At 34.3% G+C, this 288,358-nt stretch overlaps 1 pseudogene; it reads left to right on the top strand.

Moving 5' to 3' along the window:
• The first annotated feature begins 79,724 nt into the window (after positions 1–79,724).
• LOC100620031 (histamine N-methyltransferase-like) lies at positions 79,725–194,780 on the top strand (annotated as a pseudogene).
• The last annotated feature ends 93,578 nt before the right edge of the window (positions 194,781–288,358 follow it).

The raw sequence follows: 288,358 nt of genomic DNA, 5'->3' as shown, positions 1-288,358 counted from the left end.
CATCTTCATTATCCTCCCCTAATCTTGAATAAATTTATTCTAAAGATATGCAACTTGTTCTGTGCCCAAAGAATAATTCCTCGTCATAGTCTTGGTAAGATTTTGTTTGCACTGGTTCCAGGTACTAAATCTTCTCACTTGTGTCCCACACATCCCCTTCTTCATCTACCTCTTCATGAATCTTATAAAACTGGTAAGGCAATTGTTCTAAATCATCTTGATCCACTATTATCATGCCTTCTGGTATTCCTTCTGATTCAGTCTCTGAATCTGAATCACTGCATCCAATTACTATGTTCTTTGGATTTTGCTCAATGCCATGTAAACAGCATAGGTGATGCAAGTAAAAAGATAGTACTTCTTTAGCATTCAGGAAGCAAGAAGGATCTGGACCCTGCCTGGAGTGAGCTGAAACTTGGGTTCCAGACTAACCCCAACAGATTGGACTGAATTAGAGTGCCCAGTGCCTCCAATAACACAAGCAGAAGTGTGGACATTACAAAATAAGCCATTTTCTCATTGTTCACATTTGATAATTTCCCATTTCCTACTTGCCTATGCCACGAAAATGAAGACATTTGGATTAACATGGAAGCTGACACTAGTGACTTTCTAAATCAGATGTCAAAGAGCAGGTCACAATACTCTCTGAGTGTAACCTAAACCAGGTAGAAAGGTAATTGGAAATTATTTAACAGAATAAATATAGAATAAAATACAGTTTTTTAAAATTTTATAATATTTTATTTGATCATTTCCAAGTATTATTCATTAAAGACAAAGATCATTTTCATTTCCTCGCCCCCACCCTCCATAGCCGACACATGATTCCACTGGGTAATACATGTGTTCTTGATTCGAACCCATTGGTATGTTGTTAATATTTGCATTAGGGTTTCCTTTAGAGTCTCTCCTCTGTCATGTCCCCTCAACTGCTGTAGTCAGGCATTTGCTTTTCCTCGGTGTTTCTACTCCCACAGTTTATCCTCTGCTTATTAATGGTATTTTTTCTGCTGGATCCCTGCAGATTGTTCAGGGACATTACACCCCCACTAATGGAGAAGTCCATTATGTTCGATTATACCACAGGGTATTAGTTTCTGTGTACAATGTTCTCCTGGTTCTGCTCCTCTCGCTCTGCATCACTTCCTGGAGGTCGTTCCAGTCTCCATGGAATTCCTCCACTTTATTATTCCTTTTTGCACAATAGTATTCCATCACCAACATATACCACAATTTGCTCAGCCATTCCCCAATTGATGGGCATCCCCTCGTTTTCCAATTTTTGGCCACCACAAAGAGCACAGCTATGAATATTTTTGTGCAAGTCTTTTTGTCCATTATCTCTTTGGGGTACAGACCCAGCAGTGCTATAGCTTTATCACCCTTTGGGCATAGTTCCAAATTGCCCTCCAGAATGGTTGGATCAGTTCACAACACCACAAGCAATGAATTAATGTCCCTACTTTGCCACATCCCCTCCAGCATTCATTACTTTCCTTTGCTATTATGTTAGCCAATCTGCTTGGTATGAGGTGATACCTCAGAGTTGTTTTGATTTGCATCTCTCTGATTATCAGAGATTTAGAACACTTCTTCATGTGCTTATTAATAGTTTTGATTTCTTTATCTGAGAACTGCCTATCTATGTCCCTTACCCATTTATCAATTGGAGAATGGCTTGATTTTTTGTACAATTGATTTAGCTCTTTATAAATTTGAGTAATTAAACCTTTGTCAGAGGTTTCTATGAAGATTTTTTTCCCAATTTGTTGTTTCCCTTCTGATTTTAGTTACATTTGTTTTGTTTTTACTAAAGCTTTTTAATTTGATGTAGTCAAAATTATTTATTTTACATTTTGTGATTCTTTCTATGTATTGCTTGGTTTTAAAGTCCTTGCCCTCCCAAAGGTCTGACATGTATACTATTCTTTGTTTACCCATTTTACTTATGGTTTCCTTTTTATGTTTAAGTCATTCACCCATTTTGAATTTATCTTGGTGTAGGGTGTGAGGTGTTGATCAATTCCTAATCTCTACCACACTGTCTTCCAGTTTTCCCAGCAGTTTTTATCGAATAGTGGATTTTTGTCCCAAAAGTTTGGATCCTTGGGTTTATCATATACTGTCTTGCTGAGGTCACTTTCCCCCAGTCTATTCCACTGATCTTCCCTTCTGTTTCTTAGCCAGTACCAAATTGTTTTAATGACTGCTGCTTTCTTATATAGTTTAAGGTCTGGGACTGCAAGGCCCCCATCATGTGTGTGTTTTTTTTTTCATTATTTCCCTGGATATCCTTGATCTTTTGTTATTCCAAATGAATTTTGTTATGTTTTTTTTTTCTAAATCACTAAAGAAATAGTTTGGGAGTTCAATGGGTATGGCACTAAATAGATAAATATGTTTGGGTAGGATGGTCATTTTTATTATATTGGCTCATCTTATCCATGAGCAGTTAATATTTTTCCAATTGTTCAAGTCTGGTTTTAGTTGTGTGGACAGTGTTTTGTAGTTGTGTTCATATAGTTCCTGTGTTTGTCTCAGGAGATAGATACCTAGGTATTTTATTTTGTCTAAGGTGATTTTGAATGGAAATTTCCTTTCTAGTTTTAGCTGCTGAGCTGTGTTGGAGATATATAGAAAAGCTGATGACTTATGTGGGTTTATTTTGTATCCTGCAACTTTGCTAAAGTTGTTGATTATTTCAATTAGCTTTTTGGTTGAATCTCTAGGATTCTTTAAGTAGACCATCATGTCATCTGCAAGGAGTGATAGCTTGGTCTCCTCCTTGCCTATTGTGACGCCTTCAATTTCTTTTTCTTCTCTAATTGCTACTGCTAGTATTTCTAATACAATGTCAAATAGTAGAGGTGATAGTGGGCATCCTTGTTTCACTCCTGATCTTAATGGGAATGGATTTAGTTTATCCCCATTGCAGATGATATTAGCTGATGGTTTTAGATATATACTGTTTATTATTTTTAGGAATGACCCTTCTATTCCTATGCTTTCTAGTGTTTTTAATATGAAAGGGTGTTGTATTTTATCAAAGGCTTTTTCTGCATCTATTGAGATAATCATGTGTTTCTTGTTGGTTTGCTTGTTGATGTGGTCAACCCTGGTATAAATCCTACTTGATCATGGTGGATGACCCTTCTGATCACTTGCTGGAGTCTTTTTGCTAGTATCCTATTTAAGATTTTTGCATCTATATTCATTAGGGAGATTGGTCTATAGTTTTCTTTCTCTGTTTTTGACCTGCCTGGTTTTGGAATCAGTACCATGTTTGTGTCATAAAAGGAGTTTGGTAGAACCCCCTCTTTGCTTATGTCAAATAGTTTGTATAGTATTGGGATTAACTATTCTCTGAATGTTTGATAGAATTCACTGGTGAATCCATCGGTCCCTGGGGATTTTTTCTTAGGAAGTTCTTTGATGGCCTGTTGGATTTCATTTTCTGATATGGGATTATTTAAGAATTCTATTTCTTCTTCTGTTAGTCTAGGCAGTTGGTATTTTTGTATATATTCATCCATATCACCTAAATTGGTGTATTTATTGCCATATAATTTGGCAAAGTAATTTTTAATGATTGCCTTAATTTCCTCTTCATTGGAGGTGATTTCCCCCTTTTCATCTTTGATGCTGTTAATTTGCTTTTCTTCCTTCCTTTTTTAATTAGATTGACCAGTACTTTGTCTATTTTATTTGTTTTTTCAAAGTACCAGCTTCTTGTCTTATTTATTAAATCAATAGTTCTATCACTTTTAATTTTATTAATTTCTCCCTTAATTTTTATGATTTCTAGTTTGGTTTTCTTCTGGGGGTTTTTAATTTGATTGTTTTTGAGTTTTTTTATTTGCATTTCCAATTGATTGATCTCTGCTCTCCCTAGTTTGTTGATATATGCACTCAGGGATCTGAATTTAATTCTGATTACTACTTTGGCTGCATCCAAAAAGATTTGAAAGGATATCTCACCATTGTCATTTTCCTCGATGAAGTTGTTAATTGTTTCTATGATTTCTTCTCTAACTAAACTATTTTGGAGTATAATATTTTTTAATTTCTAATTAGTTTTTGATTTGGTTTTCCATGTACCATTACTGATCATTATTTTTATTGCCTTGTGATCTGAAAAGGCTGCATTTATTATTTCTGCTTTTCTGCATTTATTTGCCATATTTCTGTGACCTAATGTATGGTCAATCTTTGTGAATGTGCCATGTGGTGCTGAGAAGGTGTATTCCTTTTTATCCCTATTTATTTTTCTCCATATGCCTATTAATTCTAATTTTTCTAAGATTTCATTCACTTCTTTTACCTCTTTCTTATTTATTTTTTGATTTGATTTATCTAAATTTGATAATGGTTGGTTTAAGTCTTCCACTAATATGATTTTACTGTCTATTTTTTCCTTCAGTTCTACTATTTTCTCCATTAGAAATTTGGGTGCTATATTATTTGGTGCATACATGTTGATTAGTGATATTTCCTCATTATCTAAAGTCCCTTTTAACAAAATATAATTACCTTCCTTTTCCCTTTTGATCAGTTCTATTTTTGCTTTGGTTTTATCTGATATCATGATTACCACTCCTGCCTTCTTTCTGTCAGTTGAGGCCCAGAAGGTCTTACTCCATCCTTTAATTCTGACCTTGTGGGTATCAACCTGCCTCATGTGTGTTTCTTGAAGCAACATATGTATGGTACGGTTTTGGAATCTCTAATCCATTCTGCTATTCGTCTATGTTTTATGGGTGAGTTCATCCCATTCATGTTCAAAGTTGTGACTGTCATTTATGGATTCCCTGGCATTATGATATCCTTCCCTAATTCCTACCTTTTCTTCTTCAGCTATAACTTTTAGTCCAGTGATTTACTTTAAATCAGTTCCAGTTGTCCCCTCCCTTTATATGTTTCCTTTTTTAGTCCCTCCCATTTTGTTTCCTCCCCCACCCCCCTCTCTTTACCTCCCCTTTTGTTTTCCCTCTCTCCCTACCCCTCTTGGTTTTCCCTTCTGCCTACCCTTGTTGGGTAAGATAGAATTCGAGATCCCAATGGATATGGGTGTTTTTACCTCTCAGAGTTGATTTCCCTAAGATTAAGGTTTAAGTAAAAATTATCTTCCTCTCCTTCTTATAGGAGTTTCCTTCCCCTCCCCTTCCCATGTGAATCTTTGTGTGAGAAAGATTATTCTATTTGGTCTTTCTTTTCCCCCTATTTACACATTACATTTTCCCCACATGTTAGTATACATAGATTGATATAAATGTAGTCCTTATAGAAGAGAGTTTGAGTAAAAGAAGAAGATAACATTTTTCTCCTTTTCCCTTTTCTTCATATTTACCTTTTCAGGTATTCCATGCTCTTTGTTTTTAGGTGTTGAACTTTCCAGAGAGCTCTGGTCTTTTTTTTGCAAAAACTTGGAAATCTTCTCTTTTGTTGAATGCCCATACTTTCCCTTGGAAGTATATAGTTGGTTTTGCTGTATAGCTGATTCTTGGTTGAAGACCCAGCTCTCTTGCCTTTCTGAAGATCATGTTCCATGCCTTACGATCATTCAGAATAGGAATTGCAAGGTCTTGTGTGACCCTGATTGGCATTCCTTTATATCTAAATTGTCTTTTCTGGCTTCCTGTAGGATTTTTTCTTTTGTTTGAGAGCTTTGGAATTTGGCAATTACATTCCTGGGAATTATCTTTTGGGGATTTAGTGTAGAGGGTGTTCTGTGAGCTCTGTCAGTGGCTGCATTGCCCCCTTGTTCTAGAATCTCTGGGCAATTTTCTTTGATTATATCTTGAATCACGATGTTGAGTTTGCTGTTTATTTCTGGCTTTTCTGGAAGTCCAATTATTCTTAAATTATCTCTTCTCCCTCTATTTTCCAAATATGTCACCTTATCAGTGAGATATTTTATGTTCTCTTCTAATTTCTTGGTCTTTTGGCTTTGCTTTATTAGTTCTTGCTTTAAAACCTGGTTTTCCTTTTCAGTTTGGTCAAACTGGTTTTGTAGATGAATGAATTTCTTTTGCATTATTTCCCATTTTTCCTCCCTGAAGGCGTCCATCTTTTTGATCATTTCTGATTCATCTTCTTCATGGGTTTGTGGAGAGTTTCCATTTCCTTTGGAAGGTTTCAGAGCATTTGCTTGTGTTTCCTATTCTATCTCCTCTGTGTTTTGTATTTTTGCTCCATAAAATGTGTCCAAAGTCGCCACCTTTTTGTTTTTTTTTTTGGAATTTTGGTTTTTTGGTGCTTCTATGGAGTTTGCCATCTCTATCTGTGTGGGGAGGATTAGCTCTTCTTATCTCTGTCTGGTGTTCAGAGGTTTTAGCCCTGGGCAGATTGTCCATTCTATGGCTTGGCCCTTGTTTCTGTGCCTCAGCACTCTGAGGGGGAGGGGCCATGGCCTCTCGGAGCTCTGAGGGCTGGTGATAGGATTTACCTCAGACTGAGTATGCCCTCAGGGAAGGACCTTCAGTGAGACTCAGATGGAAGTATCTGGTCAGGGGGCTACAGTCTCCTCCTGTCTCTCTCTGTTTCCCTGCTGTGTGGGTGCCCCCTCGACTGGGTCAGGTGGTTTTCAGGATTCAGCCTTCAGCTCAGAGGCCCTTTTGCCAGCCCTGAGGGTTACTCTTGTTTCAGAGGACCCTGCACTCTTAGGGGGGAGGTGCCGTGGCTTCCTGGAGCTCTGAGGGCTGGTGATAGGATTAACCTCATACTGAGTATTCCCTCAGGCAGTGACCTTCAGTGAGACCCAGATGGAAGGTTCCGGTCAGTGGGCTAAAGGCTCCCCCCAACCCCCCCCCATCTCTCTCTGCCTCCCTGCTGTCTGGGTGCCCCTGAGACTGGCTCAGGTCGTTTTCAGGGGGTGGCCCTCAGAACAGCCAGCTCCTGAGGCCCCCCTGCCTGCCCTGAGGTTCCTGCTGCTGCCTTGGACTCAGCACTCTGGGTTGGGGGGGATGGGTCTTGGGAACTTCCCTTTGCCTTCCCCTTAGATCCGAGTGATCTCGGGCTCTGACTCTTGGGGGCCGTACCTTTTTATCCAGATCCAGGAGGAGTGTTTACGGGGTCTATTCTGCTGTTTGTTTTGAATATCGATGCCCTAGGAGCATTCCATTTGAGATCGGTAAGGAAGCATTTCTGGAGCTCCAAACTTTAGCTTTCTCTAAGCTGCCATCTTGCCCGGAAGTCCAAAATATAGTTATTTTTAAATGAGCAATATGTGCCTTTGAGGTATTGTAATGTATAAAGGACTGACTCCATTTCTATTTCAGTTTGCCATCACTGCCCTAGTTCATTTGGATACCAGTGCAAAAAGAGTAGAATTCTGTAAGCTAAGAGAAATGAGGCTGAATCAACAAATTCTGGTATTCTACTTGACTGCCCACCAGGATTGACCTGAAGTTCCCAAATAAGCATTTGGTAAAGTGTTTTGAGGTCTGCCCTTAATTTGGTGATGGAAAAAATTTCCTTCTGAGCTATTTTGGGGGGTGAATTAAGAGGAAAAAGGTCATGGGACCCTACTTGGTTAAAGAGAAGTACTGACAGAAGCTGTGTTTAATTTTGCCTCTAATTAGTAAAGAAATTGTTTAACTGAATCCTTAGGCTCTGGATAGTCCATAGGTTCAGATAAGTAATCTTTTACAGGCCTCCATCAGTATTGAAAGTTTAGTCTACCTTTTTCACACAAGCTGAAAGTTCAGGGGCTAATTACAGGCTATCCTAATAACTGGAAGAGAACTGCAACGAGCACATTTTTTTCTGTCCTCAGCAGAATTCATTCTTCTTTAAACGGCTTCTATATCCTCCTCCATGGGAGCTCAATTTATTTGTAGCCAACTTAGTTCACCTGGTGATGGACTTAAGACTCTGCAGCTCAGAACTCCAAGCTCAAGATATCTACCAGACTTTTCCTCAGGTAGAACCCCATTGTTTTCCAATGCAACCTGCTGAACTTATGAATAGCTAAAATGTTTAGGCAGTTTTTCTTTAAGTAAAGCTTAGATTTGTGCCTTGGTGAATTTATTCTCTGATTCCTTGCTCTTCTTTCTTTGGTCCAAACATGATAAGTCTGATCCTTCTCTAAAATGGTAATCCTCCTGATTCTAGACACCAACAGCTCTTTCAGAAATTTCATTTCTTCAGCTTTTTCATTTCTTATTTCTTGTCTCTATTCCCGCAATTTCACCACAACCTCATCCCCATTATCTCTGGATTCTAAGTTTTCAGAAAACAAAGTGAATTGGAAATAAAGTCCAAATGATATTTGATACAGGCTCCCTTTTACAAGGTCCACAATTGATTATCTAAAATTTAGTTCTATGTAGTTTAACAGTTTTGTCAGTGATATAGATGAAGGAATAAATGGCATACTGATTAAATGTGTAGATGAGATTAATCTAGAAAAGATATATAACATGTGGTATGACAGAGTAAGGATCCAAAAAGATCCTGAGGGCTTAAACTAAAGGACTAAATGTAATAAAAGATATTTATTGAAATAAAAGATGTAAATAAGTAAAATAGTGTAATAAAATAATTCAATAGGCATAAAAGTAAAATTATACTTTTGAGTTAATTTGATAATATGCATTTTTAAATTTTATTTCTATTTTCCCCCAATTATATGTAAAAATAGATTCCAACATTTTAAAAAGACTGTTGAGTTCCATATTCTCTTCTTCTTCCCTTCCCATGTGATGGAAAGCAATCTCTTATTGATTTTACATATGCAATCACATAAAACATTTTTCCATATTATTTTTTTGTGGAAGAAAATTTAATCAAAAATTAAAAGAAAGAGGAAAAAAGTTTGCTTTTGTTTCTTGATTCAGATTTCATCAGTTCTTTCTCTGGAAGTAGATTTTTTAATCATGAGTCCCTTAAAATTGTTTTGGATCATTTTATTACTTAGAATAGCTAAATTATTCAAAATTATTCATTGTACACAATGTACAATTTAATAATATACAATCTTACAATATGCTGTGTTCTCCTGGTTCTGGTAATTTCACTCTGTTTCAGTTACTCTAAGTCTTGTCATGATGTTCTGAGCACCTTTTGCTCATCATTTCTTATAGTACAATAGCATTTCATTATAATATTTTATTAAAACATACTCAACCATTCCCCAAATAATGGGTATCCCTTCTCTTTCCACTTATTTATCACCATAAAAAGACCTGCTTTATATATTTTTGTTCATATAGGTAGTTCCCCTTTTTGTTTTTTATCTCTTTGGGATACCAACCAAGTAATTATATTGCTGGATCAACGGGTCAAAAATACTGTTTCTTAGCCCTTTGGGTATAGATACAAATTGCTCTCCAGAATGGTTGAATCAATTAATGTAAGGTCCATGTTCTCCCTCTGACCTTCTCCATCTTCCTCTTCTCTGTAAAAACTCTTTCATGTTTCCTTTATATGAATTAATTTTCCCCATTCAAGTCTTCCCTTCTCCTTCCTCCCAGTGTATTCCTGTTTCTCTCCCCTTTATTTTTATTTTTTATAATATCCCATCACATTCAACTTATCCTTGCCATTTTTCAACATATATTCCTCATAAGTGCCCTAATAATGATAAAGTTCCTAGGCATTACAAGTATCATCTCCCCATGTACGGATATATACAGTCTAACCTTATTGAATGTCCTTTGATTTCTTTTTTTTCTAATATTCATTTTTATGTTTCTTTTAAGTCTTGTATTTGAGAGTCAACTTTCCATTCAGTGCTGGTGTTGTCAAGAATTCTTTTGAGTCCTCTATTTCATTAAATAACATTTTCCCTTGGAAGGATTATGCTAAGTTTTCCTGGGTAACTGTGGTTAAATCTCTAGTTCCTTTGCCCTCTGGAATATCATATTCCTGGCACTATAATCCTTTAATGAAGAAACTGCTAAGTCTTGTGTTATCTTTACTGTGTGTCCATAATATTTGAATTATTTCTTTTTGACTGCTTATAATATTTTCTCCTTGACTTAAGATTCTAGAATTTCACTATAATATTTGTGGGAGTTATCCTTTTGGTATCTCAAGATGTGTTGATGGATTATTTTCCATTTTTGTTTTATTGTTTAAAACTTATGTCTAACATTCAAAGAATACACCATTTCCATGGATTTATTTTATAATTGTTTTTTCTATTTAGAGAGTTCATGTTTTTTTTTAATTCTTTTGACTTTATTTACAGGTTTTACTTTTTTGATATTCCATATTAAACCATATCTGTAGTATTTTGTCCAATGTAGGCAAGAAACTGATAAGTTGAAAGCTATCCAGAGAAGAAAGCAAAACTGGAAATATGGAAAACTTTGTACAGATTGCAATGTTCAAATTTAAAATATTTTGCACTATTTAAATAAGACATATTTGAATATAATTAATTCTGTAACCCTAAAATTGGTGATTCCTAGAATCCACTGACTTCCAGCCATTATGTGCTGACATAGACAGGAGAATAAATAAGGTGGTTTTCTGTGGCTACCTATCTTTCCTTTCTGGGTTAGGGCATTGTTGGAGAAAGGCGTTGAACAGGTAGATTAGCCATGGGCACATGGTTTTATTTTGTTGCCTTTTCAATTTTGTTACTTCTAGTGACCATCAATAAATGCTATAAAAGATAATATTTTAAATTATTGTAGATTGATTTTAATTTTTACATAGTCCAATGTAAATAAGCAAAGGAACAATTAAAGATGTTTCTAGTGAATTTTTATTAATGTAATATGACATTAAAGGTTAAGAAAATATATTTATAATTAAAATTCACTACAGAGTAATAGTTACAGAAAGGAAAAATTAAAAACATATCATGAAATATAGTATCTAAATATATATGCCACAGTGGTGCTATAACAAAAATATCACTTTTATCAGTGAAAAATTATCTTATCTTTAAATCATCATATATAAGCAGAGAGGTAGGAGACATGCATCAAGTTTTAGGCATATTTGCAAGTTCACATTCTTATATGGTAAACTAAGCCTAGCTTAGGTAAATTAGAATCGGTAATATTTTTAATGATATATTATTGTCCTTGCAATATTTTCTTTCTGGGATAATATCACTTGAATCACAGTCATCAAACCTAATCATTCTTACTTTCTTTTGAACCACTGACATAATGATAAGCATTCAATGGTTGCATCCACACTGAGAAATACAATTTTGTAAAGGATGAACAAACATTGAGTGCATTATAAAATATGCTTCTGAATTATTTCTCAATAAAAGTGTTAGAGAATTCTTAAACTCTTTAAATCTAGGAAGACTTTTTTTCCCTCCTTAGAAATGAAAATTCTGGAAGGCATCCTTTACTTGAATTACCCTTTCATCCACATCAAAAATTAACTAATCATTCTATTTACTTTCTTTGATAATTTTCTTCAAAATGTTCAGATGTTTAGCTTCTATGTGCTCATATGCAATGGCTGTCTCTCTGATAATTTCAAGTTTATGCAATTTAACTTGATTTTAAAGAGATAGAACCAATCAACATTTAAAGTAAAACTTTCTTCACTATAGACTTCATTTCCATTTTCTTTCATTGCCTAAAATAACTTTAAAACTTTTGTATGAATGGCTTCTCTGCTAAGAAAAATGATTTTTTATTATAATCTTCAATCTATGCAGCTAAAACATGCTCCATTTTTATCATAGTAACAGTTTTTTTATTTTTCCTTTTTATGGTTTGCAAACCACAAATGGCTTCTACAACTTTTCATTTTTCTTTGGCTTCACCTGCATTTTTATTATAATATCCTATAGAATCAATTCAAACATTCTGTCTGACATCTTGTCCTCTTTTAGGGTTGAATTACAAGAAGTTTCTATTCTAATATAATAACAGCCTTCTTATTTTTGCACTAGTACTGTTTGTATCTCAAGAGTTTCTCCTTTTTTCCCATTTGGATGAAAAGTTTTAAAAAGAAATAACAGAGCTATTGGTAATATGTTATGCATCAGCAGTAAATATCCACATATAACAAAAGGCAAGTACAGACAGTAAACATGTAACTGCCTTTTATTACTTCTTGGTTAATACGTTAATACAAATTGCACTAATTTCATTTCAGTTCACATTAAATGTAATATGGTATCTAGGTAGTGGGATGACACAGTGGATAGAGAACTTGGCCTGGAATGAGGAAGACTTGGGTTCCAATGGGTCTTCAAATATATATTAACTGTGTGACCTGAGGCAAGTCACTTAACCTCTCTTCTTGTCTTGAACTGGAGATGGAAATGGCAAACTTCTCTCATATCTTTGCCACAAAAACCTCTTGCTCAGTATTAGTCTTATAATTTATGGGTTTAGCAAGAATCGGACACAATTGAATAGCAACAAACTGTGGATTACAGTTTGAAAATCTAGGCAACATATACCCAGTTGAAATGGAATAGAGTTTAGGAGTTAGGAAATTGAAGTCACAGTTTTTGAAGTAGTAAAAACGCTCGGAGCCTAGAGACAGAAAACCCCGAGTTCAGATATGGCCTCATATACTTAGTAGGCATATTATTGTACATAAATCCTTTTAACCTGTTTGCCTCAGTTTCTTCCTCTGTAAAATGACCTAGAGGAGGAAATAGTAAAATATTCTATCATGTTTGCCAAGAATATTCCAAATGAGATAACACAAAGCCAGCTACAATTTAATAAATATCATTTTACTCTTTGTACTAAGTACAATTTCTTATCATTTGAGCTGACATTACATGCAGACTAGCTGTATTCTGTATGAGGACTATTTGAAATAAATGGATGTTTAATCTGGAGAAGACAAGGATCAGTGAGATATAACATTTGATATAACATTGAAAGTTCTGAAAAGTCCTTCATGTGGAAGATAGATTAATCTTGTTCTATTTGATCTTAGTAAGCAGAAATAATGGGTCAGTATTACACAAAATCAGTCAGTAATCATTTATAAAATATATAATATGTGCCAGGAACTAGGCCAGATTTGTTTTGATATCAAGAAAACTTTTGTAACAATTAAAGATATCCAAAAGCACAAACTGCCTTGATAGTAAGTGACCTCCCATTCTTTGGAAGTGCTTAAGTAGAGGCTGGATTTTAGTGAGAATGATTTATTGTTGAACTAGCTCAGGTCCTTTGTACCTTTAAGACATTCTGTGACTCTATTATTCATCTTGTTGCACAGATTGACAGAGTCATTATCCAAGAACTAGACTGGTTAGACCTTAATCTAATATAATGGCACTTAATAGAGGGAAATGTTGGACATTTGGGTTCAAAATTTAATTTCACAATTATTAAATGCAAAAGATATGACTGGACAGCAAGTGACTTAAGTGAGAAGGATCTTAGAATTTTAGTTGATTGCAAATTTAATATTATGAGTCAATGGTGGATTATGTCAATCAAAATATACAACTTATCATCATCATCATCATCATCCGTATTTATTTGACATGGTTGTATTATAGAGAGAATGAAACCTGAAGTCAGGACAAATTTGGATACAACTGTCAATTGCAACTACTATTGTGTATAGCATGAGTTAGTCACACTGTAGGAAAACCTATTCAGTCTTGCGTATTTTTTGTCTGAAGTAAAAGAAAAAACAAAACAAATTAACATGTTATATAGAAAGAAATGATCCTTCTGCAGAGAATGATAGGGAGAGCTAATCAACTTGACTGTGCTTGAGGAGATATCTTTATTTGGCACTCTGATCCCTTTGCCTAATGAAAGATGAGAATATACCCAATGGCAGTTTATTAAGAAAATCAAAAGGACCACTCCTGGACTTCATTACATTTTAATCTGCCCACACTACCTTAAAAAAAGAGGTATTAAGTTAAAGCACTCAGGGATAATTGTATTGTCTCAAGTCATTTTCTTTTGGAGTGATCTCCCTCTGGCCCACTCCCACAGAGCCTGAAAAATGGAGCAGAATCTTTACTTAGAGAAATTGAATGAAAGTTTGAATCAAATATAAACTTAGTAAAGAGATGCAATCACAGAATATATACATCAAGGAAGATTGTTCCCAGAGGAGCCTTTACATTAAGATAAAATAACCAAATGTTTTATTTTTATTTCTGAGAGGATATCAAGATTAAATGCATACTTAATAAACCCAATATTTAAGATCCTAATAAACAGGTCTCATGTTAATAGAATTTGATGAATATAATACTAAATTTAGAGTCATGAAAACATGGGTTCAAATCTTGCCTTGGATATTTACTAGCTATGCGAACCAATGCAAGTCACAACTTACCTGAGCCTCAGTTTACACATTTATAAGTTAGAAATCATCAGAAAATCTACCTCTCATGGATTTTTGGTGAACATTAAATGAATTAAAATAGGTAACAAAAATAAATGATTATATAAATATCAGCTATTATTTATCCACTTTGCTAGCCAAAAGACCCTCTACTGCCCAGAAAATCTGTATTAGGATCAGATGGCTAGGTCTCAACCACTCCTGTCTGTGAACCTGGCTTCTTCATATAACTCCCAGCATAATATCTCTTCTAAGATTAACTTTCTTCTCTTTTCTAATCCCATGATTTGAACCAGAGCCCAATTGATTACCACATCACTAGCAAAACTGAAATGACAGACATATATTTAATGTCAGAAATAAAGGATATTTGTCTTTGATTCATGTGTTAAGCCATTTCCTTTCTATTTCTTTTTAAAGAAGATGTTATTAAAATTGACTTCTATAAATTAGCATTATCCAGTAAATATTATAAAAATGGATCATTCTACTAATCAAGCTAGGAAGGGTCATGACACCAATGTTTACAAAAGAAAGAATTAACCTTAGATCTAATTTCATTGGAGTCAATTTCAAATTCTATCTTCATTTAACTTTATTTGATATTCCATTTAATCAAACAAAGAAATTGCTACTTGAAATCTGAGCTCGTTACCTTTTGCCAATCCCTGGAGTCAATGGCTCTGCTATTATCTTATTCTGTCATCATTTACTTTGACAGGACACTGTCATTACCTTTAAATGACCTTAGAATCTGCACATTCAATCTGGAAGCCATTGATTTCTGGATTAAAAAATCATCTGAATCTCAGACATGAAGAACCGTATCTGGATTTGAAGCCCTTGTTGTAAAATACTAACTGAATATTTCTTCTACCAGTGATGTGAGTTGTAAGCTATATTCTAGAAAAAAGATACTTTTGATTTAATATCCACATTCATTTGTCAATTCTATGTTAACTAAAAATGTCAGATTCCAAGGAGTTTAATCGCCTTGTCATTCAATTTGGAGTATTTGGTGTTTTGATTTTGGGGGTAAAATTGCTTTGGTGAAGTCTGAATGAATCTTGCCAAGTATTGAAGTTATTAGCACCAACAATAATAATTGTGTGATGCTATTAGGAGAATATTTGAATGACGAGAGAATCAAATCCCTTTTTATTCCCAAAAGAATTCTCTCTGATTTCATAAAGCTATCACAGCTGAGAAACTATGGTAAATTTTCTCAGAATAATATTAGAAACTACAAGAAGATAGCATATACAATATCATAATCTGTAGCTTTCTAAATGCAGGGGGAAACTAACATATTTTTCTAGTATTTTCCACAAAATCTTAATTTACTTATTTTAAAAGATTGACTCATTGCAAATTTCTCTCTGACTTGATACAGAAAAACATGAAGTGATACTTTAAAAAACAATGAATTAACTCTCAATTTCACTTCATTTTGAAAGGCTTAGCTAAATTTCCTCAGACTGTTGATCTTACTCTTTTCCACAAAACAGTACTTATTTGATAAAATACAATTGCATTTGGAAACTAGCAATTAAACACCAGATGATCAGTCAAGAATTATATTTTCCTGTTGCAAATGATTAAAGCAAGGAACCCTGCTCAGACATTTTTGAAAGACATACTATTAAGAAGACTTCAAAGATCAGAGATGAGTTTCTTTCACTTCTTATTGGCTTATCTAAACCCCAGCACTTTTTCTCCCCCATCCAGATGAGGAAAAAAAAGATTTTCAGGGAATTCTTAGGGCTGAAAGTGTTTTAGCAAATTATATCACATGAAAACCAATGATTTACCTTTGTTTCCTCTAATGGACTGAAAAATTAGCCACATGATATTATTGATTATAAAGTAATTTTATACAAAGAAAATAGAAAAATACTTTTAAAAGATAGGATATAATTAAGATGATGTACAATGTACTCATTTAACATACAAAATTAATCCATATGGGTTAAACACTTATCCCAACATATGAATATCATTATCCACTTAAGTATAATTGTTGGATATTTATTTTCATGAAAATATATTTTTTAAAACCCTTACCTTCCCATCTTGGAGTCAATACTGTGTATTGGCTCCAAAGCAAAAGAGTGATAAGGGCTAGGCAATGGGGGTTAAGTGACTTGCCCAGGGTCACATAGCTGGGAAGTGTTTGAGGCCAGATTTGAACCTAGGACCTCCTGTCTCTAGGCCTGGTTCTCAATCCACTGAGCCACTGAGCCACCCAGCTGCCCCTGCAAATAAAAATTTTAAAATGGAAACTACAATGTAACTGACAATTTCTAACATTAAATGATATTAATGGCTTCAAAATTAATTTTTACCAAAGAGAATCATTCCAACTCTGAAGAAGCATGATACAAAATATTGTGTGGTTTTCTTTTAGAATATTCTGACATGTCCTTATGAAAGCCTGGAAATTTTATATAATTTACAAACTTTAAATAAGTCATCAAAATGTTTTAAATGTTTACTTAGTAGAACACTACAATGGTTTAGAATGTGGTGGCATTATGGAAAATATAACAGACCCCTGTAATTAGAAAAGTAACCAGAAAACTCAATGCTATTTTTAAATCTCATTCGTTCATTTAAGTGCATGTCAAAAATATATTAAACATCTACTATGGGGTATGATCTTGTGATATTAAAATGTGAATAATTGGATTCTACATTTTAAGGGTTTCATATTTCATGCATATAATTAGGTTGAATGCAGTGTTCTGCACAATAATCCTCAAATATTGATAGCAGTTTAAGATCTACATGGTGCTTTGCACATATTATCTCATTTAAGCCTCATAGCAACTCTCTGAGATATTTATTATTATCCATATTTTACAGAGAGAGAAACTGGAGAGAGGACAGGTTAAGTGAATTATCCAAGGTCATAGAATTAGAGTTTGATACCAAAATATTCGTGACTCTAAAAGCCCAGTATTTTACTTACATATTTCAAAAAAAAAACACATAGTTTCTGCTCTCAAGGAGTTTGCAATCTAGATTTTGGGGTAATACAGAAATCCTCTTAAGTGTAGGACTCCAACTATTTATAACATTGCACTAGAAGTTGCAGAAAATAAGTCCTTAAACTTCATCTGTTTTTTTTTCTTTGTTTTTAGTTTGATTTAAAGTTTCAGTTATTTAGTCAGAAATGTAAGTCCATTGCAAATTCTTTTTTAAAATGGTCACATTAATAATATTGCTTTTAAAGTTTAACCAGGCTTTACCATGGATAAAGGCATTACTGTGGAAACATAGCACACACTTAGTGGATGACTGCTCCTAAAGCAACTTTCTAGAGTCCCTCAACCTCTTAGGGAATGAGGATGGAATATGAATTGGGGTGGCTTGGAAGGGATGTAGTTGCCTTTCACCTTCGACACTCATGAAAATGAGACAGCTATGAACATTTGGGGTCATGAAAATTTATATTTTAATGAGAAAAAAAACTATGAGCAGAAACAGATGAATAGTAAATTAATTTGGACTGTAATAAAGAATAGTTAGGGACCTTTCTTGTTGTTAGGCGAGGTCTGCAAGGAAATAAGTAGTCCATACTCTTTATCCCTTTTTCTGGGAGAAGTGAGTTTCCATCATCCCTCTCATGGCCTTCACTGTGTGTATGTGTTTTTTCCCTTTGTCCCTTCTATCCTGTTTCATAAAGATTTGTAAGTTTGTTTTTTTTACTCTGTTAAATTTTATTATTATGCTTTTTAAACACATTATACTTTTTTAAATTTGATGAATTCAAACATGAACATATTGCATTGGTTTTTAAAGGTGTAGATATGAAGAAAGGGAAAGAGAGAGCCCCTTGACCTTAAAGACATGACATTTTTCAATTTAGTGAAAGTTGAGAGTGGTCAAAAAAGGAAATGGTATTGGTATTTTCATAACCTGGTGGATGGATCTCATTTTTATCCAATACCCATAAATTCAAATGAAATAGAAGCCCAAGTCTAGTAATGGGTTAGAGATACTGTTATTGCTGCTGAAGATACCTGAAATAACAGTTCTTGCTGCTATAACCTGGGGCACCTGGCCTAAAGTAATTAGGGAATTTTTCTACAGGGATTATTAGTCTTGGCAGAACCCTGATGGTTCCTGGAATATATACTCTCAAAGAACACTTCATTCTTTGTAACAATTGATACCTCTTTGGACTATGACAGATGTCCTTTCAAAATTGTTGGACTTTCAGACCTCAAATTTTAGACCTTAAGTCACTGAATCAAAATTCAAATGAAACACATTAGTGGCATTTGTTAAGAGTGTCATCTTGATGAGGATGGGGTGGAGGTAGGAGGATAAGAAGGCAACAACAATAAAAAGAACTGAAATCTCATCCACATGTGAAAATTATGGTTGAGATCTAGCTGTCTGTGCATGCCTCAAACTTTACAGGAACCAATATATTATAAAACAATCCTTTAGGGCCAGAAATGGCAAATCCTCTAGCTCAGCATAACCCCAGTGAAGATTCTGAACTGTTAGATGTGTGCAATTCTTTTGTTCTTTCTTCTCAGCAGTTATCCTAACTGATATAGTCAATGTTTCATCTCAGCATGAAATAACATCAGATAACATTGCACTCTGAGAAAGCAGATAAAATGAGGACTCCAAAAATGAGAATGAATTAGAAATGTCCCCAACAAAGCAGCTAGGAGTTAAAAACATGAAACTGACAAATGTAACAATTGAGAGGCCATAAAGAATTTCCTAGGCCAACTGCCTGTGAATATTAGTACTGAAGTGTCAGACAGCAAATAATAAAGTTAGTCATGACAGATTTATTATTTGAAGCAAAACCAAGTGTCTAAGTGATATTTATTTATATGAGAGCTTTTAAGGGTTACCAAAAAGAACCAAACAAATTATTTCTTTACATTTACTTGTCTAAAAATGATATTTTGATTGAGAACACACATACCTCTATGTATTATTAAATGATATTGAGTCTTTAAAAAGGAAAACAATGTTTCTCATTTATTAAAAATGATACCATAATATTTTTATTACAGTCCCACTTTTTCCTCCTTTATTTGCCATTTAAATGTTCTCTGGCTGACTTAACATTTATTCCAAGTGTCCTTTGAAAACTTTTTTCTCAAATTCTGAAACTCCAACTCAGCTCTCTCTGCCTATTAGGAAGTAAGAATAGAAAAACATCATTCAAAAACCAAAAAAATATGTCTTTCCTTTTTTTCTAGAAAACTCCTTTAGCTTTTTTTTTCTTTTTGACAGCAGAGCTGCTATTCTGTTTATTGGCTGTTTTGACACTTCCAAAAGCTGCAGTTATTCTTCAGTTAGCATCAGGCATATTAGTATAAAGAATTTTATTCATAAACAAAATATTTAAGATATTGTTGTGATTTTTGTTTAGTAGATAGTTGATGTTATTTTTCTGTGCAGAGAGGTAATATTTAGGAAATTTTGGATCACTATTTAAAAAACTTCAATGGCATCAAGGTGTAGTGAATAGAAGGTGTCTTAAAATCAGAAAGACCTGTTCTGCCTTTTCCAAAAACAATTGACAGAGATTGGCATTGTTTGATTATGCTGCAATGGAGAAAAATAATTTTAATTGCTTTGACCAAAATTCAGATTAGAAATTCTAAGTTTGGTACTCTCATTATATTTGTAAAATAGTCTTGGTGTCCTTGACTCTGTAAACAAATAATAATAGAATAAAAATCCTGAAAGAGAGCTCAGAAACTATCTTTGTCTAATTTCTTCCTTAATGAGTCCTATCTGCATTCAAATTGGCAAATACTCATCTAGCCTTTACTAGTTGAACTTTATTTAAGAGGCATACAGAGAAGTGAGGAGAAAATATATGGGTTCAAATCTAACCCAGAGACTTATCATTTAAAAACTTTCTGACCTTGAATTTCTAATGTTTATATAGAACATGATTTGACTATGCTATACAAATGGATAAGCTACAGAATAACAAATCAATTAGTAATATTCTATCCATATGGGAATGTATTTATTGACAAATATACAATGTTAGGGTAATATATTAAGTTCATCTCTGAATGTGATTTTCAAAATGAAGGGAAAGTTCAAGAGCTATACAAAAATGGCTAGTCTCATATTAAAACCTTTTTTGTTGGCATTAGTCAGAGTATAACATGTATCTTAGCCTATGAACTGCTTAAATTATGATGTGTGACAGTATTAAAGTTGAAGAAGAATAGTAAATTATTAATCTAAAGCCAAACTAACGTGTCCTCTTTGTTTATGTCATTATGATCATGAAAATTTCTATGTAAACATCTTAAGTGCTTTAAAGTCTTAGTGAAGGTAAAATGGTTACCATTTGTATATATATATAGCTATTTACCTTGGGGGATAGATAGATCTAGTGATTTCAATGGGAATGAGTGTTGCATTTTGTCAAAGACACTTTCTGCATCTGTTAAGATAATCATGTGATTTCTGTTGGTTTGGTTGTTTATATGATCAATTAAGTGGATAGTTTTTCTAATATTATAGATAGATATCTTCTTTTCTAATATTAAACCACCCTTGCACTCCTGGTATAAATCCCATGTGATCATTTTTAATAATCCTTGTGATAAATTGCTTGAGCTTTTTTTTTTTTTTGCTAAAATTCTAGTTAAGCTTTTTGCATCTATGCTCATTAAGGGGATTCATCTGTAGTTTTCTTTCTCTGTTTGTGCTCTGCCTTGCTATGGAATCAGTATCATATTGCTTTCATAGAAGAAATTTGGTTGAACTTTTTACTCATTTTGTCAAATAGTTTGTATAATATTGAGATTAGTTGTTTTTTGAATGTTTGATAGAATTCACTTGCACATCTATATGGTCCTGAGGATTTTTTCTTAGGAAGTTCCTTGATGGCTTGTTCAATTTCTTTTTCTGAGATGGGGTTATTTAAATATTTTATTTCCACTTCTGTTAATCTAGGCAATTTATATTTTTGTAAATATTCATCCATTTTACCTAGATTGTCTATAACTGGGCAAAATAGTTCTTAATAAGTATCTTAATTTCTTCTTCATTAGAAGTGAGATCACTTATTTCATCTTTGATATTGTTAAACTGGTTTTCTTCTTTCTTTTTTTATTTTAATAACTAGAACTTTATCAATTGTATTTATTTTTCCAAAGTACCAGCTCCTAGTCTGATTTATTAGTTCAACAGTTCCTTTACTTTCACTTTTATTAATTTCTCCTTTGATTTTTATGATTTCAAATATAGTTTTGGGGGGATTTTTAATTTGTTCTTTTTCTAATATTTTAATTTGCATGCCTAATTCATTGACCACTTCCCTCTCTGATTTATTGATATATGCAATCAGGGATATAAAATTTCCCCTGAGTATGGCTTTGGCCACATCCTATAGATTTTCATAAGTTGTTTCCTCATTGTCATTTTCTTAAATGAAATCATTAATTGTTTCTTTGATTTGATCTTTGAACAACCAGTTATTAAGAATTAGATTATTTAGTCTCTAATTAGTTTTAATCTGCCATTCCACAAGCTGTTATTGACTATGATTTTTATTGAATTATGGGCTGAAAAAATTTTCATTTATTATTTCTACTTTCCTAGATTTGCTTGCAATGTTTTTATGACCTAGTACATGGTCAATCTTTTTATATGTTCCATGTGCTGCTTAAAAGAAGGTATATTCCTTTTTATCCGTATTTGTTTTTTCTCTAGATGTCTTTAGATCTAATTTTTCTAACATTTCATTCACTTTCCTTATTTCTGATTTATGTTTTTGGTTCAGTTTACATAGTTCTGATAGTGGAAGGCTTAAATCCCCCACTATTATGGTTTTAGTATCTATTTCGTCCTTAAGGTCCTTTAGTTTCTCCTTTAGAAATCTTAATGCTGTATCATTTGGTGCATATATGTTGATTATTGATATTTCTTCATTATTTATGTTGAATTTCATCAAGATGTAAATACCTGGTTTATCTCTTTCAATAAAATTTAGTTTTGCTTTAGCTTTGTCTGAGATCATAATTGCTACTCCTACCTTCTTTGTCTCAGTTGCAGTCCAGTAAATTCTGCTTCACCCTCTTACCTTTAACCTATGTATGTCAACACGGCTCAAGTGTTTTTCTTGTAGACAGCATATGATAGAATTCTTTTTTAATTCATTCTGCTCACTACTTCCTTTTTTATTGGTGAGTTTCTCCCAATCCCATTCACAGGTATGATTACTATCTGTTTATTTCTCTCTGCTTTAACTCCCTTCTTGGATTCTGCCTGTTCTCTTATCCCTCTTATGTTCCCCTCTAAGTTTTCACTTTTAATCAGTCTTCCCACTTACCCCTCTCTAATGTTACTTCTCTTCCAAGCACTTTCACTTTTATTGTTTCACTTCTTACTACAGTGCTTTTTAAATGATGCCCCACCCTCTCCCTCCCTTGTATTGCTCCCCTCCCCACCAACCTGTTTATTGCCCTTCTACTTCTCTATAGAGCATGATACAGTTCTCTGCTCCCAATAGAATTAATTGTTCTTCCCTCTCTGAGTCAATTTCAATGCAAAGGAAAATCTAAGTATTATCTGTCTTGAACTTCATTCACCCTTGGTTGGCACCCACAAGGTCAGAATTAAAGGATGGAGTAAGACCTTCTGGGCCTCAACTGACAGAAAGAAGGCGAGAGTGGTAATCATGATATCTGATAAAGCCAAAGCAAAAATAGACCTAATCAAAAGGGACAGGGAAGGTAATTATATTTTGTTAAAAGGGACTTTAGACAATGAGGAAATATCATTAATCAACATGTATGCACCAAATAATATAGCACCCAAATTTCTATTGGATAAACTAGGAGAATTGAAGGAAGAAATAGACAGTAAAACCATATTAGTGGGAGACTTAAACCCATCATTATCAAATTTAGATAAATCAAATCAAAAAATAAATAAGAAAGAGGTAAAACAAGTGAATGAAATCTTAGAAAAATGAGAATTAATACACATATGGAGAAAAATAAATAGGGATAAAAAGGAATACACCTTCTTCTCAGCACCACATGGCACATTCACAAAGATTGACCATGCATTAGGTCACAGAAACATGGCACACAAATGCAGAAAAGCAGAAATAATAAATGCAGCCTTCTCAGATCACAAGGCAATAAAAATAATGATTAGTAATGGTAAATGGAAAACCAAATCAAAAACTAATTGGAATCTAAACAATATGATACTCCAAAACCTTTTAGTTAAAGAAGAAATCATAGAAACAATTAATAATTTCATCGAGGAAAATGACAATGGCAAGACATCCTTTCAAACCTTTTGGGATACAGCCAAAGAGGTAATCAGAGGTAAATTCATATCCCTGAGTGCATATATTAACAAACTAGGGAGAGCGGAGATCAATCAATTGGAAATGCATGAAAAAACTCTAAAGGGATCAAATTAAAACCCCCCAGCAGAAAACCAAACTAGAAATCCTAAAAATTAAGGGAGAAATTAATAAAATCAAAAGTGATAGAACTATTGATTTAATAAATAAGACAAGAAGCTGGTACTTTGAAAAAACAAACAAAATAGACAAAGTACTAGTCAATCTAATTAAAAAAAGGAAGGAAGAAAAGCAAATTAACTGCATCAAAGATGGAAAGGGGGACAGCACCTCCGATGAAGAGGAAATTAAGGTAATCATTAGAAATTACTTTGCCCAATTATATGGCAATAAATACACTAATTTAGGTGATATGGATAAATATATACAAAAATACAAACTGCCTAGACTAACAGAAGAAGAAATAGAATTCTTAAATAATCTCATATCAGAAAATGAAATCCAACAAGCCATCAAAATACTTCCTAAGAAAAAATCCATAGGGCCTGATGGATTCACCAGTGAATTCTATCAAACATTCAGAGAACAGTTAATCCCAATATTATACAAACTATTTGACATAATAAGCAAAGAGGGAGTTCTAACAAACTCCTTTTATGACACAAACATGGTGCTGATTCCAAAACCAGGCAGGTCAAAAACAGAGAAAGAAAACAATAGACCAATCTCCCTAATGAATATAGATGCAAAAATCTTAAATAGGATACTAGCAAAAAGACTCCAGCAAGTGATCAGAAGGATCATTCACCATGATCAAGTAGGATTTATACCAGGGATGCAGGGCTGGTTCAATATTAGGAAAACCATTCACATAATTGACCACATCAACAAGCAAACCAACAAGAACCACATGATTATCTCAATAGATGCAGAAAAAGCATTTGATAAAATACAACACCCATTCCTATTAAAAACACTAGAAAGCATAGGAATAGAAGGGTCGTTCCTAAAAAAAATAAACAGAATATATCTAAAACCATCAGCTAATATCATCCTCAATGGGGATAAACTAGATGCATTCTCAATAAGATCTGGAGTGAAACAAGGATGCCCATTATCACCTCTACTATTTGACATTGTATTAGAAATACTAGCAGTAGCAATTAGAGAAGAAAAAGAAATTGAAGGCATCAAAATAGGCAAGGAGGAGACCAAGTTATCACTGTTTGCAGATGACATGATGGTCTACTTAAAGAATCCTAGAGATTCAACCAAAAATCTAATTGAAATAATCAACAACTTTAGCAAAGTTGTAGGATACAAAATAAACCTACATAAATCATCAGCTTTTCTATATATCTCCAACACAGCTCAGCAGCAAAAACTAGAAAGAGAAATCCCATTCAAAATCACCTTAGACTAAATACAATACCTAGGAATCTACCTCCTGAGAGAAACACAGGAACTATATGAACACAACTACAAAACACTCTCCACACAACTAAAACTAGACTTGAACAATTAAAAAAAACATTAATTGCTCATGGATAGGAAGAGCCAATATAATAAAAATGACCATCCTACCCAAACTTATATATCTATTTAGTGCCATACCCATTGAACTACCAAAATACTTCTTCACTGATTTAGAAAAAAACATAACAAAATTCATTTGGAATAACAAAAGATCAAGGATATCCAGGGAAATAATGAAAAAAAAATACTCTGAGGGCCTTGCAGTCCCTGACCTTAAACTATATTACAAAGTAGCAGTCATCAAAATAATATAGTACTGGCTAAGAAACAGAAAGGAAGATCAGTGGAATAGATGGGGGGAAAGCGACCTCAGCAAGACAGTATACAATAAACCCAAAGATCCCAGGTTTTGGGACAAAAATCCAGTATTCAATAAAAACTGCTGGAAAATTGGAAGACAGTGTGGGATAGACTAGGAATAGATCAACACCTCATACCCTACACCAAGATAAATTCAAAATGGGTGAGTGACTTAAACATAAAGAAGGAGACCATAAGTAAATTGGGTAATCACAGAATAGTATACATGTCAGACCTTTGGGAAGGGAAAGACTTTAAAACCAAGCAAGACATAGAAAGAATCATAAAATGTAAAACAAATAATTTTGACTACATCAAATTAAAAAGCTTTTGCACAATCAAAACCAATGTAACTAAAATCAGAAGGGAAACAACAAACTGGGAAAAAATCTTCATAGAAACCTCTGACAAAGGTTTAATTACTCAAATTTATAAAGAGCTAAATCAACTGTACGAAAAATCAAGCCATTATCCAATTGATAAATGGGCAAGGGACATGGATAGGCAGTTCCCAGATAAAGAAATCAAAACTATTAATAAGCACATGAAGAAGAGTTCTAAATCTCTTATAATCAGAGAGATGCAAATCAAAACAACTCTGAGGTATCACCTCACACCTAGCAGATTGGCTAACATGATAGCAAAGGAAAGTAATGAATGCTGGAGGGGATGTGGCAGAGTAGGGATATTAATTCATTGCTGGTGGAGTTGTGAACTGATCCAACCATTCTGGAGGGCAATTTGGAACTATGCCCAAAGGGCGACAAAAGAATATCTACCCTTTGAGGCAGCCATAGCACTGCTGTGTCTGTACCCCAAAGAGATAATGGACAAAAAGACTTGTACAAAAATATTCATAGCTGCAATCTTTGTGGTGGCCAAAAAATGTAAAACGAGGGGATGCTCATCATTTGGGGAATGGCTGAGCAAATTGTGGTATATGTTGGTGATGTTATACTATTGTACTAAAAGGAATAATAAAGTGCAATATTTCTTTTTTTTTTATTTTTTTTTAAATATATTTTATTTGATCATTTCCAAGCATTATTCGTTAAAGACATAGATCATTTTCTTTTCCTCCCCCCCACCCCCCATAGCCGACGCGTAAGTCCACTGGGCATTAGATGTTTTCTTGATTTGAACCCATTGCTTTGTTGATAGTATTTGCATTAGAGTGTTCATTTAAAGTCTATCCTCTGTCATGTCCCCTCAACCTCTGCATTCAGGCAGTTGCTTTTTCTCGGTGTTTCCACTCCCATAGTTTATCCTTTGCTTATGAATGGTGTTTTTTTTCTCCTGGATCCCTGAAAGTTGTTCAGGGACACCACACCGCCCCTAATGGAGAAGTCCATTACGTTCGATTATACCACAGTGTATTAGTCTCTGTGTACAATGTTCTCCTGGTTCTGCTCCTCTCGCTCTGCATCACTTCCTGGAGGTTGTTCCAGTCTCCATGGAACTTCTCCACTTTATTTAAAAGGAATAATAAAGTGGAGGAGTTCCATGGAGCCTGGAACAACCTCCAGGAAGTGATGCAGAGCGAGAGGAGCAGAACCAGGAGAACATTGTACACAGAGACTAATACACTGTGGTATAATCCAACTTAATGGATTTCTGCATTAGTGGCGGTGTAATGTCCCTGAACAATTTGCAGGGATCTAGGAGAAAAAAACACCATTCATAAGCAGAGGATAAACTGTGGGAGTAGAAACACCGAGGAAAAGCAACTGCCTGAATAGAACATTTGAGGGGACATGACAGAGGAGAGACTCTAAATGAACACTCTAATGCAAATATTATCAACATAGCAATGGGTTCAAATCAAGAATACATGTAATGCTCAGTGGATTTGTGAGTCGGCTATAGGGGTTGGGGGGGCGGAAAAGAAAATGATCTATGTCTTTAATGAATAATGCTTGGTAATGATAAAATAAAATATTAAAAAAAGAATTAAAAAGTAATAAAACTTTTCTTCATATTTAGATGACCATAGGTATAATTGTCTGTTTAATATCATATATTCATACTAGAATATTATCTTCTTGAAGTCAGTATTTCTTTGTATTCTCAGTACCCAGTACAAGGAGCAAAGCTTAATAAGTATGTTTTATTGGATTGCATATCAAACTTTTTCAGTTGTAACTTGAATGATCTCTATGCTAATTTAGTCTGAAAAATTATAACTCAGCTTTACTTGTCAAAAGTGAACACGTAAGCATATAATACCAAAGTTTGATTGATTTTTCAAAAAAAATTCTTAAGGAAATCAAAGTAAAGAAAGAAAATCATGGTTCAAAGTGATCCTTGATATCCTGAGATTTTCATATTTGCTTGATTACTTGATAAACACTGTTTTCTACTGTGCAGTTAAATTAGTATGGCAGAGATTACAGTAATTAAGCATAATTCTAATTTGACTGAAATGGTAAGTAATGCATTTGTACCATATTTATTTCATTTTAGAACATTAACATCTGACAGTTGTATACATTCATTTTGTTGCATAATATAATGTATTATATATTTATCCATAATATACACATACATATATATGTATGGTGGTGATGACAAACCCTTGGTTTACCAAATCCAAATGCGAAAAAATTTAATAATTCCCAAAAGGCATGGCTCTGAAATCAGAATGTCCTAGGGAGTTTTTAGGCATTGTAGGAAGTTATTTCATTATTTCCAAAGGTTCAATCCCTATATCTAAATTCTATATTTTCAATGGACTCAGAAAAGTCAATAAAACTGAAGTAACTGAAGAAAAAAGGGATTACTATTTTATAACATGTTTAAATTTCCAGAAACACTTAAATAGCACCTCTCTCAAGAAGTCTCCCATTTATAATAATTTTAAAATTAATTGATATGAAATTCAAAATGACTGAATGCATTATATAAGAACAATGGATGATTCAAAGGATTAAAAAGTCCCCAAGCACATCCTGATAGTTCTATAGGCCATATTAAAAGGAAAAACTGTAGCTGCATTAGTTTGACCTTTTAACCAATAAAATCTGATTCATCTGTTGATGGATTATTGTCACTAAGAAACACATAAAAGTAATCTCTCTGAGCATAGTTCTGTGCAAACAAATTTAGACATTGTTTTCCCTTTAAATTCACCATGAAAAATAAACAACAGTAACATAGATATGACTGGAAAAATCATACTTTTATAAAAATATTACATCAAACAATGAATATGTGCACATATAGATAAATAGATTTACTGTTCATTTGTTCATATCTTATGTGTGTTGACTTGAACTCCATCTCTGTGGGGTTATTCCAAAGTAAGATCATTGCTGATTAGTGTACTGTCTGAAACAAATAGTCTTAGATTCTTAAAGGACTGAGAGTTTAAGCAATTTCTCCATATTCATAGAGTTAAGTATAATTCAGAGAGTTTTGAAATCAGTTCTTCTTGACTCTAGGAATAGCCTTATATTCATTACACCACCCTACTTCTCTCATATATTTTCATGTATTTAGATCTAGTTTTGTGATTTCACTGGTGTAAATAATTCCTAATGAAGAAACAATTTTTAGCAATGTAGATGGTTTCTTGTTCTGCAACTTGTAGTCATAGAGGAAGTATTTGAATACAGAACTTCCTGGCATGTCCTAAGTCTTTTATTTCATATAATTAGAAATGTAGGCCCCTGACAATTTATATATCAAAGTTTCCTCACTCTCTTTCTTTGTATTAATGAATATACGTTTGTATTTATAGTATATATTTATAAAGTTTTTTCTTGTCCACAGAAGCCTAAATTTCCAAAGAATATTAAATCGTATTCATTTAATGGTTTTAAGATTGACACATAAATTAATGAACATTGTCTGATTTTATTTACACAACAATTCTATGAAATATTATTGTCATCTTTTTTTACAGATGATAAACTTTTATTTAAACACATTAAGCAATATGTCTATCATTATACAACTAATAAGTATAAATAACAGAATTAGAATGTAGCTCTGTGATAAGTAGTATTTTTTCTTAGGTAAAGTAATATGTGTCTTATTTTTAGCATGCTTAGAGGATAAATATCAATTAGATGGAGAAACTGAAATACCCATCACTTATAGACTAAAAGCCACAGTAATAATCCAATTGTCTTACTGTCTCACAGTACAATTCAGAGGGAGAGAATTGGTATTACTAGAATGGGACAAATTTACTTCTACTTTAATAATTCTTGTGATTGTGGTAGATCTGTTCTCAAGAATGATTTTTAACATTATATAAATAAGGGGACACTGATACATAGAATGAAAGTCAGTGTATTTTAGGTAGAATAACTACTGAAAATTCTTGTGGAATGAATGACAATTAAAAAATCTATATATCGTTTCACATTGTCTTTTTTCTGAATACTTTAAGACCTACAAATGGAGCAAATGTGAATCATTAATATATAAATTGCAATTTCTAATGCATATAACTTGTATCATAAACCTTGCAGTTTGATTCATGTTTTCAATATCTACTTTTTCATTGCACAAATCACTCCACGTGGTATTATAATAGCTTTTCTCTAATTCTATCTTTAAATTTAGTGTAAACTACTGCATAATTCTTTTGTCTTCAAAAACAAATTGTTTTATAAAAGCATTTAAATAAAGACACAATATTTCCTCCCCTAGATGATTATAAATACATATATATGTATGTATGTATATATATGTATAGTCAAATTTATTTAGAATATTTTGACTACTTTTAGATTTTGATTGTAGGATAGATGATTCTAGACAAATAAATATCACATTATATTTAATATCATATACACCACATGCTAATAAGAACAGTTTCAGATCATGTTACTTCAGGTGAGCTTATATCGCTATGAGCAATAATTAAGGCAGAGAAAGGAGGCAATTGACCCAGAGGCTAAAATATTGAGGGTACTACTTCATAGCCAAACAAGTGGTCACTGACAAATTAGCCACTAACATCAAATGGAGAAAAGCCAGACTACTAAAGATCTTCTCTTATTTTCCAATCTACTTGTCTAATATGGGTAGGACTCTTACTTCTTGGTTCCAGATAGCTCTGAACTGAATAACCTTCCCCCTCCTTGATCCTATCTTCTTCATATATGTGTGTGTGTGTGTGTGTGTGTGTGTGTGTGTGTGTGTATAAATATATTCAGGGAATGGAGTCATTTATGTATATTTAAATAAAATAATTAATAAAGAACCAGAAAAATTACATATCATTCCATCCAATCATTTCCCCTCTAAGGGAAGGAGAGAAAGACTATATAAAGGAAGATCTGTTCACTATAATACAGAGTAAAGGCTAGACTTCCTGAAGAATGCAATAACTTTTTCTGTACTCAATCATAAGTGACCCATTTCAATTGACTTTTACTCTGTCATAGCTGTGTCAAGCTCCCATCTCAAAGAGGCCTTATAATTTTTCTCAAGGCTCACCTATAAATTCCCAAGCTTAACCCAGTTACTAAAAGACATAATTGATTTGTTCCCTCTCAAAACCTAATTTAAAAGAAAATAATTTATGTTATAGGTATATATTTAGTATTATTTATTATAATACATGCCATTATTTCTTGCACTGTACACAGACATTAACTTTTGTTACTCTTAACCTATGATATTTGGCAAAAACATATAAGGCAACACCTTATTAAAAGAACTAAACTACAACTCCATTGACATTCTCAATATGAATAAAACTAGAATATATTAAGAAAAGTTGAACCTAAATGTTTGGGTGACTCATAAGTCATACTTTTGATGAAAATTATTTAAAGGGAACAAAATAAGAGTTACTAAAATTGATTTTATGGCATACCTTTAGGAAACAGGATACGTCATTTCACAGTAAACGTGGCTCTCCCTGTAGTATTCACAAGACATAAACACACAAAATATCATAAAGGTAAGGTAGGAATATAAGTTAGGGATGGTCTAGTTTTCTATGGTCAGTGAAAGTAGGAAATTTTGAGATAAGCTCTGGGAAAGGATTCTGTGTAGGAAGGAATTGTGAGAATCTAAAAACTGAAAATAACTAAACTTTACTTCCTTCATCAAAATGGACTATGGAGAGAATAGCAAAAGCAATGTCAGGCAACATTTTGTGAAACGGTTTTAAAGGTCAAAGTCATGAGCTACTTGGAAGCTTTGTGCCTGTATAACAAATTTTCTTCAAGAAATAAATCAGAAAACTTCATATATCACAAATATTGAATAATATGATTCAGAAAGAAATGAATTACAATTTCATGGACAAAAATTCATTTCATTTCAGAATCAGTTTTTTTGCAGTCAGATCAGCAAACAACCACAACAATGGTAACTATATCAATTAAAATAGTCTGATACAAAGAATCTGTGTTATTAAAACAGTTCCATCCTGAACTATATTAATAAATTAAGAACTGAAAAAAGAACTGAGTACAGAAACAAGTAAAGATTATTACCCAAATTTTGACCATTATTTAAATAGGAGAAACAAATAGAAATCATAGTTAAGCAAAAGTATATAAATAACAAAGAAACCAACTAAACAAACAAACAAAAAAAAACCCACAATGTTCTCACTAGGCAGAGAAAAAAGACACTATAACTGGAGACTAAAATGTTGCTTAAAAGATATCATAAGTTGTAAAGCATAAATAAAATGCAGATTAGCAAAATGTTTCTAAATAACAAAAGTTTAGAGGATTAAATATTAAAAAGTATTAAGAAATGATGGATATGAAGAATAAATGCAAATAAAATGTAAAGATTTATATAATTCAACTATATAACCATTGATACATAAATTATATATAATACGTACATTTATCATGAATATTATATTGAGATAAACATATCATAAGTAGGAAAATTATATATGTAATGATAAACTAATAAAAATAAACTATTCTGTTCCATTTTGAAATATGTTGAATATGTGGAGTAATAGCTAACTAATTCAGATTGTCTAATGTAATTATCCAATTCATAAATTTATAGCAGAGAGAAGTATATAAATAATGTATTTTAATGAAGAAATAAAAATTACTATAAAATGTAAAGTCAGCTAGGGGGTTCAGTGAATAGAGTGCCTGGACTGAAGTCACGAAGACATCTTCTTAAATTCAAATCTAACCTCATCCTGGAAAAGTCACTTAACACAGTTCACTTCAGTTTTCTCACTGTAAAATGAGTGAAAAGGAAATGACAAGCCACCCCAATATCTTTACTGAGAAAATCCACAATGAGGACATAGAATTATACAACTCAAATGACTAAACACCATGAACTGTAGAGGGAAGAAATATGTTCGACTAACATATTAACTAGTGTTAAGGAAGATATCCTGAACAATAATAAAATAAAAAGAAAAGGCCAAATTCATTATATTGTATAAGTTTAGTCATTTTTTTAATCATATAGAGCCTCCTCCTCAAGAAATAAATGAATGTAACCATTTATGCTTATAAAATGCAATGGATGCAAAATCAACAAGGCCAACATGTTTTATTAGAAACCTGACAAATAATAATATATAATATGCCATTTTCATATAGACATTGGCATGACAAACTCATGTCTTTGACTGCCAGAAAAAAAGCCTACTCTAATACCTCTTCACAGTGTGAATGTAACTCTGAATTTTCAAAGGTTACATTATATCAGTGTTATATGTGTGCTGGGAAGCCATAACATATTGAAAATATAGCCCATATATCATACTATCTACCCATTGCTGATCATACTATTTAATTTTTTAAAAGCTTAAAATCATTAGATTGGCTCCTAAATTTGAGTTCTTCGGCTATTTCAAGCAATTAAGAATTATAAGAATTACAAAAATTTTTAGAGATTCAATAAAAATGTTTTAACTATTAAAAATCTTAGTATGAAACTATGATCTTATAAATAATGTCATTTTGTCACTTGATAAACTGTATCATTTTAATTTTGATATTAACATTATAAAGGAAAAATGGAAACAAACATTCATTAAATGCCTGTGGTTTTCCTGGCAGCATGTTAAGAGCTTCACAAATATTATTTTATTTGACTGTCACAACAATTCTAAGAGGCAGATACTATTAAATTTACCACTTTAAATTGATTAATGTGAAGAAAAAAGAGGCTAAATGATATAGCCATTAAGTAACTAATATCAGATTATAGCTCAAATAATTTTAACTCTAGGTCTAACAGTTTTATTTTACTACCTAACAACTCAATAATAATTAAAAGTATATTTGAAAATTTTGCTAAATAGAATGATGGTTACTGGTGCTCTCTAGAAAAGATCAAATAAGAGATTCTGTTGAATTGGTTCCAACATGCTCCCAACAACACATAAAATAATTCCATGGGATATTTAATTATCTCACTTTATAACAATTACATAAAAATAATGTGGAAAATGCTCTCATGAGGACATTTGAAGCATATGTGCTAATATCTGTTGTGAAAGAACATGAATAATATGGTGAACTTTTCAATATTTTCAAAATAAAATCAATCTTATTTTGGAAAATTTGGTTTAGAAAGAAAAAATTTTAAAGGACAATTACCTTTAGATTAAAGTAAACTCCATTTCAACTTAATATCTTGAATATTCTGAAATATTCTGAAAGAATTGAATGAAGTGATTACTGAATAATACCACACCACTTTTACCTCATAAAAATGAAATATAACTTAACAGTGAAGACCTCAAAATATCTCATTTCTAATAAAGGAGTTATTTTCAAATTAACTATTTTCATTTAAACCAAAAAATTGTTTTCATCAAAATGAACAAGAAAATCTAAGAATACCTGCCATTTGGAACACACACACACACACACACACACACACACACACACACACACACTACCACCACCACCACCAGTATGTGATTAAAAACAAATGAACAGGATTCCAACACGTCATCACAAGGGTTATTCACTATGATCAGGTCGGATTTATACCAGGAATGCAAGGATGGTTCAACATTAGGAAAACCAAACACATAATTGACCATATCAACAAGCAAACCAACAAAAATCACATGATTTATCTCAATAGATGCAGAAAAAGCCTTTGACAAAATACAACAGCCATTCCTATAGAAAACACTAAAAAGTATAGGAATAGAAGGGTCTTTCCAAAAATAATAAAAAGTATTTATCTAAAATCATTTATCTAAAACTAATAAGATCAGGAATGAAACAAGGATGCCCAATAATATTGCTATTATTTAACATTGTATTAGAAACACTACAGTAGCAATTAGAGAATAAAAAGAAACTGAAGGTATTAAAATTGACAATGAAGAGACCAAGCTATCACTCTGTGCAGATGATATGATGATGTACTTAAAGAATCCTAGAGTATCAACTAAAAAGCTAATGGGAATAATCAACAACTTTAGCAAAGTTTCAGGATACAAAATAAACCCACACAAATCATCAGCATCTCTATATATCTGCATCAAGTCAGCAGCAAGAATTAGAAAAGGAAATTCCATTTAAAATCACCCTAGACAACATCCAATACTTAGGAATCTATTTGCCGAGACAAACACAGGAACTAGATGAACACAACGAAAAAACACTATGCACACAATTAAAACTAGATGTAAACAATTGGAAAAATATTAACTGCTCATGGTTAGGATGAGCTAACATAATAAAAATGACCATCCTACCCAAACTTATTTACGTATTTAGTGCCATAACCATCAAAGTATCAAAAAATGTTTTTAATGAATTAGAAAAAAAAACACATTACAAAGTTCATTTGGAAGAATAAAAGATCATGGATATCTAGGGAAATCATGAAAAAAAATGCAAAGCAAGGTGGCCTTGCAGTACCAGATCTCAAACTATACTATAAAGTAGTGATCATCAAAACAATATGGTACTGGCTAAGAGACAGAAAGGAGGATCAGTGGAATAGGCTTGGGGCAAATGACCTCAGCAAGAAGGTCTATGACAAGCTCAAAGATCCCAGCTTTGGGGGCAAAAATCCACTATTTGATAAAAACTACTGGGAAAACTGGAAGACAGTGTGGGAGAGATTAGGTTTGGATCAACACCTCATACTCTCCACCAAGATGAACTCAGAATGCATGAAAGACTTGATGATAAAGAAGGAAAGTATAAGTAAATTAGGTGAACATAGAATAGTATACATGTCAGACCTTTGGGACAGGAAATATTTTAAAACAAGATTTTAAAGCAAGACTTAGAAAATGTCACAAAATTTAAAATAAATAATGTTTTATTACATCAATTTAAAAAGTTTTTGTACAAACAAAACCAATGTAACAAAAATTAGGAGGGAAATAACAAATTGGGTAACAATCTTCATAACAAAAACCTCTGACAAAGGTCTAAGCATTCAAATTTACAAAGAGCTAAATCAATTGTACAAAAAATCAAGCCATTCTCCAATTGATAAATGGTCAAGGGACATGAATAGGCAATTCTCAGTCAAAGAAATCAATACCATTAATAAGCCCATGAAAAAGTGTTTTAATCTCTTATAATCAGAGAGATGCCTAGCATATTGGCTAACATGACAGCTATGGAGTGTGATGAATTCTGGAGGGGATGTGGCAAACTTGGGACATTCTTTGCTGGTGGAGTTGTGAATTGATTCAACCATTCTGGAGGGCAATTTGGAACTATGTCCAAAGGGTGCAAAAAGAATTCCTGCCCTTTGATCCAGCCATAGTACTGCTGGGTTTGTACCCCAAAGAGATAATAAGGAAAAAGGCTTGTACAAGAATATCCATAGCTGTGCTCTTTGTGGTAGCAAAAAATTGCAAAATGAGAGGATGCTCTTCAACTGGGGAATGCTTGAACAAATTGTGTTATATGTTGGTGATGGAATACTATTGTGCTCAAAGGAATAATAAAGTGGAGGAATTCCATGGGGACTGGAATAACCTCTAGGAAGTGATGCATAGCAAAAGGAGCATAACCAGGAGAACATTGTACACACAGACAGATACATTGTGGTACAATCGATTGTAATGGACTTCTCAATTAGTGGCAATGAAGTGATCCTGAACAACCCAGAGGGCAGTATGAGAAAGAACATTATCCACATTCAGAGGAAAAACTATGGGAGTAGAAACACAGAAGAAAAACACCTGCTTGTTTAAACTGGTCCAGGGGGATATAATTGGGGATATAGACACTGAAAAAAAAAATCTTAGTGCAAACATCAACATCATTAAAATAGGTTCTGAACAAGGACACATGTAATACCCAGTGGAATTGCATGTCATCAATGGAAAGTGCGGGGGGAGGGGAGGGAGGAATAGAATATGATTTTTGTAACCAAGGAATAATGTTTGAAATTGACCAAAGAAACTTAAAAAAATGAACAAACAAACCAAATAAACATGACATGTTCAAATACATCTTATGAAATGGAAACTGGTTAATGAAGTAGACAAAGAAATTGACCATGACTATCCTTATAATTTAAGCGTTGTGAAACAATCATCAGAAGGAAGGGAGGGAAGATAGGAACCACCACACATATCAATTTGTTCCTAAGTAGAGAGGATGGTAATTAAAGGCATGGTAAAAGGCAACATTGGATTTTAATATAAACTCATTGTTAAAGATTATAATATATTTAATATAAACTCATTGTTAAATATTATAATAAAGAATTGTCAGAAGTTCAGTCTCTTTTTTTTCAGTCATGGCCAATTCTTTGTGCCCTCATTTGTGGTTTTCATGGCAAAGTCATGTAATAGCTTGCCATTTCTTTAATCATTTTATAGATGAGGAAACTGATGCAAACCTAATGAAGTGATTTGCCTAAGATCCCACAGCTAGTATGATTTGAACTTAGGTCTTCCTAATTCCAGATGCAGTACTCTATAACCTAGCTGTCCTAAAATTATATATATACATATATATATATATATATATATATATATACATTTACATATATATATAATCAAAGTATATTTGGAAATATTTTAATCTTTACTTTATAGAAGGTATGCTAATGTTTCCTAAAAATCACTTGTATTTTTCAGAGGGACAGTACCTTTATTCAGGAAAATATTCAGTTACTGATTATGACTGCTCAGTAGCATCCTTAAATTGTACAAGCTGATTTTTCCATATACTAACATAAAGCATATCAACCTGTGTCATGTGATAAGAATGAGAACCCCTGACACTTTTGTATAAAAATCCAATTCAATCAGCATTTAGAAAAAGGAAGTGATTAATTTGGAGCAGTGATCACTGGAATTATAGTAGCTATATTTTTATGAAGTTAATAAGCAAACTGAATGTAATATAGTTATATTGTATTTTTTGGTAACTTTCTAGATGCCAGCATTTTGCAATACCTTATGAGCAGAATGCTTGACCATATATGGAACCCAGATGTATCTGGACTAAAAAGACAACTATACTAAAATGACATTTTATAGAGATATCTCTCAGCCAAAGTATGGTGTAATGTTAGGGTATATAATAGAAGAGAAACTCATGGAATTGTCTTAGGTGGAAGGTTTGAATGTAATGGACTTCTCTACTAGCAGCAATGCAATGATCCAGGACAATTCTGGGAGACCTAGGAGTAAGGACACCATCCACATACAGAGGAAGAATTGTGGAAATAGAAACAATAAAGAAAACCAACTCCATCACATGGGTTGATAGAGATATGATTGTGGATATAGACTCTAAATGATCATGCTAGTGCAAATTTCAAAAATATGGAAATGACTCTTGATCAATGATACATATAAACCCCAGTGGAATTGTGCTTTGGCTAATTAAGGGAGGTGTATAATTGAAAATCTGTTTTCCTAAAAAAGAACTACACAGAGGGTTCTTCTCTTTTTGGCCCTGTTGGCAAGCATGGCAATGGTGAGTGGGGATTTTGAAATGATGGATTAGTCATGGCCACGTGGTCTTTATTTTGTATCCTCTTTATTCCTTTATTTCTAATGATCATTAATAAATCCCTTAAATATTTATTTTATTATTGCACATTAATTTTACTTTTTATATTTATGGCAATCAGACGTTAGGAAAAAATTCTCAATCTTTAAGATAGCCTAGATAAAAAAAAATTAAGCCATGTTTTTCCTGCCAAGTCTTTTTATAGACCCCACCTACCCTCACAAACTCTGGACTCTCTTTGAAGCTGCACCTTTTTTATTCCCTACTTTTTGACTGCTAGCTCTCCCTGTTGGCCAGGCTGTTTTTAGCCAGGGGATTCATGGCAAAGAGTCACTTCCCTCTCCCATCTGCTTGAGACCATGTTCCTATAAAATACACATATAAAATAGAATTGACCAAATCATACCTAAGGTAAAAAATGACACTCATAAAAATGACTCCTTAAAAAGCAGACTTGCTCAAATGGAAAACGAAATAGAAAAGCTCATATGTTCTACGTATAGATGAAGTGTGACTAAAAAAGGGATCATACATCTTTTTTATTCTAGATACTGTTATTTTTTTAATTATGATGTGTATGGATGAAGCTACATGATGCAGTAGAATGGTTTGCTAGAGACAGTACGACATTTATTAAAATCTAGCTCTGTGTCTATGTGCAAGATAATTAACTTCTGGGGTTCAGTTTCCCTTATCTCTGAAATTTGGATAATATTGCCTACCAGAGGTGCTAATACCAGAAGAGAGAATACTTAGAATTATGTAGCCTTTAGAACTTTCCATAAAAACTAGTTGTTATTATTCTGCATATACATATATAGAGAGAGATATACACATAGTTAAACAAGTATAGGGCCTAAAATAAGGGAAGTCACTATTCCATTTTTCTGAGCATGACACATGTAACATAAAAAGTATATTAGCATCTTAAATGTATTATTGATGTGTTGATATTGTATCTTATGTGTTCATATACCACACTCATGGTCATGTTGCTTCTTGATTATTGTATTTCCAAATCTTCAGTCCAAAGGACAAAAGAATTCTTGAGCAGGACATTAGTTGCCACAGGGTCCTAGCTTCCACTCTGTTAGAACACATTCCATACCAAGTCACATGTATTACTAACCTCCTCCTCTATGACAAACTTTCATGGTTGTCAATTGAGCCAGTGTCAAATCATATGCCATTATCACATGTTCATTAGTTACCTCCCACTCCACATTCCTGAATTCTTCAATAAAAGTTTGGGAACACCTGAAGCTCAGAGAATACCATCAGAGGAGCTCCCTGGATCCCATATATTTTAACTCTGTCTCTGACTCTTTGTTCCTTTATTATGCTCTCTCTCTCTCTCTCTATAACCCCTTCATTCATTTTCCCTCAGTCTCCATTCTCCTTCTCAGCTTCCACTCATAAAGGTATTAAGTAGGAACAGCAGGCAGCTTCTATAGCACATCAAGTGTAAAATGTTGAGTTTTTGGTATCACACATATATTTATTTATATTTGGTCCTTTTTATATACAAAAATTTAAATAATGCATGTATTTGTCTATTTGTGTGAGGAGACATGGAGAGAGAAAGCGAAAGCAAGATAGAGAGAATAATAAAAACAGTATAGTCAAGAAATTCTTGTGAATTAAAAATATTTTGATAACTATATATATTTAATGTAATTATTTTTCTTCTTAACACCGCGTATTTTATTGAATTTAATTAGAAGTGTATATAGTTTTTATTAACCTGTCAAAGAATCTATGATAAAAAATAGTTAAGAATCTTTGGTTGTTAATATTCTACATTCACATAACCTTTTAAGGAAAGTTGTATACTAAGGAAATCTACATAACTAAATCTGTATAAGAAATGGTTTTCAAAATATAAAAGAACTTACTAAACAACAGAGAAAAGGCACTAAAGAGAGTATTAAATGAGGCAATGACTTTGCTATTTGAGTACTAATTCCACTGCTTCACCAAGTTTTCTGAAGTAAAAAAAATGCGCATTATCAATATGGAAAAATAGCAAAGAATTTTAATGAGGTCCGAGTTGCTGCAGCTTACACTAGAATAAGATGACTTTTTGAGGAATGCATAGGAATCAACTGCCAAGATGAATGAATATGTAACAGTTTTTTTTTTATTTACTTACAATCTCACTTTTTATGTTGAATAAACAAGCCATGTCAGCCTTGAGTTGTTGATACATTTGCATAATTTTATTGATCAAACCAATGGAGGAGCTAAAGGTCACAGTTCTGTGCTAATAACTGGTAACAGAGTTGTCTAAAATTGCACTTATGTTCCAAAATATTCAGAATATCATATAATTAACAATTACTATATCCTAGGCATTTAACTTATCTACTGAAAAACATTAGACTTCTGTATTAATGTTGCATCCTGGCTAAGAAATATTTCATAATTTTTAGTTCTATAGTGATGGAGTCTGAGTTAATGATCAATAATCTAGAAGCCTACTTCTATACTTGGAATCAACACTTAAATATCAATTATATTCCGAAGATAATTTAGCTCAAATGACAAATTACATTTACCATAACTTATAGTAATGAATACAATTAATCTTGCTCTCATAGTTACTATAATCAATAAATTTTTCCCCAGAATTCACATAGATACAAGAAATTTCACTCAGCATTTTTCACTTGATTTTCTTCTCTTCTTAAGTTATAAACCCTCCTGACATAAAGATTGATTATTGGAAATACTTTCTATAAAATTGGAAAATTCTTTTCTTTTTTTTTCATTAGCACATTTTTCCATGGTTACATAATTCATGAACCCCCCCTTTCCTCTCCACTCCCAATGTCAACAAGAAGTTACACTGAGTTATACATGTATCAGTGTTCAAAAGCAATTTTCATGTTATTCATATCTGCAGTAGAACAATATTTTAACATCAAAAACCTATCACACTATTTGATCAATCATGTATTTTTCTTCTGCATTTCTGTCCCCATGGTTTTTCTCTGGATGTGGATAGCATTCTTTCTCCTAAGTTTCTCTGGATTGTCCTGGGTCATTATACTGCTGATATTAGAGAAGTCCATTACATTCAATTGTGCCACAATGTGAAAGTCTTTGTGTACAATGTTCTGGTTCTGCTTATTTTGCCCTGCATAATTCCTGGAGGTCATTCCAGTTCACATGTAATTCCTCCAGTTCTTTATTCCTTATAGCACAATAATATTTTATCACCAACATATACCACAATTTGTTTAGCAATTCCCCAATCAATGGACACACCCTCATTTTCCAAATTTTTGCCACCACAAAGAGTGCAGCTAGTAAAGTCAAACATTAATGTTCTCAGTAATAAAATTTCATTGTTTTAGAAAATAAATAACCGCAATATGCTCTTTGTTCCAAGGCTGATGATTTTGTCCACTCAAATAGCTTCAAAAAGTCTTACAACCTTAAAGTTAAAATGTTTCTATATTTTTTTAGTCCACACAGAGTGTCATGACTCTATAACCAACCTAAATAATAAGATTTTACTCCAAACTATTGCAATTTATCTATTTAGGAGTTCTCAGTGGCCCTGGGCTTGCTGCTAATGTCCCATAAGAAATTCTGTTTTTACAGTGGGAAAATAACATTGTTAATACAATTCAATTGAATCCATTGCAAAATGATTAAGAAATTCATACACTTAACAGTAAGTAATACACTTTAATATCTAAATGTTCTAATCAAAACTCTCACTAAAAAAAAAAAATCGAAATCCAGACATTTCCCTTTCCATGAGGCAGAAAAGGGTTGATAAATCTGTAGGCAGTTTGATATTCTTTTTAAAAAAATGAAAAAGAAAAGAAAACTTTGACTAGCAATCTACCTAAATCAATCTGTCTATAATTAACGGTAGCTCCATCTTCCAATTGTATGATCATAAAATTGCTCCACTGGCAGGAAATGTTCTTAGCTGTTTTAAAATAGATTAATAATAACTCAAACATTTCGCATCTAAACATTCACATCTTTTTCCCTTTAAACACTCTGTTTACTCTGTTAATGTGAGCAGATTACAGCCTTCTTTAACTTTCTTCATTCTTCTCATTTCTATATATTTAAAACTGTCTTAAACTTAAACATATCCCATAGCCTCTTATTCCCTCCTTTGGATTTTGATTGAAATAACTTATTTCAACTGGAGGTCTTGTTTCTTTTATATTTAGATCCAACATTCCTCAGACCTTCTCCACTTTGCTTTCACTCATTATTCCAAATAATCTATGCTTCACTAAATATCATTTTAACTGCTAGTCAATAACCCAAATAACTCCAGATTTTCAAAAAATGCACCATTTAAGCTCTAGAAGCTACCATGGTTTCTGTTGAGCATTAATTTAGTTCATATAACTTCTCATAATTAAACAAAATCTCTGATACATGGAGTTTGTATCCATCATGTCGAGTCAAAGTACAAATTGCCCAGTTTGAGATTTTTATATCCAATTAATGAAATCTTTCTTATTTTAAAAGTTTGCATTTTAATAGCAATCTAAACTAATGGATAGATGTTAATCTTAAATTTACTTATTTAAAACTTTTTCATTCTTGGTGCTTATACTTAAATATTTAAAAGAACTTATTTTTTCTGTAAAAATCTTAGCATATAATTGCTTATTTCTTTTACAAAGTTGTTAATAATTTCCAACATCACAAATTATTAATTTAATGTACTTAATTAAGAAGTTAGAAATTAATATTTGTCACTCATCAACTTTATTTGCTTATAATTTGGTTTCAGAACTCAAAACAAGCTTTTCCCTCTCTTTACTAACAACAGGGCTTACATGGTATGTCTAGGAAGGGTGTGAACCTAGATTTAATGTATTAATCACATTTAATGTATTAATCAAATCTCTGCTTAGTAAGCTGGTTATTTTACTGAGCAGAGATTCTATTTAGAAAGCTGCTTTCAGAATTATAAAACATTGGTCGCCTCATTTTACTTTATCTGGATATAAACCATTCATGATATTTTTAACAGTTTAAAACCTTTTAAATATTGTAGTTAACAGCATAAATTTTATAAACTTTACATTCAATTAATTTTCTTTTATTTATCTACTTTTCACATATTGTTTAAACCTTCTAACAAAGATATGTGTGATTTTATTCAACAGATTTTCAAATTCAATCTCCACAAAAAACTGTATCATCATAACAATTCAATTCTTATTTAATTAAATTAACACATTTTCCTTATAATTTATTTATAAGAATAAATTATAGTTAAAATTTAAAAAATAGTTTCAAGAATCTGAAGGAACATAGTAATATCTTTAATCTTATAAAATCTGATGGAAAGAAAATATATATTAAGGTAACTTACTAAACCCGAGTTATGATTTCCATATCCAGACTGTGAAAAATTTCCAAGTTTTAAATTCTAAACATTAAGAATACAATTCAGAATTAAGATTTGCCACTTTCAGAAACAATATAAACCTACAGACTTAGAATTTTCAACCTTTAATATACACACATTATTTTGAAAAAGGATAAACACATCCAATGGAGAAATTATCATATTTTTAGTTTCTAACTAATTTAATATTTGCTTTTGTCTCAGAACCATCACTGTATGGCCAGTATCATAGATGAGAGAAGAAAAATTACCCATATAAATTGATATTATATATGTATATATAGATATAGATATATATACATATATACAATTTTTTTCACAATTTCCTCTCTGTTCTACTCCCTCTTCCCCTCCACTGCTGCTCAGTTGTGATCAGATCACAAGTAGAGGCTATGAGTCTAGCCTCACACATATGAACTGGCTTCTTTGTAATTGGGCTTCTTAGTTAGACTCTATGTGAAGATGAGACATCATCATGTTTACATTCTCTCTCCATACACTTGAAGAACTTGGCAACTTCCAGCATGAGTTGTATATTGATCATCTGTACCTGCTCCATCAGCCAAGCTTGGGGGGTCTAGAGTTGGGATAGGATCAAAGACAATAACAGAGCATCCCATGTAGGGCAAGGTGATTTTATCTCTCTTAGATTGCGGTTCTCTGTGTGCTCTGTGAGACACACATAAAACATCTACTAGTAAATATACAATATATTTAAAACAATTTTAAATCAGATTTTGTAAAAGTTAATTTAGCTTACAATTTTGAAGGCTATTTTTTCTTTGCACAAGATATAGCTTGGGTTACCAATTTTAAATTCTAAATTCCTACCTTTGATTTCTTCTCTAAGTAAGACTAACACTTTAAGGAAATTACTTGGTGGCTGAGTACAGAATTGTTAAATGTAGTTTCACAGATTATATTGTTTGATTATCCCCACTTCTTTACTCACTGACATAAAGGTAAAGCAAATTTAACAAGTAAAGCTCTAAATACACCACTATAGACTGGTCAAGAAGAGAGCTATAAATCAATCTTTGCCACCACAGATAGTCAGCGCATTAAAAGAAAAAGAAAAATAAATAAATAAATCTAGTAATTGCTATTGCTAGGTATAGAAAATCAAAATAAATGCTGCTATTTTCAAAGAATTTTTGATCCTGCACAGAACCCTAAATAAATCTCCAAACCCTTATTATGATTTTGTACAGAACTCAAAAATTCATGGTGAAATTAATCCTTTCTGTCTACAAAAATACTCACATGGGAATAATCCTGCACAACCAACAAATTCCTAGGAGTGTCATATAACATAACTAAAAGATTTTAGATAAAAAGAAAGTACCATAATGAGAATTCAATAATTAAATTGCCTCCTAAAAACACAGGCTGAGGACAGTCAAGTGACCTAGTGGATTGAGAGCCAGACCCAGAAATGGGAGATCCTGAATTCAAATCTGGCCTCAGACACTTCCTAGCTGTGCAACTCAGAGCAAGTCACTTAATTCCCATTGCCTAGTCCTTACCACTCTTCTGCCTTAGAATCAATATTGATTCTAAGATGGAATGTAAAGGTTTTAAAGAAACAGGTTATTTGCCTCACTCAAAGACAGGGATATTGTCTGGGTCATAAACCAGGCCCAACATTATTCCTTTGAGGAAGAGAATCCCTGTAGTCCCCAGTAGTGAGAGTGGACCCCAGTAAAATCAAAGCAATGTTTTAATCAGAATCAGTCACATGGCCCCATGACTTCACCTGAGGTTTCTAACTCCTCCCTGCTATACATTGTAAAAATTGTATGTCCTTCCAAGAAACTACTGATGCAGAGATTCTATGAGAATCTGTTGGATGGTGACACGCTGACATATTGATTTATCAGACTATACAAAACTCTGTCTAAGTTTTAATGAGGTAAACTAAGTCATTGTATTAATACTGTAAATCATTCCTAACTATTGTCCATTTAAAAGATTACATAAATCTTTAGCTTATGTAGCATTGCTCTATAAAATACTAGCAATGATGAAATAATCTTCACCATGATGTACCATCCATGCTTCATGTTGCCCTCCCAATCCCAAACCTATTCTTCTCTGTCATCCCATCTCAGACCCACAGTAACATTGTAAGAATGACCCTTACACATCCCCTGGAGGGCCTTTTGGAAGGACACAGCAACTAAGAGGCTCAGCCTCCACCTCAATCAGATCTGGGGTGACAGATTATTAAAACTATATAAATAAATACTGCTGAGAAATAATTATCTATGCTCAAACTGACATTTTATTGTAGAAAGTTGTGCATTACAAAATATCAGAGTCCAGGCCCATCCAATCATCCAAAGATTCAGAGACAAGGAAATCTCAAGTATATATAATCTATGCAAGAGTCAGATTATAAAAAAATCTACCCAAAAAAAGGGAGTCTGCAGAATATTTATTCTTGGGGAGAAGACAACAAAAGTTTTCATCTTCTAAAAGGCTTCCTTCTTAAGAAGATAAAATTTTCTCATCTTGAGACTAATTATGTCATCTCTATTCCATATATAGTAAAGCCAAGGCTCTTTTTTAACTAGAAAGTCAAATATCTACCACATTAGGAACTTGTAGACTCATTCTAAGACACTGAATTACACCCTCAATCAATTAATAATTGGAATAATTGGAATTGCTCCTTAAAACTTTTCATTAAAATACTTATTAATAAAATTATATGCAAATGCTATATACTTATGTAGATGTATAAAATAATGACTACAAATATAAGTTGCTTAATTATATTATATTTCACATACACAAACACACACACACACACACACATATATATATATATATTAGCTATTATTCATAGTACATGTCTCTATATCCATTTCATGTCCATTTTTTTTGGTTCTATTTCTATAGCACTCTATTCAAACAACCATAAAACTAGGTTAGATTATCATTATTTCTCACTAGGAATATTGTTATAATCTTCTAAATATTTTTCCCTCTATCCAGACTTCTTCCTGTTCAATTTTCATGGAGGTTCCATGTTGGTATTTCTAAAGCACAACTGGGACCATTACTCCTTTGATAAAAAATACTATAACAATTCTCTATCACTTCTAAGACAAAATATAATCTTCTGCATTTAACATTGTCTTTTATTATTTGATTCCAGAGAGCATTTTGAAGTTTATCCATTGTTACTCTTCTTCATATATTCAGATATACTGAATCCTAATAGATTCACTAATCCTAATAAATGATATTCCATCTCAAAACTCTGAGTCTATATAAATAATCTCCTCTTTGACCAAAATTAACTTCCTCCACACATCTAACTCTTAAAAAATTCCTAAGTTTCTTCAATATTTTTTCTACATGTTACTTCCTAAATGAAACCTTTCTTAAATTTCCCAAGTTTTCTGCTCCAAAACTTAATTTGTAGTTAAGTTGTTCATATTTTGTATTCATATGTATATACATTTTCTTGTTTTCTCCTGATAGATTTAAAATTTTGAGTTTCCTTCACTCTCAGTGATAGGGCAAGCGAGGATAAAAGCCATATTTTGGTACTTGTCTGGGTGCATTTCACAAAAAGTATGGTACAAGGAAGTCTTGCATTTAACAGATGTTAAACAGATGCAACCTTGAGTCTCACACAGGATCAAGTCCTTGTGTTTCCTTGAAAATAATATCATCAATCCATTTAGTATCGGTTTTGTCTCTTTGACCTTGTGCTCTATTGGTACTATGCAAGTAGCTTTGTGCTTGTTTGGCACTGTTCAATAACTCTTTGCGTATTCCCTTCTCTTGGAATCAGACACAATCATTAAGCAAAGTCCCATACTGTTTAAAGAGTCAATGGCATCATTTTTATAGTCTAAAGCTATTTTGGGTATGCAGCGATATTAGGGCAAATTTATTTTAAACTTATATTACTGAAAAATCAAAAAACTTAAAGAACAATCTTACCAATATTGTTGACATATATTTCAAATACAAAAAGGAGAGAAAAATAAAACAATAATAAAATAAAATTTTCTAAAATAAAAATATATAGCTTACAATCAGTGACACACTGTGTCAGCCTAGAAGAGATAGAATACAAAGGTTTCTCAATCAAAGAATGAGATCCATTTCCTTTTCAAACTTGGCCATGAACCACTGTGTGAGTGCAAATGATTTTTAGAATAAAATAACACACATTCAAAGAAAGTACCAAAAAGTACCCAAAATTCACAATAGCCCAGTTAATTACAATAGTATACAAACCTACTATCACATTTCACATGAGTTGCTATGTGACATTTTAAAAACCTATGAATTGATGGATATTTGTCACAATTTTTATAGATGTAGCAAATCTTTCAACCTTGGTAAATATATTTGTAAACAAAGTAAAACTTATTTGGGTCTAGAACATCATGAAGAAATATAGATTTTTCTAGTCATAGTAAGCTAAACTGAAGAGTTAAATTATTATACATGCACAGAAACTCTTTTTGACTTCCTGCTTTATATGAACTTTTTGTAGGAACATCTATTTGGTTCTCTATCTTTAATAAAACATTTTTATTGCATATATATATACATATATATCATCCATTCATAAATCACTAGTTATATAAAATTATTTGTGAATACTTCTTAGAATTAGCATTTAAATTCTTAGCTCATTAAATTCTTGAATAGTTGCATATAATTTAACAAGTTTTGTTGAAGTCCTTACATCATCATCTATGTGACAAGGGGCTCATACTATGATATTTTGTTCTTCAGCAAAGGTAAAGGTACAAATTAAAAATCAAATAAGCAGTACATAGTAGCTGAAAATGATTCAGTATGACAAAGATATTGATTAGATTAATACAGATAAACTTAAAAAATTTAAACTTTAAAGTAATCAGTAAATACAATAATATGACAAGGTACATGCAGGCAGTGCAGTCAAAATTCTTTTTACCAATTCAATAGACTTATTCTATATTATAGGAGGAGAATAAATTCAAAATAGTTAGTATGCAATAAACTTCCAGATCTCTTTTAAAGTTTTCTTCCCCTCCCCCATTATTTATGATCCATTCACATTTCTTTTGTCAGAGCTCTGGATTTTCTCATAGAAGCACAGGGAAGAATTGGCACTCTGGATGTTGAGAGCAGTTAAAACTTTTAGAACTTTGCCAAAATACTTCAGGTTGATTTGTAGTGTAACCAGCCTAACTTGTGACATATTCTTGATAAGAAGGAAATAAAGTGGGAGAACTCCAATGTAAATAAAATCTCCCAGGAAAAGAATTAACCAGATCCAAACTGCACTTTGTAGCTCTATTAACTCAAACTATTGTTTCATAGTTTCAAGCATGCTTTGCAAGAGCAATTTTCCTGAGAGACACTGAATGGAAAAACGGCTAACATAGACTCAAAACCCAAGTGGGAGGAGGGAGGGATCAAACAATTGGAAGGTCTCACAGAATGGCAGGCAGGTCTGGTTGTAGACTGTAGGGGGCCTGGAGACTGGGCAGGTATAGTTCAGAGTGAATCAGGAGCAATAGCAGTGGCAGCAGGTGGAGCACAGTGACTGTGATGGCACAAAGGCAAGTGGGATGGGTTGCTGTTTAAAAACTTACTAACTTAACTGAAAATCTCTTTTAAAATATTTGAGAATTCTATTCCTTCATGGTGTCCATGAATGTAAAAATGAAAATTAATATACAATAACTAAAGTATTATAATTTATAATGTTTTATTAATAATAACCAAAGCAAAAGAACTGCTTGAATTCAGCCTGGTCACAGGTCAAATACAGGAAGAAGGAGGGGTTACAGTCACTTATAAAACAATAACATGATCATACAAACATGGAGGCACAGGAGAGATTAAAGAGAATTTTGTGAAATACTTATGGACTTCTTGAGGATGAAGTCTAAAGGTTCAAAATCTCCATTTATAGAGAGTTGTTATAAGTTTGGCTTTAGTTTTGTATCTCCAATGCCTAGCATAACAACTGGCTTAGAGTTGGAATGGAATAAATGACCATTGATTGATTTGTTATATGAGAATAAATCAGGAAATGATCAGAATGAATTTTTTAAAAAGTATATACAACAAGCTACCTCGACAGATATAGGAATTTAATAAGATGATCTGTAAACAGAATGTAAAATTGAAGCATGTTAATCACATAAAAATAGAGTACTTTAACTATTTGATCATTTAATCAAGCTTGCACTTACTAAAAATGGAGATGATAGGAAATGAGTCTTGCAAAAATGATGATCTGTTCTCCAAGTAGTAGAAGAATTAGCAAGGACTACTATAAGTTTGGACATAATTCTGACTAATAAAAAGTACATGAATATTAGTGTCATGATGATAGTATTTGTAAATATGTGATGATTTTATCCTAATGGTCAAGCCATAGAAGGGAAAAAAAGTTAGACATTCTCTCATGTATGCTACACTTAGGTATAGGGAATTTCAAAGTGCTCAAATATGGACAGGTAATATTTGATGGATTAATATTTTTAATGACAAGAGGTATAGACATTCTTAGAAATACATTTAAACCAAATTTTATTTTAACTTCTCTTCATGTAAATATATATATATATATTATATATAAGCAAAAATGATAAGAAAATAAGAAAATTGAACAAAAGAAAAGCAAAGTCTAAATAACTACAATGATTCACTAAACATCTGTTACTTTTCAGTTGCTAAACCGCAAACAAAAGATGTTTATATCAATTTAGTAAAGTAATAACCAGTTTGGCCTGATTATTTGTTTTCTTCCTTGAAATTATTTTGTTTTTATAAAGATTTGTTGTTGTCATTATAGTCTTAATTACATAGTTGTAGTCATTATGCATATTGATATTTCAGTGTTTGCTTCACTTTCCATAATATCATGCAACTTTCTATAGATCTTTGAATTTTTCATATATTTTGATTTTTATTGCATTATACTTGACAATAATTAATCTTATGCTTTAGCAACTTTGCCAATTTGGTATATGATGAAATGTTAAATATAATTTTAATTTTAATTTCTCTGGTTATTAGAAATACAGTATATTTATACTCTTATGGATGTTATTCATTCATGCAATCATAACTATCTCTTCAATACCCCATAGATTATAGTATTCAAAGACTTCTGTCCTCTACTATATCCCAATGTCTGTCCAAATTCATGTTAATTACTTCCATAACACCAGCCATCTCATTCTCTTCTGTCCCTTTATTTTAATTTCAATTATTCCCAATATCAGAGTCTATTCTAATGAGTCCAAGCTTCTCATTATATGGACAATATATTTAACAAATTTTCAGTTTCAGTATGTTTCCTTTCAATGAATAATTTGAATTAATTTATTTTTAATTTAATGTTTATTTACCTGATGGTGTCATTTTTTTAAAAATCCTTATCTTTTGTCTTAAAATCAATACTGTCTATTCATTACAAGGCAGAAGAGTGGGAAGGGCTAGGCAATTAGGTTTAAGTGACTTGCCCAGGGTCACACAACTAGGAAGTAATTGAGGTGAGATTTAAACCCAGGACCTCTCATCTCTGCCCATAGCTCTCCATCCACTGAGACACTTTGCTGCCCCTTAGAATAATTTTTAATTATCTTTTCTAACACTGTGATCAATGTTCTCTACTTCCCTACTTCCCCATTTTCTTTTCCATGATGGCAGGTAAAATAATATAAGTTGTACATGACTTAATTTCTTTAAGTATTGACTACTTTATCTTTTTAATATTCAAGAGACTCTCAGTGATCTTCTACAGAGTAGTTGTAGTCTCTCGGTGTCCAAGAATGACAATTGTCTTTGTGTGTTTTCATCTACGGTGTACCCTCATATTGCTTTGAAGTCCAAAGACTGAGATGCAAAGTTTGTGACACATGGGGCATGGAACACCAGTTGTTACGGGAGGTGCAGTTGTGGCATGGTGTTGGTGTTATTGCGCAGTGGCAAGACGTCAACATCACTCATCTTCAAAGGTGGGGGCAGCATGGTTAATGTGGGTACACCAGCTGCTTCTGTCAGAGCCAGTGAGTTCTAGTTGCTTTGGTGTAATGCCAGCCCACTTCAAGTTTGACTTTCACTGATCCTTGTATCTTTTCTTTGGTCGGCCTTGTTTCCTGAGTCCAGCTGACAATTTACCATAGGATACCTGTCTTGGTATTCGCTGTGGGTCCATGCAGATGACGTGTCCAGACCATTGTAGCTGGGTTTTGAGGACCATTACTTTGATGCTGGTGGAGTTGGCTCTGTTGAGGACTTCCTGGTTGGTGATTCAGTCCTGCCATCAGATCCTCATGATTGACTGGAGAGAGCATTGGTGGGATTGCTCCAGCTGTTTCATGTGTTTTCGGTACAGTGTCCATGTCTCGCAACCATACAGGAGTGAGCTGAGGACCACTGTGTTTTACACTTTGAGCTTCATTGCAGTGCTTACACCTCTGTGTTGGAGGACTTTAGAGCTCAGCCACCTGAGTGCCTGGCTGGCCGTTTGGATCCTGGCATTTATCTCATGGTCTAGGGACCCGTCGTTGGTGATGGTGCTGCCCAGGTACTTGAAAGTGTTGACATTAGAAAGCTGTGTGCTGTCGATTGTAATGCACGGCTGGTTAGTTGGCCTCCCTGGTGCAGTTTGGAACAGCACCTCTATTTTGCTGAGGCTGATAGTCAGGCCAAACAGTTCTATTGCGGTAGAGAACCTGTCCACAGTGGTTTGAAGATGATTTTCTTGGTGGGCCATGAGAGCACAGTCATCTGCGAAGAGAGCTTCCAGGATGAGTCTCTCTGATGTCTTTGTTTTTGCAGTCAGGCGGTGAAGGTCGAATAGTGAGCCATCCATTCGGTATTTGATATAGACGCACATGTCTAGATCCATCACAGCATGTTGTAATACTTGGGTAAAAGATAGGTTGAATAGTACCAGAGCAAGGACACAGCCTTGTTTCACACCATTGGAGATGTTGAAACGATCAGAAATCTCTCCACCAGATAGGACTTCCCCTGTCATGTCGACATGAAAGAGCTGGATCAATTTGACGAATTTTGCTGGGCAACCGAGCTTGCTAAGGATCACCAACAATACATCCCTGTTCACTGTGTTGAATGCCTTTGTCAGGTCTATGAAGACAATGTAGAGACTCAGGTTCTGCTCAAGGCATTTTTCCTGCATTTGCCTAACCATGAAGGCTATGTCAATGGTGCTGCGATCTGGTCAATAGCCACATTGTGATTCAGGCAGGTTCTGCTCTGAAACAGATGACAGGAGTCTGTTGAATATAACACACCGAGGATCTTTCCAGCAGTGGAGAGTAGTGAGATGCCTCTGTAGTTGTCACAGGCTACTCGTGCACCTTTTTTCTTATATAGGGCTATGATGGAGGCATCTCTGAGTTCTGGGGGCATGTCTTCCTCTTCCCATATGCTGGTCAGCACTATTTGGAATGCCTGAAGAGCCTTTCCCTTTAAGGCCTTGTACACCTCAGTTGGGAGATGGTATCCCAACTGAGGTGTACAAGGTCTTCTACAGAACCATAATTCAAAAACATCCATTCTGTGATATTAAGTTTTCTTTATAGACCTACATTGTGTATACTATTTTTAATTTGTTTCTTCTTTAAAAAATCCCTATTTATATTCTTTTATTACTTATCACCTTTAGAATATTTTTACTTAAATTGGTTCTCATTATTTTCTTAGAAATTTTGGTAATTAAGTTTTTATTCTTATATTAAATGTGAAAAACTCTATTTTTAATGTTTCAAAATATTTGACATATTTTGTTTTTACAGTGAAGAAATTTACCTTTGTATCATTCTTCTCATCTCTCTTAGAAATATACCACAAAAAAAATAATTTCTAAAGAAAAAAAGGATTAGAAAGTCAAAAAATTTCATAAAAAAACTTGACTATAAGTCTAGAGATATAAGTATTAGTCCAAACCTGTAAAGTCCTTATCTTTACTGAGGAAGGCAGGAAATGGGAGGTGCCTTTTTAATTTTTTAATTTTTTTAATGTTTTTCCATGTTTCCAAGATACATTTTCTTTTCCTCCCCTCTTTATCTGCACTCCTAGAGCAAACAAGCAATTCCTCAGGGTTAAACAAATGTATATAACATACATTTATAACATAGTTATAATATAATACATTAATAATATACATTATATAAATATCATACAAACTTGGTAGCTATTTCCATGTTATTCATCTTCTCAATAGAGCAATATTTTGAAACTATAACTCCAAATCAGTTACCCATATAAACAATGAAAAGTCATATGTTTTTCTTCAGCATTTTGGGAGATCTCATGCCTTTTATTTGAGATCAATTTTTTTGGATTATTGCAACATTTTGTTTTGGAATTGTGGTAGTGTTTTCCACTTATATTGTGATCATTATTAGTTATACTGTTTTCTTGACTCTGTTAAGTTTACTTTGCATCAGATTATAAAATTATTTTAAAAGTTCTCCATATCATTTGTTTCTCATAGTACAGATTCCACAGAATTCATGTATCCTGATTTGTTTAGCTATTCTTCAATAAATGACCACTTTGTTTTTTGAATCTTTATTACAACAAAAAGTACTACTATAAATATTTTTTCATGTAAGGCCTCTCATTATGACATCTTTATTAGTAGAATTTTTTGGTCATAGGGGATAGATTACTTTTAGTCTATCCAGGAGTCATTGCTTTCTATTGTCAAAAAGCTCTGTGTGGGTGTGGGTATGTTGTGCACTTATATAAAGTAATTAATCTCATAGAATTTCCCTGAAGTCATAGATGAATGTGACAATTTTCCTTTCCAGAACTTGGATTAATATACTATTCAATTTTGTTATGTGTATATTTCAAATAATTGATCTATTACACATTTTTATAAATATTGAATCTTTCTATTGATATATCTTCTTACAAGTGTAAAGATTAAAATTTAGGGGAGAAAGGGAGACTGAGGCAGGTAGAAATTAGTTTCTCTCTGCAAGGATTATTATATTTTTTAGGGGTTTATTAAAGGTTAAAGATTAAAGAATATACAAGTAAGAAACATGTGCCTAGGCCAGAGGCCTAGACAAAATAACCTCACATCACGCAAGAGACCACCTGCTCCAAAACAGAAGTCCAAAAAGAGCCAAGAGAGCCCCTCAAAAGCCTTTGAATCAGCTTAAATCCCTTCTCGATCTCGGCTCAGGTGAGATTACAAGGCATTCTGGGGAAGTGGAGCAAAGGCTCGTGGGGATTGTAGTCCTGTATTCGAGTCTATTTTTTACACAAGTTAGTCATATTTATGACTTGTAATTTAGACCTTTGCCATGTATTCTCAATTACTTGAATCTAGATTCCCTTTTCACTCTTGGATCCTCCCTCTTTTATTGCTGTGCAGGGCTCATCCTCAACCCCAAGTAGAGATATTTGGCTATCTGATTGGCCAATAAGCCTCCCCATGGACCTTATGTGTTTTTGAAACAATCTTTTCCTTTGTGGGGTAGAGGATGTGAAAGCCCGTATAGCTTTCTCCTCTATACTTTTACAGTGCTGTATTTTTCGACAAATTTCTTTCTTTCTTTCAATGTCTAGAGCAAATCAGTATTTTCTTCTGGTTGAGGAGGATGTTATCTCAGATGAAATTTTCATTAGATGCTGAATCAAACATGAGAGGCTGTTTGAGATATTTATTACTAGCAGAAATTATTGGTTTGGTGAAGACTTTTTGAAGGTGAGTGCTAATTATTTTAGTTTCCCAATGTTATTTCAGTAACACTTCTCTAATTTTATCCTTCACATAGTTGCCAAAATTATTTTCGAACATATGTATATGATCATTCCCTGCTGCCTACCACTCAATCATCTCCGGAGTTTTCATATTACCTGTAAGATCATTTACTGTACCTAATTATCTCTATTTGGTCTTGAATGCTCTTCACAATCTGATCATCTTTCAAGGAGTCTTACAAATAACTCTAGGATACCCAATCCATGACCTATACATGTTGACTTACTTGCTGATTCTTACACAAAATGGTTAATTTCCTGTCTCCATTACTTCCCACTGGTATCTCTCAAGTCTATAATTTTCTACTCTCCTTAGTTCTTTATCTTGAAACTCTGTAATTGTTGAAATTCTAGGTAAGGTATGTGCTTTCACAAGGAGATCTTTTCTCATACCCCAAGTCCTGGTACATATTTATCTAAGGTTACATTTTACTAGATCTACTTTCCATGTTTCTTGAATATAATGATATGTGTGTGTGTGTGTGTGTGTGTGTGTGTGTGTGTATATATATATATATATATACATATATATATATATATATAAAGTATCCTCAATTGGAATGTAGGATATTTGGGAAGAAATAACCGTTTTCACTCCCCCCCCCCCATATATCCCTCTAAGTGTATGACAAATTGACAAAAAAGTTAAAGTAAATCCTTATTGACTCATTTAATCACCCAGTGTTTGGGAAAAAGTATTTCTTTATTTGTAGTGTTAAATACTGAGAGGTATTTAATATTATTTTGTTTTATTTTGATAGGTAGGAGTAATTGCTTTTCCATTTTGCCAACAAAATAGTGCTTCTCTCTGTATTTATATCTCTGTAAATGGTACTATATATTAAAAAATATTGACAACAATAAAGGAAAATACTTTATTTCAAAATCAAGTGAGTTTTATTAGGCATGGATATAGCTAGATTAAATATGATGAAAATATTCTGTTTAGAATATGATGAAATAAACTCTTAGATTGATTCATCTGGTCCAATGAGAAAGAGAGAAAGAGAGGATTAACAAATACTCAAAAGTCAATTGACATTTATAGAATTCTGTTTTACCAAACCCCCAAAAAGTGTTTTATTCCTCTTGTCACATTACTTATATTTCAAATAAGTTTGAATTAAGAACCAATATTATTAGATAATTAGGGGATGGTTTATACATTGAATTGGTTCATTGATAAGCTCTTAATTTTTCTAGGGCATCAAGGTGCCACAATATATAATGGACTATTCTAGAAGATAGGAAAACCTAAATCCAAATCTTGCCTCAGATATTTATTAGTTGTATGATCCTAAAAAGTCACTTAATCCCGTTTACCTCAGTTTTCTGTACTGTAAAATGAGATATAGAAGTAAGTTTAAAAGTTCTAAGCAAAGTGTAGGTACTTAATAAATTTTATTGACTTCCTCTTTTCCCTCCAACAATATTCTTTTTGGTTTATTTTATTGTCATTTAGTTGTTTCAATCAAGTCTAACTTTCCATGATTTAATTGGAGGGTTTTTTTATTAGTTTGTTTTTGCAAAGATGTTGATGTCATTTTTTTTCTCCAGCTCATTTTATAGATGGAGAAACTGAGGCAAACAGTTATATGACTTACTTAGGGTAACGGAGCTAATATTTGTCAGATTTGAACTCAAGTCTTCCTGACACCAAAACCAGTGCTTTATATGTACTGTGGCATCTATCTGCCCTGGACATATATGGACTAGAAGGGCTTGCTGTGTTCTTTTCAGGGCTGCTGATCCACCTTTGGTATTTATTTGGAACTCATATTATAACAGCATCTTCAGTGACTACACCCAAGTACACCATCTTATTAGATAAACTAAACAAAGATGAGAGTAAGTGATGGGTCAACAACTCCTGGGTGACTTAGGGGAATGTCATCCCCAAGCATATGAAGATTTTCCCCTGTGGAAGGAACATATAAGAGCAATTTGGTAAAGGCAAGTCATTAAGGTTGTGGATGCAGATACTGAGGCTTGCTTATATCTTGGGCATATGATGAAGAGTCTATGGCCATGTACTGCATCTCTGGCTGTCACCAGTCATACTGATTTTTGTCCTGCCACTGGACTTTGATAACTCTGGAAAAGAGAGTGAGATTAATGACTTTATGTAATTCTGCCTTACATAAACCAATTCATGAACAAGTAATAACATCAAACCAGGATATCATTAATCTTTTTGGAAAACACAGGATAAACAACAACTCTTCTTGGTGGTAGTTGTCCTAGTAGAAGTACTATGAGTAGTAATAATATTGGCAAATATGTTATAAATGTATTTAAATTTGTAAATGGACCCTCAAGTTATTTCTAAATTTTTACCTCTTCCATTCAGCTTTCTATAATACATATACTCATACACTAATCCAAAAGTTTTTATGTAAATCTGTTTTTCTCCAATATGTTCTTTTTTAAAAATAAAAACCCTTACCTTCCATCTTGGAGTCAATACCGTGTATTGGCTCCAAGGCAGAAGAGTGGTAAGGGCTAAGCAATGGGGGTCAAGTGACTTGCCCAGGATCACACAACTAGGAAGTGCCTGAGGCCAGATTTGAACCTAGGACCTCCCATCTCTAGGCCTGGTTCTCAATCCACTGAGCTACCCAGCTGTCCCCACCAATATGTTCTTGATAATAAAAATCATGAACATTCTACATTTTGTAAAACTATGATATTCAATTGTAATAGCTCACTAGCAGCATTATTGAATGTAACATAAAAGAAGGTATCCTCCTTGATGGAACCTGACCAGAGCTGATTAGTGTTTTTATATTATTTATTCATTTTTGTCTCATTTTAATATTAAAAAAAAAACCTTTTATGCTGGTACATGGTTATCTTTTAAATGAATTTCAAGTGATACTTCCTGGCTTAAATGTCACTCTTCCAAATGTACCCACTTTGCCATTTTTACAATTTTTATCTCATTTTAATTTTTGTTAATTTTATGAGATTTAAGGAGAAGAATATTCACTAAAGCATTGTTGCAAAGGGAGTAAATATTTAATGTAATGCCTCTGAGAAATCACCATTTTTATGAGTTATTGAACATGAATTCAAATGACATACATATTGTTTTGCTGTTGGTTATTGTTATTGCCATTGTTTTGAATTTTTTATTTAATATTGTCTTCTTTTTTTTTAAAGAATTTATGGGAAAACTCTAGCATATACTTTTATTCCAATACTTTATTTGGGGTCAAAAGTGCTCAATTTTTCTTAACCAGAAAGAGTGGTTCATTCTTTCCCACTCATAACATGGTTCTAAAATAATGTGGTCCTTAGAGTATTACCACCTATCTACTATTTTGTTCTTTCTAATCTGTAGTAGTGATGGATAGATATATGACTACATTTTTACATTGTGATATGATCAGTCATGCCAATGATATTCCACACAATATACTTAAACCCAGAAACATCATGGGTAGATCTGTTTCCATAGAGTTTATGGAAAGAAGAAATTAACCCATATGTTCCAACATACTAATAGCAGCTTTCTTTGGGGTAGCAAAGAATTGAAAACTGAGGGGATATCCATCAATTGGGAAATGATTGAACAAATGATTGCATATGATTATGATAGAATATGAAGAATAAACTGATATAAACATTAAAAAACAACTATATAAGAATGAAAAATGAAGTAAGTAGAATCGGGGGAATATTATACACAGCCAATAACTAATACTAGAATAATTAGATAATTATTCTACCTCTAGAAAATGAACAGAAAGATAAAACATGAAAGACTTAATTTATGAACATGTTGACTTTCATGGCAATATCCTATGTGATATGATGAATGTTGGGAAGCATTGGAACAATAGTGAATTGGATCTATTATATAGATATGAATACATTAAATTAAATATAGGAGTATGATTTCATTTCTGTAATATCTTCTTTTTCTTTACATACGGAAATACTTGTAGTGTTTGGGTATATAAACATCTGGAATAACAATTAAAAAATAAAATCATCAATAAAAGGTAAGCAAATGCCAAAAAGAAAGAAATTATGTACTGCTTTTGTACTTTACTTCTATGTAGAAAAGACTGATAACCTGGAGAATATCCAGAAGAAGACTAGCAGAATGGTCAGACTTTGTAGTCCATTCCTTATGAAAATTTTTGGATTAATTAAGATTGTTTGATATGGAAGACAGGATTGGGATAGGGCTGCATAATAGATGTATTTAGGTATCTGGAGAAATATTATAGAAAGAGGTGATGAAAATAGTTCCATTTTGTCTCAGAGGAAAAACTACAAATAAGTGGAAGTATCAGACTGGAAAATTTAGGATTAATGATAAATTAAACTTTCTCTCTAATAGAAGAAACCAAAAAATGTAAGGCCTCATGGGGTCTTTAGTTCTCAATTATTAGAGGTTTTAAAGCACAGGCTAGATGGAAACTTGTCGAGTATATTATAGTCAAATATTTTCTTTTGAGGGATGGATTGGTCTATTTGGCTCTCAAAGTTCTTTCCACCCTTAAAATTCCCTGATTCAAAGAGATACTTTCAAGAACTACAAAGACAGCTCAGTTAATTGGGATGCTCAGGATCAAAAAGAACCAAACAGCATATATGGCTAATGGTAAGGCAACTGTCTGTCAGTCAGTTAATTGGCATTTATTAAAAAAATACTATGTGTCACAGTGACACTGGTGTCCCAATATAATACTGGGTTTATCTAAAATATATACCTCTCACTTTAACTCCCTTGGGTCACTGAGTCTGTCACCACACTCTTCAAGCATAATTCTAGACTAGCTGTTGATTTTTTGCCTAAGTTCCAGGCATGGAAGCTCCTGTAATATATACACATTATTAATGTGGGAATAAAAGTCATGAGTAATGTGAAGTTGTTAGATATTTCAATCACAATGGTTTAGTCTATCTCTCCCTGGATACCCTTTCTGGAACAATTACAATGCTAGAGTAGGAGGAGGGCGAACATTATGTTGTTCAAGTCAAGTATCATTAGAACACTGGAGATCACAACCTACATCTTGAATCAATATGAATAAAATCTATATTTAACTATTTAAAATTTTACAACAAAGTACTACATACTCTACATTATATATAAGTATATATACATATATATGTATATATATATATATGTACATTTTAAGGTATTGTGTGGAATATCATTGGCATGACTGATCATATCACAATGTAAAAATGTAGTGATTTAACTATCTATCACTACTACTCATAAGAAAGAACCATTGGGGGAAATGGAAGTTGAGAACTCTAAAGTGCATGAAGCAGAAATGGCAGTTGGAAACTGAACAAGGACTTCTGGGAAATTCTCCTGAAGAGCAGGGTCTTGAGGGTGGAGACACAGAAGGAAGTGGAAAGAGGAGCTGTTTCTCTGGGCCATTTGCAAGACACCTGTGGAGATTTCTGACATTGACAGAAATCTTAACATCACGGGTTCCTTTTTAAAACAGCTCTGGTTCCTGTCAAGAAAACTTATTTTTTCTAAATATTTTCATTCCATGAACTATTGAGATAGTTACTTGACTCAAATCGGTGAGCAGTGCTCTCCCATTTTCTACCTCTTCCTTGCCTATGAGAAAACCTTTTATTTCAGTAATTAGATTATTTAGAAAAAAGATTTAGAGCGACTTACAGTTCCTCTAACCACTTCCCCTTTAACCCAATTAACAATTAAATCAAATAAGCAGTCAGATAGTGAATTCAGTCTCATTTCTTTACATTTAGAGAGTAAGCCTTTTGGCAGACTCCATCTTATTGCCAGTTTTCAAGAAGACATGAGGGGGAGACTTGTCAGTGCCCCAAAGCAGTGCACATCCAGATTGAGGTCCCACATACCTCTCCTTGTAGAGAAGACTTCCCTGCCACACTTGAGGGCTGTCACCGCCATCACAGGGCAAGTCTTCCCTTAAGGGAGATCTCCATTTTGTCTTCCTCAAGTAATTCAAGGACTCAGGGAGGGAATAGTGAGGGAAGCCATTTTCATCAACCCTTTCCTCACTGTCTTCAACCCTCATTTCTCCATCTAAGGAGTGTGAGTCGCTGAAAATTACAACATGATGTGTATATTATATACACACACACACACACGTACATGTATATACATGTATGTATATACATATATGTGTATTACATATGTATTTATGTATACAACATATATATATATATATATATATATATATATACAATATATACATTTTAGCATTCCATATAGCCATGGTTGCAAGTTTCTAGCTATTTTTACCTAGCCTAAACTTGAATATAAACAACTGTTTTAGAACCACCATTTTCATATTAAAATATAAGCCAAATGAATAAGACAATATTTATTCATCCATTCAACACAAAATATCTTTTAATACTAGAACTTCAGATGCTATGGTAAATGTCTTTCTGGTTAGATGGTAGAAGTTGCTGAGACTCCTCATATCATGGTTCCTGTTGATAGATACAACCTTCTTTGTTTACTACAAAACTGACTCTGATTCAAAGTGTTGTCATAAGTATACATAAAACATAAATCCATAATTTAAAATAACTTGCTTTGCCTTTGCCAAGTAACTACATACAAATAGCAAAAAACAAATCAAGGAATACCATCTCATGATGCTTTTTTTGATTCCTCAAGAAGTAATCAGCTCTCACTTGAAAAAAAAATTCTTCCATACATGTTTATTTTGTGTGTACTCATATATGCATGTTATCTCATGATAAAAAGGGAAGCTCTTTTAAAACAAGGATATTTTTGGTTTTTCTTTGAATTTCCAGTTCCTGACAGTGTCTGATACACATTAAGTGCTTAATAGCTTATTGATTGATTCCCTCTTCATATAGACAATATATATGTAAACATTGGGGATACATGTGCAGAAAAGTGATCTAGGTAAGCCAGTATGAACACAAGATCTAGAATATAGATACTACACTGGATTTTTTAAAATATTCATTTCATCTGGGAATATGCATACTTCTTTATAATTTCTTCTTCATCAGAATATTCAGATGTTATATCTCTAGATAGTAGGTATAAAAATGTCAAAGGATAAAAAGAACTAGAATACAGAAAATAGAGTTTAAGAAAAGAGGGCCTTTTTATTTGTTTCATTCAGTTGTGTTTTTGTAGCATATCCAAATAGCATAACAAGGAATAGAAAAATAACCTTTTGGGGAAGGGAATCTTGGCAGGATGAAGTAAATAGGGCAGAGGTAACTATTTCTTTACTGCTAAGTTTTTTGTTTTTTGTTTTTACTCTGAAGGAAGAATTTGTTTTTAATAGTGAATATTTGTTCTTTTTATTGGGCTTAATTCTCCCTTCTCCAAATATGAAAACAATGGAAATATCTTTTATTAATATGGTTATCCTAATTTGCTATTCTGCTTTCCGTCCTAGCTTATGTTTGGATAAAGGCAAGAATAACTCAGTTTTTGGATAATGTCTTCTCAGACTGTGACTACTAGGAGGTGTGGGAGAGGTATTTTTATATTGCATTTCTTAAGCATTTATCTCTTAATTTTTTCTTTGTTGTACATTTCATATAATCATTAAACATTATTCTAGAATTTAGTAAACATGTATTACACGCTTACTTTGTGAAATGATAATGGAAGTTATGTTTTGGGGTATTTAATATATAATTCAATGATGAGATTATTAAAGACAGACTATATTATAATTCTTTGGTATTGCTTTAGAGTGTTTTGTTTTGCTGAATATTGCTTAGGTGATGTATTTTAAATTAAACATCCAGCTTTTCTTCAGAAGAGTAAAGAGATAGAGAAGGAACTCATATTACTAAATGTATGACAAGGGGGATGCAACGTTATGTTAGAAAGGCATAATAATTTAGTGTTTTAGGGCTTGAATGAAATTATATCTTCTAATTTCTTCTTCCTCATTCACTATAACATGCAATCTTTATACAAAGAGGCCAAGAATATTATTCAGTACATCAGCAAATTATGGTAAATATCCCTAGGCAATTTTCCCCCCACAGGCATGCCCAAGGAATGCAGCTTCTCCACTTCCACCTAAGTAAGTCCTACAGAAATTCATTGTTTTAATAAAAGAGAACTTTTTTTTCTAATTTCAACTTCCAAATTGATTTTGATGTTATAAAGCAGACCAATAATTATTACAGACTAATGATTTTGACTACATTTTAAAAGTTACTTTTCCTTTTAGCATGTAAACATTAGCTTTATCCAGTGGGAATGATGCATATTATTCAGCTGAGACCTTGTTTCTAGTAGCTAAGACTCTATAATCTGATACTGTCAATGCACTAATCTGAAAGAGATTCAAACCAATGACCCTTTTGTAAGAGATTAAAAAAAAAGAATATTCACCCACTTCATGAAAAAAAAATTTACCTCACTTTACAAGCTATTATTAGCTCAGTTTTTGAGTATGAAAACTCTAAGGATCGGCTAATTACTATCTAATGAAAGATAATCTATTTTCCCATGGAATTCATTGTTATATTACAATAAAATTCTATTTGTGCCATAGCTCCCAAATCCATATTCTCCAAATGGGTACATTTCAACTATGGAAAAGTATTATACATTAATAAATATTAGTCATGGAAACATGCCAGTCTGAAATTCAATACAATTCAATAATCTTTTATTAAGCATGTTCTAAACATTATGGTAAGGATATTGTGGTGAACGTATGGCATGCATGACAGAGCAGGTGCTCAGAGTCCTGTCTATGCGTATGTGCACAATTGTCCCAACACACAGTTCACAAGGGTCCATTACTAGAAAGTCAAAGGAATATGGTGTGGGGTTGCTCTCCTCCCCCTCTCCATGTGTGCCTGAAGACATTTCTCAAACATCCACCCCTCTAAAAGGCTTATCATCACTGGGTTAGGGATTCACAAAGATCCAAAAGACACCCTGCCCTTAGGGAGCTTCTAGTCTAATATGGCAATCTTACTGCTTTTCACTTATGATATGATCTAAACTAACAAAAAATAGAAATAGAATTATTTTTATAGAATTTCAAAATAACAAAATAGATATGTATTTTGGAATGTGTTAATATTCCCCAGAATATAGGTTTTGGAATCAGCGACCTGGGTTAAAATCCTAGATGTTCCATCAATCACCCATGTGACTTTAGGCAAGTAACAAAATCTTTTTGTATTCAAATTTCCCTATAAATAAAATGAAGGAACTGGTTAGTAATATGTCTAGAAATGAGGCAGCTAGGTAGCACAGAAAATAAAGTGGAAAGTCTGGAGTCAGTAGGACCTGAGCTCATATTTGAACTGAAACATTTTCTGGCTGAAGAAGCCATTTATCCACAACCACTTGGCCCTTGCCATTCTTAGAATTGATACTAAGAGCGAAGGGAAAGGATTTTTTTTAAATGTTTAAAATTATTTCTAGCTCTTAATATATGTTCTACTGCAAGATTTAATGCTTAACTAAATCCTACATTTTTCAATTTTCTGATTATTTCACATAGGTTACTTAGCTTGGATCCCCAATGAGATTGCTAATTCCTACATATTTAAAGGAAGTTAGTGAACTTACTAGTTCAGAAAGACAGAGAGCTGGTACAAAGTCATAGAGATGGGAAACTATAGTCATCATCATATATAAGGAACAAAATGTAGATTATTTTGACTGGATAATTATAGTATATAAGAAATATGTACGCAGTCAGGGAAAGTAGACTGAAACAAGATTGTGGAAACTTTTAAATGACAGTGGCTATTGAAGGCCATAGGTGCTTTGTAGAAAGTGACATTCTGGTGCAGCTAGGTGGCTTGGTGGATAGAGTGACAGGCCTAGAGAAGTGAGGTACTACGTTCAAACCTGTTCATTTGTCTCAGACACTTCCCAGCTATGAGACAATTAACCCCAATTACCTTGTCATTAACTATTCTTCTGCCTTGGCATCAAAATTTAGTATGGACTCTAAGAAAAAGTAGGATTTAAAAAAAAGGAGAAGAAATAACTTGCCTAAAACTATGAAAATGGAAATCTAAAATTTGAACATATTAAAAAAATAAAATAAAAAATAAATGAATTATTTTAAATACAATAAAAATTTTACCCTCATATTGTTTAATTGTAAAATTATCTAGTGTATTGAGCAATTCTAGGGAAGTATGCTAGCTAGAGTGAGGTAAAAGGGCTTGAATATGCAGGCCCCTTGATTAATAGCAAAACATTTGAGATTCTAGAATATGATAATAAATAAAAACACATTGGGTGTTATTCCTCTTTGCTCTAGAAATAACTAAATATTTTGTTGCTTTCTCGGCTAAATTTGTTTTTTAAACATGGCATAAATTAGTATCCCCCCATACATAAATATATATAATATAAATTAGTATATCCCAGTAGTGAGAATGGACCCCAATAAAATCAAGGCCATGGTCTGACCAGAATCAATCCTCACATGAGACCTCCAAACCCCCTCCTTTCTACTATTTCCAGCTGTACTTTGTATAAACTGTACATTCTTCTAAGAAATTACTGATGCAGGAATTTTGTGAGAAGCTTGACTAGATGGTTACATATTTACCTGTGATTGATTAGTCTATAGAAAACTCTGTCTATATTTGATGAAGTTAAAACTAAGTCACTGTACTAAGATTGCAAAAAAAGATTGTAAATCATTACTAATCACTGTCCCTATAAAAAACTTACCTAATGCCTTAGTCTACATCACTTTATCTATAAAATACTAGCAGTGATCAATAAACTTCATCTCTGGTTGCTACTAGCTTCACTGGCCCGCTTGATGAGTGCCATCCTTCTCTCCATTTCTTATTCTCCTCACTCCTTTGGGACCCCTGAATGTTTCTGTTTGTCAGTATCATTTGACATATATGTATATATACATATATATGTATATATATATATTTTTTTATATAATTAGTATTAGAAATGGAGCCATCAGTTGGGAGAGGGCAGAGCTTGAATTTGATGTCTCTGATAAGGAATTGATATCTAAACTACATAAGTATAGGAAACATGACCCTAATGCTGTGGTCAAAGAATATAAACAAAGCATTCTCAGAGCAAGTGTTGCTAAATTAAAAAATATATATATATATCATATATATATATATAGCGAGAGAGAGAGAGATTAATAAATGGATAAAAGGAATGAAGGATTTTGGGATGAAGAAATAAAAACTATATAGAGAGAGGAAATGCTCTAAAACATTATTATCATTTAGAAAATACAAATCAATACAAAATTCTTTCAGATTGACCAAAAAGGATAAAAAAGTAAATGACTAATGTTGAAAGGGATGTGGAAAAATAGGGAAATTAATTCACCACATGTGGAACTGTGAAATGATCTGATCATTTTGAAGATCAAACTGAAGTATGCTAAAAGAGTTATAAAACTGACTATGCCTTTTGACCCAGTAATACCATTATTAGTTTTGTTTCTGAAGGTGATCAAACAAAATGGAAAATAAACTCTATGTTTTAAAATATTGATAGCAGCTCTTTTTGTAGTGGTAAATAATTGGAAACTGAAGGAATACCCATTATTGGGGGAATGCCTGAACAAGTTTTGGTTTATGCTTGTAATAGAATACTCTTGTACAATAATAAATGATAAACAAGAAGATCATAAAATAACCTAGAAAGGTTTATATGAATTAATGTAAAGTGAAGTGAGCAGAACCAGGAAAGCATTGTACATAGTAAACAATATTGTACAATGATCAACTGAGAATGACTTAACTACTATCAACAAGGAAAGGAGCCAGGACAACCCCAAAGGACTCTGAATAAAAAACGGTACTCCTTGCCTTAGAAGGTACAGATGGGAGTCCAAATACAGATTGAAAAATATCATTCTTCTCTTTATGGCCTCTGTGAATTGTTCTTGTGTAAATATCGTGTCTTCTTTCACAACATGATGAATAGGGAAATATGTATTATATGATAATGTATATACAACCTATATTCTATTATTGTTTTCTTGGGAAGGGGGTTGGACAGGAAGAAGGGGAAAAAAGAAAGACATAGATTTTTGGATATAACTAATGTGAGAACTTGTTCCTCTTAGATAATGTGACCTTTAGATTATTCCACCCTATTTAGTCTAACAAAATCAGGAATGTCTTGTGAACTTTAAATTACTTCAACCTACTTAGATCTTACTTTATGGTGAAGATAAAATTGTAATCTCCTGATTAAACAATGAAGGTACTTAGCTTTTACTTTATAGTGAAGCTAGAACTTTAAGCTACAATCTATTTTTAGATCTTACTACAAAAAGGTGTTAAGTAACTATGAAGGGTAAATTAATCACAAAAAAGTTAAGTAACTAACAAAAGGTGAACTTAACAAAGAAGTGTTAAGTAACTCAAAAATAACAACTAATCAAAGAAGATGAGAACTAAAGAATGGGCAGTCCTAGAAAAAAGTATCTGATGTGAAAATTTAGAGGAGGGGACACAAGAGGAAAAGGTCTATAAATTTCACATCACTTCCTCTCTCTGGTACCTCTGGTAGTGGAGATGCGACTGGTGGCAGCATGCTATGCATTTTGGCATCTTGGCATGGCTGCACATATTGTCTGGTTTGGTGGCAAGTTTCTGGCTGAGTTTTCCTCCTTTACTTTCCAAACTTCATCTTCATAGAAGCCTCTAATCTTCAGAGATCTATTGGCAGAAATCTTGAACTCCACCTGTCACAGGCCAGGTGAAAGAAGTCCTATACCCTCTTCCCTCTTTCTCCTTATTGTCATTCCCTCTATATTAATTAAAATTACCATAAATATCCAGACTGACTTGGGTATTTTATTGGGATTTTTCCTTGGTGACCAAATAATTTAGATTTAAGTCACAACCCTAAAATTATCTTAACAATAAGCATATTTATAATAAATTATATGTATTATGGTCACTGGAATAATAGTGATATAAAATGGTTGATACATAATAAGACTTTATTTTTCTCTTAAAATATTGAATTCTCTGTAATTGTAATGGACAACTTTGACCCTGGAGAAGAGTTGAAAAATGTTCCTACTTTCCTTGTTCCAGAGTTAAAAATGATTATTCTTGTATAATATCCCATCTCCTACCAGACACAGTTGAGGTATTGGTTGGTTTACTGAATTACTTTGTTTCGTGGTCTTTTGAATCTTTATAATCTTTGTAGGTAGGAGTCAAATATACAAGGTTCACTTGCCTTAACATAGTATAAGAATTTGTACTGTACTAGGAAATAGAATATCCTTTGAAAGTTTCAAGGGAAATACATTATTTAAACTTTGTATCTAAGAAAGTGCTGCAGAAGGAAGTTTTAAACTCAACCACAGGTGTGAGGAATGAGAGTTTCCCTACCATGCTGATGAAGCCATGCTCTTAATCAAGTGTGTTGTGGGAGTGGTTAAACTCTGAGCCAGTTGGAGCTGTATTTGAACAGGTGCAGCTGCAAATAGCCTAGAAATGAAGAGGATTCATTTTTAAGTTTTCTAGTTGAATCAAAGTTAGTTTGTGCCCAGAATGACTTCTACCATGTAAACTTTTTGCACAGCTGTAGTGTAAGGTAACTATAAACTCTAAAAATGGCATAGAGACCATAGCAATTTGTCTGAACGGTAGGCATTTAGATTGCTTTAAAATAAGCCCTGCTCTCATCTTGGCAAAATAAAAGAGATACTTTCATTTATTCCATAACCTTAGTGGCATTTTAAATATCCTCACAATCCTTTGGGGGTTAAATTCACTTTCAAAACTTTGCAGGAATCAAGTCAGGACTGGCCAAAAGAAAAAAAAAATATCATGACTTTCTTATCCTTGGAAAGAGTCAAGAACAGATTCAACCTGCAGGCAGCCTGAATAAGGGAGCAGAATCTTTGCCTTTGTGAAGAGGCATAAGGGGAAGCATCTCAATAATGTCAGTGATCCTTCTCTCTCCTGCTGTCTTAAAATAGGCTATTATGCTTCCTATTTCCTGTTCATGATTTTAACAAAGATCAGGTTTCATCTAAACTGATCAGATGCTGAAGTGGGAAGAGAGGAACTGCCAAAGAATTTTCCTCTCTCAGTGTGCTTCAATCACAGTGCACACTGAAACTGTTTCCTGAAGGGATTAAAAACAACTGAATATAGAAGGACTTAGCTGGTCTGATTGATTTAGGAGTTTCTGCTTAAGACTTTCACATTCTTTACAGCCAAAAGTGACACTTAGGGCCAGACATTGATTAAATAAGTCATTCTGACTTTTTCTTCACCCTGAGGCTGTGATGCTAAAAACACTCCCACATATTAGGTCACAAATAAAATAAAATAAATTTTAATTTGGTTTAAACAGAAAAGAAAAGTTTTTTTAATGGAATATAATTGGTGATAACATTTTCCCAAACAGTTCTCAAAATGGCTTCTCACTGATATATCAGTATTTTAATTATCAATTTCAAGTATTTTCATTAGATTAGGGGAAGGTATTTTAAGGCAGTTATCTGGTATAGTCTCAGAGAGACCCAAGTTCAATTATTCCCAGGATTTTTAGCTTCTTGGGTCTGGGCAAGACACAACACTGATAATTTAAATTTTCTCATCTCTAAAATGAGCTGGAGTAGGAAATGGCAAACTGCTCTAGTATCTTTTCAAAGAAAATACAAAGTGGAATCATGAAAAGTCAGACAGGAATAAAACAACTGAACACAAACAAGAACAACAACATATTTAGATGTCTCCTTAAATGAAACAAAGCAGGGAGAAATTTAGAGGATATCTGAATCAAAAGGCTACTTTTTCAAAAGTTTCTGGTATTTTAAGAGAATTGAGTTCTTCACATTTATGTGGACCTACATTATATTTGATATCACAAAAAGTTCTTTCTTAGTAAGATTACTCGTCTCAATAAAAAAGAAAAAAAAACTTGTTTCTGTGTTGCTATCTATGGTCAAAGTTTTTTTTTTTTTTTTAAGTACCCATTGGAAATTCTAAGTACCATGAATAAATTCTTTTAAAGCAAGGGGATGTAAAGTGTAATTAATAAATGAAACATGGACAAGGAACCTGGTGAATTTGTACTAAATCAAACATGTAATTTGCATTCTTTGAGAAGCACCCCAATGTCATTAAAAGAACTGGGTAGCATTAAATATGGAGTAAAGAGATATAAGGGTTCAAATCTTGTTGCTACTACTGCTATTTAAAGTCATGACAATATTAAAAATAACATTTTCAAAAAATATCTGACAATTCAATCTCTAAGCTACATAGGGAATGTAGAAGTCTTAAGAAGAGAATCCTAAATCAATCAAACCAACTAAATCCTTCTATATAAGTTTCATGCAACTTCATTGGTACTTTGAAAACATGGTTTATTATTTAATTAATCAAAGTTCTCAAGTTTTTAAAGTTATTTTATGTTGAATGCATTATTCTTAAAGTTTTCCTAGGTTTTTCCCCACTCTTCTCTCTTTGTCTTCATACATTTCTTTTTTACTTTGTTCAGAAAACCTCTCCTACATCATTTCTTTCAACACAATAATTTTCCATGATAGTTATGTACCATATATAATAAGTTCATCTATTTCTCAATGAGGTTTTTTTTTTAAATTTTTAGTTCTTTTTCACTCAAACATTTGCTAGGTAACATATATGTGCATATATGTGTATATTGTATGGGTTCCTTTCTTCTTTCTTTTTTACATTGTTTTATATATCTAGAAGTGACATCTCTGAGTCAAAGTTCTACAGTCCAAATTCAATGTGAACTGAACCAAGAATATGACAATCCCCTCTTAGTTCTAGTCACAATATAAGTTCTTCAATGGCCAGTATTTCTGAAACCCTTACCGTCCATCTTGGAGTCAATATTGTGTATTGGCTCCAAAGCAGAAGAGTGGTAAGGGCTAGGCAATGGGGGTTAATTGACTTGCCCAGGGTCACACAGCTGGGAAGTGTCTGAGGTCACATTTGAACATAGGGCCTACCATCTCTAGGCCTGGCTCTCAATCCACTGAGATACCCCAACTTCCCCCCCAAATATAAGCTCTTTAAATTTAAGAAAGCTTTCATTCTTATCTTTGATTTCCCATGGCCATTCATGGTAATTTCTATAATGTTGGTACTTAATAAGTGATGTCAAATTGAAGTAAAATTTATATTCATTTTTCTCATTGTTTAATCCCATACCAACACAGCCTGAATATATGTATATCTTAGACTGATATAGTGTTGTTCTATGCCTTGTTTCTAATCCACTTGCTATCTATAGGACTAATGCAAAGCTTTATTTATTGCAGATATATATATACATTACGATTATATATTATTATTCAAATAATATTCAAAATGAAAATACTCCAAGTTTAGTATTCATTATTTTGGTTAATTATAACTTTATCATTTATCATTTATTTTATGAATTACTCTCAGGGATATTTCATACCAATAAATCATATAGGAACCATAAGTCAAATGGAATAATTTTTAATTCATACACAATAACAAAGTGAATAATAGAAAATATAAAGCAATGAGATCATTCTGAAAATGTCCTACATTCATTACCACAGTGCCAGGGAAGAAACAAACCTCAGATAATGGATAATCTGAGATATGGAATAGCCACAATAATATAATGGTTTCATTTTCCTACATTGTCTTGTGCCTCCCTTCCATATACTCTACATCTGAAGCTACTCTTGGCTTTTTTTGTTGTTGGGAGAGGTCTTCTCCTGCCATGTGCTAATGCCATTTCGACTATGTCTATATCATCTTCTTTGTGGTGGCAGTGTAGGATGGGTTCGCAGAGCAGGGGATGGGTACTAAGGAGAGTTTCCAGAGTCAATAAGTCTGAAAGGCTAACCAACATATTTTCAAATCTTTTGTTTAAAAGGCCTAGATAAACTACAGTGTTGAACTAAAAAGCTGATGGCATAGTTTACTAGATGTTTTTTATAACTCCCATAAGCTCCTCGTACATTTCTCACATTCTCATTTATAGTTCAGTTAATCTCATTGAACTCCTTTCTACTCTCCTCATGTTTTTGGAAGCTAGCATATGGTCTAATAAAATTATTTTAAGATTTTGATGAACTCCTTGGAGACTCTTCTAACCCTGAAAAGATAAAAAAGCAGAACTGTATTATATTTTCTCTGTATTGCTAATCCTAAACTAAATGTTCTTACCCTACTAATACACATAAAATGTGGTATAAAAGTACAGATAAGAGAAAGAACAATATGATAAGGAGTGATTTGAACAATAAGGAAGAATTTATGCAGGAAGTATTATTTTGGATTGGGTAAAATTTGAATATGTTAAGGGTTAAGGTATTATATCTGGGAGGGGAAGAATAATTTGCAAAGAGTAAGAATATGTATGCACTACTCAGGAAATATTAAGAAAGAGTGTCTATATTAAAAGTTCATATATAGAAGTAATGTAAAATAAAGTTAGAGTCAAAAGTTGGAGCCTCATTGTAAGTAGAGTTGAAAGCAAGCCTGATGAATTGGAATTTAAGTAAATTTAAAGGATACATTTTTGTGTTTATTTTGTTTTTAAGTTTTAGGGTAATATTAATTAGAATTTATAAGTAAATCATAGAATAAGACTAATAAAACTGTAAGGAAGTTCATAAATAATATCAGTGCATCACTCTCACTTTGAAGATGAGGAAACTGAGTCAGAGAAGAAAAAAAGGTGAAATTAGAAATTATTTTCCACTTTGTACTTATGGGAAACTAAGTACTTTCCATGGCATGTTATTTAGCTTTTAAATAACTTTATGTTTAACATAGATAGAAGAAAATTGAAGGAGAATGAAAGTAATGCAGAAAAAAAATGAAAGAAAAGAGTTAGCTCAATAAAGGAAATAAAAAATGGAGAAAGATATAAAAAAAGTTGCCAAGGAAAATGACTCCTTAAAAAGGAGAATTAGCCAAATGGAAAAGAAGGTACAAACAAATCATTAAAGGAAACAAGTCTTTAAAAAGTAGAACTAGCCAAATGGAAAAGAAGGCACAGAACTCACAAAAGAAAATAATTCCTAAAAACTAGAATTAGACAAGAGGAAAATAGTAATTCCACATAGCTTTAATAAATACTCAATAAAAACAAAATAATGAAAAAATATATAAGAAAATATGAAATTTCTAATTGGAAAAATAGCTGACCTGGGGAATAGATCAAAGAGAAATGTTTTAATAAATGTTATACTCACTAAAAACCGAGAGCAAAAATTAATAATAATAAAAAGACCCTAAATATTATATTAAGGGAAATTATCAGGGAAAATTGTTCTGATATCTAGAATCAAATGGAAATATAGTAATTAAAGTGTCCACTCACCTCCTGAAAAAGATTCCAAGAGGAATAATCCCAGAAAATTATAGCCAAATCCCAGAGCTCACATAACAAGGAAAAAATGCTTCAAAAATCCAGAAAGAAATAATTCAAATATCATAGAGCCACAATCAGGAATGGATAATATTTAGCAGCTTCCATTTTACTGGACACCAAGGTTTTGAACACACTAATAAAAAATGAAAAGGAACTAGAATTAAAGCCTAGATCCACCTACCAAGGGAAATTCAGGATATTTCCAGGGGGAAATGAAAATTTAGTGTAAATGAGAACTCTCAGGAATTCCTGAGCTTCACAGAAAATCTAAATAGTCAGAGAAGACTCAAAAGAAGCATAAGAATATAAACAGGAAAAAGAAAATATGAGGATCCAATAAGGTTAAAGTGTTAAACTCTGTTTATTTTTATGAGTTCATACATACAGTTCCTATGAATTTTATCAATACTAGGACAATTCAGAGGCATACACACACACACACACACACAAACTGGGAAAAGGGGTAAGGGAGAGATAGAATTGTATGAATTATCTCACATAAAAGAGGACCAAAGAATTATTACATGGAGATAAAGATGGAAACATGAAGGGCAACACTTCAACCTTACTCTCAAAGGGTTTAACTAACAAGGGAATAATGAACACATTCAGTTAGATCTAGAAATGTATAAAATGTTTATGGGAAGTAAAAAAAAGATGGGAAAAAGAGAAAGAAGGGACTTATAGATGGAAAAACAGATTGGGAAATATAGTGCTCAAAAGTAAGGTACTTGTTAAGAACAACATGTTGAGGGGGCAGCTGGGTGGCTCAGTTGATTGAGAGTCAGGCCTAGAGATGGGAGGTCCAAGTTCAAATCTGGCCTCAGACACTTCCTAGCTATGTGGCCCTGGACAAGTCCCTTAGCCCCCATTGCCTAGTCCTTAACACTCTTCTGCTTTAGAACCAATTCATGATATTGGTTCTAAGATGGAAGGTAAGGGTTTTATAAAAAAAAGAGCAACAATTAACAATTTGAAAGGAAGAAGATATGAATAACAAACAGAGGAGAAGGTAGAATGCAGTTAAATACAGTTAATTATCATAACCATAAGTATGAATGTGATGAACTCATTTATGAAACAGAAGCAGATGAAAGAATGGATTAAAACCCAGAATTCTACAATATGCTATTCATAAGAAAAATATTTAAATCAGAGATGTAAAAAAGAGATATTAAATCAGTTACGAGAGGAAATAGCAAAAGGGAGACCTAACATTTCCCCTTAAATAAATTTAAACAAACAAAAAAAGAAAGATGTTAAAGAGGTGAATAGCATTTTGAAAAAAAAAATGACAGATTTGGAGACTGTTAAATGAGAATGGAAAATAATATGACTTTTTTTTTCTCAGTAGTGCAAGGTATCCACACAAAAATTGACCAAGCATCAGGAATTAGAAACCTCACAATCAAATGCAGAAAACCAAAATAAAAGTATATTATATTCAAAACCTTATGCAGTAAAAATTACTCAATAAAGGTCCATTGAAAGACATGTTAAGAACTAATTGGAAAATCAAAAACTGAATCCTAAGAAATAAATGGGTTAAAGAACAAAATAGAAACAATAGATAATTTTGAGCAGGAGGACAACATTGAGACAATATAGCAAAATTTATGTAGAACTACTAAATCAGTGCTAAAGGAAAAAAATTATATCACATATATCAATAAAATAGAGAAAGAGCATAATAATTACTTGGGCTTGCAACTAAAAAAGTAACTATGGACATAAAAATAGTTGCAATTATGAATTAAACACTGAATTGGAAATCCTGAAAATCAAAGGTGAGATTAATAAAATTGAAATTAAGAAAACAATTGAAATAATAAATAGGTCAAGATACCAGTTTTATTAAAAAAACACAACAAAATACATTTAAAATTGGCTAATTTGAATTCAAAAAGAAAAGACGTTAAGCCAATTAGCAGTATCAAAAATGAAAAAATTGAATGCCCCAACAAAGAAGAGGAAATTAGAGTGATTATTAGAAATTATTTTACTCAATTATCTGCCAACAAATCTGGCAGTCTAAATGAGAAGGATAAATATTTACAAAAATATAAATTGCTTAAATTAGCAACAAAGAAAATTGAATGCTTAAATTTCTCCAACTCAGGAAAATAAATAGAATAAACCAACAATGAAGTCTCTAAGGAAAAATCTCCAGAGCAAAAATGCCTCATATACAGAAAAAGGAGGTTGAATCTATTATGATGGAATCCAGTACAATGAAATGAAAAAAGAATTTATTGCCATTAAAAAATGTAAACTTTTAAAAAGTAACAAAAAGGATGAATTAAACTGCAGTTTAATTGACAAATATATGCTTTTCTGTGGGCGGGGCCAGCTGAAATTCAAAATAAGATCCTTTGTTTATCAAACCAGTGTTCTTCCAGGAGTACTCTAATAGCAGGACAGTGGTATCCTCAGGATAAATTTGTTTGAAGAAGGAACACCTTGTGAGATACCTCCTAGACATTCCAGAAATGATTTCCAACATAGAGTTTTCATTGTAAGGATAGAGACAGACAGAAATACACATAGACTCAGAAGAAAACAGAGACAGAGGGGCAGAAATAGACAAAAATAGAAACACAGGGAGACTAAATATGTTATAAGCTGTGTATGTGTGTGTGTGTGTGTGTGTGTGTGTGTGAGCATGCCCAGAATGATCAGGATTTGATTCACAGTATCCAAAAACTGTAAAGTTGTCTATAAAAATAGAAAGGCTGTTGAATTTGGCAGTCAATATATTTTTAGAATCTTTGGAGAAAGGTGAGAAAATAGAGTAAATTAAATAGTGTGTTTGACAGCTAGACCTTTTAAATACAAGAGTGAGAAATTAATGGGTGAAAAGGAAGTAAAGTCAGCAAGTGTCTTTTATTCTTTTTAGGAATTTGACCTTGGGAATGAGTAGGACAATTAAATTAAGATGATAAATTGAGGAGAAGGGATAGTTAAGTGAATTTTTTGTTTGGTTGTTGTTTTTAAGGAATAGATAGAGCTGATCATATGTGTATGCAGCAGGGAGGAAAGAGTAGATATTGACATAGTGAATATGAGACATATGTTGTAGACTAAGGCAGGATGGGATAGGATGGTGAGTATAGTAAAACATGTATAAAGATCAAAATGTCTTTTTGAGGTGTAGAGAATGGACAAAGAGGGAGTTAGTGATAATTGATTCCAGTTTCCAAATAACATAAGTGAATAAGCATTTGGAAATTTGAGAAAAGAAGAAAAAATGTGAATGGCTGCTGGGTATAATGAAATAGAGGTTCATTTGAAGAAAAATTGAAATTTGTATTATAGCATCAAGGCCAACTTCAAATTAATTCATATGACTTTGTATAGATAGATTAAATTAGCAGAGTCTTGTGACATTCTCTAATGAGTTCAGAAGATCAAAAATATTATTTTTACATCCCAACTTCTTGTCATAGAATCAATAGTAAATATTGGTTCCATTACAGAAGTAGAATGGTAAAGGTTAGATAATTGGGGTTAAGTGACTTACACAGAGTTACTTTGATAGGATGGGCCTGAGGCCATATTTGAACCCAGAACTTCTCATCTCCAGACCTGGCATTCCATCTCCTAAGCCACTTAGCTGCCCCACTCAGGAAGATTATTAAAGAAGGAGAATGGTGTGTGCTTTCAAAGACTGATGATTAGAAGGGTTTTAAAGGGTAATATATTAAGGAGAGAAGACACATTTGGAGGACAAGGTATTTCAAAACTGATTTTGGTTAAAGACTATAAAAGAAGGAAAATGAAATAATATCCTTATTTGGAAACTTATTTCTTATATAATCTTAGAATGTAAGCTCCTTAAAAGTTATGTCTGACTTATACATCTGTACCTTCTGGGATAGAATAGGTACTTAAAATCACTTATTAATTGGTGGATTTTGTTCATGTAACCATGGAAAAATATTCTAAATTATTGAATTAAATAAAAATTTTCAAGTCAAGTACAAAAAAATAAAAATAAAATACTCTAGATTATATAAAATACTTGGCAGGACAAACACAGGAATTATATAAATACAGTTACAAAACATTTCATGCAAATAATGACAGATCTAAACAATTAGAATAATATTGATTGCTCATGGGTAGGCTGAGCTAATATGATTAAAATAACACTCCTAACTACATTAATTTACTTATTAAGAGATATAAGAATCAAACCACCAAAATTATTGTCTAGAAATATAAAAAATAATAAAATTTATCTGGAATAACAAAAGATCAAGAATGTCAAGGGAATTAAAGGGAAAAATGTTATTGAAGGTAGTCTAGTAGTAACATATTTCAAGCTGTACTATAAAGCAGTAATCACCAACATAGTCTAGTCCTGGCTAAGAAATAGAATCATGGATAATGGAATAGAATAGTGGTAAAATACTTTAGAAATCTTGTGTTTTGTAGACCCAAAGACCCCTGCTTTTGGGATTAGACCTCATTATTTGAGAAATACTGCTGGGAAAATTATAAAACAGAATAGCAAAAACTAGGAATAGACCAAACTCTGTACCAAGATTGAGTCAAAATGGGTATATGATCTAGATAAAAAGGGTATTGCCATAAATAAATTGGGGAAACATGTAATAGTTTGTCTCTAAGATCTATGTAGAAGGGAAGAATGTATTACCAAACAGGAGACAGAGAACATTATAAGATGTAATATCAATAATTTTTATAATATTAAATTTAAGAGATAATATACAAACAAATGAAATGTAAACAAGATTAGAAAGGAAACAACAAATAGGGAAATACATTTCACAGCAAAATTCTCTAACAATGGTTTTATTTCTCAAACATATTGAGAACTGAGTCAAATTTTTTTAAAACCCTTACCTTCCATCTTGTAGTCAATACTGTGTATTGGCTCCAAGGCAGAAGAAGAGTGGTAAGAGCTAGACAATGGGAGTTAAGTGACTTGCCCAGGGTCACACAGCTGGAAAGTGTCTGAGGCCAGATTTGAACCTAGGACCTCCCATCTCTAGGCCTGGCTCTCAATCCACTGAACTATCCAGCTGCCCCCATGAGTCAAATTTATAAGAAGACATTCCCCAATTTAAAAAGAGTCAAAGGATATGAATAAGCAATTTTCATATGAAGACATCATTTATCAATAAACATATGAAAAAATGTTCCAAATCACTCTTCATTAGGAAAATGCAAGTTAAAACAACTCTGAAGTGCCACCCTATGTCAGGGGCAAGGTCCAGCCTCACTTGGGACTCCAGGGATTCCTGACAGGTGGAAATTGGTCGGTCAAGAAAATAACAAATGGAAGACAGCTGTTTATCAATTGACCGCGGGCATGCTTTGCACCTAATAGCTGCTTTGCCATCCCCAGGCTTGGTGTTTATTTTTATACCCATTTTTAGCACACAGATAAATTACCTAACACACATATCTAAACAGAAATAATTGGAAAAATAATACATTAACTTTTAACAAATCACTTGATTAACATTCTATATTCTTGTATTGTGATTACAGATTCTTGACAGAATAAATGTTTCACACAAGATAAATGATTTTGTCAGAGTTGATTTAATTTTCTCATTACCCTGAGAGGAGCTTGAGCTTATAAACAATCAAAGAAATTTACTTATTACATTTAGTAAAAAGAAATAATCAATCAGAAATTCTTAAAAACAATTCAACAATCATAATATTGAAGTTGAGAGGTACCGAGAACACAATTCAGATTTAATATTAGACTGATAATTTTTCAGGGTTTACTAGGGAATTTCTCAAGAGGAAGAATCAAGTCACTGAGGCATGATGAAGCTTGGTGTACCTGCACATTTTGCATATGCCTTTGTGATTACTTTTTATGCTGGCTTCATGAGAATAAGTTTCTGTGAGTGGGAAAGTTCTACGGTTTTACTGGTAATTGTGTACCTGAGTAAAAGTTAACCCATGGTAGTCTTTGGGATTGGGTTTGAGGGTCTGATCTTTTGGTGATGTTTTGGAGAAATAGAGTACAGGTATTTTGCTCTTGTATTATTCCTTCTGAGGTTAGGGGGGAATAGAAATCATGTCAATTCCATAGTTAAGGGATGTTAATGAGAGAGGTCATGCAAAGGGGACTGAGTGGGCAATCATATTTTGCCAACGGGTCACCCTGTGACCTCTTTAGCTTCCACGAGTGACCTTGTTAAGACATCATGGCCTGATGGCTCCCAGCAACCTTATACCTAACAGATTGGCCAAAATGACAATAAAGGAAAGAGATAAATGTTGGGGAAAATGTGGCAAAATTCAGTCACTAATACATTGTTGGTGAAGTTGTGAATTGATCTAACCATTCTGGAAGGTAATCTGGAACTATACCCAAAAGGCTATAAAACTGTGCATACTATTTAATATAGTAATACCACTACTAGGTCTATATGCCAAAGGGATTAAAAAGAGGAGGTGGGTGGGGAACCTACTTATATAAAATATTTAATAAATAGCCCTTTTATGGTGGCAAAGTTTTGGAAATTAAAGGAATATCAATCAATTGGCTAATGACTGAAAAAATTATGGTATATGATGATTATAGATATTATTTTGCTGTAAGAAATGATGAACAAAATGGTCTCAGAAGGAATTGGAAATCTATGTACCTGAATTGATGCAGAGTGAAATAAGCAGAACCATGAGAACATTGAACTAAACAGCAACATTGTGGGGTGGTTTGCTGTGAATGATATAGTTTCTTTGTCATGTCACTGAAATTCACTCCCTTTCTTAACCAAGATCTTGCTGTATTCCTTCCATTGCCTTTCACAATAGGTAGGAGAACATTTCTCAGCATTACAATGATCTAGGACAATCATGGAAGACATAATTAAAAATGCTATTCTCCTCTAAAGAAAGGACTGTTAGGGTTGGAATATAGATCAAAACATACTATTTTCACTTCAATTTATAGGGTTTTTAATTTTATATATGTATTTATATATGTATCATATAAATTATCCTTATAGAAGTATGTTTTACATGATAATATATATATAATTGAGATCAAATTGCTTACCACCTCTGAGAAGAGGAAAGGAAGGGACAGAGGGAGACAACTTGGACCAAATAGTTTCATAAAATTTGTGTGGAAAATTGATATTACATATATTAGGTAAAATAAAATATCATTACTCTATATTTGTATATACGTGTAGTTGTTCAGTTGTTTTCAGTTGTATATAACTCTTGGTGACCCAATTTGATGTTTTCTGGGCAAAGATACTGAAGTGTTTTGCCATTTCCTTGTCTAATTCATTAAAAAATTAGGAAATGGAGGCAAAATTAAGTATCTTCTCCAGTGTCACAGAGCAAGTAAGTGTATGAGGATAGAACTCTGTAACTCAGGAAAATGTTTTCCTTTCCTCGTCTATTATTCTAATCACTGCACAAACTAATCCCAAAAATATACATTTGGCTAATATGTCCTCTATAACATTCAGTTTGTATTGTATTGTATTGTATATGATTTACAGATGAAAGTATTCTTAGAAGTTTCTATCTTTGAGAAATCTTAAATATAAATTCATGTAACTCCCTCTGTAACTAGTAAGATCACTTTCTTCTGGCTTTGTCTCATGCAACTTTCTTATGCAAAGAATGCCATCTTTCTAATTTCTGCCTTTTGAAATCCTGGTCATGCTTTATGATGCTAATGAAATGACACTTTCTTGAGAGATTATGTCAGTTTCCCAAATTAGAAATTCTATTTTTCTTATTTAATCTTACCTGAATTTTTTTTATTTTTTCTCTATGCTGAAACTTACCTATTACACATTTTCAATTGTATATCAAATTGTGATCTTCCAAGGATAGCTACACTATTTAATTTAAACTTTATATCTCCCTCTGAATTTTAAACAGTGCTATGTCTAGAGCATTGGTTTATATGTTGAATTGAAATTGAATTGTTTTCTTTATAAAATAATAGTTATCTAGTAGTCATAAGTAAAAGGAGAGAGAGAAGAGAAAAATGTATGACATAACTAGATATTTTCCAGGTTTACAATTACTTCATTTTGTATGAATAATTAACATTATGTACTCAAGGCTACTCTGACTCATAATAAAAATAGTCTTCAAAAGAAAAATGAAAGGATAAGAAAATGCTAAGGAAAACTATAGATTCTGCTCTGAGAAATTATTATACTTCGTTATAAGATATTGTAATTTAAGATGATAATAATTTAAAATATAGTAACATAAGATATTATACACCAAAGCAGAAATAGATAATAAAGCTTTTTTAGAAAAAAAGCTAGAGATTGATGATATGGCTATTTTTTAAAAGGTTTGTTTTAACTTTTAGTGAATGCACTTAAAACATGTCATACTAAGTCACATCCTGGTTTGTTATCATCACTTAATTCCAAGAAATAAATTCTGTTCTGAGAAAATTTGGCATGCAATCAAGTCTCATCACACCAATCCTGATGTTAACTGTTTACCATCATTTTTATAATTAAAAGCTTTTCTAAATAAATTACATTTTCAACTAACAACGTTCAAACAGTAAACAATCTAGGACTGGAAATGTAGTTCTCACTCATCATACATTATGCATTTGTTATGACTCATATCATTCTCATGTCTAATTGCAAATGGTATCCAGGTTATTTCTGTCTAGGTAACGCTGCCACATGTTTTACAAGGCGATGTTTAGAGGCACACAAAAAAATCATGTTTGACAAGGAATGTCACGCAGACATACCATTAAATTAATTATTATATAATTCAACCTTGATGAAGGACTTCATGCAAAATTCTTAACACCCATTTTAGTCCATGCCTGATATGTACCTTTATCAGATAAGTACCACCTTGAGCAGTCTGTTTTTTGTAGCTATGATCTCTGACACAGTTCTCATCCTTTTTAATGAAGGTGACACAAAATGATTCCAAAATTCTTAAAAAATATTATATCCATTGTAACATTTTATAGCCAGTTCACTATAGAGCAGTGGCTAAGTAGAAAGATAGAAATATGTAGAAGATTAAAAATAGGAGTTTCAAGAAGGATCACATTTGCTTATTACTTTATTCAAATTTCAATCACAGCAGCACCACCTATTGGCAGATTTTCTTCCATCTTTTACCTAAAGGATCAACTTAAATGGAATATACATATTGCAATATAATTGCTTAGGGATAAAAGCATGCTTTTTGAAATCCTACATTTTGTGAGTTACTCACATAATACAATTACATAAATGAACCTTCTATTTTTATAATAATGTGAAGCATAAATATTTTACTCTAAATATGTCCTTCAGAAAGGAATTCCAGAATGAATCCCTTTGGAAGTCTTTGAAAGCTACCCTGAAGTGAAATGAAAGAGTTCTTTGAATTACACAGGAAAAAAAAAACCTGATAAAGAGTTTGACTTTTGCAAAGTTGTTTCCACACTGACCTCAAAGATATCCTTGAATAGAAACACAGTTGGGGAATCATTTTGACTTCTTTTATCCTTTATTTATACCTAACCTGAAAAGTGTACAATATTACATTTTGACATGGATTCCTGTTCAGAACAATTTCCCTTGCCAAAATAATGTCATTTCCCCATTGTCCAATGGTATAAGGTAATTGTGTTTTAGAAGGGGACTGGTTTTTCTAATATCTAATTATTTTATTTCTTCCCACAGCTCAAATTATTGACATCTCCCAGGAGCCCCAACGTCATGTAGAAAGAACTGAGAAATGTTCTCCTACCTATTGTGAAAGGCAATGGAAGGAATACAGCAAGATCTTGGTTAAGAAAGGGAGTGAATTTCAGTGACATGACAAAGAAATAATAAAGATGTTATTGGGAGGAGTTTCAGGATATAAATTAAGTTGTATTATATTATCAAAAAATCATTAAGTACCAAAAAGTATTGTAAAAATACCAGAAATAAGACAATTAAAACACCTCATATGTGTCTCTGGCAGAATTAGGCATGAGATAATGGAATGTGGAATTTTGATTAAGGATATAAAATTTGAGGAAAGAAAGGACATGACCTTTATTTTGGTAGGGTAAGAGATTTGGACGGATACAAATATGGTAAAAAGCATCACATAATTTCATCTTGGAATGTCATAAGTAATAGGTTTCTCTTTCTCAAAAGGCTCTCATGGGACTTCTGGGGGTGGAACCAAGATGAAGGAGTAACTAGGCCAGCAACATGCTGTTTCACCACAAAAATCCTCTGTGACCAAGAGTAAAATATCACAACAAAATGAATAAAGGTATGAAAGAACCAAAAGAGACAGAGGGTAATGATCTTCAAAAATAGGAAAACTCAAAAGGTAGCCAGAAATCACCTTGGGGAACTGAGGTATGAGGGGAAGAGAGCTAGCAAGAGGCACAGCAGCAAGTGCAGAGCAAGCAAAGAACAAACCACACATCCCACCACCCCACACATTTGCTTTCACATGCTCCCAAACTTAATCCAAAGCTAAATTAGACCCTGAGAGCCTGCTGGGTAATTCGCGGTACAAGCCAACTAATGTAAAGGGAAAATTTTTGGTTTCTTTACATCACTTCCTGTGTCTCACATGTACCAATGGTGCCTTAAACTTGACTTGGGAAGGCCCAGGTGTTCAGTCAGTTATCTCTGATTTGTCACTTACTAGCACACACAGGTCACAGACCATCCTCCCCCACATTTAATCCTTAAGTGGTGGTGATTTCAAAAATTCTAAAGACTAAGTAGGGTGGAGTAAATCTAAAATTCACAATAACATCCCTTGAAATTGCAAACCTGTGGAGAAGTCAAGAATCCCAGTCCAAGACAGTTTATACTGAAAGGGGTTGATTCCCATGGACCCAGAGTGAAGCCAGAAATCCCAGTCTATGCTTGGGGTGAGGACATAATGCATAGTGGGGGGTTAAAACACAGTTCTCAGGGGAAGGTTCCCCAGGATCTTTATACCCAAAACTATGGGTCAAGTTCCAGGACAGGACAACCAAGGGTGATCTGATTGAATCAAGAACCCCTTGAGAAAACATGAACCTAAGCCTGGGGCTAGAATCTGATCAGCACCTGACCTGATCAAGTTCAGACTGAGGTCAAAAGCTCATGGCCAAGCTTGATGCAAATCTTTAAGCCATCAGCATCTCACAGGTCAATTGAATCATCAGGGGGAGAGGGCTCCCAGAGCTCTCAACCACCAGACCATCACATTTTTCTCCAAGAACTGAAACTGTTAAAAACCCAGAAAATAAACTGAGAATAACATCAAGGAAGGGCTAAAGTTTGAGAGGGTACCCCCAACTTCTCAGAAAACAGATCCTACCTATAATTAGTTAGGAAAAATGAGCAAACAACAAAAAAGAACCTAACTCTAAAGAATTTTTATAGAGACAAAGATCAAGGTACAGACACAGAAAGTGGACTATGAAAGCAAAGGAAACACTATCAGTGCCCAAAAGAAAAATACAGATTTGACACAGATTCTAGAAGAGCTAAAAACAAAGAAAATAACTGCAAAAACCAATTAAGGGAGGCAGAGTTAAAGTGGGGAAGAGAAATTGTAGTAATACAAGAAGTAATGGACCAATTGTAAAAGAGGAGCCAAAGACCAACAGAGGAAAATTAGGTCTTAAAAATCAAAATTGACCATCTAGAAACTAATGATAAATCAAGAAACTCTAAAGCAGAATCAAAGGAATGAAAAAAAAAAGAGAGAGAACAAATATCTCATTGAAAAAACAACTAACCTAGAAAACAGGTCTAGGATGAACAATCTGAGAATTATTGGTCTACCTGAAAGCTATGATGAAGAAAAAACCTTGCATATCATGTTACAAGAAATTATCTAAGAAAACTGCCCAGAGATCCTTGAACGAGAAAATCAAATTGAAATTGAAAGAATTCACAGATCACCTCCTGAAAGAAATCATCACTTGACAAGCTCCAGGAATGTAATAGCCACCACACTAAAGAAAAAATACTTCAGGCAGCCAGAAGAAACCATTCCAATATTACCTAGCTACAATCAGGATCACTCAGGACCTAGTGACTTCTACATTAAAGAATCTGAAGGCATGGAATATTATATTCAGAAATGCAAAAGATTTTGGTTTACAACCTGGAGTTATCTATCCAGCAAAACTGAGTATACTCTTTCAGGGGGAAAATGGTCATTCAATGAGATAGAAGATTTCCAAACATTCCTGAGGAATAAGCCAGACCTAAACAAGAAATATGAAGGCCAAAAATGAGACACAAGAGAATCCCAGAAGGGTAAATAAAAAGAGAAAAGTCAAGGGACTTATTAAAATAAAAATGTTCATATGTCTATAATGAAAGAGCATTTCTAGAATTCTCAAAAATTGCCCTCAGTAGTAGAGAATATGAAAGGATTTTTCTCAGAAAGAGGGTGGAAAAGTAAGCTGATTATGATAATATGATCATATGATGTTTATTTAAATGTGATGATATGGAAATATACGTACATATGATATGATATCTATGCATATGAATAACATATAAAAAGTCAATTCAGGACTGAAAGAGAGGGTTACACTGAGAGAAAAGGGAAGAGAGACATAGAATGAGGCAAATTAGATAACATAGAGGTGAGAAAAATCAATACAGAGAGTAGGTTAAGGGTATTCATGGAAAATACTTCAAATTTACTCTCTTTGTAACTGGATCATGGAGGGAAAAGCAAGTATACTCAGTGGGTCATAGAATTCTATCTTACCCTACAGATTAGTAGAAGGAGAACAAGACAAGGTAAGAGGGGGTAATAGAAGGGAGGGGGAATTGTGAGTGTGATGAAAAGCAGAATACTGGTGAGAAGGAATACAGTGAAAAGTAATAGAGTAGGATCTAAAGGGGATAATAAGACAGAGGGCAATACACAGTTAGTAACCATAACACTTAATGTGAAAGGGATGAACTCAAACATTAAATGGAAGTGGATAGCAGAGTGAATTAAAAACCAGATCCTCCTACATGTTGTTTAGAAGAAACACATCTGAGGCAGGGTGACACACAGATTCAAAGTAAAAGGCTGAAGCAAAATATATTATGCATCATCTGAAGTAAAAAAAAAAAATCAGGAGTAGCAATTATGATACCAGAGAAAGACAAAATAGAAATTGATCTGATTAAAAAGTATGAGGAAGGAAATTACATTTTGTTAAAAGATACTATAAACAATGAAGTAATATCAATACTAAACATCTATGCACCAAATGTTATACCATCTAGATTTCTAGAGGAAAAATTCAAGGAGTTCAATGAGGAAATAAATAATAAGACCATACTAATGGGGGATTTTAAACTTCCCCTTTCAGAACTAGGTAAATTGAACCAAAATAAAAAATAAGAAAGAAATAAGGGAAGTAAAAGAAATGTTATAAAATTTAAAGTTAATAGATATTTGGAGTAAACTGAACAGTAATAAAAGGAACATACATTCTTGTCAGCAATACATGGTACATATACAATGAACCACCATGTACTAGGGCATAGAAATATTGCAAACAAATGCAAAAAAGGAGAAATAATAAATGCCATTTTCAGATCATAATGATGCAAAACTTATAATTAACATGGGTTCATGGAAAGGCAAATTTAAAGCTAATTGGAAATTAAATAATATAATTCTTCAAAACAGGTGGGTCAAAGAAGAAATCGTAGATACAATTACAAACTTCATTAAAATAATGACAATGAGGAGGTATCATATCAAAACCTATGGGAGACAGCAAAAGTAGTACTCAAGGGGAAATTTATATCCCTTACTGCCTAGAACAATAAAATAGAGAGGGTAGAGACCAATGAATTGGGCTTTCAACTTTAAAAATTAGGAAAGGAACAAATTAAAAATCCTTAGATTAAAATTAAATTAGAAATATTTCAAGTTAAAGGAGAAATTAGAAGAATACTTAGAAAATCCAAGATTGATGAGTCTAATTTGTGAAGTCTAAAATTTCTGTGGCTATATTTTGAGCACAGCTCCTCTTAGTCTAACTCAGAGAATACTTAGAAGTGCATTATCTTCTAACTGCCTGTTTTCTGACTTAGACATTACATTTCTACTTAAACTTCTTCAAGGATGGAGAGTTACCTTTAGGAGAAAGCAGTTACTTACTTCTTCAAATTCTTAGGATATTCTCTCTGTCTATCTGTCTGTCTGTCTGTCTGTCTGTCTGTCTGTCTCTCTTTCTCTCTCTCTCTCCACTCATATAAACATTTGGAAGTAGGAATTCCTTTTAAGTAGTTAGCCAAATTCAATTTTTCTATAAAATTTGCCTGTTCTACCCCATAGAATCACATTCATGTGGTTATTCTGATGAATGTAATCTTTTTTTCACACATAAATCAACTTCAAATATTTAAAGTTTGCCTTAGCTAACTGAAACTAAATAATCTTAGCACTTCAACTATTCCTATACATTTTAAATTATGCACATATTAACATGAAAGAATATTGTTTTTTCATGAAAAAGTCTGGTATATATGCATATGAAATATATGCATATATGTGACTATTTAAATGTGAGTAATTATTACTAAATTTGGTTATTCTTAAGGTGTTCTCATTGGTAAGACACAATACTCCACAATACTTCCTGTGCAAGTGTATGGAAGTAGAAGAAAGGTCATTTTTTTAAGGAACATCAATTATGCAAGTTTGACCAAGGTACAGTGTCTGAGAATGAGTAATATAAGATCAGTCTGTAAAGATAGGCTATTGACTGATTATTAAAGAATTTACATGTCAAAGAAAATTACGTGTTTCTCTAAAGGAGAGAATCATGACATTATTAAACCTATATTTAAGTAATATTTGATTTTTAGATTCTCATTAGGGCAGAATATATTCAATGACTATGTTTGTTCCAAGAAGCTTCCCATAAGGGACACATTAAAAAAAAACTAACAACTGATTAATGTCTCTTTCTTTGTCTTGGACAATAGTTATTCTTCCCATGCTTGCTTCCCACTGCAATTTTGGAAATCAGAAGAAATGATGGATGGACTTTGAAAAGTATGGAACTTTGTGAAATGTGAGTAATAATTACTAATTTTGGTTATTCTTAAGGTGTTTTCATTGCTAAGATATAATACTACAACCAAAAGAATATAATCTCTTTGAAAGCATGGAATGGCACATTTTCTATCCTTGTTTCAACAGCAACTAACACATGATAGGTTTTTAAAAGGGTTTGTTGAATTGATTTTTAAAATACTATGTATGTACATAGGAAGAGCTGGTAATTTGGTCAATGTAAGGAAGTTGTGTTATTCAAATTTTATTAAATACCTCAAAACATCTATGTCTTAGTTAATCACGTGTAGTTTTTTGCCCAATGTACAAAGAGAAAAGAGATCAAGTTAGGCTTCAGATGTTTATTAAGTGTGCAAATAATTTAATTAAATTTGCCTCAGTTTCCTCATCTGTAAAATGAGCTAAAGGAGGAAATGTCAAATCATTCCAAGTTCTTTGTCAAGAAAACTCAAAATGGGATCATGAAGAGCTGGAAAAAATGGAAATAACTGAACAATATTTAAAAAATTAGGACATTTTTTAATAAATTCAGATCACTTCCTCATTTGTTTGAGAAATGAGGTTTTTATCTTAGAAATTTACTGTAATATCCCCACTTTATATTTTTGTTTTCATTTTTGCTGCACTAGTTTTATGTGTGCAAAAGCTTTTTTTAAATTTTGTGTAATCAAAATTGCTTATTTTATATCCTGTTGTGCTCTCTATTTCTTGGGTCAAAAAAATCTATCTTCATCCCTAGATTTGAGAGATACATTTCCTACACTCCTCAAATTTACTTGTGATATGTCTTCTGTTGTCTAAATCATTTTGCCATTTTGACCTTATTTTGGTATACAGTGTAAAATGTTATTCCATCTCGAGTTTCTGCCAACCTGCTTTCAAGTTTTCTGAGAAAGGTTTCTTATAGAAGACTAACATTTAGCTAAGATTTAAAGGTAATCAGGGAAGGTAGAAGGCACAGTTGAGGAAGGATAGCATAGCAGGTATGGGAGATATTCAGTGAAAATGCACAAACATGAAATAAATTGTCTTTGTAAGGAGCTACACAAACATTAAATAATTATAATTAGTTTTATTATGAATGACAACTTACATATCTATTGAAAAATTAGTAAAATTTAGTGAGTAAATTATTGACTTTTATATGCACATATAAACTATGAATCTTGCCTAATCATGATATCCACCCCCCCCCCCTTTTCTTTTGTGGTTCTTCTCTGGGAAATGAATGAATTAGCTTCCAGTTCCCTTGATTTAAGAAAATAATCCCATCAAACATAAATATGTTTACTTCCTTCTTCTTACATAATTTTCCCTTTCCAAACTCAGAAATGTTTATTTTCAATTTTATTCAGCATTGAAAGGGTAATGCTGAATTTCTTAGAACATAAATTAAATTGGGTCAGGCACATAACTTTGAGTTAAGTTACTTTTTAGAAAAAGTCATACATATGCTTAAACTATTTTCTCCTCTAAAATCCTAATGCTAATCATTTCCTCTATGAATACATTTCACCATGTACCCTATATAATAAGCAGGAGCTGTCAATTCTCTATAATTTTGTGGTGAGTGCCTCATAGCTACACAGTCATTATATTCTTGCAGGCTAATTGGTAATTATACTTAAATTGGGGGGCTGGGAAATTTTACTTACTCTTATGGAAAACTACCTGCAATTTTCCTCAATAATTTTCTCTTTTAGGCAAAGAGTTTATTCTTTATGTATTTAGGCACTTTTCAAAGAAGAGTGTGGTGTTGATTTCTTCCAAACTACAACATATTACATATGAACTGTTATCCTATGAAGCCAGAAATAAACAGATGCTACTGAATATTGTAGGGAGAAGGTTGTCCATGTGTCTTACTTTTGGTTTTGGCCAGATTTCATCAGTCTAAAGCCAATAGTACAGTTATTGCCATTAATATCCAAGTCAATATGGCAACATAATTTCCTAGGGGTTCTCTGGAATCTTGAAGGTCCATAGAAAAAGTGCTAGATTTGAAGTTAGGAGAGACTTGAGTTAGGATCTTTCTTCTGATGTTCTTGGTTTTGAGGCTCTAGTGAAGGTTTTTCATCTTTCTCAGCCTCAGGTTTATAATCTGTAAAATTAGGACACTGTTGGTAGTACTTAATTTGATATTGCAAAGTTTAGTTTTTCAAAGTAGTTTGCAAAATTTATAAAGTTTTATACTTAGATATGTAGACATAGCGACACAAAACAGACAAAAACCTTAGACATTGAATACATTCTTTTCTTTTTACGGATGAGAGAGCTTTATTACCAACAGGCAAAATGAATTGCTCAAGATAACATCAATAATAACTGGCTGAGAGAATAATTAACCCAGAATTTTTGACTCCAGATTTAGAATCCCTACATCTGTAACATGATGATTCCCTAAGATCTAGCTATAATGAAAATGATTACTACTGCTACTCTTACTACAACAGAGAGACATTGATCTTAGGGAAAAGGCCAAGAAATGATACAACATTCTTACATATGAATCTATATTTTCCAGGAAAAGAATTTAAGGAGAAGTTATATTTTAATAAATTGTTATATATTTATAAAAAATGGAGAAAAGAGAATTGTATTCACAGTTAACCATCATTCCCAAACTTACTTCATTCTCTAATGGACTCAAGCCCCAGAATTCTTGACAAATAAACTCTATTATTTCTACCTTTTTCCCCAAGGCACTCCATATCTCTCCCATATTTCCTTGCCTTGATATTGACAAACTTTGTTCCCCAGTTTTCCCAAAATAAGATGATTGGAAATGTTGAAAAATATTTGATTAAAATTCATATTTATATAATACTAACACATTAAGTGAAATAATAATTATTCAATAAAACATTTATGTACCTTTTCCTCATAGTGAACCAGAGAATACAAAGATTATTGTCACTAATTTACAAATAATTAAAGTGCTCTTGGGTGTGCCCTTTTGCAAATGATTTGAAGAAACAGCTAGAGGCTAAGGAGTTTACAGGGTAATGAAGCAAAACATCCCCAAAGATTTCTCAAGAGTTGGCATGCCCTCTCTGTGAATATCTTCAATTGATTTTAGTCCTGCAAAGAGACACAGGCTCATTTTGGCTCCCAATGTCAAACACCTTTTAAGCTATTGCATTTTCCCATTTAGAGGATATGCTGTAGCATCACCTAATAAGCTGTGACACAAAGGGATCATTAGTTCTCCAATTTTTTTCATAAATAGTCATTTCTTAAAGAGTTCACAGCTGTGAATCCCACTGAGTTGCCTACATATTTAGGCATGAATTCTGAGCTTTACCTCACTGACTGTGAACTACGCGGAATCTGATTTTTCTGACAGTCTTTCCATTAGGAATGTTATCAAAGCTCATGTGGCACAGAAGGTAGCATAGGAAGCAAAAGCCCTGTAGAGCTTAATGGTTGCAAGAACATCCATGCATTTAAAATGAAAAGAATAGAAAAGCATGCTATGTCAATCAGAGAGTTGGAAGCAAGGACTTTAGGGAAGAAAATTGGTAAGGGTAAAGGTTCACTTGAAATATTAATTATTTAGCATAGAACAGTGTTTCTAAAAATCTGATTAGGCAGGAATAAAATCAAAATAAGATAAGATTTGGAGTCAGAAGATGTGGATTCAATTTCTGTCTCTTTCTTTTGGTAGTCTGTTTAACTTGGAGCCAGTCACATAATTTTTTTTGGATCTCAGTTGCCTCATTTTAAAAATGAAAATAAAATGTTAATTTTCAAATTGGAAGATCCAAACTACTTCCTTTCCTACCTTCACTCCCCCAATTTGATCTAGGTCAGTTATATTATAATGCAAAAAACTAGATGATTTCTAAGGTCTCTTTGAAATCTGACTCTATAACTTGCCTCACTGGAAAGGATATTTAGCACTAGTTCTATCATTTATAAAATTGATATGGTTAAGGTTAATCTACTCTGGAAATATAGCCTTTATGAATTATGCATTGAAATATTGTAGCTAAAGAATTATTTCATTATTATAGGGACTGTCCTTTTCCTTTGCAGATTATATAACATAAAGAAGTTGCATCTATTTAATGAGCTGTACCCATAAAAAATATTCCCAAATATAGTTCCGGAGAATAGACTTACATAGTTTTCCAAAATATGTCACTCATCCAGAAAAGTGATTGCTTGGATTCTCTAAGTGTAATCTCATATCCTTCACTTCTCCAAAATAACTATATGTAGAGAAACTCTTTTACTCCTATTTTCTTCCTCATAACTCTGTAATGACATTCCAAAGACAGCTATTTTTGAAGTAGTCCATAGATGAAAATAATTCTGAATATTTAGCCTTTCTACCTTAATATTTCTTTATGAAAATACAATTTCATAACAAATATTATTTACTTCCATGAAATAATTTAGAAGGGAACTTATTTTTCCTTGATTATAGGAGACTTCTAAAACTAAAAATGTCTCAGCTCAAATCTGGTCTCAGTGCTTTATAAAAGAATCAGGTACAAAATGTGAAAGGGAAATGTATCTATAAAGAGAATAATAGGACAAACTTTTGTCTTTTCTCCCTAAATCTAGGGCAATATATAAATTGGCCTTAGATTTATGTATAGGTAGCCTAGTTGTGATTTATTTCATAATGCCTGGAATTTAATTAATGATTGATGAGTGAGTCCTGAAACAAGGACAAGTGGATTCAAATCCCAGCTCTACCACTAATTATTTGAATGAGCTTGGGCAAGGTTGGATTTTTGTTTTGTTTTGTTTTGTTTCTCCCAGTACACTGGATTTTCTTTTCCATATCTGAAATGAGGACGAGGACATTAAAATGATTTCTAAAGTCCCTTCTAGCTCTAAGTCAATGGTTATTTGATTACACAAGATTATTTGAAATGTTCCCTTATAAATATAAAAGTATTAATAACCATCTCCACAGAAGACAATGCTTTTAATACTTGAATTGAAAATTTATTCAACTTTCCAAGATCTATTTTTTACAATCCAATAAATATCTTTAAATTGAAAGATTTTATTTTTCCAATTATAAATAATTTTAAACATGTTTTTTAAAATTAGAAGAACCAAAATGTCTCCTTTCCTACCTTCCCTCCCCCCATTTGGAGAGAATAAGCAATTTGATTTGGCCTGTGTATATTATTATGCAAAACACACTTCCATATTGGTCAGCGTTGTAAGAGCAAGCTCTTACAAAATCAAAACCCCAAAATAAAGTCATAATTACACTGATGTGAAGAAGTGTGCTTTCATCTATATTCATATAACTCAAGAGTTCTTCCTCTGGAGGTGGATACCATTCCCCATCACAAGTCTTTCAGAATTGTCAAAGATCATTGCATTACTGATTATACTCAAAAATGTTCACAATTGATCATCATATAATATTACTGTTACTGTGTACCGTGTTCTCCTGTTCTGCTTATTTCTCTGCATCAATTCATGCAGATGTTTCCAGCTTTTTATTTTTATGTAATCATCTTGCTTATAACTTCTTATGATACAAGAGTATACCATCACCAGCACCTACCCCAACATGTTTAACCATTTCCTAATTGATGGATATCCCTTCAATTTCTAATTCTTTGTCACCACAAAAAGAGCTGCTATAAGCATTTTTGTACAAATGGTACCTTTCCCCTTTTTTCTGATATTTTGGGGAACCTGACCTGGTAATTGTATTACCTGTTAAAAGAGTATGCACAGTTTTATAACTTTTTGAACAAAGTTCCAAATTTCCCTCCAGAATGATTGAATCAGTTCCCAATTCCACCAGCAATATGTTAGTGTCCTAATTTTGCCACATTTCCTCCAAGATTTATCACTTTACTGTCATCTTGGCAAATCTGATAAGCTTGAGATAGTATATCATTGTTGTTTTAATTCGTATTTTTAATCAAGAGGAATTCATAATGTTTTATTCATAGGATTATTGATAGTTTTCATTTCTTCAGTTCGAAATTGCTTGTTCATATCCTTTGACAATTTATCCATTGGAGAATGCCTTACATTCTTATAAATTTGCCTTTATTCTCTATAGTTTTCAGAAATTAGATCTTTATTGGCAAAATGTTATGAATTCTTTTATTTGTTGTTTCACTTCTAAACTTCGTTACAGTTGTTTTTTTTTGTATAAAACCTTTCTAATTTAATATAACAAAACATTAATTTTACCTCTTATGATAATTTCTCTGTCCTGCTTGTTAATAAACTCTTCCTTCATCCATAAATCTCCCAGGTAAATTATTTTTTGTTCCCCTAATTTACTTATAATCACCCTTTGTATTTAAATCCTATACCAATTTTGACCTTATCTTGATAAAGTATTTGAGACATTAGTCTATACTTAGTTTTTGGTAATCTTTTTCCATTTTTCTCAGTAGTTTTTGTTAAAGAGTAAGCTATTTTACCAAAAGCTGAAATCTGAGCTTACCTAATACTCTGTTGCTAAGGTAATTCATGCAGTGTATTATGTATCTGATCTATGGTACAATTTCTTAGTCATTACCAGACTGTCTTGATGATTACTGATTTATAGGACAGTTTGAGTTCTGGTAATGCTAAGCCACGTTCACATTTTTTTTTCATGAATTCCCATGAAATTCTTGACCTTTTGTTCATTTGGGTGAATTTTGTAATTATTTTCTCTATTTTTATAATATATTTATTTGGTAGTTCATTTGGAATGGTACCAGATAAAGGGATTAATTTAGGTAGAATTGTCATTTTTATATTAGCTTAACCTATTCATGCTCCATGAGCAATTAGTGTTCATCCAGTTGCTTAGATCTGACTTCATTTATGTGAAAAGTAATTTTTTGTGTTCATATAATTCCTAGATTTCTCTAGACAAGTGGTTTCCCACATATTTTAAATTGTCTGGAGTAATATTAAATGGAATTTTCTTTCCATTTCTTGCTGGTGGACATTGTTGTTAATATATAGAAATGCTAATTTATGTGGATTTATTTTGTATCCTACAAATTTACTAAGGTTATTAATTATTTCAACTAGTTTTAAATTGATTTTCTAGCATTCTCCAACTATACCATTATATCACCTGCAAAAAAGTTGTTTCTTCATTGTCTATTATAACTCCTTCAATTTCTTCTTTCCCTTATTATTAACTTAGCATTTCTAATACAATATGAAATAATAATGTTGATAAGATATCCTTATTTTATTCTTGATCTAATTTGGAAGTCTTCTAACTTATCCCCAATGAAAATGCCACTTGTTAATAGCTTTACGTAGATAATACAAAAATTCTAAGTAATGGCCCATTTATTCCTATGCATTCTAATGTTTTTAATGTGAATGGGTGTTGTATTTTGTCAAAGATTTTTCCTGTATCTTTGAAATAATCATGTGATTTCTATTAGTTTGGCTATTGATATAGTAAATTATGCTAATAGTTTTCCTAATGTCAAACCATCCTTGTATTCCTGGTATAAATTCTACCTGGTTGGTAGTGAATCAACCTTGTGATATATTGCTATATTTTTCCTGCTAGTATTTTGTTGAAAATCATTGTATCAATCTTCATTAATTAATTAGCCAATAATTTTCTTTGTGTTTCTGCTCTTTCTGTTTTAGATAATAGTATCTTATGTATATCATACAAAAAACAATTAAGTGGCATTCCTTCTTTTTTCCCCAAATATTTTATATAATATAGAAATTTATTTTCCTTTAAATGTTTAACAGATTTCATTTTTGAATCCTTTTGATGCTGGGTTTTTTTTTCTTAGACATTTCAATAATGATATTGTGTTTTCAGAGATGGAAGTATTCAAGTATTCTCTTTGTATTTCATTTTGATTTATCTGTGAAGTTTATATTTTGTGAAAAGATTCATCCATTTATAATTATATCATTTAGTTTCCAATTAATTTTTGACTCATCTTTCCATGGAGTGTAATGGATTATTATCTGAAAAAGAGACATTTAGCATTTTTGGTTTTCTGTTTTTGGTTGTAAATTTTTTATGCTCTCATACATTTCCAATTTTGTGTAGGTGCAATGTACTGCTTAAAAGAAGGTACATTCCATGAAGTCTATTAGTCCTAACTTTTCTAAAATTTCATTCACTTCCATTATTTATTTCTTCTTTATTTTTTGTAAAGATTAACATTAATTTGTAATACTCTAAATATAATATTTAACACAATTTATTAAAATCAACTTAGAGCAAAGTGAAAGTAAAAGCTAGAGAAGCCAAGCCAGCTGTTCCCCCTCCTCCATGTGGGACCAAGCAGAGAGAGATAGCATATACAAAATCATAACTAAAAACCTCAATCAATGTAATGATGCATATACATGGAAAGTGAAAAGGGAATTATGGGAAATGTAGTGCAGGGTTCACATTCTAATTAATACAACCCCCCATGATCCTTAGGGAGACCAGTCTCCCCAATGGATCATGAAAACATAACTAATTTATAAATTGAACTAGGTGTATAAATAAATATTACAGTTTTTAAAGAGAAATTATAATAATTTGGGGATAAGAAGAAAATAAAATGGAAAAGGAAGAAAACCAATAATAGGTGCATTGACAAAAAGACAATTGGGGGAAGTCCCCTTTGCATTAAGAGTATGCATTCAAAACAAAAGCATTTTAGCACCCTCCTCCCCAATGTTCTAATTCTCCACATCTCAAAGTTCAGTCTGGATCTTCTGGTACAGAGTGTAGTCTCAGCAGACATATTTACAATGCCTTCTAGATTCTGGGAGGTAGTCACTTACTCTAAATTAGGCTCAAATTCAAGTCAAATATCAGAACAATAACATAGTTCCCCCGAGGAAAATAATGATACATTTCCCCCTGAGGAACATACAGGGATACATGTAGGAATTACACAGGGATGCATTGTTGAGCCATAAGGCATATGAATCAAGTATCAAAAACATCAAAGAAGTTAAGGAAATTAAAAAAAAATATTCCCTGAGTAAAATATAGAATATAAAAAAAAAACTTGAAAAAAATTCTGGGAGGAAGGGAAAAAAAAGAAAGAAATATCACTATTCAGAACAGGCACTTGTGCTGATCCATGTTCCATAAGCATGTAACAACAATCATTCACTAACCAAATTTAGCAGTCAGGACTACAGTAAGTTACCATATCAAGAAAGAAAATAGAAAAAGAGACTGGATCTTAAGACAAATGAGAAATAGAATTCCCCAGTTCAACCCTTTTCTTTGCTTTTTCAGGATAATGGAGCCAGAACAATCAATGTAATATGTTTTATAGAGAGTATGGTACAAAGAAGTCCTGAATTTAACCCATGATAAATAGCCGCAAACTCAAGTCTCACCCATAATCAAGACATTGTGCTTTTTGTGCATAATGTTATCAAGCCCCACACAATTGGCTTGGTTTATTTTATCTTTTTATGCTTGTTTGGAACTTTGCGGGTCAGATTCTGTCCTATTTTGTGGTCCTCTTCTCCTTGTACTAGACATAGTCTGCTACTCAGCAAATGCTCAGAGTTTGAACTCACCATCACGAACACTGTGTTCAGAATGGCGAACAAATATAAAACAATGCGGATGCACCCAAGATCAAAACAGTGGCATCTCATTGACTATATCATTGTAAGCTGGCGAGACATCCAGGATGTAAAGATCACCAGAGCCATGAGAGGAGCTGAATACTGGACAGACCAGCGATTGGTTAGAGCGACTCTCCAAATGCGCATTGAGCCTCCCCATCCAAAACACGCCCAGACAGTTCGTGAATTTTACAAAGTAAGTCATCTTAGAGATCCATCTTATTTGCAAACATTCCAGTCCTGCCTGGACAATAAGCTGTCTGCCAAGAGACCATTCACTGGAAGCTCAACCAAGAAATGGAACCAGTTCAGAGACGCAGTGAAGGAAACATCAAAGGCAGTCCTAGGCCCAAAACAACGCAACCACCAGGACTGGTTCGATGAGAACAACACTGCTATTGAAGACCTATTGAGCAAAAAGAACAAAGCCTTTAGGGAGTGGCAAAATAACCCAAACTCTGCTCCTAAAAAGGACAGATTCAAGTCTCTCCAAGCCACGGCACAGTGTGAGATCAGGAAGATGCAAGACCGATGGTGGGGAAAAAAAAGCAGAAGAAATCCAGCAGTTTGCTGATATGAAAAACTACAAACAATTTTTCAGTGCCCTCAAGACTGTCTATGGGCCATTAAAACCCACCACCACTCCCTTGCTATCCTCTGATGGTGACACTCTCATAAAAGAAAAAAGGCATCAGTAACAGGTGGAAAGAACACTTGAGTCAGCTTCTCAACTGACCCTCTTCAGTCGACCAAAGCGTCCTTGACCAGTTCCCCCAAAACCCCTCCATTGAACAACTTGAAAAGCCATTAAACAAATGAGTACAGGCAAGGCACCTGGTAAAGACGGAATCCCAACCAAGGTGTACAAGGCCTTAAATGGAAAGGCACTCCAGGCATTTCACATAGTGCTGACCAGCATATGGGAAGAGGAAGACATGCCCCCAGAACTCAGAGACGCCTCCATCGTAGCCCTATACAAGAACAAAAGCTCACGAGCAGCCTGTGACAACTACAGAGGCATCTCACTATTCTCCACTGCTGGAAAGATCCTCGCCCATGTTATACTCAACAGACTCCTGTCATCTGTTTCAGAGCAGAACCTGCCTGAATCACAATGTGGTTTCCAACCAGATCGCAGCACCATCAACATGGTCTTCACAGTGAGGCAAATGCAGGAAAAATACCTTGAGCAGAACCTGAGTCTCTACATTGTCTTCATAGACCTGACAAAGGCATTTGACACAGTGAACAGGGATGCATTGTGGGTGATCCTCAGCAAGCTTGGTTGCCCAGCAAAAGTCGTCAAACTGATCTAGCTCTTTCATGTCGACATGTCAGGGGAAGTCCTATCTGGTGGAGAGACTTCTGATCTCTTCAACATCTCCAATGGTGTGAAACAAGGCTGTGTCTTTGCTCCGGTACTATTCAACCTATTTTTCACCCAAGTATTATGACATGCTGTGATGGATCTAGACCTGGGCTTCTACATCAAATACCGACTGGATGGCTCACTATTTGAACTTCGCTGCCTGACTGCAAAAACAAAGACAACAGAGAGGCTCATCCTGGAAGCTCTCTTTGCAGAAGACTGTTCTCATGGCCCACCAAGAAAATCATCTCCAAACCATTGTGGACAGGTTTTCCACCTCAACAAAACTGTTTGGCCTGACTATCAGCCTCAGCAAAACAGAGGTGCTGTTCCAACCTGCACCAGGGAGCCCAACTAACCAGCCATGCATTACAATCGACAGCACACAGCTTTCTAAAGTCAACACTTTCAAGTACCTGGACAGCACCATCGCCAACAATGGGTCCCTATACCACAAGATTAATGCCGGGATCCAAAAGGCCAGCCAGGCACTTGGGCAACTGCGCTTCAAAGTCCTCCAACACAGAGGTGTAAGCACTGCGATGAAGCTCAAAGTGTATAACGCAGTGGTCCTAAGCTCACATGTGAAAAATGGACACTGTACTGGAAGCACATGAAACAGCTAGAGCAATTCCACCAAAACTCCCTCCAGTCAATCATGAGGATCTGATGGCAGGACTGAATCACCAACCAGGAAGTCCTTGATAGAGCCAACTCCACCAGCATCAAAGTAATGGTCCTCAAAACCCAGCTATGATGGTCTGGACATGTCATCTGCATGGACCCACAGTGAATACCAAGACAGGTATTCTATGGTGAACTGTCAGCTGGACTCAGGAAACAAGGCCGACCAAAGAAAAGATTCAAGGCTCAGCTAAAGTCCAACTTGAAGTGGGCTGGCATTACACCAAAGCAACTAGAACTCGCTGCCTCTGACAGAAGCAGCTGGCGAATCCACATTAACCATGCTGCCACCACCTTTGAAGATGAGCGACATCGACGTCTTCCTGCTGCACGTGAATGCCAACACCAGGCCACAACCGCACTTCCCGTAACAACTGGAGTCCCATGCCCCACGTGCCACAAAATTTGCGTTTTAGCCTTTGGACTCCAAAACCACATGAGGGTACACCATAGATGAAACTGCACAAAGACAATAGTCATTCTCGATCGCTGAGAGACTACCACTATAGACAGAGTCATTAAGCAAAAGTCTCATAATATTTAAATACTAGTAACAGGTTGCCATAGTCCAAAGCCCATTTCCATATGCTTCTATATGCTATGTAAATGGACATTTTAGGTTATGCTATTGCAAAAAGTAAAAGTAGTTAAAAAAAAAAAACTTTTTTCAATAATAGTGACATGTTTCAAAGGCAAAAATAATGAGAAAAGAACAGAAAAAACCAAATGCTGTATGACACACGTAAGAAGAAAACAAAATGTTAAAATTATGTATATTTCACAATTACAGAGGTAAAGTATAGAGGTTAGTTTAAAAAAAAATAAGATTCATAACTCTTTGACTTACTACAATCTCCAATGTGAGTGGAGAACAAATGAGGTAGACAAACAATGTGAGTGTGAATGAGTTAGATAAAGCAATAATATATTCAAGAAAATATTTTAAAAAATTGGAAAAGGCACACAATGTTATTAAATGCACATTAGGTCAATATAGGTCACCAATACAGATTTTCCTCTTTGAGGTAGTATATGTGTTGCCCTACAAAGAAATTTATGCAAATAGAAGGATCAACCAAAGGAAATGCAACAAAATACTACAAATCCAGCAATAAAGCAATGTAATCACAATCAATAGTCAAATGCAATCAGTACATGAAATTATTCATCAGCAACAGAAGGTACTCATTTTGCATGGCTACAGTGGATCCATGAGTCCCTTTGTTGGTGTACTTAGTAGGACCTTGCATGTAACATTGTAAGCAGGTTTAGTCAACCCAACATGTTTGAAATTCTTTATGTGCACATTATCACCTGGGTTTAATTTATGAAGCAAGAAGTCTATGGGGAGTGCTTGAACAGCAGCTCTAGATTTGTAGAGTTTTTGTCATTTTGTTTCTAATTGCCTGATGTACTTACAATTGTTGTATCCCCTCCTAACAGTGAGGTATAGGCAGAGGTAAATAATTGTGCCTGAATAGGTGGATGTTCAAATAATATCTCAAATTGTGAGATGTGTAAATCACCTATGAGTCTGCTTCTGAGATAAAATTGGTGCCAGAGATAGAATTTCAGGTCCCTTTAAATGAGTCTCCATTCACAATTTGCAAATCATGGTTTTAAGTTTTTTATTCATTCGTTCAATTTGGCCAGAGCTCTGAAGATGATATGGTGCATGAAATTTAGGAGTTATACCCAAACATGAATAAATTTGAGATAATACTGAATCAGTAAAATGACTTCCTTTATCTGAATCAATAGGTGCTGGCAGGCCAAAAAGAGGAATAATTTCTTTCAGAGGAACTTTGACAACAAAAGCCATTGTGGCCTGAACAATAGGAAATGCTTCAGGCTACCAGGACAGTTAATCAATTATGACCACACAAAATTCATACTGTCAAGCTTCTGGCATAGAGTTAATGTCAATTTGCTGATGCTCAAACATTGTGTAAGCAAGAGGACATCCACCAAAGGCTTTTCCTCAAAAAGTGTGTTGATTGAAGGCCTGGCAGGTAAGACAAGCTGTACATATTTTGGAGGCAATTGTGGTTATACCCTGTGTTATCCATACCTTTATCAGAGTCTACACTGTCTTTGGTGCCAAAAATGACCATGTTTATGAATGGAATGACAAATCTGGTTATAAAAAGCTCTAGGGAGACTTCCGGTCAAGATGGCGGCCTAGAGAAAGCTAAAGTTCAGATCTCCAGAAAACCCTTCCTGACCAATCTCAAACTATAAGCTCCTAAAGTGCCGAAATACAAAACGATCAACAGCATAGACCCTGGAAATCCTCCTCCTGGACCTGGACCTGGATCAAAAGGTACGGCCCCACTCAAAAGCCAGAACCCGAGATCACTTGGACCTAATGGGTAGGAGCGCAGAGTCCAAGGCTCCAGGAAGCCGCAGCCCCACCCCCCCTCAGAGAGCAGGGTCATCTGAAACAACAGCAACCCTCAGGGCAGGCAAGACAGCCTCACCAGCTGGATCCTGCTATCCAAGTCTCAGGGAAAGTCACTGCCCTTGGAGCTCCAGGAAGCCATGGCCCCTTCCCCCACAGGAACCAGGGTCCTCTGAAACAACAGCAACCATCAGGGCTGACAAAACAGCCTCACGGCCAGCTATTCTGAAGGCAAATTCCTAGGGGAAAGCAACCTGACCCAGTTGAGGGGGCACCTTAGAAGCAGGGAAACTGAGAGAACCAGGGAAGAGTGTGGCCCCCTGGTCCAACCCTGCCATTCCAGTTCCAGTGAAAGTCATTGCCTTAAGGCATACTCAGTTTAACCAAGGGAAAGCTCACAGAACCAACAATCTGCCCAGGACTAAAGCCTCTGAACACCAGAAAGAGATAAGAAATGATAATCCTCCCCATTCAGAGATGGCAAACTCCACAGAAGCACAGAAGCCCCAAAATCCCAAGAAAAATAAGAAGAAAGGGGCAACTTTGGACACATTCTAAAGAGTCAAAATATAAAATACAGAGGAGATAGAAGATGATACACAAGAAAATGCTCCGAAACCTTCCAAAGGAAATGGAAACTCTCCACAAACCCATGAAGAATTTGAATCAGAAATGACCAAAAAGATGGAAGCCTTCTGGGAGGAAAAGTGGGAAATAATGCAAAAGAAATTCACACATCTACAAAACCGGTGTGAACAAACTGAAAAGGAAAACCAAGCTTTAAAGGCCAGAATCAGGCAGCTGGAAGACAACGATCATGTAAAAGAGCAAGAATTAATAAAGCAAAGCCAAAACACCAAGAAATTAGAAGAGAACATAAAATATCTCACCAACAAGGTGACAGATCTGGAAAATGGAGGGAGAAGAGATAATTTAAGAATAATTGGATTTCCAGAAAAGCCAGAAATAAACACAAAACTCGACATTGTGATACAAGATATAATCAAAGAAAATTGCCCAGAGATTCTAGAACAAGGGGGTAATACAGCCACTGACAGAGCTCACAGAACACCTTCTACACTAAACCCCCAAAAGACAACTCCCAGGAATGTAATTGCCAAATTCCAAAGCTCTCAAACAAAAGAAAAAATCCTACAGGAAGCCAGAGAAAGACAATATACTTCCAAGGGAAAATATGGGCATTCAACAAAACAGAAGACTTTCAACTTTTTGCAAAGAAAAGACCAGAGCTCTGTAGAAAATTTGATATCGAAAAACAAAGAGCAAGGAATATCTGAAAAGGTAAATATTAAGGAAAGGGGAAAGGAGAAAATTGTTATCTTCTTTTTTTACTCAAACTCTCTTCTATAAAGACTACATTTATATCAATATATGTATACTAACATGTGGGAAAAATGTAATGTATATCTAGGGGGAAAAGAAAGACCAAATAGAATAATCTTTCTCACACAAAGATTCACATGGGAAGGGGAGGGGAAGAAAGCTCCTATAAGAAGGAGAGGAAGAGAGGGTTTTTTACTTAAACCTTAATCTCAGTGAAATCAACTGTGAGAGGGAAAAAACATTCAGATCCATTGGGATCTTGAATTCTATCTTACCCAACAAGGGTAGGGAGAAGGAAAAAACCAAGGAGGGGAGGGGGAGAGGGAAAACAAATAGGGAGGGAAAGAGAGGGAGAGGGGGAGGGAATAAAAAGGGAGGGACTAAAAAGGGAAACTTCAACGGAGGGGACAAGGGGAGTGATTCAAAGTAAATCACTGGACTAAAAGGTAGAGCCAAAGAAGAAAAGGTTAGAATTAGGGAAGGATATCAAAATGCCAGGGAGTCCACAAATGACAATCATAACTTTGAACGTGAATGGGATGAACTCACCCATAAAATGTAGACGAATAGCAGAATGGATTAGAATCCAAAACCCTACCATATGTTGTCTTCAAGAAACAGACATGAGGCAGGTTGACACCCACAAGGTCAGAATTAAAGGATGGAGTAAGACCTTCTGGGCCTCAACTGACAGAAAGAAGGCAGGAGTGGTAATCATGATATCTGATAAAGCCAAAGCAAAAATAGACCTGATCAAAAGGGATAGGGAAGGTAATTATATTTTGTTAAAAGGGACTTTAGACAATGAGGAAATATCATTAATCAACATGTATGCACCAAATAATATAGCACCCAAATTTCTAATAGAGAAACTAGGAGAATTGAAGGAAGAAATAGACAGTAAAACCATATTAGTGGAAGACTAAAACCAACCATTATCAAATTTAAATAAATCAAATCAAAAAATAAATAAGAGGTGAAAGAAGTGAATGAAATCTTAGAAAAATTAGAATTAAAAGACATATGAAGAAAAATAAATAGGGATAAAAAGGAATACACTTTCTTCTCAGCACCACATGGCACATTCACAAAAATTGACCATACATTAGGTCACAGAAACATAGGACACAAATGCAGAAAAGCAGAAATAATGAATGCAGCCTTCTGAGATCAAAAGGCAATAAACATAATGATTAGTAATGGTACATGGAAAACCAAATCTATAACCAACTGGAAATTAAACAATATGATACTCCAAAATCGTTTAGTTAAAGAAGAAATCATAGAAACAATTAATAATTTCATCGAGGAAAATGACAATGGTGAGACATCCTTTCAAACCTTTTGGGATGCAGCCAAAGCGGTAATCAGAGGCAAATTCATATTCCTGAATGCTTATATTAACAAACTAGGGAGAGCAGAGATCAATCAATTGGAAATGCAAATGAAAAAACTCAAAAGCAATCAAATTACAACCCCCCAGCAGAAAACCAAACTAGAAATCCTAAAAATTAAGGGAGAAATTAATAAAATCGAAAGTGATAGAACTATTGATTTAATAAATAAGACAGGAATCTGATACTTTGAAAAAACAAACAAAATAGACAAAGTACTAGTCAATCTAATTTAAAAAAGGAAGGAAGAAAAGCAAGTTAACAGCATTAAAGATGAAAATTGGGAAAGCACCTCCGATGAAGAGAAAATTAAGGCAATCATTAGAAATTACTTTGCCCAATTATATGGCAATAAATACACCAATTTAGGTGATATGAATGAATATATACAAAAATAAAAACTGCCTAGACTAACAGAAGAGGAAATAGAATTCTTTAATAATCCCATATCAGAAAATGAAATCCAACAAGCCATCAAAGAAATTCCTAAGAAAAAATCCCCAGGGCCTGATGGATTCACCAGTGAATTCTATCAAACATTCAGAGAACAGTCAATCCCAATACAATACAAACTATTTGACATAATAAGCAAAGAGGGAGTTCTACCAAACTCCTTTTACGACACAAACATGGTACTGATTCCAAAACCAGGCAGGTCAAAAATAGAGAAAGAAAACTATAGACCAATCTCCCTAATGAATATAGATGCAAAAATCTTAAATAGGATACTAGCAAAAAGACTCCAGCAAGTGATCAGAAGGATCATTCACCATGATCAAGTAGTTTTTATACCAGGGATGCAGAGCTGGTTCAATATTAGGAAAACCATCCACATAATTGACCACATCAACAAGCAAACCAGCAAGAACCACATGATTATCTTAATAGACGCAGAAAAAGCATTTGATAAAATACAACACCCATTCCTATTAAAAACACTAGAAAGCATAGAAATAGAAGGGTCGTTCCTAAAAAGAATAAACAGTATATATCTAAAACCATCAGCTAATATCATCTGCAATGGGGATAAACTAGACATATCCCCAATAAGATCAGGAGTAAAACAAGGCTGCCCATTATCACCTCTACTATTAGACATTGTACTAGAAGCACTAGCAGTAGCAATTAGAGAAGAAAAAGAAATTGAAGGCATCAAAATAAGCAAGGAGGAGACCAAGTTATCACTCTTTGCAGATGACATGATGGTCTACTTAAAGAATCCTAGAGATTCAACCAAAAAGCTAATTGAAATAATTAACAACTTTAGCAAAGTTGCAGGATACAAAATGAACCCACATAAATCATCAGCTTTTCTATATATCTCCAACACAGCTCAGCAGCAAGAACTAGAAAGAGAAATCCCATTCAAAATCACCCTAGACAAAATAAAATACCTAGGAATCTACCTCCCGAGACAAACACAGGAACTATATGAACACAACTACAAAACACTCTCCACACAACTAGAACTAGACTTGAGCAATTGGAAAAACATTAACTGCTCATGGATAGGACGAGCCAATATAATAAAAATGACCATCCTACCCAAACTTATTTATCTATTTAGTGCCATATCCATTGAACTACCAAAATTCTTCTTCACTGATTTAGAAAAAACCATAACAAATTTCATTTGGAAGAACAAAACATCAAGAATATCCAGGGAAATAATGAAAAAAAAAACACATATGATGGGGGCCTTGCAGTCCCTGACCTTAAACTATATTACAAAGCAGCAGTCATCAAAAGAATTTGGTACTGGCTAAGAACCAGAAAAGAATATCAGTGGAATAGACTGGGGGAAAGCGACCTCAGCAAGACAGTATACGATAAACCCAAAGATCCCAGCTTTTGGGACAAAAATCCACTATTCAATAAAAATTCCTTGAAAATTGGAAGACAGTGTGGGATAGACTAGGAATAGATCAACACCTCATACCCTACACCAAGATAAATTCAAAATGGGTGAGCGACTTAAACATAAAGAAGGAAACTATAAGTAAATTGGGTAAACACAGAATATATACATGTCAAACCTTCAGGAGGGGAAAGACTTTAAAACTAAGCAAGACATAGAAAGAATCACAAAATGTAAAATAAATAATTTTGACTTCATTAAATTAAAAAGCTTTTGCACAAACAACACCAATGTAACTAAAATCATAAGGGAAACAACAAACTGGGAAAAATCTTCATAGAAACCTCTGACAAAGGTTTAATTACTCAAATTTACAAAGAGCTAAATCAACTGTACAAAAAATCAAGCCATTCTCCAATTGATAAATGGGCAAGGGACATGGATAGGCAGTTCTCAGATAAAGAAATCAAAACTATTAATAAGCACATGAAGAAGTGTTCTAAATCTCTTATGATCAGAGAGATGCAAATCAAAACAACTCTGAGGTATCACCTCACACCTAGCAGATTGGCTAACATAACAGCAAAGGAATGTAATGAATGCTGGAGGGGATGTGGCAAAGTAGGGACATTTGTTCATTGCTGGTGGAGTTTTGAACTGATCCAACCATTCTGGAGGGCAATTTGGAACTATGCCCAAAGGCGACAAAAAAATATCTACCCTTTGATCCAGCCATAGCACTGCTGGGTCTATACCCCAAAGAGATAATGGACAAAAAAGACTTGTACAAAAATATTCATAGCTGCGCTCTTTGTGGTGGCCAAAAACTGGAAAACGAGGGGATGCCCATCAATTGGGGAATGGCTGAGCAAATTGTGGTATATGTTGGTGATGTAATACTATTGTGCTAAAAGGAATAATAAAGAGGAGGAGTTCCATGGAGCCTGGAACAACTTCCAGGAAGTGGTGCAGAGTGAGAGGAGCAGAACCAGGAGAACATTGTACACAGAGACTAATACACTGTGGTACAATCTAACGTAATGGACTTCTCCATTAGTGGCGGTGTAATGTCCCTGAACAATTTGCAGGGATCTAGGAGAAAAAAAAAACACTATTCATAAGCAAAGGATAAACTATGGGAGTAGAAACACCAAGGAAAAGCAACTGCCTGAATACAGTGGTTGAGGGGACATGACAGAGGAGAGACTCCACATGAACACTCTAATGCAAATATTATCAACATAGCAATGGGTTCAAGTCAAGAAAACATGTAATGCCCAGTGGATTTACGCGTCGGCTATGGGGGTTGGGGGGGAGGAAAATAAAATGATCTATGTCTTTAATGAATAATGCTTGGAAATGATCAAATAAAATATTAAAAAAAAAGCTCTAGAGAGGAGTTTGCCATCTGATGATATCCATACTCCGTTAATTTGTTTTGCTTTAAACCTCTACTTCCATTTTTCCACTTCCTTGTCATTGTAAGAAAGGGATATATCCGAATTATCAGTAATTGTCAGTGGAATAATTAATTCAGGGCCATCTAAGGCTGCTAGTTTGACCTCAATATCTGCTTGACTAATTCACCTGGAGACAGGGCCAGTGCCAATTTTATCTGCAGAGTAGTGAACAATAGTTGTACCTTTGGTGAGCTGGATAGTAGAAATAATTTCAGTAATAAGGTTTGCATTGGAAATGCATTTTCCAACTGATGTTAAGAATCCCCTCTGAAGCTATAGCAAGAGTCTAAATAAATTGTGACTCTTTTATTCTTTGCAATGATACAGGCATGTTTGAAATCTGTGAGTTTTGCACCCTGTACGCTTATATTTGAAGGTAAGGAAGTTGACCACAGAGTATCAAATTCAGTATCTACTGTAGCTTCTGTATAACTGATGCCATCCCTCATGAATGAAGAACCATCTGTAAATAATATTAAATCAAAATTATCCAGAGGGGTGTCTAGTAAATCATTATGAGGTTTATCATCAATGGACACTAAAGATGTACAATTCTGTAAAGTTTCTCCAGAAGTTGGCAAATTAGGGAGCAAGTTTGTAGTATTAAGAACTCCAGAGTGTTTTAGTGTGATATGTTCATTATTCATAGGGTTATTTCATATCTAGTAATCCTTTGGTCAGTAAATGCCTGTTTCCTATATCTTAAATAACAATGCCTCCACCTTGTATGGGCACATTATGGTCAGAAAGCATCCCAATACCAGATTGACAGATTGGTTACAAATAAAGCTGTGGCAGCTACTCCTCTAAGGCATGATGGTGCTCTGATAGCTACTGTTCAAGCTGGGGTGAATAATAGGCTACCAGGCATTGAGTCCCAGAGAGACTCGTGTATCAGTGGGCATCTCAAAAATAGGAGACTCTTTTTTTTCTCATGAGCATCTGAAAGAAGTATGTGAAGTAAAATTAAGGATTCCTCAGGCAATTCTAGTAACATAGATCCATCTGGAGAGCAAGTTATTGTGGCCCTAAGCTTGCATAAAAGATCTCTACCCAGAAAATTTATGGGGAAGCTAGGCATTAAGAGAATAGAATGTTCTACACTAAGGGGTCCTACAGACATTATTCTAGGGGAAAGCTTGAGAATCTTTAGGGGGGTCCCTGATACCCCCATGACATTTATTGAGCCAGTAGATCTGCAATTCAATTCAGGTGTACTCTTCAGTGCAGACCAGGAAGGTCTAGTGTCCAAAAGACAATCATAATAGGTGTTACCAACCTTCAGTGTTAGATGGGACTCATCAGTATGGGAAGGGGGCAGTGTATAGGGACAATGGGCAGAAAGACATTAGGGTCTGGAGAATCAAAGGTTGTATCCTATGATTCCTGGGCTGCACCCCACCACATACCTTCATAATCTTTGGGTAGTTCCTTGGGCTCTTCCCGAGGGGCAGTAGCACCCTGGGTCATTCAAGGATGAGCTCCACTCAAGATATTCTGCTATGGGGACATTTGGTATGAGTTATCAGGTGTCTGATTTATATCCTAGAATTATTATCATTTCTAAAATTAGGATTCCTGAAATTAACATTCTAATTATTGTTTCTGTAATTGTTTCTATAAGAATTTCTCCAGTGGGTATTATTCCTTATTGCATGGAGTAAATTCCTACAGTTCATCATTATGTGGCCCTTCTTCTGACAGAAGTGGCAGGTAAGGGACTGATAGTTAGATTTTTGGAGAGGGGCTAGTGCCATCGGTTTAGCATCTTAGTCTTTGTCTTGTTTAATTAAACCTATTATTTAAAGATATGATATCTTTTTGCAAGCTTTCTATGAGATTATTAGTCTTTTCCTGTTTTTCTTCTTGACCTTTAAAGACATGAAAAGGAGTTTTCCTCAACTCTTCAAGGTCTATCTGAAGCCACTGTGGGCAATGTGTTATAAAATAATCCTGGGCCACCCTACACGAGTTGCTGACAAAATGTTGCTTTATTTGCTTAATATCTTTGTCTTTAGAAATGTCAAGGTCTAGGTACTGATCCCCCAGTTCAATGAACTTATTCATGAATTGTGAGGGTATCTCATCACTGGATTGTCTAAGGCTTTCAAATTTGATCCATGCTTCTATATTTTGAGAGCATTCTGGCATTGCTGTTATAATGGCCTCCCTTCAATGATTTAATTGTAAATGGTCTTTGAGGCTGTTATAATCCCTGTCAAGATCCTGAGCTGGCCAGTGTGCTGCATTATGCCTGAGAACCTTGTTAATATGAGAGAATATCTAATTTTTTTTCATGCAAAGTGGCATTCATACTGCTTAGCATTTTGATAAAAAAAGTATATTTTTATTTTTAAATTATTATTATTATTATTATTATTATTATTATTATTATTATTATGGGTATGATAAGGTGAGGGGTACTCAGCTTAGTTTATTTGATTTCTGTGATTTTTGTTAGATTTTTATTCATAAAAAAGAAGAAAAAATTATTTCTTTATTCATTGGTTGCTGGCCTCTGGTGGCAGCAAATAGCCCCTCTAGCTAAGCAGGAAAAAGGGAAAGAAAAAAAATAGGAAATAAATAGTGCTCAATATTGACCTCTATTGGCCAGGAGGCAGCACTACAACAAGGAGTGGTTAGGGGCGTGTTTAGGGTGGCTTTTGGAACATGGGGTGTGTTTAGGGACTGCCATAAACCAAAATGGAGGATATGACTACAAAATCATGCGGGATCTGAGAGAGATGGAAGTTAGGCAGGTCGGGAATGTTGAAAGTGGGCCAAGACCCTCCCTGCCAAGGCAAAGTGGCAACTAGCTGCTTGGTAGGGAAAGGGGATTCTCTTCCACTATGGCAGGGGATCGGAGAGGGATGCTTATACTCACCAGCTGGCACTGAGGTAGTCATGAAAACAGAAAGGAAGCAAAACACTGAATAGGACTGGCAGGAGCAGAAGCATTCCCCAGGGGTTGGGCAAATTTCAGACAGAGGCAGTAGGAGTCTGAATGGCTGATGGGGCAGCAGCAGTTTCAGGTGGAGCCAGGCTGAGAATGTTTTGACTATGAAAGCTAGCAGAGGAACAGAGGGGGAGGGGCAAGTCCATAGCCTGACCTCTTGGCTAGGGGTTGGGTCACTGTTAGGAGCAGCTTTTGGCTGCAAACCAGTAGCAGCTTTAAAAGGGATTTGAAGACTCCCAGCAGAGGAGTGCATACAACGTTCTCAGTTCAGATCCCTTCATGGTTGCCAGATGTAAAGATTAAAATTAAAACCCAATATTCTATGTATTATATTTAATACTAATTAATATTAACATCAGCTTAGAAGAAAGGGAAAGTAAAAGCTAGAGAAGCCTAGTCAGCTGCTCCCCCTCCTCCACATGGGTCCAGATAGGGAGAGAATATGGACAAAACCAAAACTAAAAACCTCAATCAAAGTAATGATGCATGTACATGGAAAGGAATAAGGGAATTGTGGGAAATGTAGCCCAGGGCACACATTATATTTAATATACCAACCAGGGTTTATTTTTGCATTAGCCACAACCTTTCATTGTCAATATGTAAGGCAACTAGTCCGTACAATAGGAGAGTTGATGTAGGATTCAGGACAACTCAAGTTTCAGGTCTACCTCAGACATTATCTTATAACTCAGGACACATGAGGAAACCTCTGATCCTGATTTTTAAAATGCAGGTAATGATAACACTTGCTTCAGTGTGTTATTTGGAGTATATAATGAAATCATTTTTAAAAAACACTTTTCAATCCTTGAAGAACCATGCAAATGAGAGCAATTAGTATTAGTAGTAATTGTACTATTAATAGTAGCAAGTAGAAGTAATATTTCTCTGTTCTTCATGATAAGTTATTTTATACTGCTTGTATAATAGAAAGACAATTTAGCTTAATGTACCATTTGAGGCAACATATATTATGTGTCCTAGAGAGTATACTTTATTTATTTACTGTTTGCACTGAATTAAAGGAATGAGATCTAAGGATGGGAATGTCTATCCAGATAAGAGAAAAAAAAGGTATCCAAGCAGTCTTCTGAAGGGCACATTTAGGGATAATACAGAAGACTTTTGATTGCCACATATATCACCAATGACAAGTGGTGCCTATGTCTGACTACTTCTGAAAAAGGGTGTGTACTGAATTATCTAAACCCTAAATCCCACATTTGGGATCATTTATAAGAAATATACTTTTGTTGTTATTTATTGGGTTTTTACTATGTTTAAGGCCAGGAATATAATATATATATTTTATCTATCTGAGTTGTTTAGGACAGCTTAGTGCATATTACCCTTCTGTTTAAAGTACTGTATTTGAGAGAAGCTAATCCATCAATATTAGAAGTATGCTTGCTATAATTAGACTTAGTGAAAATCAAACACATGGATGTTAGACGATGAAAAAATCCATAAACCATTGCTATATGGAATAAGAAAATCAAGTAGATATAAACATAATAATTAAGAAGCACTGTTAGTCCCTTATTTTTTAACTACAATTTAAAAGGTCAGTGCAATATGGCTTTGACTTACATTTTTGGATATTTCATATATTTCCTCTACATTCATTCTAGATAATCCAGGCAAAATGGGTTACTGGCCATTTCTGTAAAATGGCATTGTATTTTTCATCCCAGTACCTTTATATGAAATGTGTCCCATGCATCAATCAGACATTTCTTATTCTAATTCTTACCTATAATAATACTTATTTTCTTTCACAGCTCAGCTCATGTCTGATCTCCTCTATGGAACTCAATTGATATCTCCAGTTATTAGTGGTCTCTCTCTATCTAAACTGTCATTTCTTTTTAACTTAATATAATTTGCATACCCCCATAGAATGTAAGCCCTTTGAGAGTAATGTGGAAAACTAATATTGAAGTGTGATATTGGACTGTGAAGCAGTTTTCCCTGCAGATCCCTAAGAACAATTTGTTTTTAAAGCTACAGTGTCTCTTCCAGACTATGAAACAGGGTTGAATCCACTCTTCTTTTGTCTAGTTCTTTTGTCTTTGTTAAGGAAAACAGGTTAAGGAAATCTCCATAGACAAGCTTTTCTTATTGGTGATGTGGAAAGCTGCTCCCTATTTATTTGTAAACAATAACTATCTTAGGTAATGAAACCAATAAGTTGTAGCTACTGTTTTAGAACTATGGGTCCAGCCATTTGGTTAGGAGGAAAGGGTACATTAACATCCTCTTGCAATCTGGCTCTTCTTGTGATGATGTAGGGAGGAGGGAGTTGAGTTGAAGTCTCTGAGTCCACCTTCTCAATGCCTATTTTCCAAACAGAGTTGTCCTGTTGAGGAATGTATAATGATGTCACAAGGGATATTTATTGGTATGTCCACGAAGTTCTTGCTCTCTCTGACCCAACTTTCTTGTCTATCTCATGGTTATGTCTTGTTCTCTTTCTTTCCCAGCTCTCTGGCACAACTGTCACCCATCCAAGCTTCTTGCACTTATGCCTCCCTTTCTCTCAGGGCCTGATTTTTGCCTCACTGGAGTTGTTTTTCCCCCCTATCTATTCAGAAAGAGGGGGAAATCCACTGGCTAGTTATAAATATTGAGGGACCAATTAGTTATTTTTTTTATATTTTAAAATAGTAAAAATACATTTTATAGCTTTCAGAGAGTTTTATTCATTACAATATAGTTACCTCTTTCTTGTGTTTCTATCACTAGCCTAGCAGACTACATGGTACATAGTTATTTCATCAGTTTGATTAAATCAAATTACATGACTAAATGAAATAAACTATGTATAGTGGTAATTTGTCTATCCCCCACTATCTGATAAGCAAGTATTTTAAATTTTTACCCTTCTACAGAATTCCCTAGTATATTTAAGATACTGAGAGAATTCCTCATTGGTATAAACTTCCAGTAGTCATGTTCTTTTAATTTTAGATCTGACATTCCAATTCTTTTTTTTTTTTTACCACTTAACAAAAGATTGTTTACAGAAGAGGAATAACAATAAAAAATTACAAACACCCTCCAAAATGCATGGTCATAACCCTTTTATGTATTTTTATTCTTTGAGGAAGAAAGGATTATTAGAGTAATAACTTAGATTTTATATAGGACAGTCTCATGAAATTCCAAGTAAACTTGACTTGGATTTTGGCACCCTTATTTCTCACAACTTTGCCTACTGGGATGGTATCCTGGTTAAAAGTTCACCATGACTTAAATTTTCAGACCCACAATTTCATTCTCATCACCTTGAATAGAATAAGAAAGAACATATTATCAAAAGCCTCTTGGGGCCAGGGGACCTTCCCACCCATAAACCTTAATCAGTGGTGCTCATTCTGTTGCTAAAATAAGACCTTCACTCTTGGGCAAGATAAAAAAGAAAGAAATATTGTCTTAGTCAGATAATTTTAAAGGTGCAGCTAAATGGCACATCTGAGAGTGTGCTTGGCCTGAAATCAGAAATACTCCACTTCCTGAATTCAAATCAGACCTCAGATTTTTATTACCTGTGTGACTCTGGACAAATCACCTAAGCATGTTTGCCTCAGTTTTTTTCATCTTTAAAAGAAACTGGGCAAGCCAATTCTGTATCTTTAACAAGAATAGTCCAAATAAGATCATAAAGAGTTTCAGGAAACAAAAGAAAAATCTGTCAAGTCTGCTACAAAAATCACTGAGGCACATCTCAGTGCCAATAACAATTTATTAAAGGGACCTGCCCCTTTTAATGAGTGGGACCACAGATCCTTCTCATGATCTGAGATGCCCACTTGCTCTCCAATAAAGTTTTTACAATGCTCAGATCCCAGACAGTCCAGAAATTATGCCACAAAATACAAATTCTCATTGGTGGGTAGTCTCAGAGTTACATTGGTTTTCTAAGGTATGAAGACAGAATTCTCTCTCTTTGTCTATTTTAATGAAATCAATGAGCAATCTTTAACTCAATCAAGAACTCAAAGCAACCCTACTCAATACTTGAGTAAGAGCGTTCACAAGTCAAAAACTCTCAACTCCAAATGGGACTGCCCAGACCTAGGTATAACTAAGCAAATTGAAAGACTGCAAATGGTTTCTGTGAAGAAGGGGGAGAGACAGGAAATGATGTGGGAAAAGGATCATAAAATAAGAGATGTGCATGACCTTCTAGCATTCCTTTTCTGACTTTGGGGAAAAGTGCTTTCTGAGATTCCTGCCTTACCTTTGGAGGAGACTTTCTCTGGATCTTGCATTGGCTTTCTTGGTGAGTTGCTCTGGTGGTAGAGGAGGCAGCACTGGTGATGGAGACCTGAGGAAGCCTTCTGCTGGGTGCTGAAATGGACTTAACTTTGCTGGAGGAGCTCTTAGGGCTAGTAGGCTTGTTAAGAATCTGTCTCTTTATGTACATTTCCCACTTTCTCTTTCCACCTCTTTGTAAATAAAAGCTGCTAAAAGTCATTTTGACTTAAGCTATAATATTTTAAAAAAGGAAACCACAATCTTACTTTATAATTATCTTGAGACAAAAAACATAAATTTAAATCTTCCAAAGGTAAAGGGCAAGAGATCTCCACCCAAGCCCTAGTAAGGTGAAGAAATTGGTTAATCATCAAACATGCAAAATCCCACCCAATACTGTGGAATCAAGGGAAAGGACATAGGATAAAGGGATCCTAAAATAACTTGAAGACTCTCTAGGAGTGCCTACAAAGTGGGCATGATAAGGGTCATTTCTGCTCACAGGATGAACAGTCTGTATAACTCTTGCTGAGTAAAGGGTCATAAGATGGGCAATAGGATACTTAATTCCCCACAATAGGTGAGGGGAAAACATCATAGGATAGAGGACTAGAGAAACCCCTTCCTCATGTTTACTTTTGCTTATCAGAGTACTTAGGTAAAAGTCCCTCTAGCTTGAATATTTTTGTGATTTATCAAGTACACTCATGTCTCTCAATATACAGGAGGGTGATCAAGTATGAATGGCTCAATTATTATTAGTAAAGCAAGAATCCAGGCCAACTCTAAGAGACTCATGATGAAAAAAGTCTATCTATCACCATAGACTGATAATCTAAATGCAGATAGAGGAATATCATTCTTCATCTTATTATTTCATGAACTTTTCCCTATGGAAACATTGTGTCTGCTTTCATAATATGATGAACATGAAAATATGCATTACATGACAACACATATACAACCTTTGTCATATTACCTGCTATCATGGTAAGAGAGATAGAATGTGGATCAAAAAAAGTCTGAAAATGATCATTAAAAATTGTATCGACTTTAAAAAATAGCAAAAAGTCACTAACAACTAGAAAGGTCAGAAAATGCTTTATGGAGGAAGAGACATGTTAGTTATGTTTTAAAGAAAACTGGAGATCTCAGCCACTGAAATTGATGACAATTCATTCCAGAGGGACAAAATCTGCAAAGGAAGTAAAGTGGGAGAAGGCATGTCATATGACAATAATTCTTTGTAAACAGAAAAGGATTATAAAATAAGTTAGACATATCATTGTTAATACTGAATACTCACTGAAAGTCAATCAAACTATTATATAGTAAAAATAACTTAAGGATATCAAAAAGTTTTACATTTACCTAGTCAAATACTCTCATTTTATAGGCAAAGAGACTGAAATGAAGAAAAGTTAAATGTCTTGCCCAGACTCACAAAGACAGGCAGCACAATGAAGTTTAACTTAGGACAGTTGTTTAAATTCTACTATACCACACTGGAACTATAGTCATAAGTCCTGAATATTGGCCTTCCCTTTACTTTATTATAAAATGTTTTTTTTTTAGTGAATATCAGTTGCTTTGTAAAATTAGGAGTGTGGATTGGAGGATCTTTACTGCCTTTAAAATGATAAGAAAATTTTAATAATTTCCCTTCCTTCTTATTTGGTTTTATATTGTTTCTTAAAATAATCTTGATGTGTTCAATTCTGAAAATCACTATGGCTATCACTTAGTACTAAGTGCATAATGCTGAAAAATGTAGGTGTCCTTTGTGCTACTTAAGGAATTTTAAAATACTGAGCACAAATGAAAAGAAAAGAGGATTTTGAAAATTATTATTTTAAAAATTCATTGTAGCCTTCTCCTTGGAACCACAATCTTTGATAGTCATAACAATGAAAATTATCTTAAAACTAAAGCTTGTAACTTAATAAAGATACTTGTAGATTTTCCTTTCTTCCTAAATACATGATCGTTATTGTCCTTCTACTTAAAATGCTTAATTCTGATGCTAATAATATAATTTTTCCCAGAATCACCTTCTATTCTTTGTCCTCTTATTCCCCTTCAGTTGAACACAGTAGCTAGAGAGTTCTATTGAGGCTTCACTTGAAAAGAATCTGGAGATGAAAAGAACTTTTGTTGTTTCATATTTTTTTATCCTGATATGTTCTATAATTGTTCAAGGAAAATTTTAAATGTATTTCGGTGATAAATGATTAAGATTTTTTTTGCCTTCCAGTAATAAGTTTATATTGTTATACAATGACATACATAAAATTAGTTAATATTGTCTTCAAAGATATTACTTAACTTTGAAGTTTTTTATTTGGTTTACATGATGAGATATTACATGAAAAGAAATAAAAATTATAAAAGCAACTATGTGTAAATGAGACATTTTAGTGCATGTAGTGGCATGACTAGAGACAATATAATTTCTCATAACCCATAGTGGGAGCAGTGAGGAGAAGTAGAAAACATAATTCATTGGGAGAAACGTTATAGATTACAGTTCCTAGAAGTTTGTATGTCTGGCATTTTAAAGCAATATCATAAGGCAAGAACACTGGTGGGACCTTTTCAGTGAAGATTTTAAAATTTCACTACTCAAGGTTTGTGAGTGATGAAATATGAAAACTGAAGGAAAAGAAATAGGGGGAAAGATATGAATGTTAATTCTGAAGATAAACAGAGATTGAAGGAAGAGGGGAAAGGTATAATCCTCAGGAGGAATGATGGTATTTTGGAATAGTAAAGGAAAATTTCATTACTTGGATTAATAGTTGCTCTATCTGAATATCTTAATTACATGCTTGTGCTTTCAGAAAAACAAACCAAAACTAATGTTGATATTGAAAAGGAATCTAAAGATATTGCATATCAATTAGAATTATATTTCTTTTAAGTTCAACCTCAATAAAAACAGGACTTTAGATGGTAAAAATAAATTTTGATAGATTAATAGATATTGATACCTATAGCAATATTATACATATTGATAAATGACATATATAACATGTATGTACATGTGTATATATCTACATACAACTACATATAAGGATACTTTAAAAAATTATAGTGTTTTACTTCACAGGATAGCTGTGTTAAAACTGCAGGTAGGGTTATGGAGTGCCATCTGTGTGTGGCAGGGACAGAGGACCTAAACAGACATTCTAGATGAAGGACTTTTGGTCATATCATACAGAAAAAAATTTTTGAGCAATTATGAAAATCATTGAAGTGGGCAAGGGAGGGCACAGTTTCCCCAGATGGCCTAATATGGTATGTATACATTAAGATATGGTGCAAGTGAGAATAGGAGAAGGGAATGGAGGGGAAGACAAGAAATCCCAGCCACTGGAAAGTATTGCCTAACTATTTAAATTGTTATTTTTCTAAGGGAAAATAAAATCCAAAATGTACAAAACCCTCTATCCATCATATACTTTTTGTTTAGTAAAGGAAGATGTAAATAATTATGTGTGTGTATGTAATTTAAAGTAAACATTTATACCTTAAATGTAAATGTAAATTTAAAATTATATATCTATATACGTAACATGTTTTTCTTTAATAAATTTTGATTTCCAAATTTTTTCCTTCCCACCCCTGCCTCCCCATTGAAAAGGCAAACAAAATGGTATAAATTATACATGTTTATAACCATTATTGAGAGCAATTTGGAATCATGCCCAAAGGACCATAAAACCCTAAACCATCAATATCACGACTAGGTCTGTATCCCATAGAGATGAAATACAGGGGAAAAAAAAAACATACCTTTACAAAAATATTTAGAGCAGCAATTTCTTGTGGAGACAAATAACTAGAAACTGAAAGGATTCCCATTAATTGGGGAATAGCTGAACAAGTACATGATTGTAATGGAATGATTTTGTTCCATAAGAAATGGCATACAAGCTGACCACACACACACACACACACACACACACACACACACACACACACAAACACACACAGAGAAGACCTGTTAAGACATATGTGAAGTCATTCAAAATGAAGTTTGAAGAACCAGGAAATATTGTTCAGAATAACAGCAATAGTGTATAACGATCAACTGTGAATACATTTAGTATTATTTGCAACACAAGGATCCAGGATAACTCCAAGAGACTCATCATAAAAAAGGCCATTTGTTGATAGATTATGAATTGAGATGAAGTATATGATCCAGATGAACCATGCTGTTCTTCACTTTATTTTCTCCGTGAACTTTTCTCCAGTGTAAATCATGTATCTTTTTTCACATGATGAAAATAGCAGTGTGTATTGTGTGATAGCACATATACAACCTGTATCATATTATTTGCAATCTTAATGAATGGGGAGGGAAGAGAAGAAGGGTGAGAATATGGACTGTAAAATATCACAAGTAATTATTAAAATTTTTATCAACTTGCAAAAAAAAATTTAAATAAAAAATATCCTGTGAACTAAGGCATAATACTTCCATATTATTCATATCATGAAAAACAACAACAACCAAAAATGAACAAAGTTATTCTTCAATTGGCAATCAGAATTTATCATTTCTCTTTCTTTAGGTGGATAGCATTTTTTTCCTTATGAATCCTTTGGAATTTTCTTGTATCATTGATTGGAATAGCCAAGTCATTCACAGCTGAACATTATTACAGGACTATGCACAATTATGTGCCAGTAAACAAGGTGGCTTAGCTGTACCTGATCTCAAACTACATTATAAAGGAGTAAACAAAACAATCTGGTACTGACTAAGAAACAGAGTGTAGGACCAAAGAAATGGTTTAGGAACTTAACACACAATATTAAATGGTGATAGTAACCTAGTGTTTGACAAACCCAAAGATCTGGAGATGGAACCCAGTAGTGGAGTAGAGAATCTCAAAACTCAAAACTCTCTGATATTCTTCTTCAGTCAACATTAAAATAACACTTTGAAATGAATAATTCAGTGTCAGAACCAACCATTTGACCAAGTGGGGCAATTTTTCTGCAGAAAACAACATAGAAATGTTATAAGGAAGAGAAGGTTGGAGCAACTTTGCAGAGGCATGAGACTAACATGGAGAGAATTCTAGAATGGCAAAGTAAAGAAGAGGTTGAGGGGTCTTTCCCTGGTTTTGACCTAGAGAAACAGGCTGCTTTTCCTTAGTGGCTGATATTATCCTATATTACCCTGAATTCCCTATTCTGATTTGTTTTCTGGCTGCCCAAACTGCTCTGCTACTCTGATGCCCTGCCTGCTTTGCTGAGCAGTTTTATCTACTGCAGTTCTTTTTCATCACTTCCTATGACTTTTCCCCACTTTATGTATAACAATTGCAGCTACAGCTTTGCTTAAGACTGCCCATAGGGCAGTCTGTTGATTCTGATTCCTCACCCTCTATGGCACACTTGGTTCACAGAACTCCACCACTTAAATGTAAGTGAGGTGTGTATGGTTTGGGTGATTAAATCTAAAAATGGGCAGGGTAGAGTTAATTTAGTTTTCACAATCAGGGGAGAGTTAATTTAATCTTCATGGTGTGGAAGTAAGTTATTAGGTTGACATGATAAAAAAAAAATCAAAGAGTGAAAGAGAGGGTAGCACCAAAAAAAAAAAAGGAAAGGGAGACATACAATGGAGTAAATTATGTTACCTAAAGAGGCACAAAAATATAAAGGAAGACAGAAGCTAAGGCAATGCTTAAACATTACTCTCAGAAATAGCTAAGAGAGGGAATAATAATACATTATCTTGCCCTAGAGAAAAGTAAGAGAGGAATAAGAAAAGGGAAGGAGTTAATAGATGGGAGGATAAATTAAGAGAAACTATGGTTAAAATAAAAATACTTGTGAGGAAGAACAGAATGGAAGGAGACAGAGTGAGAAAGATCAGAAACAGGAAATAAGGTGGAGGGAAATACATTTTTTGTAATAATAAATGGGAAAGGGAATGAGATGAACTCATCCATAAAATGGAAGTGGGTAGCAAAGTGGATTAAAAACCAGAGTCCTATGATATGTTGTTTACAAGAAACACACTTGAAGCAGGGATATAAACATCAAGTAAAGATAAGGAGCTAGAACAGAATTTACTATTTTGCAACTGAAGTAAAGAAAAGCAAAAGTAGCAATCATAATCTCTGAAGAAGCTAAATATAGATTTAATTAAAACAAATAAATGAGGAAATTGTTTATTAACAAAAACTACCATAAACAATGAAATAATACTGTCTCTAGACATAAATGCACCAAATGGCAGAGTCTACAACTTTTCTTCTTTTTTTCTTTCTTTTTTTTCAGACCAGTAATTAACAGATTTTATTGAGTTGATGCCCATAAGTAGTTGGTGGAGAGACACAGAGGAAGGAGGAGACAGCCACCAGTCTCTGACTGGCCAGTGTGATGAGGAGGACATAGTTATAGCACTCAGGAGCTCCTAGTGTGATGAGGTAGACAATCCTTGAACTTGGGGAGATCCTAGTATTATATGGGGAGGGATGTGGCTCCCACTCAGCAGCCTAAGTCTCTGTATCATCTTTAGGTCAGGAAACCTGGTAGTCATATGTCCTGGAACTGTGAAAAAAATTTCCCAAATGAACTAGAAAATCAGCTCTTCTTCTCTACTTCCCTATTTCTTTTTTTTCCAAATTTTATTTAATTAGATTATTTAGAATAATTTTCCATGGTTACAAGACTCATGTTCCTTCCCTGCCCTCCTACCACCTCCTCCCATACATGACACACAATTCCACTGGGTTTAACATGTGCCTTGGATCAAGACCCATTTCTTTATTAGTAGTATTTGCACTAGGGTGATTTTTTTGAGTCCACTTTCCCAGTCATAGTCCCACTGACCCATGTGATTAAGCAGTTGTTTTTCTTCTTTGTTTCTTTTCCCACAGTTCTTCCTCTGGATGTGGAAAGTGTTCTTTATCATATGTCCCTCCAAATAGTTCTGGATCATTGCATTGCTACTAGTAGAGAAGCCCATTATATTTGAAATTACAACAGTGCATCAATCTCTGTGTACAATGTTCTCCTGGTTCTGCTCCTTTCACTCTGCATCAATTCCTGGAGGTCCTTCCAGTTCCCATGAAATTCCTCCAGTTTATTATTTCTTTGAGCAAAATAGTATTCCATCACCAATAGATACCACATTTTGTTCAGCCATTACCCAATTGAAGGACCTCCCCTCATTTTCCAATTTTTTGCCACCAAAATCTGTGGGGCTATGGATATTTTTGTACAATATTTTTCCTTATTATTTCTTTGGAGTACAAACCCAGCAGTGCCATGTCTGGATGAATGGGCAGACAGTCTTTTAGTGCCCTTTGGGCATAGTTCCAAATTTCCTTCTGGAATGGTTGGATCAGTTCACAACTCCATCAGAAATGCATTACTGTCCAATTTTTTCTACAACTTTTCAAAGGAGAAATTAATAAGCTATAGGAGGAAATATTAAAAATATTACTTGGACTTCAACTTCCTACTCAGAGATAGATAAATATAACTTAGATAAATAAAAAAGAAAAAAATTAAGCAGAAAAATTGAATTTTATAAAAGTTAGAAATAATAAACCTCTGGAGAAAAAATGAATGGGAATAGAAAAGAATATGTCTTATTAAAAGTATCTGGTACCTACACAAAAAAAATTACCAACTATTAGCATATAAAACCTGAAAATCAAATGTAGTAAAACAGAAATAATAATTGCTTTTTGTACAGATCAAAATACAATAAAATTAAAATCAGTAAAAGCCCATAGAAAGACTAATTAAAAATTAATTGGAAAATAAATGATATAATTATTTAGAAATGGCAGGTCAAGGATCAAATTATAGCAACAATCAATAATTTTATTAAATAGAATGATGGGAAGAAAACATTCTAAAATTCATGGGATATAGTCAAAGTAGTACTCAGAAGACAATTCATATTATTAAATGCATGCATCAATGAAATAGGGGGAAAATAAGCAAATTGGTCATATAAATTTTTAAAAGTAGAAGAACAAATTATAAATCTCCAATTAAAGACCAAATTAGAAATCCTGACAATCAATGGAGAAATGAATAAAATTAAATTTATAAAACCATTCAACTAACAAATAAACCTTGAAGTTGGATCTTTGAACAAATGGAGCAATGATTAATTTAATTTAAAAAAGAAGAAAGATGAAAATCAAATTATCAGTGTCAAAAATGAAAATGATGAATTCACCACCAATGAAGAGGAAAATAAAGAAGTCATTAAGAACTATTTTGCCCAATTATATCACAATAAATCTGACAATTGAAAGAAAATACATGGCTATTTACAATAATATATATTGCTGATATTAAAAAAAGAGAAAGTAGAATATTTAAATAACCTCATTGAACATACCTTCTATGAACTCCCTTAGAAAAATTCCCCAGGTTATATTTTGGATTCACTAGTGAAGTTTTTCAAACATTTAAAGAACGATTAATACATAAACTTTTTGCGGAAATAAGGAAAAAAGCAGTCCTACCAAATTCCTTTTATGATACCTATATAGTACTGACATCCAAGTAAGGAAGATGAGAAACAGAGAAAGAATATAATACACCAACTTCATTAATGAATATAGATGCAAAATATTTTAAATACAATTCTTATAATGAGACTAAAACTATATAGCAAAAATTAATTCACTATGACCAGGCAGGACTTATACTCAGAAAGTAGAGTTCATTTAATATTAGGAAAAATTGTCATAACTGAATATATCAATAACAAAACTATCATAAATCACATGATTATGTCAATATATGCAGAAAAAAGACAATTTTGATGAAATGGAAAACCTCAAATCCAAGCTTTTAGAATAAGAGCTCATTGTTTTATAAAAACTATTGGGAGAATGATGAGTATTTCTGGATATAACGAACCTGAATCCTGAGAAACTACAAGTCATTTTACATTTAAACTTACCTTACTTATATTTCATAGTAAAGTATTAATATCAATATTATTCATTTCTTTCATTGGGTAAGGATACAAATCATATGATTGTTAGAACTCCTTACTTCTTTACTGGAGTTGCTATCATTATTAGAGATGTATAAAGGACTTTTATTATAACTGAGGACATTTTGTATCTGTCTATATTTTTTAACATCCCATGAGTAAAGATTTCTTCATTTTAGTCAACCTATTGGTGAAATGATCCCCATCTTATTTATTTCTGATGACCTTCAAGAAGCTTGACAGTCTGTCACTAGGATCACATTTGAAATCTTTCCAGTAGGTTACAATCTATGAGAACTTAAAGTCATCTGGCATATCTTTTTCAGATTCTGTGGTTTCTTCTTGCCAGGGAAATTTATCATAGAATGATTTCTGGGGAGTAACATCACATTCATACCACCTGGGCACAAGATGCAGCTTGTTCTTTCAAATAGAGGAGAATTTGAAGGGGCTAGGACAAGTTTCTCCATGATCTTATTTATCAAGCAAAAAGTAATAATAATCTTCTCTGTAACTTCCGGGTAATCATGGCTGCAATCTAGACGCCACACGCTTCCTCTCCCCGGCACCGAACGAAATAGACTACATCAAAGGAGCATAAAATCACCTTTGGAGGAACAGAAGGACTCCCCAGTACCCCACAGAGGCAAAGGTACGTGGGGCTTGAACATTTCCACACTAAAATAAGAAGGAAAATCTTGCACAGAAAAGTGAACTGAGCCGCCCTTCCCCCACCCCACCTCCCCCACTAAACCAGAGTGAGCTACCTGAGCGCTCACTGGGACAGCGAGTGAGTGGGGAGCGTCTCTGTCTGGGGGGGCACTCCAGGGTCCTTGGGATCTGGGGACTGCCAGGAAAAAACATCTCAGGGCGCTTTCACTGGAGAATCCAGTGGAACTGTACTTGGGGCGGGCTGCGCTGAACAATGGGGACCACGCGCTGATTATCTGGGCGGAGCTGAATACCTGGTCTCGGAGGCTGGGAAGAACTAGTCTGAAGCAACCAAAATTCACAGAAAAACCACTCATATAACCCAGACCCCAGACCAAAAAGGAAAGGGGAATAAAACCACCAAAGGGATGGCTCACATGGCCCAAAATCAAGCCTCCAGGAAGAAAGGGAAAAAAGTGACTATTGAAAACTTTTATGGTGGAAGTACCCAAGGAAAAGAGGAGAATGAGGAGGAAATCCAAAAAAATTCAGAACACACCTCCCAAAATGGAAACTATCAACAAGCTCTGGAAGATCTCAAACTGGAACTTATCCAAAAGATGGAAACCTGGAAAGAAAAATGGGAGAAAGAGATCAGCTGTCTGACAGATAAGAATGCTCAATTGGAAAAAGAACTCGAAGCATCCAATAGAAGGGCAGACAAGGCTGAAAAGCAAAACCAGTCCCTAATGACCAGAATTAAGCACCTCGAAGAAAGTGAGATGATAAAACAGCAAGAATCAATAAAGCAAACCCAAATAATTAATGAATTGGAAGAAAACATAAAATATCTCACTGAGAAGGTCACAGACCTGGAGAACAGAGGAAGACGAGAAAATCTCCGTATTATCGGTCTCCCAGAAAAACCAGAGGTAAACAACAAATTGGATATTATTCTACAGGAGATTATAAAAGAAAATTGCCCCCACGTTCTGGAGCAAGGGGGCAAAATAGAAATAGAAAGGATTCATAGAACACCTTCTATACTAAATCCCCAAAAGACAACGCCTAGGAATGTAATTGCCAAATTCAAGAGCTTCCAAGTAAAGGAGAAAACCCTACAAGAAGCCAAGAAGAAGAGCTTCAGATATAAGGGGGCTCCCATAAGGATCACACACGAATTAGCGGCCAATACACTAAGAGACCGCAAAGCATGGAACACGATATTTAGAAAGGCAAGAGAGTTGGGTCTCCAACCAAGAATCAACTACCCAGCAAAACTGACTATATACTTCCAGGGGAAAGTATGGGCATTCAACAAAATAGAAGATTTCCAAGCATTTGCTAAGAAAAGACCAGAGCTCTGTGGAAAGTTCGATATCCAAGCACAGAAAGCAAGAGAAACATGAAAAGGTAAATATGAAAGAAAGGGAAAAGGAGATAAATCTTATCTTTTTCTTTAAGTCAAACTCTCTTCTATAAGGACTACATTTACATCAAATTATATATATTAATATGTGGGGAAAATGTTTTGTGTAACTCTCATAAATTGTATCATCATAAGAGTAGTTAGAAGAAACATGCATAGGGAAAGATTGGGGCATTAAGAAGATTTGGGGAAAGTTGGGGCAAAGAAAGGAAAAGGGAGGGGGGAACCGCGATAATACTAAGATTAACTTCAAGAAATAGGGGGGGAATCAATAGAATAATCTTTTCCATATAAAGATACACATGAGAAGGGGAGGGGAAGAACTCTCATATGAGAAGGAGAGGAAGAGAGAGTGAAGTGGAATTACTTAAACCTTACTCTCAGTGAAATCAAATCTGAGAGGGAAGAACATCTAGATCCAGTGGGATCCTGAATTCTATCTTATCCATTAGGACAAGAAAGAAAGGAAAATCAAGGAGGGGGAGGGGGGAAGGAGTACAAAAAGGGAGGGAAGGAGAGGGGGGAGGGGAAGGGAGCATAAAAAGGGAGGGGCTAGAAAGGGAAGCATCTCAAGAGAGGGGACTGACACTTTCTCACTGGTTCAAAAGAAGAAAGCTAAAGAAGAAAGGTCAGAACTAGGGGAAGATATCAAAATGCCAGCGAATCCACAAATAACAATCATAACTTTGAATGTGAATGGGATGAACTCACCCATAAAACGCAGACAAATAGCAGATTGGATTAGAACCCAAAACCCTACCATATGTTGTCTTCAAGAAACACATATGAGACGGGTTGACACTCACAAGGTTAGAATTAAAGGTTGGAGTAAGACCTTTTGGGCCTCAACCAATAGAAAGAAGGCAGGAGTTGCAATCATGATATCTGACAACGCCAAAGTACAAATAGACCTGATCAAAAGGGATAGGGAAGGTAAATATATTCTGCTAAAAGGAAGTATAGACAATGAGGAAATATCACTAATCAACATGTATGCACCAAATGGTATAGCATCCAAATTTTTAATAGAGAAACTAGGAGAATTGAAGGAGGAAATAGACAGTAAGACCATATTAGTGGGAGACTTGAACCAACCACTATCAAATTTAGATAAATCAAATCAAAAAATAAATAAGAAAGAGGTAAAAGAGGTGAATGAAATCTTAGAAAAATTAGAATTAATAGACATATGGAGAAAAATAAATAGGGACAAAAAAGAATACACCTTCTTTTCAGCACCACATGGCACATTCACAAAAATAGATCATACACTAGGTCATAGAAACATGGCACTCAAATGCAGAAAAGCAGAAATATTAACTGCAGCCTTTTCAGACCACAAGGCAATTAAAATATTGATCGGCAAGGGTACATGGAGACCCAAATCAAAAATTAATTGGAAATTAAATAGCATGATACTCCAAAATCGGATAGTTAGAGAAGAAATCATAGAAACAATTAACAATTTCGTTGAAGAAAATGACAAAGGCGAAACATCCTTTCAAACCTTATGGGATGCAGCCAAGGCAGTACTTAGAGGAAAATTCATATCCCTGAGTGCATATATTAACAAATTAGGGAGGACAGAGACCAAGGAATTGGAAATGCAAATCAAAAAACTTGAGAATGAACAAATTAAAAACCCCCAGAAGAAAACCATACTAGAGATCCTAAAAATTAAGGGAGAAATTAATAAAATAGAAAGTGACAGAACAATTGAGCTAATAAACAAGACTAGAAGCTGGTACTTTGAAAAAACAGACAAAATAGACAAAGTACTGGTTAATTTAATTAAAAAAAGGAAAGAAGAAAGGCAAATTAATAGCATCAAGGATGAGAAGGGGGATCTCACCTCCAATGAAGAGGAAATTAAGGCAATCATTAAAAACTACTTTGCCCAACTATATGGCAATAAATATACCAACCTAGGTGATATGGATGAATATTTACAAAAATATAAATTGCCTAGACTAACAGAAGAAGAAATAGTTTTCTTAAATAATCCCATATCAGAAAAAGAAATCCAACAGGCCATCACAGAACTTCCTAAGAAAAAATCCCCAGGGCCTGATGGATTCACCAGCGAATTCTATCAAACATTCAGAGAACAGTTAATCCCAATACTATACAAACTATTTGACATAATAAGCAAAGAGGGAGTCCTACCAAACTCCTTTTATGACACAAGCATGGTACTGATTCCAAAACCAGGCAGGCCAAAAACAGAGAAAGAAAATTATAGACCAATCTCCCTAATGAATATAGATGCAAAAATCTTAAATAGGATACTAGCAAAAAGACTCCAGCAAGTGATTAGAAGGGTCATCCACCATGATCAAGTAGGATTTATACCAGGGATGCAGGGCTGGTTCAACATTAGGAAAACTAATTACATAATTGACCACATCAACAAGCAAACCAACAAGAACCACATGATTATCTCAATAGATGCAGAAAAAGCCTTTGATAAAATACAACACCCATTCCTACTAAAAACACTAGAAAGCATAGGAATAGAAGGGTCATTCCTAAAAATAATAAACAGTATATATCTAAAACCATCAGCTAATATCATCTGCAATGGGGATAAATTAAATCCATTCCCATTAAGATCAGGAGTGAAACAAGGATGCCCATTATCACCTCTATTATTTGACATTGTACTAGAAACACTAGCAGTAGCAATTAGAGAAGAAAAAGAAATTGAAGCCATCAAAATAGGCAAGGAGGAGACCATATTATCACTCTTTGCAGATGACATGATGGTCTACTTAAAGAATCCTAGAGACTAAACCAAAAAGCTAATTGAAATAATCAACAACTTTAGCAAAGTTGCAGGATACAAAATAAACCCACATAAGTCATCAGCATTTCTATATAATTCCAACACAGCTCAGCAGCAAGAACTAGAAAGAGAAATCCCATTCAAAATTACCCAAGACAAAATAAAATACTTAGGAATCTATCTCCGGAGACAAACACAGGATCTATATGAACACAACTACAAAACACTTTCCACACAACTAAAACTAGACTTGAACAATTGGAAGAACATTAACTGCTCATGGGTAGGACGAGCCAATATAATAAAAATGACCATCCTACCCAAACTCATCTATCTATTTAGTGCCATACCAATGGAACTTCCAAAAATTTTTTTTACTGATTTAGAAAAAACCATAACAAAGTTCATTTGGAAGAACAAAAGATCAAGGATATCCAGGGAAATAATGAAAAAAAATACAAAGGAAGGGGGTCTTGCAGTCCCAGATCTCAGACTATATTACAAAGCAGCGGTCATCAAAACAATTTGGTACTGGCTAAGAGACAGAAAGGAGGATCAGTGGAATAGACTGGGGGCAAGCAACCTCAGCAAGACAGTATATGACAAACCCAAAGATCCCAGCTTTTGGGACAAAAATCCACTATTTCATAAAAACTGCTGGGAAAATTGGAGGACAGTATGGGAAAGATTAGGCTTAGATCAACACCTCACACCCTACACCAAGATAAATTCAAAATGGGTGAATGACTTGAACATAAAGAAGGAAACTATAAGAAAATTAGGCGAACACAGAATAGTATACATGTCAGACCTTTGGGAAGGGAAATACTTCAAAACCAAGCAAGAATTAGAAAGAGGACTTCCGGTTAAGATGGCGGCTTAGAGAAAGCTGAAGTTCAGATCTCCGGAAAACCCTTCCCGACCGATCTCAAACTAGAAGCTCCTAAGGCGCCGAAATTCAAAACGATCAACAGCACAGACCCTGGGAACCCTCCTCCTGGACCTGGACCCGGTTCAAAAGGTACGGCTCCCCTTAAAAGCCAGAACCCGAGATCCCTCGGACCTCAGGGGTAGGAGCACAGAGTCCAAGGCTCCCGGAAGCGGCAGCCGCGCCGGGCTCAGAGAGCAGGGTCTGAGGAACAACAACCCTCAGGGTCTTCTACCCAAGTCCCAGTCCAGGTGAAAGTTACTGCCTGGGGCTTCCGCTGCAGAGAGCCCGTAGGTCCAGGTGAAAGTTACTGCCTGGGGCCTCCGCTGCAAAGAGCTGGTCGGTCCGGGGGAAAGTTACTGCCTGGGGCCTCCGCTGCAGAGAGCTGGTCAAAACAACAGCAACCCTCAGGGCGGGCAAGACAGCCTCACGGGCTGGATCCTGCTATCCAAGTCTCAGTGAAAGTCTGTGCTCTCCGAGCTTGGGGAAGCGGCAGCCCATCCCCCCGCAGGCCTACGAAACAGCCTCACAGCCAGGGATTCTGAAGGCAACTTCCGGAAATCGAGCCAGGGGGAGAGTGTGGCCTTGTGGTCCGACCCTTCCATTCCAGTTCCAGTGAGGCATATTCAGTTTAACCCAGGGAAAGTCATAGAACCATCTGCCCAGGACTAAAGCCTCTGATCACCAGACAAAGACAAGAAAAGCCAATCCTCCACGTTCAGAGATGACAAACTCCACAGAAGCACAGAAGCCCCAAAATACCAAGAAAAATAAGAAGAAAGGGGCGACTCTGGACACATTCTATGGAGCCAAAATACAAAATACAGAGCAGATAGAAGAAGATATACAAGAAAATTCTCCAAAATCTTCCAAAGGAAATAGAAACTCTCCACAAACCCATGAAGAATTTGAATCAGAAAGGACCAAAAAGATGGAAGCCCTCTGGGAGGAAAAGTGGGAAATGATGCAAAAGAAATTCACGCATCTACAAAACCAGTTTGACCAAACTGTAAAAGAAAACCAGGCTTTAAAGCAAGAACTAATAAAGCAAAGCCAAAACACCAAGAAATTAGAAGAGAACATAAAATATCTCACCGACAAGGTGATAGATCTGGAAAACAGGGGGAGAAGAGAAAATTTAAGAATAATTGGACTCCCAGAAAAGCCAGAAATAAACACCAAACTGGACATGGTGATACAAGATATAATCAAAGAAAATTGCCCAGAGATTCTAGAACAAGGGGGCAATACAGCCACTGACAGAGCTCACAGAACACCTTCTACACTAAACCCCCAAAAGACAACTCCCAGGAATGTAATTGCCAAATTCCAAAGCTATCAAACAAAAGAAAAAATCCTACAGGAAGCCAGAAAAAGACAATTTAGATATAAAGGAATGCCAATCAGGGTCACACAAGACCTTGCAAGTTCTACGCTGAATGATCGTAAGGCATGGAACATGATCTTCAGAAAGGCAAGAGAGCTGGGTCTCCAACCAAGAATCAGCTACCCAGCAAAACTGACTATATACTTCCAAGGGAAAGTATGGGCATTCAACAAAATAGAAGACTTCCAACTTTTTGCAAAGAAAAGACCAGAGCTCTGTGGAAAGTTTGATACCGAAAATCAAAGAGCAAGGAATACCTGAAAAGGTAAATATTAAGGAAAGGGGAAAAATGTTATCTTCTTTTACTCAAACTCTCTTCTATAAGGACTACATTTATATCAACCTATGTATACTAATATGTGGGGAAAATGTAATGTATAAATAGGGGGTAAAGAAAGACCAAATAGAATAATGGTTCTCACACAAAGATTCACAGGGGAAGAGGAGGGGAAGAAAACTCCTATAAGAAGGAGAGGAAGAGAGGGGGGGGGTTTACTTAAACCTCAATCTCAGGGAAATCAATTCTGAGAGGGAAAAACATCCAGATCCATTGGGATCTTGAATTCTATCTTACCCAACAAGGGTAAGGAGAAGGGAAAACCAAGGGGGGGAGGGGGAGAGGGAGAACAAAAAGGGAGGGAAAGAGAGGGGGGAGGGGGAGGGAACAAAAAGGGAGGGACTAAAAAGGGAAACATCAAGGGAGGGGACAAGGGGGACTGATTCAAAGTAAATCACTGGACTAAAAGGTAGAGCCGGAGCAGAAAAGGTTAGAATTAGGGAAGGCAATCAAAATGCCAGGGAGTCCACAAATGACAATCATAACTTTGAACGTGAATGGGATGAACTCACCCATAAAACGTAGACGAATAGCAGAATGGATTAGAATCCAAAACCCTACCATATGTTGTCTTCAAGAAACACACATGAGGCGGGTTGACACCCACAAGGTCAGAATTAAAGGATGGAGTAAGACCTTCTGGGCCTCAACTGATAGAAAGAAGGCAGGAGTGGTAATCATGATATCTGATAAAGCCAATGCAAAAATAGACCTGATCAAAAGGGATAGGGAAGGTAATTATATTTTGTTAAAAGGGACTCTAGACAATGAGGAAATATCATTAATCAACATGTATGCACCAAATAATATAGCACCCAAATTTCTAATGGAGAAACTAGGAGAATTGAAGGAAGAAATAGACAATAAAACCATACTAGTGGGAGACTTAAACCAACCATTATCAAATTTAGATAAATCGAATCAAAAAATAAATAAGAAAGAGGTAAAAGAAGTGAATGAAATCTTAGAAAAATTAGAATTAATAGACATATGGAGAAAAATAAATAGGGATAAAAAGGAATACACCTTCTTCTCAGCACCACATGGCACATTCACAAAAATTGACCATACATTAGGTCACAGAAACATAGCACACAAATGCAAAAAAGCAGAAATAATGAAGGCAGCCTTCTCAGATCACAAGGCAATAAAAATAATGATTAGTAATGGTACATGGAAAACCAAATCTAAAACCAATTGGAAATTAAACAATATGATACTCCAAAACCGTTTAGCTAAAGAAGAAATCATAGAAACAATTAATAATTTCATCAAGGAAAATGACAATGGCGAAACATCCTTTCAAACCTTTTGGGATGCAGCCAAAGCGGTAATCAGAGGCAAATTCATATCCCTGAAAGCTCATATTAACAAACAAGGGAGAGCAGAGATCAATCAATTGGAAATGCAATTGAAAAAACTCGAAAGCGATCAAATTAAAAACCCCCAGCAGAAAACCAAATTAGAAATCCTAAAAATTAAGGGAGAAATTAATAAAATCGAAAGTGATAGAACTATTGATTTAATAAATAAGACAAGAAGCTGGTACTTTGAAAAAACAAACAAAATAGACAAAGTACTGGTCAATCTAATTGAAAAAAGGAAGGAAGAAAAGCAAATTCACAGCATTAAAGATGAAAAGGGGGACAGCACCTCCAATGAGGAGGAAATTAAGGCAATCATTAGAAATTACTTTGCCCAATTATATGGCAATAAATACACCAATTTAGGAGAAATGGATGAATATATACAAAAATACAAACTGCCTAGACTAACAGAAGAGGAAATAGAATTCTTAAATAATCCCATATCAGAAATTGAAATCCATCAAGCCATCAAAGAACTTCCTAAGAAAAAATCCCCAGGGCCTGATGGATTCACCTGTGAATTCTATCAAACATTCAGAGAACAGTTAACCCCAATACTATACAAACTATTTGACATAATAAGCAAAGAGGGAGTTCTACCAAACTCCTTTTACGACACAAACATGGTACTGATTCCAAAACCAGGCAGGTCAAAAACAGAGAAAGAAAACTATAGACCAATCTCCCTAATGAATATAGATGCAAAAATTTTAAATAGGATACTAGCAAAAAGACTCCAGCAAGTGATCAGAAGGATCATTCACCATGATCAAGTAGGATTCATACCAGGGATGCAGGGCTGGTTCAACATTAGGAAAACCATCCACATAATTGACCACATCAACAAGCAAACTAGCAAGAACCACATGATTATCTCAATAGATGCAGAAAAAGCCTTTGATAAAATACAACACCCATTCCTATTAAAAACACTAGAAAGCATAGGAATAGAAGGGTCATTCCTAAAAATAATAAACAGTATATATCTAAAACCAACAGCTAATATCATCTGCAATGGGGATAAACTAGATGCATTCCCAATAAGATCAGGAGTGAAACAAGGATGCCCATTATCACCTCTACTATTTGACATTGTACTAGAAACACTAGCAGTAGCAATTAGAGAAGATAAAGAAATTGAAGGTATCAGAATAGGCAAGGAGGAGACCAAGTTATCACTCTTTGCGGATGACATGATGGTCTACTTAAAGAATCCTAGAGATTCAACCAAAAAGCTAATTGAAATAATCAACAACTTTAGCAAAGTTGCAGGATACAAAATAAACCCACATAAATCATCAGCTTTTCTATATATCTCCAACACAGCTCAGCAGCAAGAACTAGAAAGAGAAATCCCATTCAAAATCACCTTAGACAAAATAAAATACCTAGGAATCTATCTCCCAAGACAAACACAGGAACTATATGAACACAACTACAAAACACTCGCCACACAACTAAAACTAGACTTGAACAATTGGAAAAACATTAACTGCTCATGGATAGGACGAGCCAATATAATAAAAATGACCATCCTACCCAAACTTATTTATCTATTTAGTGCCATACCCATTGAACTACCAAAATACTTCTTCACTGATTTAGAAAAAACCATAACAAAGTTCATTTGGAAGAACAAAAGATCAAGGATATCCAGGGAAATAATGAAAAAAAACACATATGATGGGGGCCTTGCAGTCCCAGACCTCAAACTATATTACAAAGCAGCAGTCATCAAAACAATTTGGTACTGGCTAAGAAACAGAAAGGAAGATCAGTGGAATAGACTGGGGGAAAACGACCTCAGCAAGACAGTATACGATAAACCCAAAGATCCCAGCTTTTGGGACAAAAATCCACTATTCGATAAAAACTGCTGGGAAAATTGGAAGACAGTGTGGGAGAGACTAGGAATAGATCAACACCTCACACCCTACACCAAGATAAATTCAAAATGGGTGAGTGACTTAAACATAAAGAAGGAAACCATAAGTAAATTGGGTAAACACAGAATAGTATACATGTCAGACCTTTGGGAGGGGAAAGGCTTTAAAACCAAGCAAGATATAGAAAGAATCACAAAATGTAAAATAAATAATTTTGACTACATCAAACTAAAAAGCTTTTGTACAAACAAAACCAATATAACTAAAATCAGAAGGGAAACAACAAATTGGGAAAAAATCTTCATAGAAACCTCTGACAAAGGTTTAATTACTCATATTTATAATGAGCTAAATCAATTGTACAAAAAATCAAGCCATTCTCCAATTGATAAATGGGCAAGGGAAATGGATAGGCAGTTCTCAGATAAAGAAATCAAAACTATTAACAAGCACATGAAGAAGTGTTCTACATCTCTTATAATCAGAGAGATGCAAATCAAAACAACTCTGAGGTATCACCTCACACCTAGCAGATTGGCTAACATGACAGCTATGCAAAGTAATGAATGCTGGAGGGGATGTGGCAAAGTAGGGACATTAATTCATTGCTGGTGGAGTTGTGAACTGATCCAACCATTCTGGAGGGCAATTTGGAACTATGCCCAAAGGGCGACAAAAGAATATCTACCCTTTGACCCAGCCATAGCACTGCTGGGTCTGTACCCCAAAGAGATAATGGACACAAAGACTTGTACAAAAATATTCATAGCTGCGCTCTTTGTGGTGGCCCAAAACTGGAAAACGAGGGGATGCCCATCAATTGGGGAATGGCTGAACAAACTGTGGTATATGTTGGTGATGGAATACTATTGTGCTCAAAGGAATAATAAAGTGGAGAAGTTCCATGGAGACTGGAACAACCTCCAGGAAGTGATGCAGAGCGAGAGGAGCAGAACCAGGAGAACATTGTACACAGAGACTAATACACTGTGGTATAATCGAACGTAATGGACTTCTCCATTAGGGTTGGTGTAATGTCCCTGAACAACTTTCAGGGATCCAGGAGAAAAAAAACACCATTCATAAGCAAAGGATAAACTATGGGAGTGGAATCACCGAGAAAAAGCAACTGCCTGAATACAGAGGTTGAGGGGACATGACAGAGGATAGACTTTAAATGAACACTCTAATGCAAATACTATCAACAAAGCAATGGGTTCAAATCAAGAAAACATCTAATGCCCAGTGGACTTACGCGTCGGCTATGGGGGGTGGGGGGGAGGAAAAGAAAATGATCTATGTCTTTAACGAATAATGCTTGGAAATGATCAAATAAAATATATTTAAAAAAAATGCAAAATAAATAATCTGGATTACATCAAATTAAAAAGTTTTTGTACAAACAAAACCAATGTAACCAAAATCAGAAGGGTAGCAACAAATTGGGAAACAATCTTCATAAAAACCTCTGACAAAGGTTTAATTACTAAAATTTATAAAGAACTAAATCAATTGTACAAAAAATCAAGCCATTCTCCAATTGACAAATGGGCAAGGGACATGAACAGGCAATTCTCAGCCAAAGAAATCAAAACTATTAATAAGCACATGAAAAAGTGCTCTACATCTCTTATAATCAGAGAGATGCAAATCAAAACAACTCTGAGGTATCATCTCACACCTAGCAGATTGGCTAACATGACAGCTATGCAAAGTAATGAATGCTGGAGGGGATGTGGCAAAGTGGGGACATTAATTCATTGCTGGTGGAGTTGTGAATTGATCCAACCATTCTGGAGGGCAATTTGGAACTATGTCCAAAGGGCGATAAAAGACTGTCTGCCCTTTGATCCAGCCATAGCACTGCTGGGCTTGTACCCCAAAGAGATAATGGACAAAAAGACTTGTACAAAAATATTCATAGCTGCGCTCTTTGTGGTGGCCAAAAATTGGAAAATGAGGGGATGCCCTTCAATTGGGGAATGGCTGAACAAATTGTGGTATATGTTGGTGATGGAATACTATTGTGCTAAAAGGAATAATAAAGTGGAGGAGTTCCATGGAGACTGGAACAACCTCCAGGAAGTGATGCAGAGCGAAAGGAGCAGAACCAGGAAAACATTATACACAGAGACTGATACATTGTGGTACAATCGAAGGTGATGGACTTCTCCATTAGTCTCAATGCAATTTCCCTGAACAATCTGCAGGGATCTAAAAAAAAATACTACCCACAAGCAGAGGATAAACTGTGGGAATAAAAACACCACTGAAAAGCAACTGCTTGACTACAGGGTTGGAGGAGATAAGACTGAGGAGAGATTCTAAATGAACACTATAATGCAAACTCCAACAACAGGGAAATGGGTTCGAGTCAAGAACACATGTGATAACCAGTGGAATCATACGTCAGCTATGGGAGAGGGAAAGGCGGGGGGGGGGGGAAGAAGAGGGGAGGGATAAAAAAAAATAATAATCTTCTCTGTAAAAGATTGTAAGAAAGTAATTTAAGGGAAAACAAAGAGAAAAGAGAATTTCAAAATAAAGCGTGGAATCTCAATCTACTTTAAGAAGATCACACAATAAATAAGCTAAAGCTTTAATTTACCTAAGAAGCCATTTTAGTATAACTGCCATTTTAAGTTAGGAAATCGAGACCCAATTAAATGAAGTCACTTTTCTAAGTTTACATAGACAATATTTACTATGATGAGATTCAAACCTTCATGCTTTTTGTTTTTAATTATGCTTTCCTCAATTAAATGTAGATGCAATTTTAAATAATAATTTTCTGACATTCTGAGATCCATATTCTCTTCTGTCCTCTGGTATTCTGACTCTTATTCCTGTACCCTTAACACTTTAGCATGTTGCTTCAAGGAGATAGTTAGAGTAACTAATAATTCCTAGAGAGACTCATCCTCATTGCCTGTATACACATTTAAGTATAGGCATATAGATAGTATGGTGGATAAAGCAATGGATTTAGTCAGAAAGACAAGTTCAAATGTGGCCTTGGATACTTATTATCTGCGTAGTCACCGAAAATTACTTAATCATTGTCTAGTCTCAGTTTCCTGATCAGTAAAATAGGGATAAAATAGCATTTAACTTTTGGCATTGTTATGAAAAGAAAAGTGCTTGGCAAGTTTTACAGTATAATGTAAAGTCTAGAAATTATTAGCTCCCACTTAAACACACATAGACACTTAAATTCCCTTGCAATTTGAGTTTTCATCTCATGTCTTTAAAAAAAGATATGCTATGTCACAAAGTTTGCTGAACTTGGCATCGTAAGACATGTTTTTAAATCTTGACTCTACTGATTTCTAAGCATGTGATCTTTGATAAATCTTACATGTCTTTTAATCACTTTTCCTGGTCCACAAATTAAAAAACTTTGTACTAGACAAGTTTTAATAACCTTTGCAACTATAAATATATGATTATATAGAATTATTCCTTCAAAGGTCAACAACCATCTATTGGTTCTTAAGTTTCATAAATGTATTTCAATTTAAAATTCTATAGTGACAATGTGCTGAAATTATCCATATTTCAGTGCATTATCATGATGAACAGAGATTCCATTTTGTGTAATGGGTAATATGCTTAGTTTAAATTTCATCTCTGATATATAGCTGATAATTTTGTGACCATTTTCAAAGCACCATTTATCTGAGCCTCAAATGTGGGATCTGAATGAAGTTCCTTCTAACTTTAACCCTAAAATCCTATTTTGAATAACATCACCTTTTCTTCATTGCAAAGGTCAGAGATATTGATACAGAATATCACATATCCAATCTGACATGACAGATATATTAGATAGCTTTGCTGAACTATTTTTTCTTTCATCTTATTTAATATTTGATATATGAATGGCTTGCTGTGTAGGGAAGAGAGATATTTGAAAATATATGTGATTTAATAGCAAAAGATATCCATATTTTAAATTTCAAAATCTAATTTACTTTCTCATATTATAATCTTTAATTACTTTATTGGGATTGTTATTGTTTTGTATCTGAAAATCCCTTATGTCAGCTTTTCATAACTTGCATCCTTATACTCCTATTCCAAAGAATTTGTTGTATTACTGCTATATAGTTCATTTTTTTTATTCTTCTTCAGTTTTTTAAAAATTGTTTTAAGAACTGTACTGCAGCTTCTTTTTGCTTATATATTTTAAAATCTTTTCTACTTTTTCCCCCCAAAGTTTTCCCCATATTTCTTTCCTGTCCCATCCTGTTTTTTAAAAATATATATTTTAGACAATAAGAGTAAACTAGACTTGGACACAGCCACTCATATTACCATATCTCTAGCTAGTTCTACAGATATTAAAGGTAGCAAAGATTAGGGATGCATCTTTCCTGTAGACTGGATAACGGGACAGATTATATATCAATTCTAAGAAATTTTGGAAGGAAGAGTTAAAGCCTTTGAATGGTTTCCATCTTCACTGAAGATAGAAACGCATTCATCATTCATGAAAGTAGGGATATGCATCCAAATGACTTTTTAGGAGCTTTTTATAGCCAATTTTATTATTTTACTAATGTAATTCTTCTACTCTCCCTAGCTAATGTGATTCAGATTTCATTGTTCATACATATTAAGCTTGGGCAAGCATTTGGCAAATTGACACCCTCGCCTTCTCTCCGTCTGCTATTGAATAAAATTACAAGAAAAATATAGCAGTGGTTACAAGCATTTCTAGCTTCAGCTATATCATCTTGTTTGGCAGTACTGGTAACCTCCTCTACCACTTTCACACCTGTTCTTGAACTGAGTTAACCTCTTTTCCCCGGGGTTAAAATTATAAATTTTATAATTACTGTTTTGTATGGGGAAAGGGAACTTGCATATGTTAATTAGTTCTCTTTTTAAAATCCCAGAATATTTAATGTAAAAACTCATACATACATGAGTCAAATCTATCATATGTTCATGAATGTATTTTGTTGTGATGTGTTTTAGGTAGCTTGCACTAGGAGATGAAATATAGACAGTAATTTCAGGTCTATTACTTACTAATTAAGTGACGTTCAGCAAATCATACCATTAATTTGAGGTCAGGTTTTTTTTTTATCTAAAAACATAGATAAAAACTGTAATGATTTGACCTAAAATATGAAAATAATAGTTAAAGATTAAGTCGTGCGTGCACATTGATTCACTTGGACAATTGTGAAGAAAGTAAAATGAAATTTGGCAGAGTATTGATATATATATATATATATTTATATAGCTTATATAAAGATATATGTGCATGTACATGCATGTCTCTACATATGTGCATGTATTATTTATAAGACCTGCACATATGTTAACACAGGGAAGTATATGTGATATCATGAGTTCTTACATTCACAATTTTCATGATTTTTGTCATTTATATTATAAACACACATATATATAGATATACATGTGTGTATGCACATACTTTCTCCTAATATCAGTACCATAGTGAGGCTATATTTGTTGATGTTGTTCATTTAATTTCAGTCACATCTTAATCTTCGTGATACCATTTGAGGTTTTTTTGACAGAAATATAGTAATAATTTGCCATTTCTTTCTCTTGCTCATTTTATAGATTAGGAAAGAGAAGCATATAGGGTTAAGTACTAGTTTAATTTCACATAGCTAGTAAGTATCTGAGGCCAGATTTAAACTCAGCAAGTTGAGTTTTCTTGATTTCAGATCCATCACTCTGTCTGCTGTGCCAGTAGATGACCATAAGCATATGTAATATTTTATTGATAAAAATATACTTGTATATATGTATTAGGGTTCATATATATGTATCAGCAGTATATCTATGTATTTAGATTCCTATTTTAATATGAACATGCATTATTGAACCTGGCCTATGATTTACTTAGTATATAATATATTCCCATTTAAATAAACTTCCCAGGCCATTCAATAAATACAATTCAAATTGATTCTCTTTTCTATTATCCCACTCTACCTTGTATCCTTTAGGAAAATACAATATAAAGATGTTATGATTTGCTTAGAAGACCTGTATTTCTAGAAATGTCCAAGAAGTTGATCATAAAAAAAATTTAAATGACTTAATTGAAGTGGTATAAAGTGAAGTGGACAGAAGCAGGAAAACATTGTATAGAGTAATAATAATGTAAAATGATCAAATATAAATGACAAATTATCAAAAGGTCAAAAATCTAGAATGACTACAGAAAGAGTCTTATGACAAAAAAAGGCAATCCACTACCAGAGAAGGAACAGAGGAAGTCTGAATGCAGATTTAAACATACCATTCTTCACTTTATTTACTCCACTGATTTTTCTCTAGTGCAAGTAATTTGTGCCTTCTTTCACAATATTAAAAAGATGGAAATGTGTATTATATGAGAATACATGGAAAACCTACATCCTATTACCTGACTTCTTGGGAAAGCAAGAGAGAGAGGGAGAACGAAAACATGGAGTAAAAATATCAGAATATTAAAATTATTATTGATGTTTAATCTGAAAAAATTAAAAGACGGGCATTTCCTGAGTTAATTGTATACATAATTCAGTCTATATGACTGTTATTCCACTGCAAAATTTCCCTGTAGTTATTTTATTTGTATTATGATTTTTTTTCCATTTTTCACTTTTGTTTTTTTTTAATGGTTTATCTTTTATACAATGCATGATCTTTAGCTGAAGTGCTTGGAAACATATTTAAAAGAAGAAGATCACAGAATCTCAGAGTTGGAAGGGATTTAAGAGGTCACTAAGTTCAATTTGTAATCTGAACAAGAATCCCCTAGACAGTGTACCAAAGAAGTGTTCATTCAGCCTTCAGATGATAGACTGTTACTTTTGCAGTTCCTTCACTGTCTAAATCTGCACATCTCATCCCTTGGGTAGAATTGGAAATTGAGAAATAAATACTCTTACATTTTCTTTCTATTTTTAAAATGAGAATAATGCTTCTGAGTATGGGATTTTTTATCAAATTTTGAGCCTAAATCATAAAACATGATTGAAATCATGTGTAATAGAATACTAACAACCTGTTCTTTTATTTTTAGCTTAAAGTAGGAAGAAGAAAACTATATTGCAAATTCCAATTAGTCCCTTGGAATTATGTACATCTAAACCTAAAAATACTACATAAATATCCACCTAGGACATAATATATGAAATTCAGCAAGGCATAATATCATAAACTGAAATAAGTAAAAGTGATATGCTTCTGACATGTATGGGCTGTGTGGCTCTGAGAATGTCACAATTCAGTCCTCTAGATATCTTTCTAATACCATGTGCTTAATTAGAGAATAGTGCCCCCAGTTATAGTCCATAAAAATACACAGAAAAAGAAAATAAATATGTGTACACTTGTACATATACATAGGGATATTTATTTGTAGATTTCAATTCACAGAGTATTTCGTACCCAATGCATCAGTTGTTGGGTCTTTGGACTCTGATGTGCTGAAGCAAGGTATGCAGGTCACAAACTCTAAAAAGACAAGGTGGTGTGCTCAGAGGCAAGTGAGTATGGGCGGTTGAGTGTGACAGAGAAGTCCTGGGATGCAGAGCATGAACTTGATTTAGTTGGTCTAGCCAGAGACAAATGGCACATTCTATCATTCTGAGTCAAAAATGGGGGAGGATTCATTAGAAAGAAGAACGTCATACTTAGAGTTGTACTATCAATTCTATGAGTTTAAAATGACTCTGGTCTTCTTCCACTGTGCAGGAAAAGGACATAACTTATAGTATTCCTAGGAGTTATGGAAAAGAGAAAACATTTAAAAATTTTCCTACTTAACTGAATTACTTGTTACCTTCACATTGCAATTCATTAAATGCATTTTGCTTTGAATTTGCATATGCCATCTTCTATGATCTGGAATAGAAATATTGGGGCTGGGACTTAAAGTTATGATTTTTAAATAAACGTACAAATGTTATGTTTAATGTGTAATACAAAAGTAGGGGAAATGTAGATAAACATGGCATTCAATGTATGTTTATGTAAACATGTATATAGGTATATACACAAGCACAGACATGAAATCATGTCTGTATCTCTCTATACATATGCAGGTACAGGGGTATACCAGCATATATGCACATATGCATATGTTTGTACATATATTCCTGCTACACAAATTAAATTTGTCTCATTCTACAGATTGTATCCATCACCTCTACCTCTATTTTAAAAATCATTTTACTTCATTCCATTAAAATATGATAATTTTTTTGTATAAAAGAAAAACTTAAAACTTGATTTTATAACAATTATTAAATGACTTAAAGATTATCAGTCTTATGTCTTATTATTTTGTTGCTTATTTTTATAATGGAATTTTATATATAAAATTGTATTCAATGGAATAATAATGGGTATCAGTACAAAAATGTGTATATTTTATTTCTATTAAATTAAACATTTTTAATCCTTTGGATAGATATAAAAAGTCAAGGTATGCTATTTTAATAATTTTGCTTTTTATACATTTTGGCTAATATCTTTTATATGTATTTATAATTAGTATACCTGGAGTAAATGAATAACAATGTGAACTAGAAAAAGGTTTAAAACATGGATTTGTTATAAATAAATTACTTAGTTATGTATTATTTATGTAACATAAATTTAAACAATGTATAATACATGAGGAGAAATTTACTATATTTGGAGCAAAAAATAACTGAACAGTCTCTCAGGACCCTTATTAATATTTCAATACTAGCATTATTCTCTTGTATAATTGATTTTGGAGAATATTTTGCATCTGTTTTCCTAAATCTAATGACTTCAGTTCAAAGATTTTAGGGACTATACATGGAGCTGATAGCACTATTTATGGGGTAGGATATGAAACTGAAGGTCAAACCAGATGCTTTTGACAACATGAAAAGAAGTGATTTTTAATTCTACATATCTATTTTAATGTTTATACTTTTCACTCTGTCATCACTCTGAAAAATATTAATGACAAGAAAATGTACAGGGTATCCCCTTATATATAGCCCCTCTTATTTCTCAATTTTAAAATTCTTTTGAATGAAAGGTTAAAATACTTAACCAATGATTTCAGGTGAAATTTAGTAGAAACTTTTCAAAGAGAATTTTCAATACCAGAAATACAATAATTATAAACACCCTCAAGTAATACTTATTTTTACAAATAATGATTTGAATATTTTCTCCAAAAAAAAGAGGTGCAAAGCTATAATTCTTCATTGTGCTTAGAATATCTAGTGAAAGAAAAGATAGGAGCTTAAATTAATTTATACTGAAAACTGAAAATCTTGATGGAATGAATATCTAACTTTGGAATTTCAAGCATCATAGCATATAAAAGGAAGGTATCAGAGCAATTTACTTTCCCAGTGTCCTTGCTAAGGGGACACTTATGCTATAGACATATCCTTGAAAAATTTACCTTCATAGGTAGCCTCATTCAATTTTGTATATGATATTAGGTGACAGGATTTATTTTTAATATATTGAATTATTTCTATTTCTGAATTTTGAATTGAAGCTCAGACTGTCCCTCAAACCTTCTGACACACCTCTTTCTCCCTAGGAAATTCAGGAAATTCCCCTCTCTGGGGCATTTTATATTATAGAGTGATAGTACAATGGGATTAGAAGCTCTTTCTTGCCCATTAAATAGGACCTAGTTCAGTCTAGGTGTGTCTGCAAACAGAACAAAATCTTTGAATCTTTCATTGAGAGACATTAGACAAAATGACCCCTACTGGACCAGAACACAATTTCTCCTTCCAGATATTGGGGTCATGGTATCAACAGTATTATTGTTCACCATCATTCAAGGATTTGGGGAGGGGAGAAGAGAATGACTGTTCACCTCATTGGCTATTCATCAACTAAGATGTCTTGGGATTTTTAGGGGAGGGCTGAATAATGAACTTCTAAAATGGGTTCACACAGTGAAATTCCCTAGTTTTTGAACAGAGAGATATCATTGATCAATTGAATTTTTGGTTACTTCTAGCCTAGTCAATAAATTTATCTTCTTACCTACAAACCAGATTCTAAAAATTTATAATTCTTATACAAATGACCTAGCATACATGGGAATATAGTAACAGGGATGTCAGAAGTTCATTGCTCTGGAGAGTATTTGTTTTTTTTTTAGGTTAATCTCTGTTTACAGAGATATCAGAACACAAATTTCTAATTAGGTAAAGTCCATACCAGCTTAACAGATGTCTTAAGGAAGGAACTTTGAGGACATTTCAGAAAACAAACCTCTTTTTGAGCTCATCTAATGAGTGGAAAGGTAAATACAAAAAAGCACTATTAGAGATTAATATTATAATCAAATGATATAAAATTAAAATTGATTTTTATTGAGTCTAAAGTTCATTCTAAGTATTAACTACTCTAATTATATTCAATCAGTAGTGAACAATTATATTTTGTTTCTATTTTATTCTTGAAGATAAAAATGCTACTCAATGTCAAGAGATTCATAGAGTATAGTACTGGTATTGCTATTAGTTATTTTTAAAAATGTAAAGCATATTTTGGCCCATGTCTTTTAAAAAGCAGGGACAATACCAATGCCAGTGATGGTAAACCTATGGTATGGATGCCAAAGATAGCATGCAGAGCCCTCTCTATGTGCACATCTGCAATTGCTCACCAGAGCTCATTACTAGAAAGCCAGAGGAACTTAAGGTGAAGTTGTTCCGCTCCCCTTCTCCATGAACCTGAGGACATTCCTCACTTCACCCAACCCTCTGCTGAGCAGCCCAATGGAAATTCTGCCTTCTTCCCTTGTATAGGGTAAGATGCTGAGGGCATTGGGGCTCACATGCTACATGAGGGTGTGGTGCAGAGGGAAGTCTGTTGAGTCTGTGGTTAAGGTGATTTCCATGGTCGGGTAAGAGAAGAGCTAGGTTTGAGAGGAGCATAACTCACAGAATGGCACATAGTTGGAGGGGAGCAGAGAGCTTGGACCACTCCCCTCTCCCTTTCCACATATGTCTCTTATCATCTATCTGGCAAACCAGCACTCCAATGGGATTGCTTCCTACTTCTCCTGTCTTGGTAAGTTAGGGGAAGTTAGGGGGAGCAGGGTGTGGCACTTGGTCTGGGGAGTGTGACCCAGCACTCCATCTCTAAATGTTTCGCCATCACTGACCAATGTTGTCTTTCTCAAAAATTAAAATAATATGTCAAGGAAAATTGCCTAAATATATAAAATATCATTGATTTTGTGAGCATTGGGTGAACCTTTTGTAAGAATGGCTTCATTTTAATCCACATAGATAAAAACCTATGAGATAGTAGGTACATCTCAGTTGCTTGAAATATAAGGTTAAATAACTTGCCCAAAGTCACAGAGCTAGTGTCCAGGGAAGGATTTGTATGCAGTGTTTCCTACTTCTAAAGCTAGTCTTTTCTTTATTATGCCAGGCAGTCCCTTATTAAGAACATTTATAAAGTAGTAGTAGTAGTAGTAGTAGTAGTAGTAGTAGTAGTAGTAGTAGTAGTAGTAGTAGTAGTAGTAGTCTCTCGGAAGCCAAGAATGACGATTGTCTTTGTGCGTTATTATCTATTGATGTACCCTCATGTGGCTTTGAAGTCCAAAGACTGAGATGCAAAGTTTGGGGCACACAGGGCATGGAACACCAGTTGTTAAGGGAGGTGTGGTTGTGGCCTGGTGTCGGCGTTCATGGGCAGCAGCAAGACGTCGACTTCATTCATCCTCAAAGGTGGTGGTGGCATGGTTAATGTGGGTACACCAGCTGCTTCTGTCAGAGGCAGCAAGTTCTAGTTGTTTTGGTGTAATGCCAGCCCACTTCAAGTGGGACTTTAGCTGATTCTTGTATCTTTTCTTTGGTTGACCTTGTTTCCTGAGTCCAGCTGACAGTTCACCTAGAATACCTGTCTTCGTATTCACTGTGGGTCCATGTGGATGACGTGTCCAGACCATGGCTTCGATGTTGGTGGAGTTGGCTCTGTCGAGGACTTCCTGGTTGGTGATTCGGTCCTGCCATCAGATCCTCATGATTGACCGGAGAGAGCGTTGGTGGAATTGCTCCAGCTGTTTCATGTGCTTTCGGTACAGTGTCCATGTCTCACAACTGTACAGGAGGGAGCTGAGGACCACTGCGTTATACACTTTGAGCTTCTTTGCAGTGCTTACACCTCTGTGTTGGAGGACTTTAGAGCTCAGCCGCCCAAGTGCCTGGCTGGCCTTTTGGATCCTGGAATTGATCTCATAGTCTAGGGACCCGTCGTGGGAGATGGTGCTGCCCAGGTACTTGAAAGTGTTGACGTTAGAAAGCTGTGTGCCATCAATAGTTATGCATGGCTGGTTAGTTGGCTTCCCTGGCGCAGGTTGAAACAGCACTTCTGTTTTGCTGAGGCTGATAGTCAGGCCAAACGATTTTGTTGTGGTAGAGAACCTGTCCACAATGATTTGAAGGTGATTTTCTTGGTGGGCCATGAGAGAACAGTCATCTGCGAAGAGAGCTTCCAGGATGAGACTCTCTGTTGTCTTTGGGGAGTATGGGATGTTCAGGGAGGGGTGGCACCCTTGGTATGGGTGCTTGTCGTGAGGAGAGCTTTTCGTGCCCTCCTAAGGCAGCTCTCCAACCTCTGATCCCCACCTGACACCCAGCTCTTACTTGTGGCTCCCAGTAGCTGCTAGCATGTGACAGTGGCCACACCCCTGGCAATGGCTTCAATAGGCAGGCCAAACCTTGTGAGGGTAGCCATCAGGTTGTAGACCTGTGGTGAACTAGGGCTTTGCTCACCCAGCATGTGAAGACTGCTTCGGAGGAAAAGGTGGAAGAAACCAAGAAGATTTATAAAGTAAAACATTGCTATTCATGTAATATTTCTCCTAACCCCATTATTTTGGGGCTTCTGAAAATAATGAATATGGATGTTATTGATTTAGTCACAGTACCTTCTAATTGTTACTTAAACTCCATGCTAAAAAATTGGTTTTATTTCCACATGGGATGAAGGGCCTATTTATAGGGTAAATTTCAAAGGAGGCAATATATTTCATAAGCTCCTAAAAGGCAAGAATTATCTTTTTTCTTTTTATTTTCTTTCTATTTCCAGCCCTAGCACAGTGCCTGAAATATAGTAGGTTCTTAATAAATATTTATTGATAATTGATCATTGCAAAGATTCCTATCCAGCACTCAGGAGATTTGGATCTTCACCCTAGTTCTACCAATAAACAGGTGTCCTTGGACAAGTCATTAAACCACAATGGATTTTATTTCTGTAATATCTAACTTGTAGAAGTTGAACAAAAGTATCTTCAAATTCTTTAAAAAAACTATTACTATATGATCATTCCAAAGAAGATCCTACTTATGTATGACACTTTGACTGCATTTAATACATTTAATTACTTCCTTATTGACATTCCCACTCCTACAATTTGTTCAACATGTAATAAAGCCATTTTAAAACCAATTTAATTGCCTCCATAGTTATTCAGAATGCAAGCTTGTTTTGGTATATTCAGTATGGAAGGAGTCATGAAGGAATTGATAGTGGAATGGAGAAAGAGTTATATGTCTAACTCGTCCCTGCATGCCATCATGGAGAGGCCTTACAAGAGATAATCTGGCATTCCTGGAAAGAGAAACCACTTTAGACTAAGAGGTCCTTCATTTGAGGTCCAGATTTATAATTTACTAGTTGTTTGTTCCCAGATAAGTCATTTAAACTTTTTGATTCTCAATTTCTCTATTGAATCTGTATCTCTAGGTAGCAGGTTTTATTGTTATTGCTAGTGTAAGTGTGTGTATTGGGGTGGAGAGTGTCTTGTAAACCTTTAAATGTTAAATAAATATGATCTACTTATTATAATTTTGTTTAAAGTGAATGTCAAGAATATTAGAAAGATTGCTGTGCTAAAAAAAATTCAAAATTTTAAAGCCATTATTAATTGGGAACCACCCATTTTTCTGAATATTTCTGTTGCCTCTAACCAATCCATTGTTGTTTATTCTATTGAAAATAATTGAGATTTAACAATTAAATCCAAAGAAGTAAAGGTAGAAAATCTGCCTCATTTAAATAATGTAATTAATAAGCAGTGCTAATTAATTTAGCATCATAATGTATGCCCCAAAGCTCACAAGTATGCCCCAAGGGAAAAGTCTTTGTACAAGAGATTTGTTGAATTCAAAGTTTTCAACTTTTGCTTTACATCATGGTCCCCTTTGGCAATTTATCAAAACCTATAAACTTCTTATCAGAAAAAAGTTTATATTACATATGTATGTATATATGCATACACATATATACACACATATATACATACATATCTATCTATATTTATATGTGAAATGAAATGCAAAGAATTAGAAAACACAATCAACCATACTCATACAAAAGTATAAAAAGAAAAAAAAACATGGACAGCAGGATAAGAGGCAAATACATCAATTTATGTCAAAATATTGCTATAATTTTATTTTGAAGTATAATATTTTATCATTTCTGTAGATTAATATAAATAAAATATTAATTATGTTAATTAATGCAGATTTGCTTCTAATGTTAAAGAATTGTTTCTTTCAGCTTTCTATTACTATCTTTCTTCAGAAAGACCATAAAAGTAGTCAATAATTCCTCTACATACAGGAGAAAGTTGAGAAAGATGTGTGATCAATTAGTGTTTAGCAAAATGTTAATTTGAAGTCCACTTTACAAATCTAATGCTCAAATAATTTTAATATAAATCAATTTTTGATTTTTAAAGAAATTAAGAATACTAACAATAGAGATAAAATTATGAATCCTGAAAAAGGAAGGCATTTCTATGTAATAATAAAAAATGGGCACCTATGTGCCTCAGTGGATTGAGAGCCAGGCCTAGAAATGGGAGGGGCTAAATTCAAATCTGGCCTCAGATATTTCTTAGTTATGTGACCCTGTCTGCAAGTCACACTTAACTACACTTGCTGAGCTCTTACTGCTCTACTGCCTAGAAAACAATACTTAGTACTAATTCTAAAGTGGAAGATAAGGATTTAAAAAGAACGAAAAGAAAAAGGAAAAGAAAAAGAAAGAATACAGCAACAAAAAGCTCTCAAGCACCAGTTCCTTCAAAATTTGGGATTTTCTTCTGATAATTTCATCTTCCATTCCTCGAAGTGTCCTCCCCTATTTTTCTCCTAAAATCTGATAACAAAATATAACATGGCATGCCTTCAGGAAAAAAAAAATTTTGTGTATATGTATATAGTTATGTATAAGACAATTCAATTCAGAAGTTGATTATATAGATGAAGAGCAATAAGAAACAAACAAAAAAATCTCCAAGTGGAAAAGATGACTTATCTCACCATTTGAAATCTACTGTATCAAGTGGAGAGAAAATGTGAATTTAAAATTTTCTTTTTGGAAAAGTTTGGAATTTTGTTTTTGTTTTTTAATTCCATGCACTATAGAAGTCAGGGCTTGTGGGTCAGAGGAAGAAACCAGTTTTTGTTTTGTTTTGTTTTAGGGGTATGTTAAAATTAATTTTTAACATTCCTTATGAATGTGTTTATGCTATTTAACTACTTAGTGTAAAATGTTGTTATATGTACAAATTCTTTTTAAAAAATCCCAAAATTCATATTAAGAAACAACTTTGAGCAAAAAAATATAGTAACTATGCACTTACAGTTTTCAAAAAACTTTCCAAATATTCTCAATTTATTCTTATAATTTTGGCATACAGGTCTTTTATCTCAGAAAAGTGAAAAAGGAAAAGATTAAGTGATTTTGTTCAGTGTTAAACAATGAATAAATATTTAAGGTTGGATTTGAATTGAAGTCTACCTGACTCCAGTTGCAGCTTTACAATACCAAAATAATTCTAAGACTTTGGTATACAAAGACAAAATGACAGTCTCACAACTCAGAGTTTTTGTTTCTTTTATTCCCATTGTGAGAATTCAACATGTACTTAGGAAATCTTATAATTTCTTAAAAAAAGAGAGAGTAGGTCTTATTTGCTCTCAGATCCATCTGAGATTAATCTTTGAAAATTTTTGAAGTTTTAAGATGTCTTGATAAGGAATGAATATATAATGATAGCATGTAGGAGAATTTAGTCAAGATCCAGAGATTGGAAATGAAATGTTGAGTTAAAGGAATAACAAAAAAACAGTTCTAATGGAATACAGAGTGCATAAAACAAAGTGAAATGCAATAAACCAGGAAATATAATTTAGAAATGAAATATAAAAGTTAGGAAATATCAAGTTGGGGAGTTAGCATCTTTTTCTAAATTAGACATTCTTAAGCTTGGCTCTATGAAGTTGTTTTATACAAACATGTACATATGTATATATAATATGCATACATGTACATGTGTTATACATATTTATATATGTTTCTAAATGCAGATTCTATACCTTTTTCATTATCTCATGAGTTTTCTTTTTCTCATATGAGCAATATGGCTACTTTTACAACATGATCAACATGGAAATATGTATTTCATGAAAGCAATTGTGTAATCTACAACAAATGACTTGCTGACTCAGGGAGGGGAAGTAGAAAGAGGGAGGGAAGAAGAAAACGTGGATCATAAAACATTAGAAAATGTTTATTATACATTTTTTTGAAAAATAAACTGAGTGCCAGGGTTAAATTCTAGTAGGGACCATGGCAGGAATAGAGGCAAGTAGGGTACTTACAATTTCTATAGTACAAGAAATTCCTAAAATATTTAATAAATTAATTAAGGGAAAAATTTTAAAGGATTACATTCCTTGCATGGAAAGTGATAGCTAGAAAACTTAATATACTTATAGTACAAGGGATATTTATGCTACTTAAGGTACTTTAAAGTAATCAAAGGGAAAAAACGAGTTTAAAATTATTAGTAAAAATGCAATAACTAAGATGCTCAAAATGTCTATGATACTTGCAGTGTCTAAGATAGCTAAAGTTCTTATGATGCCTAAGGTACTCAAGAGACAACTTTATCACTATAAGGGCAACTGAATAGGAGCATATATAAACAGAGAGCAAAGAATAATATAATGGGATATTATTTTTTTAAATCATGGGATAAGAAAGATTAATATATGGCAAATTGAGAAATGGAGAGAAAGTTGAAGGTAAATTATCTCACATGAGGAGGCATGAAAAATATTCTATAAAAGAATGTTCGAAGGAACATGACAGGGAGGCAGGCAGGCAGACAGAACCTTACTCTCAGGTATAGAAATCTATCTTAACTAATATGGAAGTAAGAAGGAGAAGAGAACAAAAATTGGGGGAGGAGGGACTGAAACAAAATGCAGGGAACTCAAGGGAAGAAGTAAACAGAAGCAAAAATGTTTGTGAATATGGAAAAGGCTGAAAGGAGAGAAAGAGAAGAAATTAAACAGGGAAAATAAAATAAAGGGAAACATACAGTTAGTAATTATAAGTCCAAATGTGAATGGGATAAATTTACCCATAAAATATATGAGGATAGCAGAGTAGATTGAAAGTCAGAATTCCACAGTACACTGTCTACAAGGAACTCATTTAAATCAGGGAGACACAAAGAGTAAATTTGAAGAGCTGTAGCAAGATTTACTATGTTTCAACTGAAATTAAAAATACTAAGGACACAAGAAATGATAAGCAGGAAAAATCAAGAAATTATGAGCAAGATGATTTAAGAAAAACCTGGTAAATTTTCTATGAACTCATCTAAAGCAATGTGAGAAGAACTAGAAGGACATTGTACATAGTAAAAGCAATATTTTAAGGATGATTGCCTGTGAAAACCTTAGCTACTCTCATCAACACAACAATCCAAGACCCATGATGAATGCAGCTCATCTCCAGAGAAAAATAATTAATTCAATACATAATGAAGCAATTTTTGCTTTAGTTTTTTATAGATTTTAATTAAATATTTAATAAATTTTATAGATTTCATTGAAAATAGTTTTCTTTCCTAAGCTTCAGGCTTTTTTTATGCTGCAATTTCAGAGATAGTTGAAGTAAGAATTAGAATCACACATATGTAAGTTTTCATTAAACTTCATTTCTTCTCTTTCTCTCCTTTCAGCCTTTTCCATATTCACAAATATTTATTCACTGCTTTCCTGGTCTGAGGTCTAATGTTTAATCAGGAAGGACTCCTTTTCTTCTGTAGCTACAAGGACTAGTGTTTCTTTCTACCCTGGAACAGAGACCCAGAACTGCATATGGGCAATGCAAAAGGATTCTACACCCAGTACCAGCTCAGACCCTCATATACCCAAAACTCAATTCCTGTAACTAAAGATTGATTTGGTTATCCAATGTTTTTTTGTTTTTACTTTCTAAAAACAGATTTTTTTTTTGTTAAGCTCATCAGCCATACATACCCAAGTGTGAATTAATTTATCTGATGTATTATCTACTACATCAAATTTAAAGAAATGAGAAGAGAAGGGAGGATAATGTTATTATGCCTCTGGACATCTTAGGGAAGCTCAGTATTTACTGGCATAAAAAATAGGGTACTTCAAAAATTCAAAGAGTAGCATAATATGTGTTAGAGGGAGGTTGGGAAAGAGAGAGATGAAGACAGAAAGGCATAGAGACAGAGAAAGAAAGAGAAAGAGATGGAGAACAGAGTGGGATAGAGTGAATGAGATAGAGACAAAGAGACAGAGACAGGGTAAGGGAATCTAAGGAAAAGAAAATGGAAAGGAAAAGAGAGGGAAAAGGGAACAGAAATAAAGGAGGGAAACATATAATTTTATGTTTATATTACATTATGTTATAATATATAATGTTTATTATATATTAAAATGTTTTTCCCACTGAAAATCTCATAGGCAAGTAAAAGTCTTCTATTAAATGACTTCAAATTCCTAAATACTACAAAGTACTTAATATGTGTCCCTCATACAAATATTACCTCATAATTTTATGATACCTTGACTAAATAATGGTCCCAAAGTAACAAAATATCTGTCACAAATATAATACTTTCAAGTCAATAATCATTTATTCTACACATACTATATACAAAACTGTTTTGGAAATTTTCTCAGTTAATCACTTTAAAAAAAATTTGTCCAACTTTTTGCAACTCTTTGGTGGAATTTACTTGGAAAAGATTCTGAGTTATTTGTCATTTTCTTCTGCAGCTAAATATTCATATGAAGAAACTAAGGAAACATGGTTAAGTGACTTGCCCAAAGTCACACAGCCATTAAGAGTCTGAGACCAGATTTGAACTCAGGAAATGAATCTTCTTGACTGCACACAGAGCATTCCTCACTGTTCCACCTAGTTGTACAGTCTAGGCACTTAGACATAAAATGAAAGTTATGGTCTGTGACCTCAATTGACTTAATGTATAGGGAACAAATAGCATATGTAAAAATATGTATAATACAAAATGAATACTAGATACCCTAAATGTTTTATAAGAGTATTAAAATCTCAGTTTATTAGGTATTTCCCTTGTAAAGGGAACTACACTAGGGGATGGTGATAAAAAGTCCCTTTCCTAAACCTCTAAACCACACTCCACAAATAGTCAAATCCCTCATGTCATTTTCATTGCACTGGTGAGATCCAAAGTGCACATGTGAGTAAATAAAAAGTAATCTTGTGATAGAGAAAGCATAAATAATGTGTGGTTGGGGTATGAAGAAGATGAGATCATTCCTATAAGATGTTGTCCCTACTTGTACTTTGAAGGACACTATGGATTTTGCTGAGACAGGAAAAGAATGGTTCATGCATTCCTGAAACAGAGAAGAATTATATACACTTTGAGGTAATCTGGGAAATGCTATATAGAACAAATGGCATTTGATCTTTTATTTGAAATGCAGATAGTCTTTCAAATGGTAGAAATATGTATGGACTAAAAAGCAGCCCTGGGAATAGTGTGAACAAAGTAAGGAAGAGCAGAAATAAGTACATATACACATATTATTGATATTGATATTTCCTGTTCACAATAAATCATATCTATTTCTTGATATTTCAAATTCTGTGTAAGTCAAAAATGAGTTAAAAGAGAGAGGACCACTTCAGCAATTTTATAAAATTATTCAGATTGGAACATATAAGCATATATTTTTATAAATCCACACAGATTTTGCAGCCTCTGGAAAAAAAAATACACAGCATGATGCCCTCAGAAAAAGAGAGAGTAGAGATGAAAGAGAATATTTAACAAATGTTGACCCAGGTGGAATAATGGCAGTTTCGTTTATATGCTGAAAAAGAGACACAGACCCACTGAAGAAAAACTTCCACTGATGTATGTTTGGTCAAAGATCACAGAATTGTCCCCATGGTATTACTTGATCTTTTATCATGATTATTAATACATATATGAATGTCTACAAGTCCAGACATTACACAAAGGACATGATTAAGCATGGTCTCTGATCACCACTGTTCCAATTATAATGTGAAATAAACATAAAGTAAAAAGAATGAAGGTCAGGAAGGAATAGTGAAGAGACTAAAGTAACTAGTCCATCATCTGCCAATCTTCAGGATATCTTATGCTAAAGATATGTTAATAATCTGTGAAAAAGGTCTTCATGTTGAAGGAGGATTTAAAAGGCCAATATTTTCAAGAGTAGCAGAGGTTTGGCCCCAATTCCCAAGGTAGAGCTGATTAATATTACACAAAAGGCAGAGTTAAGAAGCACCTACAAATAAGATGTTTACTGGAATGAAATAATTGATAAATGAAGTACAGATAAGGGGGAAAGTAGAGTATGAAGGCAAGGTGGAGAAAGTACTTTTTGATGTAAGTTTATAATTTCCAGAAGTGTTTTAAGAAAATAGATTTGTCAGAATTACTTGCTGCCCTCAATTATTGACTTAGCACTTATTAAGCATCTCCTGCTTTGAGATCAAGGGTAACTAGGTAGTTCAGTGGAAGAAGTACTGGGCCTAGAGTTCAGGAGAACAGAGTTCAAATCCAGATTCATACACTTAATAGTTATGTGACCCTGGAAACCACTTAACCCTCTGCTTTAGTTTCCTCATCTTTAAAATGAGCTGGATAAGGAAATGGTAAACTGATCCAGTACCTTTGCTAGGAAAACCCCAAATTGAGTCACAAAGAGTTGGACTGAACTGAACCACACCACTTGAAAATCAATGAAGTATGCAATTAAGGGTTTAAAATATATAGAAATAATTTCCTAAAGATTTATGATCTGGGGACAACAAAAATAATGTAGTCACAAAGCCAATAGAGAAATATTCAAAAAAGTAAAATAATACACATTAATATCAAACAAATAATTTACAAGTGCTGCATCTTTAGGATTAGGAACAAATTTCTCCTTGCTGCCTAAAGTGAACTATATATACTTCTGACAAAATTGATATTTGTTTGATTTAATGAAGTGATCAGAGACATAGGGTTGACAAGAAGTCTCCTTTATTTGAATTATAAATTAAGCAGTTCTCTAGGCTGGCAGGTGGGAGAGAGTAAGGATCTTCAATTAAGAACAATAATATTATATATATATATATATATATATATATATATATATATACAAATATATTATGACTTTGAAGATGATTTTTAAAACACAGCATTAGGTAATTGTGTCATTTTTTTTAGTATCTACTATAAGAGATTATTGAAATTATAATTGTAACATGTATATATATTTATACATGAGTAAATTCAAAATAAGCTTTAAGATTAAGGCTTTTAAAAAGCATTTAAAAAGTCAAGCATATATACATATATATTTGTGAGTATATACTTATCTATATATACACATTTATGCAGAACCAGCTGTTAGTACCTTTACTTTTTAATCAAATTATATTTAAACAAAATGCATTTATTTGTAATTATTTTCTCTCTATATATATTGTATATATTTATATGTGTGCTTTCTCCCACATTAGCATGTAAGCTCCTTAAAAGAAGTGATTGTTTCATCCTTTCTATAGGAATTCCTAGCACTGAGCATAATGCCTGGAATGTACAAAATGTTTTAATAATTGAGTGCTGGTTAATTGATGTAATAAAAAGTTATTTATTATTGGAAGCAGAAGATTTGGGTTCTAATCCCATCACTGATGATAACTAGCTATGTTCCTTTGGGCATGTCCCTTAACCTCTGTTGGTTTCATGATTAGTACGGCAACAAAGCCTCTGAAATCTTTCTAGTTCTAGATGTTTGCATTCATGAAAGACTGTATCAAAACAATTTACATTTGTATTCTATATTGCTAATAAATTGTTAATGACAGCAGAAAATGTGTTTAGTTATCTTTCCTCTGATTCTTAGTACAATGAAGTTCACATATTAGGCAATTTATTTGGTTGAATTGCAATTAATTTTATTATAATAAATTACACATCTATGTGATAAATTTACAAATCACTTTTATATAAGTTGTCTAAAGTGATTTTCACAATAGCCCTGTAAGTTAATGGTGTAAGTGGTACTATCTTTGTTTTACCAAAAGGGAAAAAATAAGATTCAGAGAAGTTAAGAAGCTTGTTTAATGTCATAGAATAAGTATTTGGCAGAGCCAGACTTTGACCTCAGCATTCCTGATTCCCAATTCAATATGTAAAAAAAAATTAGGAAATAATATTATACATGCTTATGAAGTAATCTAGTCTTGTCTTGTTTTGGTGAATATGAAAGGAAAGAGTATAAGAGATGCCTGGAAATGTGCAACTGGTCCTAGATTGTTGAAGGCCTTGAATTGAAGGCTAGGGAACTTGAAAATTTATTCTGTAAGTAATAGGAAACAATGAAGGATTTTGGAGCAGAAAGTGACATGGTCATTTCTATGTGTAAGGAAGATTATTATAATGGTGTTGCAAAGGATTAATAATAATAATGATAAGTATTTATATAGCACTTTCAAGTTCTCAAAGCACTTACATATAGGGAGGCTAATTTCTTTGTACAGTTTGGGGACACATTAAATATGTTTTACAAACCTGAAAGTACTAATTAAGTGTTTATTATTATTATTATTATTATTATTATTATGCTTTAAAAATAAACATTTATATATTTGAAGCAAACTATGACTTTTGAAACATTTTGTATGTTTATATGCCATTTGATTCTAAAAACCTTGAGCTGGAAGTGTCATTACTATCCCCATTTTACAGGTGAGGAAACTGAGACTAAAAAGTTTAAATGATTTGTCCCAGCACACTCAGCTAAATAAATATCTGAGAGTGAATTCAAACTCAGGTCTCCTTATCTCCAAGTCCCACACTCTGTACCCTTTAGGTTCTAGAACTGGAATCTGATTTTAAAAATAAATAAATAAAATTGAAGAATTCTGCATGTGAGTGGCAGGTAAGGCCTATTGGCAGAAGGAACTGAAAGAAATAATGACATATAAAGATAACCTATAGAGAAAAATATAAAGGTACAGTCAATGAGAAGTAGTTAATATTTATAGAAGGTAAAGGAGAGGATGAAGACCACATACTTTGTCAACTTATCCCTGAAAGAAATGGTGACATTAAGATTGAAGAGAAAATGTTAGGGGTAAGGATGGAAAACTGATTAAAAAATTACAGAATTGATGAGCAGGAAAATCCCCTAGAACTCTTTCCTGTATCCTGTCAAATATTCCTTTTAAAAATATTCCCAGGTAAGTCCCCCAGAACCCTTCTTATTGAGTCTATATCCTACCAATAATTCTCTTTTTAATATCCCCTCTCAATAATCATCAAAACTCCATGAATACCATAGTGTGGTCTTCTGATGAAGTCTAAAATGCTTTGAACAGTTCTAATTGTAAGAAAAAAACATTCTTCTGATAACCATAAATCATGTCTCCCTCAACTCCCGTTCATATGTTCTCATCAGGTTTAAAGGGTCATACAAACCTAACACTTCTTTTAGAAGACTCTAAATATCTAAATACAATCTATCATTTCCATGACAGTCTTTGACATCCTCAGTTCAGATAAAATAATGTCTAATTACAATTGAATTATGACCTAGTAATAGTACTAGTAGTGGTAGCAGTAGTAGTTGCTGTAGCACTAGTACTAGTACTTGTAGTAGCAGTAGTACAAATAGTAGTAAAAACAAAGAGTCAACATTTTATATTGCTTTAAGATTTGCAGTCAATATGAATATTATATTTCACCCTACAGATAAACTAGCATGTTATTAAAATATATTTTATCTTGAAAAGTGGAAATGATAGGTTTAACTTCAAATGATTAATTTTTTGATATAGATAAATGTTGAAAAACTACAAGTATAGGACACAATGACATGCTTTCAAATCAGCTGATGTGAAAGAGATTAGGAATTTAGTGACTCGCCATTTCACTCTGGATCTGAATCTTTTAGTTTTTCAATACTGAAGCAACAACCTGGTTAACTAACACTCTTCATTTCATAATCATAAGATTCCCCAGCCAAATCATCCTCAGACAACACACCTCATTTCTTTTCTGTTATCTCTTATACAATCAGTATGCAATTTTAATCTCTAAGACTGTAAACTGTAAATTAATTACTCATCTAAATAGAAGAGAATTTCCTCATTGGGTCTCTTCTCCACTGAAGAAATCAGATATTTGAATTATTTCCAGGAGAATTGGCACCATACATACTTTAATTTCTTCTTGCCAAAATGGAGGAGTAAGAAACCTTTAGAGCCTGACAACCATCCTCCAAAATACCACAGAAAAAAAGAAACACCTGCAAACAAAACCTGGCACAGCAGAAGTAAAAGAGAAAGGGCTGAGGAAGTGTTCCAGGTCATATGATGTGCAGAGACTGCAAGAGGGACTCATCTCAGTGGAGTATGAGGCGAGAGCACTGAATAAGCCTCAGTGGAACTCAAATGTGAAACAGCACAAGCAACAGCGGAAAGAGCACAACCCTCTTCATCTAGTCTTAGCAAGGGAAGAGCAGAAACTAACACAGTGGGAGGAAAGCATGCCCTCATAATCCAGCAAGAAGACAGACAAGATCTAGCATGGGAGGAATTCAGACTAACAAGGTCAAGCCTCAGTGAGACTGAGCAGAACTCAACTTGACCCAGCTAAAGAGAACAGCTCCAAAATTTCACATTGCAGGCCTATCGGCCTCCGCTTGGAACTGAGACAGTTGAGACAACCACAGGTACAGTACAAGTACTGGATAGTACTCCCTTCATTCAAGGAATAGAGCTAAACTTCAGTATATATACAAAGTCAAGGGAAAAAATAATATTTTTATTATTCATAAGGTAGAAGCCTTGCCAATAAGATCAGGAATGAAAAAAGAATGCCCATTATTACCAATATTATTTAGCATCATGTTATAAATCCAATCATAGCAATAAGAGAAGAAAAGTAAATTGAAGGAATTAGAATGGGCAAGGAGGTAATAAAACTATCTCTTTCTGCAAGATAGTATTATGATATATGTGAAAAATTCTAGAGATTCAACTAAGTTAGTTGAACTATTGATAATTTTTACCAAAATAGCAGGATGTAAAATAAAACCACATAAATTATGAGCATATATACATATATATATATAGTACTAAGAAGGTCATTTAAGAAGAGATAGAGATACTCCATTTAAAATGATCACAGATAGAATAAAATACCAGGGTTATACCTGCTAGCATAAAACCCAGAAATTTTAGAAACATATTTATGACTTTTTATGAATCTTTTTAATAAAATTTTTATAAATTTTTATAAAATTTATTTTTATAATATTATTTTATATATTTATAAAATTTTATATATTTATAAAATTATAAATATAATTATATATATTTATAAATTTTTTATAAAATTTTATAAAATTTATTTAAAAAATTATAAAATTTATAAAATAAAAAATTTATAAAATAAAAAAATTCATAAAATTTATAAAAAATAAATTTTTATATATTTTTCATAAAAAATGGAATAATTTAAATAATTGGAGAAATATTAATTGTTAATAGATGGGTGGAGCCAATATATTTAAATTGACAATCCTGCCTAAAATAATATACTTATTCAGCAACATTCCTATCAAATAATAAAAAAATATATGGTATTTAACTAGAAAAAATAAAAATGAAATTATTCTGAAAAAATGAAAATTCAAGAATTTAATAAGAATTTGTGAAAAAATATAAAGGAAGGAAGTTTAGCAGTACTGGACTTTAAAATGTATTGCAAATAAGTAATTATGAACACTAGTATATCCTGAGAAACAGAAAAATAAGATCAGTGGAAAAGAACAAGCATAAAAAATAATAGTAAAAGATAATAGTAACCTTCATGAATATTAAATTTAACTCTCCTATGATTGTGAAAATTAAATTAATTCCCCTCCAATTTTTAGATTTAATCACCAAAAGTGAAAACACCTTACTTATAGTTGTGGGGAGATCTGTTCATTTTTAGATTTAATCACCAAAGATGTAAACACTCCATTCACACTGCAGTGTGGGAGGTCTGTGACCCACCTGTACAATAGTGGGTGATGAATAAGAATTAAACTGACTGCTCCTGGGCAGTCGTAAAGCAAAACTTCAACTGTGATTGATAGATGTAAAATTAGGGGAAGGAACAGGAAGTGATGCAAAATAAAGTGTCTTTAAAAGGGAGTTACAACTTCCTGAGGACAGTTTTTACTTGGAGTTCAACTTGGACGTTGGCTTCTTCTGGAGTTCAGTGTTGGAGACTGGAGAAGAATCTGGCAACTGGACCTGTGACCCTGGTCCTGGTAAGGCTTAAATCTCTTCCTTTGGACTTTCCATGGTGAGTAAAAAGAGCTGACGCTTTCCCAGGATTAAAAAAATAAAAACAGACTCAGGAGAGACCTACCTCTTGTGAGAGACATTGCCAGGTCCTCAGCTACAAGGACCAAGGTCTCTATGGTAAAGGAGTAAACTCCTCTGCATTGATTGAGCCAGGGATGAGAGTAAATTAATTAGTGCTTAGGCTAGATATCTTACCTTATTCTCTTTCTGATTTTCTAACTTCACTCTTTCTATGTTTTGTAAAAAAATTGTAAATAAATATCTTTGGAATACATTAAATTTCTGGTCAAATCCAACTTTTTATATAATTAATCCCATTTCCCCTTACACCTTTAATTTGACAAAAGTATTGATACAACCTATGAGGAAAATAAATCACTATAGGTTGGAAATTTCTGGGATAACTGGATAGTAGTTTGGCAAAATTTATATATATGTATATATATATATATATATATATATATATATATATATATATATATATATATCACAATATCTTATACCATTCACTAAGATAAGAACAAAATGGATATACGACCTAGGCATAAAGAAGATATCATAAACAAATTAAAGAATGGAGGAAATATTCCCTATCCAATTTATGGTTAGGAAAGGAATCTATTAGTAAACAAGACCTACAGAGCTTTGTGGGACTTCTAATCATAAGTATAATAATTTAAAGTATTTAAAGAAATAAAATAAATATTTCTAAGATTAGAAAGAAAGCAAAAAATATAGGGAAAACTTTTCATAGACATTTTCTCAGATAGAGATCTCATATCTAAAATATAGAGACTGTTTCCTCAAATTTATGAGAATAAGAGCTATCCAAGAATTGATAAAAGGGCAAAATATAGGAACAGATAATTTTCAGATGGAGAAATCAAAGCCATATATAGGTACATTAAAAAATGCTCTACATCACTATTTGTCAGAGAATTGGAACCCAAAATAATTCTGAGGTATCATCTCACATCTATTATATTGGCTCAAATGATGTTTTTTTTAATTTTATCAATATTTTATTTGATCATTTCCAAATCTTATTCATTAAAGACAAAGATAATTTTCTTTTCCTCCCCCCTGTAGACCAGTGAAATAGAATAAAAAGATAACAAACAATCAAAACATTGATCATAAGCTTATGTTTGAAAAGGAGAAGTTCCAAGTTTTGTAATAAGAATTTGCAATTTGATAAAAATAATGGGAAATCAAAAAGCATTTTGGCAGAAACTAGAAAAAAATCAACATATTTCACCACTTACCAAGTTAAGATCAAAATGAATGCATGGCTTAGGTAGCAAGAAAAATAGAGGTCTAATCTAAAATATATAGAGAATTTTTCAAAAATATAAGGATATGAAACATTTCCCAACTGATAAATGTTCAAAAGATATGAATAGTTTTTGAATGAAGACATCAAAGCTATATATATTTGAAAATTGTTCTCAATCATTATTGATTAGAGAAATATAAATCAAATTAACTCTGAGATATCTCATAACTATCAGATTGGCTAAAATAACAAAAGAGCAAAATGACAAATGTTGTAGGCATGTGGAAAAATAGTGACACTAATACATTGTTAGTGGAAATATGAACGGATTTAGCCATTTTGGAGAACAATCTGGAATTACCCTCAAAAGAGTTACAATACTGTGAATACTTTTGACCCAGTAATAAAACTATAAAATGTATTTCCTAATGTGATCAAGGAAGAAGGAAAAGATAATAATTTTTCTAATATATTTGTTACAGCTCTTTTTGTGGTAGCAAAGAACTGGAAATGGAAGGAATATCTATTCGGTGGAGAATGGCTAAAAATTTATGATATGTGATAATACTGAAATACTATTGTGCCATAAGATTCAACAAACAAGATTATCATAAAAAATTTATGGAAAGACTTAAATGAAGTGATACAAAATAAGGTTAGAATAAGAACATCTTACACAATATGAATAATAATGTATAATGATAATAATATATTAATAATACATATTATAATATATTGGTAATATATAATGATAATAATATAATGATAATAATAAATAAATATATATAATCATTAAGTTGGGAATCCAGGACAATTTCAAGAGATCCATGATGAAAAAGGGTATCCACTGCCAAAGAAGGAAACTTCCATGGATTTTTATCTAGCATAAGCAATGCATCTTATTTTGCAACATGACAAACCGGGAAATATGTATTATATATACATCTTGAAGAAGAGGAGATGAAATTGGGGTAAGGGGTAAATAAGGGAAAAATGAGATAGATTTTGGGGCATAGATAAAATGAAAATTCATTTCCTTGGATGAACATATTTATTAGAATGTCTTACAAGTCATATATATTATATTATCCATTTTACATTATATTACTATATATTAAATGAAAAATAAATGGTAAAAATAAATGGGTGAATAACTAAAATATATTCTTATCAAATAACATGATTAAACATAAAACATACACATATGTGTAAGTGTAGATATATATAATTCAGATTATAATAGTATATATGATACATATGTATAATCTTTCTAATAAATATATATGTTATCATTCAGCCAACCTTCTTTGTGTGTATTTGAGTTAATGTATATGTATTTGCATTTGTGTGCCTATCAGATACAAGGGGATACTCTTGATGTAGCATTAAATTGTTGAAATGTATGAATTCAGTCAGGAGATTTCAACAAGCTATTAGAAATTAGCAGATTGATCATCAGCTTTTCTATATATCTCCAACACAGCTCAGCAGCAAGAACTAGAAAGAGAAATCCCATTCAAAATCACCTTAGACAAAATAAAATACCTAGGAATCTACCTCCCAAGACAAACACAGGAACTATATGAACACAACTACAAAACACTCGCCACACAACTAAAACTAGACTTGAGCAAATGGAAAAACATTAACTGCTCATGGATAGGACAAGCCAATATAATAAAAATGACCATCCTACCCAAACTTATTTATCTATTTAGTGCCATACCCATTGAACTACCAAAATACTTCTTCACTGATTTAGAAAAAAACATAACAAAGTTCATTTGGAAGAACAAATGATCAAGGATATCCAGGGAAATAATGAAAAAAAAAATACAAAGGAAGGGGATCTTGCAGTCCCAGATCTCAGACTATATTATAAAGCAGCACTCATCAAAACAATTTGGTACTGGCTAAGAGACAGAAAGGAGGATCAGTGGAATAGACTGGGGGCAAGCAACCTCAGCAAGACAGTATATGACAAACCCAAAGATCCCAGCTTTTGGGACAAAAATCCACTATTCGATAAAAACTGCTGGGAAAATTAGAATACAGTGTGGGAGAGACTAGGAATAGATCAACACCTCACACCCTACACCAAGATAAATTCAAAATGGGTGAGTGACTTAAACATAAAGAAGGAAACCATAAGTAAATTGGGTAAACACAGAATAGTATACATGTCAGACCTTTGGGAGGGGAAAGGCTTTAAAACCAAGCAAGACATAGAAAGAATCACAAAATGTAAAATAAATAATTTTGACTACATGAAACTAAAAAGCCTTTGTACAAACAAAACCAATGTAATCAGAAGGGAAACAACAAATTGGGAAAAAATCTTCATAGAAACCTCTGACAAAGGTTTAATTACTCATATTTATAAAGAGCTAAATCAATTGTACAAAAAATCAAGCCATTCTCCAATTGATAAATGGGCAAGGGACACGGATAGGCAGTTCTCAGATAAAGAAATCAAAACTATTAACAAGCATATGAAGAAGTGTTCTAAATCTCTTATAATCAGAGAGATGCAAATAAAAAGAACTCTGAGGTATCACCTCACACCTAGCAGATTGGCCAACATAACAGCAAAGGAAAGTAACGAATGCTGGAGGGGATGTGGCAAAGTAGGGACATTAATTCATTGCTGGTGGAGTTGTGAACTGATCCAACCATTCTGGAGGGCAATTTGGAACTATGCCCAAAGGGCGACAAAAGAATAGCTACCCTTTGATCCAGCCATAGCACTGCTGGGTCTGTATCCCAAAGAGATAATGGACAAAAAGACTTTTACAAAAATATTCATAGCTGTGCTCTTTGTGGTGTCCAAAAACTGGAAAACGAGGGGATTCCCATCAATTGGGGAATGGCTGAGTAAATTGTGGTATATGTTGGTGATGTAATACTATTGTGCTAAAAGGAATAATAAAGTGGAGGAATTCCATGGAGCCTGGAACAACCTCCAGGAAGTGATGCAGAGCGAGAGGAGCAGAACCAGGAGAACATTGTACACAGAGACTAATACACTGTGGTATAATCAAGGTAATGGACTTCTCCATTAATGGCAGTGTAATGTCCCTGAACAATTTGCAGGGATCTAGGAGAAAAAAACACTATTCATAAGCAAAGGATAAACTATGGGAGTGGAAACACCGAGGAAAAGCAACTGCCTGAATACAGCGGTTGAGGGGACATGACAGAGGAGAGACTCTAAATGAACACTCTAATGCAAATATTATCAACACAGCAATGGGTTCAATTCAAGAAAACATTTAATGCCCAGTGGATTTACGCGTCAGCTATGGGGGGTGGGGGGGAAGAAAAGAAAATGATCTATGTCTTTAATGAATAATGCTTGGAAATGATCAAATAAAATATATTAAAAAAAAAAAAAGAAAGGGCGCCGAAGACCAAGAGGATCCTCAGAATTTCCTCAGAATATTTTTTTTGTGCCACAAGCCCTTGCTTCTTCAACTATCCCTCAACTGCTTTTCAGTTGTTTCCTTGAGAATTCCAAATCGCCGTGCCTCCATCCAAACATAAGAAACTGGATTTTGGTTATAGATCTTACATGTATTAAATAAAACACAAATAGGCTAAAGTGAAAAAATAAAAAACTAACAAAAAAAAAGAAATTAGCAGATTGCCTGTTCTTCTTATATATTGTTTTGTATATGAAATGAAAGCCTAAAATAGTCATATAGATTGAGATTGAAATAGAAGTCATAGACAACATATTTTTTAAGAAATGATGAAGAGACCAACATCTTGTTTTGAGAAGGATAAATTCCAAAGCATTTTTTGCATTATGTATCGTGGATAGATATTTTTCTTTATTTCTCCCAAGCAATTTATAAAACTGGAAAATTCATATGGAACTGTAAAACCCACATCTAGTCTTTCTCCTTGGAATCATGACATCTTTATTGAGGATATTTAAAATTGAAGAAAACGCATAAATAATTTACCCAATTGTTGCCATCTTTCTTACATTTTTTCTTGATGTGTTTAGATACACTTAACAGTTAAGTGACCCTAGTCAAATCACTTAATCTGACTCAGTTTAAATATCTGTAAAATGCAATACTAATAGCAGCTAAAGCATCTCATAGGGTTATCTTAAGAACTAAATCTGATTTTGTGTGTATGTCTTGTATAAAGCATTTGGAAACTTTGAAGTACCATATAAATGAGAATTGTTTTGGTTATTACACATTCAAGTTATTTGTCCCTATCTTCTTTAATCTTTACCTATTCCTCCTCTGGGTGCTAGACTTATATTGTAAGCATGAATTATAGATGAAGGAAAAGCAAAATTTTACTTGTTCCCATAGCTTGCTAGGTAATAATAGAGATATTTTTAAAAATGGATCTACAAAGAAACAACAGTAGATTTTACTAGTAAGAGAATTGTCTAGAAACTTTCCTTTTTTTAACTCAATTATCTATAGCAAAATGCTACTTCTCTATCATTTGGGTTTTAAATATAACTAGAATTCACCCTGGGGAAAGGTAGGATATCAAACAATTATACTTCATCACAAATACTACAAGTAACCCAATAAATAAATTTATTCATGATATCATTTTATTCATTCCAGTGATTTGTCATAAGTTAATAAATTATAAATAATTAGGGTTTTAACAGTAAAACTAGAATCTCACTCCACTAATGTATATTTTAATTATTTATTTTATTATTGTTGTTTGTTTGGGACTATGTAGAGTATCCTATAACTTTGGTAGTAGTTATTTTAAATTAATATGAAATGATTTTTAATTACCTATTAGGCTAGATGCAACATTCCCAGATATTTGTTAAATATGGAACATTCTTAATTTACAGGTAGACATTTGAATGGTTCAAGTACTATATATTGTAATCATGAGAACATCAACTAACTTGGCTGGAATTGTGTGTTCATACTTAATGAAATTACCAGTTTTATTTTAAGGGCAAGGGCACTATCAATTTAATGTGAAAGAAAACTGGTAATATTTCTTTCCATCCGCATGCACATCAAATGACTTTGCCCCTCTGCTAGCTGTCTGCCTGTCCAGTTTCAACACTAAATTGACTTTAGGTAAGTAGTGATTCATCAGTGCTACATTACTCACAGTTCAACTTGCTACAAAAATAAATAAATAAATAAATAAATAAACAATCAAACAATTAAACAAATAAATTAATGAATACATAAATAAATTAATGAATGAGTGAATGGATGCATAGATAGATAGATAGATAGATAGATAGATAGATAGATAGATAGATAGATAGATAGATAGATAGATAAGGAAGCAACCAGTCTAGCCAATATAGAAAATATCTTTCTGAGAAAGCCATACTTTTGAGATGAAGGAATAATAAATGATGAAAAGCACATCAGGAAATTTCTTGTTCTCATCTCAATAGTTTTGTCCTTACTAGCCATTCCTTCTAAGTTCATAACCATCTCCAAACTTTTGTTTCAAAGGTCAAAACATTCACAAAAGCTTAAATTCTTTCTCCTCACTTCCTGAACATCCAAATTTCTAGACATTTCTGATTCTGAGACAGTACTACCTCAGTCAGAGAATTAGAAGCAATTGAACAATCTCTGGAATATCCTCATCATTTCCATTTTTCCACTTTGAAAGATACCCAGGCACTATCAAATGATCCCCTGCAGTGACCTTTTCCACTATTAATCTATTTTTCCTCAGACCCTTGTCAGTCTCATCTTGAAAGAAGAGATGCAAAAAGTGAGACCGTATGCTCTTGGGGACTGGCTCTATTTTCACAGAATATTTATAGAGCACATGGTATTTCTACAGCAATTTATTTTAGTGGCCTTGAAAAGATCTTTAAAGTAACCAAGAACACGTGAAATGGCATCTGTGAGGGGAAAAAACAAAACAACAACAAATAATACAAAAAGACTCATTGAGAGATTTAATAAATTTTGCCAGTGATCCAATAAGCCAGAATGGGGGGAAAACATATATCTTTGTCAAATCCAAATTAACACAAAAGAGTCAAAGACATGAATAGTGGAAAGAGGGCTATCCTGAGAATCAGACATTGCTGGGCTGCAGTCCTACCTCTGACACCGATGAACTTTTTGACCAGATATATCATCTCAGAGTCCCAGGGAGCTCTCAAATACCAAATAGCATCAAAATCACAGGTCCAGAATAAAAAACATAATAGGATGGAAACTATGAAAATAAATCAGAACCAATGAAAAGATTTCCTTAGAGCTTTAGAAAACTTTGAATGTTTTCAAGGTACTGGAGTCTTATCCACTGTGTCCATTCTGTGATACACTAATGAAAGAGCACTTTTATATACTTGTATATAAATTATAATGTAATTTATATGTATACATGCATTTATATAAGATAAATGAATGTATGAATCTTTGAGGTATTTTGAGGGATTTGAAGGATCAAAAAACTACATGTAAATATATGTATATAGTTCTACTAAAATTATGACAATCTATATGTAACGATATATCTCACAATTATATACCTCTATTTATAAATATTTTATCCTGAAACCTTCCAATCAAATATTTCTGTGAGATGAGGAATTTATTATCAGAGTGTATACATTAAAAAAAACCCTGCTTTATCTTTCTTATTATACAGTAAGACCCTTAAAGGAATAGGTCATATATTGTACTAACTGACATATAACGAATCCTACAATCAGAATGATTCTAATACATATTTATTCACAGTCATAACTGAATGTAGCAACTCCTGTGAAGGAGTCAATTAACAGAATCATCTCCTTACCAATTGATAGCTATGAACAAGGTCTGAAAATAGTAGCATTCCCCAGAGCACTGCTCCTACTTCCAACCCAGTCTTTATAGCTAGAAGAACAACCCTTATGGAATGCAACTGAATCACTGCAGCTGAAGGTGCCAAAGCTGTAGCTCCTGAAGACCATTGAAATAAAATGTTCTCCATTGAAGTTTTCTGAATTATCAATGGTCAGCATTAGAAATGGATGCTGTTTTATCAGTTCAGATGATATTAAAGAAGTCACATTAACATCTGTCTTGCTACTGTTCCCTAAGAATCTCACAGAGCTTCCCATCTGACTTGTACTTAAAATAGTATGTATGTACTTTCCCCTCCATTAGAATATTAACTTCTTTTTATAAAGGACTGTCTTACTATTGATTTTTACCCTCAACACAGTCTGCCATAAAATAGATGCTTAATTTTTTAATAAATAGATTTTTAAAATATCATCAGTACTGATTGTGTTTCATAAACTAAGTGATAAAGGCTGGAAGTACAAAATAGAGGAACCCTACACAAGAACTCCTAAAACAATTTGAAATACTATCCTTAGGGTTAGTCAGATCTAAAATCTAAATGTTCTGACTCCTTTTCTGGTCATTTTCCCACTTGGCCATGTTTTTTTCTTCTTCTTTTTTTAAGAGTTTATAGAAATGTCTTTATTTTATAGCAACACAAGTAATGGATGGTGTCTCACTTCAATCAGACCACTGCAAGTTCTTTCTCTGATTAGCTAGAAAATCTATGAACACTGTTTCATATTATGTATGAATACCTGACAAGTCAAGAGATGATCTGAATTATACTGTACTGTGTTCTTGTTCTAATTTTTAAAGTCAAACAATCTGAAAAAATTATCATGAGGATCAGTGATCTCTGAATGATCAACCTCAGAAGTTCCTTAAAAATGCCAGAATGAATTACATAGCCCTAGGGATCATGATTTTGAGAGAGAGGGAAACTGAGTTCTTTAAAGTTTAGATGTTTTGCCCAAGGATACACAGAATTCAAACTAAGGTCCCCAACTCTAAATTCATTACTTTCCCTTATAGCATACTTTCTTAGTAGATTATGGATTATTATTGGATAGAATACTATATTTGTAACTAGGAAGACTGGGGTTCAAATTCTACTTCATTTACGGAATCTCTACATTGATTCTGGACTTGATCCTTTTTAGCCTCAGTTTCCTCATCTATAAAATGGTAATGATAATAGCTGTAGCATTTTCTTCATCCTGTTGTCCTTCAGGAGAAGAGAATAACTCTAATGTGATTTGCAAAATTTATAGTCTTATACAGGGTATCCCAAAAGGCATAATTTAGTTTTGAGTCTTAATATCTTTAGTAGCTTCCATTCACACTAAAATTTTTTGAAATACCCTGAAAAAATATCCACTGTTGTAACATAAGAAGAGATTCAATGGCATTGGGTACTTTCCCTTGCTAATTAGGAATGCAATGGCATGAGAATCTATGTATCCTGATTGTTTGCCTAGACCTCTTTCAAACTGTAAAATTTTGCTTCCCAACAGATTATAAACTCATAAAGGCATCAAGTCTTAAAGCTGAAAGATACCACAAAGTTCATCTAAAATACAATCAAAAAAAGATTATCTTTTAAAAAATTTCTGAGAACTGACTGTTCATTGTCCAATGAAAGGGAATTTAACTATCTCATGAGGTAATCGATTTAATTTTGTTGTTTGTTTTTCAGTTGTGTCCAATTTTCTGATTCAATTGAGGATGTTCTTTTCTTTATTTTTTAAATCGATTCATTTATTTAGAATATTTTTCTATGATGACATGATTCATGATTTTCCTACCCCTTTTCCCCCCCTCCTCACAGAGTTGATAAGCAGTTCCACTGGTTTATACATATATCATTGTTCAAAACATATTTCCATATTATTCATATTTGCAATAGAGTGATCTTTTAATATCCAAACCCCAATAATATCCCCATCGAACCATGTGATCAATCATATGTTTTTCTTCTGCATTTCTACTCTCATAGTTCTTTCTCTGAATGTGGATAACATTCTTTCTAATAATTTCCTCCATGTTTTCCTGTATTATTGCATTGCTATTAGTATAAAAGTCTGTTACATTTGATTGTGCCATAATGGTTCAGTTTGGATATACAATGATCTCCTGGTTCTGCTCTTTTCTCACTGCATCAATTCCAGAAGGTCTTTCTAATCACATAAAAGTCCTCCAGTTCATTACTTTCAGCACAATAGTATTCCATCACCATCATTTACAACAATTTGTTTAGCCATTCCTCAATCAATTGACACCCCCTCATTTTCAAACTTTTTGCCATTACCAAGAGCACAGCTATGAATATTTTTGTACAAGTATTTTTCCTTATTATCTCTTTGGGGTACAAATGCAGCAGTGGTACGGCTGGATCAAAGGACAGGGATTCTTTCAAAGCCCTTTGGGTGTAATTCCAAATTGCCATCCAGAATAGTTGGATTAATTTACAACTCCACCAGCAGTGTATTAGTATTCCAGTTTTGCCATATGACCTCCAACATTTATCACTTTCCTTTCCTCCCATATTGACCAATCTGCTAGGTGTGAGGTGGTACCTCAGAGATGTTGTAATTTGAATTTCTCTAATTAGAAGTAATTTAGAACACTTTGCTATGTGCTAATTGATACCTTTGATTTCATCCTGTGAAAACTGCCTATTCATATCCTTTGACCATTTGTCAATAGGAAAATAGCTTGATTTTTTTTTTTGTAAATTTGACTTAGTTCCTTATATGTTTGAAAAATTAAACCTTTGTCAGAGAGTTCATTATAACTTTCCCCCCTCAAGTTTGTTGCTTTCCTTCTAATTTTGGTTGTATTGTTTTTTGCTTGTACAAAAACCCGATAAATTTAATCAAAGTAATCTCTATCCCTTGCTTGGTCTTAAATTCCTTCTTTTCCCAAAGATCTGACAGGTATATTATTCTGTATTCACATTTTGTATTTATGTCATTTAGCCATTTTGACTATATCTTGCTATAGGGTATAAGATGTTGTTCTAATGCTAATTTTTCCAATACTGTTTTCCAATTTTCTAAGCAGTCTTTAAATAGTGAATTTTTATCCCCAAATCTGGGACCCTTGGATTTATCAAACATTAGCTTGCTGAGGTTGTTTACCCCTAGTCTATTCCATTGATCCATCCTTCTTTTTCTTAGCCAGTACTATATTGTTTTGATTATGATTGCTCTATTGTAGAGTTTAAGATCTGATACTGCTAAGCCCCTAATCTTCTAATTTTTTTTCATTATTTCCATTAGTATTCTTGATATTTTGTACTTCCAAATGAACATTTTTATATTTTTTCTAATTCTATAAAAAAGTTTTTTTGGTGGTTGAATAGGTATGGCACTGAATAAGTAAATTAATTTGGGTAATATTGTCATTTTTATATTACTTTATTCTACCCATGAGAAATTAATGTTTTTCTAATTACTTAGGTTCAGTTTTCATTATATAGAAAGTATTTTGTAACCATGTTCATATAATTCCTGTGTTTGTCTTCGCAGATAGATTCCTAAATATTTTATATTGTCTAGAGTTATTTTAAATGGAGATTCATTTTCTAACTTGTCCTGATGAATTTTATTGGAAGTATATAGAAATGCTGATGATTAATGGGGGTTTATTTCATACCCTGCAAATATGGTAAAGTTGTTAATTATTTCCCCTAGCCTTTAAGTCGATTCTCTAGAATTCTGTAAGTATATCATCATATCATCTTCAAAGAGTATAGTTTCTTCATTTTAAACATGACAATAACCTTTTCTTCTCTAATTGCTACTGTTAGCATTTCTAGTAAAATATTAAATAAAAGAGATGATAATGGGCACCCTTACTTCACTCCTGGTCTTATTAGGAAAGCTTCTAACTTGTCCATTTTGAAAATCCTGATGCTTTTAAATATATACTATTTTTATTCTGAGGAAGCATCATTCTATTTCTATATTTTCTAGTGTTTTCAAAAGAACTGGATGTTGTATTTTGTCAAAGGCTTTTTTTTGCAGTTATTGAGTATATAGACCCTAAATAGTGCAAACATCAAGAACAAGGAAATAGGTTCTGATCAAGGTCACGTGTAATACCCAGTGGAATTGCATGTTTGCTATGGGAAGGATTGGGGGAGGGTAGGGAGTAATAGAATATTATTTTTGTAACCTAGGAATAAAGTTTGAAATTGACCAAATTAAAAAAAAGATGGCAAAAAAGCTAAAAACAAAAACAAAACACAAAGAAGGTGTCTTACCAAATTCTTTTATGATACAAAGGTAGTACTGATTCCAAAGCCAATCAGACCAAAAACTGAGAAAGAAAACTATAGAGTAATTTCCTTAATGAATATACCTGCAAAAATCTTAAATAGAATACTAGCAAAAAAGACTCCAGGAAGTCATCACTAGGATTTTTCCCTATGACCAGGTGGGATTTATAGCAGGAAGGCAAGAATGGTTTCATATTAGGAAAACCATCCACATAATTTGCCATATCAATAATCAAACCAACATAAATCATTATTAGCTCAATAATTGACCCATGTAATCAAGCGATGGTTTTTCTTCGGTTTTTCTACTCCCACGGTTTTTCTTCAGAATATGGATAATGATCTTTCTTGTAAATGTTTCTATGATTTATTCTCTAACCAATTTTGGAGATCATATTATTTAATTTCCAATTAATTTTTGAATTGGCTCACCATGTACCTTTACTGATTATTATTTTTACTGCATTTTGATCAGAAAAGTTTGCATATATTGTTTCTGCTTTTCTGCATTTGATTGCCATGATTTTATGACCTAGTATATGGTCAGTCTTTTGAATGTACCTTGTGTTGCTGAAAATCTGTATTCCTTTGTGTCCCTATCTATTTTTCTCCATATATCTATTAACTCTAAATTTTCTAACATTTCATTCACATCTTTACCTCTTTCTTATTTATTTTTTATTTGATTTATCTAAATTTGATAGTGTTAGGTTCAGATCTCTCATTAGTATAGTTTTACTGTCTATTTCCTCCTTCAATTCCACTAGATTCTCCTTTAGAAATTTGGATGCTATACAATTTGATGCATACATGTTGATTACTGATATTTCTTCATTGTCTATACTCCCTTTTATCAGGATGTATTTACCTTCCCTATCCCTTTTCCTCAGATCTACTTTTACTTTGGCTTTGTCAGATATCATGATTGCAATTCCTGACTCCTTTCTATCAGTTGAGGATCAATAGGTTTTGCTCCAACCTTTAATTCTCACCTTATGAGTGTCTACCCAACTCAGGTGTGTTTCTTATAGACAATATATGGTAGGATTTTGGATTCTAATCCACTCTCCTACTTGTTTTCATTTTATGGGTGAGTTCATCCCATTCATGTTCGGAGTTATGATTGTCACTTATGTATTCCCCAGCATTTTGATATCCTCTCCTAGTTCTGTCCTTTCTTCTTTTGCTATATCCTTTTAAACCAGTGGTTTGCTTTTAATAAATCCCTCTAATCCCCTCCCTTGATATACTTCCCTTTCTAGCCCCTCCTTTTCTGTTTCCTTCTTATTTTTTAGGGTCTGTTAACTTCCCTCCCATCTCTCTTTCCCTTCCTTTTTGTGCTCCCTCCTCCCCTACACCCCTTAGTTTCCCCTTCTAACTTTACCTGTAGGATAAGATAGATTTCAAGATCCCAAAGGATCTAGATGCTCTTTCCATTCAAAATTGATTTCACTTAGAGTGAGGTTTAAGTATTATCTTTTAGCACTATCTTCCTCTCCTTCTTATAAGAGTATGTTCCCCTCCCCTTCCTATGTGAATCTTTGTGTGACAAAGATTATCCTATTTATTTTATTTCTTCAAGTATCTCTTGGTGCCATCTTTAATTACCCCCTCCCTTTTTCTTTTTTTGCATATCATCTTATAGAACATATTACCCCAATCTCTTCCTGTGAATGATTCTTCAAATTACTCTAATAGTGAATATAACTTTTGAGAATTACTAATAACTTTCTCCACATATATTAATATATATATATATATATAATTTAATCTTATTGTAGCCCTTAAAGAATAAAGTTTGAATAAAATAAATTTTCCCCTTTTCCCTCTATTGTTTACCTTTTCATGTTTTTCTGGATCTTTGTGTTTGGATATCAAATTTTCCACTTAGTTCTGGTCTTTTCTTTACAAATACTTGGAAATCTTCTATTTTGTTGAATGCCCATACTTTCCCCTGGAAGTATACAGTTAGTTTTGATGAATAGGAGATTCTTGGTTGAAGACCCAATTCTCTTGCCTTTCTGAATACCATATTCCAAGCCTTGCAATGCTTTAGTTTGGAAGCTGTCAGGTCTTGTGTGATCCTGATTGTTGCTCCTTGTTATCTGAATATTTCCTTTTGACTTGTAGAATTTTCTCCTTAGCTTGAATTTGGCAATTACAATCCTGGGAGTTGCCTTGAGGATTTAGTGTAGAGAGTGATCTATGAACTCTTTCAATGTGTATTTTGCCCCATTGATCAAGAACATCAGGGCAGTTTTCTTGGATGATTTCTTGTAGTATGATGTCAAGATTTCTGTTCATTTCTGGTTTTTCAGGTAGACCAATGATTTTCAAATTGTCTCTCCTTGCTCTGTTTTCCTGATCTGTCATCTTCTCAGTGAGATATTTTATGTTTTCTTCTATTTTATCAGTCTTTTGACTTTGCTTTATTAATTCTTGTTGTTTCACAAGATCATTGTCTTCCAAATGTCCAATTCTGAATTTTATAGGCTTGTTTTCCTTTTCAGTTTGGTCTATCCTGCTTTTCATGGCTTCCAGCTGTTTCTCCAATTGGGAGTTCTTGTCCTTTAAACTGTTATTTTCTCTTTGAAATATTTCCCACTTTTCTTGCCAGAAGGCTTCCATCTTTTTGATGAGCTTCACTTTAAATTCAAGAGCTTATGGAAAATTTCCATTTTGGGGGGAAAGTTTTGGTCCATTTATTTGAATTTTCTCTTCTATTTCCTCTGTAGCCTGAGTTTTTCCTCCATAAAAGTTTTCTAGGGTAAATCCCTTCTTCTTGTTTTTCTTGGAGGGAATTTATTGTTTCTGGGTACTATTTGCCATTACCGTGGAGATTTTTCCTTCTTTTTTTAGTCAGAAATCTGAGTGAGATGGGCAGGCTCTCTGTGTATGGAGATTAGAAGCAAGGATTTTGCCTGAGGCAAGCTCTCTAATCTCCACAGCTTCTGCTGTTTGCTTCCCTTCTATGTACTATCTTTTCATGAGCTCCCATGGTCTGTGCTCTTCAGACTGCTGGATTTTCAGGTCTAGCTGCTCTCAGGGGTAGGTTTTTGGTGGTCTTAGTCAGCTTCCAAGGACCTAGAGGTGCCCCTTACTCACTCTAGAGGTGCTCCTCACTCATTGATTCTGGTGAAGGCTTGGTCTCATTCTAGCTTGGTAGGTGGGTTGGGCGAGGGTAGATCAGCTCCTTTTTTGGTGGGAGTTTTTTCACCCCCTTATAGTGTGGAAATGACCAAATCCCATTTACCATCAATGTTGCACCCTACTGTAGAGTCCCTTTGTTCTTATGAATTTGGTTTTTTTTTATCTTTTGAGGTAGTCTATATTGGTGGGTGCTGAGGAGAGGAAGAGTCCTGCATCTAGACTGCTGCTATTTTTGCCTGGAAGTCCCTCCTTCTTTGTTTATTTTGTCAAATAATTTGTATAATATTGGGATAAGTCATTTATATGTTTAATAGAATTATATAATTCACTTGTGAATCCATCTGGCCCTGGGGATTTTTTCTTAATAAGTTCCTTGTGTAAAAAATAGACTCGAATACAGGACTACAATCCCCACGAGCTTTGTTCCACTTCCCCAGAATGCCTTGTAATCTCACCTGGGCCAAGATCGAGAAGGTATTTAAGCTGATTCAAAGGCTTTTGAGTCTGGCTCTCTTGGCTCTTTTTGGACTTCTGTTTTGGAGCAGGTGCGTCTCTTGCGTGATGTGAGGTTATTTTGTCTAGGCCTCTGGCCTAGGCACATGTTTCTTACTTGTATATTCTTTAATCTTTAACCTTTAATAAACCTCTAAAAAATATAATACTCCTTGCAGAGAGAAACTAATTTCTACCTGCCTCAGTCTCCCCATCTCCCCTAAATTTTAATCTTTACAGTTTGGCGATCTAATGGGAAAAAAAAAAAAACCTCAATCTTCTGAATTCTTTTCTGATCTTTAGTTCAACTTTTAATAGCTAGTACCTAGAAAAAAAACTTTTTGAGCCATATCTCTCTGGCCAAGGTTTTCTACCCTCGAAAAGCTGCTATAGGCTCTGGACTTGCTGCCCACCCCACCTGGCTCGGCCCCGCCGCTTCCTGCCTGAAGCCTGCAGCCCTGATCGTCCTCACCCGGTACCTGGTCCTGGCCTTGCCCACCCTGCAGCCACTCCTGGTCCTGGCCTCTCACCGGCCCACTGCCTGCCTATTTCTGCACCCCAGACCCACAAGCACAACCCCAGTTGGCTCATCACCCAGATCCTTGGAGCAGATTGCTCAGGACTCATTGTGACCAGCTGGTAACAGTATTGGCCACGTGGGTGGAGGGGAGAGAAGAGAGGGAAAGGAGAACGGGTAATTTTCCCTTAGGCTAAGCCTCCACGGGGGTATTGGCCACAGGGGGATCAGAGAGGGGAAAGAGAGAAAAGACTAGAGAGAAGAAACAGATCTTTTCAAATAGAAACCTAAAAAGCAATGGGTTTAAAAGGATTTTTGACTCTTCTGGCAATTTCATTGATTTTACCTGCCTGTCTGGGAGCAGACTCAGCCCAAAGATTCAACTTTAACTTTGGGGAGGAAAATGGGTGGCCCAGCGAACTGGAAGCCAGGCCCAGAGACAGGAGGTCTCTAGTTAAATCTGGCCTCGGATGCTTCCCAGCTATGGGGCCCTGGACAGATCCCTTGAACCCCATAGCCTAGCCTTTACTACTCTAACTTCGGACAATAGACATTTAAATGGATAATTAAAAACAAACAAACAAACAAAAAAATCCCAAGGAACTTTGAAGAGACTAAAGGCTATATTCTAAGGCATTTCAGACTCCAATGGTTTATAAAAAAAAAATCTCTGTATTCTATTGCATTGTTTTGTTTAAGATATAACTTTGTGATTTTAAGTTCATATATTACTGGATTGAATATGATTCTGTGAACTGAAGGTTGATTGAATTTATTTTGAATGTACTGAGTTTTTAAATTCTGTTGTTTTTCCCCTATAACTATGTTGAACAAATATTATTGTGAATAAGCCCATATATGAAAAAAAACAGCTTTTTTTCTATTTTGCCGAGGATAGATGGACTTCAAAAATGGTTATAATTGTATTAACAACCTTTGGAATTTTAATGTGCTAAATACCTCAAATGATTTTATTTTAAGGGTTTTTTAAATATGATTTTTGGAATTTTTTTTAACAATCTGGTTATTTTTGCCTGCCCCTACCACGAGGTAAGGCCCATTAGCTGAAGTGAAATACATTTTATAAACCCCCAACCTTCCCACATGTGAATGGAAGTTGGGCAGTTAATCTCAGGGCATTTGTATCCCTCCCTATAAGCCTCCAAGAAAAAGGAGCACCCCTTTATTTATGCTCTTCAGCTCACTATTTTACTTCGACCACAATGATATCTAGATTTCTTGATTATGTTCTAAACCCAAGATGAGTTTTACTTTGTTTTAAAAAAAATATGTTTAATTACCAAGGTTGAAAGATTGCTATGTTTGTAAAAATTGTGACAAATGTCCATCAATTCATAGGCTTTAAAAATGTCATACAGCAACTTATGTGAAATGTGAAAGTGTGTTTGTTTTGCTATTGTAATTAATTGGGCTATTGAGAATTTTGGGGATTTTGATATCTACATATTTGTACTACTGTATTTTTAAAAATGAAAAATTTTTAACCTTGTTCAATTCATTTGCCTTCTACTCACAGTGAGCATGGCCAGATATTAAGAGGAAATGGATCTCATTTTTGGTGAGAAAGCCTTGCATTTTATATTTTCTTAGCTAACACAGGGTGTCAATGATTATAAGTTATATTTTTGAATTTTTAAAGCTCTTTTATTATTACATTTTCTTGCATGTGCAATATAATTTTTCAATTTTTTTAAATTATTTTTTCTCTCCTTTTTATATTTGAAGCACATGTCACCAGTATAAGGATTTTCTTTAACGTTTTGATTTTTAAGTTTAAGATACATTTGCTAATACATGCCCCAAAAGGCTTATGACTATAAAAATGATGCCACTAATTATTTAAATAAATTATGGGACTTTGCTTAATGATTCTGTCTGATTCCAGGACAAGAGATACACACAAGAGCCATTTCATAGGGCCAAAGAAAGGCCAATCTAGGATGGATTGATGTACTTCTAGGCCAATACAAAGGTCTTGAACCTAGTGTGAAGACTCGAGGTTACTATGTTTAACATGTGTTAAGACATAGGCTTTCCTTGTATCCACACTCACCCTGAAGATACTCACAGACAAGTATCCCCGAAACCTTGGCTCCTATAATCTGGTCCCCTTTTCTGCCTCTCATAGTGTGGTACCTTTCTGTAGTCCTGACACTGATTGGGTAAATGCATCATTACTTAGATCATTTTGATTGGGCCCTGATTGAAGGACCTGTTATAGATTTATTTTTCTTCTACTTGGAATTTTTACACATAAGACTTTGATAGTCTATATTTTCATCCAGAAATTTTTCTTTTCTTTTGGATTTTCTGATGTCTTTTTAATATATCTTGCCAATTGAATCATATACCTCATACCTCAGCCATGTATCCCTAACTGATTCTGAATCTTTCAATCACCCACAACACGGGGGAATGTAAAAAAAAATCATTATTTAAATTGCAAAGTTTAAATTCCTTTTGAGAAGAATTTTAGGTAAAGAAGATGCTACCTCTCTGAATCCAGAACTGAACTGTTGGAGAAGCCACAATGAAGAAGCCTCCAGACCACAAGTTGCACAAAATTGAACTTTGGGTGTGGTTGATTGAACATTTATTTGTATGTATACTTTTATGCCAAAGGGGACTGCCCCCTAATGGCTTTTTGTCAATGTGTTCAGCAATTATTGCTTTTATTCTTTTTTCTCTTATCCTCACACTATTGTAATCTTTTAAGTTTATTATGTTTTTATGATCCTTTTGGGGAAAAATTAATTTTTCCAAAAATGATCAAATGGGGAAATGTAAAAAATAGACTCGAATACAGGACTACAATCCCCACGAGCCTTTGCTCCACTTCCCCAGAATGCCTTGTAATCTCACCTGGGCCGAGATCAAGAAGGTATTTAAGCTGATTCAAAGGCTTTTGAGTCTGGCTCTCTTGGCTCTTTTTGGACTTCTGTTTTGGAGCAGGTGCGTCCCTTGCGTGATGTGAGGTTATTTTGTCTAGGCCTCTGGCCTAGGCACATGTTTCTTACTTGTACATTCTTTAATCTTTAACCTTTAATAAACCTCTAAAAATATAATACTCCTTGCAGAGAGAAACTAATTTCTACCTGCCTCAGTCTCCCCATCTCCCCTAAATTTTAATCTTTACACTTGATGACTTGTTCAATTATGTTCAGAGGCAGGATTATTGAAGTATTCTATTTCCACTTTTGTTAATCTAGGCAATTTATATTTTTGTAAATATCCACCAATGTAACCTATATTGTCATATTTATTGCCTTATAACTGAGCAAGAAAATTCTTAATAATTACGTTAAATCCCTCTTCATTAGAGGAGAGATCAGGCTTTCCATCTTTGATAATGTGAATTTCATTCTCTTAATTCTTTTTTTGATTAGATTAATCAGTGCTTTATTTTTTTTCATAGTACCAGCTCCTAATCTTATTTATTAGTTCAATAGTTCTTTTACTTTCAGTTTTATTAACTTTTCCTTTAATTTTTAGGCTTTATAATTTAGTTTTTATTTTGGGATTTTTTATTTGTCCTTTTTCTAATTTTTAAGGTTCACGTACAATGCATATTTCTCCTCCCTCTCTATTTTCTTGGTATAGGCATTCAGTGATTTAAATTTTCCCCTGAGTACTGCTTTGACTATATCCCATATATTTTGATATATTCTTATCTCATTGTCATTCTCTTTAATGAAGTGTATAATTCTTTCTATAATTTCTTTTCTGACCCTGTGAAAGGGAATATTTTTTCTTAACTTAATCAATCAAGTACTTGGAGTGCTCCACCTTTTTAACTTATCAGTCAGGAACTTAGGGATCGTTTTTATCAAAGTTCACACACTCAGAGCATTGGTGGCAAATTAAGAAACTTTGATTGATTACTGAGATTTCCCAGGGAGAACTGATGGATGAAGAAAACTGCTCATAAGCTGGAGTCTCTTTGACCTTCAGGGTCATTTGGTGTAGCAGTATTTTGGTCTTTTTGAAGCTTAACTTGATTAGACATTCAATTCTGCCTTGGATTCTGCTGTATTGGTAACTCTTGCTGAAAGAGGGATCCTTCTGGGTGGCAATTCTGCATTGGTGGCTCAAGGAGTTTGGCTTCAGTGACTTGTTTGTTTGAGGAGACTCTGGCCAGAGACAATTGTCTTTCAGCTCTTCTCCTGTCTTAGGTGGAATGCTCTCCTCTGTGAGACACTTGGATTTGGACTTAAAGAATTTAACTAGGCAATATTTTCTAATTCCTTACTATATTTCCCCTTTTATTATCTCTACCTTTCTGTAATAAAGCTATAAAAGTTACTACCAGCCTTGTAAATTAAGAGTTAATTTTATAGTGGTGTCCAAAACAATTTTTTAATTCTTATATTTGTAAACCATTTTAATTATTTAGATTATTTAGTTTCCAATTAATTTTAAATTTGCCTTTCCATAGACTCTTGTTAATTATAATTTTACCTCATTATGGTAAAAAATTGCAATATTGCTATGCCCTAGTGCATGGTCAATCTTTGTATATATACCATGTACTTCTGAGAGACAGGTATATTCCTTTTTATCCCCATTCAATTTTCTCCACTTATCTATTAACTAATTTTTCTACCATTTCATTTACTTTTCTTACTTTTTTCTTATTTATTTTTCAGTGTAGTTTATCTGGTTCTGAAAGGGGAGGATTAAGATTCCTCACTAGTATATTCTTAGTACCTATTTCCTCCTTAAGCTTCTTTACTTTCCTTTTTGGAATTCTAGATGCTATACCATTTGTTGCATAAATATTTACTTCATTGGTTATAGTACCCTTTAGCAAAATTTAATTTCCTTTCTTATCTCTTTTAATCAGATCAATTTCTCCTTTAATTTTGTCTGGTATTATGATTATTATTCCTGATTTTTTTTACTTTTGATGATGCATAAAAATTCTTCTCACACCTTTACCTTTTAATCTGTTTGTAACCCAGCCTCAAATTTGTTTTTGTAAGTAACAAAGAGTAGAATAATTCAGGGTTTTAGTCAACTCTGGTCTCTGCTTCTGTTTTATGGGTGAGTTCATCCTGTTCACATTCAGTGCTATGATTACTGTGTATTGCCCTTCATCATATTATCCCCTATAGAACCTGCTCTATTTCCTTTCTCTCTGTTCCCCCTCACCAGCATTTTGCTTCTTATCACCCCTCCCTCTAATTAACTCTCTCCTCCTTTGTCTTTTTTCACTTCTTCTTCTCTGTAGGGTAGGGTGGAATGTAATACCCCACTGAATAGGGAAAGATAGAATTCTATACACCACTTATTATAATTTTTTACCTCTCTAAGCCAGTTATAATGAGAGTAAAGTTTCAGGATTGTCTGTGACCACCCATACCCTCTCCTCTCTATAATGATTTTTATGCCTCTTTATGTTCTATAATTTACCCCATTCTATGTCTCCCTTCTCTTTTTTCTCAGTGCAACCCTCTCTTTCAGCCCTTGGTTGATTTTTTACCTATAATTCATAGGCATACATAACACATATATATTGTTCCATATCATCACATTTACATATACCTCATATCTTCACAATCAGCTTACACCCCCACCCTCTTTCTGAGTAAATGCTTTCTATCTTCTCAGTTACTAAGTAACTTTTGGGAGTTACACAAATCCTCTTTTCATGTAGATATATAAGCATTTTGACCATTATGAGCCCCTTAAATTTTTTTTCTTTCTTATTTATTTTTTGGGTTTCTCTTGTGGCTTGTGTTTGGACATAATTTTTTTGTTTAATTCTGGATTAATCCTCAGTAATGCTTATGAATCTTCTGTCTTATTGTGTATATCTCCCCCCATTCCCCCGAAAGAATTTACTCAGTTTTGCTGGATTGGTGGCTCTGGGTTATAAACCCATATCTTCTAACTTCCATAATATCATATTTCATGGCATTCAGTTCTTTAATGGAAAAGTCACTAGGTCTTCTGTGATCCTGATTGAAGCTCCAGGGTATTAGAATGGTTTCTTTCTGAATTTTTGAAGTATTTTCTCTTTGGCTTGGTGGTTCTCGATTTTAGCTATTAAATTTCTGGAAGTTTTCATTTGAGGATTTCTTTCTGAAAGTGATTTGTGAATTCTTTCATTTTTATTTTCTTGTTCAAGTATCTCTGAGCAGTTATCTTTGATCATTTCTCATAATATGATATCCAAGGTTTTTTCTTGTTCATGGTTTTCAAGTAGACCAATAATTTTCATGTTTTCTCTCCCAGATCTATTTTCTATGTTAATTATTTTTAAAAGACTTTTTCATGTTTTCCTCTGATTTTCATTTCTTTGATTCTGTTTTCTTGTTTCTTGTTTTCTCATGAAATCATTAGTTTCTACATGGTCAACGCTATTTTCAAGGTCTGACTTTCTGTAATTTTTTGGGATTTCCTTTTTCAATTGGCCCTTTTCTTCTTGCATCACTTTCATTTCTCTTCCCCACTTTCCTCTCCCTTTCTTAATTGATTTTTGCAGTCTTTTTAGAACTCTTCCAGAATATGTGTTCAATCCATAAATATCTTTTGGACATTGAGTGTGTTTCTTTTGATTTCACAGTCCCCATCTGTGTCTGTACCTTGATCTTTGTCTCTATAAAAACTCATTAGAGTTTGGTGCTTTTTTTGGTGTTTGCTCATTTTTCCTATATAATTATATGTAGACTCTTTTTTTAAGTTAGGGTACTTAAGCATCAGCCCTTCCTTGATGTTCTCAGCTTATTTTTTATCAGTTTCAGTTCTTTGAGACTGATATGATAGTTTGAGGACTTAGAGCTCTGGGAGTACTCTCCCCCTGATGATTCAATTGAGACTTGAAATGTTGATGACTTAAGAACTTGTCTCAGAATTGGGCATGAGGTTTTGATATCACTCTTAACTTGATCAGATCAGGGACTCATCAAATTCTAGTCCCATGTGTGAGATTAATTTTTTTTCTCACTGTGTACTTTATCCAATCAGGTACACCCTTGATTGCCCTTTCCCGGAGCTCCACCCTTAGTTTGGGGCAAAAATCTCAGGGATGTGGGCTGTGATCTGTGTCCTCACCCCCATGTTTGAACTAAGTCCTCATCCCAAGCCCAGACTGGGATTCCTGTCTTTGCTCTGGGCCCACAAGAATGAGCCCACATTAGTTCAGAGTGCTCTGGACTTGGACTTCAGACTTCTCCACAGGTTTAAAATTTCAAGGGGTATGGATTGCCTTGTTCCACCATTTTCCCAGGCAGGATCTCAAGGTCTAAATGTTGTCTTGAGGTTAGGTTCCAAACCTGTGACAATAGATGTGTAGTTAGGGGGGAGGGGTTCCTCTTGGGTTGCTCTTCCTTCCTTGCTCTAACCTATTGATGGCTCTGCTCCTCTCACCCCAGTGGCCCAGATATTCTCTTCCTACCTTTTGAGTTTTTCTTTTCTTCATAATTGTTTCCTTCTGTCTCCTTGTTGGTTTTTTACTCCATTATTCATTTTGTGATGATATCCTAATCATGGTCAGAAAAAAAAAATCTTTTTGATATGGAGCTTCTCTGGTTACTCTGCCATCTTAGCTTCCTACCCTGGAAGTTGGGCTAAGTCATGCTTCTGAATGCAATAATTCCAATGTGAACCTTAAAAATTCCCAGACCCTACTTCATAAGATTGGATTAAGACCATTCCCCATTTGGACAGTGAACTCTACTTAGATCAAAAATGTGAAGACATCTACTCCACCCATACTTAAGCCTGCTTTAGATGAGAAAACTCCTTGCTGAACAATGAAAAATACTTAAATCCATACTTAAGCCATGCCTATTTTTAGAACGAATACAAAGGGGTCCTAAGTACCTATAAAGGTCAGGCAACTTGTGAACTTACAAGGAGCAAAGAGGTGGAAAATTACTCAGAGCTTTCCTGGTATAAATTACTCAAAAGTTTATTCTACTCAGGTGTGAACTAAGAATGGTCTGTCCTTTAAACATCTACTGTGATTGGTAGATATAAGGACTTAGGGGAGGTGACATAGGAGAAAATGCCCTTTAAAAGGAGACAAAAAGCTCTCTCTAAAGACAGTCAACTGGGAAAGGCTGCCTTGAAGGGTCTCTCTTGAGACTCTCTCGGGGACATTTCAGATTGAGGTTTGAGCTGTTGAAGGTAGCTGAGATGGAGCTCGCCTGGTGTCACTAGAATCCTTGCTTGGACAGATCTTGTGGTGAGTGATTAAGGACTGACTGATGTTTTCTCTTAGGGCTTAGGCCTGGGTTGGCCAGGACGGGCCAGGGCCAGCTTATCCTTTTTTCATCATTCCCCTTTTTCTCTTTATCTCTCCTTTTCTTTAATTCCTCATTTGTATTAATTAAAATCTCTATAAAACCCAGATAACTTGGGTATATTTGAATAATTGGGAATATTTCCCTGGTGACCACCTTATATTTGATTTAAAAGCAAAACAGTGTAGTGAAAACATATTTCCTGCAGTCACAACTTACTCATCCACTCTTTATATCTATCACAATTTATATCTTCCATTATTTTAATCACTATAGTTTATACCCTCAACCATTTTAACTATTATAGTTTATGGCTCCTACTCTTTTAAATATAACACCAATGGGTAAGAGCCCATCAAATGTGCTATTTAATATGGGGTCAAAAAAAGAGTATCAGAGAAAGTATGCTGCATTTGAAATTTAAATATTTGGTTTTAATATGCATATCTCTCATTTATGAGTTCTAGGACCCTAGAAAAGTGTTTTTATTCCCTGGCCATTGGTTTTTCTCTTCTCCAAAATGAGGCCAATATTGTTTATATACCCTTTGTCAAACCAATTTATTGTTGAGGAGGAGGAGGATCATTTAAAAAGCTTAAAGGCCTTAAAATGTGAGCTAAATTTTTTTGTTGCTCCCCATATTTCCCAAAAATATTTTAGTGTATCACAGCTAAATATTAAAGATAACTTTTCCCTCACTTATTGATATAAATTGAAACAACAAATAATTTATACCACAATTTCTACAAAATTGTTCTTGAGACCCAATGTCTATACATACATAAATCATTGACTCTTCTGTCTTAATATATCTTCTCCTGTCTATTCTACAAGGCATAGTATGAAAAGTCCTAGAGATATGCCAGGGGGTCATATTTGAGGTGATTCCAGGGAGTCCACAGTGAGTGAGAATATGGATTTAGAAGATAAGTTCTTAGCCAGGAATTTGGAGAACTTTCAGGAAGGCTGTTTCATTTTGCAAGTTATCTAGGTTTTTATTGAATAAATGAGGGAGAGGAAGTTCAAGATCTCAGTCTTCCCCTCCCTCAACTATATTGAAAAAATTCAGAATTAGAGAGGGAGTAGAGTGATAGAATGTCTTTATCCTTTCAGAAGTTTTCAGAATCACTGGAATTGAGACCAACTCACACTGGGTTGCTCATTGTTGACAGATTTTCCCTTATTTCAAAGTCATCCTCAAACCAAATTTCACATATGGAAAGTTGCTGTTGCTTTTTTTGTACACTATGCCACATCATCGTTCCCATGCCACTATTATTCTCTACCTGGGAACTAGTTGCATGAACTCCTGTGATGTTATAAGAATTACCTTATTATCATCTGATGTTGGAAATGATAACAATAGATCACTCTATTGTTATGCCCTAGCAGTCCTCTTTCTATGCCTTTTAACAGGGAATTAGACCCTTTGAAAATAATACATTTTTTTATTCAGCATTGCTAAATCATTTGAAAAGTTTGGAATCATTAAGAAATCAGATAATTTGTAACAAACAAAAACATGAAAGAAAAATGTTGTGCTGAACAGAGAAAACCCACATGGGATGTGGGTTTTGTTTTCCTATTTCATTCTGTCAGCAAAATAGAAGCACCAGAGAATCATACGAGGGAAAATGAAAGCAAGTGAAAGCAAAAGGCTGACATGAAATAAACTGTTGACACTCAATAAAGCAAATTGAAATAAGACAAATGAAAACTAAAATAAATATGCTTAACCCACCATCAACATAAGTGACAAAAGCAAACAAATAATCAAGCAAAACTAAATGGTAAATGATAAAGGAAAGGAAGAAACAACACAAAACACTTTTTAAGGATTTAAACCAATAAATATGTTTGCCTAAACTACTAAGGAGGGTAGGGAAGGAAAGAAGAGGACATAAGGATAGGGAAATGATATCAAGTAGGCATGGTCAGCTATAGTGACTATTGAATCCAAGTAGGAAAATCTTCAGCATGAATAGAGCAGTAACTACTGCAGGGAGTTTGGAGCTTTGCCTTAGGGTGATGAAACAGGGGGTCGTGAAAGGACTTGTATTCAAAATTTGGAAAAGCTTGAGCTTATACCAAAATGATTCTGTTTAACTCATGACTTTTAAGAATAGTTTGGAATCTGAGAGTTAAGAGGTAACATGATATTTTCTGGATTTCTTTAGTCAAAAAATGGTGCTTATTCAATAAAAATGAATAATGTATAAAATAACTTATTCTTGTGGCTATAATATGTGTTCTTGTCATATTTAAAGGTAAGGATTTATAAATAAGAATTTTTTGTGTTCTTCTCAAATAATAGAGATTGATTATTACTTTTATTTTTGTTCAATAACGTTCAAAATAAAAGCAAGTTATCAAGAGTGATCAACCTGTTCTCTAAGAATTGGGAGGGTCTAGCTATGGGTTGTCAATTTTAAAGTGGGTATATGTGTTTGTGTCAAGAGAAGTTCATCCCCTCCCACTCCTGGAGGGCTGTCTTGTTGAACAACATTCCTCAAATACCATAGTTATGTCCTGAACATCAATAAAAGAAAGTAAGTAGGGCCCACCTGGGGTCTTTTTGCCCTTTTGGCACCAACTCTGGAAGAAAGCAGAGAGGAAAGAAAGTGAGTAAAGATGCTGGTAGAATAGAGACACATGGTCTGACAACTTAGAGTAGGGAAGAGATTTTAATCTATGCTTGGGTAGCTTTTCTTTTTTTTCTTTCTTTTTTTCTTTTTTTTTTAACCCTTACATTCCAACTAGGAATCAATATTGTATATTGGTTCCAAGCCAGAAGAGTGGTAAGGGCTAGGCAATGGGGATCAAGTGAATTGCCCAGGATCACACAGCTGAGAAGTGTCTGAGGCCAGATTTGAACCTAGGACCTCCTGTCTCTACCTTTTCTATTAATACATTTTATAAAAATAGTAACTGATAGATGTATTAATTTTAATTAATTATAATAGTTGGTGAACTACTTCAGTTTAAAATAGATCCTTAATTTTCTTCTGGGACAGTTTCATGTTCTGAGAAGAACATAGGGTTTTACCCTATGAGAAGTGGTTTCAGCTGCTCTTCTGCTTTCCTATGTGGAATGTACCTTGGCCAAGACACAGAAGCGCCTGTTTGTTTGTTTTGTTTGTTACCACTCTTCTGCCTTGGAGCCAATACACAGTATATATATATATATATATATACATATACATATACATATACATATACATACATATACATATACATATATATAATATACAGTATATATATAAGGGTTTAAAAAAAAGAAATAACTTGACTGGCAACTCCTGCCACCCTGGATCAGAATCAATGAGAGAGCTACCTTCCCATGTGATGTCCCCCTCTCCCCCATTTCTTTTGGCTTGGATAGGGGTAGTGGAAGCTTTCTGCAGCATACAAGACCAAGCCTAGTCTCTGACATTACCCAGCATGCAAAAACCATAGGGAAGCTGATGCAAAATCCTAGTTCCCCTTTAATTCAGCTCAGAATAGTGTAGATGATGAGGAGCTGGAACAGAGGCTGAGGATTTGGGGACTACCGCTCCTTGCTTTGAAATCCTGATTCCACCAGGGGGCAGTTGGGAATTCTCTAACTCTGTGGATTGAGAGTCTGAAGTGGGGAAAGAGATCCTAGGTTAAAAATCCAGCATGGGCTTAGTGAGTCATTGGTAGATAAACTTCAGGAAATTTAAAAGAAAATTCCCTTGCTATTGCTACTAGTAATCTAGAATAATGATATTAAATTGGATACATTTAAATAAAAGATTAATAGTTAAATATTAATAATATTGAATTAAATTAAAACAACATTCTAAAATTGAACAAAGCCAAAATTCAATCAAATTAATTAAATGCAATATTAAGGAATAGTTTTAGAATATAATAGTATGAATAATATTATCAATACCAATAAGTATTAATTTTCAACAACTATTATTAGTCACTAACAACTATTATCAATCATTAATAATAATTATAATTGATAATTGATGCTTGTGTATGGATTCTTTACAATTAGTTACAATTATTAATATGAGTAACAACAATAATTATAATAAATACATATTTATTATTGGTGCTACTGGGGTACAACAATTATTTATTCCTTATATTAGTTTATTGTTTAACCCTACTCTCTTTGCCTTCCATAATAACATTGATGAAATTTGTGTCTCCATTTTTTTATGTTTTAGGAAGTTTTCATTATATCAACTGACCATATGAAGTGGAGTGCAATGACACTGTTTTATTTCCCATCTCTGCATTTCTTGAACATGGTATGGATGAGAAATCTGAAGTAATTTTCACTTTTTAGTCCTTGGCTCCATGTGAAAATTGGTGGGACATATTGGAGACACATATGCCACAATTTTTAGCCATTCCCTAATTTATTGAAATCCCATCAATTTCCAATTCTTTGCCATCACAAAAAAGATACCATGAATATATATATATATTTTTTAATTTTTAAACATTATTTTGTTTGGTCGTTTCCATACATTATTCACTGGAAACAAAGATCATTTTCTTTTCCTCCCCTCCCCCCTCCACCTTTCCCTTTCCCATCGCCAACGCACGATTCCACTGGTTATCACATGTGTTCTTGACTCAAACCCATTTCCCTGTTGTTGGAATTTGCATTGTAGTGTTCATTTAGAGTCTCTCCTCAGTCTTATCCCCTCCAACCCTGTAGTAAAGCAGTTGCTTTTCATCAGTGTTTTTACTCCCACAGTTTATCCTCTGCTTGTGGGTAGTATTTTTTAGATCCCTGCAGATTGTTCAGGGACATTGCACTGCCATTAATGGAGAAGTCCATCACCTTCGATTGTACCACAATGTATCAGTCTCTGTGTACAATGTTTTTTTTTGGTTCTGCTCCTTTCGCTCTGCATCACTTCCTGGAGGTTGTTCCAGTCTCCATGGAATTCCTCTACTTTATTATTCCTTTTAGCACATTAGTATTCCATCACCAACATATACCACAATTTTTTCAGCCATTCCCCAATTGAAGGGCATCCCCTCGTTTTCCAATTTTTGGCCACCACAAAGAGTGCAGCTATGAATATTCTTGTACAAGTCTTTTTGTCCATTATCTCTTTGGGGTACAAACCCAGCAGTGCTATAGCTGGATCAAAAGGCAGACAGTCTTTTGTCACCCTTTGGGCATAGTTCCAAATTGCCCTCTAGAATGGTTGGATCAATTCACAACTACACCAGCAATGAATTAGTGTCCCCACTTTGCCACATCCCCTCCAGCATTCATTACTTTCCATAGTTGTCATGTTGGACAATCTGCTAGGTGTGAGGTGATACCTCAGAGTTGTTTTGATTTGCATCTCTCTGATTATAAGAGATGTAGAGCACTTTTTCATGTGCTTATTAATAGTTTTGATTTCTTTGGCTGCGAACTGCCTGTTCATGTCCCTTGCCCATTTGTCAATTGGAGAATGGCTTGATTTTTTGTACAATTGATTTAGTTCTTTATCAATTTGAGTAATTAAACCTTTGTCAGAGGTTTTTATGAAGATTGTTTCCCAATTTGTTGCTACCCTTCTGATTTTGGTTACATTGGTTTTGTTTGAACAAAAACTTTTTAATTTGATGTAATCCAGATTATTTATTTTGCATTTTGTAACTCTTTCTAATTCTTGCTTGGTTTTGAAGTCTTTCCCTTCCCAAAGGTCTGACATGTATACTATTCTGTATTCACCTAATTTTCTTATAGTTTCCTTCTTTATGTTCAAGTCATTCACCCATTTTGAATTTATCTTGGTGTAGGGTGTGAGGTGTTGATCTAAACCTAATATTTCCCACACTGTCCTCCAATTTTCCCAGCAGTTTTTATGAAATAGTGGATTTTTGTCCCAAAAGCTGGGATCTTTGGGTTTGTCATATACTGTCTTGCTGAGGTTGCTTGCCCCCAGTCTATTCCACTGATCCTCCTTTCTGTCTCTTAGCCAGTACCAAATTGTTTTGATGAGTGCTGCTTTATAATATAGTCTGAGATCTGGGACTGCAAGATCCCCTTCCTTTGTATTTTTTTTTTCATTATTTCCCTGGATATCCTTGATCATTTGTTCTTCCAAATGAACTTTGTTATGGTTTTTTCTAAATCAGTAAAAAAAAAATTTTGGAAGTTCCATGGGTATGGCACTAAATAGATAGATGATTTTGGGTAAGATGGTCATTTTTATTATATTGGCTCGTCCTACCCATGAACAGTTAATGTTCTCCAATTGTTCAAGTCTACCATGAATATTTTTAACAAAAAGGACATTTTTCTTTTTTAAATATCTTTGGGATATAGACTAAGTAGTGATATTACTGAATCTAAGGGTACACACAGTGTTATAGCCTTTGGAGCATAATTTCAAATTGCCTTCAAGAATGATTAGGGAGTTTTTCATCTAAATGGTGAGTCTCCAAGGGGTCTTGACCAGAGCAGCTCAGAGTCTGGGGACTCTGTAAGAGTTTGTGGTGCACAGATCTGGGAAATTGTCTTTCAAATTATCTCTAAGTTTCAAGCTCATTATCCAGAAAGTCATATCAACAATGAGGTAGTTGAACCCAATCCTGAACAATTCACCAAATACAAAGTGGAGAGGAGGGTTGGAGAGACTGAAAATTGATTTTTGTTTGTTAAAAATAAAAATAAAGAGACCATGTAGCCACACCATAATACCTCAAACATAAAGTTTGCTTAGTATCAGGAGATGTCATCTGAATATTAAAGTAGAATAATGGAGAAAAAAGTCTCAGAAATGGAACTTTATTCACATGATTCAGATGTTGTATTATGTAAAAGATATCCCAGCTATTCTCAAAATTTTCCACAGTCTCCTGGATACCAAGGTCAAGTTCTTTATTATTCTTCTGTCAGAAATGAGTGCTTGGGATAAACTATGGATGAAGTACAGATTCCACTTACCCCAAAATGATTTCTACCTCTATGTGAAACTTTGGGAATTAAATATGAATGCTTTGAACTTATGTCTACTATGGATAAAACAGATTGTTTTATTGAAGTCAATGAAAATGGGGACTTACTTCTGAACTTTTTAACAGAAACCTGTAACTTTAGCAAAACTGTGCTACCTGATCTCAAAGCTGAGATCATCAAAGACCTTCAAAGGCCCGGATTCAGTGTAAAGGAATGAAGAAAGATCCTTTTTCAGAATCATTTAGGTTTCATAGTGGTTGAAGCATAACTCTGTTCCATAAAGTTGTTAATCAATCATTCAAACAAGTATTTATTAAGCAACTACTCTTTGTCAAATATTGTTCCTAGTGGAGAGGTGGGGGAGATTCAAAAGCCAAAAACAGAACGATATTTTTCAGAAGGAGTTTATATTCTACAGGGGAAGAAAACATGTGCACATATAAATACATGTAAAATAAGTCAATTAATCTAGAATAATAAGATACAGAATTACCAGTAATTTGCTCATGTGTCATAGTAGAATATATAGTATAAAATATACTATAGGATATCTCAATCTCATATAGTTGAAGACAGTGTATAATCTAGAACTGTGACAATCTGGTAAGTCTATTACCTTTGTCATCCATTTATATATAAAACAGGATCTTTTTATGTCCTCTAATTTAGCAAAGTCTCATCAAAATCACATAAAGCTCATTTCTAAAGTTTAAAAGAGAGGCCCAGCTAAATCAAATTGCCTAAACTCCAGTGTACTATATCTGGTAGTATGCTAGATCTAATTGATACCGATTCAAGAGAATGAGTTTAAATTATTAAATTGTTAAATTTTCAACATGATCATTTACCCATTTATGACTTGGATATCAGCAAATGTTACAAATCAGGATTTTTTTAATGATTATTTAGACTTAAAGTACAAAACATTTAATAATGTATATAAGTATATAAGTGCTTCATTCATTCCTTTTTTTAGATCTGGTTGTTAAGATATTCACCATCACACCTCTGGCCACATTCACCTGAAAGTTAAAGAACTTTTCTAGTCACCTGTTTATTCCAATGATGAATAAGTTTTGCTTTTAGTTCTCAAAGTATCTTCTCAAATTCCTACATAAATGTTATTGTTATATAAATAGGAATTAAATTGGAATTTACTGAATATGACCCTTACCCATTAATCTTACAGATAAAAAAGACAGTACAAACACATTTAAATGATGGATATAGACTAATGATGACCTTAAATGATTTTACCTTGAATGAGGTTATCATAATGATATGATATAATAAAGATATTATGAAAAAAGAATTAAATTAGTTCACAACTCCACCAACATTACATTAGTGTCTCAATTTTTCTCTATCCCCTCAAACATTTGTCCTTTTCCAATACTGTCATATTCACAAATCTATTAGGTATGAGGTTGTAAGTCAGAATTGTATTAATTTACATTTCTCTAATCAAAAGTGATTTAGAACTATTTTCGTGTGAGAATAGATATTTTACTTCTTTTTCTGAGAGCAGCTTATTCTTATCTTTGGCCATTTGTTAATTGAATGATGACTTATATTTTAATAAGTTTGATGTAATTTCTACATATTTGAGAAATAAGACATTATCAGAGAAATTTGTCATAATTACCCCACCCCATTGTTGTTTCTTTTCTAACCTTGATTACTTTGGTCTTGTTTGTATAAAAACTTTAAAATTTAACATAAACAAAATTATTAATTTCACTTTTAGTAAAGTTCTCTGTTTCTTGTTTGGAAATAAATTCTTCCATCATCCACAAATCTGACAGGTAAATCTTCCCTAATTTGTTCATAATATCACACTTTATAGTTGAACATATCATTTTTGAACATATCTTGATATAAGGAATGAGATACTAATCAATACCTACTATCTTTCATAATGCTTTTGACATTTTCTAGAAATTTTTGTGAAATGATGAATTCTTGTTCCAAAAGCTGATATCTTTGGACTTATCAAATACTGCTGTGCTATGGTCATTTAGCACTTATAGAGTATATATAATCTATTCCATTTATCCTCTATTTTATTTCTTGGCCTGTACCAGATTGTATTGATGATTACTGTTTTAGGGTATATTATATCTAGCATGGATAATCCAAAGTTTCCTTCACATTTTTTTCATTGATTTTCTTAATATATGTGACCTCTTATTCTTACAGATGCATTTTGTCATTATTTTTTATATCTGCATAAAAATGATGGTTTAATACACATGGCACTAAAAAAGTGAATTAATTTAGATAGAACTGTCACTTTGACTATATTAGCTTAACCTATCCATGAGCAATTAATATTTTTTTAAAAAATTCCTTAGATTTGATTTTATTTATATAAAGTGTTTTGCAATTCTGTTCCTATAATTCCAGTAGTTTTCCAAATACTGGACCAATCTTTCATTCATGGTATAAGTCACCTAGTCCAGAGGTGAAGTAAAATGGAGGCATAGAGGCAGCAAAAGTTCAGACCTCTGAAGACCCTTCCTCACCAATTAAAAACAAAGTGCTCCTAGGGGACTGAAAACTAAATCTAACAACAGGACAGAGTTAAGGAACCCTCCAGCTGGACTCAACTAAAAGGTACACCCCTAAAAAGCCTGAATTCAAAAACAAATGGGTTTAAGGGGAAGGAAGAAGGAAGGTCCCAGAATCCCTCCCCCACCTACAGTACTGACCTTCTTGTAGTGGCTGGAACTGCTGAGTGGGCAAGGGCATTAGTCTAGAGGAACTACCTTGTGGGCAAAGCTGTGCCAAGCTCAGGGCTTTGAACATAGGTGGTAGGGAGACAGCTGGAGGAGGATCTCAGAAAAGGCAACCCAATTGCAGCTGAGACATTCCATATTGAACCCCCCCCCCCCTGAGGTTTTGACCTCTGGGCCCATCCAATCCTAAAAGTTCAACTCAGCTTGACTTAATCTTATCAAGCCTTCAGAGGGCAGGGAAGCTCAAGCTCCAACAAGCCTCTCCCAAAGACTGCTCTGAGAGCTTTGCTGATTAGCTCCAAGGGTGAAGACTGACAGAAAAGTCCAAATCCACAGATTCAGAACATAACAAGAGGAGAAAGACTACAGGCAACTACAGGGGAAAAGAAGGGGCAAATATGAGCAAATAACAGAACAAAAAAGAAACTACAATTGACAGCTTCTATCCAGGCTATGAACAAAGAGTGAATGTAAAAGAGGAAGATCAAGGAACACCAAGCAAAAACACAGAAACTCCAGGAAATTGAACACATGCTTTGAAAGAACTCAAAAATACAATTCAAAACACAATTAAGAGAGGCTGAAGACAAGAGAAAAAAGAAATTAAAAATCAAGATAAATCATTTGGAAACAGAGGTGCTTGAACTAAAACAAGAAAATAGTATCTTAAAAGCGAAAATTAATCAGCTTGAAAATGAGTCAAAGAAGATGAAAGATGAGCTCCAAAGGAAATCAGACCAGAAGGAGAAGGATGAACAAAAAGCCATGGATGAAATTCAGTCTTTAAAAAACAGAATGTAACAAATAGAAGCAAACAAAATTCCCAAGGCAGCAGGAAAATATAAAACAAAATCAAAAGAATGAAAAAAAAAGAGTAAACTATAAAACAATTCATTCACAAATCAGAAGTTTTAGAAAATAGGATCAGGAGAGACAACTTAAGAATCATTGGTCTAACAGAAGAAAATGACAAAAGAAAAACCTGGACATTATCCTACAGGAAATTATCCAAGAAAACTGCCCTGACATTCTAGAACAAGAGGGAAAAGTGGAGATTGAAATAATCTACAGATCACCTCCTGTACTAAATCCCCAACTGACTACACCCAGGAATGTTATAGCCAAATTCAAAACTACCAGACCAAGGAAAAATATTATAAGCTGCTAAGAAGAAGTCATTCAGTTACCATGGAACTACAGTAAGGATAGATAACACAGGATCTGACTGCATCTTCACTTAAGAACTGAAAGGCATGGAATATGATATTCTGGAAAGCAAGGGAATTAAGTCTACAGTAATAATCAACTACCCAGGAAAACTGACTATATTCTTGCAAGGAGAAGTATGGTCATTTAATAAAATATAAGAATACCAAGCATTCGTAAAGAAAAGACCAGACCTGAAGAGAAAATTTGATGCACAAACAGAGACTTCAAGAGAGTCATCAAAAGGTATTTAAGAAAGAGGGGAAAACAAAAACAAAACAAAACAAACAAACAAACTGTTTTTAAGGGGCTCAATAAGTTAAAAGGATATGTATCCCTACAAGAAAAGAGGATATTGGTAAATCTTAAAAATTGTTATTATCACATGGGTAGCTAGAAGGATTAGACTCAGAGGGAACAATGGCAAACTGTATAGGAGGAAATGCCAAAAAATAAATATGTGTATAGATATATGTACACACACAAACACACATATATACACATATAAATATAATTTAAAAAGAGGTAAATAAGAGAAATGAGAAAAGAAACAATATGGGGTAAATTTAAAAGTCACAAAGCTTCTTTTGGCTTCACATGGCAGAAGGGGGAGAGGACATCAATACACTGGAAGGGTAAAGAGGTTGGAAATAGGAAATCCTCAATTGTTACATGCATTTAAATTGACTCAAAGAGGGAAGAACAATCAAAGCCATTGGGACAGAGAATTGATTTGTACCCTATAGGGAACTAGAAGGTTAACAAATGGAATGGTGGGGAGGGAAGCAATACAACAGAGGGAGTGGGTGGGAGGTGTAGTTTAAGAAGACTATAAAGAAAATGAGAGGGGATTAAGAAGGGGGGGTAGAAAGGTAAGTAAAATAAGGGTGGGAATTAGGGGGACTGATTAAAAACAAAAGACTGATGTAAAAGGAAATAGTAAAAGAAGAAGGGGCAGGACTAGGAGTGAAAATCAAAATGCTGACAAATACACAGATGGTAATAATAACTCTGAATGTAAATGGAATGAACTCACCCATAAAATGCAAGTGAATAGAAGAGTGGATTACAAACCAAAACCTTACCATATGCTTTCTACAAGAAACACACATGAGGAAGGTAAACACTAATAGGGTTAAAGTAAGAGGATGGAGACAAATGTATTTGGCATCAACTGGGAAAAAGAAGACAGGAATCACAATCATGATTTCTGAAAAAGCCAAAATAAAAACAGATCTTGTCAAAAGAGATAGGAAAGGTAATTCCATCCTGATAAAAGGCAGGATAGACAATGAGGAAGTATCAGTACTAAAAATGTACGCACCAAATAGTATAACATCCAAATTTCTAAAGGAGAAACTAGTGGAGCTCAAGGATGCAATAGATAGAAAGAACCATGCTAGTGGGAGACCTGAAGTTTTCTTCTATCAGAACTAGAAAAATCAAACAAAAAATAAATAAGAAAGAGGTAAGAAAAGTGAATAAAATCTTAGAAAAATTAGAATTAGTACATATGTGGAGAAAAATTAATGGGGACAAAAAGAAAAACAACTTCTTTTTAACAGCACATGGTACATTCACAAAGATTGACCATGTACTAGGGCATAAAAACATTGAAAACAAGTGCAAAAAGTACAGAAATAATGAATTCAACCTTCTCAGATCACAATGCAATGAAAATAATAATTAGTAAGCTTACATGGAAAGGAAATCAAAAATTAATTGGAAATTAAACAATACCATTCTCCATAATCGGTTAAAGAACAAATCATAGAAACCATTAATAATTTCATTGAAGAAAATGAAAATCCTGAGACATCCTTTCAAACTCTATGGGATGCAGTCAAAGCAGTACTCAGGGAAAAAATTATATACTTGAGTTCATATATTAGCAAATTAGGGAGGGCAGAGGTCAATGAATTGGACATGCAAATCAAAAAACTTGAAAGCGTACAAATTAAAACCCCCCATAAGAAAACCAAATTAGAGATCCTAAAAATCAATGGAGAAATTGATAAAATCTAAAGTTAAAGAACTATTGAACTAATAAATTAGACTAGAAGCAGGGATTTTGAAAAAAGAAAAAAATAGACAAATTACTGGTCAATTTAATAAAAAAGAGGAAAGAAGAAAACCAAATTAATGGTATCATAGATGGAAAGTGAGAACTCACCTCCAATGAAGTGGAAATTAAGGCAATCATTAAAAACTATTTTGCCCAATTATATGGCAATAAATATGGCAATCTAGGTGATATGATGAATATTTACAAAAATATAAATTGCTTAGACGAACAGAGGAGGAAATAGAATACATAAAGAACCCCATACCAGAAAAAGAAATTGAATAAGTCATCAAAGAACTCCCTATGAAAAAATATACAGGACAAGATTTATTCACAAATGAATTCTATCAAACATTCAAAGAAAAACTTACCTCAATATTATTCCAACTATTTGACAGAATAATCAAAGAAAGAGTTCTACTAAATTCTTCTTATGACCCAAATATGGTACTGACTCAAAAGCCAGATAGATTAAAAAAAAAAAAACAGAGAAAGAAAACTACAGAACAATCTCCTTTAGGAACATAGATGCAAAAAAAAAAAAATAAATAGAATACTAGCAAAAAGACTCCAACAAGTGATCAGGAGGGTTATTCATTTTGATCAGGTGGGATTTATGCCAGGAATGCAAGGATGGTTCAATATTAGGAAAACCATCCACATAATTGACCATATTACTAAACAAACTGAAAAAAATCATAGGATTTTCTCAATAGATGCAGAGAAAGCCTTTGACAAAATACAACACCAATTGAAAATATTAGAAAGTATTGGAATAGAAGGGCATTTTCTAAAATTAATAAACAGTATATATCTAAAACCATTACCAAATATCATCTGCAATGGGGATAAACTAGAAGCCTTCCTCATGAGATCCGGAGGGAAACAAGGATGCCCATAATCACCTTAATTTTTTTAACATTGTACTAGAAATGCTAGCAGTAGCAATTAGAGAAGAAAATGAAATTGAAGGGATTAAAATAGGCAATGAGGAGACTAAGCTATCACTCTTTGTGGATGATATGATGATCTACTTAAAGAATCCTAGAGAATTAACTAAAAAGCTAGTCAAAATAATTGAAAACTTTAGCAAAGTTGCAGGATACAATATAAACCAACATATATCATCAGCATTTCTATATATTTCCAACACATCTCAGTAGCAAGAATTAGAAAAAGAAATTCCATTTAAAATCACTAGACAATATAAAATATTTAGGAATCTATCTTCTGAGAAAATCACAAGAACAATATGAACACAACTACAAAACACTCTCCACACAATTAAAACTAGATCTAAAAAATTGGAAAAACATAGATGGCTCATATGTAGGATGAGCTAACATAATGAAAATGACACTACCCAAATTAGTTTACTTATTAAATTTCATATGCATTGAACTACCAAAAACCTATTTTACTGAATTAGAAAAATGCCATAAGAAAGTTCATTTGGAAGAACAAAAGATCAAATATATCCAGGGAAATAATGAAAAAAATATGTAAAGGAAGGTGGCCTTGCAGTCCCAGATATCAATCTATAATATAAAGCAGTGGTCATCAAAACAATATGGTAATGGCTAAAAGACAGAAAGGAGGATCAGTGGAGTAGACTTGGGGTAAGTGACCTCAGCAAGACAGTTTATGATAAACCCAAAGATCCCAGCTTTTGGGACCAAAATCCAGTATTTGATAAAAACTGCTGGGAAAATTGGAGAACAGTATGGGAGAGATTAGGTTTGGATCAGCATCTCACCCCCTACAACAAGATAAATTCAAAATGGGTGAATGACTTGAACATAAAGATGGAAACTATAAGAAAATTAGGTTACCACAGAATAGTATACATGTCAGATCTTTGGGAAAGGAAAGATTTTAAGAGCAAGCAAGAGTTAGAAAAATTTCCAAAATGTAAAATAAATAATTTCGATCACATCAAATTCAAAAGTTTTTGTACAAACCAAACAAATGCAACCAAATATAGAAGGGAAGCAACAAATTGGGAAACCATTTTCATAACAAAAACCTCTGACAAAAGTCTTTGTACTCAAATTTATTTTTTTTAATTTTTAAACATTATTTTATTTGGTCGTTTCCATACATTATTCACTGGAAACAAAGATCATTTTCTTTTCCTCCCCTCCCCCCTCCACCTTTCCCTTTCCCATCGCCAACGCACGATTCCACTGGTTATCACATGTGTTCTTGACTCAAACCCATTTCCCTGTTGTTGGAATTTGCATTGTAGTGTTCATTTAGAGTCTCTCCTCAGTCTTATCTCCTCCAACCCTGTAGTCAAGCAGTTGCTTTTCATCAGTTCTTTTACTCCCACAGTTTATCCTCTGCTTGTGGGTAGTATTTTTTAGATCCCTGCAGATTGTTCAGGGACATTGCATTGATACTAATGGAGAAGTCCATCACCTTCGATTGTACCACAATGTATCAGTCCTGTGCACAATGTTTTCCTGGTTCTGCTCCTTTCGCTCTGCATCACTTCCTGGAGGTTGTTCCAGTCTCCATGGAATTCCTCTACTTTATTATTCCTTTTAGCACAATAGTATTCCATCACCAACATATACCACAATTTGTTCAGCCATTCTCCAATTGAAGGGCATCCCCTCACCTTCCAATTTTTGGCCACCACAAAGAGTGCAGCTATGAATATTTTTGTACAAGTCTTTTTGTCCATTATCTCTTTGGGGTACAGACCAAGCAGTGCTATTGCTGGATCAAAGGGCAGACATTCTTTTATCGCCCTTTGGGCATAGTTCCAAATTGCCCTCCAGAATGGTTGGATCAATTCACAACTCCACCAGCAATGAATTAATCTCCCCACTTTGCCACATCCCCTCCAGCATTCATTACTTTCCATAGCTGTCATGTTAGCCAATCTGCTAGGTGTGAGGTGATACCTCAGAGTTGTTTTGATTTGCATCTCTCTGATTATAAGAGATGTAGCATTTCCATGTGAATTGGAATGACCTCCAATAATTGATGCAGAATGAGAGGAGCAGAACCAGGAGAACATTACACAGAGACTGATACACTGTGTTACAATTGATTGTAATGGACTTCTCCATTAGGGGCAATGCAGTGATCCTGAACAACTTAGAGGGATCTATCCACATTCAGAGGAAAATCTGTAGGAGTAGAAACACCGAAGTAAAACAACTGCTTGGTTACATGGGTTGAGGGGGATTTGATTGGTGATATAGACTTCAATTAGGGGTCCCCAAACTATGGCCTGCTTGCCACATGTCAAATTTAAGTATAGTCTGGAGTATTAGAATAATAATCTCTTTTTGCTCCTTCTCTATTTTCTATCTGTACTTCTTCTCAAATTAGACTAAGTGTTTTACTCAACTTCTTTCCTTATTTATGTCAAAATCCTACCGTTTAACTCTTACACACCTCACACCTAGAAGATTGGCCAATATGACAGTAAAGGAAAATAACAAATGTTGGAGGGGATGTGACAAAATTGAAACACTAATACATTGCTGGTGGGACTGTGAATTGATCCAACCATTCTGGAAGACAATTTGGAATTATGGCCAAAGGACTTTAAAAAATGCATACCCTTTGATCCAGCAACACCACTAATAGGTTTGTACCCAAAGAAATAATAATGAAAAATGTACGTACAAAAATATGTATAGCCAAGCTCTTTCATGGCAAAAATGGTAGAAAATGAAGAGGCACCCCTTGATTGGGGAATGGCTGAACAAATTGTGGTATATGATGACAATCGAATACTACTGTGTTGTTAAAGAATGAAGAAAGGGAGGATTTCTAGATGAATTGAAAGAATCTTCAGGAACTGATGCAGAATGAAATGAGCAGAACCAATAGACCATTGTATACAGAAAGAAAAACATTGTAAAACAATCCAATGTAAAGGACTTTGCTACTACAAGAGAATTCCAAGGGAATTATGAAAAAGAATGTTAGCCACATTCAGAGGAAGAACTGTGGGAGTAGAAACACAGAAGAAAAAAAATGACTTATCATTTGTCTATAAGGCTATATGATTGGGGGTTTTGGTTTTAAAAGATTGCTCTAATGCAAAAATGAATAAAATGGAAATAGCTATGTGTTAACATTTGTACAAGCCAATGGAGGTGCTTATAACACCTGGGAGTGGGGAAGAAAGAGGAGAAGGAACGAAAATGAATCATGTAATCATGGAAAAATATTTTTTTAATTGTAAAGCTGATCATGCTAATTGTCATGGATATCCCATTCCTTAAAATAGGTTCTAAGGATATTATTAAGAGGATAAAATGCTGCATATATAAAAATATCCATGGAAGCTTTGTTATGACAAAATAGTTGTAAAGAGCACAAATGTAATTAATGAAAAATGACTGAATAGATTGTGATATTTGGATGTAGTGCTTTTATGTTAATGAAATGATAAATTTTAGAAATCAAAAGGAGTTGGGAATATCTATGAAGAGATGAAAAAATAAAAGATAATGAGACTACATTAAATATAATACCTTTATTTTCATATTTGCTTATTTTCCTAACCCTTTTCTTGAATTTTATTTTTTTTCTTAAAGGTAGGCTCTATTCTCAGTTTAAGAATGGCACTTTCTTACAGTTCAGTATTACCTTGATCCTACCCTCATATATAGTTCTGGGTATCTGCAAGTTTCTGTCCTTCCATGTTATGATGGCTTGTTGGCTGGGGGCTCTGGAAGCTGGCTCTCATTTCTTATCCATTCTCCTCCAGTACCTGATTTTGGCTCACAAGGCAAGACATATCTTGAGCTACATTGTGCTAGGACTCCAGGTCTTACCTTGCATTTGGTCAAGGGCTTTGAACCTCAATGTGGGTATTCATTACCTAGATGCACTGTGGACTACCTTGTGAATGGGCCTGTGGTCTCACATAGTAGCTACACAAATACTCTAGACCTCATTTAGTCTTGCACTGGGCAGGCATATTGAATACTGCCTTGCCCTGGGGCTTCGGGTTTCACAGAAGGCTAATGATGGGCATCAGAATTTTAAAGGTTATTAAGGGAGTATTCTCTTTTTGACCTAGGCAGGGTCATAGGTTCTGGATTTTGTCTTTAGTCCAGGTTTGGAATCTTGAGTAGTTGAAAGGTGCTGGGGATGGGTGGGGTTGATGTTGGCTTGCAGAGGTGCTTTCTGGTGGTTCTGCAGTTTGTGTTTCCCTGCCAACCCAGTGAAACATATCCTCTCTGCCAATATTCAAAATTGTCTTCTACAGAAAAATTGACTCATTTTGTCCCCTTGTTGGATCTGCCACTCCAGTATTCATTGTGGAGCATTAATTATCAAAGTTTCATGCTTTCCATGCCTTCAATCCATCATCTGAGTTCTGCCTTCCCATAATCCATTTTTAAAAAGTCACATCTCATTTTTATGTAAACCAAAAATAATCTTTTAGAAAACATTTTAAATTCCAAAATTTTCCCTCCTCCCCCTTCCACACTATTTGAGATGATAAGAAATTTGATATAGGTTGTACATATGTGCTCCTGCAAACATTTCCATATTCATCATGCTATGAAAGAAAATATAGGAAAAGGAAGAAAAAAAGATGGATTAGAAAGAAAGAAGGAGGGAGGAAAAAAGAAAAGAAGAAATTAAAGAAGGTAGGAAGGAAGCAAAGAAGGAAAAGAAGAAAGAAAAATAACGAATTAAAAAAAAAAAACTTTCAGACTTCTTCTCTGGAGGAAAAATACTTGCCCAAAACTAATCAAAGCTGAACTCTATGTGGTGGCCAAAAACTGACAAATGTAGGGTTATCCCTCTACTGGGGAATGGCAGAACAAATTGTGGTACATGATGGTGAAGGAATACTATTTTACTATATGGAATGATAAACTAGAGGATTTCTATATGAACTGGTAGTACCTCAAAGTACTGATGCAGAGTGGAATGAGGAGAACCAAGCAAACACTGAAAACAGAAATCAAAACATAGTAGAACAGCAATGTAATAGTCTTTGTTACTAGTAGCACTGCAACAAGCCAGGACACTCCTGAAGGACTTATGGGAAAGAATGCCAACCACATTGAGAAAAATAAATGTGGGAGTAGAAATGAAAAAACAAAACATATGACATCACATATCACATGTAAATATGGGTATGAGATTTGGGGTTTAGGCTTTAAAAAATCACTATGTAGCAAAATGAGTAATATGGAAAAAGGTATCAAGTGATAATATTTGTACAAACCAATGGGATTGCTTGATGGCTCTGGAAGGGGACGAAAAGAGGAGAGGGAAAGAAAATTAATCATGTAAAAATGGGAAAATATTTTAAAATAAAAATAAATAAATCCCTTGAATGTGTTGTCAATCTTTGCAGTGACAAGAATAGCATCTTTGACAGTTGATTTTTACATATTGCTGTTACTGAATACAATGGTATCCTGGTTCTTCTCATTTCAATTTGCATGAGTTCATATATGTCTTCTCAGGTTTATTTTTTTTTCTGAAAGCATTCTGTTCATCATTTATTATATAACAATAATAGTCCATCACAATTGTATAGAATAATTTATTTATCCATTCTTTAATTAATGGTCATTCCTTCAATATGAAATCCTTTGGCAATTGAAATAGAGCTGAAATAAATATTTTGTAATAAAGGTTCTTTTCCTATTTCCATTTATCTTTTTGGGGTGTAACTCTAGTAGTAGTCTCTTAGAAGCTGAGTATGACTATTGTCTTTGTACATTATCATCTATTGATGTATCCTCATGTGGCTATGAAGTCCAAAAACTGAGGCGCAAAGTTTGTGGCACATGGGGCATGGAACGCCAGTTGTTCCGGTTGTGGCCTGGTGTCGGCGTTCATGCACAGTGGCAAATCGTCGATGTCATTCATCTTCAAAGGTGGCGGTGGCATGGTTAATGTGGGTACACCAGCTGCTTCTGTCAGAGGCAGCAAGTTCTAGTTGCTTTGGTGTAATGCCAGCCCACTTCCAGTGGGACTTTAGCTGATCCTTGTACCTTCCCTTTGGTCGACCTTGTTTCCTGAGTCCAGCTGACAGTTCACCGTAGAATACCTGTCTTGGTTTTCGCTGTGGGTCCATGCGGATGACATATCCAGACCATCATAGCTGGGATTTGAGGACCATGACTTAGATGCTGGTGGAGTTGGCTCTGTCGAGGAATTCCTGGTTGGTGATTCGGTCCTGCCATCGGATCCTCATGATTGACTGGAGGGAGCATTGGTGGAATTGCTCTAGCTGTTTCATGTGCTTCCAGTACAGTGTCCATGTCTCACAACTGTACAGGAGGGAGCTGAGGACCACTGCATTGTACACTTTGAGCTTCATTGCAGTGCTTACACCTCTGTGTTGGAGGACTTTAGAGAGCAGCCACCCGAGTGCCTGGCTGGCCTTTTGGATCCTGGAATTGATCTCATGGTCTAGGGACCAGTCTTTGGCGATGGTGCTGCCCAGGTACTAGAAAGTGTTGACATTAGAAAGCTGCATGTCATCGATAGTTATGCACAGCTGGTTAGTTGTCCTCCCTGCTACAGGTTGAAACAGCACCTCTGTTTTGCTGAGGCTGATAGTTAGGCCAAACAGTTTTGTTGTGGTAGAGAACCTGTCCACAATGGTTTGAAGATGATTTTCTTGGTGGGCCATGAGAGCACAGTCATCTTCAAAGAGAGCTTCCAGGATGAGTCTCTCTGTTGTCTTTGTTTTTGCAGTCAGGTGGAGAAGCAGATAGTGAACCATCCAGTCAGCATTTGATGTAGACACCCAGGTCTAGATCCATCACAGCATGTCATAATACTTGTGTGAAGTATAGGTTGAATAGTACCGGAGCAAGGACACAACCTTGTTTCACGCCATTGGAGATGTTGAAGCTGTCGGAAGTCTCTCCACCAGATAGGACTTCCCCTGTCATGTCAACATGAAAGAGCTGGATCAGTTTGACGAATTTTGCTGGGCAACCGAGCTTGGTGAGGATCACCCACAATGCGTCCCTTTTTACTGTGTCGAATGCCTTTGTCAGGTCTATGAAGACAATGTAGAGACTCAGGTTTTGTTCAAGGCATTTTTCCTGCATTTGCCTCACAGTGAATACCATGTCAATGGTGCTGCGATCTGGTTGGAAACCACATTGTGATTCAGGCAGGTTCTGCTCTGAAACAGATGACAGAAGTCTGTTGAATATAACATGGGCGAGGATCTTTCCAGCAGTGGAGAATAGTGAGATGCCTCTGTTAGTTGTCACAGGCTGCTTGTGTGCCTTTGTTCTTGTGTAGGACTAGGATGTAGGCATCTCTGAGTTCTGGGGGGCATGTCTTCCTTTTCCCATATACTGGTCAGCACTATATGGAATGCCTGAAGTGCCTTTCCACTTAAGGTCTTGTACAACTCAGTTGGGATCCTGTCTTTACCGGGTGCCTTGCCAGCACTCATTTGTTTAATGGCTTTTTGGACTTCTTCTAAAGAAGGAGGGATGTCAAGTTGCTTGATGATGTGGTTTTGGGGGATCTGGTCAAGGGCACTTTGGTCGACTGAAGAGGGTCGGTTGAGAAGCTGACTCAAGTGTTCTTTCCACCTGTTGCTGATGCCTTTTTTCTTTTATGAGAGTGTCACCATCAGAGGATAGCAAGGGAGTGGTGGTGGGTTTTAATGGCCCATAGACAGTCTTGAGGGCACTGAAAAATTGTTTGTGGTTTTTCATAACAACAAACCGCTGGATTTCTTCTTCCTTTTTTTCCCACCATCGGTCTTGCATCTTCCTGATCTCACGCTGCGCCGTGGCTTGGAGAGACTTGAATCTGTCCTTTTTAGGAGCAGAGTTTGGGTTATTTTGCCACTCCATAAAGGCTTTGTTCTTATTGCTCAATAGGTCTTCAATAGCAGTGTTGTTCTCGTTGAACCAGTCCTGGTGGTTGCTTTGTTTGGGGCCTAGGACTGCCTTTGATGTCTCTGAACTGGTTCCATTTCTCGGTTGAGCTTCCAGTGAGTGGTCCCTTGGCAGACAGCTTGTTGTCCAGGCAGGACTGGAATGTTTGCAGATAAAATGGATCTTTGAGATGGCTCACGTTGCAAGATGTGCGAATTGTCTGGGTGTGTTTTGGATGGTGAGGCGCAATGGGCATTTGAAGAGTTGCTCTAACTAATCGGTGGTCTGTCCAGCATTCAGCTCCTCTCATGGCTCTGGTGATCTTTACATCCTGGATGTCTTGCTGGCATACATTGATGTAGTCAATGAGATGCCACTATTTTGTTCGTGGATGCATCCATGTTGTTTTATATTTGTTCGACATTCTGAACACAGTGTTCATGATGGTGAGTTCGAACTCTGAGCATTTGCTAAGTAGCAGTAGGCTGATGTTGTTCATTTTGCCCATGCCATGTTTGCCGGGCACTCCTTTCCATCTTTCATGGTCCTGGCCAACATGGGCGTTGAAGTCTCCCAGTAGTATCAGCTTGCATTGGTGGGCACTGAGTGCAGGACGGCACTCAGGTCAGAGTAGAACTCTTGATGGTCTCCTCTGTGCTGGTCAGTGTTGGGGCATATGCACTGATGATTGTGGCATACTGGTCTTTGCTGAGAGGCAAACAGATCTTCATGAGCATCCCGCTGTTGCCCACAGGCAAGTCTGGCAGCTTTTTAAGCAAGTTGGTCTTGATAGCCAGGCCAACACCATGGATTCTGTCTTCACTTGTAGCTCTACCTTTCCATAAGAAGGTGTATCCAGTGGTGAGTTCGCTGAGTGCTCCCTCTTCTGGTAAGCGTGTTTCACTTAAGGCTGTAATGTTGATGTTATATTGCGCCAGTTATTTACCGATTAGAGCTGTTCTTCTCTCAGGTCTTGGGGTATTCTCTCTGTCAAGGAATATCTTGATGTTCCATGGTCCTAGTAGGAGTTTCTTTGTGTTTTGTTTTCTTTGGTTTCGACTGCTTAAAGGGATGACCCATCAGCCGCGGTGTGCTGACCAGGTGTTTGTAGGGCAGGCAATGTATGGGACACCTTTTCTAGTACCCTCCCTTGATTAGTTTGAGCAGTGCTATCCTAGAAAGGGCTGCCCAGGATGCTGCTGAACAACTCTGCTGTCCGGGTACAGGGCTGAACGACCACTGGTCCGTGGGCCGCCTATGTGTAGGATCGTGACTACAACTGCCAGTGGTCACCTCTACTTGTTGCATCACTACTCCCCCATTGCCGCAGGTCTTGAAAAGGGTAGGCAGGGTTGGAATAGATGAGTGTGCACAAAGATACTTGTGCGTGAAGGAAATTTAAGTGGAAAAATCGATGGACAGAGACAGTCCCACTCTCTCAGTGTTGGAAGCCTGGGAACAGTGGCACGAAAAATCGTTATGCCTGGAGACTTCCTCAGCTGCATTGGGTGGTTGTGTTGTCTTTTGTGCTCCAACACACCCTAAGCACTACACAGTGTTTTGCTACATCGCCATCTCAGCCGTTGAACCTTCTTATTGGTTTCTTCTGCCTGTTCTGCTGAAGCTGTCTTCACATGCTGAGTGAGCAAAGCCCTAGTTCACCAGGGTTCTACGACCCAATGGCTATCCTCACAAGGTTTAGCTGACCTGTCAAAGCCTTTGCCCAGGGTGTGGCCACTGCCACATGCTAGCAGCTACTAGGAGCCCCAAGTGAGAGCTGGGTGTCAGGTGGAGGTCGGAGGCTGGAGAGCTGCCCTAGGAGGGCAAAACAAGCCCTCGGTACCAAGAGTGCTACCCCTCCCTGAACACATATTGGCTCAAGGCATATGAACAATTTTATATATCTTTATAGCCCTTTGAATATTGACCTCCAGGATGATTAGATCATATTTTATATGTAGTAACAGTATATTAGTATGCTTTTTTTCCCTAACTTCTCCAACATTTTTCCTTATCTGTCATAGAAACTGAAAGCTTTTTTATTTGTATTTCTTTAATATTGATTAATGTGACTTAGGGAATTTTTATATGACTACAGACAGCTTTGATTTCATTATCTGAAAACTTCCTGTCATATATTTTAAATGCCAATTGAGGAATAATTTGTATTATCAAAAAACTAACTCTATCCTCTATATGTGACAACTAAGGCCTATTTCAGAAAAAAAAATATTTTCTAAATGTTTTCCCAGTTTCTTACTTTTCTTTCAATCTTGCCTGGGTATATTTTGTTTGTGAAATGCCTCTTTAATTTGATGTAAGCAAAATTATCAATTTTACATTTTTTAACATTCTCTATCTCTTTTTTATCATAAAATCTTTTCTCATTCATAAATATGACAGGTAAAATATCCTATGCTCTCATAAATTATTTATATCTCCATTTATATTTAAATCATGTACCCACTTTGAATTTGTCTCATACAAAGTGGGAGATATTGGCTTCAACCTATTTTTTTGGCCAAGCTGCCTTCAAATTTTCCCAGTAATTTTTGTCAAATATTGAATTCTTTTCCTAAAATCTAGATCTTTTTTATTAAACACTAGATTAAGAACAAGGAATTAAGGGATGATTCAACATTATGAAAACCTCTAGTGTAATTGTTTATAACAATAACATAACCAACAAAAACCACAATTATCTCAATAGATATAGAAAAAGATTTTGACAAATATCAACATCCATTCCACCTAAAATTTCAAGGAAACATTGAAATAAATGGAACAATCCTCAAAGTAATCAATTACTCCTATTTACAACCACAAACAAACATTATATAAAATGGGGATAAATTAGCAATTTTCCCAATAAGATATGAGTTCAAGCAAGGATGCAAAAAAACAAAACAAAGAAAAACCAAGACACTACTACTCAATATCATGCTGTAAATACAAGCTCTAATTATGAGAAGAAGAAATTTAAGTAATTAAAATAGTAAATAAGGAAATAAAGCTATCAATCTTTGCAAATTATATGACGGTATATTTGGAGGATCTTAAGGAACCAACAAAAAATTATCAGTATGATTAACAACTTCAGCAAAGTTGTATAATATAAAATAAACCCACAAGTATAAATTCCATCAACCAAAAAATATGAATGTGTATCATCAAATTTCTCTAAAATCCAACAGCAAAAGAAAGAAAGAAATATGAACAAAAATTTTTCAGATAATGAAATTAAAACTATCTTTAGTCATATGAAAAAAGCTACAAATCAATACTGACTTAAAAAGTGCAAATTAAAACAAATCTGAGGGAGCACCTCACACCCATAAGAGTGGTTAATATAACAAAATAAAGAACAATGTTAAATTTTTGAAAGGGATCTTAAAAATTGGGACACTAACACATTATTGGTGGAGTATGACAAGTATAACCATTCTTGAGAGGAATTTGGAACCGTGTACAAATGGCTATAAAACTGTGCATACTCTTTGACTCATTAACATTAATCACTATTCTGTTTATATCTCAAAGAAGTTAAAGAAGGGGGAAATGACTTTATTGTACAAAGAAGAAATGTTTACATCAGCTCTTTCTGTGTGGCAGAACTAGAAACTGAAGGGATGCGTATCAATTGGGAATGGCTGAAGAAGTTGTGGTATATGATCTTAATGGAATACTATTGTGTCATAAGAAATGAAAAAACAAATTATTACCAAAAAACCTAGAAAGGCTAATATGAAAGTGATATTAAATGAAAAGAGAAGAACCAGGAGAATATTGTACACAATAAAGGCAAAAAAAGTATGATGATAAACTGGGAATGAAAGCTATTATTAATAAGGTAAGAATCAAGCACAATTCCAATGGTCTCATTAAAAAAAAAAGACTATCCCTAAGGAAAGAACTGACAGAGTATAAAATGATTATTGAGGCATAACCTTTACTCTGTTTACTCTGTGAATTTTTTTCTACAGTGTTTGTCTTCTTTCACCACATGATGAACACGGATATATGTATTGTGTCATAATATATGTAAAATCTATATCATATTACCTTCTGTCTTGGGGAGGTTGAAACAGTGGGAGGGAAGGAGAAAACATAGGTCTCAAAATGTCATATTAATATTACTGAAAATTACCAATTATGCAATATGGAAAAATATAAAAATAAGCAAGCTAATAGATTATAATGATCATTCATTACTGTTTATTGTGTTCCTAATATATTTCAGTGATCTGTAACTCCATTTATTAGTCAAGACCTTATTATTTTGAGGATTACTACGTTTAACAGAGTTTGAAATCCAACACTGCTAAGCCACTTTCTTCATAATTCTTTTTAATTGATTACCTTGCTATTCTTGACTTTTGATTCTTCAAGGTGAATTTTATTAGTATTTTCCTAGTTCTATAAAGCAGTTTATTTGTAAATTTGAGATGACATTGAATAAATAGATTAATTTAAGTAGAATTACCATTTCTATTATATTGGTTTGGCTTATCTATGAGAAATTAATACATTTCCAATTGTGTGCACATTCCAGTGCTTAGTGATATGGTGATAGGATTGTATATACATGTTGTAGGGAGCCTGCTATTCTTATCAATCTCTAGGCTAGATATTTATTTCATGAGAGGACTTGATAAAATTCATTTCACTCCTAGCTCAACTAACTATATACTCTTCTTTACCTCTTCATTAGCAACCTTGCTCTAAAAATTCACAAATCAGTTTTCTATCTTACTTTCCAAATTAGGTGAATAAGTAAAAAATTCATATAATTAGATGAATAAAAAGCATGGATAGAAGAAAGTTTTTTTTTTTCTGATTCATGGCTCTATCTTTGTGTTGAGTGTTTATTACTAATTTTATAGAAAAAAAAAAAAACTTCAATCTCAAAGTGGTTTTGCAAACTGACCTAAATCCTAATCCAATAATGAATATGGTTAGAATTCACAAAATTTTATATTTGGAGGTAATTTCAGACATATCTTATCAAAAGATATCATAAAGGTATTCTTATTAAATTATGCATGATTTACTTGAAGACCTCCAGCAAAGAAATTCACTAACAGTCAGCCATTCTTCATTAGTTTTCCTTCAGATACTGCGCCTTTCACTCTGCATCAATTCCTGGAGGTCTTTCAAGTTCACATAGAAATCCTTCAGTTCATCATTCCTTTCAGCACAATAGTATTCTATCACCATCATTTACAACAATTTGTTTAGCCATTTATCAATCAATGTACACCCCTTCATTTTCCAACTTTTTACCACTACAAAGTGAGCAGCTATAAATATTTTTGTACGAGTATTTTCCCTTATTATCTCTTTGGGATACAAACCAAGCAGTGTTATGGATGGATCAAAGAGCAGGCCTTTTTAAAAGCCCTTTGGGCATATTTCCAAATTTCCCTCCAGAATGCTTAGGTTAATTCATAACTCCACCAGCCGTGTATTAGTATCCCTTCCATACAATTTGAACAAAGAAACATAGATTTTATTTTTCATTCAGAGAATTAAGAGCATCTTTTAAGTCAAATGGGGAAAGTAGAGAAGAGTTGAGCTAAAAAGGGAAGAAAAGAGCAAGCAAGGGAAAGGAATAAACATTTATTAAGCACCTGCTCTATGGGAACTGTAAGGATGATATAAATTAAATCTTGTTATATTAGTTTATAGCTAAGTGGAGAAGCTGGCTTGAGAAAGAATTGGAATTTGAAAGAGATCTGAGACAGTGTCAGTTTCAAATGTTGACAGTGTGTGGGGGAAGTGCAACAGTTTTTCTGTGGCAGTTACTCTCACTGGAAGTGGCAATGGCTCTCTCTCTGAACACTGGGAGCAGGCAACATCTTCTCTCTCTCTCACCTCACTCTCTGAGATAGAAGGAAAGGAGGGATAAACTTGAAAGAGCTAAGTGATTTTCTTTTCCAACTTGGGAAACACTAGTGACTGTCTATTGATGTTTCATAGATTGTTTTATCTCTGAGAAGACCAAGGAAACACCTGGTCTTTGGTTTGGACTCTGAAGCTGTTAAGGCTCAGAATCCTATCTTGGTTCTTAATGAGGCTCTGCCAGCTTGCCTTTGTCTTTTTTATAACTTGGAGACAAATTTAAGAATTATATACCTTTTCTAAGGATAATAGTATTAGTTTATTGTAGAATAGGGATTGGTTTAGTCTAGTAGAATAGAATTGGGTTAGTCAGATCAGGAAGGTTCATTATAGCCTGTGGAAACAGGAGAAGCAGTTCCTTGAGAAACTACAAAATTTTATTAGGTGGAGTTAAAATCCCTTAGAGTTAGAAACACTTTTATATCTTTATATTCTCAATAAATAGTTTATTTTTGTATAATAAGAGTCTCCTTAGTGTCCTTTGCCTAGCCTGAAGAGAAGTTGACTTATGAGCTTCACTTCACTTATATAAACTGAAGATACTTTGTAAGCACAGGAAACAGAGTATCTAATCAGTTTATATTCATAAACCACTCATTGCTTATTATTTTTATACAAGTAATATACTAACTGCTTTACATATATTATCACTTAATCTTCACAACAAACTTAAGAAATATGAATTAGTATCTATTTTAGAGCAGGAAAAACAATGACAACTGCTAAATCCTTGAACTATTATTCATAGGTAAGTACACACAGGGACATCAGTTTATCTCTAGGTGCATATAAAGTTAAAAATAATGAATTAATTTGATTCTTAAATATGTAAAAAGAGTAATATAAGAGAAGCATAACTATTTCTTGCCCTTTAGAAAATAATTATAACTTTTGACTACTCTTGTTTAGAGGGCAAACTATTCTTGATTAGTTTTCAGAGACAGATTTTCTTTCCAAAATGAATAACTAATTGGGATTCTGAGCAGAAATGATAGTCTTGTCAGAGAAACCACTGCTCCATGATGATTTACCTTTTTCAGTTGTTTATTCTTTAAATATTTTCTTCATTTCCTCTTCCACTTCTAGATTGGCCACAACTTTGATCTATCAATGGCATCATTGTAAGAAAGTAGAAATGTATGAATACTTGAGAGATAGATATGTACAAGAAAAATACCTGAGGGCTTACTATGTTAGGCCAAGAGATGACTATAGTCTTGGAATTGATAAAAAAAATTCCTTTAGACACAAATATGCCAGAACCAGACATGTGCTTATCCATACAGTTTAAGAGATAAGTGAAATTATAAATTCCTAACCTCAACCCCCTGTATAAATGAGAAAGTTGTTTCCTTTTTTTATTCTCTCAATAATTTGATCCTATATTCAAGTATTCTGGACAGAATACCAAGTTTTCTTAGGAAGCACAAAACTTTGGGGATAATAACAAGTTTAAGAATTTATGGAGTAGATCTTCCAGAAAGCAAAAGGAATTTGTTTCTTGATTGAAGAGTATCATCATCATTGAGGAGAGGAAAAGCAAAAAATTGCTTTTTCACAACACCATATCACTATTACAATGACTTGTTTGAGCAATGAGAGTCTAACAGGAAAGGTGTTTTTGCTCAGCAACTATAATTATGATATCCTGGTGGAATCAAAAGCACAGAATGACTGAAATGTCAAAGGAAATGTGCATGATGCTAAGAGAAAAGTATTTCACTGATATATCAAAGTGATGATGAAAATGTAGCCAAAAGTTCAATGTTCTTCTGAGTGTTTCTTATGGGATATTTTAGTATCATTTTTATACCTAATTGTGTATTCTTTTGAGTTCTTTGTATATTTTTCCATGTCCTATGATTTGAATAGAGCATGCTCAATCCATATTATTCTAATTATAAGATATACATCAAATGTGTTGGAAAAGAAAATAATAGTTTTCTATGTTTAATGAATTTATCACAAACAACTCTGGCTCATTAATAATGTCTTTATTTGCTCATACAGAGAAAAAGCATATGTTTGAGGTGTCAAATGAGTTTTTAAATATCTGTAATATCAAAATATTTGTTTGTACCACAGTGAATCAGTCTCTGTGTATAATATTCTCCTGATTCTGCTCCTTTCACTCTTCATCAATTCCTAAAGGCCATGCCAGTTCACAAGGAATTCCTCCAGTTCATTATTCCTTGAGCACAATAGTATTCCATCACCAACAGATACCACAATTTGTTCAGCCATTCCCTAATTGAAGGGCATCCCCTCATTTTCCAATTTTGCCACCATAAAGAGCATGACTATAAATATTTTTGCATATCTTTTTTGCTATGATTTCTTTGGGATATAAACCCAGCAGTGTTATGGTTGGATCAAAAGGCAGACAGACTTTAAGTGCCCTTTGGGCATACTTCCAAATTGCCTTCCAGAATGGTTGGATCAATTTACAACTCCACCAGCAATGCATTAATATCCCAATTTTTCCACATCCCCTCCAAAATGTATTACTTTCCTTTGCTGTCATATTAGCTAATCTTCTGGGTGTGAGGTGGTAACTCAGAGTTGTTACAATTTGCATTTTTCTATTTTTAAGAGGTTTAAAACACTTTTTCATGTGCTTATCAATGCCTTTGATTTCTTTATCTGAAAATTTCCTATTCATGTCACTTGCCCATTTATCAAATGGGGAATGGCTTTTAAACCAGTGGTTTGCTTTTAATCATCCCCCCTAATCCCTACCTTCATTTTACTTCCCTTTCACCCCCTCCCTTTTTGTTCCACTCTTATTATTTTTTTAGGGTATATTAAATTCCCTCCTCCCACTTTCCCTTCCTTTTTGTACCCCCTGCCTACTACCTCTCTTGGTTTTTCCCTTCTCACTTTCCCAGTAGGAGAAGATAGAGTTTGATACCCCAATTGCTCTAACTGCTCTGACCTCTCAGAATTGATTCCACTGAGAGTAAGATTTAAGTATTACCTATTAACACTCTCTTCCTCTCCTTATAATAGTATTCTTCACCTACCCTTCCTATGCACCTTTTTGTGTAGTATAGATTATCCCATTTTTCTCATTCCTTCAAGTTTCTCTTGGTGCCATCTTCTATAACTTTCTGTTTATTTGCATATCATCTTAGACCACCTAGTCCCCCAAACTCTACCCATGAATGATTCTTCTAATTACTATTATAGTGAATAAAATTTTTGAGTGTTACAAATAACATTTTTTCATATATGAATATAAAAAAATTGATCTTTTTGAAGCCCTTAAAGAAGAAAATTAGAATTTTTTTCTTCCACTATCTTTGTTATTTACCTTTTCATGTTTCCCTTGATTTTTGTGTTTGGATATCAAATTTTCTCCTTAGTTCTGACCTTTTCTTTAAAATACTTGGAAATCTTCTATTTTGTTGAATGCCCATGCTTTCCCCTGGAAGTATATAGTCAGTTTTGATGGGTAGGTAATCTTGGGTCGTAGACCCAATTCTCTTTCCTTTCTGAATACCATATTCCAAGACATGCTGTACATTAGTGTGGAGGCTTCCAGATCCTTTGTAATCCTATTTGGTGCTCCTTGATATCTGAACTGTCTCTTTCTGGCTTCTTGTAAAATTTTCTCCTTATCTTGGAAGCTCTTAAATTTGGCAATTATGTTCCTGGGGTTGTTTTATGTGTAGTTAATGTAGAGGGTGTTAATTTTATGGTTGAACCTGAATATTAAATTGTTGGTCACCAGGTATTTAATTTCTAAATCCAAAAATGAATAAATAAAGTAAAATGGAATTTATGGTAGTTTATTTTTAAAAGAGAGGGAAGATATTAAGGATGAGAGAAAAGGGGGAGAGAGAGAGAGAGAGAGAGAGGCAGATAGAGCTCTGGCTTCCTTAGAGCAAGATAGAAATTCTAAGCCCCAGCCAGGATAAGGAGTCTCAAGATTATGGGCCTTTCTCTGAGGTTCACACCTCCAGAAAGGGCAAGGAAACTCAGTCAGCCTTTTACACTCACCATGGTGACTGTCTAAAAGGACAGGAGTCTGAGACCTCCTGTATGAGCTCCTCCAGGGGTCCAGTTCCACAGCCAAGTGTCTTCACTCCAAGTCTGAGTGTATGCCTCCCAGTCTCTCCTCAAATGTCTCTCTTTGCTCCAACTCCCAGTGTCTTCTTCCAGTCCAACTCTAAGTGACTGAATGATCTTGATTTATCAATCCATCCTTGTGTGCCTCTGTTTCCTCTATTTAAATATCATTTTCTTTTGTGCCACCTCCTCTAAATTTTTTGTCTACAAATTACAGAAGACCCTCCCCTCTAGGACTGCTCACTCAATGTATAAAATGGGTGTTCACCTCTTTTGTGGTCATTTAATACCTTTTTGTGGTTAGTTAATATCTTTTTTGGTTAGTTAACACCTTTTGTAGATAGTTAAGACCATTTTTGGTTAGTTAACACTTTTAATAGTTAAAATGGGTAGATATACTTTAAATACTGAGTTAACTCTTTGGGGATTAAAATCCAAAAATAGACAGGAGATTACAATTTAATCTTCATGATAAAGGAAGAGCTAAGTATCTTTATTGTTACAATCAGGAGATAGCCAAATCCAATATTCACAAGGGTTATCTATGGATTCTTTCAATTTCTATTTTGCCCTCTTATTGAAGAACATTAGGGCAATTTTCTTGGATAATTTCTTACAGTATGATATGAAGGTTTCTGTTTATTTCTGGGTTTTCAGGTAGAACAATGATTCACAATTTATCTCTTCCAGATCTGTTTTCAAGTTCATTAATTTTCTCAGTGAGATCTTTCATGTTTCCTTCTAGTTTGTCACTCTTTTGACTTTGTTTTATTAATTCTTGCTGTCCTTCCAGATCATTGGCTTCTACTTACCCAATTCTGGTCTTTAAAGACTGGTTTTCCACTATAATCTTTTGATTTTCCTTTTCAGTTTGATCAATATTATTTTTCATGGCTCCCAGTTGTTTAATTTTGGTCTCCAATTTGTTTATCATTTCATTTGATTTCTGACCTTTTTCTCCAACTGGGAATTTGTCTTTTAAAATGTTATTTTCTTTTTGAAATATTTCCCATTTTTCTTGGCAAATCTATTTCATCTTTCTCATAACCTCAGATTTGAACTCTTCAAGAGCTTGTGACTAATTTCCATTTTTTGGGAAGGTTTGTATATGTTTACATATTTCTTGTCCTCTGATTTCTCCTCTGTAGTCTGTATTTTTCTCCATAAAAATTATCTGGGGTTAGTGCCTTTCCCTTGTTCTTTTTGGTGGTTTAAGGTCATATTTCTTGGGCATTGCTGGCCATTGCTATGCTGGTTTTCCCTTCCCTTTACAGCCAGAAATTTGAGTGAGGAGGGCAAGCTCTCTGTGTATGAAGCTATGGAGCAGTTTTTGCTTGAGGCTACATTACTGAGTCTCCATGGCTTCTACTTTGTGCCACCCCTCTCCAATCTATCTCTGAGGCCAAGGTCTGAGCTCTTCAGCATCCTGCAGTCTCAAGTCTAATTGTTCTCAGGGGTAAGTCCCTGGTGTTCTTAGTCACCTGCTAAGAACCTAGGATTTTCCCCTCCCTCTCTCTGATTCTTGTGAGCTGGCTCTCACTCTGGCACCATAAGTGGGGTTTGGGAGGGTTGATCAGCTCATGTTTTTGATGGGAGCTATTTCACCCCCTTATAGAGTGCAAATGCCCCAATCCCACTTAACGTCAATGCTATGCCCTATTATAGAGTCTGTAGTATGGAATTTCTAGCAGGGCATAACAAGGCAGGCTGACAGCATTGGATGCTGCAAACCAAGATTCCACAGAGCAAGGACTGCGTCAACATTCTAAAGCACTGAGAAGCAGAGAGACAGTTGGGGACTGTCAGGTGGGAACTGACTGTTGCCTTCCTGGAAGAAGACAGAAATAGAGTGGAGGTATCTCTCTCTAAAGGGAAAAGATTTTGGAGCTACATGGAAATTGGACCATATTAAAGGAGTGGCTGAGTGAGAGATTAACCCACACTGGTGGACAGTGTGTTAATCCTCATCCCCTCCTGAATCCTGTGAGGACTCTTCATCCTAAGAATGCTGTATGGATCAAAAAAGGACTCTTGGTTGTGAGATTTCTTTGGGCCCCTGTCATTTTTACCCCTACAGATCCCTCTATAAATTTAATTACTCTTTTAATTAGTTAGTTTAAGATAATTTAGAAAGTTTAGATTTTAATATCTGTGGTGGGGTTAGAAGTAGTCCCTGATTCCCTTCTCTTCCCTCCTCCTTTTAGTTAAAAACTTTATTTTACATATATATATATATATATATATATATATATATATATATATATGGTGGTAGTAGTCTCTTGGTAACTGAGGATGATGATTGTCTTTGTGCGTTTTTGTGCACAAAGACACTTGTGCATGAAGATTTAAGTGGAAAAGTCGATGCACAGAGACAGTCCCAGTCTCTCGGCGTTGGAAGCCTGGGTCCAGTGGCACGAAAAGTCGTTACACCTGGAGACTTCCTCAGCTGCATTGGATGGCCATGTTGTCCTTTGTGCTCCAACATGCCCTAAGCACTCCACAGTGCTTTGCTGCATCACCATCTCAGCCGTTGAACCTTCTTGTTGGTTTCTTCTGCCTGTTCTGCTGAAGCAGTCTTCACATGCTGGGTGAGCAAAGCCCTGGTTCACCAAGAGTCCACAATGACCCGATGGCTACCCTCACAAGGTTTAGCTGGTCTGTCGAAGCCCTTGCCCGGGGTGTGGCCGCTGCCACATGCTAGCAGCTACTAGGAGCCACAAGTGAGAGCTGGGTATCAGGTGAGGGTCAGAGGCTGGAGAGCTGCCCTAGGAGGGCACGACAAGTCCTCCATACCAAAGATATTATTCCTCCCTGAGCACCCCTATATATATATATATATATATATTCACATATCTTATTTAACCCTTCCTTTTAACCCTCCCCTTAACAAGTCCCTTTGTTCATCTGAATTTGTTTTTTTTTTTGTCCTTTTGAGGCAATATTGGTCAGTTGTGAGGAGAAAAGAGTCCTGCTTTTACAGTGCAGCCATCTTAACCCAGAAGTCCATAGATATCTTCCTATTTAGCAAAACGTTCAATAACACATGGAATGAATATGTGTGGTTTTCTTTTAATCTCTTCCTACCTAGAACCATTTTCCATAGATCTTTTCATGTAGTAGGTACTTAATAAATATTTAAATGTTTTTTTTTTAAATATGTTGACATAGGCCACTCATAAAATAAACTATTCCAAAACTGACAAAAAAGACAAAGGCCCTGGAAAGACAGAATTCATTCTAATTGTGTAGATGCAAAGCTTTTGCAAATAAAATAAATAATGAAATTCATTGTGGTGTATTTGAGAAAATTATAGTCTTTAAAATCTTTTTTCTGATGACATTTAAAGGTATGTAGTCAAATTCTGGAAAGGTTTCTGTAAAATATCTGGAGGGAACCATGTGGTAGTCCATTGCTTAATTTTGCTGTGTGAGTATGTATGTGTGTGTTTGTGTTTGTGGGTGTATGTGTGCATATTCTCTCCCTGCTAAACCATGCAAATCCACTGAGAAGGGAATAATATTTAGTTACATCAGGGATCAACTCCTCTCACAGCATTTGCCTTACTTCTGAGGACAGCTTCATTGCCATCCCCTTCCTAATGTCATTCATGACTCTCCTCAGTAATTAAAAATTATTGTCTAATTTTGTATATTCTTTGACTTTATATCCTTGTATACTTGCTGTATGCCCAGTAGACTATATATTGTCTAGAGACAAAATTTGTTCTGTTTGGTTTTATATCCCAAGTATACACTTCACTAAATGAAATGTACATAGTAGGAACTCAAAAAGGATTGTTGAAACAAATTTAATTTGAATTATACTTTTTTTCTAATAGACTTTATCCAAATACTTTCTGATAACAGGATTTGAATAAGTAAATGTAAATTATGTCCAGAAGTCAGGGAGGTAGAACAAGAAGTAAGCAATAGATAAACAAAAGGGCTATAGGAAGGCTGCTAAAATTTCCAGTGCCAACCTTTTCCTAGTCTACTGCAATTTTATTTCAAGCTAATCTGGTTCACAGGCAATAGCTATATAATCTGAAGATGTTAGTACTCCTGCAAATTCTAGTATTGACTACATTCTGGAAATATTAATCCAGGGTTGCATATCAACTCAAAAGTACAAAGTCTAAGCAAACTCATCACCTTGGGAACAGTGTCAATTGTCCATGCTAATCTTGGTATAGTCTTATTTGCTTTACTTGAAATATTGTCAATAAAGCTGCTGAAAGAAAGGTCTAAACATCTTTAAACAGTAATATTGAAAGCACAAAGTATCCTGCTAAGAAAGATCTTACTATCAGTCCACTTAACAGAAGTCTAACAGGCTGGAGAACATCTTGTATTGTTTGGAATCAATTCATCATCAAACATAAATGAGGATACTGTGATACACAAATGTGCTAATGCCAAATGGATGCATGTACTAAAGATGCTGTAGCCATCTGGACTCAATATGGGACTTAAAACGTGCCCATTTATCAAGTTATAATCCCCATACAATATTTCATTGCTGGAATACAATGTTGATTAAAACAGGTTTGTTTTGAATTTGTCAAAATGAGTTTCACTAGTACTATAATAAGATAGCACATGTGCTGGAGGCTAAAAAGCACCTTCTATCAGTTCAGTCTACATGGCAATCATACACTTTATTCCCAAATATAGACACACACAGTTCTTTGAGTTTTAAGTTCAGTACTCTTTCTGCTATCTCATTCTTGAATTCTTGGGAAAATGTCATTAATGGCATGGGATAGGCAATAAGTATGCAAAATGAATAACATTAGTACAGATGGAGATGGATGGGGGAGGGTATTACATACTGAAGGGGTTCAAAGGCAAGGAAGAAGTGTCAGTGGTTGTCATTATTTTGGTGATCCAATGACAAAACATATAGGGTACTTTGTAAGCTTTAAAATTATATGGATGTGACAGCATTATTGCTGCTTTTTGCTACAGTTCTGTCTTGCAATAGATCAGATTAGTACTTTATTTTTAGTTGCTCAATTTTAACAATGGGCTATATTGATTTTTAACAATTTATCATAGGTTGTCCTATATAGTTACCTAATCAGTTTAAGTGAAAGCAAAGACAACAAAAGAGAAAGATATGAGGATTGAAAGAATATTGTATACATTTTATGTATCACACGTAGGACCTAATATGGTGCCTTGCACAATCATTTATTTGATGCTTTGTTGATTTAAAAAAAGAAAAGAAAGTCTTCGTTTTTTAATGGAGAGAGTATGTATCTTTATATAACCTAGATTCTATTGCTTGCCACCTATACAAACACAATTAAATCTCTTTGGGTCATTTAGTCTTCATTTGTGAAGTGATGAATTTGGAGTAGATATCCTACAAGATTGTATCTCTTCGGTATTGGATCCAACAGTTACTATCAAGTCTAAGACAGAAAATAAGGTTTAAAAAGTATAATATCAAGATTTATTTGAAGGAAACAATGTTCGCTCACAGGAAGGAGAATTATGAGAGTGAAAATAGGAGGAAAAGGAAGATAATGTAGAGTATTACTGTACAGAAAATCAAAGCAAAGTTAGGTATCAGAATATGAGTATATGGCACAGTCTTATAAAAATAATATTGAATAATGAGTTGAATGGCAAAAAATCTACAAACAGATGAAATATTTGTCTTTGTTTATGGTTTGATTATTTACCTACATTGGCTAAAGTAAAATAAGAATGAAGGATAAATGATAGGACATTGCCTTCACTTGGAATAATGGAAAAATAATTGATGAGAGAGAAAAGGTAGAACTATGTGATTTGTACTTTTTGCTATTTTTTCCTGCAAATTATGACTTTTACCCTAGAAATGCCATTAAAAATCATTAAGCAGGGAGTAAATAACCAAGATAAGTAAGGAAATAAGGGTTATCTTATATGCTTTTAATGAATGTAAGTTGCCTGCTTGAGATGTCCTATATTACGTGGTGTTGAAGAAAATCAAAGATTTGACTATTACATCAATGTCAGTGATATTCAATCCTTTATTTACTTTGAAATTACATGCAGATGCATCTTTTATAATCATTTCTGTTATTTAAAGTTATTGTTCTCTATATACTTTCTGCCCCCTCCTCTCTCCTCAAAGTGTCAGGTAATTTGATTAATTGTATATATTCTATCATGAAATTCTTATTTCCATTGCCATGTTGTAAAAGACAGATTACTTATTTTAGAGAAAAAATAATGAAGTAAAGTGACAAATAGAATGCTTCAGTCTGTATTCATATCCCATCATATTCTTCTATGGTATAAGAAAGCCTTTTATATTATGAGTCCTTTAGGATTATCCTGGATAATTTCATTGCTGATAATAGCTGTCATTAATAATTGATCATCATACATTATTGGGTACTCTACAACCTTCTCCTGACTCTGCTCACTTCACTTTGAATCATTTCACTTGTCTTTTCAGGTTTTTTGTGATCTTCTTGTTCATGATTTATTTTTTTCTGAAACAAAATAATGAGCAAAAGCTTTATTGATAGGAATGTTTTGTGACAAATTATTAAAATCCCTGTCCTTCAAAATAGTCTTCTTTACATACAGCATGACTAGGAAGAGCAGAATTATCAGTTCTTTGCCTATTTGCCCTTTAAAGAAAAAGCAGAACCTTGTACCTTAAAGTCATGGGTCTATATAAAACAAAAATTAGACTGAAAGTAAGAAGATGGGGGGAACCCAACCATTGTGAAAAGAACAGAGAAATAAGGAAAAGGAAGACCCAAAGAAAATAAAATCATATTTGAAATCAATACAATTCCCCTGCTTCACCTGCCACTTGGAACACTAATTGCCAAACCCAAAAGGATGAAAACCAAATCTAAAATGACCAGCATCAAGTAACAGCTCATATGTATCAGATTGGCCAACATAAATGTTGGAGAGAATGTGGCATAATTGGGACACTAATGCACCATTGGAGTTGCAAACTGATCCAACCATTATAGCGGGCAATTTGGAACTATGCCCAAAGATTCATAAAACTGAGCGTAACTTTTAATCCTATGATATACATTACTGAGTCTGTATTCTAAATAGAGAATAAAAAAAGGAAAAGGAACTACTTGTCAAAAATCTTTATACCAGCTGGGTTTTTTTTGTTGTTTGTTTTTTTTTTTTGTGGTAGCAAAGAATTGGAAATCATGGAGATGTTCAATTGGAGAATGACTGAAGAAATTGTGGGTTATGTCATTGATTAAATATTGTGCTGTAAGAAATAATGAATAATATGATTTCAGAAAAAGTTGGAAATACCTAAGTGAACTGATACAGAGTGAAGTAAGCAAACTCAGGAGTACATTGTACAGAGTACCAACAAATTTGTATGATGATAAAATGAGAAAACATGACTTTTCTTCGCATTGCAAAAATCTGGAACAAATCAGAATTAATTATGATGGAGAATGCTATACATCTTCAGAGAAAATTTTTTTGGAGTCAGATACATGAGGGTCAAAGCATACTATCATTCAAGTTAGTGTATTTGTGGATTTATTTTGTGGATTTGGTTTTGCATGAGTGAGCTCTTAAAATACTGACTAATATAGAGGTATACTTTACATGATAATACATGTATGGCCAAGATGGAACTGTTTACCATCCCTTAATGGGAGGAGAGGAGGGAGGAAGGGAAACAGTTTGGATCTTGTCATTGTCAAAAATGTGTATGTGGAAAATTATTATTATGTGTAATTGGGAAAATAAAATATCTTTGAATCAAAAAAATTAAATAAATTAAAATTACTGGCATCTTGTTTTTACAGATTTTGCACTCTCCTTTCCCCTCTGCTTAGATCAAGTCACAAACCAAACTGCAAAGTACTAAGAATTATGTACCAAGTACAATTAATGTTTTCCATATCCACCTTCAGAAATACTTTTCATGGGGTTTATAAAATACTTCTCTGAAAGGTATTTGATCATGGTTTATAGTTTCTCCTAAGACTGTTGTTTTCTTTGCTATAGAGACATTCACAATCAAGACTTAAACATTGACTTATTGATCCCATACACTTAATTGTGCATTCAGGTACTATGGTACCAAGGTGGAATCTGTTGAGCCAGAAGGTCTGGATGAATATAGAGGAATATTACTAGGCTCTGGCCTCAGCTCCACTAGGCACCACATGGCCAGTGGCACCTCAATATCCTGAGGCCCAGGTTTTTAAAATCATACTGTTAATCATTTCTTTTCCCCCCTTTTTGGAAACATTTTATTTTGTTCCAAACATTAGAACAGCACCATTTTCAGAGTATGATGGCAAAATTATTATTTGTACTATATGGATTTTATATGCCAAATTCTGGTATTAAAATAATTCAGGAAATCCAAAGACATAATGAGCATAATAGCTCTAAATATTTGACAATAGAGTGAGCTTGTAATCAGAGTAAGAATGTTGTACACACACACCACATATGATTAGGAAAATGCATGGAAGTGGAGTATTTCTGAAGCATTATCAATGAATTTTAAAATTAACAGAGAATATATTTTTTGGAAAGAAAAGATATTTAACTATTGCTTTAAGGCATAGTGATGATATTAAATATAGGAAAAGCATGACCTAGTAGAAAGAAAATTATCTTGCAATCTAGTAGAAATTAGTATAAGTCCTGCCTTTGCTACATTCTGGTTTTGTGACCCTGGTAAATCTTTCAGTCTCTCAGAGTCCCAATCAACCCTCTAAAATGTTACAAAGAAGATAATCATTTGCAACTTTCAGATATTTTCCTTTTCTTAGGTTCAATATAAAAATGAAATCATAGGCCTAACAAAAAATAGTAAGTTAGTTTTAGTTTATCATTCAGTAGGTTAATTAACTCCATGGTTGTATCAGAGCAACTTTGCTGAATAATTTCTTCTTCAAGCATCAGTTCTAGCAGGATCCCAGGGCATTACAGTATCACGTTAGGAGACCCTGCCCTGTCCCTGAAGCCTGTTTCCAGAGTTCCTTTTGTGAATCATTCTGACTACCTACATTGAAATTTCCATATCAGTCAGTGCTGAATTCATGCTCTACTGGGATCTAGTTGTGATGTATCATGTCTGAGTTCTACTGAGGTTTGTTCAGTCCTCACTTCTTGTGCCTAGTGAGATGAGTCCTCCTTCTTGTCTCTTCAATTGTTCTGGGTGAAAGTTCTGCTTCCCCACTTCATCTCTTGGTTCTGCTAGTCCAGATATATTTTGATGCATTTTTGTTCTTCTGTAGTAATTTGAAAGGTAGTTTGTGGTTTCAAAATGTTTTTTACTCAGACATCTTTGCAACCAGAATTTTATGCACCATTTTGATAACATTTGCTCAAATATGGCAACTTGGTGGTAGCAAAAGCTGAAAGCACTCTAAGGATCTTGACAAACTAACCTTAAGACAGTGCCTCAGAATGACAAAAGATACCAAAAAGTGATGAGATAGAGTGAGGGGGACTATCCTGTGGAAAACAACTTGAAAAGTAGTCAGAGAGAGTAATTTTTCAAGGAATAAGAGGGAACTGGAAGTAAAAACTGCACACAGAGGAATAAGAACTGATCACCCCCCACCTATATACCAAGTTCTGAGCTTGGGCATAGACCAACATCAAGATCTTAGGACCCTGCCTAAGCCAACAACAGAGAACCACACAACTACTCCTTAAATTTCCCTAGCACCACTCCAAAGTAAGAGTCTGAAGTCCTTAATTCTTGATTCGTTCAAACCTATGGTGAAGCCCCTAGCTCTAGGCCAAAATAGTTCACAATGCTAAGCCCTGAAAGCAATCAGCAGAGGAGACAGAATCAGTATGTTTTAGAATATCTAGTCCATAGGCAAAAAAGCCTGGGAAAATGAGCAAACAGCAAAAAAAATATCTACCTATAGAAAAATTCTGTGGAGACAAAGAGCAAGGCACAGAGGGAATAGGGGATAGTATGATCCAAGAAACCACATGCAGAACTTTAAAAAAAAGGTCTCAGGTACTGGAAAAACTCAAAATGGAATTAAAAAATTAAATAAGTCAGGTCAAAGAAAATGGAACTAAAAGGAAAGTAATGCAAAAAGAAAATAATAGCCTAAAAAGTCAAATTATTTAACTGGAAAAAGAGGCACAAAAATCCAGTCCATGAAAAGTAAAATAGATCAAATGGAAAAGGAACATCAAAAGGTTATGGAAGAAAATCATTCTTTAAAAAACAAAATTGAGTAAATAGAATGTAATGACTTCATGACACACCAACAACATGTGCTTTCATCATATCTCCATGTCACATTTTGATAATTATCACTATATTTTAAACTTTTTCATTGTTATTATGTCTGTTATGGTGATTTGTGAACAATGATAATTGAAGTTGATATTGTAATTGTTTTGAAGAACTACTAATTGCCTCAATATAACAATGAAAATTTAATTAATAAATGTTTTGTGTTTTAACTGATCCACTGACTGCTATTACCAGTTACTTACTCTCTCTCTCTTTCTTCTCATCTCTCTCTCTCTCTCTCTCTCTCTCTCTCTCATCTGACTTCTGTATACATATGTGATAATTTTCCTTTCTTTTTGTTTTCCTTCAAATTTTGAATTGATTTGAAGTCATTTCATTTCAACTTTCCAGAGGCTGGACCTCTAGATTTTTGTACTTCCATTATCTATACCTAGAAGACAAGGTATAAATAAAAAATTTTCCAAATCACTGAAAAAACTCAGCCAGCCTGGAAGGCCCATTTCAAGTAGTTTAACTACTCCAACAGCTATCAAAATTATAGAAAAAGACTTATATTAATTGCTCTTATTTAAAACAGGTACCTTCTACTGACACTGAGTGACTGTATTCTGTCATACACATTCTATTTTGCTTCTTGTTTTATTTGTTTTTGGAATTGATTTTTCTGTAAGTTTACATATTAATCTAATCTAAGATGTTCTGTTATCCAATATTAGCTTCAGTTACTATGTTTTGGTTATTACTCATAAGTTTTGTTACATTGTCTTAATTTGTACCCTTTTCTTATGATTAAACTAGGGATAATGATTAGCTGTTGCAGCAAAGTTTAAAAAAGCTTTTATCAGATGAAAAATTATCTACACTACCTTCATAGATCATAGCCACATAGAGAGGAAATATCTCTCAATTTTGAGTGAAAAATCTGTTTTTTATGATTCTGTTTGCTGACCCATAGCTTAATAGGATATGCAATATTATTATTTTTTCTTGTTTTTCTCTTTCTAATTGGAATTTTTTCCTTTGTTTTCTTGAATATATGGAATCAGCATCGATATTTTGATTTTGAAGAATAAGTGTACAATACCTATTAACGCTAATAAAACTGCATACCCCAAAGTTTTATACTACGGAAACATGCCACTGGTTGTTAAATATTATGGGACATTAACTGATATTTGCATCTGATTTCAGAAGAAGTGATTGCTAATTGGTGTTAAGGGGTAAAGTTAGGGGTTGTTGATTGAATATATTATACTAGTGGTCACCAGAGATTAAAATTCAATCCCAATAAAATATTCAAGTCAGTTTGGGATTTTTATGGTGGTCTCATTACAATAGAGGGAAGAAATTAAGAAAAGAGAGATAAAAGGGAATTGGACAGCTCTGGAAAGCCAGATAGGATTTCAGAGGCCTTGCCCAATGGGCCTTCTCAATCTCACATGACTTCTAGCCACAAGGCCTCCTCTGAGATGAGGGGCTTCCTAGGAGGATAGCACTTTAAGAGGTAAAGGAAAAGAGGAATCAGCCTAAACCACTCACAAAACATACTAAGAATGACACCACAAGCTCCCAATGCTGAAAGAACTCAATGTCTCCAAGAGAGTGAGAGTGAGAAAGAGAGCCTGGAGAGAGGAAGTGATGTGAAATATAGAGACAGTTCTTTATATCACTTCCTGTGTTTCATATGTACCAGTGGTAGCTTAAGCTTGACTTGGGACAACCCAGGGGGACTGTCTGTTGTTTCTTATTTGTCACTTGCTAGCACATGTTGGTCATAGGCTATCCTCCTTAACACTTAATCCTTAAGTAGGGGTATATACATTCCTAGCTGCTAGAATTCTAAGACTTAGAAAAATGGAGAAAATCTAAAATTCACATTAGTAAATGCAGAGTGTGAATAAGCACAAGGCCATGCACAATAATAATTAGGTTTGGTGAGGAACTATGTCAAGTCAGAGGGCTTGTCCCAGGGATTCAGGTAACTTGCTGTGTGGCAAGTCTAGATTTTGGATTTGCTTGTCTCCCAGTATAAATATTTCTGTTTGCCTTTCACTTTGGATCCCCTTTCACTATGATGGAGGAGAAATAAGACCAGGGAATCATATTTTCCTTTTACCTCAGACTTTTGTCCCTTTTTCCCTTTTATATTATGGTAATTTTCTCTAGTCCTTGATGGTGATGGTTAAGTGCAATATTGCTGCAATTGTCTTGCATCCTTGTAGGATATAAGCTACCTAAGTTGGACCTTGTTGGTGAATCAAGAATCTGCTATAATTTTAATTATTACCAGTAATTTTTATGCCCATAGGATTTTATATATATATTTATGTAACATACACACACACACACACACACATATACATATATATATATATATATATATATATAATTTTTCTATCCTGCTATTGTTTTTGTTGTTGTTGTTGTTGCTGAATAATTGATTCATATGCCTCCTAGCTTAGCCATGTATCCTAGGGTGATACTAGTGTTAGTCTATAACCTCCTGAGGAAGAGGATTGTATAATTATTTTATAATCCAAAGTTTAAAATCTTTTAAACTAATTTTAGGAAAAGAAAATCACCAATACCCTGGACTAGGAAATGGATATCCTGGAGGAGATGCCATAAGAATACTTGCAGAAATCACATACTATATCAGGAGATCCAGAGTGAACTTTTGTATATAATGAACTGAACTGAAGGGCATTGAACCTATGCTTTATTCTGATTGTCTGATGCCAAGGGGGGTGGCCGCTAATTAACTGGTCACCCAAAGAATCATAGGGGGGGATAGTTGGAGGAAAAATAGCTCTGCCTGATTTTCCAGCAGCCACCATGGCCTGGTGTTCCCTGACTATAGCCTAAATGGCTGTGCATCATTCTAAAAGTCTCCAGCTCTGAATTTAGACTCATTTCTGTGTGATAATGGCTAGGGGACCTACATGATGGCCATAGAATAGCAAGCTGAATGAATAGCAAGCTCAAGGAAAGTAATCACTTTCTATCTCTCTCCATATTTTTCCCTTATTCCTTTCTGATTTAATAAAATCATTTAATTTACAGCTAGTCTCATAATTTTCCCTCTTATATACAGGTAAGGTGAATAAGAAACCTCCAAGTTAGGTCATTTTTATAATTTTAAAGAAGAAATGGAAATGTAAGAATGTCAAAGGAATTATCTCCTTGGTTGATGGATAAAAGGGTCGAAGAGGCTCTGGGGATCACTGTCAAAGCAGTCATAATTAATAACATGTGTTGTATTTATACTGAATGACAAAACATTTATTCCCAACTGCAAAAGATTTCTGTCCATTAGGATATAGTTCATAAGATGTTAAAGTACTGTATTTATAATATGAAATCATGCTATCTACTATCTCTGTACATGCCAGCTTCTTGTAAAAAGGGAATATTAAATGCTTTTTTCTCCAATTTCGACTCAAGTGTATTACATTTGTTATTGTTATTTGGTTGATTCTGTTGTATCTGATTCTTCATGAGCCTGTTTTTGTTGCTTTTTAATTTTAGAAAAATATACTAGTGTGGTTTACCATTTCCTTCTCCAGCTTATTTTTTTAAACCATTACCTTCCATCTTAGAATCAATACATTGATTCCAAGGCAGAAGAGCAGTAGAAGTTAGGCAATAAGGTTTAAGTAACTTGTCCAGGGTCACACAACTAGGAAGTATCTGAGGCCAGGTTTAGAACTATGATCTCCCATATTTAGGTCTGATTCTCACTCCATTGAGTCACCCACCTCCACTCCACTTAGTATTATTTTTAAGGTTTTTTTTTGTTTGTTTTTCATTTACACATAGTAACAATTTTGGACAATTGTTATGGTGATATTCCATCCAATATTTGTCATTTTCCTTTTCTGTCATATTTTCCAATCTGATAAATGTGAGGTAATATCTCAGGAATGCTTTAATTTGCTTTAAGCAATAGTGATTTGGACCATCTTTTCATATTACTGTCAATGCCTTTGAATAATCTCTGTGAAAGGTACTTACTATAAAGTTTTCCCAGATTTTTGTTTCCTTTCTAATTTTTGTTTCATTTGTTTTGTTTCTTTAAAACCTTTTGAATTTAATGTCAAACTTAACTATTTTCTGTCTCATAAAGTTTTGTATATCTTGTTTTGTCATAAACAAGCTGTGGTGGTTTTGGCAGCCAGCTTTTTGGTTTACCATATTCTATACAGCAAACTGACTCAAATGATGGTGGAAAGTATGGATTATGTAGGAAACTTGACAATGACTGTGTTACAATTGCCATTCCAAAATGAATTAGTTCTCTGGAAAGTCCTGGCACAAGTATATGTACTCTACATGGCTGTATTGAAGACTTTATCCCAAGTCAGAAACGTGTTCAGATTCATGATTCCCCTTAAGGCAGAGATGATTATAGCAATTGACAATGACTTAGTCAAGATGATTAAGGCAGTGTTTGAAAAACTCATTAAGGAAAAAGGTCTAGATCTAGGTATGGGCAAGGACAATGGGCAAAATGAGAATGCTCCTCAGGAAACTGAAGGTGGCAGTGGAAATGAGAACCAGGCTGCTATTGCCCGCAAGAAAGTATGTCCATTGAAGAAAGTCACCAAGCCAACAACTAAAGCTGGTGTTATTCACACTAAGGCCTATAGACAATTCACTTCTCAGGAACTTTAGTCCATTAAACATCATTTTTCAAAATTTGTGGACAATCCTTTTAAAGCCCACAAGAAGCTGAAAAGAGCATTTCGAGTCTTTGATCCAGACTTTGCAGATATTGAATTTCTTTTATCAGAATTATTCAGTTCCCATGAAAAAAGAAATTTTTGGAGAAGACTAGGTCTGAAGGCAATTTGATAACCTGGCTCACTCTAGATCAAAGAATGGATTTTGATTTTGCCAATCCAACCTGCATGTCATACCTTAAATGATTGTGACAAGGAAATCACTTAAAAAGACTGATATATATTAATTTAAGGTCGCCAAGGAATTCAGCTATGTAATTCCTAAATGAAAACTCAAGTCAGCCGTCAACCTTTTATAGAGTTTAATTACAAACAGGAGGAAGAAAGGAATTAGAGATAGAGAGAGAGAGAGGGAGAGAGAAAGGGGAGAGAAGGGAATAGGGCTTAAATACCCCTTCTGTTTAGGCTGGGCCAAAAGGCCCCAGCCCTTAGATAGCTGAGGCAAAGAAAGGAGATCAGTCCCTATTACTCACGTGACCAAAATGGAGAAACAGTCTCAGGGGCCTCCACCTCCAGCTTCCTTCAGAGCAGCTTCCTTCAGCGCAAGCACAACCTCTCAGAGCCAAAAACTCTCCAACCAACCACCCCTCAGTCCTCAGACCCCTCTATCTTTAAGGAAACCATCCAAGTTCCCTCCCTTCATTTCTTACATCTACCAATCACTGTCCATGTCTTCCCTATGCCAATGGTGGCTCTAGCCTAACCCAGGCTGCCCAGAGGTCTGTGGCTTTGCACATGTCTGTTGAAGGTCATATTCTCAAATAATTAAATCTTGATCCTTTGCTACAGCCCTTCCTAAATCCTGTTACCCTGAGTAGGGTAGAGATTGGAATAATTAAATTTTGATCTATGCTGCAGCCCTTCCTAAATCCTGTTAGGACTGAGTAGGGTGGAGATTGTAATTTCCAAGACGTGGTTCTGTCATTCCTAGTATCTCTATTGTATCAATTCTAAAATCAATCATGACTCAAAGAAATTCCTGTTCTATGCTTAAGCATAGGTCAAAGCCCTTTCCATTGTTCAGCAAAAGGTTTCTGTCCTAAAGTAATCTTAAGAAGGGAGGAGGAGAAACCTCCCATGCCAATGTGGTTCACATTCCAATAGAGTTCCCACTATCAATAGGAAATTTTTCAAGTATGAAATTTCCCAATGGTGAAATTTCCAACATTTATAAGTCTAAGAAATTTTAAGGTTTACATGATGCAGATAGGATTTGCTTCAAGCCATTAAGAAATGTTGTTCCAAACCTAGTGCATGGTCCAAATTTGAAAAGGTCAGGTAGGAAAAAGGGGAACATCCTGCCATATACATAGACCATCTGTCAGAAATGGCAGAGGCAATCTTAGGTTTAGAAGCAGATAATGAAGATACAGCTGGCCATGTATATAGACAATTTCTGAGGGGATGCACACACAATTTGAGGACATTTTTTAAGAACCATTTCCCAAAGTATGATTCAGTTTCCCTAATTGAATTGAGAGAGGCTGCAGGTTACCTATTTGAAAATAGTTCAGATCAGAGCAAGGAAGTTAAAGATCTTAAAGAAAAGTTGGAGAGGACTTAAAAGGATTTAAAACAGAAGGAAATTGAAGAAATAAAAAAATTGAACACGGTTAGAACATACACAAAACCTGTTTCCCAAAACCCTAGTTACCAGGCAAGATCAGTGCAAAAAGAAACTTGGGAGTGTTTCTTTTGTCACCAGAAAGGGGACTTGATTAAAGACTGTTTCTTAAAGAAGAAACAAGAGGGTACTAAGAGATAAAAACATAAGGCAGGAACTAGGTACAAAAAATCAACTTGCTGTTCACACTGCAAGTTGAAGTCCTCACAACAAGCTCCAGACTTGAGGGAAATGCAAAAGGCAATAGAAAGTGGAGCTAAGCCAAAGTATTCAGAGATGGTTATAAAGCCAGGCACTTGGAGATAGAAGAAATAGTAATAATGAGACTGCAGAAAAAAAATAATAGTAAAAAAGTTGGGAAATAGTGAAAAATTGGTGCAAGAAAGTGATTCTGTGAATGACAGCCCTTGCAATAAAGCAAGAGAAGGCAGAGTCAGATTACAGATAATGAGGCAGAAATTAATGAAATAACATATCAAATTGCAAATGAGATGAGAAATTTTGATAAGACCTATATAGTAACCACGCAGGAAAAGTCTGTAATGGAAATCAAATCATTCCTAGAAAACTTTTTCCAGTGTAGAGTAGATAATGGGATTGAATTATGCAAAAGAAAAAGAAAGAATAAGTCACAAGAACTCAAGAAAAAGTTAGTGACTAATGCAAAGATACATAATTTTAATTCCCTAAAGGTTACTGTTGATAAAGATAAAAAGGCTATGAAAACATTCACAGAATACCCATGAAGCTTAGGTAATTCTTCAAATAGCTTTATGACAGAAGCACCCTTTCTAAATGCATCTCGTTTTAATACAGAAGCTAGTACTTTCCATCCAACAGTGAGTGGTTTAGATAAGAAAAAACTAACTGATAATGAAGCTGACATTGCTTTTGAACACAAATATCATCATATTCAAAGTAGTGGAGGTGACATTTCAGTTATATTTGAATCTGGGAATGGAATGGCAGGCTTAGTAGCAACCAAGGATTCAGTTAGTGCCAGCATTCTAAATGGCAAAGGGGTATCTAGCCAGAGCAACTGCCATGGTTTATTTTCATGTTCCATTGAAGATTTCAATGAGAATGAATTAAATCAAGAAGAATTAACTGGATTAAATAAGCACCTGGAAGAGGGTAGCAAGGGTATAGACAATGGGTCATTAGTTATGAATTCCTGGGCTACTAAACCAGGAACAGATACATGTTGTGGTGGGCAACATGAAGACACACATCCTATTACTGATGGTGCAGGGGGACATGCAGAAGTATAAACCTTGTTCCCAAAAGACAATAATAACTTAGAGGGAAATCTATCTCTACACAGTCAAGTGGGGAAGAAGATAAACATAGGCCTGAGACTAGTGCTAGAGTAGGATCTGTGATTAGAAGATCTGCTTAACACCATACCATCAAGTTTACCAATTTAAAATGAGAAACAAAAGATTAGTAGTGAGACACATCCAGAACCTGATGTGAGGAACACAGAAGTTGGTGACAATGGCTTAGATCAAAAGGGATCCTTGGTACCCAGGGGGGCTGCCTACAAGGGGAACTACTCTGAGGAATGCTCTGGGTTTCTCTGGAGTTTTGCCTACTGATCCCTACTGATTGCTGATGGATCAATCTATTTCCTAACCTCCTCCCCCCTTCACTCCATCCCTTTTCCAACCCTCTCCACCCAGTTCTTCTTAAAGATTTGGCTCCTTCCCTCCCCACTTGAGTAAACTATAAAGATATTCTTTTCCTTTCCTTTTCCAAATCAAGGGGTTTGCTGTGATAACAGGATGGGAAACTGAGGTAAGAGGGATGAGGATTTCCTTAAACTACGTGGATAATTTTAGAAAGATTTGAAGAAGTATTCCAGTCACAAGCTGTGACTCTGAGACAGTTAGGGAGATGGAGGACAACAGCAGTTCAAAATCTTCTTTCTTCTTCACAAATCAGCCAGGTGTCTCCGCTTAAACCCAGAAAGAAACAAAGTTCAAAATCTCTCCTTTTCTCCTGGCCAGCTCAACTCTCAAATAGATCACCAACTCAAAAAATTCTCCCCTGGTCAGCTTCCACTGCTCAGAGCCAGAGAGACAGAGACCCAGTCTCCAAAAGCCATGTTTCTCTTCTCAGTGTCAACTTCAACTGCTCAGAGCCAGAGAAACCCACAAAAAACCAAGTCTGCCTCACAAAGGTCTTTCAGTCAGCTTCAGACCCCCAGGGAGAGAGATAGAGTGACTTCTATTCAGAGACAAAGTCCAAAAACCAAGTTTCTCCTCTCAGTGTGTGGCCAGAAAACTGCCAGCTGCCGTGCCTGGGAACATTCCATTGGAATCCTCTCATGATTGACAGCTGGGTCTTCAGCCTTGCATCTTGTCCCACAATTCCTGTAAAACCTCTCTCTCTTCATGTCTCTATCACAGGAGGGAAGGACTGCAAATCCTCAATTGTTCCAAGTAGTTATAATCTAATGTCAGTTGTGATCATTGGTCTTCGCTATAGTCTGTGTGTGACTTTAGGCACTTTTTACCATCCTGGAACATTGATCAGCCAGGATCTTTGGCCTTGGACAGAAAATCTGGATCTATATATGAGCAATGCAGCAAATTCCTGTTCCTGTTACCAGCAAAGAGTTCCCCATAGTCTTCTTCTGACCAGTTGTCCAACACCGTAATCTCATTTAGGCTGAGAACATTGTAAACCATTGCTGTCAAGTGTATCACCCCAACAAACTACTGGTGGGTTAAAACTAGTACTAGTGGGTGTGTTTTATGGGACTGAAATCCATTTTTACCACAGTATGACATATCTATCATGCTGACTCTCTAAGTTTTCTTGGCCTGGCAAATTGTTTCATTTCAACCTTCTGTTGAGTCCATTGTGAAATTATTTTAAAGTTTATAAGAAGAGAATTTTCAAGAATTTAGGCACGTCCCTGTCTTTACTCAGGTATCTTGGATCCCCCACCCCCTTACTTTATAGTTGATTCCTTTTTACACAATAATACCATCAGATACATTTGAAGTAGTTAGATGACTGGACTCAAAGAACAGTTACTATGACAAGAATTTTACAGTTCCATTTCCCAAAGATGTGTGTTTCATCTGCATTTTTTATTGATTTGGATTAATGCAGAGATAAAATATTTCTCAGTTAATCCAAAGATAAAAAAAATATTATGGATATCTACTATCTACTATAATAGAAAAAAAAGGAGTTAGAATCCAAAAAGATCTTGATTGATTAGAGTTGGTAGTCTAATAAGATGAAATTCATTAGGGATAAATGTACAGTTTTGCACTTTTATACAAAAAAAAAAACAGAACTTCACAGGGCTAAAATTGGGGAGGCAAGGCTAGATAGCTGTACTCCTTGAAAATATTAATACTTAAGCATTAATGACCTGAATTCATAATGTGAATCAATAAGAAGTGTTACACAAATAAAATTTATATAATTTTAGGCTATATTCAGAAGGGCAACTCTTCCATGAATAAGGAGATGATTATAATTTATCCTTTTTAGACTTCAACTCAAATGTTATATTCAGTTCTGAATGTCATTGCTTAAGAACAGTGATAAATAGGAGAGGGTCTACAACATAATAACCAGAGTGGGAAAGTCATTGAGTATGTATCATATTTGAATTTTTAAAAAAGCTGTGGATGTTTAATTTAGAGAAGTGAAGACTCTGGGGGTGCATGTTAGCTATCTTCTAGTATATAAACGGAAGTCATGTGGAGAAGGGGTTTGATCCATTATATCATTAGCAATGATTTACAAGTTTAAATAGAGGCAAATGTAAGCTCGAGTCTAGAAAAAATTAAAAAATAAGAATAATTATAATTATAGATCTCCAAAAGTGAAATAATATGACTAGAAACATATCAGCCTATCCTTTCTACACAATTTGAAAGCAGATATTAAATAAATGCTTGTTGAGTATATTATAATGGTTATTCCTTTTGTGAATACTTTATATGCCACTGACATCCCTTCCAAATCTTGAAATTTGTGATTCAATAACATATTCTACAAATATCTGTATATGGAAGAATTAAAACACATAATCTTTTGGCCATCGTGGAGATAACTTCAGTTATTTAGAGAATGTATTCATGTTCACTCTATATACGTGTTCTCTGAAGTCAGAAGCATTTAATTTCTTTTAATTCCATATCTTACAGTTCTACATTGTAGAAGAAGTAGAAGTATCTTAATAAATATGTGAATCACAACTCCTTAACTCTTCCGTATTAAAGTCAGGTAAATTGTTGTATAGCAAGATAATTAGTGAAAGTTTTTTTTTGGTTCTGTTTTGATCTGAAACTAGAATGCAAACCTAAGAAATTTCAACAGAAAATATGAAGAATAGAATAACACTTACTAAACCATATGCCACCCCCCATCCATTTGAAACTTTGCTCTCTCTTTCTTCAATTTCTACTGTTTCACTTTGCAACCTTGGGCAAATTACTTTATATCTCAATGTCCCAGTTTCTTCAGCTAAAAATGTGATTAAAAATAATGACCTACCTCACAATCATCTTATTTGGAATAAAGATTTAATGTGTCTGAAGCATTAAAAAAATATCTGGATGAGAGAGTTGATTGAAGCCTAAAGTGCTTGGCAGTTCTAGTTTCCTTGCTCATGCCTGAGGGGTGCTCCCTCTGATATTCCTCTATCTGTGAGTGGGAGGAGTCCAAGATGTTTCTCAAATCTTGGATCTAGGAGCCAAGGGTCAAACAGAAAAGCTCCTCCAGGGAGGGTGACATGCTGTATGCTTCTGAATTGCAGGCAAACAAATGTATTGCTCTAAAAGATATTTAGGTTGCCTAGGTCCTCAGGGGGGTAGCACAGCACTTACTATTTGCTCCCCTGAGCACAGGATGGAAAATGAATCACTCTCCACCCCACACTAGTTTTAAGATTCCTCCCTCTTGACAGTACTCGTAGATTGTGGCTACAGAGAGAAATCCTGGGGCAGTCTTGGCAGCTTGTGCAGAGATGGCTGCTGTGACAAAAGTCTGAAATTACTTCAAAAGAGAAGTACCCTATCCTTCTATAGGAGAAGGACCATTCTGATCCTTGTAGAGATATGGAAGAATTTATTACAAATCAATATGCCATCCTGTGCTTCTATTCTAGGGAGAACAAATAGGTAAAGCCCTCTCTTATTTTTAAATGGGAGAGGCAACATGACTTAGGGAAAGGATAAATAGCCTTGAGACCAGGAACATATAAGTACCAATGCCACCTTTTTCACTTTTACCTATATGCATTACCCTCACTCAGTCATTTAACATCTCTAAGAACACAAAAGAAGACAACATCCTGACTTGCTTCATTAGAGCATTTTTCCTCAATAAGAAATCTCTTATACCAATGAATCATAGTTCTTGTCCTTCTTTAATAAAATAAAAGTTGAAATTTTATTTTTTCACTGTGGAAAGATGATTTCAACTATAAAAAAGATAGTGCTAATAATTAGCTTTTTATATCAGGAAAGAAATATTTTGAAAACGAATGGGGAAATTATATAATGTATTACTTTGAAACAAAGAAATACCCTTGACATGAAATATGACTTAATTAGCAAAAAAAAAAGTCTGAAAAATTGTCATCAAGTCATTAACTCAAGTGGAAATGAATTTTCATTTTTTTTCCTAAAAGGACACCATTAATAATAATTCATATGTATAGAACACAGAGAGGTATGGTGGAAAGAACTGTGTTACTAGAGAAAAAAAGATTTGAATTCAAATTTTATTTGATGTTTACTATCTGTATCAGTTGAAACAAATCATTCAAATTCATTTAGCCTCAGTTTCCTACATGGGAAAATAAAATGTTTGGACTTGATAAACACTGAGCTTCCTTCTAGCTTTAAATAAATTGTTTTTTTTTCAAGTCTATATGTATAGGTGAGTTATAAATGTTTAATATCCAGCTTTCAAAAATGTGTCCAAAACACATTTAAATGCATACAAAATGCACAACTAAATTTAATGTGCATTATTAAAATTGTCTCCATTACTTTGTCTATACAATCAGTAAAACCATAAATGAAGCCCTGATTTATACTGTTAACAGATGTGTAACATAAATGCTCACCATTAAAATTTAACAAACAAGAGTCAACTAGATAGCACAGTGGATAAATCACAAGTTCTTGAGTTGGAAGAAACTGGGTTCAACTCTAGTCTCAGATAGTTCCTAGCAATGTGACCTGGGTAAGTCACTTAACTCCCATTGCCTAGCCCTTACCTCACTTCTGTCTTTGATCAATACTTAGTATTGATTCCAAGATAGAAGTAAAGGGTTTTACGAAAATAACACCTGACCTAATAACAGGACATTTATGCTCATATAAAAATACCTTATCAGAATGAAATAACCTAGATTTTATCTCAAGTAATCCATATAGTAACCTTCTATAAGTTAGTTAGGAAATTAAGACTTAGATTTGGAAAGAACCATAGGCATAATTAATCCATTTTCTTTACTTTATTGAAGCAGATGCTGAGTGATTTGTCCAAAGTTTTTTCATATGAAATCATTAGTTCAATGTCTAGCATATAGTAGGCACTTAATAAATGTTACTTCTATTGAATCATGTCAGAAAAAGCATCAAAAGTAGATTTTAAACCCAGGTCCTTCAAAAGAATTTCTCAAGTACTTTCTATTATATTATTATAACAAATTCTCTTCATTGTACTGAAGAAGCTGAATGTCTCAGAGAATATTAGGTTATCTCCTCAGAACCAGATACCAATGAAATTGCAGATCTGGGGTGTAAACTTAGATATTATGATTCTAGACTCACTCTTTTTGGTTTAATATTTCACTCCCCCAAATCATACAGTCTGAAGAAATAGAATTGGTAGTAATATATTAGGTCTATTCTCACTATACATAAAAGAAAGAAAAGAGTGACAGAAACAAAAGTTATTTGAGCTCCTCCCCACCTTGGTCTTTTTTTTTTTTTCATGTGACATTGCATTAGGTGAGATTTTAGTTAAAACCAGAGACAAGAATGATATTTTTCTCTTGCAATGAAAAACCTCTGTGTCAGTCATCTGCTGTGCTTAAAGGGTATCTTCTATTGACTGGCATCGTTTAAAGCAATAATAAATTGCCTAAGGAGCAACCAAGACATCAGACTTCATAGTTAAGAATGCCATTTAAGAACTCCAGGGGGTTACGGTGTTCTTGCTGTTTAACAAGTGTAAGTAAGAGCTCCCACAATGGAGCTGCAAAGAATCTGTTTCACATTGCATTTAATCCCCTTCATCATTTTCTTGCCCATTCCTTAGCTTCATGGCTACTCTGGCCCTTTGAAGAATTTTTATTTCATCCCTATGAATCACTGCGGGCCAAATTCTGCCCTTGGATATGCATTGAAGTCAAGGGGAGTTGCCAGTTTGTATCTGAGGGCCAAATTTAGCTCAGTAGGTGGTAGTTGCTTTCTAACAAGTGAAAAAAAGCCCCAAAGAACAGCAGCCAGACAATTGCTTTAGAGAGAATGTCTAATAGAATGACCAGAGAACACCCTGATAATTATATCTATTTCACACACATGAACTTAATTGTGCTTTCTCTTCTATTTCTGGATCCTATTTCCTGTCTTACAACAAAAACTACAGACTGTATAAGAGTCACACTACATAGGCAGCTCTTTACTCAATGAATTTACATTAGGGCCTACTAAGTTCAAGTCACTTTCTTGATGATATTATGAAAAAAAGAAAAGAAATATTGTTTCCATCCTTAGGGAGCATACAATCTAGGAGAGAAGATAGGACAAAACAAAGGATCATACATTAAGAACTTAAAGCAAGTATTCTTTCTTTTATAAACCCTTACCTTCCACCTTGGAATTATTACTGTGTATTGGTTCCAAGGCACAAGAACAGTAAGGGAGAGGCAATGTGGGTCTAGTGACTTGTCCAGGATCATGCAGCTGGTAAGTGTCTGAGGCCAGATTTGAATCTAGGACCTCCCATGACTAGGTCTGGTTCTCAATCCAATGAAATACCCCACTGCCCCTTTAAAGAAAGGAGTCTTAACCATTAAGTTTTTTCAATATTTTGATAATTGTTTTTTCTATATAATTGGTTTCCTTGTTAGTCCTTTGGGTTTTATACATTAAAAACATTATTAAGAGACAGAGTCTAGTTGGTGGAATAGCAGCATGGAAAGCTGGAATTGTTCTGAGAGTCCTCTCAAACCAACATTAAAATAGTGTATCAAAATGAATACTGTAATCACAGAACGAACAATGGGTCAGAATGAAGTAATTTTCCTACAGAAAACAACTTGAAACATAAATAGAAAGGGTCCATTTCACAGGATGAGAGGAGAACCAGAAGTAAAACTCTGCATAAAGGAGAGCATGATACCCACCACCCACTTACTGTGCCAGGTTTTGAACCTACGCACAAGTCAACTTTGAGATCCTGAGACCTTGCCTAAGCCAACAGCAGAGTAGTCTACACCACTCCTTGAAGTTCCAAGCCCTGGCACAAGCCTGAAGTGAAGCCCTAAGTCCTTGGTACTTGGCCCATCCAAGCCTGTAGTAAACCCTCTAGCCCCAGGGAAAAAATAGCTCACAGGACTCTGAGCCCTTCAAACCATCAGCAATTGCTAGAGGAGATTGAATCAGCAATGGGAAGTGGTTTCCAGAGCTCTCAGCCCAAAGACCATCATACTATATTGAAGGAACTGAAACTTGCACAAAACCAGAACTATACCCTGAAAACAAAGACCACCTTAAGATAAAAGAAAAAAGTAAAACAAAAAAAAGTACTGGGAAAATGAGTAACAAAAGAATACATAAAAATAGAAAAGTTGTATGGCACCAAAGAAGAACAAAATACAGATGCATTAGGGGAGACATGAGATCAAATAATCCATATGCAAAACTTCAAAGAAAAATGAGAATTGGTCTCAGACTGGAAGTGCTCAGAAAGGAATTTTTAAAAAATCAAATAATAAAGGCAAAAGAAAAATGGAGCAAATAAATGAAAGTAATGAAAAAGAAAATAGCTTATAAAGCAGAAATGGTCAATAAGGAAAAGAAGCACAAACATTAAAAGAACGAGAGTTGGTTTTTTGTTTTGTTTTGTTTTGGTTTTGTTTTTGTTTTTTTAGTAGAATTAATCACCTGGAAAAGGAAGTTCAAAATCTAGAGGAAGAAATTTATTCATTAAAATTTTGAATTTGGCAATTAGAAGCTAATGACATGATAAAACATCAAGAAGCAAAATTAAATAAATATAATTTTATAAATAAAAATAAATAAATAAAAGTGCTTTACAAACATTTTCTCATTTATTGTTCATGATACCCCTGTAAGGTAGGTGCTAGTAACATTCTCCTTTGATAGGTAAGTGAACTGAGGCATATAGAGGTTCAGCAATTTGATGAAAATCACACAGCTGAGCATGTGGCAGTGGCCACACCCCAGGCAATGGCTTCGACAGGCCGGCTAAACCTTGTGAGGGTAGCCATCAGGTCATTGTTGACCCCTGGTGAACTAGGGCTTTGGTTACCCAGCATGTGAAGACTGTTTCGGCGGAACAGGCAGAAGGAACCAATAAGAAGTTTCAATGGCTGAGATGGTGATGCAGCAAAGCACTGTGGAGTGCTTAAGGAATGTTGGAACACAAAAGACAACATGGCAATCCAATGCAGCTGAGGAAGTCTCTAGGTGTAATGATTTTTCATGCCACTGGACCCAGGCTTCCAACTCTGAGAGAGTGGGACTGTCTCTGTGCACTGACTTTCCCACTTAAATCTTCATGCACAAGTGTTTTTGTGCACAAAAATGCACAAAGACGATCGTCATCCTCGGTTACCAGGAGACTACTACTAACACAGCTGAGACAAATCTAAAATCACATTTGAACTCAGGTTTTCCTGACTTCAATTCCATTTCTTTTATTTTCTGATCTCATTTACAGTACTTGCCCATCTGTAAAGGATTTTGCTCAGGGATACACACATTAGAGGAGACCATGGACATAAACACAAAGACAAAGACATCCTGCTCTACACACACACTTTACATATTACCAAGTATGGTGTCAGGCTTAAATGAGATAGGGGATGTAAAGCACTTTGCAAAAATTATAGTACTATCCTGTGTTCACTTAGACTTGCTTATAGTTTCCTTCTTTATATTCAGGTCATTCACCCATTCTGAGTTTATCTTGGTGTAAGGTGTGAGATGTTGATCCAAACCTAATCTCTCCTATACGGTTCTCCAATTTTCCCAGCAGTTTTTGTCAAATAGTGTATTTTTGTACCAAAAGCTGGGATCTTTGGATTTATTATAGACTGTCTTACTAAGGTCACTTAGCCCAAGTCTATTCCAGTGATCCTCCCTTCTGACTCTTAGCCAGTACTATATGATTTTGATAATCACTGCTTTTCAGTACAGTTTAAGATCTGGTACTCCTAGGCCACCTTCCTCTGCATTTTTTTTTCATTATTTCCCTTTATATTCTTGATCTTTTGTTTTTCCAAATAAACTTTGTTATTGTTTTTTCTAATTCTATAAAAAAGCTTTTAGTAGCTTGAAGGGTATGGCCCCAAGTAAGAAAATTAGTTTGGGTAGGATTCTCATTTTTATTATGTTAGCTCATCCTGCCCATGATCAATAAATGTGTTTCCAATTGTTTAGATCTACTTTTAATTGTGTGGAGAGTGTTTTGTAGTTGTGTTCATATATTTCCTGTGTTTGTATCAGCAGATAGATTCCTAAATATTTTATATTGTGTAGGGTGATTTTAAATGGAATTTTTCTTTCCAATTCTTGCTGCTGAGATGTGTTGGAAATATGCTGATGACTTACTTAGGTTTATTTTGTATCCTGCAACTTTCCTAAAGTTGTTGATTATTTCCACTAGCTTTTTAGTTGATTCTCTAAGATTCTTTAAGTGGACCATCATATCATCTGCAAAGAGTGATAGTTTGGCCTCCTCCTTGCTGATTTTAATAACCTCACTTTCTTTTTCTTCTCTAATTGCTACAAGATTTTGAAAAGGTTTTCTGTTTGAGAAATATCTTCAAGGAAAAAGTTTGCTAACTCCTAAATCCAGAGAATGAACTGTTGCAGAATGATGCCAAAAAAAATCTACATTACATCAAGATCAAGAATGAACCTTGGGGTGTGGTTGATTGAACTGAAGATTGATTAAATTTATTTTTAATGTACACTCTTATGCCAAAGGGGACTGCCCCCTCATTGGCTTTTGTCAATGCGACCAGTAAAACATTAGTTTTGTTCTCTCTCTCTCTCTCTCTCTCTCTCTCTCTCTCTCTCTCTCTCTCTCTCTCTCTCTCTCTCTCTCTCTCTCCCCCCCCCCCCTTTTCCCTCTTATCTCTAACTATTGTAATCTCATAGCTGGTATGTTTATAAGACCCATCTGATAAACTAGTCTTCCTTGGGCCTCAGGGCTGATTGTGAATTTCAAAACTACCCCACCCTATTCAGACCATTCTTTAGAAGATCAGATTTAGCTATTTCCTGATCAATAAAAATAGAGATACTTGGAATAACAAAATCAGGTCTTGGAAACTACATTCTCCACCCACCTCAGGGTAACAAGATTAGGAAGGGCTGCAGCAAACTCAAGATATAATTATTTGAGAATATGGCCTTAAACAGACATGTGCAAAAATGACAGACCTCTGGGTGGTTCTTGGGTCAAGCTAGAGCCACCATTGGCACATGTGAAATACAGGAAGTGAGGTAGAGAACAGCTTCAGGAGTTCTCGGCGCTTCCTGTGAGAAGTCAGAGAGTCAGTTAGAGTTTGGTGCTTGGAGTTAGAGGAGCCTGCAGACTGCTTTCCTTCAGATTGGTCACGTTAGTGATAAGGTCTGATCCTTTTTCCCTGCCTTGGCTAATCCAAGGCCTTAAAGCCCACTTTGGCTCAGCCTGAGCCAGAGTGGGGTCTGAGTTAAACCTCTTTCCTTCTCTCCCTTTCCCTTCTCTCTCTGTCTTTCTATCTCTGTCTGTCTGTCTGTCTGTCTGTGTGTCTGTCTGTGTGTCTGTCTGTGTGTCTGTGTGTCTGTCTGTCAGTCTGTCTGTGTGTCTGTCTTTCTCTCTCTCTCTCTCTCTCTCTCTCTCTCTCTCTCTCTCTCTCTCTCTCTCTCTCTCTCTCTCATATGTTCTTCCTCCTGTTTGTAATTAAAACACCATAAAAATTTGGCAGCTGACTTGAGTGTTTCATTTAGGAATTACATAAGTGAATTCCATGGAGACCTTAAATTAATATATATCACTCTTTTTAAAAGTGATTTCAATATCACATATAATTGGGCAAAGTAGTTTGTAATGATTGCCTTAATTTCCTCTACATTAGAGGTGAGGTCTCCCTTTTCATTTTAGATATTGTCAAATTGGTTTTCTTCTTTCCTTTTTTATTAGGCTGACCAATACTTTCTCTATTTTATTTGTTTTTTCAAAGTACCAGCTCATTTTTTTAAATCAATAGTTCTTTGAATTTCAATTTTATTAATTTCTCCTTTGATTTTTAGGATCTCTAATTTAGTCTTTATCTGAGAATTTTTAATTTGTTCACTTTTTGGTTTTTTAATTTGATTGCCCATTTCATTGACTTCTGTCATCTCTAATTTGTTAATATATGAACACAAGGATAAAAATTTTCCCCTGAGTCCTGCTTTGGCTGCATTGCAAAGATTTTGAAAGGGTGTCTCATCATTGTCATTTTCTTCAATGAACTTGTTAATTGGTTCAATGATTTTCTCTTTAAGTAACTGATTCTGGAGAATCTTATTGTTTAATTTCCAATTAATTTTTCATTTTCCTTTCCATGTACCCTAACTAATTATTATTTTCATTGCATTGTGATCTAAGAAGGTTGCATTTATTATTTCTGCTCTTTTGCAATTGTTTGCAATGTTTTTATACCATAGTACATGGTCAATCTTTGTGAATGTACCATGTGCTACTGAAAAGAAGGTGTATTCCTTTTTGTCCCTATTTATTTTTTCCAAATATTTACTAACTCTAATTTTTCCAAGATTTCATTTGCTTTTCTTACATATTTCTTATTAATTTTTGGTTTGATTTATCTAGTTCTGATAGAGGAAGGTTCTGGTTTCCCACTAGTTTAGCTTTTATATCTATTGCATCCTTGAGGTCGACTAGTTTTTCCTTTAGAAATGTGGATGTTATACCATTTGGTGCATACCTGTTGAGTACTGATATTTCCTCATTGTCTATACTGCCTTTTATCAGGATGTAATTATCTTCCCTATTTCTTTTAACAAGAGCCATTTTTACTTAGGCTTTGTCAGATATCATGATTGTGACTCCTGCTTTCTTTTTATGAGGTAATGTCCAATAGATTTTGCTCCATACCCTTACTTTTACCCTATGCATGTCTACCTTCCTCATGTGTGTTTCTTGTAGACAGCATATAGTAGGGTCTCTGTTTCTAATACACTCTGCTATTCGCTTTCATTTTATGGGTGAGTTCATTCCATTCACATTCAGAGTTATGATCATCAGCTTTGTATTTCCCAGTATTTTGATATCCTCTTCTACTCCTAACTTTTCTTCTTTCCTTCTCCACCAAATTTTTGTTTTTAATCAGTCCCCCTAATTCCCACCCTTATTTTACTTTTCTTTCTACCCCCTCCCTTTTTATTCCCCTCTTATTTTCTTTACAGTATTTTTATATTACCCCCACCTTCTCCCTCCCTTGTACTGCTTCCCTCCCCACCAGTCCATTTGTTACACCTCTACTTGCCTATACAAAGCAAATCAATTCTCTGCCCAAATATATTTCAATGTTCTTCCCTCTTTGAGTTAATTTTAATGCACACGAGAATTGAGTATTTCTTATCTCAAATCTCTTTACCCTTCCAGTGTATTGATATTCTCCCCCCTCCTGCCATGAGCTTCTTTGTTAACTTTAAACTTACCTCCTTTTGTTTCTTTTTCCATATCTTTTACTATTTCCCTCTTTTTTGCTCTATTTTTATACACACACACATATATAATATACATATCTAAGTATTTATGCATACACATATGTATATACATATTTATATAGTTGCATTTAATCCTATTCAGTTTGTCACTGTTCCCTCTAAGTATAATTCTTCTGCCCATGTGATAAAACAATTTTTAAGTTATCAATGACCTCTTTTTTCAGAGGGATACATATCATTTTAACTTATTGGGTCTCTTCAATTTTTTTTGTTTTGTTTTTCTTTTTTTACTCTTTTTTAATTACCTTTTGATGATTCTCTTGAATTCTGTGCTCGGGCACCACTTTTCCCTCTTGTCCAGAATATTGGGGCAGTTTTCTTGGATAATTTCCTGTAGTATGATGTCCAGGCTTTTTTTGTTTTGTTTTGTTTTGTTTTGTTTTCATTGTCTTCTGCTTAACTAATGATTCTTAAGTTATCTCTCCTTGAACGCTTTACAAAATCTTCAGTTTTGTGAATGAGGTGCTTCATATTTTCCTCAATTTTTTCATTTTTTGATTTTATTTTATAGTGTCCTGTTGCCTTGTGGAGTAGCTTGCTTCTAATTGTTGCATTCTGGATTTTAAAGACTGGCTTTCTTCCCTGGCTGTTTGGTCATCCTTCTCCTTCTGGTCTGATTTTCTTTGGAGGTCATCTTTCATTTTCTCTGCCTCATCCTTCATCTTCTTTGCCTCATCTTTCATCTCCTTTGCCTCATTTTCAAGCTGATTAATTTTGGCTTTCAAGACACTGTTTTCTGTTTCCAGATGACTTATCTTAGTTTTTAAGTTCCTTTCCCAATTGTCTTCAGCCTCTCTTAATTGTGTTTTGAATTGTATTTTGTGTTCTTCCAAAGCCTGTATCCAATTCACTGGGGTTTCTGGTTTTTTTTTTTTCTTTTTTTGGCTTAGTGTTACCTCATCCTTCTCTGTTCCATTTGCTCTTTGTTTATTGCCTATATAGAAGTTGTCAATTGTAATTTCTTTTTTTTTTTTGTTTGCTCACATTTACCCCTACTTTACTCCCCGCAGTTCCCTGCGCTTTTGCTCCTCTTATTTTCTTGTGGTTCTAGGCTTTTCTGTCAGCCTTCACCCTTGGTGCTTTGTCAGCAAATCTCTCAGCCCAGTCTGAGGGAGTGGAGGGGTGTTGGACCTTGAGCTTCCCTGCCCTCTGAAGGCTTTGATGGGATTATGTCCATCTGGCTTCCACTGGGTGTGCCCTGAGGCCAAAACCTAGGGAAAGGGGGACAATATGGAGTATCCCTGCTGCAACTAGGCTGCCTGTTGAGCTTCTTCTCTAACTGCTTTCCCTTTGCCTGTGTTCGATTCTTTCAGCCTGGCACAGCTTTTCCCACAAAGTACTCCCTCCAGACCAGCACCTTTACCTGCCCAGAGGTTCCAGCTGCCACTTGAGTCTTAGAGCTTTAGGTGGAGGTGGGGTCCTGGGACCTTTTTTCTTCCTTCCCCTTAAACATGAGTGTTCTTGAATTCTGGCTTTTGGGGGTGTTCCTTTTACGTTGAGTTCACCAGGACAGTTCCTTGCCTCTGTCTTGTTGTTAGGTTTGATTTTCAGTGGCCTAGGAGCATTTAATTTCTAATTGGTGAGGAAGGGTTTTCAGAGGTCTGAACTTTCTCTGCCTTTATGCCGCCATCTTGACTGCTCCTCTCTTTTCACTCATAATTTTTAAAAAAAGAAAATATCTACAGATATTTTAAAATACTCAGATTTAAAGACAAAGTATGTTTTTCACAGTATTTAAAATTTTAAAGAGTTCAATATGTTATATAATATATATTATCTATCCATCTAGCATCTATGTAATAAAACATTTTGTCTGGTGGATAAATCTACTCTCTAGTGTGTTTAACAAGTGTCCATCTAATTTTCTCTTGCATATTTTAAGTGACAGAAGGTTTAGTACTGCCTGAAGTAGTGGATTCAGTCCTGGCACAGAATTTATTCTTATATTTTGCCAAAATCTATATCCTTAAAAGACTAAAGAAAATCCATTTTATTCCTTTAGAAATAAAAATTGGATTTGCAAAAAAGATAATAATGATAGTTATGAACATGCTGTTCTTACTTTATTTTTCTTGGTGAGGTTTTTTTTTGGGGGGGGTCATTTATTCTCTATAACATTATGCCCATGAATGGGTAGCAGAAGAAAAAAGATTTTTAGGATATTTTAAGCTATTTTTTTTGTTGTTGTTGTTGAATATCCTACAAGTGACTTAGGTGAAAAATTAGGTATCCAACAGTTACTTATGTTTTAAGCATAAAAGCTGTTGGTAGTTACACAAATCTGGACAAAAATATGTTATTTAGCACAGTTGATTATTCAGGGATATTTTCATAACGAAGTCACAATTACTTTTCTCCATTTTAAATAAAATTCCAACTCTCAAATATAAAGTGCTATTTATGATGTTGAGAAAATCTCTAGCATTTTTTTCACAAGTATATAATTAAATAATACTTTCAGAAAATCATAGAATTAAAGCTTACTCTGATATCTGGGTGTAGATTCCCTGCTCGATATTGCCCTTAGGCCTTTTTAGAACCTATATGACTGTACCAAGAAGGACTATGATTCAAGACAAGAGTGACAACATTAAGATATAAGAGAGTGAATGTTAGTATATGTACAGTATTGTAAATCATCATGTTAAACTGAGATAGCATATCCAGGTATCTAGCCAAATGAATTGTATGGTTTAGGCTGTTTAAAAAAAATTCTGCTCTAAATATCATTTCCTAGAATTTCTAGTGACTAAAATTGCATCATTTATATTGGTCTTTGGGGAAAAGAATAAGGCAACAAAGAAATGACTATTGATTAAGCGCTTAATATATTCTAGATATTGTGAATCCAAAATACAGTTTAGGCAAGCTTCAAAAATGTAGAATTTCTGTCACACAAAGGGGGAAGAGGAAGGAATATCAATTTATACAATACCTACTATGTGGCACATATTGTGAAAATTATGAGGGCAATAATGGGTTCATACAGATATGGAGAAGGGTCTAAAGATTCATTTTTCCCACTTCAACACAATACCTTGAATAAAGCTTAATTTTTATGGAACTAACTGTCCAATTGAATCAAATATTTAGTCAATTTTGTCAAATAATTTTGCTTAAATATTTTCCCTAGAAAGTGGCAAGCTTATTGACTAATTTGACCAATATGATAAGTTAAGATGGTCATTTGGACATCTCCCTAGATGCAATTTCAGACACATTGACTAAAATCTAAAGTCAAGGAAGATTATGGAGTAATAGGGGAAAAAAAGACACTGACAAGGAAGTCATTAAACCTGGGCTTAATTCCTTTTTTTCTTTTTTGCCTAGATGCATTAAGTTGAATAAACCACTAGACCTCTTATGTCTAATTTTTATCACCTATAAAAGAAAAAGTTGAACAATACAATCACTATTTCCCTTTCCAAATCTCAAAAATCTATAACTAGCTACTGATTTATATTATTTACAACTTTAGTCTGTAAGCATAAATAAATAAGAACTGACTAAATTCAGCATTTTAAGTCAAACTCCCTCTCTCCCAGTCCATATGAACCCCTCTCCTCAACTGTTCTTAGGGAAACACAATAGGCTTGGCTTAAAAGAAATAATCAACTTTTATTCCATTTATTTTTATCACATTCCTTGGTTTTATTGACATATTTGAATCATGGTTCCAAAAGCTTGCATTTTATTATCATTGGAATTATTTTTAAATTGCTAGGATAAATGTTTTTTATATTTATCCTCAACTGAAAGTTTTTCTGCCAATGTTTGTGATTTTCATTGTTCATAACTGATTTCTTGTCAATAAGAATACATGTTAATACATGTCACATTATTCATATTTACATGTACAACATGGATATCATCATTTTGAGTATGATAACTACTTCTTTAATATGTTAAAATGTAGTCATGTAAGTTATGGAACTTTAAGAATTGGTGAGGACTTTAAAGATAAAGTCCATTCCTTTTATTTTACGTGAGTAAAATAAATTCAGAGAGATTAAGTAACTTACATGTGGTCTCATAGGATGTTAATGATAGAATTTCATATTTTCTGCCATCTTAGCCAATGTTTGGATTAAAAATATTATGATATTTCTATTAAAGAAAAGTAATAAATATTTCTATGTATTCCATATTTTCATTTCAATTCCATTTTATTTCTTATCACTTAGAAAAGAATTAAAATTTTTTGTTAATGATTATTCCATCAAGTAATTTACCTGTTTTAGAAATAAATAATTGGTTATATAATCCATATGTTAAAACATTCAAAATGAAAGCAAAATGTTTCATTGCACAAATATAGCTAATAAAATCTAAATTTTTGCCTTCAAATAACAATATTCCAAAGCCAAATACTAATTCCTTCTTTTTTATATTATTTGATATTCTCTAATCATTATCCATTGCAGTCCTATTCCTCCTAAATTCCTATCCTACTGTATTCTTCTCTTCCATTTTTCCCTATTTAATATTTAATTGTAGTAAAAGGAGAGTTAAAAACATGACCAATAAATGAGGAAGACAAATGTTTGAGAGAATGTAAAAATGCATATTAAAATACTCAAGTATGATGACAGTCAACTAGATTATTCAGGTATCAGATTTTATGAGAAAGTAATGAGAATAACCTCATTGCTATTAGATAACTGCTAATAGTTTCTGAATGCTATTATCTTTCTAGAAGGAGTAAACTTTGAAGGAAGGAGATATTGCTAAGTTATTGGAGAGGGGGACAGTCTGCACATAAAACCAAGAAGCTTGAAGTAGGTTAGGCTTACTGTCTCCATGTATATAACAGAAAGAAAATTCAGTGTCAGAGTATGGCAAGGTATGCAACCTTGCTTAGAAGATTTTGAAATTCAAGAAATGTGAAAGGAAGATATTTAATAACTCCAGTTTATTTAAAAAATAACAGCAATCCAGGAATTAGGATATTGAGGAGGTGGAGCCAAGAAGGCAGAATAGAAGCAAAGAAAACTCACACCACTATGAGCATCCTCTCCAACTAACCTTAAGTTAAAGCTTCAAAATGAATGCTAGAGTGAAAGAATCAACAGGGTGTCAGAGTGAAGCAACATCCATGCAGAGAATAAATTGAAAATAGGTAGAGAGGGTCTTGTGGATTGAGGCAAGAGAGGGACACTGTCTGCAGGAGGCCACAGCAAGAAATACTGTCACAAGCCAAGAACAAGCCCCCCTTACTCCACATCTACTGTTCCAGGTTCTAAAGCTGAATCCAAACCAAAATTGATACACTGAGTCCCTGCCTAAACAGTAGAGCAATTGTACTCCTACTCCTTAAAGTTTCAAGCCCTAACCCAAGTTTATAGTAGGGCCCCAAACCCTACTGCAGAGTTGTCTACAGTGTTCCTGCCTGGGGTCCAAGGCCAAACTGAGGACCCCAAACCCCAGAGCAAAGCAGTCAGCAAAGTGCCCAGCTAATGTAAATCCAAGGGGAGGCCCAGAACACTTGTCTAAGCCTTCAGTGAGGCCCTAAAACCCAATGCAAAGCAATCCTCGCTGAACATTTGATCTGTGTAAGTCCAGGACAAGGGCCAAGAGATCCAGCCAAAGCCAGTAGTGAGGACTTGAGCTTTGGCACCCAGTACCCTTTGTGTAAGCCTGAGGGAGGCCTGAAGCCTCAGTCCAAACTTATAATGATATAATGAGAATTTGAACCTCAACACAAGGAAGTCCACAGTGTGCCTGGTCTGTGTAAGCCCTGAGCCAGAACTAATGTCCCTGTCCAAGTTCAAGGAAAAGTTATAAGCTATAGGGCAGTGATAGTGAACCTTTTAGAGACAAAGTGCCCAAACTGCAACCTTCATTGCTGCATGTTAGTCCACCACCTTACCCAAGACAAATGAGGGAGGAAGCTCTCCCATAGGGGTGCTGTGCAGATGTTTGGGTGATGAGAGAAATGCCTATGGTGAGTAGAGTGGGGGAGGGGAGAAGCCCCCCTCCTGGAACCCATGCCATAGGTTTACCAACATGACCCTAGGGCAAGTCAGTCAATAGTATGGCTGACCTGATCAAACCCAGAGTAAGACCAAAAGTCTCTGCCCAAGCCTGACACTAGAAATGAGTAGCAGAACCAGATAGCACATAGTAACCTGAGCTCTGCAAATCCTCAGTACTTCTAGGATGTGATTGAATCAGCAGTGGGAGGTGAATTTCAGAGCTCCCAGCCCACAAACCATCATGTTTTCTTGGAAGAACTGAAACTTGCAGCAACACAGAAATAGAGCTAAAGGCAGCAGCAAGAAAATACTGAGTTTTGCTTGCTCAAACCTGAGAGCAGATGTCATCTTAAGGACAAAAATGAAACTCATAAAAAAAGGTTGGGAAAATTAGCAAATATCTAAAATAAACAAAACCCCTATCCATTATGAATTTCAAAACTATTCCACCCTAATCAGACCATTATTTAAAAGATCTGATTTAGCTATTTTCTGATCAATAACAATAGAAATATTTGGAATAACAGAATCAGGTCTTGGAAACTATATTTCTCCTCCCTTCTTAGTTTAACAAGATTAGGAAGGTCTGCATCAAACTCAAGATTTAATTATCTGAGAAAATGGCCTTCAATAGACATGTGCAAAAAAGGACAGATCTCTGGGCTGTCCAAGTCAAGCTTGAGCCACCATTGGCACATGTGAGATTCAGGAAGTGAGGTAGAGAACAGTCTCTGGAGTTCTCATGACTTCCTGTGGAGAGGGCTAGAGTTCAGTTCTATCCTGGACCTTGAGCTTAGAGGAATCCCACAGGCAGCTTCACTTCAGATCAGTCACGTGAGTGATAAGGACTGACTCCCTTCTTTGCCTTGGCTCTCCAAGTCCTTAATGCCTGCTTTGGCTCAGCCTGAGCCAGAGTGGTTCTGAGTTAAACTCCTTTCCTTTATTCCCTCTTTCCTTCTCTTCTTCTCTCACTCCCCCTCTAATATTTTCTTCCTCCTGTTGTAATTAAATCACCATAAAAATTTGGCAACTGACTTGGGTATTTTATTATTTGGCATTTCCCTTGGAGACCATTTAATTTAGATTTTTTCAGTCTTAACCATAATTTCACCCTTTACAATGGAAAAAAAAATTATGGAGACAAGGTAGAGTGAGGTATAGATTCATTAGAGGAAGACTTGCATCGGTAATGAGAGAAAAGTAAGTACACATAAAACTTCGAAGAAAAATATGAAATGTGCTCTGAAGAAGCTCAAAAAGGATTTAAAAAACAAGAGAGGCAGAGGAAAAATGGAGAAGAGAAGTAAAAGCAATAAAATAAAAAAATAACTTTAAAAGTAGATTTGGCCAAATGGAAATTTGGAACAAAATGTTTTCAAAATTTCATGGAAGAAAATTGTTCCTCAAGAATTAGAATTGGGCAATAAGATAATAATGACTTCATGAGATAGCAAGAAACAATAAAACAACAATAATAAAAAAAATAAACAGAACAAAACAAATCACTCATTGCAAAAACAAGCTATCTGGAAAATAGATCCAGGGGAGACAATTTAAGAATTATTAGATTATCTGAAAGCCATGAACAAAAGAAAAAAAAAGTCCTAGACATCATAATACAAGAAATTATCAAATAAAAGTACCCTAATATTCTTAAATATGAGGGTAACAGAAACTGAAAGAATCCACCAATCACCTCCAAAATAAATCCAAAAATAACAACTCCCAGGAATATTATAGCTAAAGTAAAGAGCCACCAAATGAAGAAGAGAATATTTCAAGCAGTCAAAAAGAAACAATTCAGAAGTATGATAGAGCTACCATCAAGATTGCAAAGGACTTAGCAGACTCAACATTAAAGGAATAGAAGCCTGGAATATCATATTCCAAAAGGCAAAATATTTGGTTTACAACCCGGAATCACCTATCTGGAAAAGCTGGATATATTCCTTCAGGGTGAAAATGTCATTTAATTAAAAGTAAAGATGATATTTGTGATTTTGAAAAATTTTATCAGTGTTAGAACTAACTAGATATATCCAAAGATAGAGGGTATGGGAGTAATCTGATTAGGATGACATGTTATACACAAAAAAACTAGAGGTCTAAACGAGGATTGCACTGAGAGAAGAAGGAACAGAGGTAAAAATGAGACATTAAATTATCTAAAAAGGTGGGGGGACATAACAAAACTGTATCTTTGGAACAGGAAGATGATGGTGGTAGTGGGCAATGCTTAAAATTTATTGTAACTGACTCAGAGAGGGAATAAAAAGCATTCTCATTCAGGCATATAATCCCACCTTACCCTATACAGAAGGAGAGGGAAAGGACAAGGGTGTTTAACACATGGAAGGTAGAATTCAAAGTGATTATTGAAAGCAAAGCACTTATGAAGAGGGCCCAAGTGAAAGAAGAAAGAGCAGGATCAACAGGGAAATATAAGACAGAGGATAATACAGAGTTGGTCTTCATGATTGCGAATTCACATGGGATGAACTTCACCAATAAAACAAAAGCAGTTAGCAGAGTAGATTAAAATAAAGAATCCTGTGATATGTTGTTTACAAAAAACACATTAGCATAATTGTGCATCATCTGAAGTAAATAAAAAGCAAATAATTATCTCAGACAATGGTAAAACAAAAATAGTTCTAACTAAAAGAGATAAGAAAGGAAATGACATCTTGATAAAATGTATCTTAGAAAATGAAATAATATCAATATTAAATATATATGAACCAAATGGCATAGCCACCAGATTTAAGGAGAAATTAAGAGGAAATAGACTGTGAAACAATATAAGTGGGGTACTTCAACATCCCCTTCTCAAATCTAAATAAATTGAACTATAAAATAAACAAGAAGGAAGTGAATCAAAATTTAGAAAAGTTAGAACTAATCAATTTCTGAAGAAAACTGAATAGAACTAGAAAGGAATATATCTTCTTTTCAGCAGTACACAAAAACTGACTATGTATTAGGGCATAAAAACTTCACAAACAAATGTAGAAAAGCAGAAATAATAAATGCATATTTTCAGATCATAGCAACAAAAATTATAATAAAAACAGTCTAAGGAAATAGAAATAAAAAATAAGTTGGAAACTTCTAATTACAAAAAAGGGATGGGCCAAAGAACAAATTATAGAAATAATCAATTATTTTATTAATAAGGAGATAGCATATAAAATTTATGGGATCCAGTCAAAGCAGTACTTAGGGAAAATATATCTCTAAATGCTTATTTCAATTAAAAAAAAGATCTGTGAATAGGGCATGCAACTAAATAAACTAGGAAAAAATCACCAAATAAAGACCAACTTGAAAGTCAAAAAAAAAATTAAAGGAAAAATCAATAAACTTTAAAGAGAACCATTGAACTAACAAATAAGCCTAAGAACTGTTTTTATGATAGAAAAAATAGATAGAGCATTGTTTAATTTGTTTTCAAAAAGAAAATTGAATTAAATAATCTGTATAATTTTTTTTAATTTTATAGTATTTTATTTGATCATTTCCATGTATTATTCATTAAAGACAAAGATCATTTTCTTTTCCTCCTCCCCACTCCCCATAGCCGATGCATGATTCCACTGGGTATCACGCATGTTCTTGATTTGAACCCATTGCCATGTTGTTAATATTTGCATTAGAGTGTTCGTTTAGAGTCTCTCCTCTGTCATGTCCCCTCAACCGCTGTAGTCAGGCAATTGCTTTTCCTCGGTGTTTCTCCTCCCACAGTTTGTCCTCTGCTTATGGATAGTGTTTTTTTCTGCTGGATCCCTGCAGATTGTTCAGGGACATTATACCGCCACTAATGGAGAAGTCCATATATTCGATTATACCACAGTGTGTTTGTCTCGGTGTACAATGTTCTCCTGGTTCTGCTCCTCTCGCTCTGCATCACTTCCTGGAGGTCGTTCCAGTCTCCATGGAATTCCTCCACTTTATTATTCCTTTTTGCACAATAATATTCCATCACCAACATATACCACAATTTGCTCAGCCATTCCCGACGGGCATCCCCTCATTTTCCAATTTTTGGCCACCACAAAGAGCGCAGCTATGAATATTCTTGTACAAGTCTTTTTGTCCATTATCTCTTTGGGGTACAGACCCAGCAGTGCTATGGTTGGATCAAAGGGTAGAAATTCTTTTATCTCCCTTTGTGCATAGTTCCAAATTGCCCTCCAGAATGGTTGGATCAGTTCACAACTCCACCCCCAATGAATTAATGTCCTTACTTTGCCACATCCCCTCCAGCATTCATTACTTTCCATAGCTGTCATGTTAGCCAATCTGCTAGGTGTGAAGTGATACCTCAGAGTTGTTTTGATTTGCTTCTCTCTGTTTATAAGAGATTTAGAACACTTCTTCATGAGTGCCAGTATTGCTCAGGGGAATGAGAACATATTGTAACAACTTTGGTATTAGTGTGGCTTGAGACAGATAGGTCTTATAGTATATAGACTGGGCATAGAATCCGGAATCCCTGATATCAAATATTACCTCAGAGATTTATAAGTTGTGTGACTCTGGGTAAGTCATGAATGCTTTGTCTGATTCAGGTGCCTCAAATATAAAATGGGAATATTAATAACACCTGCCTTGCAGGATTATTGTAAGGACCAAATGAAGTGATATTTGAAAAGTGTTTAGCAAAATGTTTAGCATTTAGTAGGGTCTACATAAATGAAACAACAATAAAAATGTTTTCCTTTTTTTTGCAAATTTTTCAGGCTTTTAATGGCCTGAGTTTTATTGTAGAAACATAGCTCCTTTTTCAAAATAGTAGTATTCTTCTGGTGAAGTTGTATTGATGTAAGTCATGGCATACAACAGTCTGAAGAAATAAAGTTATGGGTTACCAAAAAAGTATTGGGGATGTACATAGAGGGTGCAAGTAGGCTGCCTCATATTTTCAGTTCACAAGCTGAGGCATAAAGGATGTTATCAGAGAGATATATGTCCAGCAAAGGAGGTAAACCAGTCATGCAGCAAGAAGGCATAACTTACACACACACTATCTGTTCCATTGATATCCATGCACTGTCAACTCATCTAGAGGAAAGCTCCCAGCACATTGTAGAGACTTTATGGAGTCTGGAAGGGGGGGTGCAGAGCCAAGAGTAGGATAAAATACCGTCAGCACAATCTGAACCATTACAAGGAATTCTCAGATCAGTGAGATGACAGATATATCAATTAAATGAGTAATTAGGACTCTAAAGATGTCTGCCTCACAAAATAGTGCAATTCTTGTCATGAGTACTCAATAGAAAGAACTTATTTAATTAAATGTGGCAGATATGGAAGGGATCCATGTTAGACTCTAAATAGGATTAGATGAACTTTGAAGTACTGTCCCTCTTCAAGGTTCTGCACTTCTATAATTATCTTTTTTTTCTGGAATCCACCTTTTTCTTCCTTTTGAAAATCTATAACTTTTGTTTTTCTCCAGTATCATGTCAGTGCTTTCTCCGCAAACCCTTAAATTTTCACTTAAATAAAACCTACAGACCTAGAGTTTAATTTTTTCAACTACTTAGTGAAGCTAGCATCCAACATTTTCCTTTTTAAAATGACAACACAAAGGCCTAGCAAAGTTCAGCGATTTGCTCAAGGTGACTTAAGTAGTGGCTTATAGAGTTAGGCTGAGATATGGTCCATGGTCCTTTGCTCTAATATTCTAAATTTCCACACTATACTATTTCTCCCATAGACTTTTATACTACTCATCTGAACTTAATGATTCAAAATCCATGCTTGGTTTTCAGGAAAGTCTATCATGCTAAATCAAACTACATGTGCCATATCATAATGTTTTTGTTCTTCTGAAAGAGAACACAAATAGGGAGTACTTGTTGTGATGTTTCTAAGTATATGTTTTAGGTCGAAGAGAAAAAATTATGAAATTTCAAAACTATACAGGATAAAACTTACTAGCCAATCTCTATTTCAGGATTGTTTTGGAAGCTTCTACATTAAATTTCACTATTGTAATGCAAGCTTCTACATTAAATTAGTTTAAGTGGGCATAGTTGCCAGGTTCCCTAAAATTCACTGTTTTACATTTAGTGAGTAGGAATTCATTAATATATAATTTTACTAGAAGCCAGACAAGTATAGCACTAAGAAAGTAAATATATTTTTTAAAATCCAAATACTTTCATTCTTTTTCATTCTAAGATGGCACACTTAAATAGAAAGTATCAGCCTAAAAGGCTAAATTCTAGAGATGGTTTCACTTCTAACCATCTAGAAAAGGTTGAGAAACATAAATTTCACTAGCAAGAGCATTATGTATGTATGTATGTATATGTATATGTATATACATGTACATGGAGAGAGAAAGAGAAAGAGATGAAGAGAGAGAGAAGAAGAGAGAGAGAGAGAGAGAGAGAGAGAGAGAGAGAGAGAGAGAGAGAGAGAGAGAGAGAGAGAGAGAGAGAGAGAGAGAGAGAGATACTAAATAATATCTCATATATTTGAACTAGGGCATAGGGTTCAAATCATAATATAATCAACATAGAATTGTTCATTCTAGGTGCCTAATAAATCTTCAAATGCATTTCTGGCATGTAATACACATTTTATCCTGTGTGGTCAATTAGATATGTCTGTGAAGTGTTCAGCCACAGGCAATCTTGATTTATTATCCTTGAAAATCTAGAGTCTGTTTGCCAAATATCACACAGAACTAAATTTAGCTACCATTATATTACAAGTTTCCCCTGCTCTATAGACTTATATTAAATTATCACAATATTTCTTTGAACCCAAACAACTTCTTTTTCCACTTTTTGCAGCAATTCTTTTCCATGACTTGTTTTTAATTAACCTTGTTCAATGTTAGCACTAAAAATGTTATCCCATGTGTAGTGAGTTATTCCCTATTCAGTGAAAATCTGGAAGGATATTGCTCTAGCTTTTATCTCTTAAAAATAATTTCCACATGGTACACAATTGGATTTTATTCTACCTATTTGCAAGTCTAGACAGACCCTAAAGTAGATAATTTCTCTTAAAAAAAGACCAAATCAAAGAAATAATAAGTCACCTAGAAATAATTTAAAGATAATTTGTGAAGCATTTTTATTAAGGGAATAGGCATGCCATTATAGTAAAAGTAATATGATATCAGAAACATTAGACTGAAATGGGGACCTAGGTTCTAATCCTGACTTTGTCTAGTATTATAACCTTGAACTTATAACCCTTGTCTTATTGACATTTACATTATATCAACTATAAAATGAAATGATTGGACTGTGTGGCCAGTATAAGTCTTCCTATAGGTAAAATCCTATGATTATTATTATCCCCTCCACTAATACTATAAATAATATCTCTATTCCATATCAACATATTGGAGAAATTTAACCCCTTTACTCCTGGAAGCTTCCAAAATTTTTTTTATGTTTTATGTTTTTATGTTGAAACAGTACTAAGCATATTAAGAATTTCTTCAGTAATTCTTCATATCATCTCTCTCTTTCTCTCTCCCTTTCATTCTCTGTATCTCCCCCTCCCTCCCTCCTTCCCACCTTCCTCTCTCAATATTTCAATAAATCTATATACTGAGATAGTAAAATGTGTCTAGGATATATACTTGTATATAATTCAATGTATTATATAAGTATGTATATATGCATATATTCATGTAGACTTATGTAAATAGATGATAGATAGTTGGATAAATACTGTCAACCTGAACTGAAAACTACTTTTCCCTACACTGTTCCCAAATATTTTTGCTCAGGGATCATCTCCATTTAGTTTCATCTCATATTTTAAAAGGTTAACACACCCAAATCCAACCATGAAATATCTTAGTTGATGCTCATTATTTCAATCAGCTTTGATCATTTTGAATGCTGAACAAGGTCATCTATTCCCAAACCCTCTTTTCACAGATGAGCAAACTGAAGCCCAGAAAGTTGAAGAGACTTACTCAAGGTCAAAGAATAACAAGAGACTATGCTTTGAGTTCAGGCTCTTTTACTTCAGATTCAATGTTTTTGGTTGAGTTTAGGGGAAAAAAAGACAATTAAAAAGCTCCAGATGTCAAAAGCTAGAACTCTAGGTATTATACTTAGGGATTTGGGGAACTCTGCTCTGAATAAGCAGGCTTTGATTAATATATTGCTTAACCCACCATGGTCCATTTACTTAAATTCAGATGTTCATTGACTCTACCCCAAAACTGAAAAAAAAATAATCTGTGCTTCAATAACCAAGTCATTGGGAAATATGACTGCATACAAAATAGTTCACTAGGTCATCTAGGTTTCCACTCAAGGTTTGCTACAGTAAGTACATTTCACAAAATGAAAAAGAGGTAGGATCAGAAAGACACTGACAATATCAGTTATTTTATATTGTGGATATCATATGGAATCTTAGTGATGGAAGAGTCCTCAATCTAGACTATTTGTTGTTGTTTAATCATTCAGTCATGATTAACTTTTCATGACTCCATAGACAGTAGATCTTTAGCGTTTTCTTGGCAAGAGTACTGGAGAATATTTTTCTTGTTTGATTGTTTGTTTGTTTTTCAGTTTCTACTTCAGTAGATCCTTTTATCAGGCAATAAGTGGTTAAATGACTTGTTCTGGGTGACACAACTAGGAGGTATTATTAGGAGAATTAAAGTCTTCCTGATTCCACACCCACTGCTCTTAACCACTGAGTCATGTTTCTAGACTAGTTGATACCAGAGATTGTTTTACAAAATAGTATTCTGGACAAAAGCTGTGATGAATTGATAGAGTATTGCAGTGATAAGCAACTCACTACCTCCCAAAGCATATCATTACACTTTTGAAAGTTATTAACTTCTTGAAAAATTTTTCTTCTACATAGACAAAATCTGTCTTTGCATTTCTAGTCCACTGTTCATAGGCTAGGATCAGTCAGAAAAAAAAAATTGATAATCCTCTTTATTCTAATTGTACTTCCAGCTTCCCTACTTTATGCTAGTATTTCCCTTCACCCCATCCAGGTTGCCTCATATCTGTTTTGGTAGAACTATATTGTACATATTGTGTTCTCTGTTAGAATATAAGTTCCTTGAGAGCAGCTGGGTGGCTCCGTGGATTGAGAATCAGGCTTAAATATGGAAGGTCCTAGGTTCAAGTCTACCCTCAGACATTTCCTAGCTTTGTGACCCTGGACATGACACTTCAACCCCATTGCCTGACCACTCTTCTGCCTTCAAACCAATAGATAGTGTTTATTCTAGTAAGGAAGATAAGGGTTAAAAAAAAGAATATAAGTTCCTTGAGGTAAAAAATACTATAGTTTTTTTTTTTTTCTATTCTCAGAACTTAGCATGGTACGTAGAACATATTAGAATATATTTGCTTAATAAATATTTCATAATAAATTGATTTTAACTAACTGTATCACCTTTAACCCTTACAGTGAAGAATGATATTGACCAGGTCCATATCAGTGTCTATTTTTCAAGCCCTTTCTTTATTAATAGCATAGTTATTTTCTTTACCTATAGCTATAAGATTCTCAAGTGATACAATACAGAGAAGTTCCTAATGACTATTCACTCTTATTTCTCCCTTGTAACAACTTTACTAATTCTTCTTTTTGGCAATGACAAAACAGTGACTTAAGTTATGAGTTGGTAATGTCAAGACAATGTCAACAAGTATTTATTAAGTATGAACTATTTCTAAGCATCTACTAACATTTAAGGAAACAAAGAAAAATTTTTAAAAAGTCTGTGAATATATGCACTCAGGGATATGAATTTACCTCTCATTACCACTTTGGCTGCATCCCAAAAGGTTTGAAAGGATGTCTCGCCATTGTTATTTTCCTCGATGAAAATATTAATTGTTTCTATGATGTCTTCTCTAAATAAACGATTTTGGAGTATCATTTTGTTTAATTTACAATTAGTTTTTGATTTGGTTTTCCATGTACCATTACTGATCATAATTTTTAATGCCTTGTGATCTGAAAAGGCTGCATTTATTATTTCTGCTTTTCTGCATTTGTGTGCCATGTTTCTGTGACCTAATGTATGGTCAATCTTTGTGAATATGCCATGTGGTTCTGAGAAGAAGGTGTATTCCTTTTTATCCCTATTTATTTTTCTCCATATGTCTATTAATTCTAATTTTTCTAAGATTTCATTCACTTCTTTTACCTCTTTCCTATTTATTTTTTGCTTTGATTTATCTAAATTTGTTAATGGTCGGTTCAAGTCTCCCACTAATATGGTTTTACTGTCTATTTCTTCCTTCAATTCTCCTAGTTTCTCCATTAGAAATTTGGGTCCTATATTATTTGGTGCATACATGTTTATTAGTGATATTTCCTCGTTATCTAAAGTCCCTTTTAACAAAATATAATTACCTTCCCTATCCCTTTTGATCAGGTCTATTTTTGCTTTGGCTTTATCAGATATCATGATTGCCACTCCTGCCTTCTTTCTGTCAGTTGAGGCCCAGAAGGTCCTCCTTTAATTCTGACCTTGTGGGTGTCTACCTACCTCATGTGGTGGGTAGACCATTTTGAAGACAATGTATGGTAGGGTTTTGGATTCTAATCCATTCTGCTATTCGTCTACGTTTTATGGGTGAGTTCATCCCATTCATGTTCAAAGTTATGACTGTCACTAGTGGACTCCCTGGCATTTTGATATCCTTCCCTAATTCTAACCTTTCTTCTTCAGCTCTACCTTTTAGTCCAGTGATTTACTTTAAATCAGTCCCCCTTGTCCCATCCCTTGATATGTTTCCCTTTTTAGTCCCTCCCTTTTTTGTTCCCTCCCCCTCCCCCCTCTCTTTCCCTCCCTTTTTGTTTTCCCTCTCCCCCTCCCCCCTGGTTTTCCCTTCTCCCTACCCTTGTTGGGTAAGATAGAATTCAAGATCCCAGTGGATCTGGATGTTCTTCCCTCTCAGAGTTGATTTCCCTGAGAATAAGGTTTAAGTAAAAACTCTCTTCGTCTTCTTCTTATAGGAGTTTTCTTCCCCTCCCCTTCCCATGTGAATCTTTGTGTGAGAAAGATTATTCTATTCGGTCTTTCTTTTCCCCCTATTTACACATTACATTTTCCCCACATATTAATATACATAGATTGATATAAATATAGTCCTTATAGTAGAGAGGTTGAATAAAATAAAAAGATAACATTTTTCTCCTTTTCCCTTTCCTTCATATTTAACTTTTCAGGTATTCCATGCTCTTTGTTTTTCGATATCGAACTTTCCACAGAGCTCTGATCTTTTCTTTGGAAAAACTTGGAAATCTTCTATTTTGTTGAATGCCCATACTTTCCCTTGGAATTATATAGTAATTTTTGATGGATAGCTGATTCTTGGTTGAAGGCCCAGCTCTCTTGCCTTTCTGAAAATCATGTTCCATGCCTTACGGCCATTCAGAGTGGAACTTGCAAGGTCTTGTGTGACCCTGAATGGCATTCCTTTATATCTAAATTGTCTTTTTCTGGCTTCTTGTAAGATTTTTTCTTTTGCTTGAAAGCTTTGGAATTTGGCAATTACATTCCTGGGAGTTGTCTTTTGGGGATTTAGTGTAGAGGGTATTCTGTGAACTCTTTCAGTGCCTGTATTACCCTCTTGTTCTAGGATCTCTGGGCAATTTTCTTTGATTATATCTTGTATTATGATGTCGAGTTTGCTGTTTATTTCTGGCTTTTCTGGTAGTCCAATTATTCTTAAATTGTCTCTTGTCCCTCTATTTTCCAAGTTTATGACCTTGTCAGTGAAATATTTTATGTTCTCTTCTAATTTCTTGGTCTTTTGGCTTTGCTTTATTAATTCTTGCTCTTTGACTTCGAGTTGCCTAATTCTGACTTTTAAAGCCTAGTTTTCCTTTTCACTTTGATCAAGCTGGTTTTGTAGATGCGTGGATTTCTTTTGCATTATTTCCCACTTTTCCTCCCAGAGGGCTTCCATCTTTTTCATCCTTTCTGATTCAGATTCTTCATGGATTTGTGGAGAGTTTCCATTTCCTTTGGAAGGTTTTGGAGCATTTGCTTGTGTTTCCTCTTCTATCTCCTCTGTGTTTTCTATTGTTGCTCCATAAAATGTGTCCAAAGTCTCCCCCTTCTTCTTGTTTTTCTTGGAATTTTGAGGCTTTTGTGCTTCTGTGGAATTTGCCATCTCTATCTGAGTGGGGAGGACTAGCTTTTCTTATCTCTGACTGGTGTTTAGAGGTTTTAGCCCTAGGCAAATTGTCCATTCTATGCAGTTGTTGTTCTGCCTTCCTGGGGAAGCCAGGAATTGCTGGTGTTTCCGTGTTACTGTCCTCCTCAGTTCCCTCCCGATGCTTCTCCATTGCCTTACTTCCATGCTCTGAGCTTGGCTAGGCACTCTCCATGAGGTGTTTTAATGCCTTTGCCAGCCAGAAGACCCAGCACTCTGAGGGGGGAGGGGCTGCGGCTTCTAGGAGCTCTGAGGTCTTCTGATAGTATTAGCTTTCCCTGGGTTGAACTGAGTATGCCCTGAGGCAGGGACCTTCAGTTAGCCTCGGATAGAAGGATCCAACCAGGGGGTTTCAGGCTCCCACCATCTCTCTCTGTTTCCCTGCTGTCTGTGTTGGGTGCCCCCTCATCTGAGTCAGGTTGTTTTCAGGAAGAGGCCTTCAGGATAGCCAGCCCTGAGGCTCTGAGATTCCCTCTGCTGCCTCGGACTCAGCTCTCTGGGTTGGGGGGGATGAGTCCTGGGACCTTCCTTCTGCCTACCCTTTAGGTCCAAGTGATCTCTGGTTCTGGCTTTTGGGGGGCTGTACCTTTTGATCCAGGTCCAGGAGGAGGATTCCCAGGGTCTATGCTGTTGTTCATTTTGAATTTCAGTGCCCTAGGAGCATATAATTTGAGTTTGGTAGGGAAGGGTTTCCGGAGGTCTGAACTTTAGCTTTCTCTAAGCTAAAGGTGTCTTGGGTGTTTTTAAATGGAATTTCTCTTTCTAATTCTTGTTTCTGAGATGTGTTGGAAATATATAGACATGCTGATAATTTATGTTCATTTATTTTGTATCCTGCAACTTTGTAAAATTTGGTAATTATTTCTACTAGATTTTTAATTGATTCTCTAGGATTCTTTAAGTAGAACATCATATCATCTGCAAAGAGTGATAGTTTGGTCTCCTCATTGCCTATTTTGATATCTCCAATTTCTTTTTGTTCTCTAATTGCTACTGCTAGTGTTTCCAGTACAATGTTAAATAATAGAGGTAATAGGGGACATCCTTGTTTCACTCCAACTCTTATTGGGAAGGCTTCTAGTTTATCCCTATTGCAGATGATTTTTTGCTGATAGTTTTAGGAATATACTATTTATTCTTTTAGGAAAGGCCCTTCTATTATTATGCTTTCTAGTGTTGTATTTTGTAAAAGTCTTTTTCTGCATCTATTGAGATAATCATGTGATTTTTGTTGGTTTGTTTGTTAATATGTTCAATTATGTGGATGGTTTTCCTAATATTTTAACCATCCTTGTATTCCCGGTATAAATCCCAACTGATCATAATGAATAATCCTTGTGATTACTTTCTGGAGTCTTTGCTAGTATTCTATTAAAATTTTTTTGCATCTATGTTCATTAAATCAAGACAACTCTGAGATATCACCTCACACGTAGCAGACTGGCTAAGTGCTATACCTCAAAGAGATAATATGGAAATAGAACTGTACAAGAATAGCTACACTCTGTGTTGTGACCAAAAAAAATGGAAAATAAGGGGATGCCCTTCAATTGGGGATTGGCTGAACAAATTGCTTTATATGTTGGTGATGCAATACTATTTTATCAAAGGAATAATTCCATGTGAATTGGAATTCCATGTGAACTGGAATGACCTCCAGGAATTGACGCAGAGTGAGAAGAATAGAACCAGGAGAACATTATATACAGAGACTGATACACTCTGGTGCAATCGAATGTAATGGGCTTCTCTATTAGTGGCAATGCAGTGATCCTGAAAAACTCAGAGGGATTCACGAAAGAACACTATCCACATTCAGAGGAAAAAGTGTGGGAGTAGAAACACTGAAGAAACACAATGCCTGATTACATGGATTGATGGGGATACGATTGGGGATGTACACTCTAAATGATCATCCTAGTGCAAACATCAACCACATGGAAATAGCTTCTGATAAAGGACACATTTAAAACTCAGTGGAATTGTGTGTCTGCTATGGGAAGGTGTGGGGAGGGAGGGAAAGAATATGATTCTTGTAACCAAGGAATAATATTCTAAATTGACTAAATATAATAAAAATGTTTATTTTTTAAAATTTTATTTAATTGATTTAGAGTATTTTTCCTGGATTACAAAAATCATGTTTTTTCCTCCCCCCATAGATGATGCACAATTCCACTGCATTTTACATGTATCATTGGTCAAGACCTATTTCTATATTATTGATATTTTCACTAGGGTGATCATTAAGGGTTTATAACACAATCATATCCCCATTGATCCATGTGATCAAGCAGTTGTTTTTCTTTTGTGTTTCTAATTTCACAGATCTTCCTCTGAATGAGGATAGTGTTCTTTCTCAGAAGTCCTTCAGAATTGTCCAGAATCATTGCATTGTTACTCATAGAGAAGGCCATTATTATTGATTGTACCACAGTGTACACACTGTGTACAATGTTTTCCTAATTCTGCTCCTTTCATTCTGCATCAGTTATTGGAGGTCATGCCAGTTCACATGGAATTCCAATAGTTCATTGTTTCTTTGAGCATAATAGTATTTCATCACCAACATATAAAATAATTTGTTCAGCTATTCCCCTATCAGAGGGCATCCCTTCATTTTCCAATTATTTGCCACCACAAAGAGCTCCATTATGAACATTCTTGTACAAGTCTTTTTCCTTATTATCTTTTTGGGGTACAAACTCATCAGTGCTATGGCTAGACCAAAGGCTAGGCAGTCTTTTAGGGCCCTTTGGACATAGTTCCAAATTGCCTTCCAGAATTCACAACTCCACCAGAAGAGCATTAATGCCCCAATTTTGCCACATTCCCTCCAATATTTATTACTTTTTTTTGCTGTCATGTTAGACAATTCTAACTGTAGTGCATTGGTTTTGTTTATACAAAATCTTTCTAATTTAATGTACTCAAAATTATATGAATGGATTTCCTGTTATTGAACCATCCTTGCTTTCCTGGTATAAATCCCTCCTGATCATAATGAATAACCCTCATGATCATTTGTTAGAGTCTTTTTGCTAGTATTCTATTTAAGATTTTTGCATTTATGTTCATTAAAGATATTGGTCTATAGTTTTCTTTCTCTGTTTTTGACCTGCCTGGCTTTGGAATAAGTTCCATATTTGTATCATAAAAGGAATTTGTAGAACTTCTTTGTTTATTCTGTCAAATAGTTTGTATAATATTGGGATTAGTGGTTCTTTGAATGTTTGATAGGATTAATTTGTGAATCCATCTGGACCTGGGGTTTTTTTTTCCTTAGGGAGTTCTTTGATGGCTTGTTCAATTTCTTTTTCTGATATGTGATTATTGAAGTATTCTTTTTCTTCTTCTGTTAATCAAGGCAATTTATATTTTTACATATTCATCTATATCACCTAGATTGCCATATTTGTTGCCATATAATTGAGGAAAATAGTTTTTAATGGTTGCCTTAATTTCCTCTTCATTAGAAGTGAGGTCTCCCTTTTTATCTTGGATGCTGTCAATTTGATTTCCTTCTTTCCTTTTTTAAATTAGACTGATCAGTACTTTGTCTATTTAATTTGTTTATGTTTTCAAAATACTGGCTTCTAGTCTTATTGATTAATTCAATAGTTCTTTTAGATTCAATTTAATTAATATATCCCCTAATTTATAGGTTCTCTAATTTAGTTTTCAACTGGGGATTTTTTTTTAATTTGTTCACTTTCAGGTTTTTTGATTTCCATCTCCAATTTGTTGACTTCTGACCTCCATAATTTGTTAATATATTAACTCAAGGTTATAAAAATTCCCCCCTGAGTACTATTTTGGCTGCATCCCATAGATTTTGAAAGGATATCTCATCCCTGTCATTTTCTTCAGTGAAATTATTGTTTCTAAAATTTGTTCTTTAACCAATTGTGGAGAATAATATTTTTTAATTTCTAATTAACTTTTTATTTGGCTCTTCATGTACTCTTACTAATTATTATTTTCATTGCATTATGATATGAAAATGTTGTGTTTATTATTTCAGCTATTTTGCACTTGTTTGCCATGTTTTATGCCCTAGTACATGGTCAGTTTTTGTGAATATACCGTGTGCTGCTGAAAAGAAGGTGTATTTCTTTTTGTTCCTATTTATTTTTCTCCATATATCTACTAACTCTGAGTTTTCTAAGATTTCATTGACATCTCTTACCTCCTTCTTATTTATTTTTTGTGTGATTTATCTAGATTTGATAGAGGAAAATTCAGATCTCCCACTAGTATAGTTTTACTATCTATTTCTACCTTGAGCTCCACTAGTTTCTCCTTTAGAAATTTGGATGCTATGCCATTTGTTGCATACATGTTGAGTACTGATATTTCCTCATTGTCTATACTGCCTTTTGCCAGGATGTAATTACCTTCACTCTCTTTTTTAATTAGATCTAATTTTATCTGGCTTTGTCAAATATCATGATTGTGACTGATGCCTTATTTTTCTCAGTTGAGGCCCAATAGATCTTGCCCCAGCCTTTGATCCTTTTTTTGGTGAGTATCTGCCTGCCTCAATGTGTATTTCTTATAAACAACATATTGTAGGATTTTAGTTTCTAATCCACTCTGTTTTTTGGTTCTGTTTTATGGATGAGTTCATTCCATTCACATTCCTAGTTATGATAACAACCCACTATTTTGATATCCTCTCCTCATTCTGCCCTTTCTTCTTTTGCTATATATTTTTAGACCAGTGGTTTGCTTTTAGTTAGACCCCCTAATCTATACCCTTGTTATACTTGCTTTCTGACCCCTTTTTGTTCCCTTCCTCTTATTTTTTTAATGTCTATTAAGTTCCCTCCTCTCCTTTCCCTCCTTTTTTGTACTCCTCAACCCACCCACCCCCTTAAATTTTCCCTTCTTATTTTCCCTTTAGGGTAAGATAGAATTATATATTCCAATGGATCTATATGTTCTTCCCTCTCAGAGTTAATTTCACTGAGAGTAAGGTTTACATATTTCCTATTAGCACTCTTTTCCTCTCCCTCTTATAATAATATTTTCCCCTTCTCCTTCCCATGCATCTCTTTGTGTGATATAGATAATCCTCTTTTTCTCATTCCTTTAAGCCTCTCTTGGTTCCATCTTCTATGCCCCATCCCTTTTTCTTTTTTTTACATATCATCTTAGACCACTTATTACCCCAATCTTTACCTATGAATTAATCTTCTAATTACTATAATAGTGAATATAATTTTTGAGAATTACAAATAACATTTTCCATATATTAATATAAACAATTCATCTTATTGAAACCCTTTAAGAAGAAAATTTAAATAAAATGCACATTTCCCCCCTTTCCTCTCTCTTTCTTATTTACCTTTTCATGTTTCTCTTGATCTTTGTGTTTGGATATCAAACTTTCTGCTTAGTTCTGTTCTTTTCTTTATAAATACTTGGAAATCTCCTATTTTTTGAATGCCTATACTTTCCCCTGTAAGAATATAGTCAGTTTTGATGGGTAGGTGATCTTTGGTTGAAGATCCAATTCTCTTGCCTTTCATATTCCAAGCCTTGTGGTCCTTTACTGTGGAAGCTACCAGATCTTGCGTGATCCTGATTGGTGCTCCTTGATATCTGAATTGTCTCTTTTTGGCTTCTTGTAAAAATTGTTCCTTAGCTTGGACTCTTAAATTTGACAATTACATTCCTGGATATTGTCTTTTGAGGATTTATTATAGAGGGTATTCTATGAATTACTGCATCTAAACTATAGCCATATTTACCCAGAAGTCTCTAATAATAAGTTTCTTAAAGAATAAAAAGTGTCCAAAAAAGCAAAGAAAGAAACAATAATATTTTTACTTTCATCACTATTTCCTTAGTGATTTCCTTATCTTAATGACAAACCATATTGTGGTATCAAGAATACTAGAGTTTAAATCAGAAAATTTCATTTGAGTTCCATCTTCAAAACTTACTAACCATATGACCAAGGATATTTTTTTATTATTTCCAAACCTCAATTTCCTTATCAATAAGGATGATGATATGTATCTTATTTATTTTACAGGTTTATTTTGTTTAGAAATTTTGTTTACCAAATTAAAAATATTCCATATGAAAACTTTAATTATTACCCTCAGAGAAACTCAAGTAAAAGCACAGGAAAACTCTCATAGGTAAATTTCATAGTAAATACTTTTTCTGCTGAAAGTTACTTAACTGAAATTAAGTAGTAGTAGTAGTAGTCTTACTTGTAGTTGTCATAGTAATAGTGGTAGTAAGGGCTTTTATTCGGTGGATCAAAATTTTACGTTAAAACTTCTTTCTAAAACACTATCTCCTATGCACTCTTCATTATTTTAAATTATACATACTTTTGACACATGGCATATATAATCCATGAGCTAGACCCAAACTTGAGAAGAAAGGAATCATATTGCATGATATTTTACAAACCATGAAGTCCTTTCAATGTTCCCTTACTAGTCAATGACATAAAACTCCCCTTTAACAATAATATTTTCCTGATGAAACTAAAACTGTGATTGGAACACATGGATATTAGAAAAATAAGATTTGAAGTAACCTAAATAGGTATAGAAAAGAAGCATGAGTACAAATCTATACAGGCCCCATTACTCATTATGATAACTTGCTCAGGAGAGGTAACACATTAACTATCATTCTAGACATATACAACCTTAAATATTGGGGATAATCATTCAAGAGTGAAAGATTACACATGGGCAAAATTTGATGGTTTAATTAGTCCCTCTGAAACATTAAAAGAGAAAGAAGAAAAATATTTTATTTGGAAATTCAATGGAAGTTTTGTGGAAATACTACAACAAAGATTGCATATGCTGAAAGGTTATGGAAGATCCTGATAATGTGGAGATAAAGCCATATGGATTAAATCACAGTTCCATCAAAGTATTTATTATTTTAGTTATCCACATATCAATCTACAGAAATATTTCCAAATTATTTACAAAATGAAGAGATAAATAAGACTCTAGGAAGCATCTGAACAATGTGAAAACCAGTGGAATGACTACTAACTGCCACATAGTTTATTATAATCCTATTTATAAATCCCATGATTAATTTTCTTATTAAAATACAAAGTCAACCCATTTATAAATAACTCATTTATATTTACTTATATTCCACTAGGATTTTTAGATTTTTTTTCCCATTTCCTCTTGTGACTAGGTAGAAGCACATATAAAACAAAAGAAAAATGTGAACCACCACCCACCATCATTTATTAGACAATATTTACTTATTTTCTATCTTAAGTTGGAGATTTTTTCTGCTTAAAGTTATATATTATAATTCTTTTAAATTGATTTAAAATAGAATAATGCAATAAAATATGAGAAGAAAGCAACTTTATTAAGTATTGTAAAGTAAAGGAAGAGATATCCTGCATTTAGGAGGGAAACAAGTCTCATGGAGAGATAAGCTAAGCAGCAGTGGAGGAGGGGCAAAGAGGATACTGAGAGTTCTGAAAGGGGAGAGAACTCTGAACCCAACTAACAGGATTACTTCCAACCTAGGAAGCAAGGAGGAAAAGTGGTTTTCTGGGAGAGGAGCCAAGAGCCCATACATATGAGATCTGTCTTCCTTCTAGGACCCCAAAAATACCTCCATTGAGACTCTGCCACAACAATAACATCTCTTCTCAAGAAGCATTTTAGTTAGGACTATCAACCAGAGCCAGTAAGATCCTCCCTGTAGGGTCTCTATATTTCCCTTACTTTGTTCCTTGAACTGTACCATACAATTAGTTAAATTTAGGAATATCATTAAGTAGTTGTCAAGGGAAGAGGCCAAGGAACAAAAGCCTCTGACCTCCAGACTTTGAAATACAATCTGCAAGGGGGTCAGCTTTTAGGGTTCCCCTTTACCCTTTTTCCTTTTCCCTCACATCTTTACCATCACTTGCCCCCAAATAACCTCAATAGATCATTTGAAGATAATTAGGCTCTAGATTTGTGTTTGTTTTAGACATCAAGCAGGGAGATTAAGCTCACCAGAAAGGGAGGTTGAATCCAACCTCTGAGACTCAGCATCTCTTCCCAAGGAAGCCATCACTCTTTCCTTGGCAGCTAGCCCTATCTAAATCCTTGGGGCTGGATGTTGATATCCCTTGGGAGGTGTAAAACAAAAAAAGGGCCACCTTGTCCCATAAGGACATTTCTGACCTCCAGGAACTTAACTTCTCTGAGGGAGGCACAGTGTCACTTTATTGATCAAAGACCTCTTCAATCTTCTGTCCTCCATCTCACAGATAACACCTCTACAGAGTCATACCCTTTCCAAAGAGACAGAACCTGGTTTACCTGTCCCTGTAACTAATGGAGGAGGAAACCAATCCCTTCAGTCTCTTTTCCCTTCTCTCCTCTCCCTCTTTCCACTCATCTCCTCCATTACAGTATGTTAAATTACTAATTTGTGACCAATAAAAGATATTTATGCTTAGAAGACATCATTGTTCAATTTGAATCACTGGATGAAAGAGCAGGAAGGGATCTCTATAATCATCTGGTAAATCAATCAATAACAAACATTTATTAAGAACCTACTACTGATAAGTACTATATAAAGTATTGAGGATATAAAGACAATAAGGAAGCCAAATCTCTATTAAAGGAGCATATACCCAATTGAGTAAAAAATATACACACATAAAAAGATATATAAATTACAAATAAAGGTATATATTGAGTAGGAGATGCTAGCATTTAGGGAAATATAAAAAAGGAGCTATTTAAATAGTAATGTGCTATTCTTTGAAAGCAGCTAGAGACCAAGATTTGGGAGCATAGGGAGAGAAGAGAAAACTTTTTAGGTATGGAGAATAACTTTGGTAAAAGCATGAAGATAGGAACTTAAATTTGGGGTATAAGAAACAACATAAAAGACAGTTTGATCAGACTAGTGGTTTTATGAAAGTGAGAGATGGATGTCCAAAAGTATTGTTTGGAACAAGGTTGTGAAGGAAAAGCTTTAAAAAACAAACAAGAAAAAGATTTGCCTTTGAGCCTAAAGATAACTAAGAAGTCATTCTAGTATATCAAGTAGGAGCCTGACATGACCAGTAGAGTGCACGAGGAAAAACTTATTTTGACAGTCATATGAAGAATACATTGAATAAAGGAAATACTTGAGGCAAGGTTAATATAGTATGTATGTATATATATATATATATATATATGTAACATATATAATGAGGAGGTTATTATAAAACTACAGTTATGTAGTAAAATGAAAGTACTCCAATAGCCTCATTTTAGGAACTTAAAAACTGAGGGCCAATTTTTTAAAATTACTTCATCTATTTCATATATCTAGCTAGCGGCAGAGCTATGAAGATAACCCAGATCTCCTAGTTATGCAGTCTCCCCTATAAAGGTATCTCTATAGACAAACATCTGTCAGGTAGAAGTAGGGATACAATTACTATCTCTCACCCAATGGAGTGATGTTTCCATGACTTCTCCATCATGATGGATTTGAACTGGTAACTTTAGGCAAAAAGGCTCTCGATTTCATTACCAATCTCAGAAACTATCTATTCCCCTACTTGACAACTTTTATTGTATTTTAATGCAAATGAGTCACTGTTCAATACTTCTGCTAACTGCATGTCTCACAGCATTACCTAGTTGACTGGGCCATTACATGAAAGATGAATTTGTATTTCAGAATGCAAAATATAAACATTCCTTCAGAGGTCTGCTATCCCTTCTAAATTAAAAATAAGTTATCATTGAAAAATGGTTTTAAATCTGCTTTTAGATGTTTCCTATTAAGAACAATTTAAAAGTGGTGCTATGCAGTTTAATTCATACCATATTCTAAAAGAATATCCCATAAAATAAATTATTGTCACTAAATTTGCCTCTTGTTTACCTGAATTCTCCATCTAATTGTGGCAAGTTAAGTGGCAAATACTCTTTATGAGGCAGTGGGAAAATAAAGAGTACTAAGGGATATATACAAGTACCATAGGCAAAGATTGGTACAGTTTCCAGTATTAAAGACATCAAACTAATCAAGCAATGTGATTGCAAGTGCTCTGCTTGTTGAGGTAAGCAAGTAATTAGTACCAAAATCCAATCATGAGGAGTCTGGAGGTAAGAAATCTAGTGCCAAGGGAAGAACTAGGCTCCAAAGAAGGACTTCTTCATGAAATAATTATAAAGGAACCTATTAACTTTGGCACTGAGCAGAGCACAAGAGCTTTATGATAGAATGAGATAGATATTGTTTATGTCATTACTAGGCTCAGAAAAATGCCAATTAGTATATTAACCCTTGCTGACATATTTTGTTCTTTACTAACATATGATAAATACCATTCTACTAATTTGGGTCAAATTTAGACTAAAATATCTGGCATATCATTGACAATATATGTAGACTTCAAGGATTTACCTCTGATTAAATTCCAGAAGGTTATAGCCATAGCATAAATGTCATATGTAAAAATAGAGATTTGAACCCCAGACTCCAATCCCCAGAAGTCCTTGGAACTTCCCAGAATGCCTTATAATCTCACCTGAGATCCCCACCAGGGCCAAGAACAAATTTTATATTTAAACTGACTCTCCTACATCCAGGCTCTCTCTTCTTCTGCTTCTAAGCATAGGCAGGCAAGCTGTAAGTGGCTGTGAATGGGCTATGTGCCCTAGGCACATGCTTTCTTATTTTGTACTCCTTTATCCTTGATTTCTAATAATCTTTAATAAACCTCTAAAAATATACTTTTAGTAGATAAACTAATTTAACTGTTACAGTTAATGGTGACCAAATGGGGAAAACTCTCAATTAAAAAAAAAAAAGATAACCTAGATAATAATTTCTAAGCCACATTTCTCCAAGGCTTTTTAGTAATCATCTTGACTCATCTCACTCCTGCCTGCAATCCAGACCCAGACTGTGCTCACCTGGTCCAGGTTCCAGACACCAGCTCCTGTTCTCTCTCTCCTTCACCTGGCCCAGCTGATCCCCAGCCCAAGCAACTCTGGCCTCCAACCCAGATCAAAGATAGACCCAGATTTCTGGTAGTAAACCCAATTTCTTCAGGCTCAAAAACCAGCTGGTAAAAATGGGAATGATTTTTCCTTAGGCTAATAGCCTCCACATGGCAAAGGGCAGGGGACACAGGGGGGGGGGGGGAAGAGGAGAAGGAAGAGACTTCTCAGTGGATTGAGAGCCAGGCCTAGAGACAGGAAGTCCTAGGTGGAATTCTGGCCTCAGACACTTCCTGGCTGTGTGGCCCTGGGCAGGTTATTTAACCCCCATTGCCTACCCCTTACCAATATTCTGCTTTCTGACAATAGGCATCTAAATTGATCATTTAAAAAACAAAAACAAAAGGAACTTTAAAGAGACTGGAGTTTATACTTTTAAGGCTTTTAGGACTCCAACATTTTATAAAAATCTCTGTATTCTATTGCATTTTACTGATTGTTTTGTTTAATATTTAATCTTGTTGATTTTAAGTTCATATATTAATGTATTCAATACTAATCTGTTACTCTGAATCATTTTAATGTACTGGGTTTTAACTACTGCTAAATTATGTTGTTTTTTCCCTATAACTGTACTGAACAAATATTATCGAAGAAGCCCATGTAAAATAGCTTTTCTAGTTTTGACTTTGTAAATTGTCACATAGAGGATAGATGGACTCCATCAGAACATTGCTACAATTGTATAACAACCTTTGGAAAATTTAACGAGCTAAATATCTCAAATTGATTTTAAGGGTTCTTTAGACATGATTTTTAGAATTTTTTCTTAACAATCTCTGGTCATTTTGCCTTCCCCTAACAGGAGGAAAGGTCCATTTTAGTAGCTGAAGTGAAATACAATTATAATCCCCACCTCCCACATTTATAACAATGTGAATGGATGGAACAACTTTCTCATACTAATGGAGCTGGGAAGTTAATGACAGGGCACATAGTACCACTGGAGCACTCCCAAAAGAGGAGAATCTCTCATTTATAACTCTTCAGTTCACTTTACTTCCACCAGAATGATATCTAGAATTCTTGATGATGTTCAAAACCCCAAATAAGTTTTACTTTGTTTAAAAATATGTTTACCAAGGTAGAAAGATTTGCTACATTTGTAAAAATTATGACAAATATTCATCAGATCATAGGCTTTTAAAAATGCCATACAGCAACTTATGTGAAATATGATAGTGGGTTTGTTATTGTAATTAATCAGGCTATTGAGAATTTGGGGGATGTTGATACCTACATATTTGTAATACTGTTCTTTATTAAAAAAAAAAACTGTTACCTTGTGAAATTCATTTGCTCGTACTCACAACGGATCATGACCAGATATGAAGGGGAAATGGATCTCATTTTTAGTGAGAAAGCCTTATACTCTATATTTCCTCATCTGACACAGTGTGTCAATGATTATCAGCTAAATTATATTTGTAAAACTCTTTTTTATATGTTTCTTGCATGTGCAAAATACTATTTCAGTTTTTTCTCTCCTTTTATATTTGAAGCATATGTCACCAGCATTAAGTCTTTCTTTAACTTTTTGAATTAGCATTAATATAAGTTTAAAATACATTTGTTATAATGTCAATGCATGCGCCCAAAGCTTGAGACTATAAAAATGATGCCACTAATTGTTTAAAAAATTATGGGACTTTGCTTAATGAGTCTGTCTGATTCCAGGACAAGATATACAAAAGAGTCATTGCACAGGGCCAAAGAAACCAATACAGGAAGGATTGATGTATTTCTAAGCCAATACAAAGGACTTGGACCTAGTGTGAAGACTCAAGATGTAGGCCTTCCTTGTATTCATACTCTTTGTGAAGATACTTACAGATGAGTATCCCAAACTTGGCTCCTAACCTGGCTCCTATAATCTAGTCCCTTTTCTGTATTTCATAGTGTGGCAAACTTTCTGTAGTCCTGGCTACTGACTGGGTAAATGCTTCATTGCTTGGATCATTTTAATTGGGCCCTGATTCAAGGACCTGTTATAGATTCATTTTTCCTTTACTTAGAATTTTTACACATAAGACTTTGAGAGTCTATATTTTCATCCAGAAATTATCTTTTTTTATTTGGATTTTTCTGATGTCTTTTTAATTTCTCTTGCCAATTGATTAATATACCTCATAACTCAACCATGCTTCCCTAAATGATCCCTGTGTTTTTCAATCACCCTCTTCAAGTGGGGAATGTAAAATATTATTATTTTAAATTGCAAAGTTTAAATTCCTTTTGAGAATTTTAGGTTAAGAAACAAGATACCTCTCAGAATCCAGAAACTGAACTGTTTGGAGAAGACACCATGAAGATACCTCCAGACCACAAGCTGCACGAGAAGATCAATAATGAACTTTGGGTGTGGTTGATTGAACATTTATTTGTATGTATACTTTCATGCCAAAGGTGACTTCCCCCTAACTGGCTTTTTGTCAATGTGTCTAGCAATTATTGGTTTTGTTCTTTTTTTCCCCCTCTTATCCTCAAATTATTGTAATCTTTAAGTTGATTATGTTTTCATGATCCTTTTAGGGAAGACTTTTTCCAATAACAATCAAAGGGGGAATATAAAAATGGGGATTTGAACCCCAGACTTCAGTTCCAAGAAGTCCTTGGCACTTCCCAGAATGCCCTATAATCTCACCTGAGGTCCCCACCTGGTACTGATGAAAGGATAGGCACATCCTTTCTTATTTTGTATTTTCTTTATCCTTGATTTCTAATAATATTTAATAAACCTTTAAAAATATAATACTTTAAGAGGAGGAACTAATTTAACTGTTACAAGTAAGCTACAAAATGAAATTGAAGGACTGATTTCAAAAAGATTAATCAATCATATCAAGACTAAATGAATAAAAGTAAATAAAATTTTAAAAGGTAAACAAAAAAGATTATTTTCACTAATTATGTTTGTACTTTGTTCACAAATTCTTGGATAACTAAATAATTGTGCTTTCTTTGCCTAACTCCAATAAAATGTCATTTATAGTTTTTCATTTAACTACCTTCCATGCACTCTAAAATCAATCTTAGCTCTTCCCTGTTCCATGAACATGCCTTATGCTTTATTTGATCTATGAATTCATCTATAGTCCCGCATACCTCAATTTAAGTTTTATGAAGGCAATGTCTATGTGTTCCCTATACTTTATATATAAAACAGTACTTGACTTATAGCAGGTACTTAATTATTTGATTGAAATATGTCTACAATATAATTCTAGTATTTCTCTCAGACTTAGTTTGAATAGATCTTATCTTGGAAATCTATAAACTATATAACACTTAGGAATTTAAAGACTGATGTATTGGGGAAAAGGGGTTAATTATAAAAAGGTTGAATTATTTTAATATATGGTCATCAGAATTTAATTAATTTCAAAGAGATTTATTTACACTTTATTTATAAAATATAGAATAGATGAAGATAGAAAATCAGAGAGAGGATAGGGTAAGATACCTAGCCTAAGCACTAAATATTTTGCTCCAACCCCTGGCTCAAAAATATGCAAGGGAGTTTAGTCCTTAACTGGTCTTGACTCAGCCCTTGTTGCTGAGGACCTGGGGATACAGAGAGCCTCTCTCAAGAGGATAGTTCTCTCCTGAGTCTAGTCTCTTCAAAAAATCCAAGAAAGGAGTCAACTTTTTTCACATGCCATGTGTCAGTTGAAAGAGAGATATTTAAGAACAATCACACCAAATCTTAGGTCTGAGGTCCAGTCAGCAGATTCTTCACCAGCTGAAGATCTCAGGACAATCTCAAAAGAATCTCCCACAAATTACCAACCATTCTCTCAAGAATCTCAGATGATTCTCCTCCACAGGAAGTTGTAACTCCTTTTAAAGACACTTTCTTTTGCATCACTTCCTGTGCCTTCCTCCAATTTTTACATCTACCAATTACTGTTGAAACTTTGCTTTAGGACTGACCAGAGGGCAATCAGTTTAATTTTGATTCATCACCCACTATCGTAACATGGGTCATAGACCTACTCTAATTAATGATTAAGTGCGATGTTTACTCTTTTGGTGATTAAATCTAAAAATTGGCAGGGGAGTTAATTTCATTTTCACAATCAGGGAAGAGATCATTTTAATCTTTACACTGAGTTTCAATCACTTTCTCTAAAAAAACAGGGGATAATAATAGTATCTGCTTCATGAAGTTTGATCAACTTAGAATAATGAAAGGACACTGGTCCAACTTATATGATAATATATTAACTCACCTTTATAAATTGTGGTTTTTCAAACTTACTTCGCTTTATATGGATAGATAGGGAGATACAAATAAATGACATTATATATACACATATGTATATATAATATTGTAAAACTTAACACATATAAAAGTAAGCTAATATTATTATTATAATATGATAAAGTGAAACAATGCCCTCTCATTATTCTCATAAATTAGGGGTAACTAAAGAAGAATGGTCATTAATGTAGTCAAGAGCATTGACCATTAGCATACCCTGAGAGTCTATAAATAGGAAGACAATCAATAAAATGTACTGACTAGATGATTCACAAAACTTTATTAATCATAGAAATGAAATTTCCTGCTTAAATGTGATCAAACACAGGTCTACACAAGATTTTCCATGTAACAAGCATTTTTAGATTCTGCTATTACTGCTTTTGCTGATGATACTGATTGGAACACAACAATAATACCATAGTTTTAGTTCTGCATGGAACTTTAAAGGAAATTTTTCCCTAATTCATTTTACCAATAAGGAAATTAGGTAAAAATAGTGTAGATAAAATAACTGAGCCCTAGATAAATAAAAGCTAGGCTAGATAACTAGATGACTAAGAAAGAGCTCATACAAATAATAACTCTCAACTACTTAGCTTTCAGATAGCCCCATAGATACTGGACTGGAATAATTAAAACAAATTATTGGAAATTAAATTGGCATACTACAGATAAGAGATAATGATATGCATATTTAGGCTGTTGTTTATTTTTGCTTTTTAAGTTTTCTGTATAAATTAGGCCTTGTCCCATACAATATGGGATAACTATGTTAATTATTGGTTGATTAGTGAGGCTTTATAGGGCAAATATTCAATTACTTTTATTTTTTACCATTTTATGCTTCAAGAAATCCTTGATCTTTAGGACATGATTACACATTAAATTAGAGTTAAAAGAGTGTAAATAATCTAGTTAAATCCCTAGTTGACAAGAAAAAATGAGGCCAAGAGAAACTAAACCAGTCTATTCAAGGTCACTTAAATAATTAAGACAAGTTGTCTGATATCTAGAATACTGCCCTTTCAACTATACCCCATTTTTTTAAAGTAAGGCTTCTCTACTCACTTCTAGATGTTCATCTATTGTCCATTTCACTACTTTTTAGGCTTCTCACTTTGAAACTTTCTGAAATATTTAATAAAAAGTAAAATCAGCCAAAAGTCAGTAGAAAAAGCATAAAATCATAAAATATTTAAGAGAATTGAAACAAAGTGAACTGAAAGAGTCAAGTACTAAGAAAAAGTTCTAGGTAAGTAAAATCATAGGAGGAATCATGGTTTTGTTAACCAGAAGAATGGCATTGAAATTGCTGAAAATGGGAAAGTTAAAGGAAAGAGCTTGAAAAGAAATAGAAGAGGAGAGGAACGGAGAAAGGGGGAGAAGAATGGTTAATAAAGTCAAAGGAAAAGAAAAGTGACCACTGAATTTGGAAACAAATTGATACTGATGACTTGCAGAGAATAGTTTCAGTCCACACTAGAGATGGATGGCTATATATTTTTTTCTTTTCAATTTTAATTTCAACCACTGTTTCCCTCTACTTGATACATTTGTTTAAACTTGATAATTTATATTGATGAAAATCTCTTTTATAAATCCCTTGACTAAAATTGATTTGGATAAATGATTTGAGTAAATGAAAGTCTGAAGTACTCATGGCAAATAAATGGTTTCTGTTCATATAATTTTCCTTTTAAAATAAACTTTATTCATAATTTTAGGTTTTGTTTTTTATACATCACAAAATTTTCCATTATACCTCCCCATGTAATTGAAACTTCTATCTTAATGACAAAAAATGATGGCAATAATGACAACAACATTACAAATCCAACAACATAGCAACCAGAGCTGGACGTGTAAGTAACATTCTATTCCAGTAGGTCATCCACCAAGCTCTCCACTAACTTAGAGGGAAGTATATTTCATTCTTTCTTCTCTAGCACTATAGTGTTTATTATAAATAATCTTAGCCCCATATTTCTTTGTTTCTGTTTTTATTTATATTTATCTATTCATAGTAAATGTTATATTCTCCTCTTTTTTCTTCTTGCTATATCACTTAAAGTCTTTCCTTGTTTTTCTGAATTCCTTACCTTTATTATTTCAAATGTCATAACTTCCCATTACATTTACATACAACAGTTGTTCCATCTTAAGAAACTTTCTTTGAAAAGTCTAGAAAAAATTTTGGTCCAAGGTAAAAAATAGCTTTCCCATTGAAAGAGTCATAATCTTGATATTTTATGCAAGATGAATATAGTTTCCAAGCAACTTTTACAGTCAGTGGATAAACCCACAAGGCATGATGGTTGCCTCACATTGTTAAATTTTCAGTAAATGTTTGAAGCAAGATTCCCAGAAGGTCCTAAGGTAGGAGTAATTTTCAGTTGTTCTGATATATAAACAATATGACACATTGTTTACATATATATGTATATAATGTTCTGAAAAATAAAACATTTTAAAAACACACTGAAAAATTTAAATATAGCTGTCAGGGTTACTTAATAACAAGGCATTATTATCATTTAAATTAATTCAATCATATAGAATATAACAGATTTTATAAATCCCAGAAACTGGAAAAAAACATTTACTATATTGAGAAAAAGATGTGGGAGCCCTTCTAACAGTCACTAATATTATTTTTCTGTGTTTACCTGTGTTTATAATTAAGAAGGATATATAGGTAACTACATTACTTTGAAAAGGTATAGCAATCGATCACCTAGATATTATGTCTACATGTCTCCAAACTGTTCTTTTGATTGTTCTTTCTCCACTAAATAAACTACATTTTTATTATTGTTATTTTGAACTATTTGTCTATAAAGATACAACTGGTAAATATGGTGAACCAGTCAACTTATGGAAAATCAATCCAGATCACAAAATGGAATCTCCTTATAGGTGATTCTATATTTATGTATTATAAAGATAATTTTAGGGTTGTGACTTAAAATTTAAAGGAAAATATCCCAAATAAAATACCCAATTTAGTTTGGAAATTTACAGTAATTTTAATTAATATAGAGGAAAGTATTTAAAGAGAAAGAGGGAAGAGGGTTTAGATTTTCTCCCGCCTGGCCTGTGGCAGGGGGAGTTTAAGATTTCCTCCGCTAGCTCTCTGAAGGAGATTAGAGGCTTCTAAGAGGATAAGTTGGGAAAGTAAAGGATAAATAACTCTGCCAAAAACTCACCACCGAACCGGACAATAGCTTGTAGCCATGTTAAGATGCTGAAAGGCCCAGCATGCTGCCACCAGCCAAATCTCTACTGCCAAAAATGGTCCCGGAGAGAGGAAGTGAACCATATATAGATCTTTTACCCTTATGTCCACTCCTCTGAATGGCCATTCTTTAGTTCTCATCTTCTTTGATTAGATTATATCTTTAAAGTTACTTAACACTTCTCTGTTAAGTTCATCTTTTGTGAGTTACTTAACCTTTTTGTAATTAATTTAACCTTTATAGTTTTTTACACCTTTTTGTATTAAGATCTAAAAATATACTTATGTTAAAGTTCTAGTTTCACTATAAAGTAAGAACTAAGTACCTTCATTGTTCAATCAGGAGATTACAATTTCTTCTTCACCATAAAGTAAGATCTAAGCATGGTGGAGTAATTTAAAGTTCACAAGACATTCCTGATTTTGTTAGACTAAGTAGGGTGGAGTACTTTAAAATTTGCAAGACATTCCTGATTTTGTTAGACTAAGTATCTTCATTGTTACAATCAGGAGATAGCTAAGTCCAGTCTTCACAGTATATAGGCACATATGTATGTGTATATATATATTTATGGTTGTACCTGCTGAATATACATAACCTGGATTAACTGAGCTAAGACTGTAGGGTGATCCAAGAAGTTGTTGCCTGGCTATGGAGGCTCTTAACTCTAGGTGATATGCTAAAAACAAATAAAACAAAACAAAGACAAAAACAAAAACACAAAAAAACCCTTTAACTATCCCTTGTCAGGAAAGGGTTACTAGACATTCCACCCCAACAGATGGTGGCAGAGAACCAGAGATATCCCAGAAGAGGATCGACAGTAAACGAGAACAATGAAGACATCTAAGAAGAAATTATGAACAAAAGAAGATATGTGATTCAGAAATAGTAAAGACTCAATGACCAACAGAAATGTGACCCTAGAGAGCTAGAATCAAAGAATAATAGAATGACATCACTGGAAGATACTAATTTTTTCACTTCATTAAAGGTGTGATATGTCCCAGTAACAAATTCACTGTTGCTAATTTTTTGTTCATATACACATGGTTCCTGGTGGGGTCTTCTTTATAATTCCTTACTCCATGAATCTTTATACATGAGTCCTTACATACAATCCAAAATAATATGCAGAAATATTTTTCTTAACACTTCTGTTATATTGTTCATCCAAATGTCATTTACTTTGAACTAGGCAGTCTTTGATCGATTCAGAAAAGACGAAAAAAAGGTAGAGGGTTCAAGAACTTTGGTATTCAATTAATGGAAAGTTGAGTCTTACTTTCCTGGGGAGAGGATATAGATCAATGCATTATAATAAAGGCTCATAGCCTAAAGAAAACAGTAGTATTCAGGGAACAGGAACCCAAGTTTCTAAGTACACACTATTTGAGCAGACAAAAGCCTTTTTCAAACACTGGTTTTCATGTCATATAAACAGCTCTAATAGGCTGTTATAGGCAGGATATAGTTTTAGTTTGTGACACATTCTCATTTTCCCTGTATCTATGTTTATGATACCTCTCTCCACACAAATATCCAAGGATGAGTAACCTCCTAATTAGCAGGACCAAATTGATGTACTTTATTAAGGGAAAAAAAAAACAAAAGACAACAATCCCTTTACATTGACCATCAATTCAGTGCAGTAGTCCTTCTTTTTAAAGTACAATGGATGTTGTAGTTC

The sequence above is a fragment of the Monodelphis domestica genome, chromosome 6, assembly GCF_027887165.1.
Source record: "Monodelphis domestica isolate mMonDom1 chromosome 6, mMonDom1.pri, whole genome shotgun sequence".
Lineage (NCBI taxonomy): Eukaryota > Metazoa > Chordata > Mammalia > Didelphimorphia > Didelphidae > Monodelphis > Monodelphis domestica.
Note: the sequence above shows the minus strand (reverse complement) of the source record. Positions and strands in the feature narration are given on the sequence as shown.